The 269,763-nt window shown below is 42.1% G+C and overlaps 5 protein-coding genes across 8 annotated transcripts; 2 read left to right on the top strand and 3 right to left on the bottom strand.

Annotated features, from left to right (window-relative positions):
- Window positions 1-27,552: 27,552 nt before the first annotated feature.
- Window positions 27,553-182,249, bottom strand: Taf3 (TATA-box binding protein associated factor 3). Its single transcript, XM_059263515.1, is given in 8 exon segments — window positions 27,553-29,339; window positions 30,849-30,955; window positions 34,179-34,254; window positions 34,256-34,426; window positions 57,262-57,344; window positions 69,648-71,476; window positions 177,884-178,126; window positions 181,876-182,249. Coding segments are annotated over 8 exon segments (2,790 nt in total). The 5' UTR covers window positions 182,042-182,249; the 3' UTR covers window positions 27,553-29,224.
- LOC131911455 (thymosin beta-15A-like) lies at window positions 88,633-89,137 on the top strand. The gene has a single exon (XM_059263516.1). The coding sequence runs from the start codon at window positions 88,810-88,812 to the stop codon at window positions 88,939-88,941; it is 132 nt and encodes a 43-aa protein (XP_059119499.1). The 5' UTR covers window positions 88,633-88,809; the 3' UTR covers window positions 88,942-89,137.
- Window positions 182,250-194,104: 11,855 nt separating the features above from the next.
- On the bottom strand, window positions 194,105-216,977 carry LOC131911453 (ATP synthase subunit gamma, mitochondrial). 3 transcript variants are annotated; one of them, XM_059263512.1, is made up of 10 exons: window positions 216,835-216,976; window positions 206,788-206,822; window positions 205,874-206,005; window positions 200,755-200,959; window positions 200,114-200,257; window positions 199,945-200,009; window positions 198,173-198,328; window positions 197,705-197,801; window positions 194,844-194,880; window positions 194,105-194,232 (listed from the first exon to the last, which is right to left on the bottom strand). In XM_059263512.1, the coding sequence occupies exons 1-9, from the start codon at window positions 216,888-216,890 to the stop codon at window positions 194,874-194,876; spliced, it is 897 nt and encodes a 298-aa protein (XP_059119495.1). In that variant the 5' UTR covers window positions 216,891-216,976; the 3' UTR covers window positions 194,105-194,232; window positions 194,844-194,873. The 3 variants fall into 3 exon arrangements, with proteins under 3 accessions (XP_059119495.1, XP_059119497.1, XP_059119496.1); XM_059263514.1 differs by lacking the exon at window positions 216,835-216,976 and adding an exon at window positions 216,367-216,641; XM_059263513.1 differs by lacking the exons at window positions 194,105-194,232; window positions 194,844-194,880 and having other exon boundaries at window positions 197,701-197,801; window positions 216,835-216,977.
- A 71-nt stretch (window positions 216,978-217,048) lies between these two features.
- Kin (Kin17 DNA and RNA binding protein) lies at window positions 217,049-227,762 on the top strand. 2 transcript variants are annotated; one of them, XM_059263510.1, is made up of 5 exons: window positions 217,049-217,239; window positions 220,711-220,805; window positions 225,622-225,665; window positions 225,752-225,874; window positions 226,799-227,762. In XM_059263510.1, the coding sequence occupies exons 1-5, from the start codon at window positions 217,126-217,128 to the stop codon at window positions 227,599-227,601; spliced, it is 1,179 nt and encodes a 392-aa protein (XP_059119493.1). In that variant the 5' UTR covers window positions 217,049-217,125; the 3' UTR covers window positions 227,602-227,762. The 2 variants fall into 2 exon arrangements, with proteins under 2 accessions (XP_059119493.1, XP_059119494.1); XM_059263511.1 differs by lacking the exons at window positions 217,049-217,239; window positions 225,622-225,665 and having other exon boundaries at window positions 220,712-220,805.
- Window positions 227,763-230,111: 2,349 nt separating this feature from the next.
- Window positions 230,112-268,913, bottom strand: Itih2 (inter-alpha-trypsin inhibitor heavy chain 2). The gene is made up of 21 exons (XM_059262426.1): window positions 268,830-268,913; window positions 267,594-267,668; window positions 266,072-266,104; window positions 264,475-264,644; window positions 260,092-260,196; window positions 256,162-256,324; window positions 254,225-254,332; window positions 253,476-253,604; window positions 252,039-252,155; window positions 249,775-249,943; window positions 248,799-248,924; window positions 246,038-246,219; window positions 244,456-244,641; window positions 243,699-243,838; window positions 241,259-241,428; window positions 238,920-239,057; window positions 234,004-234,117; window positions 233,437-233,635; window positions 232,553-232,725; window positions 231,757-231,868; window positions 230,112-230,401 (listed from the first exon to the last, which is right to left on the bottom strand). The coding sequence occupies exons 1-21, from the start codon at window positions 268,911-268,913 to the stop codon at window positions 230,254-230,256; spliced, it is 2,841 nt and encodes a 946-aa protein (XP_059118409.1). The 3' UTR covers window positions 230,112-230,253.
- Between the last annotated feature and the right edge of the window lie 850 nt (window positions 268,914-269,763).

The following is a 269,763-nucleotide window of genomic DNA, read 5'->3' as shown; positions in this document are numbered from 1 at the left end:
AGCTGCCTCACAGCATCTCAGTCAGGCTGCCAGCCAGAGGTAAAACCTGGCTGATGTGAATCCTTGCTCAGAGCCCCCTCCCCTCGGCCTTCCTTGGCTCACTGTAGACAGCCGAGCTCTTCCGGGTTGCAAAGGGGTGGGGAGAGGGGGGAGGGAAGAAGAAAGAGGGGGAGAATGAATAGCATCCCCCTTTTGCAAACACACAAACCGCACATCAGAGGTGTGTGAAACTGAGAGAGTTGGAAGGGGTGGGTGTGTGTGTGTGGGGGGGGACAAGAAAGATCACCTGAAATGTGACCTGCCCCTGGCGCCTACAAAGCCAGCCCACTGTCTTCTGGCAGGGTTGAAATTAACACTATAAATGTCACTGTTCTGTGGACTGGGTCATTACCATCGGTGTAAACATGTTTGAAGCATTTTCTTCTCACTTTTGAATAAATGGGGGTTCATTTGGAGCTTCTAAGAGCACAGCCAGTAGTGACCATCATATCCAGAGCAGCGAACTTGTCTTCTCCTCAAGTTCGGATTTACACTGGCACCCCCATTCCCAAAAGCAGGGTCTTTGCCCTTACTTCACCCCACTACCACCACCACACCTTCAGTTGGGGGTGTCTAGTAAGTTAGCATTGGGATGTTTTTTTGACTGGGCTTGGCTGCCAGTGTCTGCCTCATGTATAGATGGATATTCATCAGTGGCACACAGACTAAAGGGTCCTATGGGTCTCAGTTATCTTAAAGATTTCCAAGGGAAAATCTTCCTTTGAGGAGAAACAAACAGGAACCAGAAGCGCCCAGAAAGAAAATATCTGAAGGGAAACAGTACCGTTTGCCCACCCAGAACCCAGGAAACAGCAGCGCTCCTCTTGGGGTCCCCCCCCCCACTCTCTTCTCATCCCCATCCTGATAGTGAGGGCACCAGGGGAATCTGCCACGAATAAATTTCAGCTAGAGTGAAATGAAACTCCATAAACACTGAGGTAGAAAAGGGTCAGGGCCCATTTGTTTTGACAGGTCGAGTTTTCCCTTCACAATATTTATACAAAAAGAATATGGAGACTGACTTTAAAAATAAATATATCTTTGGGGAGAAATAAAACAAAATTTGTCCATGGCTGAACCACGATGTCAATAAGTTTAGGCTGCCTCAACTGGTTGGGTAGGAAGCGGGTGGCTCAGTGTCCTAAGGTAACGTTTTTTTGAGGGGCGGGCAGTAAGTCCCTGGGACCAGAGCCAAAGAAACTGCTGGGTGGATGAAGGTAGGGCCGGACAGAGGAGGGAAGAGAAGTGGGGAGGCCCAAAAGTGTTGGCGTGGAAATGCGTGGGGACCCGTGGAGTGGAGAGAGGTACCGGGTGGTGGATGTCAAGTTGCAGAGTGGGTGATGCAGGGACAGGCACTCTTTTCCCCTAGATGGGGTCGGTGACCTGTCTCTAGCTCCACAGACCAGAAATTCTTTCCATTTAGACACCAACCCGCCTGCCAGCCGGTCTGCGCTTCAGCGGGGCACCCTCTAGGGTACGATGAAGCATCGAGTGGGGCAAGCTGAGAACACCATTTTCCAATCTGGGAAAAGGAGAGTTATCTTCTGGTCCTTTAGGGATCACGGAAGATCCATTTTCGCCGAAGCAACCCTGCCTCTGTCCCCAGCCCTGTCGCTTCAGCTCACCGCCACCAAGTGGCAGAGTCAAGCTCTCCAGTGAGCTTTGAAGACTCGGTGGGGGCCGTGCTCTCCACAGCCAGAGCCCAACCTGTTGCCTTGATGCATCCTGGGGAACTGTCCGGAAAGCCCTGGGACCTAGGAAGATGTCTTTGGCTTCCAGGACCCAAAGGAGATGCAAGCACCTTTCCTCCTTATAGGCGATTAGGTGGGAGCTCTAGCAGAGACCTGGGAGGCATGCCTGCATTCACGTGACTACAGTACCTCCCCCCCCCTTACACACACACACCCAGCGGTATCTAGACTCCAGTTCCAGGTCCAGTAGGCGGGTGGGGCCATTTATGGCTTTCTCCAAGCTTCTCTCTCTTGCTTCTGGTCCCCTTTAAAGCTTCCTGATGTCCCGTCCCCTCTCTCCTTACCCTCAACAAGTTCGCCTCCAATGTGAAAGCTTTTTTCCCCCTTTAGAGTATATATCTTGTCCTGCCGCAAACTTTCTTCCCTCTTCCAGTCCTCCACTAAGGATCCCTCCGGCGAGCACCGGCGATCTTCCCTCCGCCAGGTCTCTGCGGGTCTGCTGGCCTGGCTGCACGCGTTCATTTCTGCAGACACCAGCTTCTGATCGCCAAAGTTCTAAAGTGTAAAGAGGTGCGGAAAATGTGATCGCATGCCCACCCACCCCCACATAACCCCCCCATCGCTCCCAAAAGCCTTAACTGAAGGAAGTTAGGCTACCAAAGAAATTCGGGGGTTAAAAAAGGAAATCCTGGTGGCAGTGGTCGGACAGGGGGCTAAATGCATGATCTGGTTCTAGAACCTTAATGGACACAAGGTGGAAATAATATTAGGGAGTTGGGGGGCGGTAATTGAAGGTGAGAAGGAAGTGAGGTAAAGAAAAGAGAGAGCCCAGCATGGTAGCAGGCTTTTAACAACTTGCCTCATTCCTAGAACTCCGGAGGCAAGGGCAGAGGCAGAGGCAGGTGGATCTCTGAGTTCTATCTAGGTCAGCCTGGTCTACAAAGCAAGTTCCAAAACAGCCAAAGGTATACAGAGAAACCCTGTCTTGAAAAACAGAACACAAAGGGGGGGGTGGGAGTGGGGGGGGGCTTTTTCTGAGTAGTAAAGGGAGGGAACAGCTCTGAGTCATTTCCTGGATGGAAGAATTGAGGGTTTATTCCTGATTCCTGGACATCAGTGGGGCACACAACAAGGATAGTACTTTAACGGAGTCATGAGTCGCTTTCTGAATTTAAAATGCAGTTGCTCTTGCTCGTTGATTTGTACAGAAATCTGTGTGTGCGTGTGTGTGTGTGTGTGTGTGTGTGTGTGTGTGTGTGTGTATGTGTGCACCTGTGGCCGTGAGAAAAGAAACAACATTGCCTCTCTTTCAAGAGTGGCTGTATTTCATACTATGTACCAAAGAAGCCAGGATTGCTCTGAGGCTCCCTGGAGGACAGGATGGTCCCACTTGCTAATTTTAGGGAGTGATTTCATTGAGGAGTTTGTGTGTATGTGTTCTCTGGACACCTAGATCACGAAGACACAGGACAGTTCACAGCCACTGAGCCCTGAAGACTTCACCTTTGGTTACCTCAGCCTTCACTGCACTCCCTAGCTCAGTACCTCAGGTTTCTCTGACTCCACTTCCCCTGATGGAACCACCTCTGCTGATCTTTTAACTATTTAACCTGTGTGTGGGGTGGGAATAGGGACGAGAGGCAGAGGTCACTCTACTTTGGTAAGGGTTGTGAGCTGAGCTAGCTAGGGAGATGGTGTGAAGCCCTGGGCCTGGGGACACATCTTGGCTTTGGGACATTCCTGGAGGCCTTGGCACTCTCCTAATGGCCACCATCACTAGCTGCTCCAAATCCAGAGGTGAGTTCTATAGCTTTTCTGAGATCAGAATCTAAGGCATTAGGGTTTGAAATATAAAGGGGGATCACCAGGCACTTGGAAGAAGAAGATGGATCAGTAAATGTCTAAGGGATAAAAGAATCACTGAGTGCAGGTCTCTGGGATGGAGATAGATTCACCCATTGGATAAAGAAAAGGAGTCCCCAAATGGAGGAAATAATCTCTGACAGAATCTCCAATCTTTCTAAGACTGTGTGGTCAGTTAGTGGAGCATTGTTCTGTGCAGGGATGAGGAATCCACAGTCATCCTGTTCCAGTGTGCTCCCATCATCCCATTCCCCCCCCCCTAAAACCAGGAAGTAGTTTTCCCTGTGTCCATCAGTCTTCCGCATCTTCCTGCTTCCATTTCAGTTTTCACTTTGAGATTACATTAGGACTTTAGCTGGGCACTCTGCCAAATGACAATGTGCTGAACTATTACCCTGCGTTTAAAAGTTCTAATCCTTCAAGACAGGTGTGGTTATGTACACCTGTAACCCCAGCATCTGAGAAGCTGAGGCAGGAGGATCATGAGTTTGAGGAGATCTTGAGCTACAAAGTGAGATTTTGCCTGAAAACAAAACAAAATAGAACAATAAAACAAAATTCTAATCTTTCAATCCCACTTATTGAAACTTACGATGGAAGTGTAGAAGAAGAAGGCTTGGCTTGAAAGAATGCAAAGGCTATGTAGATGAAGCCTAGTACTCTCTTTTTTCACAGCCTTCAACAAAACATTTTTATTAAAATCACCTACCAGGGTTGTGAGTCTGAGTCTGTTTTCCTGATCCAGTCCGATTGGGGAATGTGCTGCAGTAGGCGCCTGGCTAATAGGGAGCTATGAATGTCTCAAATGAAAGTTTCAAAGAGGAGCCACTAGAAATTAAAAGAAAAACACAAAAAAAACCTTCAGACCCATTCCACCCAGGCATCCTAAATAAATAGCCCCGTTTGCAAATTCCTATCAATTATTACGTGATGGGGAAAAAATCCTATCTGAAAATAAAGCACGTGGATGGGGAGAATTTTAATTAAATCTTACTGTGGATATAATGGCATGGAAGTGATTTTTCATTCGGTGCTTGCCTGCTCACCAGTGTTTTATGGCGTTTTCTTGCCTCTGACTTTATTTTAAAATATTAGGCGAGGTGGAGAATTATAAACGACTCTTTCCTTATCTGTACTGCTCACATATCCAGGATCAGAGGAGCTGATTAAGAAAGAAGTCAGAGGCAACGCTGGATTCATAATGATTTGGATAATGAATCCTTATCTCTGCTTTCCAGATTATCTGCTTTTCAGCTCCCAATGTTTTGTTACATGGGATAATTTATTGCATCTAATACATCACAATGAATCTGATGGTGGAAAGTGATGGTTACCGTTGTGAAAAGGGGGCCCTTATTTTTTATCCCCGGGCAATGAAACTGCTTTTTGCAGTTTTTAATTGGGAAAATATAAGGTAGATCTGATAAAAAAAAAAAAAGGGGGGGGGGTGAGCCTGAGTATATTCTTTCCAGGGCCGTGCTTTACCACGCTGGTCTTTAATTAGTGTGTCAATTTCAGGCTGAAATTAACAAGATCGACCAGAAACCGGTGGCTAGTTTCTCCCCAGTGCCGAGATCCTAATTTTTAACATGATTTATTTTTATGAAAAAGGAGATAATTAATCATAAACACTGACTAAAGCACAGGGCCAGGTTAAGATAAAATGCTCCTTGCATCTTTATATAGAAAGATACCAATAATGTTCTCTTTCCCCGAGAAGAGACCTCCTCTCTCCTTCACCGTCTCTCTTGCCCCACACAGTTCCCACCGCCACCGCCCACTCCAGCCTCACTTAGCAAACCAGAAAATAAAGACCAACTCCCGGGTTCCTCCACAAAGGCATTGCTTTTGCTCTTGGTCATGAAGCACACACACACACACACACACACACACACACACACACACACACACACTCGTGTGTTCAGCTTTCAGCTTGTCCAGCTTTGTCTGTTAACACATGCAGAATAGGCACAGGTTTAATTTTCTTAGAGAACAAGGGTGGGTGGGTTCTCTCCAACTCCTTCACCCCACCTCACCCCTACCCTCATCAACTTCTTTCCATTTTAGAGAGAAAGGAGGGGGGGACACATCTCATTTAATGGCTAATTAGTTTCAATAATTGGCATTTTTGTTTTCTTTTGTCTCTCATCCTAACATCAGAAGAACAAAAGCCATCGAAACGCAACAGGCATCACTGGCCTCTAAACAGGACAGATGTCAGAATCCAAGACTAAACCAGCAGTCCCCTCCCAGTGTCTGACATCCAGGCTTAGGGACCCAGAAGGGGCAAGTGTCGTTGATAATTCACTCTTTAAGCTCTCTGTGACCGTTGATTACTTTCTTGTTGTTCAGATCAAATAATCATTGGGAATATGTAAACGAACAAGGAGAGATTCATACATATTCGCTCTCCAATTGTTTCTCCTGACGTCAGGTGGTAATTGATTGGCAATTGGATGGCTTGTACCCAAATACCGCTTGTCTGAATTCCTGAACCCCCTCCCCCAACACACACGTGTTTCTTGGGGTTGCAGAAGATTTTGTGGTGGAAGGTGGGAGGTGGGTGAATAACTTTTTTTTAAAAGAGCTATTTTCCATAATTCCTATTGTTTTCTTTTACCCTACACTTAAGAAGATTTACTTCTTACAGTGTGAGAATCTGAAGTTCATTTCTGGGACTACAATTTCCCATATAGTTCTTGAGGAGACTGAATCGTTGGTGTGGACATGGCCAACAACGATGGGATGGAGTACATAGGGGCCAATAATGATGAGAGAGATGGAGTCCACAGGGAGGGGCAGGAGCAGGCATGAAGTTCTATGGGGAGGAAACATCCTTCCATCCGTTCCTGAAGTGGTCCTGCCTTTCCCACTGTGGGGTTACCCAGGGTTCCCATCTATGCCCAGTTTAATTCCTGAGCCTGCCCCACATCCTCAGGAAAAAGAAGCAGTCAAATAATTACAGTCTCTTTAAAACTTGGGTTTTGGTTCTAAACAACTATCAGGTTTTATAGGTTTCCACAAAAGGAGACCCCTGAATTTCTGGGTTAAATTTTCCCTTTATCTCTTAGTTCACTCTGTTCCTTTTTACAGTGGACTTCAGACTTGGAGTCTGTGCTTAATATCTGGAAGATTTCCTCTCTTCCTTCTCCATACCCCCTCCCTCTCTTTCTCTCCTTTCTTTATGACACATCCCTTCAAGAATTTCAAGTATCAATTATAAGTAATATGAATTTCTCAGCCTCAACCAGCGAAGTGCAGATGATCCGATAGGAGCCTGGAAACGGAGATCCCCCAGATGCAGCGACTGCTGGAGCCTACTGGGCCGTTTCCCATGCCCAGATGAACATTCAATTTTCCGGCATTATCTCCACACTTAAACTCGCTTTCTCCATTTCTGTGCCAAGATAAATTTGCATAATATTTGCAGCTGTAATTAGCTGATGAGCATCTCCCAGCTCCCCTTTTGTTTCCCCCTGCATTTGGTCCTTCTGTGGATGCCACGTTTGATCTTTAATATCACAGGATTCCCGATAGAGGGTTGACTATCTTATCTTCCCGGTTCCAAAATCTTCTAAGGAGGGAGGAGGAAGGGGAGGAGGAACTGGGGGAGAATGGAGAGTGAGGAGAACGAGGCTTGCAGTTAACCGAGTTGGAAAGGTTGTGTGTTGCAAGAAGCTGTAGGTACCCACAGAGCCAATAAGGTGAATGGAGAGTTGGGGTGCAACAGGGGTGGGGTGGAGACACCACTCCAGGGAGGGGAAAAGTCTATGATAAATGTGATATTATTTAATGCGGAGTGGGGGTAGGGGGAGTGGATGAAGAGCTGAGCCAAGGACACCTTGTGGGGAGTGTGCCTTGGTCACCAGCCTCAACTCTAGGCCGAGGCTCTCTTTAAGCCGGAAGTCTCTGCTTCCCTTAAGCAGAAATGGGAAGTTTCACGACCCCCTCATCTTCTCATCCTTTCGGCTCCCTCTCGTAGAGAGCACGGGACTCCTGACTTACTCAGGCTCTGCTTACAGCCTCTCCAGCCCCATGGAAAAGAAACGGGAGCGCGAATTGGAGAGGGTGAGAAAGAGAAGAGACGGGACTAGGAAGTGTTGCCTGCAAAGTAGAACAAACCAGAAAAATTACACTCTGGCCCCGCCCTTGTTATTTGTCTCCAATTTGGAAGTTTGGGAGTGACAGTGCTGTAGGAGGGGAGGGGGACTTCGGGAGCCGCTGTCTGTAGTGGTGTCTATGGGAATCGGGGGCTGGCGCGGGGGAGGGGGGGAGGAAAGGAAAGGAGGGGAAAAAAAAAACCAAGAGAAGACAAGAAAGAGTCGATTTTCATGGCAATCATCGGAACAAATAGCTAACATTTAACATTTACACCCGCACTGGCGGCGCCCTGGCGCTCTGCGGACCTGGAGCCGGGCTAAAATGTCCCGAAAGCCTTTGGAGAAAACGAGTTTCCAGCTATCAGGTTCTCCCCATCTCCTCTTTTCATAAGGCTTCGGTTTCAGGCTGGACTTGTCCAATGTCTGCGTTACCGCTGCGAGCTCCTAAATGAGTGTCAAAGAGGCAAATATCAAATAGCGCCGAGGTCAAGGCGATTTAGTTAACCGCGGGACGCTCAGGGCTTGAAATTTGTGTGGGACTCCGCGGGGGAGGGGCGAGCTCTCGGACGGACGGGTGGATGGATACACCGACGCGTGCATAGATGGACAGTGGGAAGCGCTCACCGAGGCAACTCGGAGGGGGTGGGGGTGGGGGGGGTGAGGAAGGAGCCAGCCTTCACTGGTCCTCATATTTCGTTGCTCTTCACAGACTAAGGTTAAAGCTCTCAGACAAAAGTTTCTTTACAACTTTTTTTCTTTTAAATGGGACCAATTTCCTGAATCAATGTTCAGAAAACTGGGCTCTTGCCACAACCGCAGCTTTAAATCCTGTATCATCTCCAGGTCTCAGTTTCCCCTTAAGCTAATGGATTGGACAAGGTGATAGCCAAGGCCACTCGGGCAGGCTCTGGGGCTAGAGGAGAAGTGGGTAGTGGTGTGTGGCTGATTCTATAGTCCCTGTCCTCATCTGGTGTCACTTGAACAACCTGGTCCTACCACTAACCTGGCCTTTAGTCTCTGACAAGGCAGCTTCTCAGAAGCAAGAGTCCCACAAGGCCCTGGAGCCCTAGGATACTAGGCTTCACCCAAACGCCCCATCCACCTCAGCCCGGTCTGTAGCCCATAGCTCTAGGAATCACTGCGGTATTACCAGGGCACAAATCGGTGCCTGTCTGGGTTCCTCTCAGGTGCGCTTTTGGCCTCTCAAGTGTTTGCAAAACAGAACATCCTCTTTGGGGAGGGATGGGAGTGCAACAGATGGGGATTCTTTCCAAATTCCTAATTCAAGCGGCAAAAAGGATGCAGCGGCAGGACAGGGCCCGCTGTCGAGCTCTTTTTCACCAAGCCTGTCCCTTCGCTCTGCATTGGGTCTCTTGTCTGTGTTGAGTCCCGGGTGTCACGTGTGTGAGAAGCTGCGTGGGTGGGCGTGTGTGTTCCTACCCAGAGAGAAGGTCTCCCAAGCTGAGGGGCGGGGTGTGCAATACAATCGACACAGAACAACGGAAAACTAGCTAGGCGTCTGCTAGGGAGACCTTGCCTAGAAAGCCGTCGAGTTTCTAGGGTGGAAGGATGGTGGGAAACGCCGCTGGGCCTTCCCCTCATCCTCAGTGAGATTTTTGCAAGGCCATGTGCAAAGGCTCAGGCCTGGGCTCTTTTCTCAGTCCAGGGGAGACAAACTGTGGAGTCCCGGTCCTTGCAGGAGGCAAGAGGGAGGGACAGAGATGGAGGGTGCCTGGTGGGAAGGGGTTGAGTGGGTAGGCACCTGTCTTCTCAACTCCTTTTTATAATAAAGCTCTTCCCTCCCCTCAGTATAAAACTCTATGATAATCATGAAGAAAAATCATGATCCTCCTCAAATTGAAAAAAAAAGTGTGTGTGTGTGTGTGTGTGTGTGTGTGTGTGTGTGTGAGAGAGAGAGAGAGAGAGAGAGAGAGAGAGAGAGAGAGAGAGAGAGAGAGAAGAGAGAGAGAGAGAGAATGCCAACCTCACTACCGTTTGGGTTCCGGAGAAATTCTCAAATAGAGTGTAATTTCTCAGTTGATTTTGATTGACATACTGTCCCTGGGATCATGTGTTAATCCCTTCTTCACTCAAGCCTTTTCATAACTCATTTCTCTCTTGCTAGATGGGGACTCTGATGGTTACCGAGGCAACGATGATAGCACTAAGCTATTTCCCTCTCTGCAAGGAGGCCATTATTCCGCATGCATAGGCCATTTGCAACGGAGGTCGCCACAAAGTCATCCACGACACAGCACACGTTTATTAAACTTTTATTCTCTCTTTTTACCCCAACACGGAAACTAGTTTGCACTTTCGGGGAAGGGGTGCTATCTTGTCCTGTTCTGTGTTGGCAACAACGGCCCTGGAGTGGAGGAGTCCACACAGGTGCTCATTTGCACACTGACACAGACAGAGGTCTCAGTCACTGTCCCCTTGCCCTGGCATCAGTCTCCAGCAGAAAAGGTGTTGCTGCAGTTTTGTCCATCCATAGGGTCATCTTCAAGAGAAGAAGATAGAACCCACTTCTCAGGCCACCTGCACTTCCGGTTCAAAGACCCAAATAACAGGAAGCCACCAACCGTCCCATTTTCTCAGTGCCCCCCCCCCAGCCTCCCCTCTCTTGGATGGGGAAGCCCTCCTTGCTGGTTTAGTGGTATCTCCTGCCCTTGAGATGCTCTGGAGCTTCGGAGAAAGCTGCCTGTCTTGGTCTTAGGTTTCCGGCTCAGGCTTAGGCAGTGTATAGGTTCTTGAGCTATCCTCCGTCGGTCCTGGAACTTTGGAAATGCATAAGTTTGGTTCAGGCTTCTCTGAGGAGCGACTGTGGAGCACCAGTGGAATATTAACAATGGGAACATCTACTGATAGCCACCCAAGGACATCACAGGAGAGCCCACATCGCAGGAAACACTGAAAGACATTTCTGTTCTCAATCCTCAAGGCCACCAAAATCTGACCTGTGAAGGTCGCTGATGGTGAGGCTTCTATTTCCCCTCCAGCACCCGCCAGCTCCTCCCTCATGTCCTTCTCCCTTCCTTTTCTTCTTTCCACACTGTGCTCCTCCTCTTCTGCTAAAGGAAGAGAAGAGATGGATCCACCGGGACCCTGGGGTGCACTCTCTCCCCTTCAGTATCACCACTGCTTCCTCATTCTCCCCTAAAAAGGCCACTGCAGCCCCCAGGAGCCCTGTTCTGGTGTTGTTCAACAATCAGAAGAATGTCCCAAATGATCCCTCTTTGAGACCCAGAGAACAGATCTTGGCTTTCTCTTGGACCCTCAAGGTAGGACCAGCTCTCCCAGGAGACCTACTCCACACATAGCAGCTGAGCCTAAAGAAGTGGCCCAGATTCCTAAGTGATAGGTAGAAGTGACCCCAAAGCTCCCAGGGGTCAATGTCCTTCCCCCAACCCTGGTCTGCTGTTAGTCTGAGCTGAACTGCTCCACACTGGGCTTTATTTGTTCTGAAGGTAAAACCCCTCGCACATCAGAAACTCCCTTGGCACAGAAGATCTTTAGAGGCTCCCAACCCCAGAAACAGTGGAGGAAAAAAAGTGGGGTTGGTGGTGGCATGTCCCCTGGGTCAGGGATTCCATACCTACACACCTTCTTAGTAAAATAATCTGAAGAGCAAAGGGCATGCAAGCGTACCTTGGGGTGCTGGTCTGGAGCTTCCCAAGGCAGGCCAGTGAGCAAATGGAGACTTGAGGCATGCCTGAGGAGGCAGCTGCATTGCCCTGCAGGAGCAGCAAGCTGAGTGTTCCTCTCCCACAAATGTGCTTCCTGAAATTTTCCGTTGCAGAGAGGAGTTGAAGGCAGGAAGTGAGACAAAGGAGTTCTCTCTCAATGGGAAGGCTCTGAGATTCCAAGCAATGTCCCAAGTCCCGGTGCTGATCAGACTTGAGATGGGGTGGGATAGAGACTTGGGTCTGTGTGAGTGAGTGGCCACTGGAGAAAGGCTACCCAGTTAAAGAGGCCGTGGAGGTGTTTCACGGCCTTGTACCCTTAAAGGCAGGCTTGTCAGTAGAGGTGAAAATAGTGACAGGCCTCAAGAGGCAGAGGCAGGGTGATTGTTGAAAATTCCAGGGCAGCAAGGTCTACACAATGAGTTTGAGGCTGCCTAGGACTCACACAAGAGACCTGTCTTCATACAGAAACAACAGAACAAACCAAACCAAACAAAACCCCAGGAAGTAATAACAGTGGTACTTAAGATCCCAGAGAACTGGAGTTACAAACTGTTGTGAGCCAACCTGTGGGCTCTGGGAACTGAACTCAGCTCTTCTAAAAGAGCAGCCGGTGCTCTTAACCACTGAGCCATCTCTCAGCCCCTGCCCAGAGTTTTTTAACATCTTCTTTGGGTGTCTAAGTTTGTCCTTGTGGTTTAGATACCATATGCTACACAAGGTCACTGGATGACCTTGGAAGAAATGGAACTCATGGTGATTCTCTCCCGAGACCAAGGTTGTCTTTTACTAGAAGTGTCAAGCTGTGTACTACAGGGTCTGGCAGTGTCAATGGTGGCAGTTACATCCACAATAAACCAAAGGGATTCCAAGCATGAGCTTGTTAAAGACACAGAACATCCGCTAAGTAATGGGTCCTTCTGACCATGGCATCTATTCTTTTTTTTTTAAGGTTTATTTATTTATTATGTATACAGAAGAGGGTGCCAGATCTCATTACAGATGGTTGTGAGCCACCATGTGGGTGCTGGGAATTGAACTCAGGACCTCTGGAAGAATAGTCGGTGCTCTTAACCTCTGAGCCATCTCTCCAGCCCCATGGCACCTATTCTTGCTCCTGCCAATGTTCTTTGGGTTTCCTTCTAGCAAATACCAGCGTATGCTAAAGTGTATCAATAGAGTGAAATACAGTAACATTCATTTATCATCCCTAGTTTCTGAATTTCCTGCTTTCCTGATAAGCTCCAAGGCTGGCAGGGAATTTTCTATTTCCTTAAGATGCTCACAAGTACATCACGGACAAAGATGAGCAAATAGATCATTCTAGATACAACAAGAATATATATGAGGCTGGGAGTGTAACTTAGTTGGCAGAGTGTTTGTCTAGCATGCCAAAGCCCTAGCTTCAACTCCCAGCACAGCACAGCATAAAATGGGGTGTGGTGGTGCTTGACCACAATCCCAGCACTGGGAAGGTAGACAGGAGTATCAGAATTTCAGGTTTCAAGGCCAGCCTGTACTAACTACAGGAGACCTTTCTCCAAAGAGAAGAAGGAGAAGGAGAAGGAGGAATTAGCTGTGTGGTGGTTGGTGTCGCATGCCTTTAATCCCAGCACTCAGGAGGCAGAGGCAGGCAGATCTCTATGAATCTGAGGCCCAGCCTGGTCTACAGAGAGAGTTCCAGACAACCAGGGCTGTTACATAAAAGAAAGAAAGAGAGAGAGAGAGAGAGAGAGAGAGAGAGAGAGAGAGAGAGAGAGAGAGAGAGAAGACGAAGAAGAAAAAAGGGAGGAGGAGGAGGAAGCAGGTTAGCTATATGAAATACAGAGTCTGATGATGTGGAAATCCAGAATCAAGGTCAGAGGTGCTTCCCCATCCATCAACGAGGCCAACCTGTGGCTCTCAGAGGATGACCCAGAGCTACTGGATGGTGTCAAGAGCTAGAAGGGGAAAAACAAAAACAAAAAACAAAAAACAAAAACAAAAAACAAAATACAACAACACCAACAAAGCAAACAAGCTTGGCGGAACAGGATTGGGAAACGCATGGATAATTCAACCACTCATGTGAAATGTGCTGTGCCCTGAGTAGGAAGACAGAAAAAGAGGGATGAGTCCACACCACAGTGAAGGGCTTCTTTAGCCAAGTGAGGTGGCTTTGTTCTGTAAACCTCTGGGGACCAAGGGTGGCTTTACATATAGGTACATCATGAGGAGAATGAGTGAAAATTGCAGATTCTAGATGCCATCTTGGTGGCTTAGCTTCCCCTGGTCCATATCCATATGTACACTCAGAATGAAAGTATTTACATCAATATTTTACATTTTATCAAATAAGTGTGTGTAACAATGTTTTTGCAAAATACTTAGGTAAAAGCAGCATATGTACCAAAGCTAGCCTTCCACCATGCATTTTTTAAAGGTTTGTTTTGATTTTATTATTATTATTATTATGGAGACAGGGTCTCAGGCTGGGATGGAACTTGTTATACAGCCCAAGCTAGCCTTGAATTTGTGGTTCTTGCTCCTCAGCCTCCGAAGTGCTGGGATTACAGGTGTGTGCTGCCACACCAGGTTCTCTGTGTGTTTTCAAGATTTCTGCACATACCATTGGTTCCATATGGTTACGGAAGTGTTAGCCCTGCTCATCAGCTCTGATGCAAAGCCACCACTTTGCTCACATCTAATACTGTCTGATGTTTAACTGATGCAACAGAGATGAACCAAAGCCCAGAAGGTATAAGCAGGACACCACAGAGGGAACTAAAATGTGTCTGTGACGAGAAGGAGAAAGAGCAGAGGGAATCCTCTCTCATGAATATATGGCAGGTATCTACAAACCTTCTCACTAATTGATGGGCTCTCTCTATATAATCCTGATAAAGGGCCACTGGGCAGTAAACGCTGATGCTTCCAACATCCTGATAGGGCTTTGTTAACAAGAAGATAACAGAAGAGCAAGATATGTTTGTTTCGCTGCCTGTAGATAAACCCAATAGGTCTTTGTTAACTTTTCATGACTGATGGCCACCACTAGCCATGATAAATAATCCCAAGAAGAGGAACTTTATTTAAAGGGCTAGAAATGGGTCTGCATTTTGCATTCTTTTAAACGAGGAGGAAGGATTTTTTTCTTAGTGTGAGTGTACATGCATCACGGTTCATCAACATCTAAGTCGTTTGAAACCACCTTGGGAATTCTGAGTCAGATTGGCCCTCCGTACTTTTTCAGGACATGCTGTATTCCCATCAGCTGAGGTCTGAGCTGAGTCTGAGGCTGTAGCTCTCACAGAGGAGCCTTCGAAAGACAGGCAGGGCCTGCAGAATGAGCACAATGGTTTTGCTAGCAATGAGAAACTGAGGTGAACCCACTAAATATATGTGGTGGTTTTTGTTTGCTTGTTTGGGTTATTTTGTTTTGTTTTGTTTTGTTTTGGTGCTGGGGATTGGCCCTACTGTTTCACACATGCTATGCAGATGCAGGCCCTCTGACTTGTATCCTCAGACCCCACTATTTATTAATCCTTGCAAGGTAACTGGGAGGCCAGAGATACTTGTCTTTACAGTCCATTGTCAGTTACAAAATCATAGTCCAAATCCATTGTTAAATGTATTTGTGTGTGAGTGTGTGTGTGTGTGTGTGTGTGTGTGTGTGTGTGGTGTTCTTCTTAGCTGGTACATGCAGGCACATGCTACAGTGTGAGTGCTACAGTGAATATCTGGAGGTTAGGGGACAACTTGCGGAAGTCAGTTGTGGTGATATTTTATTTGTACTGAAATGTGATTTTATTTGTATGTTAATAAATAAAGTTGCCTGGGGGTCAGAGCTATAGCAAGCCATAGCAGAAACTGAGTGGTAGTGGTGCACGCCTTTAATCCCAGCACTTGGGAGGCAGAGCGAGGCGGATCTCTGTGTGTTCAAGGATACAGTCAGCATGGAGACACATGCCTTTAATCTCAATACCAACCATAGAAGACCTGGAGGTCTTTACAGACAGGCAGTGACAAGGAGATCATGTGGTTGGGTTTACAACCAATGAGAAGGCAGAATAGAAAGTCAGTAAAAAGGACAAACACACAGGATGTAGGTCTCTTGCTGAGGAGGACAGCAGTGGCAGTGAAGGGTAAGGTTTTTAGCTCTTAGCTCTTGCTCTGACCTCTTGGGCTTTCATCTCTGCATTGGCTCTGTGTTTCTTATTTAACAAGATGGTTACATCTACAGTCAGTTTTCTCCTTCCATCCTGTAGGTCTGTCCTGAAGGGACCAAACTCAGACCATGAGGCTAGGTGGAAACCCTGAAACCACCAAGCTCCTCATCTGCACTCCATCTTAGTTGTTTTTTTTTTTTTTTTTTTTAAACATTTATTTTTTTTTAAATTTTTTTTAATTTTTTTTTTGTTTTGTTTTGTTTTTTTTGTTTGTTTTTTTGTTTTTCGAGACAGGGTTTCTCTGTGTAGCTTTGCGCCTTTCCTGGAACTCACTTGGTAGCCCAGGCTGGCCTCGAACTCACAGAGATCCGCCTGGCTCTGCCTCCCGAGTGCTGGGATTAAAGGCGTGCACCACCTCCGCCCGGCTTCCATCTTAGTTTTTAGACAGGGCATCTCAATGGCCTAGGGATCACTGATTTGGCTAAACAAGCTGGCCAAGGAGTTCTAGGTATCCACTTGTCTCTGTCTCTCCGGTGCTGGGATTCCTGGCACATGCCCCCAGGCCTGGATGTTTTTGCACATGGGTTTGGGAGCTGGTCCTCATGTTTGCACGGCAAGCATTCTAGGAACTGAGTCATCTTCCTAGCCATCCCAGTTTCCTTTGTGTTGCAGTGATAAAATACCCTGAAAACACAAAAACAAAACAAAACTTTGGGAAGAAAGAGTTTACAATTCCAGGTTACAGTCTGTGATTGTAGCAAAGCTGAGGTGTCAGGGTAGGACATCAGCTGGTCACAATACATCCATGGTCAGGAGCAGAGAGAGATAAAGGAATGACACTCATTTGCTTGTTTGTGCTCGGCTGGGTTTCTCTACTCATACAGTTCAGGATCCCTTGCCTAAGGAATGGTGCTGCCCACAGTGGGCTGGGTCTTCTCACATAAGTTACCTTTTAAGATAGCCCGCCCACACATATGCCTATAGGTCAGCCCAGTGGAGGCAACCCTTCACTGATACTCTCTTGATTCTAGGTTGCGCCAAGTTGACAATTAAACCTAATCATCACACCAGCTCTAAACGTTTATTTTTACATGGGTAGTACATGCCTGTGATACTAGCACTCAGAAGGCTGAAGTAGAGGGTTCTTTCTTGCATTTTGAATTTGAGGCTAGCTGGGGTTTATAGTAAGATCATGCGCATACACACACACACACACACACACACACACACACACACACACACACGGTGGGGGGGAGTATTGAGATTTCTATTTATTTGTTTGTTTGTTTGTTTATTTATTTATTTAGGTTTTTTTGAGACAAGGTTTCTCTGTGCAGCCCTGGCTGTTCTAGAACTCGCTTTGTAGACCAGGCTGGCCTCAGAGATCCACCTGTCTCTGCCTCCTGAGTGGTGGGATTAAAGACGTGTGCCATCACCACCCAACAAGATTTACTTTTACAAGATGGCGAATTTTTGGTTTTGCATTTTCTGTTTTTCAGTTCCATCTTGTCATGGAGGAACCTCGGAGTTTCACAGGTGCACTCTGCTCAGAACCCACCCAAAATGGAAACTTCAAAGCACACTGAAGTCACAGCAGTTCAGTTACTAAAGCAAGCGAACTTTCTGCTGTTGAAGAAGGATTATTGCCCTGGATTCTTTAATGCTATTTTTTTTTTCCTTAAAGAAGGCAATCATTTCTACCAAAAACATCATTTGAATTTTATCTTTGTTAAAAATGCTTGGGAAGAGAGAAGGGGCCTTGACCAAACCTTATAATCTTTGGGTTAATAAAAAAGAATTCTAAAAATAATTTGTTCTTAATGTAGAAAAATTACTACTTGTAAAATACGTTTTAGGTTCATTTTAGGAAAGGGGTGTGTGTGTGTGTGTGTGTGTGTGTGTGTGTGTGTGTGTGTTTGTGAGTGTACAAATAAGAAAGAGCTATTGTAATTCAGTTGGCTTTGGATTCTCAGAGAAAACTCCAGTTTGATTCATTGTATGGGCAGCTGAGTCCTGAAAGCATCAAGTTTGACTTCCTAGACTCCCTGGAACCACAAGTTCACACCCCAGAGGGGTTGGGCTCAACCCTTCCTCCTTCCTAGGCAGTAAATAGCATGAAAACCAGGTTATCTACATGGCCAACTTTCAGGAAAGACCTTGAAAACAGAGACCCAGGGGTGGACCTTTGGAGGTCACGTGGTGCTTTCCCTAACAGTGGGGGGTTTGCGGCAGGGGTGGCTGGACCTTATTGGGGCCAGCCGGCAACTAAATGCCACACTGATCCCAGGAGATAGCCAACTGAGGTTTTCTCACAGAAGGCCATTTAGAAGCCAGCGACAGACTGCCCTGCCAGCGTCTCCACTTACCTCAGGCAAAGCACTGGTGGCTCCATCAGATTAGGTACCAGGACGTTAGGGAATCTGGCATATTTGCTTTCATGTTCTGTATTCGGCGGCATTTCTAGAGCGCCTTAATGTCTTAGCACTATATTTTGTATTTCTGATTAGCCGTTTGGCGCAGGTACAGCATGATTAATGGTTCATTTGGGGTGTTTCGCTTTCTTTCTTTCTTTCTTTCTTTCTTTCTTTCTTTCTTTCTTTCTTTCTTTCTTTCTTTCTTTCTTTCTCTCTCTCTCTCTTTCTCTTTCTTTCTTTCTTTCTTTCTTTCTTTCTTTCTTTCTTTCTTTCTTTCTTTCTCTCTTTGGCTCTTAGTGGTGCTGCTCTCACCTGAGTCTAAATAGGCCCTGGGCATTCTGACACTTTTGACAAACCTTGTACTGATTCTTTACATAAAATGTACTGTCTCCTCTTGCTTTTGGCTTGGGTTTGTCTAATTCGGACATTATTCCCCTTACTACTAATCATTTTAGGAGCTGGATTTTTCTCGTGAAAGAAGGAAGCAGACAGGGGTCGTGATGATAAACCAACAGTTAGGCTGTGGTTTGTTTGCTTTCAGTGATATGGGACGTCCATAGACCTGACTAGAGGCCAAGAGGAAAAGCAAGGAAAGATGCCTGTGTTTTCTCCGGTGTTTGCTCCAGCACCTTTATTTTTGTTCTAAAGTTGGAGTCCTCAGAAAACACATTACTAACTGAATGAAGCATAGGAGTTTGAAAACATGCCAGTCATGGGCTTATTGCCAAGGGTACCACACATGTTCAATGTGATAACTACTTGGTACGATGTTTGTGCCTAACCTATAATACTACAAAAAGTATTAATATAGATGTATAGAAAGAATTGTGAGCTGTGTAGAATGGCACTGTATTTATTTGTTTGTTTATTTATTTATTTATTTATTTAGATAGGGTCTCAGGTACACTAGGCTGGCATTGAATTCACCATGTAGCCAAGGATGATTTTGAAATACTGATCCTCTTCACCCACCTGGGATCAAGCCAGTCGAGGTAAATACTGCAAACTGAGGCACCTCCCCAACTCCATTCTTATATTTTTATTTAAACGCCTTTCATATGAATCTGTTCGCAAACTTAGAGACATGTCTCAGAGACACAGTGAGAGACTGTCAGACGTCCATGTTCATCGCTGCTCATGGTGATGTGAGGCACTTCGTGTTTCTAAATTCCATGTTTTAAAAATAACCCAGGATCTCTGTTGCTTTAAATTACTCTATTGTCTGTGGCAACCCACTGAAACCCGGGGCTATCTTTGTTCCAGTGGCCCCGACACTTGAAACTCTCAGTTTTTGGTATTTTGTAATCCACAAGAGGATCTTCTCTATTGTTTTTCTAGCAATTTGAAACACAGTTTAGTGGCACCAATTTGTACATTAAAAACACTTGAGGACTGGCAAGATGGCTTGGCTAGGAAAGACACCTGTCGCGAAGACTGATGACTTGAGTTCGATCCCTAGGATCCACATGGTAGAGAGAGGGAGCTAATTCCTGAAAGTTGGCCTCTGACCTTACATGCTGCAGTATGCATGCAACTATACACATGCACTCACAAACAAATGTGCAAGCTCACACACACACACACACACACACACACACACACACACACACATAAATAAATAAGCAATAAGCATTTGAAAAACTTCCTAGTGACTGTACTGGACAGTGCAGAGATTATAGATAAATGCGTTCATTGCCACAGAAGGTTCATCTGTACCTGGGAACCTCTTGACTGAGTGGCGATAGAGAACACAAAGAACTGTACCGTGAACACAGGCCGCTGTCTGTCGAGGACTGTGCTGAACACGGTCCATCAGGCTCCATTCTATAAAGAATGCCTGCATACAGCTGGAATGCAATTAGCTCTGAGCAATCCCTGCTCCTGTAGGTGTAAGAGCATCCTTCCTTCCTCTGATACCCGTCTGTAGCCAGGCCTGGGCTGACTGAAAATGGAAATGCAGTCTGGGACTTGTAGAATTTAGCGGAGGCCAACTACAGCTATTCTCCCGAGAGTCGATGTTCTGCTTCTTGGAAACGGGTGAGTGTTGTCTAGAAAACAACAAGGCACGGTAACACCACGTGGTCGTGGTGTGTTTCTTTGTGGTCAATTCTCATTATGTAGCCTCATTGACCTTGAACTCATGGTTCTCCTGCCTCTGACTTCTGAGTGCCACTGTGACTGGCTTGGCTTGCTGCATAGTAACGTCAGCGATGTGGCCCTGCTCATGCCCTATGCCGGGACTAACGGTGCCCACCACATCTGGCTTAAAATATGTTCTTTTTTTTTTTAAAAAAAATTAATCAATTTATTTATTATGAATATAGTGTTCTGTCTGCATGTTTGCCTATACACCAGAAGAGGGCATTAGATCTCATTATAGATGACTGTAAGCCAACATGTGGTTACTGGGAATTGAACTCAGGACCTCTGGAAGAACAGTTAATGCTCCCAACGTCTGAGCCATTTCTCCAGCCCCAAATATGTTCTTTGCAGTATCTTGTGCTGACAATTTAAAGACATTTTCTTTCTTTCTTCTTCTTTGTTGTTGTTTTGTTTTTTTTGAGGCAGGGTTTCTCTGTGAAGCCTTGGCTTTCCTGGAACTCTGTTGTAGACCAGGCTGGCCTTGAACTCACAGGGATCTGCCAGTGCTGTCTCCCAAGTGCTGGGATTAAAGGCATGTGCCACCACCAGGCTAAAGATATTTTCTTGATTGATTGAGGCTGTGTCTAGCCTCCTGAGCGCTGGGATTACAGGCACATGCCTGTAATAGGATCAATCACTTTCATTGTTTTCTCCAAGACAGGGTTTCTTTGTGTAGCCCTGGCTATCCTAGAACTTCCTCTGTAGCCCAGGCTGGCCTCAAACTCAGAGATCCGCCTGCCTCTGCCTCCCTAGTGCTGGGATTAAAGGTGTGTACCATCACTGCTCAGCTTCCCCCTGCCCCCATCTTTTTTTTTTTTTTTTCAATTAATTAACTTAAGGATATATTGGGGGAAGAGTCATTTCTTGGACAGACTGCTCTTGAACTCTTTAAGTAAGGATAATCTTGAACATTTGAGTCTTCTCTTTCTACTTCCCATGTGCTGGGATTATTGTCTAGCAATACCACCCTGGTTAGTGCAGAGCTAGGGATTGAACCCAGGACATGTTAGGCAAACAAACTACTGACTGAGCCACACCCCTAGCCCTCTCCTCATGCAGCCCATGTGCAGCTTTACAGCTCACAATGAGTCAGTAAGTGTAGCTATTATATTTATCATTTAAAAAAACCTTACACTATTAGTATAGCCTCATTTGTGTACATGGATGGGCACACACGCATGCACACACAACATGTGTATATTAACACACACACACACACACACACACTCACGTTTGGTGTTAGAGCGTGTTGCTTCACGTGCACAAATCTGAGCTGACCTCACCACCCCAACACATGCCAAACCAAACACTTAGTGCACAAGGCGGCAACAGTCGAGTTACCCAGGTGGGGGTGCCTCGTTTCTGCCTTCATCTTCACTCTCCTGTGATTTTCCACTTTTCCAAACTTCTGCCTTACACAGTTTTTCTCTTTTTCACATTTTGATTTCTTTTCAGGGGATGCGGTGGGGATGGAGTCGGTTCTCCCCTTCCACCATGTGTGTCCCTGGGATGGGGCTTGACACCAAGCACCTCAACCAGGGGGTTATCTCACAGGCCCCTGCACCCAGTTTTGAGCTGTGAATGCCCTTTGGTTACCTTGCCTGTGTGGCCCCTTACAGTAATGGGCATGAGTTCTTGGAATACTCTCTCCCCCCTGCCTCTTTTTTTTTTTTTTTTTTGAGACAGGGTTTCTCTGTGCCACTTTTGGAGCCTATCCTGGAACTCGCTCTGTAGACCAGGCTGGCCTCGAACTCATAGAGATCCGCCTGGCTCTACTCTGCCTCCCAAGTACTGGGATTAAAGGCGTGCGCCACCACCACCTGGTGGAATTCTCATAGTACATGATGTACCCTGTCCAGAGGGATGGCAAATTTTTTTCTTAAAGAACATACAATACAGAAATGGCCGAGTGCAGGACATTTTCTGCCTAATACTTAATTTTGTGAACATTGCCATTAAACCTGTCATAATTAATAGAGTAGCTGGATATGGTGAGCCCGTAAGCCCAGCCCTCAGGAGGCGGAGCCAGGAGGAGCAGGAGTTCTGGCCAGCTTGGGCTACAGAGCATGGCCCAACCTCAGTAAAGAAAACCAGTGAGCAGGCAGACGAACGTGGAACGGAGATGAGGAATTGAGTGTCTAGAAATGCAGCTTCCAAGAATCTAATTTTTACAAGCCAGCAAAAGCAGTTTAATCACCATTTCAGAGTAAGAAATAGTCAGATCGTAAGTTGGTCGTGCGGAAGGACACTCTGAACTCCCTCTGGGAAGTTCTGCTATGGCTCTAACTGGGCTGACTCGCACGAGGCAAACACTTCCATCAAACACTTTAAACTCATCCAGGACAAACAATGGCACTCTTCAGGCTTGTGCTGTTTTGTTTAAGGTAGTCCCTTCTAGATAGTTTCATGAATCAAAATAAAAACAAAACCAACTAGACAAACAAACACACACAACCCCGCTCCCCCCCCCAAAAAAACAACAACAACAACAACAAAAAAAAACCAAGACCAAACAAATGGCTTCAATAGGTTAAGGGACTGCCAGTGAGCTTCCAGGTTCACAGCAGGAAGTCATTGCTCAGGACTAAGGTTAAGGGACTGACTGTCAGTGAACTTCCAGGTTCACAGCAGGAAGTCATTGCTCAGGACTAAGGTTAAGGGACTGCCAGTGAGCTTCCAGGTTCACAGCAGGAAGTCACTGCTCAGGACTAAGTAGGACACAGTTGAGATGGCTCAGCAGGCAAATCGCTGAGGTGCCTGACGACCTGAGTTCAGTCTCCAGGATCCACACTATACAAGAACCAATTCCCGAAAGTCATCCTCAGACCCACATAGGTGTGTCACGGTATGCACGAACCAAGACACCTACACATTGATAAGTGGAACAGAAAAATTTAAAAAGGTGCTTCTGTCCTGAAAACCTGGCATATTTATATCTTGCAGAATACATGCCTTTATATTTTATATGTACCTATACCTTTATATTTGTCATGCAGCATCTGCTGTTAGCTTTTAGGACTGTTCATGCAAGTATTTGCTGAGCTTTTAAATGTTCTATCTATCTATCTATCTATCTATCTATCTATCTATCTATCTATCTATCTATCTATCTATCATCTATCTATCTCTATCTATCTATCTATCTATCTATCTATCTATCTATCTATCTATCTATCTATCTATCATCGTCTGTCTGTGTGTTATGACCATTACATGTTGTTCCGGTTTGTCTAAGGTAGTTATAAAATCAGTTATAGAAAAATGTGAACAGAAGGCTTGCCTAGCATGTGGAAGCCCCAGGTTCAGCTCCCAGCAGTGCATTGAACTGGCATGGTAGCACATGCCTGTAAGCTCAGTACTCAGGAGGTAGAGGCAAGAGGATCAGACGTTCCAAATTGTTCTCAGGGACAGGAAGTTGGAGGCCAGATTGAGCTAGATACCCTAACCAGAAAGTAGAGGGGAACAAATACACTTAGAATTTCATGAAACACACCACCACCTTTTTTGGGGGTCTGTTTTTCCTCTTTATGCAGCCCCAGGCTAGCCTAACTCTCTAGCCTCCTGCCTCAGCCTCTGGAGTACTGGAATTATAGGTACATGCCAACATATCCAAATGATGCAGTAGTAAAAAAAAAATCTAAGATGTGTTCTTTATTTTGAGACAGGGTTTTTCCACATAGCCCTGGTGCCTGGAACTCACTATGTAGACCAAGGTGGGTTTGAACTCACCTGCCTCTGCCTTGGGAATGCTGGGATTAAAGCAATGCTCCACTATGCCTGGCTTCTGATATTTACTCTTAATGATGTGTATATTTGAGTGTCTGTGTGTAGGAATGTGTATGAAAGTGCAGGCGCTCCCAGAGACCACAGGCACTGTGTCCCTCTGGAGCTGGAGTTCCAAGAAGCTGGATGTGGGTGCTGGGAACCAAATTCGGTCCCCTGCAATAGTAGTATGTGCTTTGAACTACCAGCTCTCTAGTCCCTAATGTAATCATTTTATCTCAGAGAACACTGAGGGAAGCAGAGCAAAGTCATGGGAGAGTGCAGATACAGAAACAACAGAAGCCAGCCATCCCCAGGAGATAGACTTGGCTGTGTACTGCCTTGCTGTATGTGAAAGCTGCCCACAAATGTGCAGTGGACAAGTGAGTCAGGTCCCGTCCTGTAAACAGTGAAAACCTCATTTGTCTAGTAAATATGGAAAAGTAGCTAGCAGTCACTGCTTTTTGTCTTTTTGATTCATATACTTTTTTAGTGTGTTCAGGGTGGAGCAGTGTGCCAGGACCATACTGTGGAAGCCAGAGGACAAGATGTAGACTCAGTTCTCTTCTTCAATCAAGTGGGCCCTGGGGATCAAATTCAGGTCCTCAGACTCAGTGGCAAGTGCCATTACCTGGTGAGTCACGTCACCAGCCAATAGCAGTTATTTTAATAACTCATATATATGCTGTTTATTTATTTTGGTGCTGGGTTTTGAATCCAGGGCTTTGCCCATGCCAAACACATGCTCTATCACACCCCACACCCTCAGCAATGTGTGTGTGTGTGTGTGTGTGTGTGTGTGTGTGTGTGTGTGCACATGCCTGCCTGCACACCAGGATGAAGGTCTGAGAAGGACATTGATGTGGCTTGCTCTTTTGGCTAGGCTGGCTGCGCGGTGACTTCTGGGAATCTGCCTGCCTCTGTCCATGCCCCTCACCTGGGTTACAGGTATACAGAGCCATGCGAGACTTTTACAGAGTTCTCAAGATTTGAACTCAGGTCCTCTTGATTTCACAGCAAGAGTTCTTACCCACTGATCTATCTCCCCAGCCCCAAAGTGTTGCACTGAAATGAAATGAAGGATAAATGTCCAGCTGCTGGCCCGCACAGATGGAGTAACAGTCTCTAGACATTGGAGTAACAGTCTCTAGACATTATACTTTAGAAATGAATGCAAGCTTCTGGAAGAAACAGTTTCCTAACAGAAATGACTTGTACTGCTGTACAAACAGGACATTCCCTCATTCTTCAGTCCAGGTAACTAATCTACTTTTGAACTTCTAGAGAACAGCAATGATGGGAAGAGACTGGCTGTAAAACTATTTGTATTGAGAACGGTGCCTTCAGTGAACTTACTGGTTAGCGCTCTCAGCGGCAAGGATTCCCTATCTCGGCGTTCATTTTATACTTTGACTGGTAGGTCTTTGTTTGATCGTCCTATTGAAGGGACAACAAAGGTGGTTTGGGTGACACCGTTGAGTAATGCACTATATTTTTATCTCTGCAAAAAGCTCCATGGTCAGAAGACTCTAATAACCTCTGATCTTCCCCAGGTTTGGAATCACGCATCAGCCAGAGGATAAAGATCCTCACTGTGTTTAGTGGCAGACACTTTCCGAAGACAAATACTTTGTTGGCCACAGAGAAGATGCTACCCTAGTCCCCAATGGTGGATTATCATATCATAAGAGCAGCTCAGTTTCCTCTGTGTATCCGTTTCCTGGATACCGTCTCCTATAAAAACACTGGCAGAGTAAGTACTTGGCCTCTCTTCTCATTAGAAAGTATAGATGCTGTTCAAAGGATGGCGTGGGATAAAGGGAAAACAGGTTGCTGCTTTACTTACAGCTGGAAACTTCAGCCTTCCTGATGAGAAATATTTCTCATTCTTTTGCTTCAAATTCTGTTACAACTCCTACTCCCACAGCTGATTTCCTTCACTTGGCAGAGCTAAGCCCCACTTTACTGTGTGTGTAGTGTATGTCCGTGCAGATACACTTGTGGAAGCCAGAGGTTGGCTCTGGGAATCTTTCTCTATTGCTCTCCACCTTATTTATTATTATTATTATTATTATTGTTGTTGTTGTTGTTGTTGTTGTTGTAGTAGTAGTAGTAGTAGTAGTAGTAGTAGTAGTAGTAGTAGTAGTAGTAGTAGTAAGAAAGACATAACCAGGAGTGGAGGTGGATGACTTTAATCCTGGCACTTAGTAGGCAGAGGCAGGCAGATTTCTTAGCTCAAGGCCTGGTCTACAGAGTGAGTTCTAAGATAGCCAAGGCTACACAGAGAAAATGTGTCTTGAAAAACCAAACACTAGAAAAACCAACAAACCAAAACCCATTTCTGTGTATATGCATGTGCAAACCTGTGTGCCGATGCCCATGGAGGACAGAAGGCAGCATCAGACCCCCTGGAGCTGGAGCTGGAGCTGGGGCTGGAGCTGGAGCTGGAGCTAGAGCTGGAGCTGGAGCTGGAGCTAGAGCTGGAGCTCCAGGCTTCTGAGCCTCCTGATGTGGTGCTAGGACCTGGACTTTGGACCTCTGATAGAGCAAAAGAGCTGATTTAACTGCTGATCCATCTCTCCAGGCACTCTACTTTACTGTTTTTGAGGTAAGGTCTTTTCCTGAATCTGGAGTTCGCTATTTTGGCAAGACTAGCTGGCCACCAAGCCCCAGAAGTATATCTTTCTGCCCCTCCAGAGCTGGGTTGTAGGAGCACACTGCCATGCCCAGCTTTTGTGTGTTGGGGACAATTCAGGTCCTCACGTTTCTCCAGCAAGCTCTTCCTCACTGAGCCATCTCCCCAGGTCTACACGCACTGTCTTTTCTCCTGGGGCTTGCTGCAGTTCCCTACCCAAACTGTCCCCTTCCTCTCCCGAGGCTGTCCTCTTCCTGCCTAGTTTTCCCTGCCACCATTAAGGAAAGCAGCCTCCACTCTTTTTGTCTATCTGTAGTGTTTATAATTTGCTCTTTTTTGACATATTACTTTCTGGAGAACGATTCTGACCAACTTTCTAACTTTTCTTTGTAACATCAAGGTTCTATTTTCTAATCTACACTTCTTTTTTTTGCAGTTTCTTAAACTCCCTTTGGTTGGTGTCACAGACAGCCATCCAGTGGGGACTGCAACCACCAGTTCATTTTGCACAGGCGACTGAACAGTCATAAGATGGTGACAACTTTTGGTCTCTAGTGACCTGGACTGGATTCGACTCACTGACCTAGAGGTGAAAGGCTCTGTATTCCATTACTAATCCCTTGAGCCATCCAGCCCCCTGAAAATGATTCTTTGGTTTTATTATTGCAAAGACCATTTATAAAATCATGAACTGGATTTAGGAAAGCAACCATGAAATAGCAAGGGACAACAGACTGATTGAAATTCCTTAAATGTCTCGTGGGCTGAAGACTCTCAGACGGGAGGAGCGGGAAAAGGTCTATATAGGCACCTTCTTTCTTACTTCAGGAGCGCTACCTGCTCATCTAGACGTGGCAACTTCAGATGCACTGACCATGCCTCAAGGAGCTAATTCCTAAATAAAGAAAATGGAAAAGCAAACTACGAAACAGCCAATAATCTTTATTTTGCATTTCCCCCACCCATCACCCCTCTCCAAAAAGCACTAGTGGGTATATTTGTGCATGTGAAAATATTGTATAAAGTATTTAGAATGATCTCTAATGAATGAAACAAACAGACAGACACACATATCTCAACATAGATACTTTTTGGGGGGCAGGGGAAGAAAACTTCTGGCTTCTAGAACAAGGAGGGTATTGACTTCCGCACTCTTCCCAGGTCTACTCCATTCCCACTGTTCTGCAATTGAACATCAAGGTAGAGACCGCATTTCTGAAACCACATTATATGTTTTAAAATAGGACTAATTATAATGCTAATATCAGTTGAGCTGGCAGTAAAAAAAAAAAAATCACATTTCTATTCGTATATTTGTATTAGGTTCAAATCCCACATTCTAACATTCAAGATAGCCTTCACACAAGCCCAAATCGGGATTATTTCAAAATCAAGTAAAAGTCCACAGTTATTCCAAAGACACTAAAATATGCTAATAAAGTTAAATTTGATGCTTTTTTACATTAAAAATAAAATATTTGGCTTACGTTTCAGATATCTATAACATATAATAAATAGTGGGCAGTATAGTAATATAATAAAGTTTTGTGATACCCTGAAATTTGATGAGTTTTCTTAAAAAAATTCATAATATACTTCATTTCAACCTTAAAGCACAATATCCATGAACAAATCTATAGAAATAAAACAATATAAACACAAAATGCTACAGTATTTTCTTTCTTTCTTTCTTTTTTTTTTTTTACTTTTGTGGAAACTACATGTCCTTTTAGTAAAAGTGAGAGAAATTTACAGAAAATATATAACAAACAAAACAATTTCAAGCCATCAACTCCAGATTTAAATTGCCTTGTTCCTTCCAACTGCTAGGGTCCTTTCCCTACTATATTGTGGGCACTGCATCTGGGGAGGGAAATGGCCGGGTCCTTCTCTCTGTCCTCTTTGCCTATGTACAGCAGCAATTACAGACAAGGCTGAAATCACAGTGGATTCCAGAGAAAGCCAGAATTAAACACGATAAAAAAATTTTAAAAATAACTACTTCATAAATATTTATTATTTACAGTAAGGGAATTTCCCTTAGTATCAAGAGTTTTATACAAGTTGATAAATGTACACGCAGTGAGAAGCAGCTCCAGCAGTTCACAGAAGAGTAGGACTAGAACATAAACAAGTTATAAAACAGGCTAAATGAAAATAATTTGCACAGAGGTGAACAGGACATGATAGAAACCTTTTTCTTAAAAAATATAAGGTATCTCACAAAAGCCTGAACATTTTACATGTTAGTAATAAAAGTGGGGTGAGGTGGGGGAATTTCATATATTCTCATCACAAAAATATTTACCAGTCCTCTGACTGGGACGTTCTTTCCTTATGATTATCTCTGTGAGGGAGAGGGCTTGGAGACTACAGCTAAGGATGCATCCTTCAATTACAATCAAGGCATTTGTACATTACCTTCTCAGCTAACACCGTAATAAAAGGTTCTGGAGAGAAGAGAGGAAGTCAAGAGGGAAGATGTATGGTGTCTTTATTAATACTTGTCACTGGTAATAGGCAGATGAAGGTGCTAGCCCTCGCGCCACGCCTCCCCTGGAGTTTCTCTTCAGTCACACGCCGTGGGAGCTCAGACCCATGTGTTTCAGAAGCGGGCATCCAGAGCAACGGCTTATTCCTGTCCTTGCTCCTCCAGGATGCACTGTCCACAGGGCCTGGGGGAGACAGGCTGGCAGAACTGGCCCGCCCCGACCAGGCGCGGGGCAGCAGTCCTGCCCACGCTGACGTCAGTGCGCACGGTGCTTCCTCTTCTTGTGCTTCTTGTCTTTCTTGATCTTGGCACACTTGGAGCAGAACCACTGCATCTCTTCTGGAGGAGCCGCCATTAATCCCACGCAGGGCCTAGACACCAAAAGAAGTTCAGATAAACAAGTTTCTTATGATTTTCTTTCTTTCTTTCTTTTTTGTTTTTTTCGAGGTTTCTCTGTGTATCCCAGGCTGTCCTCGAACTCAGAGATCTGCCTGCCTCTGCCTCCCGAGTGCTGGGATTAAAGACGTGTGCCACCATCACCCAGCGCTTTCGATTTTCTTTTTCTGAGGCAAGGTCTGCAAGCTGTACCATGCCTCCCCCCTCCCCCAATAAAACTTTATAAAGTTTTTATTTTTGTGTTATGTATATGAGTATTTTGCCTGTATTTCATTTGTGTGCCTGGTGCTAGCAGAGGCCAGAAGAGGGTTGTCTAATCCCCTGTAAAAGGAACTGCAGACCATAATGAGTCACCATGAGGATATGGGAACTTCCCCAGTGGAAGCAGACAGAGCTCTTAACCAATGAGCCTTCTCTTCAGACATTGTGCCATGTTTTCAAAGGCAACATTTCTTCCTGATACAGTCAACGCTGGCCTTGAACTCCTAGGGATGGAATCCGAGCCCTCTAAAACGCCAGGCAAGCACTCTACCAACAGAGTTAATCGACTGCTCCTTTTTCCATGCTTTGATTTTTTTTAAAGGAATGGTGATATGCCTGACAACACGGTCTTCCAAGCCATGTGGTGGGGTTGCAAGCCGAGAACTGGCTCCTTTAAGCTGTTTTCTGACCTTCACATGCATGTGGTCAAATGGTATATACCAATAGGGCATGCTCCACCCTCACAATAAAAATAAATGTAAAATGCTGTACATACCAGAAACCAGCCCAAAGCTCTAACTGACGTAGCACTAATGTTGGTTATTTGGGTTATTTGAATATACAACACCTATGTATAGGCCCTATGGGGAGATTATTAGTCTATTTGTCCTTTCAGTCAGTAATGCAATGGCTTTGCTTTTAAGTTCTAATTTGGGGAAAGGGGCAGGGAGTGAGACAGTCTCAGGCAACCCGGGCTGAACTCACACTCACTATGTAACCAAGGCTGGTCTCAAACTTGTGACCCTTCGTCTCACTGTCGAGTGCTGAGGCTACCAGCACTCCACTACACCTGGCTCCATTTTTACCGTACAGACAGCAAAGATCACAGCCAAACAGGTATTTTAAGACGGAAATAAAGCAGAACACATTTTGGCTGAGCATCTTCAGAGGGGAACAGCTGAGGAGACGTCAGAAACAAACGAGCTGTCTTGGAGTCTGCTCTCAAGCACAGCCAGTGGAGTGCTGCAGCTCCCCCAACGCCTGTCTGTACTCTTAGGTGTTTTTGTAGGGAAGGGTATATAAGTGAAGCAGAACAGTCGCACTCCAGGCTCGGCGACAACAGCACTATTAATTCTGCAGTTGTTTCCCTGCACAGGCTCCATCTGACTGTCCTCAGGAGAGAGAGCAGCTGAACTGGTCTAAAGCCCAGCTGGCTAGGATCCCTGCTCAGGCAGGACCCGTGTTGGCTGCCTCAGCACCTGGGGCACTCGGGGGGCACTCACCAGTGGTACCAATCATCACAGCCGTCACAGCCGATCATAGGACTGCCATCATCGGGCTTGTTGCACCCTGGACAGATCCAGATCTGATTGCCCCACTCGTCGCGGATCTGATGTAAAGCGGAGGAGCAGAACCAGATGGCGTGCCGAAAAAGAACCACAAGAGGCCAGATAAGAATGCTGCTTCATCTAAAAATGGTAAACTACGAGCTGGCAACACAGCAGATTAGCACTGCATGGGAGTCACCACAGTCACCGTGCTCTGAAGACAGCTGGTCGTCAACAATAGCTTCTTCCCTTCCTCTCACATACCCACTCCTTCCTCCCTCTCCCACTCTCTTCCTCCCCCTCCCTCCCACATTCTCTTCCCTTCATCCCTCTCTTTCACACACTGTCTCTCTTCCCTCACTTTCTCTGCTTTCTGGCCCTCTCACCCTTCCCCCTACTCCCCTCTCTTCCTCACACTCTCTCCCCACACCCACCTTCCCTTTTTTTTTAAGGCAGGTCTCACAAGCTCAGGCTGGCTTGGCATTCATTATACAGTCCAGGTTGGCCTTGAACTCCAATCTCTGCCTCAATCTCCTGAGTGCTGGGATTTCTGGTGTGTGCTGCCTTGGCTGGATATAGTGACATATTTCTTTTTTTTTTTTTTTTAAAAGATTTATTTATTTATTGTGTACATAGTATTCTGCCTGCATGTGTCCCTGCAGGCCAGAAAAGGGCACCAGACCTCATTACAGGTGATTGTGAGCCACCATGTGGTTGCTGGGAATTGAACTCAGGACCTCTGGAAAAGCAGTCAGTGCTCTTAAGCACTGAGCCATCTCTCCAGCCCCCTAGTGACATATTTCTAATGCATATTCTAAACTGCTTTGTAAATCTTTAAAAACAAAGCATTGTAGAATCATCTTTAGAAACCATATAACATGACCTACATTTGGCTTCATCTAAGAAATTCCTATAATCTCATGAACTCTTAATAACTATGAGTCTTCCTGCCAGTAACAACTGATATTTTTGAAAGTGCTCAGTTTTACATATTTTTTTTCAGCCACGTTCACAGCATGGAATTAGAACATACAGTCAAACATGCATGTATTCCCTCATTACTTATTAGCCAAACCCTTCTCCTGAACTAAGGTGATAAGATCAAGGATATAAAAGAGCTGTTACTAAGTAACTTTCCATTCCCTTTATGACATTTTAGAAAAGTACAATCAACTAAAGGGCAAATGAAATAAGAGGCTCATGGGCCAAAGAACTACATAGTTGTTATTATGCTGCAAATACTGTATATTCTGGAGTTCTGCCTTTGTTCTCAATAAGAAGTGTCCCTAATTGTAAGTCTTTCTCAAATGTCACATTATTGAAACCAATGGATACTATAAAAGAGAACTTAGTCAGGCTCACTTTTAAATGTCCTCATAGTAAGACAATATATGATTTCACTATATATTTTGCAAGGTGGCCTCTTCCTATGTCTTTAAGTAATACACAGACTAGATACGTGGAATATAAATGGCTTCCTTGTGAGGGGTTATCAAAAGTAGATATCCCTCTGGATGCATGGGCTTACTGTAAGGGCTACTATTTTTGAAAGTCTCTACAAAGGCAAACTACACTGGCCAACCCTTTTTAGAGTAAGGTAGAGGAGGCTGCCTCTGACTGCTGCCTCTCACTTGGGGTAAACTACACCATGGGGAAAGAACCAGCAGCCACCAGGCACTGAGTGTCCAGTGAGTAAAGCCACCACGCATGGCCAGTCCTGCTGCTGGCTGACCTTTCTTGACATTAGCAGGTTGTAACTCTGGAGTTACATAAAAAACATTTGCCATAGCATCATACTAACACCCAATACTTTCTAGGGTACCGAGTTCTTTCAAACATGACTTCATGTAATCACTGTAAATAATCTTTGGATAGTTTAGAAATGGGGGAAGAGGAGCTACGAGAATTTCACTATCAACATCATACTGATAGGCAGTGGCAGACTCTCCCGTGTCTTCATAAAGTATCTATTTAGACTAGAAGACCTTTTGGGCACCGTCCCAGTCGGTGTCTCCTCTGTGGGGTCAGTTCAAAAGTCTACTGGAGAGTCGTAATCTTTAGAGCCAGACAAGACTACAGAGATCACTGAGTCTAATACAAATCCCTTAATTACAGATAAACAAATGGAGGGTGAAGAGATTAAATATAAACTCTTTCCTGATCAACTCACCTGGGGGGGACACCTCAATTAGACCCCTCGATTGATCCTTCAATGGACCAATTTATTCCTCACAGGTTTTTGTATCACATTTTCTGTCTTGAATTGTCAATTTATTATTTTTACACTAATTTTCCCTGCCTATGTACTCCCTGAATGCATTCAGGATTTTTTTATACTTCTTTGTGTCCTTTTGGTGTCTCACACAGTTAATGACTTAGTCTTTCTAAATTCCCCTATGTAACACACGGTTAGATATCTCCGAACAAACAGCCCCAGTCCTGCTCAAACCGCTTGCCAGTCATTCATCTCTTTACAAAGGTTAGGCTAAAACAACAGTACAGAGCTTGTCATTCAAAAACATCAGTGTCTCCATTTACCAAGCATTTTGTTGTGTGCTTGTGTGTCTATTCAGTGTGCCTTGAGAATATATCTTTACAAATACTTCATTGCTGGATTGAAATTGGGGTTGAAATAAGATCTGATTATATTAACTATGGGGAAAACATCTAAGCGCAGTTCCAGGACAACGTGGAGTCATTCAATATGATGGGATGATGCATTTATTTATTTATTTTCAGTACTAGGAGATAAATTCTGGGCCCTGTACATGTTAGGTAAGCTCTCTACCACAGAGCTATGTCTCTAGCCCATATATGATGGGTCTAATAAAAAAAATGCACTTGAATGCTCAGAAAGTCCTATAATCTAAAGTTCATTTCTATTTAAGATGTAAGTTCTGATACATTCTGGATCTCAGCAAATAAAATACAATAATTAGTGCTGTAACTCAGAAACACCAACTGACCCATAAGATCTATGTCTATTACATAAATCACACTCAAGTCACTAATTTACTCACTCTAGTAAGAATTCACTGTGGAATTTGAATATCACAGTATATACTGATGTTCTTATATTTAGGTATACAGTCATGTTTCAAACCAACATAAATAAAAGCTATTTGACATTATTACGTGGCTGAGTGTGAACTTTGTAATGTAACAGTTTTGAGCCAACTGCTTGAAAAGGCAATGGAAATGCTTTTCCATTTATCAAGTACTGCCCGTGGGAATCAACATCACAGAGAATCAGCGCTTTCTGAAAGGCTGTGGAAACATACGCACCACGTAAGTGCTGACCGTCTCCGTCACCACGCTCCGCACTGGGGCTTTGGCACTCCCTGCTCCAGAGAGGCAGGGCTGGGGATGGCATCAGGGCTGGGCACACTGCAGCCTGGGCAAGGAGTGGTGGTGGCAGAGGAGTGGGGCTCACGCGCACAGGGACGGGGACTGGGGCTGGAGGCGGGGTTTTCGGTCTGTTCAGAGAAGGGGCTGGCTTAGCCTCGGGGGCTGGTACCACTTTGCTGATGACTCTGTCAAGGAGAGAAAAGTGAAAGTCAAAACATATCACATGTTCAAACAATTACTACACAAGTCCTTTGTCTGGAAGCAAAATAGGTTTACTTTACCTAGAACACACACACACACACACACACACACACACCCCAAAAAAACCACGTTTACTTAAGGTTTGTGGTGGTCAGAGGACAACTTGCTGGGAGATGGCTTTCTCCTTCTACCATGTGAGTTCCAGGGATCAAACACAGGTAGCCGGGCTTGTGTAGCAGGCACCCTTACCTGCTGAGCCACCCTGCCACCCACATTCATTCATTCATTCATTCATTCATTCATTCATTCACTTTGCAGTGTCTCGTGCATCAATGGCAACCACTCTAGGAGCTGAACTGTATTGTAAAATCTGCTTTTAAGCAACCAGAACTCAAAATTCATTGCCCATCATCAATTAGTCTCGCAACTTGGGCTAACTTTTCATTTTCTCCAACTGCCCTTCAGTGATCAGTATGCAGAGATATTCTACCAGTCAATGCACATGTGTTTTTCATAGGTGTGTAATGGATTACACACTCCCTTTATTGACTTCCTCCGTGTCAACACAACTCTGGGGCTGACGAAATGTGAGAAGTGCTGTATTACTTCTGAGTAGCTTCTTGTGAGAGACATCATGGACTGTGGAGTCTTGTTAGCTTCCGCCCCAGAAGCCACCCTGCCCCCAAACCTGCAGGTGTTTTTATATTTTATTTTTTGTACTTGGAATGAGAATTTGAATGAGCATGCCCCCCACAGGTTCTTGTATTTGAATACTTGGCCTCCAGTTGGAGGCAGTTTGGGGAGATTTAGGTGGTACAGCTGTTACTGGAAGCAGGTTTTGAAATTACACAGTCTCATCCTGCTTCCAGTTTGCTGTCTACTTCATGCTTGTAGCTAAAGGCGTGATCACTCAGCTTCCTGCTCAAGTCACCATGCCCGTGGCTGTGACCATGCCTCTCCACCATAATGGAGCCCCATCCCTCTGGATCTGTAAGCCTGAATGAGCTCCTCCATAAACTGACTTGGTCAGAGAATTTGATCACAGCAAAAGCAAAGTAACAAATGCAGAAGTTGGTAGACAGAGGACTGTTGTCTCACATTCACGTCACCATGTGTGGTGGTTTGAAAGGAAGTGGCACTAACAGGAGGTGTGGCCTTGTTGGAGGAAGTGTGCCACTGTGGAGCAGGCTTCGAGGACTCATATATGCTCAAGGCCACACCCAGTGAGACAGTTTACTTTCTGTTGCTTTTGGATAAAGATGCAATGACTCTCAACTCCAGCACCATGTCTGACTGCATGCTGCCTTGCTTCCTGTCATTTCCTGCCAGGAACACTTCAAAGATTATTAAATTTGTCTATTACGTAATAGACTAAACTTCTGAACTGTAAGCAACCCATCGCAATTAAATGTAAGAGCTGCCATGGTCATGGTGTCATAGAAACCCTAAGATACCATGTTACTTTTTTGAGGACTGAGGAAGATTTTGGAAGTCTGTATCAGAAGAACGGCTGAATGCTCTAAGCAGCGCTTAGTAAGCTATTCCAGTAGAAGCCTGGAAAATAGTGTGGAGTACAAGCCATTCATGTGATATTTTGACAAAGAATCCGGTTGCATTCTGTCCATATCTTGAGAACTTGCCTAAGGCTAAATTTAAAAGTAATGGGCTAATTTCTTTGGTGGAGGAGATTTATCCTTCCTTCCTTCCTTCCTTCCTTCCTTCCTTCCTCCTTCCTTCCTCCCTCCCTCCCTCCCTCCCTTCCTTCCTTCTCTTCTTTTCCTTCTTCCCCCCTCCTCCTCCTGGTTTTTTGAGACAGGGTTTCTTTGTGTATGCCTGGCTAACCTAGAATTTGCTCTGTAGACTAGGCTGGCCTCAAACTCAGAGATCTGCTTGTCTCTGCCTCTGAGGACTGGCATTAACGGCTAGTGCAACCTAACACTGAGTCTGTGGTGTGGTTATTATTGATACCACTATGCAGGTCTACAGCAAAATAGCACAAGTGGGTCAGAAAGAAATGGAAATTGAACAGTTTGGAGAGAAAAGGACACTGGTAAGCTTAATATAATAGCTGAGGCATGAGCTGGAAAAGAGGCTATAATTGTTAAGAAGATTAGGGCCATTAATAAAAATCTGGCTCTGCACTGGAACAAAGGGAAGTGTCCCTTCAGGGCAAGACCCAGCCCACCTAAACTTCTAACTTGTAAAGTAGCCTGAGTTTTTTCTTCTTTAGATTGCCCCTAAAAAGGAACTGCAAACAAACACTGCTGCTGGTGTGGCTCAGGGGGTGGGGTCCATCCCACGCTAGAGGACACCAGGCAGTGGTGCTGGAGTTACAGGCATAAAGGATGCAAAAGTGAAGGGGTCCTGGTTTCCTCCTCTGCAGTTTCAGACAGCTGTTGAGCCAGGCAACACATGGCAGGTAGTCCCTGCATCAAGGCTCTGAAAGGTGAAGTCTAGGTTGTAGTGGGAACCCTAAGATATTGGACATGCCAGGGAAGAATATCTAAGAGTTATGGAACTGATGGAAGACAGCAATCTATGTATTTAAGAAACTCAGCACACTCCAGGTCAATAAAAAGAAACCTTAGTCAAAGCACATCCAAACACAACTGTGAAACAGGAAAACCTGAGCAGCAGCCAGTGGGAAAAAGAACAACCACTTTGATATAACAAACAGATAGCAGCCGACTCTCAAAGCCAATGTAAAATAAAAGACGAATACGCTAAAGAAAAATAAATTTCAAATAACGATGTTAAGGATTTGCTAGCTGCAGGTTTGTACTAAAAGAAACTGTTTTGGACTTTTTTTTTTTTTTTTGAGACAGGGTTTCTCTGTGTAGCCCTGGCTGTCCTAGAACTCACTTTGTAGACCAGGCTGTCCTTGAACACACAGAGATTTGCTTGTCTTTGCCTCTCTAGGGCTAGGATTAAAGGTGTGTGCCACCACGCCCAGCTGGCCTTTACATTCTTAAATAAATTATTAAAAACCATAAAAGGTACATATTTGCTAATATCTACCATATTAAAAGTTAGATAAATTAAAAAATATTTATTTAATAATGGCAATCTATAATAATAGTGGTTGAGAGCACTGGCTGTTCTTTCAGAGGACCGGGGTTCAATTCCCAGCACCCACACAAAGGCTCACAGCTGTCTGTAACTCTGATCCTAGGGGATCCAATGCCGTCTTCTGGCCTCTGTGGTTATCAGGCATGCACACGGTGCAACAGACATATATGCAGACAAAATTCCCATAAACATACAAATTAAATTAAATAAAAAAGCCCTTTTTAAAAGTAAGGGCTTAGGACATAATTGGTGGTGTACTTGCTGAGTGTAGCCAGGCTGAGTTCACCCTTAACACTGAAAAAAGACAGCTAACGTAGCAATAGTGAAGGTTTGAGGACGGTTTGAAGGTCAGAAGAGCAGCCCTGGGTGGCCGTGGCACCATTCCATGGGCTGAGGTCCTAGAGAGAGCAAGCAACACTCATCCTGTGCTTCCTCACTGAGGATGAGTGTGACAGCTGCCTCCGCTTATGCCATGGCTTCCCCACCAGGATGGACTGTCCTCTTAAAAGAAACCCTTCCTTCCTTGAAACGCCTTTGTTCAGAAAAGTAACTTTATGTAACAAACAGCATCTTTTCAAAATAAAAGTAACTCCACTAAGAGGACAGGACACAGCAAGTAGAACCGAGTCAGCAGAATTACGATAGATAGATAGATAGATAGATAGATAGATAGATAGACAGATAGATAGACAGATAGATAGGAAAACCCGACTCAGTGGTGGAAAGCGTGAACACAATGACAAAATGATTTCACTGTGAAGATGAAAAGCCCGGAAACACATAGTGCTGTAGGTTGGGAGAGGGAGAGGTAGCTGCCATGGTACTCCTGAATGGTTATTAAAACCTTAAGGACGGTGTGCGGCGCAGTGGATAACCTTTTGGCTCAGTGTACAGTATGTTATTTATTCAGGTGTGGTAGCACCAGCACTCGGGAAGCAGAGGCAGGCAGATCGCTGTGAATTCAAGGCCAGCCTGATCTACATAATGAGTTCCAGGACAGTCAGGGCTACATAACAAGACCCTGTCTCAAAATACCACATTATTTGAAGTGGTCACACAGTTATTTTTATCAAAATTAAAAAGACTGCTATGGGTAATATATAATAAAATCGAAGTTTTCTAAGAAGAAAAATGGAAGCATGAATATTTATGTGTGTAGTTACAAAAAAAGTTTAAAAGAATATAATATATATATATATATATATTATCCAGAAACTGTTTCTATATACTGGGATTACAGGGTACTTTTCCTTGGCTTATCCATAATTAACACATAAATCTTACAATAAAAATAATGAAAAAGTAAAAATATATACATTTAAAGTGTTTCTGGGAATTTTTAAGCAAAATGATGGCTTGGTCAACACCTTCTAGTGAAATTTGGCCACAAGTTTAGTTATAAATCAAGGACATAAAGCCCCAAGTTAAGTCAAAGGGTTTCACAGCACAGATGACTCTGTCATCCGTTAATGGAGATCAACAGTCTAAAGACCAAGAAAGTGAGGAAGAGAGTCTTTGGTAACTATGTTGTTTGTGTAACTGAAAGAATACATGAGTCTTTTAGATATCGCTACAGTTTGGTTTGTCCCAGAAGATACATGTGTTCATAAGCTGGATCTTCAGTGTGCTGATGTGAGAGGCAGTGGGATCCTCAAGGGGTGGGTTTAATGTAAGGCAATTTATATATCGGTGTATGTGGCTGTGTGTGTGTGTGTGTGTGTGTGTGTGTGAGAGAGAGAGAGAGAGAGAGAGAGAGAGAGAAAGAGAGAGAGACAGAGGCAGAGAGACAGAGAGAGAGACAGAGGCAGAGACAGAGACAAAGAAGAAGTTATCGAAGTGGGCACTTAGTTTACAAGACAAACTATGCTAACTCTACTTTCAAGGGGTCAGGGCAGCATTATATTATCACTACAGTGACCTACTTCCCTAGCTCTTGAAGTTCAAAGGAAAACTTCCTAGAGATTTTGAGTTATTTTGATTATAGGTTCTAAGTGACTTAGGGTAGCTGAATATACAATTTGAAAAGCAATTCTCTTATTTTTAAGAAAAAAATTTCTATCATCTAGTTTTTAACAATATGCAAAATCATTTAGCAATGCAGCATAATACATATTCTCGGCCCTGATTAGCTAAAGTCTCACCACTCCATCAGCTTCACTGCAGAGGTGATTCTGGAGTCTGGCTGCCCTTTCCCTCCTATTGAACTGCACAGTAAGAAACCCTCCGGAGCTTCCTGTTGAGTGCCAGCGTCTCACAGAGAAAGCAATACTGCCCACAGCTGTGCCCCACAGTGGCTCTGCTGCTAACGTTACATCTTTGGGAGGATTTAGTCACAGTGCCCTAACTGGTATAAACACTGGTGTTATTCATACAGATGTGGAGAAGGAGGGGCTTTCAGAGGGATTTCTTTACCTGTTTCCCCACCACAGAATTGTGGAACAAACAGAATGGGTCATGAGCTGTAATGCAAACTCACAGCTTGACAAGTCAATAAAGAGCCAGGCCCTGCCTCCCAGCCCCTCAGAGCCTCCAAGGTTAGAGGCAAACACAATTTGGATATGTTCTGCACAGGAGGTTTAATGATCCTCATTATTCAGCTATTGTGTGCAAACACTATGAAACCAGTAATCTGAATTAACAAAGTCCAAATAACTGGCTACTAAAGCGTTCTCACAGTTCAAAAGTTCCCTCACAATGGCTTACTTATTTACCCTACCAGTGAATGGCCATTTTTAAATGGTGATATGACACCAGAGGGAAAAGTACTGTAATCATGCCTATGGAGTTTACATGACCTTCTGAACCACAGAAATTATTCAATGGAGAAAAATCGCTTTGAGAAAAAAATACGTTCCTTCACATCACAATTCATTTATTTGTTTCTAAATGTTTAATTTTAGATTTTAGACACACCATCCGCCATAAGAAACACATTCTCACATGTGCTAAATGAACCTCTTCTCACAACAAATGAAAAAATATTACTGAAATTTTACAGTGTCAGCCACGGCTGGCTGATACCCATGAGAGGACCTCCTGTATCTGAAGTGACATAGTGGAGGAGTGGATGGAGCAGAAGAGGCGGGGGGGCTGGGAAGAGGGGAGGGAGAGGAAATTGTAGTTGGGATATAAAAAAATAGATACCTTCTTTTAAGATCTAAAATAGGCTGTGAAACCTTACAGTTGGTTTGTGACATGAACATGTATGCCTATTTTTCCTTTTTTTTTTAATGGAAAGCCCCAGACATACCTGGCCTAAACATGCAGTCAGTCTGTTGTTCACACACGGGCAGACTTAAATAATATGAAAGTCACAATGGGTGATCTCCAAGACTGGCCACAGTGCTCCATGCCTCCCCTTGCTCCCTTTGGGAGCGCTCACTGGGGAAAGGCAGCTGCTGTGTCTGCGTGTGAAGAAGCTGCCTTACCAAGGAGCACATGGTCTGTGTGAGCTTGAGACACCGAGGACTTCAGATGATGCTGTCTCGGTCACAGCTTCAAAGGCCTGAGAGAGAACTGCTTAAACCCTGCAGAGGCCAGGAAGTAAGTGCTGCTGCTTTAAATGGCTGAATTCTAGGATCATTTGTTGTGTGGGAATGGAAAACAAATACACCAAGTTTTCCATTTTTCTAATTTGGGTATATAAGCAAATATTCCAAACTTGGGAGGAATTCTATTTTAGAGTATTGGTACTTAAAATGCCAAACAGTGAGACAGTCATTTCCATATTTCACGTTGATCAAATACCCAAAGACAATTAGGAGAATCAGTTTTATGTTGATTCTTCAAATCAATCATTATTCCTTATTCTTCTTGATCCTCACAGCTCAAATTTTAACATTCGTATAATTATAAGACAACGATAAATGGATTTAATTCCTCAAGCTTGTGGCTTGCCTCTTGAATATTTACATCGTCTCATAAAATGGGTATTTTATCTTGTCATAGCCCAAGTACACATCAAGTAGCAAACATTTTATCTTTTAATGCAGGCATGACCTATTTGAAAAATGAAACAAATTGCATGAAGTAATTAGAGAAAAACATCACCATTATAGAATCTTGTTTCCAAGGGAGAGGCCCAAATGATTATACTCCTATTGTCAAATGTTCAAAATCTGTAAAATACCCTAAAAGGGCACTAACATTCAGATAAGTAATGAATAATGACCATTTCATCATACTTGCAAAAAGATCCAGTACAGCGATAATGGTACTAATGAAAATGAACTGATAAGCTCTCAGTAGGCTACGTGAAAGGAAAGAGAAGAAGCAAAAAAAAAAAATCCCTGAATATATTTTGTCATATATTTTTGACTTTGGGGTCAGGTAAGTGATCTCTAGATTCAGGAAAATCAACTGGTTTTTTAAGACAGCTCTGGCTGGCCTGAAACTTGCTACGTACACCAGGTTAGCCTTGAACTCAAAAGGATCCACTTGCCTTGGCCACCCAAGTGCAGGTGGGTACCATTATACTTGGCTCAGAAAATTAACTTTTAAAAAGTATTTCTAAATAGAAAATAAACAGAAATGAACAAATCCCCAAGCATGCCAATGATGATGAGAAACATCATTTCAGGAGACTTTAGGAGGCTGGTATTTTGTTCACACATCCACAGCAGCATGTTAAAAACAAATACTGAGTGGGGCAAATCCCTATTAGTCATTGGCCAGGTAACTTTAGACGCCCCCAAAGCAATACAGGCTGTTGCCGCTGTTCCTGGATGCACAGTAAGACCCTGCTGCCGAAGACATGTGCCCTGGATACAGGACACAGAGAAACCAAGCTATGAAGATTCCTACTGACTGTGTCCTAGTGTAGGGAGATATGCTCTGCAGGCTGTTGGCAGAGAAGGGTCATTAATGACCACATCCAGTTGTGGACCCTCCATGCTACAACACTGTACTGTCTGGTAAGATGTGCCCACAGGTAAAATAGCACGGAATATTCTGAGGGTAACCAACTGCTTCCTGATTGGATTTGAGGCCCCCTCCATGAGAGGAATACATATTTGTCCTGGAAGGTGCCTCACCGAGGACCGAGAAACCACTAAGGCGATGACCGAGGTAAACTGACCAAGTCACTCAGCCCATACTCCTGGGGCAGTCCCACCACGCCTGTGGCGCAGAGCTGGCCCCTGGCAATACTCAACACTAGAGACTACCACTACTGATACTGATACTGATGTTTTAACAAATGGACACACAGTTAAACTGTCTTTTTTTGTTGTTCTTTTGAGACAGGGTTTCTCTGTGTAGCTTTGGAGCCTGTCCTGGGACTCGCTCTGTCGACCAGGCTGGCCTAGAACTCACAGAGATTCGCCTGCCTCTGCCTCCCAAGTGCTGGGATCAAAGGCGTGCGCCACCACCGCCCGGCTAAACTATCTTTTAAGCACCCATGTTTATATGCAGATTAGTATTTTAGTCTTGGTCAGAAAAGTCTCTTTTTAGCAATGGGCAATGGCAAAGCAAGATTTATACCTGGTTGAAGTGCTAAGAATAGTGAATGCTTTGTGTTTGACTCCAGACGGGACACCTAGGGAACACTGAAGAAGAGGGACAGAAGGACTGTAGGAACTGAACGGCAGAGAGGCATATAGAACACTGTCTTCTGGACACGTGGTTGAACACACAGCAGCTGTGACTGCCTGCATGGGGTATGCCCATTGGTCCCCGAACCCCGCAAAAAAAGGAAGAAGGGCAGAAAGGAAGGAGAGACATGAGGATAGGAGGGGACTAGCCAGTGATCTACTGCTGTAGAGACAGTATGACCAAGGCAACTCATAAAAGAAAAGTATCTGAATGGGGGCATGCTTACAGTTTTAGTCTATTATTATTTTTCCGGGAGCATGGTGGCATACATGGTATTGAAGCAGTAGCTGAATCCTGATCCTCAGGCAGCAGTCAGAGAGAGAGAGAGAGAGAGAGAGAGAGAGACTGGGCCTAGCAAGGGTTTTTGAAATAACAAGGTCCACCCCCAGTGACATGCTTCCTCTAACAAGGCCACACCCACTACCCACTCCAACAAAGCCACACTTCCCAGTCCTTCTAATCCTTTCAGATAGTTCTACTTCCTCCAAATATATAAACCTATTTGGGTCACTCTTATTCAAACCACCACAGTGGGCAAGAGTGGGAAGGAGGAGATGAGAGAATAATGGGGGGGGGGGTATGAGTGTGACTACAGTGTATCCACAGTTCACTGGATACAAGTACAATATTGAAAAAAAAATTCCAACAGCGATAAAATCTTACCTTCTCAAATAAAAAAACAAAGATTAAGAAAATCTTAGTCTTATTATTTTTAACTTTAAAATTTATTTATGTGTGCATTAGGAGGTATGACTATGCCATGGTGCAGAGACGGAGGTCAGAAGACAACCTTTGGGATTTGGTTCTCTTTCCACTATGTGGGCTCCTAGGAGAGAACTCAGGTCATTATGCTCAAGGTGGCAAGCACCTTTATCCACTGAGCCATCTCAGCAGCCACTGGAAGTATTCGAGTGGCTTCCTCAATCTAGCTATATAATGCTTTTATTCGTGAGTAAAAGTAAATTGGTTATATTTTAAAAATTAAAGAAAACTTAATCCTTAAGTTCATTTGGTAGTCTTGTCAGGAGTAATTGTGGTATTGCCGTCATATGCAGATTATTTTCTACTTTCTTATAGAACAGAACAAGTACCATTTGTGTTGGCACTCAGGACTGCTAACGTAAAAAGGACACAGAATAAATCCAGAGAAGTAATGTTAAATCTGATAAACTTATTATCGTGTGTGTGTGTGTGTGTGTGTGTGTGTGTGTGTGTGTGCAGGTGTGCTCACTCATTGTGGGTCTGTGTGGAGGCAAGAGGTTGAGGTTGAGGTCAAGGTTCTTCCACAATTGCTTCTTGACTTTTTTGTGCCAGGGTCTCCCACTGAACCTGGGGCTCAGAAACTGGCTGGACTGGATGGTTAGCAAGCTCTAGAGATCCTCCTGTCTCCACCTTTCCAGACCTAGGATTACAGATGTGTGCCACCATGCCTAGCTGTTCACAAGGGTGCTGTGGATCTGAACTCAGCCCTAATATTTACAGTTTACCCATCACCCTTGCCTGATTTTCTTTCCTTTACAAATATATCTATTTTCTAGTTCTGTCCCTTGCAAAGGTCTAGAAGCTATGACATTCTAGTAGCAATGGGCGCCTCTAGTGCCTGAGTTGGACTCCTACCCCACGGGTAGAATCAATGTTCTTTGGAACAATAGCTAATTTGAGGTCTGTGGAAATGGGCAATAGCACATAGGAAATACATGAAAGCTATTCAACACTGATGAGACTGCACTGCATCTAACAGACAACATGAAAGAATTACCATTAGACAAGACAGGATAATTTGAAAATGAAAATAATAAAAGAGGAAGGAAAAGTAGAAGGAAACAGTTTGAGGGGTTATGGGGAGAAAGACTAAATCCAACCATCACCACTAAGCATAATTCTGGATCAGCTCCACCAACTCCTTTCTCTGAAGAGAGCAACAAGAAGAATTCAGTCAGCATTTATCTGCCCCTTTCCTGTTTGATTTACATTTCAAAATAACCAAAGAAAAGTACACTTTCATGGAAGGGTTTCAGTTCATAAATACTAAAGAGATGGTCACATTAAAAAAATCCAGCATGGGGCTGGAGAGATGGCTCAGAGGTTAAGAGCACCAACTGCTCTTCCAGAGGTCCTGAGTTCAATTCCCAGCACCCACATGGTGGCTCACAACCATCTGTAATGAGATCTGGCACTCTCTTCTGTGTACATAATAAATAAATTAAAAAAAATAAGAAAAAAAATCCAGCATTTCATAAGATCTATAAATATTGTTTAAGGGTATAAACCTCAGCACGTGCCCCCCCCCCCCAGACAGTAAGACAATTCCAGAGTTGGAGAGACAGCTCATCAATTAAGAGCATTTATTGCTCTCCTAAGGATCAGAGCTGGGTTCCTAGGTAACTCACAGCCACGTGTAATTCCAGTTCCAGGAAATTCCACACCTTTAGCCTCTGGAGGCACTTGCAATAATGTGCACATACCTACATGTGGATACACACTACACCTACACTTAGTTAATATAATAGCACCAAAGCTACACAGAGAAACCCTGTCTCAAAACAACAATAACAACGAATGAAGTAAAATCTTTAAGAAGAGCTATCTTTCTTTCTCTTCTTCTTCCTCCTCCTCCTTTTTTTTGAGACAGGGTTTCCCTGTGTAGCCCTGGCTGTTCTGGAACTCACTCTGTAGATCAGACTGGCCTTAAACTCAGAGATCCACATACTTCTGCAGCCAGAATGCTGGGATGAAAGGTGTGCGCCACTGCTGCCCAGCAAGAAGAGCTATCCTTATCTTTTAGTTTTTAAAATGAGCAATAGCAGCATTTAAAGCATATGTCCTGGTGGACAAATGTGTACTTGTGTGCAGAAAGATAGCCCATGCTTTTAGAGAGGCCAGAGAAAAGCAGAAGGGGCAATTAAAAGTCTATTTTATAAGGCTCTTTGACAGTAACCTAAATTTACAAGACAGATGTTAATTTCTTTGTATTTATATACACTAAATAAAATGATGAAAACATAAAAAAGTAGAAAGACACTGCACCTTATTTATCTGGCTTTGGATGGCTTAATGGTGGCTGTGGTGGGGAACATAGCCATTTAGCACTTGGAACTGTGATTTACTCATTCTGTTCATCCTGGTTCCAAACAAACGAACCTGGTAGCATTACTTACGTCATTGTGCCTCTGTGCTTTAACAAAACTCACATGTCCACGTACAAACTAATCAGTGCTTCAGAGTCAGGTCAGAGTATATGCTAAGACCATGTTCAAAATCTGGTTCATGTCCAACACCAGTGTTCTAACAGTTGAACTAAAATAAAAGTACATGAAATGCCCGTGATCTAGTTATGGCCAGGAGGTGGGAGTAAGCTATAGAACAGTGTATATGTTAATTCTATTTTTAAAAAGAAAACTGGTGAAATAGATACTGAAGTTAGTACTGGTTATTGCGGGATAAAGGATGGGATTTGTGGGGTAGGGGATTTAGCTTTCTAAACTCTATATTTTAAACAGCTCACTTATTTATTATTATAATATTATTATTATGATAACATTTCATGTAATCATCATTACAATAAGGTTTCATCTTTTCCTGTATATCACCATCATCACTACCTACCATCATCATCCTCATGGCAAGGTTTCAGGTATTCCAAGATGGCCTCAAACTCACTATGTAGGCAAAGAAAACCTTTCAATCCTCTGGCCTCCGCTTTCCTAGTGATAAGATTACAGGCGTGTCTTACCATTCTTGGTACTAGAGATTGAACCTAGAATCTAGTGTATGCTAGGCAAGCACTCTAACAACTGAACTATATCCCCAGCCCAACTTTTAAGGCTTTAGCCTCAACGGTTAACTTAATTTTTAAAAACATGTATTTGTGTGTGTATGTGGACACATATGTGGAAGTCAGCTCTCTCCTTCTACCATTTGTGTGCTTGATGGCAAGTACTTTTACCCTCAGAGCCATCTCACTGACTCATAGTTAACTCTTTAAAGAAAATAATGACCATGTATTACTTTTGCAATTAGAAAAAAAAAAGATTTAAAAACTATGGCAAGTACTTCCACACATAGTAGCACTTGTTTAAATGGTTTTTAAATACAAGGACCGCTGAGGTATCAGGTAAAGACCAAAAGATAGGGTCTTTTATTTCCATTTTTTATTCAGTTCTAAAAATTTGGAGCAAGGGAACTTGCTTGTTCAGCACAGTCTTATAAAATAAACACAATAGCCCAATTCTATTACTCAGTTTTCCTAGGACCTACAGTGGCTTGAAAATAGAAGCTCTAAGGTCATCACCAGCTTGTAAGAAACAGAAGAACCAGTGTGGAGGACATCATCACGGTTCACTTTTTAAAATATGCTTGACAATGACACTGGTCCATTTAGGCACCATTTTCTCATAGTTAACTGGGTAGAACACTATGAACAAAAAGGATTTGTAATCATCATTGCTTCACCGAAACATAAACAGTGAGTAACAACAGAGTAAGGGGTGAGGAGCAAAAAGGAAGATGTATAAAGAAAAAAGAGTACACGTAAGAAAAAGTAAAAGGGATGGTAAGAGAATGAGATCCAGACAAGTGGGGAGAAATTGGGATAATAAGAGTTTCATGAGCAGCAGGGCCCAGAAGAGCAGAGGACTCAGCCTGCTCTCTGCACTGGTCCCAGTAGTAAGGTATAGAAGCCTTACAAAGGAAGGGCATGTGAGAAAGCTACACGGAAACCTACAATCTTCCAATCCAAGAAAATAATTCAATTAGAGAGGATAGTAGGTGACATGAAAAGAGAGGAGGCAAACGCTCAGGGTTAAGGTTTAAGTGGGAATAGTACATAAAGAAACGTTATACTAGTTTGTAAGCTAACTAAAGAAAAGTAATAAATGTTGTTTTAAGTATCCTGTATGGGCAGACAATGCTGTTCGCAGAAGATAGGGGTTATTAAAGGAAAATTTCAGTGTCAGGCATGGGATCCCTCCCTACCAGTCATTGGTCAAAGAAGCCACAGAGGAATGCCAAATCCAGGCTCATGGCTGTCTACCATAACTAGATGTTAAAACTCTGTTGATGAGGACACCATTTACTTCAGTCATGGAGAAATCAAGCTTGACTGACCAGCAATCTCTGATGGCTGGCTTACATAGTATCAGGAGGTGCTATACAGAGGGAACAAAAGACATAAATGGTCTTAATCAGCATTAGACCGTGCATTTTTTAACACTGACCTGCTGGCAAGATGTGCCCACTGGTGTAACAGTGGCATGACAGCTATGTGTGTAACCAACTGCATTCTGCTTAGACATGAGGTCTTGTTCTACAGGAGGGATGATTCTATGCTTAAGCTGTAAATGTGTTCCAAAGCTGGGAGGTCACAGGCCCTGGGAGGTGGGGGTAGGGGGGAACTATTGTTTAGCTAAATGGTCATGCTATCAAACTGTGCTCTAAATATTTACATTTATACCCATAGATTTACACTGTTTTCTGTTTGGTTAGAAAAGATGCTTTTGGTAGTGGGTGGTGGTTAATGCAGAAACTCATAGCTGGTTAAAGTGCCACATTATGGATGGGCCATCTATAACAACTTCCCACCATCTAAGGCTCAGAGAACTTTGAGGAAGTGGATAGGAGAGAATGTAAGAGCTTGTAGATGGGGAGGAGAGTGAAGAAATGCTGACTTTGGGCATGATATGGCTGCTGCACACATCAACTCACAGCAGTCAAAATCCCAGCATGGATGGGGAGAGGCCCCCAAGGACCCACCCAAACTGAGGAGCTATTGACAGTTGGTGGCTGCTGAGGCAGGGAAAGTCACTCTCCTTTGGGGCCATGGGGATGGGTTCCATATGCCCCAGTGGATGGTCACACACTTGTGCATATGGGAAGTATTAACTGGATTTTAAGGATTATTAATAACCAAAAAAGTAAAAACTGAACATGAAGCTGGGTAGGAGATGAAATGGGGTACACTACTGGGAGTCAGAGGAAAGTAGTAGCTGATGGATATGGTCAATATATATTATATAAATGAATGGAACTCTTGAAGACTAGAAAGCATTCTCTAAAACAGTAACTATGGAAGTTTCTTGGGTAGAAACCAGGATGCAGTAGGTGGATGAGTTAAAATAGAATATGGTGATCTGGAAGGCAGAGAAGGGGAGTTCTCAGGTTCTCCTCAGATAGAGAGAAGCTAGTGAAAGGGGAGAGTCTGGCAAGAGACGAGGAAGCTGCAGGGAAATATGAGAGAAAGGAAGAATGGCATAGAGCAGAAGAGAAAGAGAGAAAAAAGCCCCAGAGCCACTAGAAGCTGTGGGTGATGGAAGGCATAGGAAGAGAGTGGGCCTTAAGGGTCAGTAAGAATGCTGCTATGGCCTTTCTTGGAGCCTGGGAGATAAGCTGTGAGGGGATATGACACGCAGTTCTGGAACCCCATGGAATAAATCCAAACAAACAGGCCAACATGGCTTGTCAGTTCTATATGCAGAAATGAGACTACAATTGTAAGAACAAAAGGGAAAACAGTCCTAGAACCCTTGCAGTGATGTGGATATCAACTTCACAAGATCCCAAGGTAGGTGTGGAAAAGGTGAACAAACAAGTTATTCCATGTATCATAAAGTACATTCATAGACTTTATGCAAGTGCCTGAATCTACCGCAGGACAGACAGGAAATACAGAACACAAATGATGTCATAGGAGGTCTAAATGTTTCTATCCCTAGGCATATATTGTTTTATAAATACCTGAACTGGAAGCAAGTTGATCTTTAGGGAGAATTATAATCAGATAGTAGACAAAAGGTTTCCATGATACAGCTAAATTATCTCTGCCTGTCACAGGTTAAAGAACACTTAAATTCTGGAAGTTCACATCAGCTTTTTTTTTCTGATAACAAATCTTAAGTACCTTCCTATATTCATTCAATTAGTGATCTTGGGCCTTGATAAAGCTGTGGAGAGAAACTTTCCAACTATCATTCAAATCATATCTAAAAAGGTGGTCATAAATATTTTAAAACCTAAGTGAACTAATAAGACCTAGACCCATTAAGGATAAGATCTTTTACAACAAATTAAATAAAACAATTTATTGAAGTCTGGACTCCAGATAAGCTAGATTTACTGGCTGACCTTTTATTCATTTAAGGAACAAAATTAGCTCTAATTGCATTAGAATGGAATCCAGTAAATTTTCCTCAGTCTTCTAATGTGGCATCCCTGTAAGGACTGCTGTAATTGTTTACAAGCAAGATGGAAATGCTTTGATTATAATCTTTCCACTTGTTTTACTGGGTCGTAAAAGCATTTCCCAAACCCAAAGCTGGTTGTTGTGACAGCAGACTAGTTTTTCTCTTAAATATACATACTGCATCTTTGGTGTTTGTGAGCAAACTACAACGCCCCAGGGGAAGAGATTAAACTTGGACTTCTCCATAATTCTAGGCTGGGGAAAATGAGAGTAATGTAATGCACAAAGACCAGAGCTCCCCAGAAAGAAATAGGAAAGCCTGGAGATGCAAATCAAGAAAGCGTCTAACTACCTGTTTGTGACAGGTGGCTGAGAGCTGCCCCCGAGACAACCCATGGCCACACGGAGAAGATAGAGGACTTCACAGGGCCCTCGGTCAGTTACTCAGCAGTCAGGAGAAAGATCAGTAGCAGTGCTTAGCACTAAGCCGACATCATTTTAAAGTTGCAGACATACTCTTTTATAAGATTTAAACTGCACTTCCAAAACCTGAATATGGTCAATCTTAGGATTTCTTTTTGTCATTGTTCCTGTACCTGAAAACATGGGAAACATCTAGGAAATGTTTTCATTTCTATAATAATTTCACCAGGGCAGGGCAAAAGACAGACTAGTCATGGTACCTCAAATAAAAATGAAAAGCAGGGGGTTGGGGATTTAGCTCAGTGGTAGAGCGCTTGCCTAGCAAATGCAAGGCCCTGGGTTCGGTCCTCAGCTCCAGAAGAAAGAAAGAAAGAAAGAAAGAAAGAAAGAAAGAAAGAAAGAAAGAAAGAAAGGAAGGAAGGAAGGAAGGAAGGAAGGAAGGAAGGAAGGAAGGAAGGAAGGAAGGAAGGAAGGAAGGAAGAAAAGCAGACAGCTTTGTCTTTGTTTTTTTTTAAAGGGGAAAATATTAAAATGAGAAAATTAAGAGGCCTTCCCAGCCTGAAGGGCAATGCTGTGTCCTGCTGAGGTTTGTTCTAAAGAGTCTCATGTTGTGCAAAGGCTTGGCCACCCTGGTCCTGATTTCCTCAGATGGAACAGAAACTCTGTTTACCTTTCTCCAGCTATGACAGAAGGCATGTGTTCCTTTGCCTGCCCTTGCCCTATATGCTGGTGAGGGCCCCTTTCCTTCTGGAGCCACCACCCGCTTCTGACAGAGTTGGCTCAAACTTGCAGTAATCCTCCTGCCTCAGCCTCTAGAGTGAGGAATTACAGGCATGTGCTACCATGCACACTGGCACTGGCTACATTTTAAAATAGAAAGATGCTTATTTTCCTTGAAAGTATCCTTAAATGGTTAGTCTATTTCTATTGTCAAAAGTTTGGCAATTCAGAGACAAGTATCTGGACATATTTTATGTTTTAAAATATCAAACCTGCTTTTTGGGTTAATAAGCTTCACTCTAATTTTCACAGTATATAGGAAATGATTGAGATAGCACAACTATTCAAAAGCCCCACCAGGCCTAAGCAAAACCTGGTTAGCTGTAGCCAAACCAGGATGGCATATATAAGACTACATCACATGTTCAGCACCTCTATCGTGAGTGGGCAGGGGAAGGAAAACTTTCTGTAGTTGAGAAATCAACCCAGCTGTTATTGGAAATCAAAACACCAGCAGAATGGAATCGCCAGTGGTAAAGCAGTCCCCCAAATACCTCACATCTAACTTCAGAAAATGTACAACCTGTCAGACAGACTACCCAGTGCCAACTCTAGAAGGGAACCTGTGTTCTCATGGAGATCAGACACTGCCATCTGATAGGCTCACCACTGCTCAGGTAGCCTTATAGGCAGGGTCACCTTGAGAGTAGAGGAGGGAGATGGTGATTTTCCCATTATGAGCCTCTGTCTATGGGAGAAGTATAGACTAGTAGATGGAAAAGGCAGAGGCTCAAAGCTGGGGCACATACCCATAGCCCCAGTTCAAGGCCAACCTGAGCTACTGAGAGAGATCTTATCTGGGGGCTGAGGGAAAGGCAAGATGCTCCCTCCAGCACCTGTGATAGGACACCATTAGAGAGGGCATTTGTAAAATGTGAGGGAAGAGTGGTTATTCTCAATCAGTATTCACCCTCAAAGTTTGTACAAATTTATATTACATTTTTATTAATACTTTACAATATGGAAAATTACTTTTTCCCATGAGGCTTAACTGAATTTTGAATTTTATAAATATTCAGACATTTAAACTTAGAAAACCTGCAGGCCCTATTCTGTCATGTCTCGTTGCTGACAATTGCTTTTCTAGCGGGGGTTACGGGGGAAGGCAGGTCTCACTCTGTAGCTCTGACTGGCATGAATTTGCTATGAACACTAGGTGAGCATCGAATTTATAGAAATCCATCTGCCTCTGCCTCCCAGTGAGCTGGGATTGAAGTATGCACCAACACACACAGCTTCTGACGATTCCCTCTCTAAGCAGGGACTCCATCCCTAACAAACTGTCAAGTTACTTTGCTCTGCACTCTTCATGAAAAGAACTGGGATATGTCATCAGTTAGCCATCCTTTCTCCATTATTCAAAATGAAGTAGGCCAGCAAACAGTAAGGTCAGCTGTGCTGTTAATGAGCCCCATACATTCCTCGTCACCACATCTACTAGGGAAGCCCCAGGATCCTGACCAGCACAGCTCTAAGCTCCTGGGCAAACTGAAAGCCCGACTTGACAGGGAGCCTACACTTGGACACTTCAGGAATGGACTTGAACATGTGGCTTCCTCATTCACAGTTGAAACTGTAGTTCTGGGGTTAGTGCTTCACTGGGGACTGGAGGGAACTCTGGATATCCATTACTAGTAGACATGCTCAAGGATGTTCAAGGAATCTGGGGTCTTCGAAAAGTTGTCCTGAATTTTAACACCGTCAGGAAGGAGAACTGGCTGGTCATGAACCCCTCCAGAAGACAGTTTTGAGGGATGTGAAAACAAGGGAAAAACAAATTACTGCTGTCTTGCTTCGAGGAACACTAACAGAGAACAGAGGACCCTCTCTAACCACAAAGCACTTTTGGGGATCAAGGGCAGAAGACCTAACTTCTTCAAGACTTAGAAACTAAATACTGTCTTAAAGATCTTCCGACAGGAGGGTATAATTTGAACCTTGTAAAGCTTTTTCTTTCTCTCATAATTTCAAAAGACTTGGTCCTTCAGCAATAACCCCCCTCCCCTCGCAACAAGGAATACACAGACTCTCTTGTTTTGAATCCCAGTCTGCTTATTAATTTCGCTTTAAAAGAGTATTAGCTCACCCCCAGGTGTATACAGACAACAACTAGACACATAGTTATATGACTGCCTACTTTCCTGTCACTATAGCCATGGAATAGGTTATACTACAGGGGAGTTTCTTACCCTGCAACTATAAAAGATGGCTAGAATTTTTTCCATGTGTCACAAAAATATTTTTAATTTCTAATTAAAAATTTTTATGAGTATGTGTACATGGATGCAGGTCCCATGGATCTGGAGCTACAGGACCTGATGTGGGTGCCGGAACTGAACTCTGGGCCTCTGGGAGAGCAGTAAGTGCTCTTAATTGCTGAGCCAACTCTATAGCCCCAAAGAATATTCTTTTAAGTTTTTCAGTCATTTAAAAACACAAGAAACATTCTTAGTTTGCAGGTCATACAAAAGCAAGAAATAGGCTGAATATGGCTCCCGGGCTGGAGTTTACTAACCTCCAATTTAGACCGTCACATCATCAAAAATACTTACTGAATTTATGCTTATGGGAAATTCTATTGGACTTGAGGCCCTGCCTCCCTCTGATTTTCATTTAACATGCAATGTGTTACACTGAATTTCTTTGTCCAGTATACTTCTATGCCTGCCTTGGTCAAATAGTCCATCAATTCATAGAACAGGGCAGTTTTATCCAAGCATCTACAAGTTACATGTTACAAGTAACACTGTACTTTTGAGGGTAATTTGTCAAGAATCCAGGCTATTCTAATTTCCCTCAAGCTGGACATTTTGATCCAGAGTAATAGGATCCAGTCTTCACATCTTCCAGTCTCTTAGGAATATAAATGATTTATTGAAAGGTAAAAACAGAATAGACAGCCAACAGAATCACCAACAGACACTCCAGGGCAGAAAGAGGAATGTAACTAGAAATGTCATTTTCAATCTTAATTTTCTAAAGGGAGGAAGCCAAGCTTCTGTGTGGGAGTTAAGACTGGGTACTGATGAACTATGGAGAAAATAGAAATTAAATATCAATTGGTAAAAGTATCTTTTGAATGATGAGCAAGAACACTTTCCCTTAGAGAAATGAGACAGTTTACAGAATTTCCAAGGAGATTTTCAAGAGTGTAGACAGCTAGAGCCTGTGTATGCCAGGTAAGTGCTACTGCTGAACTAGAACCTTGGCCCAGTCTGATGTTCCTTAGCAAGTTCAAGGGTGTGTGTACATCAGATACCAGGATGAAAGAGAGTGGAATTCAAATCGTTTTTGAAGAGTTTCTGTTTGTCAGCAGTGGAACCACCTGTTATTTAGGTCTCTACAGTCACACCAAAGAAGAACGCTGTGAAAATCATTCAGAGAATGGAGGTAGCAAAAATAAGAACCACCTGGACTCTGTCCTGCAGCTCTTCACAGGAGCATATACTTTCTTGAAGGACTATGTTGGCCTCTGTCTTACCCTTCATCATAATCCCAAGGGGCTTCTGAACTGCAGGATGTTTAGAATTGACAGCGGCAGTATGTAAAATACACACATCTTAAGAAGGAATGAACTGAGAACATGGTCTTGTGCACTGGAAACTCTGTCAAAAGCCCAGAGCTGGGGAGGTCCCAGGGCCTGGATGGAGGTTGGGGGATCTTCTACGGCTGTTTTACTAGATGTACATGGTGTCAAATGGCCTTCTAAATATGTAGGTTTATACCTACAGACCAGTGTCACTCTCTGTTAGGTCTCAGAAGCCCCAGCAAATGGATGAGTGCTTATTAACTATCAAGGCAGGTGCCAGCCAGCTCTCCCAGCATCTCTCAGCACCCACCTGTGGCTCTCCCAGCACTTTACTCTGTCCCCTCCCCTAAGCCCCTCCGTCTCAGGCGCAGGGTTTTCCACTTCCCTTCCCCAGCCTCATGCCCACAGAACTCATCACTTTGGCTATGCTGCTCTAGGTCTCTTGGGCCCGGCGGCCTCTCTTGCTCCTCTCTCTCCCCTCTGAGTTTAGTCTGCAGGGCATGTGCAGCCTGGACTCTGCCCTCTGCCTGCTTTCTCCCTTATGTCTACAATACAAATCTTCTCCATCCTTTAGGAGTGGGCATGGCCTCCTCCTTTGATTTCATTTTTCCTTCATTCTCAGCCTTGGTCAGAGAAGCTTCTTCTCTGGTGGGCAGCACTTAGGGCAGAGACTGTAACTGGTCAAAGTGCTGAGAACAAGTGACTGAGCCCTAGGTGAGACATCAGACACATCCCTTCCCGCCAAGGCTTATGGAGCACTGTGGAAGAAGCAGGGGACAGAATTTAAGAGCTGTTCACTGTGGGCAGTGCTGTGAAAGGCTCTCCTCTGGATATGACCCGGCTGTCACACTCAAGAGCTCACAGTAGGTGTGGTCACCAGCACAGAGCATTCCAGTCAACACTCCAGCACAGATGAGGGGCTCACTAGGCCCACCCTGAGCTGAGAAGCTGTGGTTGCTGTGGTAGGAGTTGGCTTTCTTTGTAGCTATAGCAGCCAGTAGGTTGCTCCAGCTCCTGTGGATGGCCCCACAACCCATGCATGTGCAAGCAGCAGTAATTGGATCGTGGGGTACTTAAACAAAACAAAAAGATGAGGACACGAAGGTGGGAGGCTTCGGGGGTGGTTTCTGAGGAAGTGTGATGGGGAATTGGGTTATTTATGATCAAATTGCATTGCATATATGTATTAAATTGTCAAAGAATAAATAAAAATATTAAATAAAAATTTCAATAAAAAAAGCAAAATTTCTAGTTGTTTCTTGAGATAGGTCTTGCTATTTAGCCCAGGCTGACTTTGAATTCTTGACTAACCTGCTTCATTTTTCCAAGTGCTTGGATTACAGATATGTACCACCATGCCCAGTAAATATTCTATTCTTTACTTAATGAATTCTGAAGTCTTCCTCTCACTTTTATGCTAAATTTGAGTGGAACTGAAAGTCTTCTGCATTCTCTCTGATATCTAACTGTTTGCAAAGCAAACTGCTCCACTTTCACATTTACTGGGAAAAAATACTAAGTTATACTCATGAATTTCATTGAAATGCCACACACAGTGTGCTCTTCAGAGCAAGAATTTCAACATGATTTACAAAAGAAACTAATATTTCATACTGCATCAGGAGCCTGTGAGGATACTGTAGGTCTAAACACTTCCTCAAAGGATGGACGAAAGAAAACAATATCCTTTAAAGAAAATGGGCCTCTGCAGGTACCTGTGCATAACATAGTATATATATAGGCAAAACATTCATACATCTAAAACTATATGTGAAAACTATATTAAAAAAATAAAGATGGCCTGATAAATTGATTTGTTAAAATTCAGACAAATGGTAAACAATGATTGACATTCCTCATTTTCTCTTACACCATCTGAATCTTTAGTCTTTGCCATTGGCAAGTGATGTGTTACTGAGAAGGTCTAACACTGCATCCATGTGGGTGAAATGTGGCAGTTAACCCACTCACTACACAATCTCTTATTTTTCAAGTAGCCAGGACCTCAGATACTATGCAGTAATACTGCCATATATTAACTTTTAAAAAAGAGAAAAGGGGGGGGGCATAGGATCCTATATATTAAGCAAAGAAAAAAGCTTTTACCTGGAACAAGAAGCCAATAAAAACCTGATAGCAAGCTATTCCTGGTACAGACTCTGTTCATACCTGGAAGTCTGGCAGAGTCCTAATCTATTAGGACAGCATAGAGAAGGTAGGTCTCACCAATTCCCAATGCTTATACTTACATCTTGTCTTGGCCAGCGCCAACTCGCAGAGTCAATCTGGGGATAACTGGACTTGGGGCTGGGATGACGGGCTCCACTTTTATCTGTGGAAGTTAGTACATTAATTAGAAAAAAAATTCTTCCTAAAATATTTCCTATCTCTTCTACTTCCCCACCCCACAAACGTAATAAACACATTGGCAGTGCTAGATGAAAAGACATGGCTAGTGTATATGTGTTGTGTGTAGACACGAGTGTGGGAAGCTAGAGGTAGAAATGGGTGTCTTCCTCAACCATTCTCTAAGCTTTTTGAAGACAGTCCTTTCAATGAAGTGGAAACGCATCCATTTGGATGGGGGAGGAGTGTCCAATGAGGTTCAGGGTTCAAAGTGCCTCTGTCTTGCTTCCCACCAGCACTGGGACTACAGGTGCACACTACTGGTTCTCTGCTTTTTACTGGGTTCTGGGCATCAAACTCAGGTCCTTATGTTGTTATGATATCCTATATCAACTGAGCATTCTCTCCAGCCCAAGTTCATGTTTCTTAATAATTGAAGGCTCTTTGGCACATAATATAGCCTACGAGCTTTATCTACATCACATTAATATGTGATGTTTCTGGCTAATTGGTTTGTGTTCATTTCTTTAGTTTTACTGTACTGTTTAACACAGGGATATCACAGTATCTGGTGGAATATTTACGTAACCACCATATTTTTCTTATTTTTAAAGGTTTATTTATTTTTATTTTATGTGCATGAGTATTTTGCCTGATGTGTGTTTGTGTGCCACATGTGTGCCTGGTGTCTGTGGAGATCAGAAGGGGGCATCAGATCTCCTGGAACTGTAGTTACAGACAGTTGTGAACTGCCATGTGGGTGCTGAAAACCAAACCTGGGTTCTCTGGAAGAGCAGCTAGTGTTCTTAACCACTGAACAGGCTCTTGAGCCCCATGACTGCCAGACAGAACATAACTAAAAAGGCTTACCAGAAGATCTTCCCTATACAACATACACTTATGGGCCTTGATGAATTCAAAACTCACTGTAAGTTTGTTTTATTATATCTGAAGTCTAAGGACCATAATTCTAGCACTACGTAATTCCATTTTAGGCTCACTAAAAAAAGACCTAAAATTTCTATGTGTATGTAGGTGTGTATACATGGCACACTTTCTCAATTTAGAAAGGATTTATGGTGAAGGTAATGATTTGAAAAAGTTTAGGATTTCACAAACATTTGAGCTATTAGTCAGAAAGAAAATACACAAATTAAGTATGACATTACATGGTCTCTTGACAATTAGTTAAGAACTTATGGTATAATAAATATTTTGAATAAATAACCAAACAAAATTTCTGTATTCTCAAATTCTTATCTACATCAGAGTTTTTCAATGGTGATGGGACAGACATTTTGGTGGGATAATTCTTTGTCATTTGGGAATGGCCCAAGCACTGACAGATGTTTAACTTGTCTTAGAATACTGCTCTATGTCATTGCTAACCCTGACAACTATCTACAAATACTGATTTACATATCTGAAGCCTGAGAATGAAACAATAATGAAAGCATGTGGTGGCTGTAGGGGAAATGGATATATAAAGTACTGTTCAATGCACTATATCATGCAGTTATTTGCATATGAATACCACTTTCTCATATATATGAGAATATATGTATGTATGTATGTGTGTGTGTGTGTGTATATATATATATATATATATATATATATATATATATATATATTTTTTTTTTTTACCCCTCTCTACCTACAGTTCATTTACAAACCTATCATCACATAACTACTGCCTGGCATGTAGGGCATGCTCAACAAACATCTGTTGAATTAATGCTTATCTGAACACAACTTCAATTCCTATCTTTCAGTTATTACATTACTCTTCCAGGATCAACCCGAATCCAGCCTCTGGAGCACTGAATGACAGAAAGGGACATCTAGAAAACTTCTGACTTCATGGATGCCTTTAATACTATTAGTTTATTTGGATTTCCAGCGCACTCAAGCACCACTGAAGCCTGTCTGTTTTGCTTACTGTGTTTCCCAATGTCTACCACAGTGACTTCCAAGTGCTTAAGAGACACTTAAGGCCTGAACATGAAGCAGTGATTCCAAAGCCTCATTTCTTTCAAAACCCTGCCATAATTTCTTTCTTGCTTTTGCTCAACGAAAAGGTAAAAATATTGAGGCCTGAGGCAGGTGAATTCTTTAAATTACCCATAAATGTACCAACTTTTTTTGTGCCCCCAAGTGTGAAGCCCATCTCTTCTAGACTCTTTAAGAACTTTCTTTTTCCTTAGCATAATTTACAGAACATCACGTCTCTTGACTCTATTAATTATTCTCATTAAACTTTTAAATGTGCTAAATTCTTATCTTGAAAAAAATTATCTTCCCTTTATCCTCTGGCTAACAATCTCATGTGTTTTTCAGCATTTAACTTGTATCTTGTTATTCTCTTTATTGCCTCTGTCTCTTCATTTTTTTATTCATTATTTTAGAGACAGAGTCTCACTATGTAGCCCTGGCTGGCCCAGAACTTGCTATGGACACCAAGTTGGCCTTGAACTCACAGAGATATGCTCACCTCTGCTTCCCAAGTGCTGGAATAAAAGACATGCACTACCTCACTTGGCAAAACTATTATTTTAAAAAACAAAGCTTCCCACTGCACTTTAAAAAAATTAAAAAAAAATCTGTTTTACTAATTGTTATATGCTGCACTGTGTTTGGCTTGTTTCTTTTCTATGTGATAACTGTAACAGACTTATCTAGCATTTTAAGGAATCACCCCCCCCCCCCCCCCATACACCATCCAATGGATCTTTAAAACTCCACATGGTAGACATAGAGGGCAGACTCTTCCCCAAATAACGCCCATTCAGAAACAATGCAAGGTTTGCTCAGGGTTGCAAAATTAGTACATAAATCATGTAAACCCAAGCTTCCTGACACAAAGTCACCTCTGGTTCTATAATACAGTTCCTTGGCTCTTGGACACTCTTTGGGTCCTGGTACTATGCATGTCCTGAATGGAGCTGTTTACTTTCTTTACCAAGGTATCTTATGATAACTGATAGATACTTGTGTCATTGCTAGGGTTAGTTGTATGGTATTTTTTTTTCTTTATGGGAGGCTAGTGAATTTATATGAATTTGAGATTAACTTTGGCTTCACCTTCGTTCATTCAACTAAATAGCTAGATTTATGTTGCTGTCTTGAATGACCTGACAGGTACTATGAACCAAAAGATGGGCTATTTATGACTTACTCTAAAAAAGTTAAATGAAGCAGGCATAGTGGCACATGCCTTTAACCTCAGAACTTGGGAGACAGAGGTAGGTGGATTTCTGTAAGTTCAAGGACAGCCTAGTCTACACAGAAAGTTTCAGGACAGTCAGGGATACAGAGAGAAACCCTGTCCCACAAACAAACAAACAAACAAACAAACACAGTTAAATGATGTATAAAAAATAAGCAAAGAAAAATAAGGGTACAAGTCAGATTCACAACAGTATGAATGTATCTTGAAATCAGCAGGTATTCCATAAGTTGAATGAACTAATGAATGATTTTGCCATCTCAGCTCAAAGTTCATCTGTAATCACAATACTCAACATTGTCTCCGGAAGCAAGAGGGAAGTATTACGCACTCTACGAAGCAGACAAACCAGGACTATCTCAGGCAGCTAGGACAAATGGAAATTCTACCTATAAGCTACTCAAACACTTCAATTCTAGTCAAAAAGTTAGTCATGTTTATCTTGAAAAACTGGAAGGAAGTACAGAGAAAGGAATAAGACTATTTTGTTCAAAGGAAAGAGGTTAATGAGGATGCTAATACTATAAAGAAAGTGTAATTTCTAAATAAGAACTTCTCCCTGAATTTTTATGTTAATTCTATCTGAATGCTTATCAAAATAAAAGCAGAGATACTAACTACCAATTAAAAACAATTCTCTCCTGAATTTTCCTGGAAACAACAAACCCAATGATAACAATGATTAATCAATCACTTGAAAAATATGACAAATGTCATCTTTTAATGGCACAAAGCCACATCCTGGGGCCAAGAGGAACTTTTAAGGGTTAAAATAAAAGAACAGCACTTTGGAGTAATGCTTCGAATTGGGGCGAGCAGAAGAGCATTTATAGTGGATTACTAGGCTTCCCAATTCACCAAAGAGGTAAAGTCCAGCAATATAAGACTCCTTTGTAGCTAACTAAAAATACATTGTCAGTGGATTTGTCCAGTTTTATGTATAAGCAATACTTCTTTCACCTGAGCTAACACTAGTAGTCATATAAGCCCCTTATAGCCATGTGCTGAAATTTTTTTTTTTTTTTTTTTTTTTTTTTTTTTTTTTTTGCTAATCTTCAAGGATTTAGCTTCTTTGCCACATACCTCAGGGCACCAACTGATAAAGCCCTAACTCTCCATTTTTCCAGGACACCAGCAGTGCGGCCTTGCAAAAAATGAAAATCGCTCAAGAGATTTAAAGGGGAAATTTATTTTTAAAATCCTGACTTGAAGCAAAGAGGTGGATTTTTAAAAAGCTTATCTCTAAAGAATCAGTTTAAATTTAAATTCTATCTTAGAACCCTTTCATGCATTCTAGCTTTAAAGTTTATCTTTTGACAGGGACTTTCTACAAAGGTAATGGGCAGCTTTGTCAATTTAATCTGTCCAAGTTTATTTATTTATTTTTTAATGTTAAATTCCTTTCATTTAAAAAAAAAAAAGAGCAAAGAACCTCTACCATCTATGTGCACTAGCTTGGGTAATCGAGGCTAGCAGGTACTAGTCCTGATGCCTCCCTGTGCCGGGATGTTAGAAAACCCCAGCAACACTCCTGATGAAAAGCTACATGGAACCAGTTAGCATTCTGGATGCTCAAGGACGGGGGGTGGGGTGGGGGGGTGGGGGGGGTGGGGGGTGGGGTGTTACTCCTTTGTTGTCCTTTTAGCAATTAAGTTCTTTACATGAGTTCCTTTTTGAAACAGGCTTACAAAATGCCCATCAGCTATTTGAAACATTCAGAAGACAGTTCCAAGAGGCCTGGCTACAGTTTAGTAGAGGGTGTCCAGTGTGCACAGCAAGCCTGGCTCCCATCTGAGCCCTTGGAGTGCATTCATAGAAGGCTGGGGTGCAGCCTTAAGTAGCAGTCTACTTAAGCATGGAAGAGGCAGCAAAGAGAATCAGCGAGGGAACATTTCCCCCATTTTACTGTTACTTATTTACAGCAAACCTTTCATTTCACTAGTTATGACAAGCAGCGATGACTACACTGCTTTAAATAGAAAGGAAGAAAGAAGAAACTCTTTCGTTGAAGGAACAAAAGATAAGACTATGTATGATTCTCTACAGTATTAAACTGTTTATTCAACCAATGGCAATTTGGGGGCAGATACTAAAGGACTTGAGGACAGATTAAGGAATCACTGAATCATAAAGTGTTTAATATTTCTGATTACTGAAGTCACCAGGCTCTGAGGTCATCGCTTATTTGCTTTTAAAAAACATGGAGTTAAACAAGAGCTCATAAGGTTTCCTCAAGGACTGCTACTTTATCAGCCCAGAGGCTACCTTACCTTCTGGTCACCTTACCCCTGACCCTCAGCCCTTCTGGTCATCTTACCCCTGATCCTCAGCCCTTCTGGTCACCTTACCCCTGATCCTCAGCCCTTCTGGTCATCTTACCCCTGATCCTCAGCCCTTCTGGTCATCTTACCCCTGATCCTCAGTCCTTCTGGTCACCTTACCCCCAATCCTCAGCCCTTCTGGTCACCTTACTCCCAATCCTCAGCCCTTCTGGTCACCTTACCCCTGATCCTCAGCCCTTCTGGTCATCTTACCCCTGATCCTCAGCCCTTCTGGTCACCTTACCCCTGATCCTCAGCCCTTCTGGTCATCTTACCCCTGATCCTCAGCCCTTCTGGTCATCTTACCCCTGATCCTCAGCCCTTCTGGTCATCTTACCCCTGATCCTCAGCCCTTCTGGTCACCTTACCCCTGATCCTCAGTCCTTCTGGTCATCTTACCCCTGATCCTCAGCCCTTCTGGTCATCTTACCCCTGATCCTCAGTCCTTCTGGTCACCTTACCCCCAATCCTCAGCCCTTCTGGTCACCTTACCCCTGATCCTCAGCTCTTCTGGTCATCTTACCCCTGATCCTCAGCCCTTCTGGTCATCTTACCCCTGATCCTCAGCCCTTCTGGTCACCTTACCCCTGATCCTCAGCCCTTCTGGTCACCTTACCCCTGATCCTCAGCCCTTCTGGTCATCTTACCCCTGATCCTCAGTCCTTCTGGTCACCTTACCTCCGATCCTCAGTCCTTCTGGTCACCTTACCCCCAATCCTCAGCCCTTCTGGTCACCTTACCCCCAATCCTCAGCCCTTCTGGTCACCTTACTCCTGATCCTCAGCTCTTCTGGTCACCTTACTCCTGATCCTCAGCTCTTCTGGTCACCTTACTCCTGATCCTTAGTCCTTCTGGTCACCTTACTCCTGATCCTCAGTCCTTCTGTGCTGTGGGATGTTCTGTATGTCAAATGTGTTGCTAATCAGTCAATAAATAAAACACTGATTGGCCATTGGCTAGGCAGGAAGTGTAGGCGGCACAAGGAGGAGAATAAAGCTGGGAAGTGCAAGGCTGAGTCAGAGAGACACTGCCAGCCGCCACGATGACAAGCAGCATGTGAAGATGCCGGTAAGCCACGAGCCACGTGGCAAGGTATAGATTAATGGAAATGGATTAATTAGCTGTAAGAACAGTTAGCAAGAAGCCTGCCATGGCCATACAGTTTGTAACCATATAAGTCTCTGTGTTTACTTGGTTGGGTCTGACGGCTGTGGGACTGGCAGGTGAGAGAGATGTGTCCTGACTGTGGGCTAGCCAGGAAAATTCAAGCTACACTTCTGGCCACCTTACCCTCGCCCCCATCCTCAGCCCTTCTTATCTGTCCTCTGCCAGTCACATCCTGTGTCCTAGACATGCCAGAATGGAGAGTGACTAAGCAGAGCAGGTTGCCATGAGTGGCAAGGACCTGGAATTTGGTTAAATAGGCCTAGGCACATCAGTCTCTTCTCACTGTTGCTGCATGTCACTCAAATCTTTCAGAGCACAGTTTTCTCAACTGCAAAATCAGCATGGCGGGGCTGGAGAGATGGCTCAGAGGTTAAGAGCACTGACTGTTCTTCCAGAAGTCCTGAGTTCAATTCCCAGCAACCACATGGTGGCTCACAACCACCTATAATGAGATCTATAAGATCTATAAGAAGGTGCCCTCTTCTGGCCTGCAGGGACACATACAGGTAGAACACTGTATACATAATAAATAAATAAATCTTAAAAAAAAAATCAGCATGTCAATATCAAAACCACAGAGCAGTTTGGAGGATGAAATCATGGAATAGTCTGACACACAGATATACTGTCAAGTGATAGTGCCAGTATTGCTCATTTTCTAGGTTAGCTCATTCACAAATAGACAGTGTGAGCTCAAATAGATAACTGATCAGTCGGAAAGGTCAAAGGTTGAGGTGTTCTTTACAAAGTCTGTAAGTTTTCCAGCATAGACAAATTTTTAATTATTTGTGTATGATCATTATAGTTATTTGTAAGATAATTCTAAACTGTCAGTTATCTGTACATTTTAAATAAGAAAAACTAGTGTTTGCTCAGGGTTTTCTATGGGGGGTGGCTCTTACGGTGAGTATTCTTACAGAAGATATGAAACAAACATTGTTTTCTCTGTTTGTTTTGAGACAAGGTCTCATGGATCCCAGTTTGGCTTCAAATAGATTATGGAAACAAGGATGACCTTGAGCCTCTAATCCTCCTGCCTCTACTTACCAATTGCTAAGATTAAAGACATGGGCTACGATGCCTGATTTTTACAATGTTGGAGACTAAATCCAGAGCTTCTAATACTAAGCAAACATCCTAACAACTGGGCTACTCCCTCAGCTAACTGTTTTTAAACAGAAGTAAATGGATGGGGTGATGCTGTCTTTTCCTAAAATGAATGTGAAGCAGGGACAGAGGGAAAGAAGCAAAAGTCACAAAAGGTAGGAGAGGATCACAACAGCTAGGCAGTGGTAGGGTTGGGGTATCTACCAGATAACTGCAAAAGCCCCTGCAGGCCTAAGTTGGGTGTTCTTTTGGGGTGACATTCTACATCATTAAGACCATATTCAAGTAAGAATGCATTGGAATACAAGAATGTGTACCCCTCAGTCTGATGCTGATGGATTCTGGCTTATCTTCTACTCAAGATTCTAGGTAGAGTTGCAGGCATAGTTCATAGTAAAGAGTTCACCCAGCATGTGAGGGACCTGAATCCAAACCCCAGCATTATGCACATGCATGTGCACAGATGAACACAGTTTTCTAGTTCCACCATCATAAATAATAAGGTATTTTCATTTTTGTGATCATTTTTCTATGAAACACACTTAAAATACTAAGAATAAATTAAGGTAATCTTGCACATTCATCTATACCCCAATAATTCATGGTTTAAAATAATCGAGCCATGCAACACACACACACACACACACACACACACACACACACACACACACACACACACACAAATTCTAGTAAAAGATTTAAACTGCTTTGTTGACCACTGATAAAGCTATTACACTATGTTTATGATTAGGTAACAGAATTGCTTATAATAGGTTCTTCTGCAAAAGTTAGTTTGGGTCTATTTTTACTAGGTGACACTCTGAAAAAGTTAGTTTGGATCTAGTTTTACTAAGTGATAGGGCAGATTCCCAGCTCTGACTAATGTGTACGACTGCTCACAAGGGGAACAAAAGGCTGCACCTTATCCTATGTCTGTTGGACTCCAGGCAAATTCTTAGCTGGTGGGAGTTGGTTCTTTCTTTCAACAACGTGAATCCTGGGAATTAAACCAAGGCTGCCAAGCTTGGTGACAATTGCATTTACCTACTGAGTGATCTTGTCAGTTCAGTTATGTTTAAAGGAAAACGTTCACATTTATTTATTTATTTTGCATATATGTGTGGGTCCACAGGTGCCATGGTATACATGTGGCGGTCAGAGGCCAGCTTGTGGGAAGTAGGGTCTCTCTTTTTATCATGTGGACTCTGAGGATCGAATTCAGGGTGCCAGGTTTGGCAGCAAGTGCCTTTACCTACTGAACCATCTAGTTTGCTTCTAGTACCTCCCCCCCCCCCCGATGATATTTAAGAAAATCTGCAGGCATATGTAGCCCATTTCTGATGACTTGTTTTGCATGGAACTTGGGTGGATTGGTGGGTGGAATAGAGACTTCAGAGTTTACAGCAGCCTTCAATCTCTGCTCCTTATCAATGCTTTTCACAAGTGACACTACCCTTCCCTTTCTACGGCAAAAAAGCTAACAGATAAAGGAATACAAGGGGGAAGAAAGGATATTTTTAAAGTATAAAATCGCTGACTCTATTGTATTAACAATGGCCCAATGAAGTAGCCAACTCTGGGTGTCTACACTTTTATAGGGTAGTTCAAAATAAATACTATTACTATGCCCGCAACCATCTTCATTTATGTAGATAACATTTACTACTCATATGCCAGATATGTTCCTATGATCATCTTTGTTTGTTTGTTTGTTTGTTTAAGACGGTTTCTTTGTGTAGCTTTGGTGCCTGTCCTGGATTTCGCTCTGTAGACCAGGCTGGCCTCGAACTTACAGAGATCCACCTAGCTCTGCCTCCCGAGTGCTGGGATTAAAGGCGTGTGTCCATACTGTCCGGCCCTATGCTCACCTTATATATCATTCTTATTTAATTTTCATATAAGCAATATGCCCAGTTTCACAAAAGCCAGGATTTTAACTTAGGTCTAACTCTACAATTCTATTTCTAATTTGTAAAATTCCTGTAAGATAACTGACTTTGATATATTTTTATATTTTGTCATTTCTCTGATTTACAACCTATCAAAAATAACGCAAGGCGGGCTGGAGAGATGGGCTCAGAGGTTAAGAGCACTGGCTGCTCTTCCATAGGTCCTGAGTTCAGTTCCCAGCAACCACATGGTGGCTCACAATCATCTATAATGAGATCTGGTGCCCTCTTCTGGTGTGTAGGCATACATGCAGGCAGAACACTGTATAATAAACAAACAAACAAACAAATACATAAATCTTAAAAAAAAACCAAGGCTTGAACTCTTCTATTAGGTGACAGTCTGGCTGGCTACTGGTAAGTGGGCCTCTGCTCAAGGGTTTTGTTTGTTTTTCCCCAGTGTTAGGTAGATCCATGGCCTGTCTGCTGTTACCAGCTTCATCTGATGGGGGCTTCATTCAGATTCATAATGGCTGCTCAAACAATGCCACTGACTTCCCAAAGTCAAGGTGGTGCTAAATACAACGGCACCATGTGGGACTGGCTGGGAGTTCAGCTGCTGTTACTCCAGGTGCATGACAGAATAATAACTAATTACTGTCAGACAACTGTCTCTAATAAAACACTTCAAAATGTGATGACTATCTGCAAAAAGGGACTTGGCTCTTGTGGATATGTGATCCTCACCTGGGATGGGCCCCTCTCCTAGGCTGCCTCTTGTTCACAAATGTTAATAATACCTACTGGATCAGTGTCATAGGTGTGCCAGGAGGAGGGAAATGTGTGGAAGTGTTTTAAAACCTGACAAGTACCATATTAAGATAATAACATAATAAAAGGATAGCATGACTGTAAAGACAGAAAATAAGATATGCTGGAGAGACAAGAGCACTCATACTGCTCTTTCAGAGGACCCAAGTTCACTTCCTGTAGTGGGTAGCTGCTCCAGCTTTGACCTAGAAGTACTACCCCTAGTGAGGCTTCTGGTAACTGCCACTCCTACCTATGACCTGCCCCTGTGGTAGGGCCGAGACAGGAGCCCTTAAGACCTGAGATCTGGATGTGCTGGGATTCTTGGTTCCTGGTGATCCTGGATGATGGATGGCAGACCAAGTCAGAGTTCTCCAGAGAACCCTGCTGGACTGCACCTCACCTCTCCTGGATCCTATAACCAACCCCTTTACTGGCTGTAAGTAACCCCAAAATAAACCTCCTTTTTAACTACGTGGAGTTGCCTCGATAAATCCCCACATTAAGTTACCAGCACCCATGCTGGCTTACAACCATCTGTAACTCTAGCTCCAGGGAATCTAATACTGGTCTCCAGGGACACCTGCATGCATGTGCACAAACACACACAGACAGACACATATTAATAAAAATAAAATAAATATTGTAAAAAGAGAGGAGTTGGTGTCCTGTGTCTCATTAACTTGCTGGTGTCAAGTTACTGACATTATTTTCATTCTATCTTTTTTTACTCATAGAAAAGCCAAGGGGGTCTAAACAAATTAATAGAATTAAGCAGGAATGTAGCTGTTGTTAGCCAAGTTAGCCTTTGAGGTAAGTTTGAGGCTAAGGACATTGTAACATCACTGGTTGGAGGTAGAATAGTATTTATTATATGGAAAGGAGTGACTGGGCATTATTTGTGGCCAAGTGCAAATAGACAAGATCATGTGTAGGTAGGAGTCTCTGAAGCTCTACAGATGGTCCTGAGCACTGAATGAATGTTTGCAACAATCTCAGACCACAAGGAAGAGCAGAGCTGTCTGAGCAGAGGCTATATCCTGTGTCCACAGGACACTGCTCCTGGCTCTTATAAAACATCCCTGTTGTTTACATGGACTCTGCAAGTCCGGTCTCCTCACCTGACAGACTAGATCTCTGTATATAGAGTTACTGTCTACCTACAGGCTGGACCACCAGATCAGTAGAGGAGTTCCGATCTCAACACAGAAAATGGTAGGAATAAGAAGTTGCTCAAGTCCTACATGCAGCTTCAGCCTTAAGTCATGTCAGAGTGGCTCTCCTTCCTAAAGGAGACAAAGGCCATTAGCCCTCTGTTGGCTTTCCTGTCCTCTTACAGAAGGAACATGGATTTACATGTCTTAGGAAAATAGATGCTTTTGGGTACCCAAGAGTCAGTACAAGACATTATGTAGTAGACTTGATACTGAACACAAATATTATTTATTTTAGGGTGTGTGTGTTTGTGTGTATGTGTGTGTGTGTGTGTGTGTGTGTGTGTGTGTGTGTGTGTTTTAACTATAGAAATCAGTTTGGTGAACAGAGTTTACAGCTTGTGATTAGATTCCTCCTAATCTATGCATTTTTAGCATCCTATGTGTGGGGCTTAGTTACAGAACAAATGATCTTTGTAACCGAATTACAAATGAAATGTCACTTAACTGCCCCTGGATTTACATCTAAACCACAGATGTAACTCCGGGCTTTGTTTACCTGCATTTTGCACTAGGACCTTGTTCAGATAGTGCCGAAAATGATACCCAGCTTACTTTTTCATGCTTGTGTTTCTCCTTCTCTTTCTCTCTCTTCTCTCTCTCCCTTCTCTCTCTCTCCCTCTCCCTCTCTTTCTTCTCCTTTTCCTTCTCCTTCTCTTTCTTCTTCTTCTTCTCCTTTTTGTCCCTTTTCCTTTCTTTCTCCTTGGGCTTCTCCTTTTCTTCAAACAGTTTCTCTGGGAGCACCGGTGACAAGGCAGGCAGCATGGACGGGACCCTCACTGCTGCGGAAGGGCTGAACAAAGGGAGCGCCATTTCTTTCGGGGGCAACACCAGCTGCGTTGGAGGGGCTTTCATCTTGTCTTCTCTGCTTTTTTCTTTAACCTTTTCCCTTTCTCTCTTATCTTTGTCTCGCTTGCCTCGTTCTCGATCTTTCTTCTTGTCCTTATGCTTCTCTTTCTCCCTCCTCACAATCCCATCTTTCAACCGCACTTTTGGATCAACGTCTTCGAATTCTCTGATTTTGAACTTGTAGGGATCGGAATCTTCATCTTTCATAAACTCCTTCCATGGGTACTTGGTTTCTTTGGCAGCTTCCTTTTCCTTCTCCCGCTCTCTCATTTTATCCTTCTCCCTGCTTCTCTCTTTGTTTCTCTCCTTTTCCCTCTCCCTATCTCTCTGCTTTTCCTTCTTTTTCAACTTCGTCTTCAGTTCCTTTTTCAACTTCTTCTTTACATCCACTGATGAAGGTGGCTTGGCTTTCTCCTCATAGACCTTGTGCAGAGGTTCGGGAGTGGGAGGAGAAATGGAGGGAGAAGAGATATACGGGAAGGTGGGGGGCATGTTAGAAGGGGTTCCCAGCTTTGCCTTCCGTACCACCTCATCAATCGAGGCATCCATTGTCCACGAGTTATCGGAACTTGAAGTTCCGCCAGAAAGAGGCAGAGGAGTAGACCCGGACTTGGTGAAGTTATTGGAGGAAGTAGAAGCTTTTGGAGTGGTGCACTCTGAACCTGAAATCCTCTTAGGACTTGTAAAAGTGTCTACTTCGGATTCTGATCCGGAAGAAAACTCGAAAGGATCCGGCTCCCGCTCTGCACAGGCGCGTGCAATCACAGCATCGATGGAATCGTCGATGGTTTTGTCTGTCACCAAAGCCTTTCTCGGCTGCATTTCCATGTTCAGTTTCCCGATTTCCGGGGGAGTCTGTGTTGGCTTCACAGGGATGGCTTCTTTAGCAGTTTTTTCAACTATTATAGCTGAAGGCGTCCTATTTGGTGTTTCAGGTCTGGCAGGGGGTTGGGGAGCATGAGTTATAATCTTGGGGCTCTTGGGACTCTTGGGGCTCTTAGATCGTCCAGGTGATTTCTTTTCTTTGGGGATGGTTTTTGGTGACCTAATAGGACTTCCAAGCCTTGCTGGTGATAGGGTAGTTTTGGGTGATTTAGTCTTCTGTCCTGGAGAGCTAGCTTTAGTCTTTGTTTTCGGTGTAAACGACTTTGTTTCTAATGGCTTTGCAGTTGGTAGTTGTGATTTTGCAAACGGAGCCAGCATCGGGGGCTCTGGCGATGGAGGGGCCAGATCTGTACTGTCCTGGACATGCACAGGAGAAAGCATCGGTGGGATCTTCTGTGGATTTATTGAACTGAGAGGTTCTCGTGCTTCTAACAGGACAACATCCAGGGAATCCCCTTTAGTGCTCAGGAGTCGTGGGCGCTTCATGGTGGGCATTTCTTCCGCCTCAGGACTGTCCAGTGGCCTCTTACCCAGGAAATTCTCATCATTGATGACCTCCTCCTCCTCCATTTCATCATCTTCTTCCAAGGGCACTTGCATGGCTTCTGCTGAGGTGCCCCCATCAGTGGGCACCTGCTCCTCTTCTTCCTCTGGTAAAAGAAAAGGGCATTATTAGAATGTAGCAGAGAGTAACGGAATCTAGGCTTCAAACAGCACTTCTTGGAAGGAGGAAAAGGAGTCTACAGTGAGTCCTTCCCAGTCTTCCCACCCTGGGGACATCATTCTTTTAAAAGTAGCAACAGGAAGGCCAGCTTCCTAAACTCATTTCCTAATCTGAGAGAATACTGACTTTCTATTTCTACACTCTTCTTACGCTTTCCCCAACACCTCCACGCCCCTCAAAAACAGAGGTCAGCATTCATGACTGCCAATCTCCGAAATGACAGAAAGACATACTTCTAAAAGTGTGTGTGTACATGTTTATATGTGTGTACGGGTGTACACCTTGTGTGTGGAAGCCAGAGCTGACAGCAGCTGTCTTAAGTCAGCTGCTTTCCACCTTACTTTCTGAGATAGTGTCTCTCACTGAATCTGGATCTTACTCATTCAGGGAGACAGGGGTTATGGTAGACTGCATGCAGATCCTTATACTTTGTGGCAAGCCTTTTACTGACTAAGACATCTTCCCAGCCTTTTGAAAACAAATTTTAGTTCTTTGTACACAACGCTCATCATAGATACACTCCTTGGACGGGTGGCATGGTGCAATGTAATCCATTTGGTTCAGACATCCACCACTGTGCTTTAGCTAGAGTTCTGGCCTTACAGAGTGATGGGCCTTAGGTAATCTCAACCTCATTGAGCCTGTTTCCTGGCCTTTCAAAAGGAGCTGCCCTGCCTACCTACCTGCACCTGCCCTGCCAACTTGACTGAGTTCTTTCTTATAAGATCAGATGGTGTCTTTCTGCGTATATTAACTAAGTATATAATACATGGTGATAAAGGCTGAAAGAACTACAGGGTCAATCCACAGCCTAAAACAGTACATGTGTATAGCATACAGGAAAGTAATCAGTACCACAACGTGCTACAGGATTTCAAAGCAGAAGGGGGTGACTCGCTATCAACAGGGAAGACTTCAGTGAACAGTTGGTTGGCAAAGAGGGGGACTTGAGATACAGGAAGTGTGTAAGAACCACAGACTAATGTGTCTGGAAGGTGAGGAGTAAAATGAGGAATAAAAGAAGACTTCTGCTAGTATAGACTGGAGTATGTGTAAGATTATCCCAACAGGTACACATGATGGATAGAAGGGGAGTGACAGACTCCAAAAGAAGAGGACAATTAGGTGTGACTAACATGATGTAGACAAGATAGAAGAAGAGACTAGACTAGAAAGTAGTAAGCAAATAGGAAGCAGGAGAGATAAATGACATACTTCAAACAGTAAACAGACTGCTGCATGCTCAGGTATGAATTGAAGGATTCAAACACAGATCCAAGGCTTTAAGACCCAGAATGATCAGGGTCATCATTAACAGAGAGAAGAATGAGGAGCAATGATGATTATTAGCTCTATTCTGGACACAGGCTTGAGGAACCTTTAGCCAACAGTGTTGACCGAGCAACTAAAAATATATTGAAGTTCCAAAAACCAGACCTGGACGCGAGAGGCTTTTGTTGATAACTGAAAAAACAATGGATGAGTGGGATGAACTATGAAGTGCTGATTCAGAATTTAGAGGACTACCTATATGTAAAGACAAAAGGAACAATGAAATACATGGAGGATCAGATGTCAAAGAGTTCAAAGGATCAAGAAGTTTTGAAAAGAAAGTTTAGGGCAGGAAACAGAGCTCAGTGGGTAAAGGTGCTTGCTACCAAGACTGGTAATATGAGCTTGAGTCTTGGGGTCCACATGGTGGAAGGAGAGAACTCACTTCATAGGTTGTCCTCTGATCTCCACATGCATATTGTGGTGCACACACATACACACATAAATGAACAAATGAAAAAACATTTAGAGGTTTTTCTTTTAACAAAAGGAAGCCTGGTGAGTAAAGTCAATTTATTCACCAAGAGGTCAATGAGAATGAAGGCTAACAGAAGTCTGGCTACAAAAGCTTCAGGGATGAATGGGTGAGGTAACAAAGTAAAAGTACTCTAGAAACTATAAGAACACGTAACTTCAACATAATTATTGCTACCATCATTTCATGATGCCACTGTCATCTCTCCAATAGCCATGGCAGAAACATGGGAGTCATTTCAGACCATTTCTTTGCCCACTTTCCCTCCTACCTCAACTTCTGCGTACATCGCCCTTAGGCTCAATTATATTCTGGTTACACATAAAACAAAGACAGCCAAGAGTATTTCCTCCCTGATCCTTCAAGTTAAGGCTTGCTGTGCCAAAACTACAATGTTCGGACCATCTAAATATTGCCTTCCCTTCTTGTATTTATGAAAAGACAGAACAGACTTCAAATATGCTTAATTACTAGGAGGTAAACCTGTGAAGAACCAGAAAAGAGAGTGCTTAAGATAGTCTCCAAGGGAATAAAAGTTTCAGAGTCCTTATCAGTGGGCTGGAGATGTAACTCTGTTGATAGAGTCCTTCCTTAGTTGGATCCCCAGTAATGCATAAGCCTGGGCATGGTGGCACACACCTGTAATTCCAGCATTTGTGAGGTGGAGGTAAGAGGATCAGAAGTTCACAGTCATCCTTAGCTACAAAGCAAGCTGAAGGCCAACACAGTATATAGGAAACTCTGTCCCAAACCACAAAAAGGAATACTTGCTAGTATTACATATCTTTTTTGTTTTCTGTGCTGGGAATCAAACTCAGTCTCATACACATTAAGCAAGCACTCCAATCACTGAGCTACATACCTAGCCCTCTATTTCACTGTTTCAAAAAAACACTTTTTATTCTATGAAAGGTCACAAATCTTAAGACGGCAAGATACAAAGAGGAACGTTTGGGCTAGGTAAGAAAACAGGCCCATAGAATCCTTTAAAGCATATTTGTTCTATTTCTGGAGGCTGGTTCGGATCATCACTAGTTTTTGGCATGTGAGTCCCTAGAGGACACCCGAGGAAGGCCTTGGAAGTGCAGAGGGAAACCACTTTAACATAAGCGGTTCCTGGGAAGGGGGTCCAGGGCAACTGGTAAAAGTTACTTAAGTCTTCCAGACACAGACATGCTTATAATCAGAATAACCTGAGGACTTGTGTTTTCTTTTTTCAAATTACATTTACTTGTTTTTTGAGGGTGTGTGTGTGTGTGTGTGTGTGTGTGTGTGTTTACACATATGTGCAAGGACTCATAAAAATGACCAGCAGAGGTCAGATGACAATTTGCAGGATCTGGTTCTGTCTGCCCATATGGGTCCTGGGGACTGAACTCAGGTTGTCTGGCTTGGCGGCAGGCACCTTCGCCAGCGGAGCCATCCTGCTGGCCCTCAAATTTGTGGTTTCAATACAAGATGTTTGAAGCTATTCTACTAGTGTGTATAATTCTATCAGATCAGAACTGGCAGGATGCTGCCAGGTAGGTATGAGAACAGAAAGAAGTACTCAGGCTTAGCTAGGGAAAAGATGTAATAGTTTCATAAAATACCATTAGAAAATATACTGACTTATTTTCAACTTAGATCTCAGTTAACTCATAAAAGCTTAGAAAATTAATGATAGTTATTCATGATAGTAAAACAACTTAAAAACCCATAAAGCTTTATTCAAAACAGGGCTCTGTAAGCGAGAAGGGGGTTTTTGTTTTGTTAAACTCTGGACATGTTTTCCTGTTTCCTATCTGTGGAAAACCTCTACTGTAAAATTGCCTCACTTGTTTGACAAAGTTAACAAGATATCTGCCATCATTCCTACCATCTCAGTATTTGGAGACTGGAGTCAAGGCATCTTCTGTACATATGCGATAAATAATAGTGAGGAACATTAGTTCAAGGGAAACTATCAAGGGTGAGATTTTAAGAAAACCCTTTCATTCATTCCTCTGTGTTTTCTTTCTTGCTCTAGCAGATGTGGACATTAGCATCATTTCCCTCGAGAGGACAGTGAAAAGCTATCATTACAGAAAAGTATTTTAAGCAATGACAGCGCTCAAAGGTACAGACATACAGTAGAAGATTAACCTTACAGCACTTTCTGGAAAAGGTTTAAAAGAGAAAAGCAACTCTGTTTCCTAAAATTCATGCACAACAATCCATGATCAGGGCAGAGTGAACACCTCCACATGAAATGGGTGTCACTTTTTCAACCTGTTCCAACAACCCTTTCCTGCCCCAAAAGCTGGAGATAGTGACTGGGCAGACTTCTTAGTCACACTTCAGTAAAAGAAGCCACTTCTGAGTAAGTGTTTAATACTTAGGTTGCTCTAGGAATCACAGAGTACTTCCTTTCCTGTAGGATCAGAACCTGGCTGAAGTTAGCAATGATACAACTATGTGTTTCTGTAGAGAAGTTACTCCTAATCAGGATTCATCATAACTGATTCTCAGCACTGACATTTATTACAGGACACCACAAAATATGTCACAACCCTATACATCTAAAAGGTTTTAAAGAAGACACTAATCTACCCTCCCATCAAAGAAGACATATTAAGAATTCTAATTAAGCCAGGGTGGGAAGCCTCAAAAATATTTAACTTTCTGTTAAATGTTTAAATGTTCATGGTTACTAACAACTTTCTTTTTCTTTTCTTTTTTTTTTAAATAAAAAAAATTTTTTATTCATTTTACATACCAACCACAGATTCCCCTCTCATCCCTCCTCCAGGTCCCCCCAGGCCCTCCCCCCAACCCACCCTCCACTCCCTCCTCCAAAAGGATAAGGCCTCCCATGGGGAGTCAGCAAAGCCTGGTATGTTCAGTTGAGACAGGTCCAAGCCCCTCCCCTCTGCATCAAGGGTGAGCAAGGTGTCCGACCACAGGTAATGGGATCCAGAAAGCCAGCTAAGGCACCAGGGATAGATCCTGATCACACTACCAGGGGTCCCTCAAATAGACCCAGCTACATAACTGTCTCCTGCATGCAGAGAGGGTCTAGTCCGGTCCCATGCAGGTTCCGCAGCTGTTGGTCTAAAGTTCGTGAGTTCCCACTAGCTTGGTTCAGTTGTCTCTGTAGATTTCCCCATCATGATCTTGGCCCCCCCACCCCCTTGCTCATATAATTCCCTCTTCTCTCTCCTGGTGCTTGGCTGTGGATCTCTGCATCTGCTTCCATCAGTTACTGGATGAAGGCTCTATGATGACAGTTAGGGTAGTTACCAATCTGATTACCAGGATAGGCCAGTTCTGGCACCCTCTCCACTGTTGCTAGTAATCTAATCTGGGGTCATCCTGTGGATTCCTGGGAATTTCCCTGACACCAGGTTTCTCCCTTGCCCCATAATGATGGCTTTATTTTTCATAGAGATTCACTAAGATGTGAATTTCATATAGTTCCACCACAGAAAACACTGACCTAACTGAGGACACAAAGGAACCTTTTGTTCTGCCAAATAGTTTTCCCTGTGTGTTGTCTTAAGTGTCCCTGAAGACCCTCGTGTCAGGGGCTGTTGCTGACTTTGTGTTATTGGGAGGTGGAGGGAACTTCATGAAGTGGGGCCCATGGGAGGTCTTTAAATCATGGAAGGGTACGCTCTAAAGGGAATGTGGATTCGGTCTCTTTAATTTTCTGCTTTGGTTTCCTGGGTCATGAAGTCAGCGGGTTTGCTCTTCTGTGTGCTCCCACCATGATGTATTGCTCTGCCACAGGCTGACAGCAACAGAGTCAACCAATCAAGAGAAACTGCGAAAATTGGGAGCCAAAATAAGCCTGTCTTCGTATGGCCATCACCTTGGTGTTTGTTACAGTGACAGAAAACTGACTGACACATCTGGAATGCTTTTGCAGCAGCAGTGACAAAGGAAATAAAATGCAATCAACAGCAATGTCCATCTTTTGAAAATGACAAATGTTGATGAGGGCAGGACAGTATAAACTTCACTGTGATTTCCTTTCATTGACAGCATAAATCCACACTCCCTACATTTCTCTGAGGAATAATGAGAAAAACATGCTTCCTTAGCAAACTTCTCAAACAAAAACAAAACAAGGCAATAAGGTCCGAACACACCACAAGGATTTGGGGATGTTAATTCTAAGCTATGATAAATATTGACTTAGAACAAAATATCGTTTTAACTAGAACAGTAAATGCCTTTAAAGAAACACTGTAATCTAAAAAGCTAGTAGACATTAGGAAAAAGAGGAAATTGTTTGCACATGGCATGAAAGCTTTTTATCTCATTAACTACACAGATGCATGCAACTTTAACTTTGGTGGCGTGTTCTCAAACCAGGCAGAAAACACACTTCTATTTTTAAACTTTAACTAAAAGGACAATAAAATGCTACCCACATATATTCCCCCAAATCAAATATATTTAAAGCTACATTACTTACATAGAAACTTTTTTAATTTTTAGATTGGGTCTTGTTAAGTTGCCTAGGCTGGCCTCAAATTGGCAATCTTCTGCCCCAGTCTTCTAAGTTCTGAGGTTAAGGTGTATGCTAATATTCCCTTTATCAGCAGCATTTTTATTTATTTACATTTTTTCCCCAGTAAAAAAATACCTTCACATTTGTTTGGCTCTTAGATGTATTTATCTTAAGTTTCTGGAAGAGACTCAATGACTCAGTTATCTGCATGTTAACCTAAGTGGTACTATGATAGCATTGTGTTTGACTCTAGGGACACAAAGTCATGTGAGGAAGACACAGTCTCCGGACCTTAAGAACCACCTGTATCCTTGTAGATGTTCGTTGATGCAGTAGAGCTGAGATCTGAACAGGAGGCGTATGGAGAACAGAGGAAAGAGTGGAGATGGAAAGGTGGACTAGAAACGGAACTGCACTGAAATTGCAGCTGTTTGGTTCCCCAGAGCCACAATTCAACCCAGCATAACCCATTTAATCTCCCCAAGACCTACTATTGCTCATCTGCAGAACAGAAGCAAGGCCATCTGAGCCCCTACTAAAGGCTGACTATAACAACTATTGAGGCCATCTCTACATGTAGTTGGCCATGTACAAGGGCCGATCTAAAGGGCAGGACACAACTAGTCCTAATCCTGAATAAGGTCACTGAAACACCAGAATGGTACTTAGAATTCTAGCCACTTCTTTATGTCTTTGGATAAAGGTTGCATCTTTAAAACGTTGCTGCAAAATACTCACACGACAGTGAAGCTAACAAAAGAAGAGAGCCTACTTTTGGGGGTAAGAAGATTGAGAAGATGGCACATAACTGAACCCTCTGATGGAGTGGTGAGGTTAGATGGGTCTGAACACAGAGTATTGCTAGGAAGGCTGGGTTCAGGGGAGGTGCTGCTGCAGGGAGGGGGCCTGGACAGGTGGATGGTAAGAGGGAGATGGACAGTGGGTACCTGGGGGAAAAAGGAGGTGCAGTGACAGTCAAACCAACCATAATCCATTTCAACATTTTATCCTTTAGTCTGAGGCCAAAAAAATGTTAATTACACATCTATACTAAGGCATATACTATTTTTAAACTGTCCTGTCTACAACCAAAATCAGAACCTTAAAACACAACATGTATAAGTGGGCTTGTATTTTTTTAAAAAACCTACTTAGGCCGGGCGGTGGTGGCGCACGCCTTTAATCCCAGCACTCGGGAGGCAGAGCCAGGCGAATCTCTGTGAGTTCGAGGTCAGCCTGGGCTACCAAGTGAGTCCCAGGAAAGGCGCAAAGCTACACAGAGAAACCCTGTCTCGAAAAACCAAAAAAAAAAAAAAAAAAAAACAAACCTACTTACTTAAAAAAAGTGCTAGATATGACAATTAGGCAATGACAATTCCTAGAGCAGAGCCAATCAATGACATGATAAATTAGCTGTAGTGAAGATGTGTTATAAATACCTACACATACTGACCTGTATAAAAGGCTCATTCCACTAACATTCTGCACAATAAAAAACTAAAATGCGGTATAAGCAAGCCAACCTGAAATGACACCTAGCATTATAAATGGCCTAATCTATATGTTAATACTGTTGTATCACATAACTGCAGCAAGACCAAGATAACAATATGACTTTGGGGTTTCTATGGCTACATCCTGGCTAACGGGCCTGAAAGGGCTGGCTGCTGACACCACACAAGCATTCCGAGTGCTTCTTTTTGGTTATTTATGATATGATTTATGATAACGACAACATCTCCTATTTTCTTTCCTCCTCAGATACAATAAATTGCTATCGTTAATCACCCTTCTCCGTTCAACTAGGATTACAATAGCATAATAGGTCCAGCTATGGTAATATTGTGGATTTTTTTACAAGAAATAAATATAAGTAGATCTCTTCAGACAATGTCAGTATCTCTAATATTTCAATCATCTTCCTTTAAGTCTTTCAGAATAAATTTTGCTACAACTAAGATTCCATATTCAGAATGTAAGCCCTTGGAGTGAATGAAATCTATAATTAAGCACCACACACTCACGACTCACCATTGTCACAATTTTCTTAAATTTGTCACACAGGAAGGCTGCCCACAGGACACAGGTTTTCCAAGACAAACAATGGCAGTCACTCCTTCCCTGAATTGATAGAGCCTATCATATTGTTGTTCCTCAGCCTACAAGACAAACTAGCTGTTTATCTATCTGAAAGCAAACTAGTAGAGAAAGAATAACCACCGTGCGCACCATCACACAGACATGGGTCAGGGCCTCCAGCCATCACTGGTTGGGTGGCTGCCTCATCCTTCTGAAGCACTTACTTTTCTGACAAGCAGTGTTCAGGGAAAGCAGCACCCACGTAGCTTTTGAGTACTAGCAAGACAAAGTGCATAACAAACAAAACGACAGCTCGCACTTGGGAGCTACCCTCTTGCCTGCCTGCAGGATGGTGAGAACAGCAGAACCTAGAACACTAACTAGCCAAAGCATCAGACATGGAAGGGAGGCCCCAGATCACCAGCTGACCACAACTATGTGAGCTAGCCTAGCCATGGCCAACAGAAACACACGGTTGAGCCAACCCAGCTTAAATGGCAACTTACAACACTGTCAGCAATATAGTTTTTGTTTTAATACACTACATTTTCAAGTTCAATTCAGCAACATTTTAACTATGTATTCACATTTACACGTACAATCAGCTGTCATTACTAACCCCTTAACTATTCACATGTACATGCACAATCAGCTGTCATGACTTCTATAATCTGCTGTAAATACTGTTCCTAATTCAGTTCCTGTGAGTCTCTGGTCATGTTTTCATCAAATGATCAATGTATAATCTTGACTTATGTACCTGCCTTCCCTTCTCTTTGCCTCTTTCTCTTCTTCTCTTTCCTGATGGATAGAACTTAATGCCATCTTCCTACCTCAGCACACCCAGCTATATGTGCTCCTGTTTAACAACACCTGATTTAATATATATTCTTGACTAACACTGAACTCCTGTTAACACCTGTATAAGTGTGGCTTCACAGAAACTTATTCTACCTACACATAGTTTCTGTAAGGCACATCCCAGCCCCTTGTGCTTAAGGACAGTAGGCAGCATGCAGAACTCTGTTAGGAGCCACAGGGCTTAGCACAGAACACGAAAGAGCACTTGTTCAGTGAGAGGAGAAAGGAAGGTCAACAGCAGCCCAGTGACAGGTACCCGAGTGACAGGTAAGTCAATTTTTAAAATTAATTATAATTTTATGAGTATGGGTATTTTGGTAGCCTGTATGCCTGTGCACCACATGTGTGCCTTGTGCCCATAGAGGCCAGAAGGAGACATCAGATCCTTAAAACTGGAGTTACAGATGGTTGTGAGCATCCAGATAGGTGCTGGGTAACAAGTCTGGGTCCTCTAGAATAGTAGCCAGTGTTCTTAGCTGCTGAGCCATCTCTTCAGTCCCATAAGTCATTTTTTTTTTCTCATCTTGAACATGTACTCAAATTATAGTGGGAATGTCACGAGTATTCTGGGGTTAAAGTGCCTATAGTGAGTAGGCAAATCCGTGAAAACAGAATTTGTAAGTACAGATCAATTGTTTGTTGTATGAATATGACTTCATCATCACCAAGCACTTGTATGGACTACTGATTTAAACTAAGGCATCTTACTCAAAAGTAATTGCATTTCCCATAAGTATTTCATAAAAAGAAAAAAATGCTTGATATGCTTTTTCTGTTGCTATGATAAAGTAACTCCAACAAAAGCAACTGAAAAGAGAACAGCTTTATTTTGGTTTGCAGTTCCAGGTTCCCAGTCATCATGATGGGGGAGTCAAGGCATCTGGAGCTTGAAGCAGCTGGTCACATGCACACAGTCAGAAGAGGAGAGTAATGGTAACGAATGTAGGCATGGTAGCCATCAATTCACTTTTCCCACTCTTACCCAGTCCAGGATCCCCTGTTTGGGGATGGTACCATCCACAGTGGGTGGGTTTTCCCATTTTAACTAACACAATCAAGATAATCCCCTACAGGCATGTCTAGAAACCCGTCTCCTAGGTGACTGTAGGTTTTATGTAGTTCAAAATTAAAACTAACCATCACACACTTAATGGTGACATACCTGGCTTGGATGTTTCTACAAATTCAAACTGGGATACATTTTAGATTAAGTCACAAAACAGTTATACACAGAGCACTCTGCTAAAACCATATGACAACCCCCCCCAACCCCAACCCCCCCGCACCCCAACGCCCCGCACCCCAGTTTCTAGAACATAGTGAGGTCTTTTATATTGTTATCCTCCTGAAACAACACTCTTCTCTCAGTTGGGCCTGCTTCTCTCTCTCATTCTGCAAAGCTCAAGCTTAACATTATCTTTTCAGCGTATTTTATAGTCATTCTGAGACGCTGGAGAAACAATTACAACTGTCTGATGTCTCATCATTAACGCCATTCGTGCCTACTTCCCCAACTAAGACTCACAGAGACAGGGACTAACTTCACTGTCAGATGTTAACCAGGGTAATTACTACAGATGGTCCCAAGTGATGTCGGTCAAACTTATTTTTCCACCTTACAATGGCGCACAACTGATAAGTGTTCAGGAGAAGCCACACTTTGGGTTTTGAGATTTGATCTTTCCCAAGCGAGTGATCTGTGGTAGGAGACTCTTGCTATTTAGAGGGCAAGTCCACAAATGCCAGGGCTCTGTTCTCACAGATTTACTTGGAGAGCAGAGGCAACAAATAAACACCAAGGATAACTCACAGTGATTAAGAGCTAGGAAGCCAATAAAATAGGGCAAAGCGTGTGAAGAGGGACAGGCTGGTGAGAGGATCACCAAAGAAGTGATGCCGAAGCTGTCACCAGACAGGGAATTGTGACCCTGGGTGATGCTTGCACAGACATGCTAGGGAAGAAAGAGAGGGAAAAAGGCATGCTGTGGTGTCAGCTTTGGCTAGGGCCTATGCAGAAGAGAAGCAGGCCTGCCCAAGGTACCCAGAGAGTGCCTCCGGCCCACAAAGAGCCACTGGTCAGTGTCAGCAGTGCAGTGTGACTGGAAGAAGGGAAACAAGCCGGGGAGGAGGGCAGAGGAAGCCGAGAGCAGATCTTCAAGGGCTCACTTCTCAGTGAACAAGAGAAACTATCAGATAAGACACCACTCGTGCTGAAGTCTCTGCAGTGTGAGCTCAAGATGATTGGTCAGACTGAACATCCACAACCAGCTGGAAGAACACCATTAGATGACATGCATCAACACAAACTCACTAAGCAAGCATGAGGAGCAGCAACTACCACAAGGCGAGGCAAGTGGACCTAACTTAAAGAACTTGACTATAGTCTTTTTAAGCTAGAAGCCAGAGGCCAGGCACTTCAGAATCCCCTTGGTGAAAGGCTGTCTATCTCAGGGACTAAGCATCATCCTATTTTGAACAGTTATCATAGGATGAAAGTAAAGCCATACCTACATCGATGCTGCCTGCCACTACACTGTCACAATGCACTCATTCACAGATGCGATGTCTCTACTGCAACTGAACCTAACACTGTCTCAATGACCTTGACAAAATTTGGAGAAAAAAACAACTCAAGACCTGGGGCTTTAAAGCTATTTTAGAATTAACTCTGAATAATTGTCCCACAATATGAGTTTCTTGATTAATTGCTTAAGATAAGGTCTCCTTTCCTCTGTGGCCTCCAGTGGCTCCCTCTAGTTCCCATAATCACTTTTGTCTCATTCTTCTAAGCCCTAGAAGGCTAAGAGAAAAATCAGAGATATACCAATTCCATCACTCGAGGATTAGCTGAAAGATAACCCTCTGAATTCCATCCCTGACCACTACGTGAGTGATTATTCAGTAACCACAGCACATCTGAGAGACACACTTATTGTTTTCCGGGGCTCACCCCGCTTCATAAAAAAAGTTATAAACACTATATCTTTTAATACTGCAAATTGGCATTCAAGTTACATGAGAAAAATGAGCACTAATTTTTCACTGCATCTTGCTTTTCTGATTTTTTTTTTAAACAGAAAGCAAAAGCTAAAATGAGAATAATTAGTCCTTTGAAGGTATTACTAACTAGAAAATTAAGGCTCTATTTTTGACTAGATTTATGTCTTACAAAGTCAAATTTCTGCATAATTTAATAGAAAATTGGCAGGAATAGGTCTTCCATCTAATTTCAACAAAATTAGCATTCAGCCACCTGAAATTTTGGCAGCATTCCAGTATGTTTATCCAAAGCAGTCAGTAGAAAATAAAATTGACAATTGTGCCTAAACAAGTTAGTTTCTCTCCCTCCAACAGTTCTCTAACATGTGCGTGCGCGCGCGCGCGCGCACACACACACACACACACACACACACACACACACACACAATTTTAAGAAATGAGTGAAAAATTTAAAAGTGCATTTTATGACTGGATTAACAACTTTCCATTCTTTCTATTACACACATCAACTGCAGACAGAACAAGAACCCCATCTGCAGTACACAAAGAACTCTAATTCAATAGTTTGAATAAGAAATGGCCCCTCAGGCCCTTGTGTTGAAAGTGTGGCCTCAGCTGGTGGCAGTATTGGGGGAGGTGGTGTAGGGGTTGTGCCTTTGAAACCTCTCTCTCTCTCTCTCTCTCTCTCTCTCTCTCTCTCTCTCTCTCTCTCTCTCTCTCTCAGCTTACTGTCTGCTGTGAGGTGAGCAGCCTCTGCCACATGTTCCTGCTAGCCCATGAACTACTCTGGACCATCACACCTGTCCTCCCATGATGGACTAGGCCTCAGAAACTGCAAACTAACAGAAACAACGCCCTTTTACATTGTCTACGGGCAGGGATTTTGTCACAAGGATACAACTAACACTGAAAACTGGTACTAGGAAAGTTTCATTGTGGCTGTAGCTAAACTTAGTCACAAAGTTCTTAAGCCATTGGAAGTGGGTTGGAGGGGAAATCTGGAAGAGTTTGGATCAATAAACTCAGAAGAGTGGGATACCAACAAAAATGAGAGCAATAAAGACTGATCATGAGGCTTCAGGTGGGAATGAGGATTCTATTGGGAACTGGACTAGAATTCACCTCTCATTTTGGCAAAACGTTTGTCTGTTTCATCTGTGTCCTGACACTTTCAGTTTGAAGTGATGTACTCATTAATCTGGTCTGTGCAGCACAGCTACTGCAGCTGCGTTTAGCCAGGCGTCTCGTAAGGACTGGGAACAAAAAAGCAATGCAGGGAAACCTGGGCTAAGGCAATGGGCTAAGGAAGAGACTGGTGCTGTTAAGAAGAAGCCAGGAACTTTTTTTGCATGGGACAAGAGGAAAGATGGCATGGAGGCATTTCAGAAATTAGTGAGGCTCAACACACAGCAGGCTCCATTGTATAAAAGAATAAGCTCACTCAAAAGACTTCCTACTATGCTCAGGGACCCAGGTACTCAGAGTCCACTAGAGCAGTGGTCTCACAATAGCTGCTTGGCTGAGAATTGACTTCTGGAGAACAAGTAAGAAAGAGGAGCCGAGAGGTAAGTGCAACCACTACAGGAGAGTGATGACAGCGGCCTGTGTTTATGGAACACGGTCAAACTACCTCCAAGGGTGGTGGGTCAGACAGGCACTCCAGAGCCAAGGCTTCCTGGCCTGCAACATGGGTCAGACAGGCACTCCAGAGCCAAGGCTTCCTGGCCTGCAACATGTTGAAACATTTCGAATTAGCTGTTGTGATAGTTAGCTTTAACTGTCAACTTGACACAACCTAGAATCATCTGTATAGATAGTATCAATGAGGTATAATCGACACTGGGTTTATAATCAGAAATGTCTTCCTGATGGGCCTGTAAAATGTGAAGCCATATGTACAGGGCATGTCTATTGGGGAGTGTCTTAGTTAACTGATACTAACTAAGGAAGGATTGACATTAACTAGGGAAGACCTAGCCCATTGTGGGCGGCATAGTCCCCAGAACAAATATTCCTGAACTGTGTAAGAATGGAGAAATCGAGTTGAACACAAGCAAGCAAGAAGCATGTGTATGTTTATTTCTTTCAACTTCTGCCTATGGGTGTGATGTTAGCAGCTCTTTTTACATTCCTGCCTTGAATTCCCCATATATGGACTACGACCTGGAACTGTGAGATAAAACAAACCCTTTCCCTTCTCAGTTGACTTTTACCAGGCTATTTTATTATAGCACCAGAAAGGAAGGGACAACTGCTGAGATTTACAAATGCAGAGACACATTAAAGAAACAAAACTAAAAACAAACAAACAAAAACCCCACCCAGATTTCTTGCCTACTAAAACACTGGATTTAGAATTCTGTACCTCCTATGAAATTATGATGAACATAACAGAACACGGGGGCCAGCCCGAGGGGGGTGCACATACCCCACCGTCACCCAAGTTCTTCTGGGAATCTGGGTTTGCAGCCTAAGCCTGACATGGGCCTGTCCCAGGGTTCTCTCAGGCAACAAGAAGCCAGGATAGGTTGGCTTCCTCTGAGAAACCACAACAACTTTACTTTGAGAAAAGTGAAGATTCTTGTTTTGTATTTGCAGTCACAAGGGAGACTGACAGCAGGATCATTACTACACATCAGTGTCACATAGTCCGAGAAATACACTTTAAATATTTTGGCTAAAAAAATATAATTCTCATGTTTAAAAAAAAAAGAACCATTAACTATGAGAGAATTCCTACACATATGTATGCCAGTGAAATTTAATTAAGGCACATAGGTTAAAGTTTATTTCATAAATATTTACCTTGAGTATCTCTTCAGATAAGCAGTATTTATCTGCACATTCTATACAGGAAACCCACTGAAAGCTACACAAGGACATTTATATACTGTCACGGGTGACTGCTGGATTGACTCTTTCCCCTGGACCCTCGGAGAGATTTCTCCAAATCAGAATTACGAGTTTTAAGAACATAACTAATAGAACATTATAGAACTTAATGAAAATGTCAACCCGTCACCTCCTGAAATATCAATGAAGTAGAAGCACATAACACCCTACTTGTGGAGCAAGAAATTAACCTCAGAACAAATATTCCTCGAAGCTGTATTAAATTCGACACTTTGGGGGGACATGACAAGAAGTAATTGAAATGAACTAATTAAGCCCCCCCCCCTGCCCCCAAAGTGCTCCAGAGTAATATTTTACTCAATTTAAGAAAGTAGGAGCACAGTGCTGGACCTGACATAGCAGTTGTCTGTCTCCTCTGCTGCTCACATACATGCTCAATGCTTTTAGCGCCCATAGCTGTAAAACTCAGCTGCTTTATTCAACCCTCTGCTTCCCTTCAACACTGCTGTCTGGCTCACATACACAGTGAGTCCTCCTCACACTAATCATTTCTAGTGATTATCGGAGAATTTGCTATTTTTCAGACGCAATGAACATAGCCATAAGGAAAGGTATTCAGAACCACTTGAACATCAATGAAGCAGGAAGGAGACCCTGGACACTCAGAATACAGTGTGACAATCAGAGGGAAAGACATACTTTAGCTATGGTCACACTGTTCAAAGGTCACACTGACCTGGTTACTTCATCACCCATCCACTCTTAAACTTTTGATTATTGGTCCTACCCCAGCCTCCATCTGAAATGCTTTTCCATGGTCTTCTGTGATATATCTCCTCCCTGCCTTCTTCCTCTTTTCTTTGCCCTTTTAGAAACTCTGACCATCTTGCCTCAGATTCCTTGAGTACTAGGATTCCATGTTCACATCATGTACCCCTACCCCTCTATGTTTCATGTACTCCAGACCCCAGGCTGGCCTTGAACTCTTGTCTCTCCCACTTCAGCCTCCCAAGAGCTGGGATTACAAAGATGTGTGTCTGTTACTGCCCTTGGCTCTCATTTCTAATAGCAACTCAACATTCTGCTTGTTTTCTAGCTAACAAGTACTGGATTATCCATCCTCTTTTCTTGACTTCTCTAATAGTGTGTTTATCTGAAGTTCAACACAACAAATATTTACTGTATGCATATTCAATGCCAAGAAATCAGAAGGTGCCAGAGAGAGAAAACACAGTAAATCCAGCAATGATTCCATCTAGTAGGCAAAATACAGCCGGTCTGCAAGTTTCTCCAGAAGAAGCATCTCCTGGTTGTCTCCCAGTAACTCTTGTTCTGCCTAGGGAGCAAAGGGGAACCTCGCAAAGCCCAATATTGGAGCCTAAACTTGACTTTCATTTTTTTCTTCCCCAGCTCCCCTTCACTCCCTGAGTTACTTAATGTTTTGAGCTTTCCATTACATTCTAATTACATTTTGTATTGACTACAATGTTTTCCTTTCCATATCTGCTTGTGAATAAAAACTTGATTTGTTTTATGAGAAATATCCCAAATAGTTCCCTCATGAAGCCCCACTTCCAGTCAGATCTGGACTGTCACCAATGTAAATACCCACAGCAGCCTCTAACTTTCTGAGAACACCCATGCTTACAGTGATTTATCCACATTGTCCCAGATTCGTAAACTGCAAAGTTATCAAGGGCAGAGCCTGTGTTTGATTCATCTTTGTTTTCTGATCCTTTCAGCTCAGATTTATAAATATTTACAAGACAGTATTATATGCACGGTGTCACATTAAGTGCATAGTGGGTGCTCAAATACCCACTAGATCCAACTGAATTTAGAACATACCATCTGATAGTTTTCTGATCAACATGTTTGGAAAATGAATGTCTTGAGACAATGTGTGTCTGAAATATCCATATCCCACCTCATGACCTGAGAGTTTGGTTGAATACAGAATTTAAGGCTGAAATGACTTCACCCAACATTCTGATGGTATGGTACCACTGTCTTCCTCCTGTCCCCTGACCTCTCCATCCCACACCACATGAACTGCACTCCTTCTCCTAATCTTGGATTTCTTCTAATTTTATAATAATGTGCCCTAGGAATCTCAGTTTGAGTGAGAAGCAATCTCAGCTCAGTGACAGCCTTGTATGCACCCTGAAGCTTTCTTTCAGGTATGATACATGATAAACCAGACTTCTTGAAAGTGGAGATGTTTGACAAACTGAGATGGAAGGAAATTAATACTGAAGAAAAAAACTTTCTGTCACAGGAAACCATCCAGCAGGAGAGCGTGCAAACATCATAAATTAATGCTCTCCTTCTAAGAGCAAACTTTAACGTTGCCTAGGAATCTTTGTTTTAGACTAGTTTTTGCGTTTAATTTTTTAAAATTTATTTAATTTTAATTTATGTGCATTGGTGTTTTGTCTGCATTCATGTCTGCATGAGGGTGTTGGATCCTGTGGGACTGTAGTAACAGACAGCTGTTAGCTGCCATGTGGGTGCTGGGAATTGAACCTGAGTCCTCAGGAAGGGCAGCCAGTGCTCTTAGCTGCTGAGTCATCTCTCCAGCCCCTTAGGCTAGTTTTTGTAAGCATGTGTGTTTGTAGAGATTTTAGGCACTTACTAACGGCTTCTCATTTATGCTACCTAAGAGTAGCAGGCAATGTGCTTAAATTTGTTTTCACACTTACCACTGGTATGTGAATCCCACTACAAAGAATCCCACTGCCAGCTGTGGTGGTCTCAATGAGAAATGCCTTTGCAGTCTTAGGTATGGAAATGTTGGTTCCTAGTTGGTGGTGCTTCCCTAGTTGGAAAGGCCTGGTTGGAGGAAGTGTGTCACTGGAGGTGGGCTTTGAGTGTTTACAAACTCTTGCCACTGCTAGTTCAGAGGCTCAGGGCATGAGGGATCAGCTGTTCTGCTGCCTGTTGCCACAGTGGACTCTTATCCCTCTGGAACTGTAAGCCCACACACATTCTTCCTCCTTGCCTTGCTCACCTGTTTCACCACAGCAACTGAGACACAAGCTTTGGTGCCTGTTGTCCTTCACCTCAACGAGGCAAGCTGCCACTACATGCCATGGGCACCGCTATTGCTTCATATTCTTTATGAAACGCCATGCTTTTGCAGCTCCCAAATTTTTATTTCTAATGGAACAATATGATAACCAATGTGCTTTAGTCTGCATTTATATTATAAAGGTATCTTTATAATTGTGGTACCTTTAAGCCTCTTTCAGTATCCTTCAATTCTGAGAATTTTCTTGTATTACTTCTTGCACAATTATCTGTCCTTAGGTTTCATTGTTTTCTCGTCCTGGAAATTCTTCTAGCTATAGGGTCACATGAATTAGTTCTGTGCTTTTCTAACACTGTGTCTCCTAGTGGCTTCTCTTTATGTAAGTGCTCAGATTTCCTTCACTTTACCTTCAAATTCCTCTGTAGAACTTTTTTCTTTTGCTTATTAATATTTTTCAGCATTTTTCTTGCTCTTTTATTGCTAGTTCCTATCTCTGCTCTTATCTCTCTGAAGGTGTATGTATGACATGCCAATCCACTGAAATCTGTACTTTTTCTCAACTCTAACTCACTAACACTTGATCCTTAATTATATAATGCTTTAAACTGTTACAGCAGTTCTGACTTACCTCTTCAACTACAAGGTCCCAGAGATGACACTTCATAGCTTTTGAAAGGTTCCACGTGCTGATATATTGTGGAGGGAAGGAGGAAGTTGGGGAGAGAGAAAGGGAACCAGGAACAGAGAGGGAAAGGGGAAGGTAGAGAAGAAGGAAGGGAGGGGGGGAGGGAGGGAGGGAGGACTGATTGTCTTCTTTGGCTTGGGGTCTCACTGTGTTACTTGGGCTGATCTTGAAGCTTGGGCTCATAGGCTCCTTCCACTTTAGCCTCCCTAGTAGTAGAAGATAACCAAGGCTTGTTTGCCTTCAGGAAAAGCTATTTTGTAGTGTTGCATGCCCAAAGTCTTCCAAAAGATGGGAACCCAACTATCCCATTGATAGAATACATCATACTTCTCTGTCTTTTGTTCGGATTTACTTACAATTTCAACACCATGGTTAGGATCATATCATATTCTCACCTTGATGTACAACTATCACACTAGCCTAAGACACCAGCATCTCTCAGGTCTTGTGGCTTCCACCTGGGAGCCTTTGCGGGTGGCATCCAGAGTGCCTGCCAAGACCCAATTCCTTCCCTAAGTGCAGCTGCCTGCAGCTCCAACTCACAGCACTATGTTAAGCAGGCAGCAGCACCATCCTATGTTGTTTTCCCTGTCTCACTGGTTCAAGTCCAGTCGTACCTTTCTCCTGTGCTTCCAGTCAATGAGCTGCACGGCAGCTGCAAGGCCTTAGACTGTGTGTGACTTTGTCTACACAGCTACAGTTTGACATCGACTTGTGATCACACTAAGACCTCTTCCTTATTTCCTCTAAGGCCCTATGTAATTCTCCTTTATCAGAGACCCTCCTGAACAGCCGAACACGATAGCCCCATTAGTCACTGGCACTTTAATCTAGCTTCTGTTTTCATTTTTTCTCCCTTTCTCCCTCTTCTTCTCCTTCCCCTTCCTGTTCCTCTTTTCTCTCTCTCTCCTTCACTTCCTTCCACTTCCTCTTTGAGTTAGGTCTCACATACCCAAGGCACCCCTCAAACTCGTTATGCAGCAGAAGATAACCTTGAACTCCTGATTGTCCCGACTCTACCTCCCAAATGGCAGGATTACAGGCGTCTGACACTATCCTCCAGATGTTATTTTTCTTTTCTTTTCTTTTCTTTCTTTCTTTCTTTTTTTTTTTTTGTTTGTTTGTTTGTTTGTTTGTTTGTTTTTCGAGACAGGGTTTCTCTGTGTAGTTTTGGTGCCTGTCCTGGAACTCACTCTGTAGATCAGGCTGGCCTCGAGCTCACAGAGATCCGCCTGGCTCTGCTCCCAAGTGCTGCGATTAAAAGCATGCACCACCACCGCCCACCACCGCCCAGCCAGATGTTATTTTTTCAATATATGTCACCTGCCAGTAATGTTTAGCATTTTCTCTAGAGCACAAGCTTTGTTAAAGAAGAGACTGGCTTTGCCCTCTGAGCCAGCTCTCAACACATGCCTGCCTCTCAGTAGCCGCTAAGTGAGTGACTGAAACAAGAACACTGGCCAGTCAGCATACTGCTACACACACTTGAGGCCAGTCAGCACACTGCTACACACACTTGAGGCCAGTCAGCACACTGCTATACACACTTGAGGCCAGTTAGCACACTGCTACACACACTTGAGGCCAGTCAGCACACTGCCACACACACACTTGAGGCCAGTCAGCACACTGCTACACACACTTGAGGCCAGTCAGCACACTGCCACACACACACTTGACAGCAACATTTACTCCTCAAGAGTATCACAGATATCCAAGGAATGACAACTGTGGCAACTGAGCTAGCTTCTTGACCCTGAGGTGCCATCTCTTAAAGGACACATGTATTTCCCATCCCATTAGAGAAAAGCCCCGAGACAAGGCATGTGCACTACTTAACAATGTTTTCAGATTTACTTAGAGGTTCTCAAAGTATCACTCCCCGAACCACAAAAGCGAAAATAAGCTGCATAGGACAGTCCTATAACTTTCAAGTCTAATTCTTCTGGGCTGTTCTGCAGTTCTGAGTGTCAGAGTCTACACTTTCCCACACAGCATCCATCTGTACACCATCAAGAGCGTCAGAAGGCAGTGTTCCGTGCTCAGTGACTATTTCTAGGACTCTCCTGCAAACCACTGATGCACATTCTGCAGCTCTGGTCCACGGTGCAGGTGGTGACAGCCATGTTATGAGAGATGCCAGGCAGTGACTATGAGAAGCATCTGGATTTCAGAAACACTGACAGGAAAAAAGTGCTTCTTTCCAATGTGTAATAATCAAAGGAAAGGCTTGCTGGGTGTTCAAAATTTTAATTTGTGCTGGACATTCCTATGTATTATCTCTTCCCTCCCTTCGAGGATTAGAGCAGAGTCATTCCCAGAGACCTAGAAAAGGTAGCACTGATGTACATGTGAGTGTGTATGTGTGTGCAAACACCAAGAACATTTTACTGTCCCCACTGTACACAGTAGAGTGGACTCCACTGTGTACTGGCCCCAGTTCTGCTCGCCAGTCCTAGGTGAAGTTTCAGTAGGGCTGGCAACAACACGTGCCTACTCATCAGACATTCAGTCCCTGCAGCAGGTGCCACGGCACTACTATGTTGAGAAAATGTATAAGGCATGCCTGGCCCCTGGAGCTTCTTCCATCACACACCGTGGTCTGGAATTTCTTCCATGTGGTCAGTCACTTGTATCCTCTGGGATTCCATGAGGTCAAACACCTGAGGTGTTTGTAGCCTCAGAGTAAATGTCTTGGAATGCTCTCTGGAACAGTGTGTAAATACCATGAACTACCAAGAGGAGAAGACAGTCCTGAAGGCACTACAACCTCCCTTATTCCGAGGTATCAGTCATTCTGGTTTTCTGTAAACCACCCCACCCCATGTTTTAAGCAAGTTTCAAATGCAAAGGATTTCAACAGAACTGGGTTCTCTTCCAGTCTTGCTCCTTCAATAGCAAGCACAGTCTAAGCCAATGCCAGTTACACATTTGTATTTTGGGCAAAGTACGGCAGTAACAAAACTGCTCTTTACATTCACGATTACACTAAGCTAGAGAATACACAGTTTTGTTTCATTGGTAATTCTGCTTGCACATTTAAGACACATAAATACAGATGAGTAGTCAATCAATTGTCTTCCTCCTCCTTCCCACACCTTCACTCTGTCTCTTAACTTTTAAATATACGCCACAGAAAATATTTAGCCAGAACTTCAGGTTTATGCCTTCTGATGGACAAGCAACCAGGGAGGATCCAAGCATGGTCAGTCTGCCCATACTCAAAGAGCTTTGTGTGTTTTCCAAATGGAGAAGGAATTTACCATTCTAGGTGACAACTGCTACCATTGTAGTAGCAAATCTATTCTGTACACTCTTTAGACAGGATTAATGGCCACGCTGACTAGCATAGCTACTTCTACTTTCCAAAAGTGCAAAAACTTTATGAGAAAGGGAAGAAGTTAAGAGTGGTAGAGTGAAGAGAAATGAGATTAGTAAGAAAATACTGCAGATAATTGAATATTATTTCATTTTATTTCCTCAAAAATAAATTATATTCTTCATGATGAATGTATTTCTAAGTAAGTTTCTAATACTCATGGTTTCCAAACACTAGCCACAATACAAACCCATAGATTGTCTATTCCCATATAGAGTAAAATACTTTTCTTGAATAATGAATATATAAAGTATATGGAAAATATGTTCTCAATCCATACCTCAGTCCACACTGCTCAAAGACCTAGTGCATTCCTGTGACTTCATCAACTGCAGCGTACTATAAACAACCCATTCATGCTTGTCTTTTCCATGAAGCCAAAGGCCATACAACCAAACTCTGAGAAGGGAGGGACTGTACAACCATTTCTGCATATCCAGTACCGGATACATACCCACTGCCCTTAAAATGCCTGTGGAGCAACTGTAGCAAGCACACAATTTTTATTCATTGCCTGATTGCCTAAAATTAATTTACATCATCAAATTGAAAAATACACAATGTTATCACAACCTAAGATTCAGAAAGATGGGTTTATGGGGGCCGGAGAGATGACTCAGAAGTTAAGAGCACTAACAGGTAGGTACCTTAATTGGTACTACATGAGTTATTAGAATCACACATATAACATCTAAATGAAGCAAAAGCAACCCAAACTCATCAACTGGGCAGCTTCCCTCTAACCTCCGAGACTCTCTCATGGGTATCAATGGCCAGACAGGCAAACCAAATTCTTCCTGGTACAGTCACTGTATGCACCTCAGACTTGGCAAATACATTCTAGAAAGAAAAAGTTGTGTGACTTATAAAGACACTTTTCCCTCTAGAAATGTTAATATACATGCTATAAAAATAAAAATCATTCTATTTTCTGATGGTAATTGTGTGTAATGGGGCAAAAATGGATGCTAGTATTAATTGCATCTATAGTATTGCTGACTAGAAACTTATTTAAAAATGACTTCCTCTGTTTCTTATATGACTTTTTCTTAAGCTGCGTTGAAAAATGGTACTTATTCTATTCAGGCACTTTTCTCATCTCCCATAGTGTTCTAGCATAATATAAAATGGACTCTGAGCTACAGAATAAAGTTTCCTTAAACTAAACCAAAGGAGGGAGCCTGTGCTGCAGACCTTTAACTATACCACTCATGGCTAGAGAAACAGTGAGCACACATTTTATCTTTTGCTCCAGATCACTATGTAAGATAGAGAAGAAAATCATTGTGTTCTCTGAAATCCAGCAACAGGGCTGAAAAAGTGTGACCATTTGAAGCCTAGCACAGGTCACGAATCAGTTAAACATAATTTGAGAAACTATAGTTAGCCTTCTGTATTCACAGGTTATCTGAATCCCTGGATTCAATAACTACAGATCAAAAAATAGTTGTGGGACTGGGGAGAAGGCTCAGTAGTAATAAGCTGGCTACACAAGGACAAAGCTCTCCCTCTGATTTTGACCTCCAGAACTCACATCAAAATGCAGGTGAGGTGGCATGCACTTGCAATCCCAGCTCTGGGGTGGAAGAGACAGGTTCCTGATCTCCCTAGTCACCCAGTCTAGCCTAGTAGGAAAGTTCCAGGTTCCAGTGAGACTCTGTCTCAAAAGACAAGGCAGGAGTGGAGGAAGACTGACAGATAGCTCAGCTGCTAAGAGTTCGGATCCCAGCTCCCATGCTGGGCAGCTCACAACTTTCTTCAGCTCCAGCCCAGGGGATCTGATGTCCTCCAAGGGCCCCAGGATGCATATGGTGCACAGACACTCATGCAGGCACCCCGCCCCAGGATGCATGTGGTGCACAGACACTCATGCAGGCACCCTGCCCCAGGATGCATGTGGTACACAGACACTCATGCAGGCACCCCGCCCCAGGATGCATGTGGTGCACAAGACACTCATGCAGGTACCCGGCACCACGATAAAAACCATACACAGGCCTAACACCCAGGAGTCACACCTCCGTGTGTTCAGTACACAGCTGCACTTAACTGTAACTGAGGATGGTAATAAACATTTTAGAAGTTATCAACACACAGACAAGGCTCTTTAATTAATACAAATGACGAGATTCTTGAATTTTAATTTTAGTAAGATTTGTCTCTATAAAACATTTTCTCATGCTGACAATTAAATCCTGAGTGAAATTAAAAAGCTGAAAGAGAATAATCTAGAAGGCATAAGTCCTCCTTAAAATACAGTTGTGCATTTCAGAACAAACATAGCTGTTAACATTAAATTCAAGTGTGAAAATTTGGCTTTTACCATAGTAAATATTCTCCCTTAGCATGCCATTCTACACAGTGCAAGCAAATCTACAACACTAAAAAGCAATTCTCTTTGCAGAAGAAAATTTTTCTGTAAGCATATGCCTTCAATTCCACAGCTTACCTAATTTACAATATGCCTGCTTCTCCAGGAGCCAGGCATCAAGAAAGTTTGATATTCCAGAAATCAGTTCTCTGAACTGAAAAGGAAATTACTAAATATGGGCTGGTGAGATAGCTCAATGGGAAGGTACTTGCTGCCAAGGCTGAAGACCCAAGTTTGATTCCTGGGACCCACATGGTGAGAGGAGAGAATCAAAGCTGTCCTTGATTTCCACACTTGTGCTGTGGCACATGAACCCACTTGCTCTCTGTCTGTCTAAATAGATACATGCAATAAAAATAATTTTAAAAAAGAAATCACTAGATAGCAACTATCAGTTTGCCATAACACACACACACACACACACACACACACACACACACACACACCCCAAAAACAAACAAACAAACAAAAACAAAAAAAAGCACCTATTTGTAGGTGCTAAGATAAAGATGGCCCATGTCATGGCATTTTCTATGTATCTGTGAGTAAAAAATAGTCCAACATCTGCAGCAGAAAGAGCTGCACTTGATATTGGTTTAAACTGACCAGACAGTAGCCCATGGCTATGAACACAAGGACAGTCCTACAAACTTGAATGACTCACTGAGGATTGTAGCAATTATTCTAATTCTAGTTATAAAATAAAATAAAGCCTACGACATAATTTGAAAACATCTTCATAAATAGATTACAATGGCATTTTTGATGAAAGATAAAATTCATTTATGCAAATCCCTCCCCCCCAGTTGTCTAACAATGTAAATTGATGCAGAATACAAGGAAGTTTGCTGCACTGTAACTATTTTAATTAGCACATTCAATGAATCTTTAGTACTAAGTCCTAGGACACAGCAGGGAATAAACAGACGCAAATGCCTGTCTACGTGGAATTTATATTTCAGAGGAAATAGACAAAATAGTAGTTGTGTCTGTGGTTCTTTGTATTGTGGAAAGTAAAGTTTTAAAATCAGTGTTTATAGTATCACTTTCTACATCTAAAGCGTACATAAATAAATTTTATTTTTATTTTTTGCTTGAGACAAAGTCTCAGTGTGTAGCCCAGACTAGCCCACAACTCTCTTTGTGGACCAGGCTGGTCTCAGACTCATAGAGATCTGTCTGCTTCTGCCTCCCAAGTGCCAGGATTAAAGATCTACACTATCATGCTTGGCCCACAAATGAATGATTTATTTATTATTTATTTGTTTTTTTAAATAAATCAAGTTTTGGGGTAGGAAAGATACCTCTGCAGTTAAGAGAACTGGGTGCTCTTTCATAGGGCTCAGGTTGATTCCCAGCACCCACAGAGTGGCACACAGCTGTCTGTCACTCTAGCCCCAGAGATCTTATGTCTTCTTCTGGCCTCCACAGGCACTGCACACTTGTATGCACAAACATAGGTACAGGGAAAACACCCATATACATACAAACAAATACAGTTTTTAAAAGAATCAAGTTTTGACCAGTCATTTTTGAAATAAATTTCAGGAGGCAATAAAACATGTAATTTTTCATTAAAAGTTCAGAAATCAAAAGAAAACTGAACAAGAAAATAATGTCCAGATTTAGAGGACAGAAGGTCTTTCCTGAGATTCCTTAGCAGACACTTTAAAATGTTCTATCTATCTCTATCTATCTATCTATCTATCTATCTATCTATCTATCTATCAATCATTTATTGTACGAGTGTTTTGCCTGCATATATGTCTGTGCACCTCCTGTGTGCAGTGTCTATGGAGGCCAAAAGAGGGCATCAGATCCACTGGGACTAGAATTTCAGATGGGTGTTAGCCACCACATGGATGCTGGGAATTGAATGGGGTCCCCTGGGAGAGCAGTCAGTGCTCCTAACCACTGAACCACATCTCCAACTCTGGAAGCTGATACTTTTACACAGGCTCCACTCTGAACAATAACATCCCTTTACCAGTAAAACCTCCTTATGAGTGTGGCCACCCCTGTTGAGATGAGGTGGTAATGGTGCTTTCTCTGAGATAGACTTCACTATGCAGTCCTTCCTGGCTGGCCTAGAACTTGCTAGAGAGACCAGTCTGGCCTTGAACTTGGAGCAAACCTGCCTTAGACTCCTAACTACTATAATTGCAGCTGTGCATCATCACACCCAGGCTTTCTTTTAAAATGATTTTTATAGTTTCTTCAACCACATGCTTACCTTATGACACCATTGAACTAAACATAGAAAATGAAAGGCTGCATGTGATTTTCTCTGTAGGGCTGGGGATAGAACCCAGGTCCTTGTGCACATTAAAACAAGTATTCTAACAGTAAGCTATGTCTCACGGCCCTGCAATGGACTTTAAAAGTATAATTTGGGCTGGAGAGATGGCTCAGTGGTTAAGAGCACTGGCTGTTCTTCCAGAGGTCCTGAGTTCAATTCCCAGCAACCACATGGTGGCTCATAGCCATCTGTAATGAGATCTGGTGCCCTCTTCTAGCCTGCAGGCATGCATGTAGGCAGAACACTGTGTACATAATAAATAAATAAATCTTTAAAAAAAAAGTATAATTTAGAGATACTCTACATACTATCTGTTAAGTCATAGAAAAACCTTCCTGTAAATTAGCTCTTGGTCAACACATAAGTTTCTGTGATCACATCATCTGAAGCCAGTACTGACCGCCTGAGATAGATACTGTTGGGAAAGAGGAAAGAAGCTGGAGGTGCAGCAGAAACAGAGTGGCAATGTGCTTCCAGTTTTCATGAGCTAACAATTCTATGTAGGACGAGGTTCAAAAGAAGTGAAAAAGGCCGGGCGGTGGTGGCGCACGCCTTTAATCCCAGCACTTGGGAGGCAGAGGCAGGCAGATCTCTGTGAGTTCGAGGCCAGCCTGGTCTACAGAGCGAGATCCAGGAAAGGCGCAAAGCTACACAGAGAAACCCTGTCTTGAAAAACAAAAAAAAAAAAAAAAAAAAAAAAAAAAACCAAAAAAAAAAAAAAAAAAAAAAGGAAAACTGAGTGGAGAATGGAGATGATGAGGAAAAGAAGTTCCATGGCCACCATGTAACACACAGATAAAACAATTTGTGTTCACAGGCCTACCCTGTCTATACTTAGTCATTCAAAAGCACTTGAAATTAATTTTGACCTCATGAATTTCAAAGGTGAGAAGGGAGCATCAACTGTGAAGGTGTGCTAGCGCTTTGAGTGAAGGCTGCTCTCCACAGGGCAGCACGTCTTTATCAGTTGGTGAAGCACAGCTACCTCTCCCTCAGGAGCAGCTTTCCGGCACGGCCATCTCCTCGTCTAGGTAAGGGTTAGGTGACAGGCCATTTTGAGTCTCCACCATTTAGAACAGTGTCAATGGTTATGTGTGTGTGTGATGTTAAACCCAATAGAAACATAGTCTAATCTTCTTTCTGATATTGTTAATACTAAAATGATCTCATAAATCCAAGATAATATTAATTTGTCCATAATGAAAAAGTAGTAAAAGTTTAAAAATATAGTTTAATAACTTGAAATGTAATAGATAATTAAAATTTTTAGTTTGTGGCCAGGCTGTGGTGGCTTACACCTTTAATCCCAGCACCCAGGAGGCAGAGGCAGGCGGATCTCTGTGAGTTCGAGGCCAGCCTGGTCTACAGAGCGAGTTCCAGGACAGACTCCAAAGTTACACAGAGAAATCCTGTCTCAAAAAAAAAAAAAGGAAAACAGAAATGTAATAGTAAAGTACCTAGATCAGTAGACAATTTAAAAGCTATTTTGTTTTGCAACTGTATCATCAAAGGTTTTTTTTTTGTTGTTGTTCATTTGATTTTGAGGCAGTGTGGTGCAGGGTGGCCTTGCACACTCCGTAGCCAGAGCTGACCATGAACTCTTAGTCTTTTACTTCACCCTCTGAAGTGCTAAGATTAAGGTCTATACCACCACACTTGGCTAGTTTGTGTGTGTGTGTGTGTGTGTGTGTGTGTGTGTGTGTGTGTGTGTGTGTGTGCATGCGCAGATACACGCTTGTGTGTGGTGATGTACATGGAAATGTGTGGAGCCTAAAGGCCAACTTTGGGTTTGTCTACCTGTTTTTCAAAACAGGATTTCTTCCTGGGCTGGAGCTAGCCACGTAGGCTAGGTCAGCTGGGCAGTGAGCCTGACTCTGCCTCTCCACAGCCGGGATTACAAACATGTACCACTTCGCCTTCCTTGTTTTTATTTTTAATATGGTTGCTACGCATGCAACTTAAATCCTCATGCTTGTGAGGCACTTTATTGAACCCTAAAATAGTTCTTTTTTAATTGCTACAACACAAGCACTCAGCAATTTTCTTTATAATTCACGATGCCTAGCAATACTCTTTTCTCCTTTGTATGTTAAAAGATGACAATTCACACCACCACTCAAATTTTGACTCTTTAAATGCTGCCCAACTGGGAATGCAATAGGCACTGAAATCCACAAAGAGGTTAAGCCACTTGTTCTTGGTTTTAGGAAAAAAGATTGGCTATATTATACGTTGCTGAACCCACTGAGGCATTAGTAAAGTGAGGGAACTACGATAAACTTATTTAAACTGCAACCAAACCTTGGGTTCAGTATGTAGCGAGCTTATGTGCAAGCGTGTGGCATTGAGCTCAGATACAGAGAACCACATGAGGCCAGACACAGTATGCCTGTAATCCCAGCACTCCTACAGTGAGGGGGGGGGCAGAGACAAGAGAATGATAGGAAGCTTGTGCCAGTTAGCCTGATATCCACATGGGCAAATGGCGAGATGCCCTGTTTCAAATAAGTTGGTAGGTGAGGACCAACAGCTGAGGTCTGACCTCCACTCATGGCATGTGCCCACCGACACTAATGCACAGAACACACACAGGAAACAGACAGGAGGATTAAGCTAAAACTGGCAGGAAACATTCTAGGTGCCAATATTTTGTCTCCCAAAGTAAATTAAATTTGGTATCATTCATATATATGTATGTATGTAGTTGAACAAGAGAAGTTACTTATATACAGTTTGAACATTAAGGCTTCAAAGTACTTTTCACTCTTAAAATCCTGAAAGAGAAGAGAGAGAAGGAATCAGAAAGCTAAAATGACACGATAATCTCCAAAGGAGAATCTTTTAGGACATACTTTCTGACAGAAGCATAGCTTTGCAATGGGTTGTAAAGAGGTCTGGGTGGGTGACAACACAAAACTGATGTGGCAGCTGGGAGACAAAGAATTCTCCTGTTTTAAGTACAACGATGTACATACACGGATATGAATGCTAACTAAAAATAGGACAAATGATTAAAAAATAAGGCAACACACACACACACACACACACACACACACACACACACACACACACACACACACACACAGAGAGAGAGCCAGAAAATACATATGGGGATTATAAAGTCATTGGTGTTTTAAAAAAATCCATTGTCTAATTTTTCTGTAATGTGAAAATTACAAATATTTTTTAAAGACTAGATCCAAGAAGTCCCTATTTGGTTGCTGGTTCTCTACCCAGCCTAGGTCCTCACATATGTCCACCAGGCCTTCCACCAAGGAGCTACTCTCCCAGCCCAACAGGGAGTTCTTAATTTTTGCCTAAAGAAATGAATTTAGTGTTGAGAAAGGTTAAAGGAAAAATGGTAGACTACCCATGTCAAGGTGTGTAAATGACCCATGCACTTGACTTCTGTGTTTGTTATGGTTTGATGGGCAGATCACAGGTCTTGAAGGCAAAGCTCATGGGAGCTGCAAACTCATATATGAGAGGGAAAGGCAGAGACTAAGTTAGCCCAGCTATATCACAGAAGAGGCTTATCCTACTCAGATGTCTTGTAAAATCAAAATGCGCTATCCGAGAACAGCGGCTTTGCATTAATGGATTTTTTCATCAGGTTAGCAAACAGGAAACAAGTGGTGGACTCCACCCAAAGGAAAATGAGGTCTTTCCACTTCTCCCTCCATCTAGAGTCCCTGGGCACCAAGTGCAGGCTGGTAAGCAACCATGTCCAACACAGTAGCTTCCAAGTTACCCCTGGTGATAGTAAAGACGCTGAGCGCTTCCTTTTTAGCAACAGTTATTGCTTTAAGACGTTTTTTAAGAAATGACAGCCTAACACTGTCAGTTGCACAGTTCAACTGTCTTTGCACTTCTGTGTCAGTCAAACATGGAACTAGGTATGAAACGTCCTTTTCTTTAGAGTACTCCTTTCTTCCCAAAGTGAAAATGAACGGCTTTGCTATTTCATCAAATGTTAACTCTATAAAAGTTTCTTGCTTCAGACATCGGCCTTGTTTTTTTTATATAAAAAGTCACTCGTGGGCAAAAATTTAATTCTTTCCCCACTTATTCCAATATAACAGCTGATCAGTTACAGTGATATTTGTACAGAGAATCAAACTAATTGGGGAAGGAAGTCAATATTTTCTTTGTATTTAAAGCACACTTTGTACTTAACAGACCATTTATCATCATGCATCGACCGCTCTAATTCAGAATGAACATCAAAGCAACTGCAAGAGGGAAGAAATGGCTTGTTGTTGTTGTTCTAGTTTGCCTTATAGCCAACACAGTAACACTAACTTCAAAAATAAACTGAGGCGGGGGGGGGGGGGATTAAGTTCATTTTGAGACATTTTAAACATGAAGATGTGGCAAATACTAGAAGAAGAAAAATCAGCATTAGCTTTTCTAAAGTATGTGATGTTACAGAACATGACGATGAGCCAATGAGCGAAGCTCCATGTTCAGCCCCATATGTCTATTTTCATGACACACAAAAACTGTACAGCGAAGTGGTAAATAAACAGCAATGCAAACTCGTTATGCTATTATTTGAGATAAAACAAGGCACCTAAAAATTCTGACCCCCTCTTCTTACTAGGACTTTTTAAAAGATACTACATACCAAAGAGACAGAGCACCTCTCCTCATCTTGAGTTCAAATTTCTGAGAGTCATAATAGTGTTTAAATATAGTTGCTCAGATTGACAACTTTTGTTAACTCATGTAAAAAGATAAAAATTAATATAATATGAAAAGACTAATTTCCACAGAAGCTTTCCATACATCAAGAGAGTCATGAAATAGTTGAAATGTGTAAGCTGGGGAATATGAAAGCGCATGGTAACCCAGTGAGGCACTCAATCTACTTTGGTATCTTTAAAGTGACAGAACTGAGACAAAGTGAACCTAAGTGCTTCCTAAATATTTTGAGGAGGAACATTATTACTTTACAATTGGAGAATACAATACTTTTTACATATTCCAGGATGGGAAGCTGACAGCTAGCAGTCAAAACACTAAAAACCACTATTAAGCCACGACCAAGGCACAGCCAACTATCTACTTTAGGAATGTATTATTTAAGTGTGAATGGTACTTCCCTGGCTGGTCTTTATGTTTTTGTTCTTAATCAGCAATCCAGTCTCGTTGTGTTATACTCTCATTCCCATAGCACTTAAGAAAGCATCATGCCCCGCGTTCTGAATCAGAACACACTGGTTTGCAGTGACTAGGGGATATAAAAAGATATCCAGGTATCTGGTTGACATCTGGAATACAACTTGATTATCATCTATTTTACAGAGAAGAAAGGTTTGGAGAAATTGAGGTTAACTTTATGTAGTAAAAATGACAACACTTATAACATCAGTGCTCAAATACAAATCTAGTTTAAAACTTTAAAGAATTAACAATAGAGCTCGCTGTCAATTTAGTAAGCAGAAAAAAATATTCTGTAGGAAGAAATATTCAATTATAAGCTTGAGATATCTGACATTGATGGGGTAGGGGGCAAACATTTTTTTAAATTATTTAAGTTGAATGCTGAGAGGGAGGAAACCATTGTTTGGAAGAACATGAAGTAAAACAAGTGGGGATATAGTGGATTTGAAGACAAGCCTAAGAAACTTTTTGTGATTTTTGTGCCTGAATATTTCAAAACATCTATTAACTCACATGACATTCTTAAATGAAACATTGGTTTCTCTCAATGCATGTAAATCTTTTACATAAAATGTCTAAACTACTACCAAACCGTTACATTTTTACTCTTTATTATTTTATTTTTATATGTGTTAAAAACAGTTGTCAAGTATTTTGTGAACTAAGAGAGGAGCGTGAGTTTTGCTGAGTTTGGCTTTTGGTTACAGGATGATATCAGAATAAGAAAAGAACCAGTTTTAAAATGGAGTTTCTCTCCACTCCTGTCTTCTAAACTGCATTTAAAATATTCAATGGACTCTGGCATCAGCTTGGTAGCTGAAAATTCAAGGTATTAAAGTGTAAACACTTAAACATGAGACTGTAAATCATTTTTCGAAAATAGTCTCTATAGCAAGACTTTTCAGACTCCAAGGATCATCCAGAGCAAATAAGTATCTTCCCTCTTTACATTTATACAAAGACTGACATACACATCTAAGTCAAACAAAAGTACCACGAGACAATACCTTCCTTTACTATGATCGCTATATTCCATTGAATTTTTTAAATGAGGATTTGAACCCACTAAACTGATTTAACGACTATTAATGGGTCATGACCTGAAGTTTGAAAAACACTGCTCAGTACACCTCAGAAGGTTTAAAGGAGGTTGAGGGGTCAAAGGGAGTTGATACAGTACTTTGCTTTGCTTTGAACAAAAATATTTTGGATGTGTAATAGATTCCTAAAAAGTCAGACTTTTTGAGACACAGGGTAATAACCTCAACTTCAGTAGGCTGAATCCCTCACTATGTATTTTAGCAACTGGCATGGAAAGGACAGAAAAGCTTCCAAATACGACTGCCCTTACCCTCCACTTCAAAGGCAAGTTAATTACGTTTTTAACTAATGAGATTTCCAAGAGGCACGGTAGGCATTATTAGCAAGAGCACAGAAGAATTAAGCAACATGTAATGTTGAAGACAGCCTCTGGCCTGGAAAGGAGCTCCTGAGACTTACCCAGGGTTCCAACCTCCCAAGAGAATACCATTAATACCCTCCAGATTGACTGGCCCAGCCCCTAACCACCTCAAGAAAATGTTTACATTACAGCTAGGTTCAAGTGGAAGGTCAGTGAGCGCTGAGATTTGGAAAACTAGCAACGACTGACTTCTTAGCTAAGGTATTGTCACAAATGTATTAACTTTCTAAATCGATAAAACAGTCTCCCTTGCTGACAATATTGTATTTCCTTAAATTATTTATATGAAGGTAAGTTTTATTTGAAAAATGTTTTAGCTGCAATATATAAAAGCTACCAGGGTTAGCCCTACTAGTTTAAAGAACGAAAACAATTAACTGTGATTTTTATCTCCACTCTAACTTTTAAAATGCCAGTTTCTATCAAATAAACAAGACAAGGCATTTATATTGTTCAATGTAGACTTACTCTTTAAAACTGTTTCTCTGAATGAGTAGACACTAGGAGATTATTTTCTATTTTGTTTTATGTTACATAAAAATCAGTATGATTGTATTTAGGATAAGATAGCTAGAAATACACTTTATCATTTACATATTAGAACAAAATACGCACCATGAAAAGCCCAACATTATAAGCAATGATTGAAATCACACACACACACACACACACACACACACACACACACACACACACACACAAAACCTTCCCAGTAAAACTAAAACACAGCATCCATCTAACCAACAAATGAACCAGGCATTTATTTATAATCAAATGTTCTTAAAGCTTTTCTTAAGAATGTGTGTGTGTGTGTGTGAGAGAGAGAGAGACCAGAAGCATAAACTATTCTTCCATCTACATAGCAGAAAAACAATCATTAAGTACATTCTATAGCCCAGTTCTTGGTGGTACCCAGCTTGGGTCTCCAGCCTCTGTTCTCTGTTAGGTCCGCCCTTCAGCACAGCACATATGGACTCACTGTCTCCACTTTCTCACACTGTACTCTTTCTTCCATTTTCTCACATCACATGCTCTCCCCGGGTACCTCTGAAATGGTGCTCATCTTGGTCATCAATGGCCTTATTAGAGCTTCAAACTCTACCAACTGGTTTTTGTTCCTTTTAGATTTTGTCTTCCAACTAAAATGTAGGCTCAAGTTAAAGAACTTTGTTTCTGTCATTGAATTATCTATCATGTCAGCAAACAGTAGAGAGTCAAGAAATGTGTGTTGCATGGATCTAGTCAGCAGGTGGGGCTGACTTGGATACCTTCCAGAACAGCACACTGTCTCAGGTTTCTCAAGAAAGCCAGAGAAATTAATGTGAAGCCAATTTATGTGGTCAATCCCTTCAAAGATATATGAAGATAAAGAGTACGTCTCTAATAGTAAACAAAACAGAGAAGCAACTGTGTTGAAAGCAAGCGGCAAGCATTCCTAGGCTGCCCTGAGACATTCTCTATGACAACACAAGCTTACCAAACCAGGAATAAAACCAATTGTCAAAGACTCTTAAACACACACGCTTAAAAAACCCAGTACGGCCAGGCAGTGGTGGCGCACGCCTTTAATCCCAGCACTCGGGAGGCAGAGCCAGGTGGATCTCTGTGAGTTCGAGGCCAGCTTGGTCTCCAAAGCGAGTTCCAGGAAAGGCGCAAAGCTACACAGAGAAACCCTGTCTCGAAAAACAAAAAAACAAAAAAACAAAAACAAAACAAAACAAAACAAAAAAAACCCAGTATGGAAAACACATCCTTAACAAGTTTGACTATCCTGAAAGTTCTATTAAATAGGAAAAAAACCACACGTTAAATGTGGTATTAATTATAAGTGAACAAAAAGTGGGATACATGGAGGTATGTGAATATACAGGCAAATATATTTTTAGATTTAATTCAGGTCTTACATTCCTAGCATTGAGTTCTTGATGGCATAACCAAAGATTTACAGACAATATTGAAGAGTAAGGGTGACAGGCACATGAGGTTAGTTATATGCTACTTTTTTAAAGTAATTGCTTCTATCGGTATATGCAACTGAAAAACATGAGTAAAATAAGCAATATATACACTAATTGCCTGAGGAAGATGAAGAGGGAAGAGAATGTCTAGCTGGATGACAGCAAGGCTTCTGTTGTGTATCAAAGCTTAACTCCTACTTGGAAGCATACAGCCCAAAGACTTCTGGGTTAGGGTGGAGCCACGGCAAAACAATTCCCAATCTAGTCATTCTTTTTGGCATAAGAGACGTAATGACAGTTTAGACTCCCAACAAGACATGGTGCTAAAACATGACCCAGCATTAATGAACTTGGGTTGATATAGTTGTTTGGGAATCTAGGAAGTACTCACCCTAAACTCTAACAAGAATTCACTATCTGGAATGAATGGCAGCGGGGGCAGTGAGTTTTCCACAAAAAGCTTAGGATAGGCACAGATATGGGAGAAGGGCCTTGGACTGAGACAAGTCCAACATGTCAATGACTGAACAACAAACTTTAAAGTGCCAACTACTAAAGACATTAACATGTTTCACATATGAATTCTCAAGTAGAAAAACAGGCCTGTACTGGAAAACATGCAAGCAAGATAAGAGGAAAAATACACATTCATAACAGATTCAACAATCACAGTGAAATTCCAACTTTGGAAACATTAAAATGCAAACATTTTAAAGTCAACTTCTTTCTCATTTTTTTTTTTTTGTGTATGTGGCATTGTATGTTGTGTGTGGCAAATACATGTGAATGTAGATGTGCATGCCCAGGTGTGCACAAATGGGAGCCAGAGCAGGATGTACAGTGTCTATCACTCTCTTCCTTACTATCGTCTTACTGAATTGGAAGTTTGCTATTTTGGCTAGGTGGGCTGGCCAGATTCATGGAGCATTCACTTAGGTCTGTCTCTCTTCCAATGCCAAGGTTACAGCCATTCCTGACTTTTTATATGGGTGTTGGGCATCTGAACCCAGTCCATTGCTTACAGGCAAGAGTGCCTGCTAAGAGCTGCCCTCAGCCTTTGTTTATCCTGTTGTGCATGACTGATAACTTCCCACATGCCTTGTGCTAAGTTCTGAGTACAAGGCCACCACCAGTGGCAGTCCCAGCACTGCAGTCGCATAGCATGGGGTCAGGAACAGTTAGTAAATCTACAGGAGACTCCTCTCCACAGCTTACACTGCTATGGAGTAACCAATTGCTACAGGGAACTCTGGAATGGCCCCTATAGGTTCATATTATGAGTATGTGGTCACCAATTTGTGGCACTATTCTGAAGACTGTGGAGCCTTTAGAAGGGGTGGGTCCTTGGAGATTATGGGATGTAAAAGTCTCCAGGACATATTCCCTGTGAATGACTTGTAGTCACCAAAACTCCAAACCAAACTAAACCTTTCCTCCTTCAAGCTGCTCCGTCAGATACTCTGTCCCAGTGATGAAAAGGCAGCCTGCACATCAAAAGAATGAAATCGTCTAAGTTAGGGAATGGGACAGACACTTGCTTCTCTCTGTAGATTTGCCAAAGAGGCGTGCTAAGTGGTGTACCTGAAGATAGGAGCCAGCCAATCTCCTCCTTTTTCTACAACTGCATTTTAGCACGAACATCAAACACTACCTGCAAGTACTTCCAGACACCTTAAGGGCACATATAACCAACACCACTGTCAGATCAATCAAAATTAATAACAATGTGAATAGGTACTCCATATGCAAATTTACAGGAAAACTCAGCCCCAAATTACATGTTTTAGTCAGGTCTTCCAATCAGTAACTAAACTTGAACTGCAACTACAACTGGCTGGCATGTGACATAAATCTTATTTCAACTATCTCTGTTCTCATCCTTACTTGTTTTGTGACATCTGTTTGGCTGGACAGCACATTCTGGATTTAGTGGTCTCCTCTCTCCTCGTGGTGGCAGCTGCCCCCCATCCTCTGTGCTCTCTAGGCATCCACAGCTGGACTTGAGGTCACATTTACACTCAGATTGGAGATTTGGGGACGAATACAGATGTTTACTAGGCTACATTAGCAGACAAGTGTCTGTCCTCCTTAGGGTGAGGTCGAGACTCATAGTTGGTTGAAGAGAGAACAGAAGTCTGTCCCTGGCACAGGGGATGGCCATGTGTGTGCTAGGATAGCAACTACTAGGGAGATAGGTGATGGATCACATGGGAACTGCAGCACATAGGCTTGAAGAGACAATTTGTAAACTGGGTGGTGAGTTTCCTATCTAAAGAGATTGTTTTAAAGTAAGCCTAACATATGATGGCATGAAATGTCAGCAACCTTTTAGAAGAAGGGCCAAGCTTTGAATTTCTGTGTTCCTATCATTTAAAAGACAAAAGACAGAAATTGCGAAATACTGCCGGGAGAGGGGGCCAACGAAAGTTCGAGTGGTTGCCGTGTGACACAGCTCCTTTCTCACACTTGATGTGTTCACTCCATGTGACACAGCTCCTTTCTCACACTTGATGTGTTCACTCCATGTGACACAGCTCCTTTCTCACACTTGATGTGTTCACAGCTCCTTTCTCACCCTTGATGTGACACAGCTCCTTTCTCACACTTGATGTGTTCACTCCCAATCCATTTGTTCGTCAGGGACGGGATCGTGTGACTTCAGACAGCGGAGGAACCTTTGAAGAGCTAACTGAAGCTACCTGAGATCATATGGTGTGACTCTGATTCAGTGAGATGCACTTCAGAAAAGGAAGGAAGACTGCAAACTCCATCTCTTGGGGCTGGGACATGGCTCAGTTAGTTATAGTAAAGTGTGTGCAAGCGTGCGGACATTAGCTCTCTAGAACCCCTACAAAAAAACCACAACAGTGGCACGTGCCTGTGACCCTGGCACCAGTCAGGGGACAGCAGACACCAACAGGAGCGGTCCAGCCGGCTCTGAGCTTCAGGTTCACTACCCTATCCCTCCTGGGCCACAGGGCTGAGCTTCGGGCTTTCACACATGCTGGACCTTCAGCCTCTGCCTTGCTTTCCCTTTTGAAACTGCTGACTTTTTTTTTTTTTTCCTTTTTCTGTGGAGATTGAACCCTGGCCTCAATGTTCTAGAAAAGTGGTCGATGGCCGAGATACATCCCCAGTCCAAAATTCCAGGTTTAAATGTTGGCAATTACTTCAGATTTCTCTCAAATACCATGAGGGCCAACATTCTGTAAATAATGCGTGTCCAGATTACCATTTAGGTGCTTATTGCTCAATCTGTGCTCCATTTCAAGACCCACCCACTGCTTCTGAAGAACATGTCTGTGGGGTTAATCTTCACTGTCAACTTGACTGGACTCAAGAGTCACCTAGGAGACATACCTCTGGGTATGTCTTTGACACCGTTTCCACACAATATTATCAGAGGGGTAGACCCACTGTGAATGTGGGTTGTACTATTCTACAATGGGGTTTTTGCTAAGTATAAAAGAGAAAGTGAGTAGAGCACTAGCATGCACTCTCTCTGCTTCCTGATTGCAATGTGACCACCCACCACCATAGTTCCACCATGATAGACTGTGTATCCCTCAAACCAGGAGGGAAGATAAGTTCTTCCCTAATTGGTTTTTGTTTTTCGAGACAGGGTTTTTCTGTGTAGCCCTGGGTAGACTAGGCTGGCCTTCAACTCACAGAGATCCACCTGCCTCTGCTTTCCAAGTGTTGGGATTAAAGGCGTGCGCCACCATCACCAGGCTCCTAATCTGATTTCTTCAGGTATTACCTTACAATAATAAGAAAAATAACTAATACGATGTCCAAACATCACTCTACAGGTATGAGCAGGTTTGCTTTGCCTACTAATTGACAACAAATACATTCTGAGCTATAAGTCTTAAAAAGTGCTTTCATCTTATTTCTGGCCATTTCCTTTTTTCTTTCTTTCTTTTTCTGTCTTTTTATTTATTTTATTTTATTTTTTTAAGATTTATATATTTATTATGTATGCCTGCAGGCCAGAAGAGGGCATCAGATCTCATTACGTGGATGATTGTGAGCCATCATGTGGTTGCTGGGAATTGAACTCAGGACCTCTGGGAGAGCAACTAGTGTTCTTAACATCTGAGCCATCTCTCCAGCCCCATTTCTGGCCATTTCTATTGCTTCTCTTTTTGTGGCTCTGACTTCCAGGGATACTGGACTTTGTTCTCACTCACACATGCCATGAAATTTCTCTGCTACCCTGAACCAGGTATGATGTTTTCTAGATACCTGTAACACTTTTACATACTTTGTGGTGCTTATTGTAATTTATCTAGTATTTTAGACAACTGAATTTTTATCCCATGTGCCCTAATAGTGATCTGAAGAGAGAGAGCTGTGCCATGCATCTTAACACCCATAGAATTTCCTGGAACAATGATAACAATCTCTTAAACACACACACACACACACACACACACACACACACACACACACACACACTACATAAAAAGAATATCTGCCAGAAAAAGGTGATTTTCAATTCAAGAGAAAATCAACATTCTGTGCTTCACAATATTTATTTCTATCTTTCCTAAAATTACATCTTTATAGGTGAGTTTAACTTGTGGTGTATTATACAGAGCTGGACTCTGCATCATCTTAGTAATCTTAAAGTCTGACTCATAGATAAGAGTTATCTCCCTGGATAAAAACACATTAACCATAGACCCATGATAGGATTAGACACTTTGTCCCATTTAAAAAACATCAAATTTAGGAATGGAAGTGGTGGTAATAGTGGGTGTCAGGAGATCATATAATAGGTACCAAAATACATTCTGTATAAAAAGTGTACATCAGAATATCACAAGTAAGAGGAGTAAGTACATGTTCCACAGAATAGAAGGGTGACTACAGTTCACAATTTATAAGGCGGTGGGCATGGAAGCACAGCCCTTGACTCTCAGCACTTGAGAGAGGCTAAGGTGGGAGGGAGGACTGCAAGTCTGAGGCCAGCCTGTGCTTTACAGCAAAATCTTGTCTCCAACAACTACAGAAGTTCAAAGTACGCTAATAAGATAAATTTCAAGAAAGGTAACTTTAAAAGACTTTTATTTACACGCCTGTGTGTGTCTCTGTGAGTATGTCATGTGTGGGTGCCTGGAGAGGCCAAAAGAGAGTGCTGGATCCCTGGAGCTGCACTTGTGGGTGGTTGTGAGCCATACAATGTCGGTGCTGGGAACTGAACTCAGATCCTCTGCGATAAGCTCTCTTGCCATCTCTCTAGTCCCCAAGAAACATAATTCTTTACTACATACCTTCTGTCACTAACAGGAGCTGGTCTTCCATGGAGAAATGGCTCCGTCTAAGCTGAGATAAGGTAGATGTGTCCAGGTGTCTGGGGCTGGGAAAGTTGAAAACAGAGCAAAGGTTCCAAAGAAACAGGCAGGAGCATTCCTCAGAGGACAGAGGAATCAAGGTGAGGGTTCTCGTGTGTCTAGGCACGGGCATTATTACTACACTTGGAGTAAGAAAGAATCCTGAGTTCAGATAAGCCCAGGGTGGAACTTTTTAAAAACTGGGTGTGGTGGTACACAAGTCTGCTTCCTGGGCCTGAGGCAGGAGGATGCAAGTTCAAAGACAGCTTGGCTGCATAGGAAGACTGCCATAAGAGCATACCAGAGCAGAACAAGAAAGAGGAGAATTCCAACGTAGAAGAAATAAAAGCAATAGACAATCAAATTTTGCAATCACAATTATAGTAACTTATTTAGGCAATAATCATCAATGAATGCTAAACAGAATAATTTTATAGTTTATACATTTCATTCTACCACTTGTTAATTATAAATGGAAAAAGCTAACTTGCAATCAAAAGTGTCTCGTAGACATTATTTGAACTAAATGATTCTCGCTGCCCTGATGAGCCCCGACAATGCACAAAAATGCCAAGAGTAGTCCTACAAAATGTTCTAACCACACTTTTCCCTAAGTTTAATCCTGAGGAAACAACCATACACATCCATATGGGCTTGAACTCTCCAATTAATGTCCCAGTAATAAAAGATTCTTCTTTTGAGAGTCGGAATGTTGTTGGAGATTGAAGAGTGCTCCTGGAGGGAATCCTGAACTGAGGGGTCAACTGGGAGCTATGAGTAATGGACCAGGAAAACTGGGGCAAACAATATCAAACAGTTACATCACACCAGTGTGTCAATCTTCAGGTACAAGGATCACTGCCCTTGTTCTCAGGAAGCACATGTTGTACAGGGGTGAACTGTTAAAACCTGGGCTCAGAAAATACAGGGTGAGTAGGGGTGTGTATCAAAAGGCAGAGAAAGACAGAGAACGCCAGTGGGCAAATGACAGGATTACTAAATCTTCCAAAATACAGATGTATTTATCACCTAAAAATATCAGAAAGAAAAGATATACAAGCACCAACTTTCAAAAAATTATTTAAATGTGATTGTCACAGGCCTTGGCCAAACAGGTATAATTTTTTAATTACTATTATTACATTTTAAAAGTATTTTTCATGAAATCAAATTAAAGAATTCTTCTGGTTATCCCATTATATCTGAGAGGTTAACTCTGCTAAACACTAAATACAAAAACAAATGTGTTTAAGGCACATCTTGCACTGAATCTGAAACAGAACAGCTAACTGACTTCAGAGCTCCTGGGAAAAAGCTGGTGACCCAGTGAGACCGACCACCTAACCAGCTACACGGAATGCCGTTTCCTGCTCAAGCCCAGTTTCAAAGGAAAGCAGTTTTCAATGGTTGGGTGGTCAAAACCAACATTAAACAGCAAGCACTAAAAAGTTAATTGAATGTTTGCCAGAAAGAGTAGGACTTGTTTTCGTGCTGGATAATTAATTTCTTTGTTTTTATAAGAATTTTAGAGTGGCCAACATGCACCCTGTGGGTAATTAACTCCATTCACGAAATACTCTTGACTCTTACAGCACTGAGTCCATGGAGTTAGGGAGAAACGCTCCAAGAATGTGTCTCGAATTTTTTATTCATAATTTTTATTTAAAAAGTATACATCAGAATATCACAGTATTTAAATTCAATTACAAGAGGCTTAATAATATAAATGACAATCCCTATCTAGATAACATGTCAAATCCACAAGTTTATAATATGGCCCATTTTAAACTAAATTATAATTCTATACATAGGATCACAGTAACTTTAAATAACCTAAAACAATTTTTTTAAGTTCTTGGTCTACACACACACACACACAAAAATCAAAGCATCTAGAAAAATTTTCATAAGAACATTGAGATTATAAGTATTTGTATAATACTCCTTCATGAAGCATTGGTTTTAAAAATAATTTTTAAAATTAACATGTTATCTGAAAATTATTTTGTATTAAATTCACTATAATAAAAAATTATAATTTCACTGCTGAAAGAGGGAGAATCAGTCTTCCCCAAGGATTCTTACCTAATATAAGTGGTCAGCCCTAGAAACATATACATGCTGGCAATTCTGTAAGTATTCAGCAGGTTGTATTTATAGTATGTATTTGTTTATATGTATATGTAACAACAATGATTAAAGAAGAGGTTATGAGTTTAGGAGGGGCCGACATAGGAAGGATAGGAAGATGAAATGGTGTAATTTTAATTAAGCAAAAATTTTTAAAAATATGATTTCATGCTTAGAAAAAAGCCCCCCAAGCTTCCAATCAAAATCTTAAAGAGTGGCAAGTTCCATGAACAATGAGTTAAGGACTCTATACCTTTACTTTGTAACCTCCCCTCAAACGGAGAACTTGCTACTTATGTGTGTCATAAAAAAAAAATTGTATAAAGTCTTTCTGTAACAGTGAAAGGGAAGCTGGGGTGTCATAATCCCTTTCTGAGGCCAGATTTTCATATCCCCATTACAGGAACACAAAGTGGTCAATTACATCAGGATCACTGTTCCTGCTTATTTCCTTGAGTCCTTGCAGGGTCACAATGTAGCAGTGACTCTCTAGTCACTTAAGCCAGTGATCACACACAAAACAGCCACCTGGAACTGGAGAGTCGGCACAGAGAATCCAGGTTCAGTTCCCAGCACCCACATGGCGGCTCCCAACTCCTGTAACTCCAGTTTCTGGGGATCTGACATCCTCTTTCGGCCTCCTGGGACACTGTACACAATGGTGCACATAGATACACTCACACACAAAAAAATATACAAAAAAAATACAAATTATGAATAAATCTTTAAAAAAAATCCAGACACCTATTTTATCTGCCACTTTGAACTTCTAAAATAGTAAAAGGCATAAAAGAAATAAAACAGTATCCTATTTATTGCTTCATGATGTGAAGATGAATGTCTCCATTAAAAGTTTAAGTTGGTTCTCTCTCTCTCTCTCTCTCTCTCTCTCTCTCTCTCTCTCTCTCTCTCTCTCCACACACACACACACACACACACACACACACACACACACACACACACACACAAACACCTTGGTTCCACATCCTTGGATTCAGCCAACTACCAATCAAAAACATCACTAAGAAAACTGCCTTTTTTCCTGATCATTATTCCCTAACAACAGAGTCAAACAGCAACTTAAAGAGCATCACACTACATTAGGTGTTACACATAATCTAGAGATGATTCAAAGAATAGAGGAGAATTTGCAATAGTCTGTATATAAATACCATAACATTATCCTGAGAGGGGCGGGCAATGCACAGAGGTGAAACTCAGGTATTTTCCCTAATCTATCCCTTATCTTCTGAAACAACGTCTCATACTGACTTTGGAGCTCACCAATTGGCTAGGCTGGCTGGCTAGTGAGCTGCAAGGATCTTCCTGCCTCTATCCTCCAGCTGCAGGGCTTCAGCTGAGCAGTGAGTACCACTATACCTCACTTTCACGTGCTGCCCGGGATACAAACGAAGGTCCTCACGTTTTAGAGGCAGGCACTTGACTGGTTGAGCCACTTTTCATAAAGGACTTCAGTACCTATGGGGTACTGGAACCAGTCTTCAGCAGACAACAAGGAATAACTAATTTATTTCAAATTGTTTTCATATACCATCATACGACCAGAATGTATTACATATGTGCATGAAACTGCTGACGAATACGTATTCTTCATCATTTCTTGGCTGATTTGAAATTTTGGGCAATAAGAAATGATAGGAGAAATGGTAGGAAGTGGCTAAATGTACAGTAGTCGAATCCCTTGGTAAAGGCCAAGGTCTTGTCACAGTGATGTCACTCGGGTGACTCTAGCAAGCCTTACCATGACAGCATGTTGGCCTGAGCCAGCCATCACCAGACAAAGAACGGGGAGGCAAACAAACAAAAAGAGTGATATCATGGTGGGGCATGTTGATTCTAGTTCTTAAGGCCATTAAGGAAAACAAGAGGAAAGTCAATCCTCCTGCAGCCCAAAAGATACTGTTTTTAAAGGTCAGCACAATCCCATCGTTCAGAAAAAAAAGCAGTGCTGATGTGAGGTTTACACTTTATTTTAGCATTTTCTGTGCATATTTATATCTATTCTAAAGACTGAAATACTAATAAGGCAATTTATATTCTATTTTTGACTTAGCACTGCATGATTTATTTAACATTCCTACTCCTGAACATTGAGATTTTCCTTGCCATGTTTTCCAGTGTGTCCCTTTAGCATCACTAGATCTGGAAGCTTTTTGAAGACAGACTATCTTTGCTTGCTTCCTAGTCTTAGCACACTATTGTGTGTACTACACACACAGATATCAATGTTTTCTGAGGATGGAAAAGGGGCAATGAAAGTGAGGCAGAGGGAAGGGAACACTCACAGTGCACTCTGCAAAGAGAAATGTAAAAGAGCACACAGCTCTTCTTAAGACAGAAAGTGGAGAGAGAGGAGGCGTTAAGAGGCCCTTGGAAGATGGACAAGAAGCCAACAAGAGGGGAGCTGGAATAAAGTGAATGTGCTTCTGGAGGAAATGAGCTACTTGGATGCCCTGCCCAACCCCAGCTCGACAACTACTCTGTCTTCACTCTGGCAGGAGACAAAAGGTAAGCCATCTGGGGACAGAAGGTAGCCGCCGGGTGATGGGTAGCATGGGTCTCTCAGTAGCAAAAATTCAAGAGGGCCCATGGAACACAACAAATGAGCCTATACCATGGGTCCTGCTAAGGAGCTCCTATCTGAAATGTGTGGGAGCAGAAGTGGAGCAGAGTTGCATTGGTTTGGACTTGGGAAGTCATTATGTTTCATCCTTTGTACACTCAGGTGTGCGATAACTTTATATAATTTTATGAACTTGCATTTTGACTGTAACCTGTCATGAGATCACCTGTGGGCTTTACTAATTGGGTCATGTTAGCACTCAAAATATTCTGTCTTTGAGAACATTGTGGATTTCAGATTTTTGGATTACAAGTAATTAATACACTAAGTAAAGGTTTCAATCTGTTCAATGAAGAAACACATCAGCATTCTTTTTTTTTTTTTTAAGATTTATTTATTTATTATGTATACAGTGTTCTGCCTGCATGTATGCCTGCAGGCCAGAGGAGGGCACCAGATCTCATCACAGATGGTTGTGAGCCGCCATGTAGATGCTGGGAACTGAACTTAGTACCTCTGGAAGAACAGCCAGTTCCCTTAACCACTGAGCCATCTCTCCAGCCACCGATCAGCATTCTCAGCCACTCTCTGAACGTTCTCTTCAAAACCCTGGCAGCTGGGTTATAATGATTCTTCTAAGTAGATAGGGGTGGGTTTCATACAATAAGTGTTAAGACCTACAGGGATTGACACTGTTTCTCAATGAAAAATGCTATTCCTAATCGCCCCAGTTTGGTCAACCCAAAAGAATCCTTGAGCATATAAACAAAACTCATTCAATTTTAAGTCCATCACTTAAATGTAAAACCACACTAAGTGATCACAAAGCATCTGAGAAACTTTGCTGTAAAGAAAAATAGTGTGTTCAGAAGAAACAAAGACAACTCAAGAAGATAATGTGAACCAAAAATGCAGTTCACATTCTCAGAGCAAAAAGGAAAAAAAAAATAGTTGTGTGAATTAAGAATAAGAAGTTGCCAGGTGATGGTAGTGCACATCTTTAATCCCAGCACTCGGGAAGCAGAGGCAGGTGGATCTCTGTGAGTTCCAGGCCAGCCTGGTCTACATAGCCAGTTCCAGGCCAGCCACGGCTACACAGAGAAACCCTTTTTCCACAAATCAAAAAGAAAGAACAAAAAGAATAAGAAGTTAGAGGATATACAAAAATCCCTAGAAGAGAAAAGAGGTGTCAGGCTTATATATATTTCTTCTCTCCTTCCATAGAAAAACAACTGGCATTCTAGAATAAACTTGAAAGTCAAGAGCAGGTGGGCTGGGTTCGAGGAGGAGACAAAAGCCATCGCTCCACACCTGAGACTTCTAGAGTCATTCATTCTTACTGTAGCAACACACTGCCCAGAAGAGCCCAGGGAGCAGCAAGCAGGGGACTCAGTAGGAGGCATGACTTCTTGTGCCTCACAGGGACACATCTGGGTTGGGGGTGATAGTGTTCTGCCTTCCCAGGGTGAAGTCATGCGTGGAAGGCCCAAGCAAGGGCTTACCAAGCCTCTCACATACCCAACCATATCTAATGTATTCATTCTACTGAGTGCCAACAGCTGCCTTTGGCAAGCTACAGTACCTAGTTTAACATACAAGTTCTGAAGAGGGAGTTCACATTACAATGCCAGGTCCACTGGCATATGACAGTGATGAGACATAGCACAGCTGTCTATCAAGACCTGTCTGGAGTCCAAGAAGGACCCAAAACCAGTCCCCAGGGGCCAGGAAGTCAGGTACTCATCTGGCCAGTTACTCTGTGCAGACGGGAGTGGCTAGGTGACCTAATTCTGGCTAATGGAACTTACGGTCAACTCCACCAAAAAGATTCTGGAAAAGATTTTCTTCTCTAATAAAAGGGAAGAGAGCTTAGAGACGGTCTCGCTCCTCCTGCTTTTGCATGTTGTTATGCAGTAGAGACACCAATGTTTGGACGGGCAGAGGGGAAAGCACATCATCACACACCAAGGAAGACAGGAAGGATGTTTGTGATGACACTGCTGCTCCCCATGCTGCCAGTTTTAAAAGGACTCATTCTTAATTCCTCATTAATTAAAACAATCATTAATGTTTCTGCCATTTTAAATTGTGTATTCTATTACTTGGAAATGAAAACATATGGAAGGGATAAAGAATAAAATCAAGATAAGCTCTTGGAAAGAATAAGGAGGCCAAAGAGAGAAACATTAGGACATGAATTTAATACATTCAAGGTCTAATCAATGACAACTCCAAAAGAAAATAGTACCCCAAAGTAAAAATTATCCAAACATCAAACAGGAAACATTCTGAGACGCAAGGGCAGGAATGAAGATCAAGAGTCTACTAACTGCCCTGTGGCACAATGGATGAAAACGAAGCACCACAATCAATGTCAAATCAGGAAACTTTAAAACATGGAGTCGAGAAGAATCTCAACAGGAAACACTAACATGTGCATGACTGATATTCAGAACAGGACAGAATTCTCAAATCTATCATTAGTATTAGAAGACAACAGACTGACTTAGAGTTATGCAGGAGAGTCGATACCAAAGTGAGACTTCTTTATTCAGGTAGATGTTTAGGGGCAGGCAGAAGTCTAAGAATAACCCCCACTGACTCTGGCTTGCCTAGAATCTCCAGCCTTCAAGTGTAGGAGGCCCATGGGAGATGAAGCAATGTTAATTCCACAAGTGCACAGAAGGAAGGCTTGGCTAAGTAGGCCTGATTGCATGCAGTAGTTTCCTCTGGCTAGTATCAGAAAACGAAGCTGGGGGTCAGGAATGAGCAGGCTGTCAAAACCAAGCCAACTGAGAACAGGGAGCTGGACACCAAGAGGCAGGGCAGTGAAAGCTACAACAAACAACCCCAGGACTTGAAGAGGGTCCAGACTCACGCTGCTTGACAGACACTCTTGTCTTGTTTTCTGAGATTTTCAAAGACACATCCCAGCTGAACTACACGGAAGTTCTGACCTATACATATAGTGACATGAGTAATCAATGTGATTGTTGGGCAAGGTAGCACATGCCTTTAATCCCAAGTGCTCGAGAGGCAGAGGCAGGCAGGTCTGAGTTAGAGGCCAGCCTGGTCTACAAAGCGAGTTCCAGGACAGCCAGGGCTACACAAAGAAACCCTGTCTTGAAAAACTCAAAAAAGAAAGAAATGTGATGTGAATTTTCTCACTTGTTATGCAGCAAAAGAAAACTAGTACTTAACTGCTTGTTTCCCTGTTATATTTAGTCCTCTTTTGCTAAAAGCTATTTACTTTATGACAGACCCCTCTCACCTAAGTGAAAACTGAAATTTCATGAGGCTGTAGAACAGCAGTTCTCAACCTGTGGGTCGTGATCACTGTGGGGGTCGAAAGACCCTTTCATAGGGCCGTATATAAGACATCCTGCATATCAGATATTTACATTACAACTTATAACGGTAGCGAAATTACAGTTATGAAGTAGCAATGAAAAAATTTTATCTTTGAGGGTCACCACAACATGAGGAACTGTATTAAGGGTCACAACATTCAGAAGGTTGAGAACCACTGCTGTAGAACATGGCATGCTCATCCTATGGGTCACGGGACCAGCTCTCTGTAGTCCAAGTGTTCTCAACTTGCTCAATGGGTGTTGGGAGGCAAAGCTATGGTGAGAAGTGGGCTAAGAGGTAAGGTTGGAAAGCCTCTTTTCCTCCCCACTTCTATCAGGGTCTCCTCCAAGAAGCCAGCCTAACACAACAGAACAAGTTTCTATCCTAAGCCCATGGTGCACAAGGGGACAAGGACCTGCCAGCACTAATGTAACCACCACCTTCAACCACACTCAGCGACCCATTCCTTACCCTAGTTCTACTTGTTCACTCTCCAGTTCCTCTCTTTGTACTGACTTGACCATTTCAGCCAGAGGTCCAGCCTGGACTTTCACCTCTGCATGCTGCTCACTGAGGATGGTGGGCAAATGATAATGAGAGCAGGGAAAAGAAGCAGCAGGAGCACTCATGATGTCCACTACATGCCAAAGCACTTACTCAGTCTCTCTTCACCTCAAGTGTGTGAAGTAGGTACTCCTCTCTCCACTCTGGAGATGATGACTACAGGCTCTAAGACTACGAAGGCCACACAATGGATGCTCTGCTCCAAAGCCCACACCTTTCCCATTAGAATCATGTCCCAGAGTATGAAGATTCAACCTGGGCCCCTCTATTTTTAACCACCCTTTTCTTTCTACTGTAAGAAAGACTGTGGGAGTCATGATCCAGTCATATCTGCAACTCATAGCTACATGAACATGGCTAGGCAAGGGAGAAATTCACAAGATGTCACACAAGACAGCACTCACTCTTCAGAGCTGTGAGACTTCTTCCTGTGGAAGAAGACCTGTCAGAGGCTTATCAAAGAACTTTCCAGAGAAGTTGAAATCACTGACAAGATAGGTGCTACTCCTCTAGTCAGGAGTTTAGTGGCCAGTGAAACAGGGTGAGGGCTTACTGAAGCTGTCCCAAAGCCCTTCATTTACTCCTTGTCATTCCGAGGTGGAAGCTTGAAAGTATGACAAACAAAACCCCAAATGGTTTATGAGTAAAAAGCTCTAAGCTGCCTTCAGTCTGGAGGTTTTTGGAACAAGGAAGGCTTGCTAAAGAGTAAAACACAAAGATGCATCCTTCATCAGAACACTATGTCTTACATTTAATCTTAGCCTAGACTTAAGCTCATCAAAAATCCTTGAAGAGGAAAACCCCACTGAAATAGTTTTGTATCATCAATATTGCATTTTGGGGCTGGCAGGTTGGTTTGGTGGGGTACAGCTCTTGTTGTACAAGACTGACACTGGAGTTCCATCCTGAAACCCGCATAAAGAAAGAGGGGAAAGAACCAATTCCACAAAGTTGTCTCTGATCTTCACATGCATACCCCTGCTGCTCAACACACACACACACACACACACACACACACACACACACACACACACACACACAATAAATGAATGAATGAAAATGACTAAATAAATAAATAAATAAATGTTTTTATGTGGGCAACAAATGCATGAAAAGTTTCACAGATGATTTTGGCACTTGCAGTAAATGGTCAGTGAATATTAATGGAATAAATGAACAGAGTGAACTCCAACTTAGAATAACAACCAATAGAAGAATCACTCTTCCATAGTTCAGCATCTGATCATCAAGTACGAATCAGCAGTGCATCATACAACAGACAACACTACACTGCACCACACCACATAGTCTACACTGCACCAGACCACATACTCTACACTGCACCACACCACCTACTCTACACTGCACCACACCACAGTCTACACTGCACCACACCACATAGTCTACACTGCACCACACCACACAGTCTACACTGCACCACACCACATAGTCTACACTGCACCACACACATAGTCTACACTGCACCACACCACATAGTCTACACTGCACCAGACCACATAGTCTACACTGCACCACACCACATAGTCTACACTGCACCACACCACATACTCTGCACTGCACCACACCACATAGTCTACACTGCACCAGACCACAGTCTACACTGCACCACACCACATAGTCTACACTGCACCACACACATAGTCTACACTGCACCACACCACATAGTCTACACTGCACCACACCACATACTCTACACACATAGTCTACACTGCACCACACCACACACTCTATACTGCACCACACCACACACTCTACACTGCACAACACCACACACTCTACTGCACCACACAACACACTCTACTGCACCACACCACATACTCTACACTGAGCCACACTATACACACTGCATTACACCACACCATGCCATATGATGCTAAACTTTACTGCACTGCACTACATGACACAATACCACACTAGACACAAAATTATACTGCACATTCTACATTGCACTACCCTCCAACTTAGAATAACAACCAATAGAAGAATCATGTTCCATAGTTCAGCATCTGATCATTACATTATAGCACACATACCACTCTGCATACATCACACCACCCTGAGCTGTACTCGCCAGTGTGATGGACATCACCTCTCCACTTCAGAGACCCAATCATCAGAAACCAGAGCTCTGAGCTATACTCCGGGAGACTGCTAGTAGTTGATCTTGATGTTCTATATGATACTGTTTTTAACCTGTGTAATCCATTTTTTATTTTCTCTCTGACCAAGTATGTTCCCTGAGGGCTGGTTTCTCTAATGACAATAATCATGCCACTGAAAAATGTGCATTGGTTAGAGAAAAGAAACATTTGAAGCATGTGCTACATTCCAAAGTCAATACATAGTCTTGTAACTCTGGACTATACACCAGTGCCTCTATTACATGACTAATCATCAGCTGTGAGTTAACATAATACAACATAAGAACACGTGCATTAGTGGGGCAGGGGCAGTTTAGAACTAACACTTTTCCATAGAAATCACAGATGAAATCATTTGCGTTGTATACCCACTGTACTGATTAACATTTAGTTAAAGATAGGAGAGAGAGAAATTAGAGACTAATTCTATTCTTTTTTGCTTTTCTTAAAGTTCTTTTGAGCAGACTGACTAAATAGACATGGGGCATAAAGAAATACTTTTAAAAAGCAGTATTTCAATTGGGAGGACCAATTTCATAAGGAGTATTCTCGTAAGGACTGAAACTGTCAACACATTGGTATGAGAGAACAGAGAGAAGTTGGAGGAGGAAGAACAGGGAAAGAGACAACCTTGGGAAGCACATCAGACAGACCGTGACAACCCAGAAGCAAAGGGTCAGTGAGGAGGAAGTGGGAACAGTCACAGCAGAAGACACCAGGATAGATCTGGCCCCAGGAGAGAAACAGAAGTCACAAAAGCAATCAATGACACGAAGCAAGAAGCTAAGGTGATAAAAGCCAGAGATGGCCGGGCAGTGGTGGCGCACGCCTTTAATCCCAGCACTTGGGAGGCAGAGCCAGGTGGATCTCTGTGAGTTCGAGTCCAGCCTGGGCTACCAAGTGAGTTCCAGGAAAGGCGCAAAGCTACACAGAGAAACCCTGTCTCGAAAAACCAAAAAAAAAAAAAAAAAAAAAGCCAGAGACACACAACACAGGAGAACACTTGAGAATATGAGAGCTTGGTACAATACCAGGATCTAGGCTCAGATAGGATTCTGACAAGTTATAATACAGGAAATACATGCAGAAATTTACAAACTGTAGAAAGCCTTCCTATTTCTTCCACAGTACACACATTATCTAGCTATCCATGTCACTGGAACTTTATAAAAACAATCTAATTAAAAAAACTAAATTTATGTCCAAACAAAGAATTACAGGTATTTTCATTTTAACAAACCCCCTTTAGTGATGTGTGTACACACATGCACATGTGTGTGGTATATATACATGCACGCTATGGCACATATGTGGAGGTCAGAGGACAATTGTGTGGAGTTATTTCTTTCCTTTCACCGTTAATTGGGTTCTGGGGATCGAACTCAGGTTGCCAGGCATTCGTGGCAAGCACCTTTATCCACTGAGTCATCTGGCCAGCCCAACAGTTTCATTTTAGTAATCTGTTAATATATTCTACCAGGTTAAGAACATTATGTTAAGATTACAAAACACAATATATGCCACTTTAAAAAATCATTTTTACTGTAATACATACAGTTAATTAAGTTTTCATTTGTTTATTCATATTTTGTATTTAATTTTCAGTTTCAACACTCAGCTAGGATAAAGAAAGATAAATTATGTTACTTTCCTATGAGACAAATTAGAAAGAAAGAAATCAGCATAATAGGAAATAGGAAAGCCCTTCTCTCTGAGCATCCTCTAGCAACCAACGTACATGAAGTCCTGCATTTACTTTGGGGTATTTTTAGTTAGTTTAGTAATGTATTTCTTCAACAAGCTCTTATGAAGGACATAGAAATCCACAGAAAGTCCAAAACTCTTCCAGAGCAAAGGGGTAAAATGAGTGTTCATAATATATATCTGGAGTTTGTAATATGCAAAGCTGAATATGCAGTAATTGCTAATTATTTAATGAAGGAATGATTAAATACATAAATTTGGGAATTAAAATTTTAAAAGAGGAAAACTAACTATGTGTTAGCAAGAAAATTGTTTTAAATCACCATCAGCAAAAAATTAAATTTATACACACATTGTTACACCATAAAACATTATTGTACCTGAGTTAACAAAGTAGATACTACCATTATGCTGGCAGAGTTCCATAAGCAACAAAGCTAAGTCCAGTAGATACAACATTTGCAAAATGCGTGTAAACTACTTAGATGAATTCTTTCAGCTCACAATCCCTGGAGAGAAGAAAAGATGATGTGTTTTACCCTAAGAGCTCAAAGCTCTCTTGGGAGATAATTCAATTGAAATTCTACACTCAGCCTAGCCAGGCAGTGATAAACAGATGTTTAAGTTAGCTGTTTATACCACAATCAAATATCTAAAGGGAAAAAGTGCCTACCAAGAATGTGGAGAAGGTGCTGAAGAGAGGAAAGAGAAGACAAAAAAGTTCACTGTTATTTTTAGAACACGTTTTTAACTTCTTTGGTAGAGACTACACCACAGCCAGCAGTCATGTTTTTGGTATACAATCAGGACCAGTTACATTGTATCAGTGTTCAATTTGGCACACTAATAATCAACTTGAAAAACACAAGCATTTTAATATTGAAGGCTTTGAAAATGATTTGCAGGTATACAAGCAGCTGCATTCACATTTTTTTGTGTGTGTCTGCCTTGTATATAAGCATCTTTACCTTTTTCCCTAAAGGTAAATAGAGAAATTGAAAGTCAAGAATAAATTATCAGAAAACAAGAAGTTAAAACTGACTCACAAAATTATTCCTTCATATCAAAATTATAAAACTGCCCCCCCAACCCCAATCATACAGAAGATAATGTAATCAAACTCAGCACTCTCCACTTCCCTGACTTTCTGGGCTAAGCAAAGCTGTCTGTTTTCCTGTCACATGACTGCTGCTACTGCCTGACCTGTGGTTCCAACTCTAACCTCCTACCTGGCTCACTGCTCACCAAGGACCAGTTGTGCTATTCTCAAACAGACGCTGCTTCATGATTCAGTTATTAACAAAGGAAACATGAGTATAAAAAGAAACTTGTTTCTAGAAAACTAAACTGTGGTGATACATTGTGTACCCTAATAAAATTCACCTGAAGATCAGAGAGAACAGAACAAACCACTAGATTAAACATAGAGGCCAGGCAGTGGTGGCACATACTTTTAATCCTAGCATTCAGGAAGCAGAGATCCAGATGTCTGGAACTCTGTGAGTTCAAAGCCACTCCGGACTACATGAGATTGGCTCAGTCTAGCACAGAAAACAGAGCCAGGCAGTGGTGGCACACACCTTTAATACCAGTACTGGGAAGCACACATACCTTTAATCTCAGGAAGTGATGGCTGGGCAGAGAAAGGTATACAAGGTGTGAGGAGACAGGAACTGAAGGCTTTTCGGCAGAAGCATCCCTTTCAGATAGAGGCTTTTTTGGCTGGAGCCTTTCGGGTGAGGACTCAGAGGATTTCAGCCAGAGGATTCGTGGAATTGGTGAGGTGAGAAGTGGCAGTGGCTTGCTCCTTTGTCTTGCTGATCTTTCAGCAGGTTTTATTAGGGCATACAGTATATCACCACACTAAACTGAATGCTTTAAAGATTCCATACAGACTATTCATGGATAAAGCAGTACCTTTGTGATATAGGTGTGAGCAAGAATTTAAAATACAAAATGGAAGAGCTAAAATTTTAAGTAGAAGGGTTTTGTACAGTTTCTTTCACTTCTTAAACTTCTAACTTCAGTTTTAAAGACATGAAACCTGTAGAAAATACTTGCTACATCAAAGTGTGTTTATGCAGGAAAGGCAAGAGTGACACAAGGCATGGAGATGGGCACAGTTGTTGCACCCATAATCCCTAGTACTTGGGGATTCTGAGGCCAAGAGGGTCACTATATGATGAGCTCTGAGATACCCTTGAATATACAGCAGGATGTTGTCATAAGCAAATGCTGCTAAACTCCAACCAGAAAATAACACTCATGGAAAGAGTAACACTTGCACTTAAATAGGATGAATGTGTACATAGAGTGTATTATATATGTGTATATATATATATATACATATGTATATACACACACAAATTTATGCTACAGATGCACATCTTTCACGAACAATTCTCTATGTCTTTTGTGCGACGAACTGACTAACTGTGCTTCTACTCTGTTACGCTAAAGCCCAGGAAACAAGTTACTAGTATTGCTAAATAATGGGTGATAAAATTCTGTATCCTAAAGTATGACCAGAATCTAAGCAGGATGCTAAAAGCAGGATGAACTTGAGCAGAAGAGAGAAGAGACAAATGGAGTGAGTTGAATCTTACAGGGCTACAGAAGTTTAGCAGGTAGAGGAACAAAGGTGATGGGTGAGAGGATGGCCAGTCTCTCTGGTTGCTAAAGTTAAAGCTGTTGAGATAGAAAGTTCCAGGAGAAATGGCTGAAAATCAGGGTGGACAGAAGCTGTTCATGAGAAGTACTTACTACAGCTTGGGTCAGTTTTATCAGGAAGGCGAACAAAGCTGAAGCATTTCAAGTAGAGCAGGAACCAAACAGATTTCAGAACTATCGCTCCAATAGTGTTATACAACACAGAATGGGAGACTGACGGACTACTGGTAGAACTAGCCATCCAAATTAGGACAAGGTGCCATGGGGCTGGAACGGATACAGATTTTACATGTAGGAGGTAGACTGCTAGGAACGAGAGGGTTGGTGAGAGTTTGAAGGAGCCTATAACACCACTTCCAGGCATTTGCTATGAGAAGAGAGCTGAGTTATGAGAAGGCTACTGACATGAAAGATACAGACATAGGCAAGAACCAGCTAGTGTAAGAAAACATCAATTGTGTTGGAGAAACAATGACTACTACTAAACCACTGAATAAAAGTCTAGACCTTGCAAAAGAGGTCCAAAGCTTAGGAAAGAGATGGGAGGTATATGTGAGCCATACACACATATCCCCTGGAGCCCTGGAGCCAGACTGAACATAAATCCAGTCCCTGTCACCTACTAGCCCTCTGACTGCAGGCAAGTTACTTAAGCTCTCTCTGATCCTGCTTCCTTGGTTGTAACAAAGGGATAAGAACAGTCCTTACCTCACTGTGCCACTGTGAAAGTTAAATACATGCATGTGACATATTTAGAGTAGGGTGTGGAGTGCAGTGGGGCCACTTGTTGTAAGCAAAGCCTTTTCTATGGCTGAAACCATCCCCTGACTATGGGGAGTGAGAAGTGCTAAGATTTAAGAGGTAGAGAGAACAGAAGTGCGAACAGAAGCTAAGAAATGTTAGAGAAAGGAAGTCAATAAGATTGGAGACTACAAAGACATGGAGAGAGCAGAGTTCTGAAAATATGGAGCAAACTAGGAACTAAGAAGCCACTGGATACTTCAAGAAAACAGTTTCTATGGAACAGTCCCAACTTCTCTAATTAGATGAATGAAAAAAATGACCTGTGCCTTATCTAGCCTATCTACGCATCTTTATAATCTATATACCTATGCTCCTATCACGGACTTGCTCAGCTCTGTGTACCAGAGAGAGGAGGGAAAAAAACTCAGTTGTGTAAAAATTCTAATTTGGGGCTACTTTCTTATTTGTCAGACTGGTGGTCTTCTTAAAGGGATATTGTGGCTAGTGGCAAACTTGGACCAGGAGCAGGTATGGCAGTCTTGCCATGTTCAGTGTGTTTAACTACAATTAATCCCAGGGTTCAGGAGGCAGAGACACGTGGTTCCTTGTGAGTTCCAGGCCACCCTAGTTTGCACACGGAGTTCCAGGTCAGCAGGGGCTACTAGTGAGACCCTGTCTCAAAAACAAAACAATAGCATAATCATCTCCTCCGCCTCCTTTATATGGTCCTATTTCATGAGGGTATCAACCTAACCATAAGAGCACCTGACCTAACAGACTTACAGATAGCTGTGGACTACAAGCAAGTGAATGGCTACCTTCACCCTGTCATAGCACAGACTTCCCAGTCCTGCTTAGGAGACTTCATGCATCTCAGCTGATTCACATCTCTTGCCAATTGAGTAAGTGGGACATCAATGTATAAATGTATTAATGTAAAGAAATCAAACGTATCCAACATCAGTAAGGTTTTAAAATGCAATTAGACAGGAAAGAAACAGAAGCTAAACATGTTCTCCTGAATCCAATGAGTGAAGTTAAAGGAGGAACGCTGTGAGCAGTGTTTCAGGCAGTGTGGCTATAGAAGACAGGATGCTATCTGAGCCTAGAGGAAGGAACAGTCAAAGACAGGCTTCAAACATTTTTCTGGAGAGCAGAGATCTAAGCACATCTGTACGGGAGAGGAAGAGTCAATGGAGAGAAAGACCTGGGCGAGAGGTGATGGGCTGTGGCGCAATGGAGCCTGAAGCAGGCAGGCTGTTACACTGTCACATTCGCAGGGACAGCAATGGCAATCAGAGCACTTTAAAATCTGGGCTCTGAGGCCTAGAAATCTCCATCTGAAAAACTCTCCTTGAGTTCTTCTGATAGTACTGGTCCTCAAGCTGAAGCTGGAAGCACTGGCCTGTAGCTCAGATAACCCAGTGAAAATGCTTCACTGTTTCAACTCAAATTTACTCTGGCACTTTTGAATTGGCCAACTAAAATTATAAAAAATCTTAACCATGGAAAAAGTACGATCAGGTACCTTCCCTCTAATCCCCAGCTTTTCCTTGGTCAACCCGTGTCAGTGTGTACTGAAAATCCCTTTCCTGGGATACGTGGCTGACTTCAGATGACTCAGCATCAAACACTCCAGGGCTCTTATCTGTTTCAGTGCCAGGCAGTCGATTCATGTACCTAAACAGTCTGCAGTCATCACCCGGGGAGTCTGGTGTTGCGTTCTCACCCACTCATCTGCTGCTTCCTTTCCCTATCACAGCGGAAGTGCAGGAAGAAAAGGAAGAGAGGTGGAGACAGAGAAGAGTCACCTGCAGCGTCTCTTCATTGTGAAGATAAAGCTTTTCTTGACTCATGGTGAACACAAAAAGTTCTCTCCCAACCACTGACAATTTTATAAGCAAAAATGTCAAACAGGGGTCATGGCTAAGCTATTTTACATAAAATGCAAGGCCTGAAGGTCACCTAATCGTCCTTAGCAAACCCTTTACTAATGGTATCAGTTCACAACTGCTGATAGCTCAATTTTTCTAATCACTTGTGTGTGTGTATGTGGGGGGTAATGTGCATGCCTACACAAGCACTTGCTGAGGCTAGAGGAAGACACTTGGTATCCGATCACCCTTCACCTTATGCCTTTGGGGTAGGGTCTCTCCATGAACCTGGAGCTAGGCTGATACCAGCAAACCCCAGTGATTCTTCTGCCTCTGCCCTACCCAGGGCTGGGGTTAACGCCATGCACATGGCCATGCCTGGCTTTTTTCATGGGTGCTAAGGGATTCAAGGCTTGCATAGTAGGTGCTCTTACCCACTGACTCTTCTCTCCAGCCTTTGAGTCACTTTCTTAATGTGTTTGTATTCCCTATGTAAAAGACATTTCAAACAAAGTTTAAAGATACTCTGAGAGAAAGTAACTTGGCTAGGACTGGTGGCACATGTCTGGAATCCCAGAAGGATTGCCATTGGTTTGAAACCAGCCTGTGTTACATAACATGACCCTACCTCACTCTTCACTAAGAAGGTATTTTAAACAATTTCAATACAATATCAACGAATGATACTTTTTGCTCATTTTGTAAGTTTTACTTCCTGAATATGACTACTAGAAGTACTTGACGTAGAGATGTCATGTTATGGTATGGTATGACAGGGAAATAGAAAGGAAAGGGCCAGCTGCTGACTATCTGTCGCATGCTATCACGCACACATTTCTCACATAATTTAAAACGCTGTGAACTCTCAGCGCTGTTCTCATTTTACTAAGAAGGAAACTGGCTCAAAGCGTTAAGAGCTACGAAGCACCAAAGCCAGAGCCTTCTTTTACCTTCCTTTGCCCCTACGCTGGAGACTGGTGAGGCAGGGCCTGGCTCATGCTGTCAGAGAGCTATGGCCCTCTACAGATAAACATCATGTACACGTCAGACTGTGCCATCTGAGTGCATGCTGAGTACCACCCCACTCTATGCAGTCCAGGATGTAAATCAGCCCTCTGTCCGGCACAGCCGACTGCACACACTACTAGCCAGGTAGTCCCTGAGTAGCTAGTACTCGTGCCCATGAGTCACTTAGTAACCCTGTCAGTTATCAGATCGGTGCAAAAGTATCACATAGCCTGTGATCAAGTGACCTTTACTTTACTTAATAACGGCCTACAGAGAACGAGGCGATCCTGGAGAGTGGAAAGGGCAGAGAAGCTGCAAAGGGTTTCCTCTCATTGAAAAGGTGAAAGCTCTTTAATGAATTCAGGGATTGCTAAGATCGATGGTCAAAACCAACTCCCTGTCCAGGGCAGTGGAGAAGGAAGGAGAAGTGCCTGCTGGTTTCAGCATCAGACTTCATCTTGGTTAGGAGTTCTCTGCAGTGATACTACCCCGTGACCAAAAGCAACTTGAGGAGGAACGGTTTATTTTAGCTTACAGCTTATAGTCCATCATCCAGGGAAGTCAGAGTAGAAACTAAAAGCAGGAACATGGAGGCAGGAACTGAAGCAGAAGCCATAGAAGAGTGCTTATTACTGGCTTGGTCCTTCTGACCTGCTTTTTTATATACAGGACCACAGGCCCAGGAGTGGCTCCACCAAAAATGGGTTGGGTCTTTCCAAATCAATCACTAATTTAGAAAATGTTCCATAGGCTTGCCTATCGGCCACTTTATCAAAACATTTTCTCAATTGAGGTTTCCTCTTCTCAGATAACTCTAGGTTATATCAAATTGACATCATCATCATCAACATCATCTTCATCAGACAGACAAACAAACGAAAAGGACCGGGAGGTATGGCAGAAGGAGCAGGAAGCTGAAAGATCATGACCTCAACCATAAACACAGAGCAGACAGAGCAAACCGGAAGTAGGAGAAAACTATACATTTCCAAAGCTCTCTCCCAGTGACATACATCCTTAAGTAAGGCACCTCCTCAGACAGCACCACCAACTAGGGACCATGTGTTTAAATCATGAGCCTTTGGGGGACATTTCTCAGTCAAACCACCACATTCTACTCCCTAGGGCCCCCACAGGCTCATGGCCATATTATAATGCAAAATTAGTCCAACTTCAAAAGTCCCCATAGTTCTTCTCAGTTTCAACACTGTCTAAAAGCCCCAATGTGGTGATACTTTGTACTCTAACAAATAAAATTTGCTTGAAGATCAAAGGACAGGGCCAGCCACTAGATTAAACATAGAGGCCAGGCACTGGTGGCACACACTTTTAATCCCAGCACTTGGGATCTCATGCCTTTGCTCCTAGTATTTGGGAAGCACAAATGCTATTAATCCCAGCACTAGGAAGGTTGAGACAGGAAGTGATATGGCTGGAAAAAGAAAGGCATATAAGGCAGGAGAAGACAGGAACTGAGTCTTTTTGGCTGAGGAGTTGGTTAGGTGAGAAGTTTCTCTAGTGGCTTGTTCCTTTGTCTCTCTGATCTTTCAACATTTACCCCAATATCTGGCTATGGATTTTTATTATAAGACCAATTAGGATTTGTGCAACACCCCAAGTCTCTTCTGAGACTCAAGGAAATCTCTTAACCACAACCCCTATAAAATCAAAAAGCAAATTATATACTTCCAACATACAATGGCACAGAATATACATTTCTATTCCAAAAGGGAGGAATTGGTGCAGAGTGGACCAAAGCAAGACTAAAACCCAGCAGTTTAAACTCCAAATTCTGTAGCTTCATGCCCAGCATCTGGGATTGAGTTCCCAAGTACTTAGGTAGTTCAGCTCCTAAAGCTCTGCTGCTTGCAATATGCCTCTCTCATGGGCTGGGTCCACTCCCTGTGTGCAGCTCTCCTTGGCAGAAGACTCATGGCTCTGGCATCTCCAACATCTTGGGATCTCCACGGCAACCCAGGCTTCACTTTCACAGCCTGGGTACTGTTGGGGCAAGATCCACAATAATATCTTATAATCTCTTTACAAGGGACTTTCTTGCTACATGTTGCCTGGCTTCAACGGCTCTCTGAAACCATAGAGAAAGAATCCATGACATCCTCACTCTTGTATCCTTCATGACTCCAAGCCAGGACAATGTGGATAACACAGCCAAGTTTGGCTGCCAGCTTGGGGTAAACCCTGGCCCCCTTGAATCACATCAGCAACAGCTTTTGTTTGTAAGCGATTTCTAGGAGTAGAAAACCCCTTAGGGTCTCTTCCACAAGTTGGAAGCTTAGCTGGATATGGTCATGCCCCAACAGCACCTTTGTTATTGTTCCAGTGCAAAGCAGGAGGCCTCTCCTTGATGACACAAATTTTCTTAATAATTACAGTCTCACAGCAGGGCCCTTGAGTGTAACATTAAGCTTCCTAGTGTTCTTTTTCTCTCCAAACAGTACATTTTGTATTTCTTTCTGCCTCACTTGCTCTTTTTCATTAAAGACCTGAATGTGGAAATCAGTAATAACCATGCCACAGACTCAATGCTTTGTTGTCTTGTAATTTCTTTCAACAAATAAATTAGTCCATTACTTTTTAATGTAGCCTCAGACAAGTTCTTAGGACATGGGCAGAAGGCAGTCAGATTCTTTGCCAAAATATCACTCATTTGAATGGTCTCTAAGGCAGCTGCTGGTAGTGTTCTTCTCTGAAATCTCTGGAGCCAGGCCTCCACTGTCTGCATTATTCTCAGGGTTGCTGTTTTCTAGGATTCTACTAGAATAGCCTGTTAAGCTCTTAGTGCATTCAACTGCTTTTCTAATCCAAAGTTCCAAAGCCCTCCACATTCCACCAAAAAACATGATTAGGTTTTCCACAGCACCAGCTGTGGTACCAACTTCTGTATTAGTTCCTTTTCTGTTGCTGAGATAAAACACCATGACCAAAGGCACTTACAGAAGAGTTTATTTTGGTTTACAGCTCTAGGGGATTAAGAATTCATCATGGGGGCTGGAGAGATGGCTCAGAGGTTAAGAGCACTGCTTACTCTTCCAAAGGTCCTGAGTTCAATTCCCAGCAACCACATGGTGGCTCACAACCATCTGTGATGAGATCTGGCGCCCTCTTCTGGCCTGCAGGGATGTGTGCAGACAGAACACTGTATACATAATAAATAAATAAATAAATCTTAAAAAAAAAAAAGAATTCATCATGGTTGGGAGGCATGGCAGCAAGTTAGAGGGATGAGGAAGTACCTCAGTAGATAAAGTGTTTGCCTCATAAATGTCAGGACCTGAGTTTAATTCCCAGAACCTGTGGAAAAGGGCAGATGTTACCACATCTGTATGTGTGCCTGTAATCCCTATGATGGCAAGATGGGAAGCAGAGACAGGTGAACCGCTAGAGCTTCTTTTTTTTTTTTTTTTTAATTTTTATTTTGCAATACAATTCAGTTCTACATATCAGCCACAGATTCCCTTGTCCCCCCCCCCCCCCCCCTAGAGCTTCTTGGCCAGCTATCCCGGACTACTTGGCAAATTCCAGGCCAATGGGAGACTCTGTCTCACACAAAAGATGAAAGGATGTCTGAGGAGCAATAACTGAGGCTGTCCTGACATTGAACAGGTGCATACGCATCCACCCACTACATGTGCACATAGGTCTGACGAAAAACAGATTTATATAGTCTCAAACATCCCTCCACCAGATGGATATTAATGATAAAAAGGAAAACAACTTGATAAAAAAGAAATATGGCAGACACCACTGTGACTAAATAAAATCACCACCAAGGGGCTTATGACAGGACACAGGGAGAACATGCTACCACTTTCATGGCATTTCTGATTAAAAAACAAACAAATAAAAACGGTCTTCAAATCAGAATTTTCCTCAAATGACATGAACTCTCAGCTACTGCTCCATGCCTGCCTGCTGTCTGCCAAGCTGTCTGCCATGAAGGCCATGGACTCTAACTCTCTGAAACTGTAAGACCCAAATAAACTCTTTCTTCTATTATAAAATGAAAACAAAACAAAGCCACACCACACACAGCCTGGGATTGCTCCAGAACACTGGGCCAGACAGATTTTCTTTTCATCCTGCTATGGAGGACATTAGTGGGACAAATGATGTAACCTGAATAAAGTCAATAGATCAAATAGTAGTAGTATCCTAGAGCCAACTTCCTGACTTGACAATGGTACTGTTCAGTATCAGAAATCCTCCATTTTAAGAAAAAATACACAAAAATGTAGCAGAGAGAGGTGGCATGCCTGCAACATACTTCCAAACACAGTTAAAAATAAATAACACATATACATAGAAACCGACCAATGAGCAACAAGGGAAACTGGATGAAGGCTTTTTGGAAATTTTTCAGGGTCTTCCTGCAATTTTCCTGCAACTGTGATTGTAAAGTAAATTTTATCTGCCACATTAACCCAGTCACTGCTCAGTGTGCTAATCCTACTCACAGTAGCCATCACTCAAGCAAGGCTTGTACACCATCGATAGCTACATCACCAGTCACTCTCACTATCAGGCACGAGAAGTCCATCTTTAGGCATCATGATGAGAAATCTTAGGTTGAAGCATGTATGTCCCAGCATATATTCCATCCGTGAAACCTATGTGCCATTCTTTAGTTATGATGATGTTTCCCTAAGGCCTTTCGAAGACTGTCTGCCATCCCAAGGACCAGATTTCATACACTTACTTTGTGCTTCTGAAGATTCCTTTTCTCCTCCTCATAACATTATTTCCTTGACCACAATATGAGAGATATTTGGGCCAGTTAGCCTCTAAGATCCTATCAAGAGACCCAGTTTCTAAGAAGGCAAGGACTGTTGGAGGGACATATGTATGCCTAATGGTAAAGATGAAATCTAATATGCTGAGATCAACATTTCTATAATAAACAGATCTCTGTGCCATGCCACAGATTAAACTATCTCCCCAAATTTATAAAAGAATGCATCTTAACATTTCTAATTGTTTTTCTGTAATCTACATAAATAGTGGGTCATGCAAGGAAACAGCTAAGTCTGTGAAAACTTGCAGACAAATCAAAGCTGTGTGGTTTGCAGCTTTGAACCCAGGTAGGAGGCCAGTCAATACCTGTCTGACAGAACTTACTACTTCTTACGTTATGCATTCCAGGACGCACCTGTGAACCCACAGGGTCAGGCAGTATGGAAGCTGACCAACATGATTGAAAAGAGTCCCTAGTCATTGCTCTGCCCAAGAACCCTGATGCACAGTTCTGCTTCTGTTTTTAAGTGAGTCCAGTGGTACAGAGAAGGAAGGCAAATGTATCCTAAGTCATACAGTGACCTGGCTCTCTGGTGGTGGACAGCAGAGGTGGCTTAGCCTGTGTGAAGCTCCAGGTGAGCACCACAATACAGTGAAAGAAGACAGAGCTGAGATAACTCGTGTCAGGGCTCCTTTGTCACGGCTCCTACCCCATCACTCTGCCAACATGAAACCAAATGATTCTTCAGAACAATTCTTCATTATGTTTAAATGCACAGTTGTTAATCTATCTGACTTTGAGAGGCCTCCAGAAGCTGAAGATGTCTTGTATGTCTGTTTGTAAGACATATAAGTATCTATTTGATACTGAAAAACCATTTCTCAAGCTCATACTTTATTGCTAAATTTTGTGTCTAAACTTGCTGTTGTGTGCGTCTGGGAGATAAATATCTATATTGTTTATGTCTCTGCTAATTTAATTAGATCACACTATTTTACAGCATATAGCTCTTTTAGAGAGCATTATACAATTCTGATATGCTGATGTAGAATACTAGAGGTAGCTGTTGAAGACATGGAAATGTATCAAGTAAGATGGTGGGGGAAAATAATTAATAGGTAATAATAGAATTAATTAATAAAGCTCACCTTTTAAGGGAAATTTTTAGTAAAGTGAGTAATTTCTAAGTTACTTTATTGCTCCTCAACCAATGATATAATGAATTTGCAGAAAATGAGGTATGCTAATCTTAAGAGCTACATAGTTAAAATGTTACAAAGTCTATGGATACCCTTGTCTCAAAACTAATGTTTGCCAAACAACAACATAAGCAACACAAGAGGAGCAAAGAGTTGATTCTGATGACCTTGGTGGTCAGAATAGAAGCTATATGGAAAATGCATGTACTGGGGACCTCAAGGCATAGGAAGACACCTTCGCTTTGTAGAGACGTGACTGTGGGAATAAGAGTACCTGTATACAGATCTGCTCTAACAGGACTAATGGCAACAAGATGACCTGCATACAACCTGAGAGACACAGAGAGAGAGGACGGTGTAAGAAACCCAGGTCAGTGCCTGGACCAGCTACTGGAGCACTGTTGTGGAGCTCTACGGGTACTGGTCAGGGTACCTGTGTGGCTGTTATTACTTGTGTCCACTGACTCACTGGAAAGACAAGATGGGTGATCACATTCATTAGAAAACAGTTTGCTTCAAGTAACCATCTGTGGACAATGAAAGTGCCATTTACAGTGAGGCTCATCATTCCCATCCTACACCCAGAGGGCTGAGGGCTGCAATGCTCGGCCTTCACTTTACTAGGACTATTTAGCCCAAGGCTATGACAAGAAGGGACTTTGAAAACTGCACACCAAATGCCTAAGCGTGTATTCCACTGCATGTACTGCTATCTCAATAACACGCATCGGCTAAGACTCGGACACTTCAAAAGTCACAGGCAGAAAGGTGAACAGCTTGGCCCACAGGAAGGACAGAGAATTCCCAGTAATAGGTATGCAAAATATAACATCTAAGAACATGTGATATCACTTCTAACCCTGCCTGAATTCTCAGACTCAGCCTGTAGCTCTATATAATGTGCTGTTATCATATTGGTAAAGATGCCTTTACATCAAAGGTATATTCTCTTAAAACAAACAAACAAACAAACAAGGCAAAAAGGAAATAAAAAGAAAAATGTTTTATTGCCCACTATAAACTACATTAGTAAGGCCTTGTCTCAAAAAAAATAAAAAATAAAAAAAAGGCAAAAAAACCCCCCCCTCTAAACATGAACAAATTAAACATCTTACGGAAATTACATATGTAATTCAAAATGGAGTCTTTCTATATAGCCCTGGCTGACCTGGAACTCAGTATGTAGACCAGACCAGTCTCAAACTCAGAGATTTGCCTGCCTCTGCCTCCTTAATGGTGGATTTAAAGGAATGAACCACCATGCCAGATGAATTATACAGATTATAATTATAATTTTTAAGTTTTTTCATATCAAAAGGACTTCTGTATACCATTTGAAACAACCCAGATGTCTTACAGGGATAAATCAGTTAAATTAATTAGTCTACCAAGAGGAGGGGGACCCATAAGCTACAGGCCTCTGGCCTTCTCATCCAGACTACAGATAGGATTTAAAACTTTTTGTCAAAATATAGGGCCAAGCATGGTGGTATACACTTTTGATCCCAGCACTTAGTGGGGGTGAGGATCTGGGGCAGGTGGATCTCTCTGAATTTGAGGCTAGCCTTATCTATATAGTGAGTTCCAGGGCAGTCAGTGCTACACAGAGAGACTCTGCTTCAAAAAAACCCCCAAACAACAATAATAATAATACACACAAAGAACATCCATTTACACCGTGGCTCTTCACAAGTTGGATATACTCAGATGAAGATTGAAAACTGTGGGAACTGTTCCTTCCCAGCCAACCACAGTCTAAGTAGGCCTCAGTCTACCACAGGCACTGGTACTGCTTGGGCCTGGATTCTTTGACTGAACCCGACATTCGACAGACTTTTCTACACTGTGTGCACCTAAAGATCCCCTTTTTAGTGTTACATAACACTTCACAGCCTGTATCTATTATATTATCAATAGATTTTTAATCTGTTTTTATATCTGAAATTTTGTGTTTTATTCACCCAAAACTGACTACAAAAATTTTTGAGAATGTCTTGCTATTGTGTAGTTCAGGCTGGCCTTAAAGTCACAATTCTCCTATCTCAGTATTTGAAGTGCCTCTGGAATAAGAGCCAAGGAATCTTACTCAAGCTCCATCTCTGTTACTACCAGTTCTGAAGATCTTGGTCAGGCCATTTCCTCTCTGCAGACCGAGGAGCCATGCATGCCTGCTGAAGCCGCATTAAGCATTACTTGCCATCTGAGAGGAGATGCACCTGTGGCCTCTCATGCACACCAGTGGCATGCAGTATGCACTCAGATGCACAAGAAAACGATTATAAAGGACAGTATGAGTCTACCCCAGGACACCCTGGCATATAAGGGGACAGAAACATTAGCTAAACTGCCATCGGAGATGAGCTGCCTCTCAGTCAGGCCCTTCTCAAAATAACACAAGAAACACCGAAAGAGGAGGCGTTCATCTTGTGATTAAAGACTATGTTCTCTATTTCTGACTCAAACGAGCTTTGTGACTCTTGGTCAAGGCCCTTCCTCACACGGACTCAGCAGCCACCTCAACCCCGACAGTCCTGTATTTTACTGTGGCGCATTACTAAAGGGAAGCACTTACACGGTGTATTGGAATAGTACTGAAAACCCTACTATACATGACATCATGTTTTGTTCATGGTCCAAGGATTTAGAAATTAAATAAACGGGTGCCAAAATATTAAGTGTGGTGTTTTTCTTCCTTTGTACCTTCAAGAATTGAGCAAGAAATTACAACTATGTTTTCTTTAACATTTGCACACAATTTTAGGCTAAGAAATGTGGCTATTTATTTGATTCAGTTTTTTAAACACTGAGAAATTAACTAACTAATAATTCCAAACAGAGTCAAATATGAAAAGAATGGCAGTGCCCCTAGATATCCCACCCTGACACCCATCAGTCCCAACGATCAGTCCCAAAGTTACACATCCAAACTATGTTTGCAGAAACTTACACAATCAGTATTAACTACGTCTGAAGACTCAGACACTGGCTACGGTCTCATGTATCCCCAAGGCTTTCGACTAAATGTGCAGTGGCAGAGCAGGAGGCCAGCTATAAAGAAAGACTTGAACAACCCCAAGAACGGCAGCCCCAGCAGAACTCAGTGTCGTTGTGGGATGGCCGCGGAGTGAGCAGCCGTCTGGGGAAGGGAGCTCCAAAGACAGGCCTGCACGCCAGCCAGGGTGACGGTTTTATTTAGATTGCTGAGGATAAAGAAGGCAGACAGATCAAAGGACAAGACAGCTGACCCTGCCCTACTTTCAGAGTTCTGCGGGGAGAACCAGGGCAGCCTATCTAGGGAGGAAAGAACAGTTTCAGGAGGTGGGAAAAATTTAAGGCACAAATGAAGATTTCAGTAGAAATAATGATTTGGCACCTCTCCAGTGATAACGATAATTAAAACAAAGAACTTTCACAGCTTTTGAAACAATGCATTGATTTCCAACTTCACAGATTATACACAACACAATATAACAATTTACATTCGTGACTCTGTACACAGCTATCACATGTGAATCTCTAATTTTATTTTGTCCCGTGGACAACAAACTCTCTCCTAGAAGCAACATTTCAGTAGCTATTCTTTCAATAAATAAGTGTTCTTCTAATGAAATCAACAAGAAATGTTTAGAAAATACATATTTAAAATACCCACACCTGGATCCCCTTGTCCCAAGTAACTTTATATAAAAATGTCTACTTCAACTTAGAGAAAATCAGGTTCATAGTTTAAAATACATGGTCCCAAACATGAATCAAAAGTGTTGTTTTTGAGTAACTACTGATCTTTTTAAATTCTAAAATGCACTTCAGATTGTTGTAGGAAATTAATCTTAAACATGCTCTCATTTTTCTCTTATTAAGTTTTACTTGATAATTACTTAGGAACAAAGAAAAAGAAAATATAAAGACTGCTCCAAGCCACTTACCACATGTGAAAAGTGTTTGCTTTTGGTCAGTAGGTATGTCCCTTTATTCTACAGAAAAGGCAAGGCCCTAGGCATGAGGAGAAAACCAACCTCATTTCACAACCACAACTTACATCCCACAGCAGTGTGAGATCGTAACGCTGTTTGGAGACTATTTCCTATCAGTAAAATCAATCCTTCAAGAAAACACCAGCTTTTAAAAGTCTTCCTCTTTTATTAAAAACGTTCTCAAAGAGAGCAGCCGTTTTCCCAACACACTTTTTTTTGCCGGCAACAAGGTTTCTCCTTTTTGAGTAACTAGACACAGGACAGTTTGGGGGTAAATTCACTGCATTAAATATATTTGAAAAGGACTACTGTTCTATGTTCAAAGCTCTACTTTTCTTAACGTTGCACACGAGGCCCACCACACAAAGATAACTTCTGAAAAGAGATAGTCAACTTCTTTCATGTCACTTTTCAGCTGGAGGCCACAGCACCCTTCACGCCTGCCCGGTCTAGGGCAGCAGCCGCTTCAGCCCTGGCAGCCCAACACAGCCTCTTACCTCCCTCCGCGTTTTCTCTTTCTCACAGCACAATCTAGAGAACCCAGGAATAAAATAAAATGGTGTGGAGGAAACATTGCCATTCCTTAGCCAGAAAAGCGAATCGCTACATTGGTGGCTGTATGCACCCATAGTATCGGACTTAATAACCATAACACCCAAGGATTATCTTTTATAGAAATCTTTAGAGAAAATGCTTAGTTTCTAGAAGGGTGTCAAGTATTTCTGTAACTTTTATTTAAATGGTCAAATAAATGTAGGAAGTTTTGAGAGAGAAGGAGGGAAGAAAAGAATACAAAGAGGTCCAATTATGAGGCAAAAAGGCACATTATTACTGCCACAGGACAAGAACACCTAACAACCAACATTGGCTTCAGTCTCCTCACTTCAATTATCGATGAGATAAGAAAACTTCCCACAATGCACGGAAAAGCCATCAACTGATCTCTAAGTGAGCACAAGGGAACACAGTACATTTTGAGATACTGAAAGCATAAACTTACGTAGCCAGAGCAAAATCCTGAATACTAAGCCTGTAAAAGTTCAGAAGGCATTATTTTTACATGATACTGCAAAAGAAACATCAGCGCGTCTCATCTGTAACTTCTCAAGAGTATGTGCTTTCCAACTGTACATGGGCTCCTGCACAGGAGGCACCTGGCAGAATCTCCACCCAGAAAGAAAATAGACAGTAGGTACATTTCTCGTAAGGTGACGGTCACCTTACCTGCAGAAAGTCAAACAGACTCAACACCTTCTCACGTGTGAGCAAAGTGTCCCTCTGAGTTCAAAGGGCAGTGAACGTGCCTGAGTTCTTTCTGTCTTCACTGTCACCTACTCAGGTCAGCAGTTCTTAGAAACTGTTCCTCATAAGGATAAGGCATCTCTTTTCCCGCCAATGTTCCTCAGCTAAGGAAACGCAATTCTGTGGGGAGGCCTCTGGGTAAGATATATATCTATACAAAGTCAAAAATGATTATTTTAACAAGGAAAGTCAAGTTATGTTTTTAATTATAAATGCCTTCTATAATATTTATTCTTTTGCCATTTTCTTTAAAAAGAAAAACAAACAGCCTCTAAGACTTCATCAGTAAAAGTTTAAATCTAGAGCAACACACAATTTCCAAAATGCTATTTTAATCTGTTCCTATTTCTTTAAAATGCCTACAAAATTAATCACACTCCTTTAGTGTCATTCAAAGGAATAAGAAACAGTATAGGTATATTCCACATGACAAGCTTATAGCTTAAAAAATTCATTAAGAGCGTGGCAATAATATTTTCAGTGAATTTTACTAGGACCTATGGATCCTAATGCACTTGACTTATCTGTGGAGATAAAACTTATCTTGACCTTGCTGAATACAAATAGCTTAGACTGAAGCCTGTGATAGCCTCTGTGGGAGAAAAGGCAGCGATAACCATTACAAGACAATATAGAGAAGTCACAGTACTCAACACAAACGCTCCAACAAAATGAAAATTTGCTTTATTCCCTCTTTGGTAGTAACAAACGAGAAAGCAACAGTTTTATAACTACAGATAAACAGCATACAGTTCTTTTTTTTCCTAATCTACGTAATGTATTTTAACCAAGAAACCAGTAGGGCCTCTGTCTTAAATACCACCGAGCACAAAGGAGCAGGGGACCAACATGACAGGGAAAGAAACTAGAGTGCTTTCTTTTGGGGGCAGCTATAACATCAGAGAAACTTAGGGACAAACGGCAGAATCCTTTCTTAGCATATACTTAAATTTTCGGATTTTAATTTAATTATATTAAAATACTCTAAAATTACACCTAAAGTGATTAATGCCTAAAAGATATTTCCAAGTGTTTTTCTTAAGTTACACAACGGAGTCTTTGAACAGTCTCACTGCTCTCTCAAATGGTAACATCACAGTTTTATTATCAAAGTAAACAGCTAAATAAAAGTGGAATGGCCCATGCTGCTTCCCGAGTGTGCGATGCACACAGCGAGCTGATGGCAGCCCACTTTCACTTCTCAGAGCCTGTCTCCAGATACACAGTTCCCTGCGTCACCAGTCTGCTGGGCTTTTAACTAAAGTGCTTCATAAAGTTAAACAAAACTCTCAAGAAAACGTTGATTCCTTATTCTACATGGCTACCAATGAAAAGATTAAGCATTAAGATTTCTAATTCTCAGCTAATTTTCTTTTACAAATTTTAAACCATAAAATGAAATAATTTCAAAACATCAATTAGTCATAAAGTTTCAGTTTCAAAAATGAGGCAGGAAAGACTTTATAATGTGGCCTTGAAATAAGTTTTCTCTGATTTTAGACCACTGGTAGAGGGTTTGGGACTGGTGGGAAATCCTACCGCTGTGAAGTATGCCGTAACAACTTAAAATTCAGGTGGGGATTCTCTCTAGTCTCACGCTCTCCAGCAGCCTGACAGTGGCCAGGCAATGAATGCACGTTTTATGACATGTATGTGCTTTAAGCAAGAGAGGCAGCTTTACCTATGTTTCCACAGCACTGTTCTAGGATTTGATGGCTGCATCAATGGCGGATGAGTTTTAAGGAAGCATGAAAAGAACATTATTAGTGAATTTGCTAAGTTGATCAGTGGTTTCATCAGCAGAGCTCTAACACTGAATTAGCTGTCCTCTATTAATGTGCAGGGCACCTGAACACTAATATTATGACCGTGGCACATTAACTCTGCTATTTCTAAAGCTGGAACCAAGAATTTTAAACGTTCCCTGCTGAATAATTAGCTCACGGATCCTAAATGAAACCTACTATAATTTTTATACATTTCCATCTCCAGTATTGTTTAGTGCAGATAAACAGCAACACACCTTTCTATATTTTAATACAAGGCAGTTTAGACATTGGCTATAGATGAACACAGACTTAAAAAAATAACACCATCCACAAACAAACTCTGCCACAAAGAATAAGGCTCAACTGCTAATTATACAGGGAACTGATTTTAATTACACAGAGAATATTGCTTTTAAAAACACTGCAAACTGCAAAGGCAGACAAGGTGTTAGGGAATCAATACAATATTTCTCTGGTGTTCCAACAGTGCCCTCTACTGGCAGTTATGGAACTCTGCAGATAAAACTACGCCATTTTTACTGGGGGGAAAAAGCCAGGAAGAACAAACTTTAATTGGAAAGTGTGCTGCCTTTCTTTAATGTAAATGATGAAATCCAACTTGTGACACTTTAAACCTAAATCAATATTTAACTTGACATATAAAAAAAACCTTTTGATGAAATTTGTAGTTTTAAAATAACTGAATTCAAAAAATGTTTCTAACTACATATCATCTGGTTAAAGACAAACCAAGTTTAAGTGATGAACAAATATTAGAAATACTTAGATAATTCAATATTTCTTAGTCAAAAATTTAGATAGCAAAGGAAACTAAGATCCCCAGTAAAGCATAGGAATTATATTTCTTAGCATGCCATAAAAGTGACCATCTGACTTATCAACAACAGGTCTTCATACATGTCGATGCTGAACAGCAAGTTATTTAAAACCAATTCAGATGCAGAGACAATATGTGGCTTTATTTATCTCTTGTCATGAGCAGTATCTCTTTAATGTAATAAATAGTTCCCCAAGAACACCCTTGTTTTTAGCCACAGTTGGTGATGCATGCACAATATACAAGTATCAGTAGCAAAGCAACTGTGGACTTTCTTAGCTGAAACAAAAACCCCACGTGTTTGTAAAAAACCGCAATACAAGCCTCTAAGCTACATGAATCCAAAGTTTTGATCTTACACTGTAAGACAGGGCATTTAAAAACTGTTTAGGAACTAGCATATTAAACAACTCATCTCAAATTATTGCTAGTTCATCATTAGCTGACTAGGCTACAGAAGACTTTCTGTTGCCTTTACTTACCTATAAATAAATAGGTTAATTCTATCGGAGGGGCCTATAAGCTCATACTGCAGAAGTTTTATCTTAAAATTGGTCCATGGTAAAGCTGACTTCCCTCAAATCCATTCTCTCAAGAACAAAGTGGCCACAGCAGGAAACCATCCGGCAAGAGTTTGAAGTCTTAGGGCGGTGGGCTGTTGAGACACTCCAGGCTTTGCAAAAGGAGGGGAAGAAGCAGACAGAACTGTGTCAGTCCAGCACTCACAGCCCAGTGAGGGCTGAAAACTCTCAAGAGGTGGGTTAAGAGTTACCGCGTCAACAACAGGTCTTCATATTAATGGTGAAATTTTCAGTTTTATAAGGGAAACTAAGAGAAAAATGAAACTTACAGCTAACCTTTTATTTTATAATGAATCACTAAAAGCACCCTTCATTAGGCAGTAATGCATATGTAAAGAAATTATATTCTATGTTGTTAGTGGGAGGAAAAACAGAAGAAACAAAGAATAGATTCTGAAAGTCCAAGAAAACTGTAGTAGCGATAAAAGTGAACAGAATATACCCATATTGGTATATAGGATATAGCCAATTTTCAGATTTCAGATCTGAAATTAAATTTTTACAAGGATCTACTTCCTCCAAATGGTCAGAACTTACAAGGAATGACTGGTGAGATTTTGGGACTTAAAGGCATGATGGATTACAAAAGGCAGGAGCAAAGTGATCATGGGTTCAGAAGTCTGCTGTTTCCTCTTCATGGCCATGTTGTGAGAGAGAGAGAGAGAGAGAGAGAGAGAGAGAGAGAGAGAGAGAGAGAGAGAGAGAGAGAGAGCAAGCCATGTGTGTTCACGCATATGCGTGTATACTTTCACTATTATTAGTATAATATTCCAAGCCACTATTTCTAACTCCTAATTATCTACCATTTTTAAAGGACAAACACCTACAATCTCTAAATTTAAACATGCAAAGAGAGATTTTCCAAATCTACGAAGAGGGGCTGAAGAGCTGGCTCAGTAGCTAAGAGCTCTTGTTGCTCTTGGAGAGGCTCCAGGGTCATTTTCCAGCACCCACATGGTGGTTCCCACGCATCTCTACCCTAAGTTCCAGGGGTTCTGACATCCTCTTCTGACCTCTATGGGCACCAGGCACATATATGGTGCACATACAGACATGCAGGCAAAACATTCATACACATAAATAAATACATCTAAGAAGAGTTAACAAATATTTTGGCAATGAAGACTGAACTTGAAAGTAACACAGCAGCACATAAACTAATGTCTTCAATCCAGAAGGTAAAGGAAGTAAACGTCTAAATCTCACAAAGAGGTTAAGAGAATTCACATGAAATGGCAAACAGTGAAGAAAAGCAAAAAGGTCGCAGCATGGTGGCGAGCAGGAGCCCAAAGGAAGCCAAACAAAGAGCAGTCGATTGGACGCAATACTCCAGGCAGATTTCCTCCAGATTCTGAACTAAGTACTCATAAAGGACACTGTGTGCCACAAAACGCAGCTCAGAGCAACTGCTACCAAGGCATTCTGACGAACTCCTTAGACTTTCAGAAAAGGGAAAACAAACATGTTACATACAAGGAAAAAAGGTCTGGAAACAAGGCTCAAACCAATGGCCATGGGTGCTCAGGCTAGGGCACTGAACACAAGCCTGAAAACTTGTGGGTCAGAGTCTAGTTTCTATAAACTGTCAAGCTGCACAGCAGAGCAAGCCTTTCTTGGTTAGTAGACAGTAGGAACTCTGGATAAACCACTAAAAACAATTGTTTGAAGGTTCTAGAAAGCAAGGACAAGCAAGCAAACATGAATGACAGTTACACTCGGAAAAGGGGCCAATGCTGGGGAGTGTCGCATTTTGGGGGTCTTCTGTCTGAGGGCAGGCTTCTGCCTGTGCTTTGTGACATCACTGGGACAGAAATGGAAAGCTGCAATGCTTGTGGAATCAAAGGATGGAAGCATGTGACTAGCAAACAAATTCTACAAAGGAGATTGATGGGGGGGCGGGGGAGAGATCAAGTGGGGACTGGGGTGCTGGCTTCTACTTTCAACTATATAAGTACAGGACAGGCTCTGCAGTCAGGTAACGATGATGACAGCAACACTTCAAGCTGCCCAAATGAGTTGAAAATGTATTGACAAAACAAACAAACAAACAAACCTGTGTGGGGATTTTTACAGCAGCTTTAGTAATAATGAGATAGGTTAGCAACCAGGAAGCAGCTAGATGCTCCCCAGTGGGTAAATGGATAATCTGTGACACACGGGGTAGCGGAATACTATTCAGTGCTAAAAAGAAGTGGGTGATCAAGCATGGAACGTCATGATGGAGTCTCACACACCCAACTATGGAGATGGTGGAAAGATCAGTGGCTCCTAGGGACTTGGAGGGAAGAAGGTTACCAGGGGCAAGGTGGGGAAAGAGGTTTTTCACTCTGTACGATACTATTGTGGTGTTTTTCTGTCTTGTAAAAATGGAAAAAGTGAAACCAGGAGTGACTCTTAAGTAAACAAGAGCGGTGGGGCAATAGCAACATGGCAGTCCCGCTCCCTAGGCTACCATCCTCATTTAGGGTGTTGGCAGGCGGAGTGCTTGGGGGTGCAGTGGGTATGCCAAAATTTTCTGTATGCTCTGCTCAACTTTGCTTTGAACTTAAAATGACTCTTAAGCCAAGTGCATACTTAAATAAAACCCTGGCCATGTAAAATAGCTTTAAATGTAAAATATTTATGGGTAAGTTGATAAATTATGTACAAGAGGCACACCGAAAACTACTGCACAATGCTGAGAAAAATCAAACAAGATAAGGAAGTGAGAGATAAATCATGCTCATTAATTGGAAGGCTCAGCATTGTCAGGGTAGAAATTTTCTCCAAATTGACCTATAGATTTCCGACAATCCCAATAAATTGTCCACAGTCTTTCTTGCAGAAGTCAGCAGGCTGATCCAAAGCCTCATGTGGGAAGGCAAAGGCCTCGTGGCAAGGGTTCGGAGGGTCTAAAACGCTAGCTGACTGGCAAGTGAAGAAGATGGTCTGGCACTGCTCTCTGCATTTTCATAGACAATATCTGATCCCAAGATCAGAGATGAAAAAGTTTATCTCTCTTAGCCTCCCCATTCCTAGGTATTTATCTGAGATAAATGAAAACATAAATGCTCACAGCAACTTTATCTGAAGCAGTGTAAAACAAGAAACAACCCAAATGCCCATTAACAGGTGAATGGGTAACTAAACTGTGGTGTATATACACAATAAATTGCAACCCCAAAATAGATCAGAGTATAGAAATTTGCAATAACATGGATGAACCTCAAAATAATTATGTGAGTGAAAGAAAAGATAAATAACTATGTGAATAAACAAACAAACAAACAAATGATAAAGCTAACATAATGGAAAACATGCCAGTAGTTACCTAGGGACAGAGCTAGGAAAAAGGAAAGAGGAGACTCTTGAGGAGGTGGGCATTTCCTTATTCTGTCTTTGACAATAATTTCAGAAGTATTTACACACCTCAAAACTTATCAAAATGTAGACTTTAAACACATGGGATTTACTGTATCACAGGTATATGTCAATCAAGACTAAAAAGGTAGGTTCCCAAAAAGTGCCAGGTGTGACACACACAACCCCAGAACTCAGGAGGCTGAGATAAGAGAAGCCTGGCTGGAAGGTCAGTCTGGGGTACATAATGCTAAGCTATCTCAAAAGGAGTAAGAAGAGCACCAGCAGCAGCAACACTGAACCATGCAGACGTCAGCTGCTGCACAACCCATGAGACACAGCTTCGAGTGTGAGTTTAGACAAACGAATTTCCTGCTGATACAAGCAATCAACGAAACCCAGATCAACACTCATCGGTGGAATGCAACAAACTCCAAGTGTTCTACAGACTAACACTAACAATGTCAAGACCATAACTAGGAATTATTAGATAGACAAAGAAATGCTTGTAAAGCCTAACCTGTACACCAAAGAAAAGGCAGTGACAACCAAACTAAGATGACCACAGGAGGCTATCCCTCACTACGTTCAAAACATAAACGATAATCATTGGCAATCTCAGAGGAGGAAACAGAATCATCAAAGCAAGCCAGATGATAACTCAAGGAGTGAGGCTGGGGAGATAGCTTTGTGGGTAAAGTCACCACCTCGGATATGGGATCCCAGAGCTGAGGAGGGGAAGACAGTCCAGAGCTGCCTGGCCAGCCATTCCAGTTGAATTGACAAGTTCCAGAAGAACAAGATCACGGTGTCTAAAGGAGGTGTATGGCGTTCCTAAGGATACCTGAAATTGTCCTCTGGCCTCCACACATATGTGCACATGCTTACTTGCACATCACATACATATGTGCACTTGCACATATATGAACACACACCAGAACAAACACACACATTAAAGAGAGAACTGGAAAGTACTGATCCTAAGTTAAAAACTAGCTATGTATTGCTGCAGAAGCCAATGACCTTAAATACAGATTAATATATTATCACTATATCTGAAGAACAGAAAGAATAAATTCTGAATAAATGAGTAGACTATCAAGGATATGTAGAACCATGTTAAGAAGTCTAACCCTAATCCCAGCAACCAGGAAACAGAGGCAGTAAAATCTCTGAGTTCAAGACCAGCCTGGTCTACAAAATGCATGCTAGGGCAGCCAGGGATACATAGGAAGATCCTACCTCAAATAAAACAAAACAAAAAGTCTAACCCTGGGGCTGCTGAGATGGTTCAGCAGTTAAAAGTGTATTGCTTTTACAGAGGACCTGAGTTTGGTTCCAGAACCCAAGTCATGTGGCTCAGAACTGCTCGTGACTCCAGCTCCAGGGGATCTGATGCCTTTGGCCTTCACAGGCACCTGTACTCATGTGCACAAATGCCCACATAGACACACACACATAATTAAAAATAAATATTCAAAAAATGAAGTCTAACATCTGTTTAACTGAGGTCTCAGAAAAAGATGACAGGATAGAGCAGAAAACATATGTTTTCCAAGCATAAAAGGACGAAACCACAGTCAAACTGCTGAAAACCAAACACCAAGTCTTGAAAGTAACAACAACAAAAATCCTACAAAATGACAACACTCAGACCCATGAAACAGCAATGCAAACAACATCTGACTTCTTATAGGAACGGTAGACATCAACAGGCAGTGTTAGCTTGTCTGTGAAGCAGTAAAAGAATAACACGTCAATACAGACATCTACATCCACCAGAGCTTTTTTAAAGCCAAGACTGTTCTGAGAAGTGGATGATTCTAGATCTAAGCCAGGGAGCATACAAGATTAGCCTGCAGCATCTTGAGAGCTAGCAAGAAGCCTACGTTGATGATGTCTGGGAATAAAAGACAAATGGGACGAGGCTCTTGCTGCTGAGCCAACTAGTTTATAATGCATACAACCTCAGTCATTCTGCTCACCTGCAAACTGAGCACATGAAGGAGTCCCACGTTTCCGAAGTTTTGACTACATGAACTATACCAACGGGTAACGGTGCAGCACAGGAAGACAAACACGTCAGTATAAAAGCTCTCAACTCAAAGTGGAGAGTTACTTTTGGAGGGAGGCAGTGGTTATGATACAGGGGCAGCAAAGATCCTGTAGGAGAACTTGGACCTAAAGCCACTTCCAAAACAGTTGTGGAGACATTTAAGACACTGAATCTGCCAGGTGTGATGATGCACGTTTTTAAATCCTAGCAGAGGCAAAGGCAGGAGGGTCAACATGAGTTCGAGGCCCGCTTGGTAAACAGAGAGCTCCAGGACAGCCAGGGGGACATAGAGAGACGCTGTCTCAACAAACAAATAAACAAACAAACACTGAATATTGGCACTGTCTTTATCTGGGTTATAGAAACTGGGTCCCTAACCAAAAGAAAAAAATCCTTCCTACGACGAAATCTGGAGATTTATATGGCTTCTACACATTTTGCTACTGAAAATAATTCTAAACAGTTCTTGAAGAAACCTCACCAAACAACATAGAATTCTAAATCAAAGCTTAAAAAAGATGCAGAGTTCAAAGAACTACAGAATTGATGGCAGACAGCAATCTCAGCTTACATCCCTGAGTTTGTTAGAGACAAGCTCTTTTTGCTCCTCAGCTCTTTAAATGTTCCTGTCGATGGTGCTATTATCTCTTACTAGAGATTAATCAAGCGGCAATGAAGCTTTTTCAGTTCACAGTGCCCTTACTGTCTCAGGCCACCAAAATGATTCTACTGGTTAAGTAGTTATAGACTAACAATTTAGGAGTCACATAATAATGACTTAGTTAACTGTTTAAACAAAATATGCACAGATATGTAAAACTTTGCTAAATTGGATCTAGTTTCTGTTTTTCAGTAGATTTTATGTACCTCTTACTGTTCAATCATAGCAATGACTAAAAATCTAGTTTTGAAAAGATATGACATCATCCAAAGGAATTCAGTGTGCCCTAATGCTAAGCCTATAAAGCACGGTGAGTGAGCAGCACACAAGTGTCTGGCGGATGTTAAGCTGTGTTTTCCATTGAGAGTTTAAAATCCTCAGGGCAACCTTGTGTATTCACTGTGCCATCTAAAGCATCAGCACAGAGCCGGAAATAGTAAGACCAAATCACTGTATTCCTGATCCTGCATTATCAGTTACTTTTAGAAACATTTTGAAGGTAATAAACTCATTAAAAAAAGTAATACTTTATTGCATCATAGACCAAATAAAATAAGTTTTAAAGAAAATGTCAGAGTGAATTTCAGTCTATATAGTGGCCATTAGTAATCACGTTTAGTATTCGATGGATTGGAAAGCATAAAACAGGAAGAATGCTAGGGCCTGGAGAGATAGATGCTCAGAGGTTAAAAGCACTTGCTACTCTTGCAGAGGACCTGGGTTTGGTTCCCAGAACTGACATGGTGGCTCATAACCCTCCTATCCATATACCGTCATATCCAGGGGATATGATGACCTCTTTTATTTGTACTGAAATGTGATTTTATTTGTATGTTAATAAATAAAGTTGCCTGGGGGTCAGAGCTAATAGCAAGCCATAGCAGAGCTGGGCGTTCGTGGTGCACGCCTTTAATCCCAGCACTTGGTAGGCAGAGCTAGGTAGATCTCTGTGTGTTCAAGGATACAGCCAGCATGGAGACACATGCCTTTAATCTCAATACCAACCATAGAAAATCTGGAGGTCTATACAAACAGGCAGTGACGAGGCGGTCATGTGGTTGGGTTTACAACCAATGAGAAGGCAGAACAGAAAGTCTATATAAAGACAAACACACAGGAAATAGCTCTCTCTCTCTCTTGGCTGAAGAGGCTAGCTGCAGCAGCGGGTAAGGCTCTTAGCTCTGATCTCTTGGCTTTCTTCTTTGAATTGGTTCTGTGTTTCTTATTTAATAAGATGGTTGGTTACATCTATACTTCTGACATCTGAGGCTATCACGCACACCTGTGAAGTACATATATGCAGGCAAAACATTCATACACATAAAATAAAAAATAAAATTTTAAAAAAATTTTTAAAAAGCTAAGAATGCTAAGGCACTAAGCATGATGATGACACAGAAACCCTGCCTCAGGGAGAGAAAAGGAAGAAGAGGAGGAGGAGGATGACAACAAGCAAAGACAAGGATGAAGGAAATGAGATCAGTCCAGTAAACAAGCACAGCTCAGTTTGATTTTCCGAGCAAGGGTGTCAGAACAGGCCGCATCATGATCCTTCTAGCCTCACCTGAAATGAGCTGACAAAAAAGCCTAAGTCAGAGAAGTCTGGACTTTAGTGCTGCTCTCCTGGAGTCCAGAATCCACACAGCAAGGTCTGAATGGCACATGTCCACGAACAGAGGGTAGGTTACAATTCTTGGTAAGGCATCCCAGAAAAAACCTCAACTGGAGAACAGCTTGTAAAGAGCACCCTGAAGAAGATGAAGAAGCAAGCAGACAAGCCTGAGGTCCTCTGAACCAATACCCAGGCTATCCAAATTAAACAAGGAGAGACAGTCTGATTTTCAGAATGGCTGTGTACCCCACTTGTCGCTTACACTCATTGACCGCAAGATTAAGAAACAAAACCTCATGCTGTTACATCACCCCAGCTCTGTCCATGGATCTCCCATGCAAAGAGCAGTTGGGCACCTCCCCTGTACCTGTTCCAGTTTTTATAGCTTTATTTTTCACCTAAAATGAGGGTGATACACACCTCAGAGGATCTCTGAGGGCTGCATAGATGTTCTTGAAGCAATACACACAGAGAGCACCAAATGCTGCTCAGAAAGTTAGTTCGTGGCTAGACTTGATACTAACAAGCCCATTCACAGTGTAGTAGCAAGTGCCCTACCTACGTGAAATGGGATATCAAGCCTTTGAAATTAAATACTGTCTGAAGACACTGAAGACCAAAGTTTTATTAAAACAAACTAGATACTTTTTTTTTTTGGCTTATACCACACTTTTGTGACGTATTTCCTTTTTGGTCTGGTCATGAACTAAAATTCACTATGAACAGAGACCTTATCTCCACTGCCTGAATGCTGGGATTACAGCTATGCCACCATGATCAGCTTCTGTGATGTGCCAGGTACTGAATACAGAACTTAGTGTATGCCAAGCAAGTATCCTACCAACTAAACTGCACCCAATCTGAGACACTGCATTTCTTTCAGCAGATGGGTTATAAGGCCTTAGTCATCTGGGGTCCCACCACATTGCACACACACAAAGAAGGGGAAAAAAAGCTAGAACTGTTTCTTTATAATACCAATAACAACAGCTTGCTTTAACTATACTAGAAACCAAAGGAAGAGACTACTGAGGGTACTCAGTTTTCTACCTCACTGTAGCATGAAGAGAACTGGACTCAGGTAAATAAGGCCAAAAGTACTGTTCCATAACATTCCATCACCCAATTTGTAATAAAACATATAAAAAGTAGTATCTTTGATGACAAAAAAAAAAAAAAAAAAAAAAAGAAACCCCAAAACACAACACACAAATCTCTCTAATGAACCTGTGGATCTCATGATGAAAAATAATGTTGAAGTAAATAGATATTAAAAGAATAGGGCCAGGGGTTGGGGATTTAGCTCAGTGGTAGAGCGCTTGCCTAGCAAGCGCAAGGCCCAGGGTTCGGTCCTCAGCTCTGAAAAAAAAAAAAAAAAGAATAGGGCCAACAAGATGGCTTAGTGGATAAAGGTGCTTGCCACCAAGCTTGATGACTTGAGTTGAAATCCCTGGAACCCACATGGCGGAAGAAGAGAAGAGACCTTTACACTTCCCTTCCTCCCCTATACATATAAAATTTAAAAACAATAAATAATAATTAATAGCCACTGGATTTCATATATTAAACTCACAAATACCCTAAAATAAGTTCTCATTTATGACACATCCAGCATGAATTAGTTAGTAACTGAGGAATCAACAATATGTTTTGAGTTTTTTTTTTTTTAGACAGAGTTTGTGTTAGGCATTTCACAGCCTAGAATTTTCTAACTGAGCAGTCAGGATCAGAGCTGGTAAAAAAAAAAAAAGAAGTGTGTCCAACAATAGGCAAGCCCTGTGATGATAACTGTAGACCACTTGACAGAAGTGATTGCACAATCCAGAATATTCCAAAATAGCAAATGCTAGATGGAAAAAGAAAAAGTACAACAACCAAGTCCAAATGACACAAAACTGCTCTAAACCACCCGTGATGCCACCCATTTCTTTGAGAGCCTGTAAATAAATGGACTGAAGATGAGGACTTTATTATGCTACTCTCAAAATTCTTCAGGAAAAGCCCTTGACACCCAGGCCAACCACTATCATAAAAGAGTAATTCCTTTACTATGGTATATAAGGATATAAAATGATTTCATATTCCAATCTGTAATAAAGCAAAGTTCGAGTTAATATGCTACTGAAGACATTCGATGCTATTTGTAATTTGTGGCCCCATAACCCTCAAATTCTCACCTTCCCTACTCAAGTAATTCAACTGACATAAGGTTTCTGAGAAATCCCTAAGGTCATTAGAAAAAAACAAAAAAGGAATGTTGAAAAGGACCAGGGGTGTGATACAGCTGGAAATCAGTTCCCTAGGAATGCAGAGAACGAGCGGTAGACTCCTAATGTCTCCAACACTCTCCTATCATTTTCTCTCTGACCTTAACAAAACATCACTTAATATACTCAGGTAAACAATCACATTAACAAGCAAAGAAAAAGCTAAGAGCTCTGCTTACATATATACCCGTGTGAAAGAAAAAAGTCACGATTTCCCTCAAATCAAAATACAATTGCCCTTTCATGAAATAACTCACAAATAGGATGATGAATTCAGGCAACATAAAATCAAAATGCCTTTTAAAACTCTAGAGCAGGTCTGAGGAGAGTCGTCCACCAAGTAATACGCTATCCAGTGTCCACTCTAATGTTCCAAAGACTGGCCGGCACCAAGCCTTCCACTCTGGGAATAGCCATTGCAATCCCACAGGCATCCTGCCAAGTCCTGCTCCGGTTCCAGAGAACCAGCTCCTGGCCACACCACCTGGGGAGCAGATCTAAGGCAGCTCCAGCTAGCTAATGGGTAAAGTGCAGCCCTGGGGCGGTGAAGAAAAGGCTTCAGAAATGAGTGAAGAGTGTGGTGAAGATCCTGAATTTTAGTTTGGTTAATTTCTAGTTTTGCCTTTCTCTCCCTTCACAGACATTCATTCTAGGCAACAACAAGATGCTTCAAATTCTATCATCTTAGAAACAGAGGATTTACCTGCACTAATTGTTACTCCAACAAAGAGAAGATAGGATTCCAATTAAAAAGTAATTTCAAAAGGAACTTCAGAACACTGGGGAGTGTATTGTCTTTGGGTCTTTTTGGGGGAAGGGATGACAATATTGTTAACATAATATTTTAAATATACAGCACTATCTACCTTTCTGCTAGTGATAGAAAAGTTCAAGATGGTCCCTCAGTGTTAGGATCTTAACTTTATGACTAGATACTCCTCTAAACCTACACATGCAAGCATACATGACAAGGGAAAAGTGATGCTGTCTAGAGCGGTGGCGGGGGTGGGGGGGGAGTTCATTACATCTGTAGGAAGTATGTTCAAAGCAGATTACATTAGTATGAAGACATCCTTGCGAAGCTCAGTACCACCTACAACGGCTATATGCCTACTAAAGGTACTATTAAACACTAGGAGATGAGCACACGGCTTTTGGAAGGACTTGTCACTTCACAAAGGACTCAGGCACACACCATTCAGTGGAGAGTATTTTTGTTCTCACTTGAAATCTTTTGAAAAAACTGAGTAACAGCAACTTTTCTCAGGTGTTTGTCTACTGTAAAATGTGAGATCCCCAGGGGTGTTCGGGGACAGGTCAATCACATAAGCTTATGGCTCAGTTACATCACCAACAAAGCTGCTGCCGCTGCCGCCAGGCTTTCAGTCCTCTCATCAATGTGCACTGGAATCCCCTGACAACGGAAGTCCTCGTTCTCATCTACAATCCATGGCATTCCACCGGAGACTTGAAATTAGCCATGGGGGGTATCCTACAAACCACCGAAGGACTAACTCTTATGTTGACTCTGAAAACCGTAAGAGACTTATAGAAGAAATACTGAGAATGTAGACTAATTAAGGGAGCTGTGTGTCCACAGCTGCTCCACTGAGGAAACGTTCTTCTAGCATTCAGAGACTAGATCTGATAAAGTTACTCACTCACGTCATAACAAATGAGTGAAGTTCAACTTCTCCTCCTCTCTAACATACAAGATGTCAAGCAGGAGCAGGCCAGAATGACCCAATCTGTCAGTATGATCAGTGGTGTGTTACAGACCTGAGAGTTCAGTAAAAATGAACTGAATTAACCAAACATGCACATCTTTCCATATCCAGCACAGCAGTGGGCACACAGAGCTTACTGTCTGGGCCAAATGTTTCCTTCTGACTATCTACTACGGCAGCTTAGGGACCAGTTTCCAGAAATCAACAACAAATTTTAAATACATCTTACGGGGTTTGGAGAGATGTCTCAGTGGTTAAGAGCAGTTGCTGCTCTTGCAGAGGACCTGGGTTTGGTTTCCAGCACCCACATGGTGGCTCATAACCATTCCTACCTCTAATTCCAGGGAACCTGACATCCTCTTCTAACCTCTGTAGGCACCAGGCACACATATCCTACACATACACACATGTAGGCAAAACACTCTTACACATAAAATAAAAGTAAAACTCTTTAAAGGTACAAACTATGAATATTTGCAATACTCACTGCTGACAGGAATTTCTTTGACCTCCTAGCTATCCCTGCTGAGTTTTACATATATGTTTCTTGTAAAACCAATGGTTCTTTCTGTGTACTCAATTTCCAATTCCCCATTCAGAGGGCAAAGTCATTTCAGCAACGGAATCAGTTATTGGATTCACTTCCCAGATGACAGTTCATCACATGGTTTACTTGAACCACTCAGTTCAAATAAACAGAGTGGTGTGCTGGCCAATATTTACCAACTGCTTTGGGACATGACACTATGCACACATGCTATGTTTAAATTTTAGTGACATAGGGATTCATAGAACATAATTTTAAAATTTAGTACTATTTGTCATAGACCCCCATATATGCAATTTATTATTACAGAATATTTTTGCTGATATTTGCCAAAATAATGTATCAGTAGCCAACTATGTTTTCAACTGATGAATGAATGGATTTCTGGCACAGATGTGGGTTTAGCCCAGAGAAGCAAGCTTTTACTTAGAGGTCTAGATGGCAAACAGCATAGGCTTGTGGGATATTCAGTATCTGTCACACCTACTCCTAACTGTCAAGGCAGCATCAAGGCTGCCACAGATAACATGGAAACAAACAGACACCTGTGCTCCAATAAAGTTCAATCTACAGAACCAGGCACAAGCTGCTGACCGCTGGTTGAATCTGAAGCAAAATTAAGGATGGTGTATGTCATAATTCCACTTGAGGTTAATAATGGAAATAGTTTCTTTGCTGCAGAATGCTGAAAGGATATTCCTCATGGCTTACAACCGAAGAACTACAGAAAGGACTCATTTTGGAGCCCAATATGCATTTTCAATATTTTCACCATCACTTTCTCAAATCAAGACAACCAGCAAAACAATAATCAAGCCATGACATGGAGCACTTGCTGACTTCTGTGATGCAGATCCTTCCATCGTGGCCAGTTTCAACCTGGCGGTAAGATGAGCAGTTGAGAGCAGACAGTTATGTAGCATTCTGCAGCACACATTACAGCAAGCTTAAGTAGAAAAGAACTAAGATGTGATGGCTTGAGTATCTTGCTTTTAGTGTAACTTATTTAAGTTTACATGACTTTTAATGAGGACTGTGTTTCACAACCAACCTACACACTTCCTGAAACCTTGACAGTATTTGTCAGTGAATCAGTGAGCCTTTGCAAGTGAGTGGGAACCAGCTCCTGCAGACCACTAGCCCCATATGCCAGAGTCAGGACAATCAAAACATCAGTGGTCAGTAACAACTGCACTGTATTGACATCCATCAAATTTCTTTTATTTTTCTTTTCTTTTCTTTTCTTTTCTTTCTTTCTTTCTTTCTTTTTTTTTTTTTTTTTTTGAGATAGGGCATCTCTAATGTAGCCCCAGGTGTACTGAAACTCACTTGGTAGACCAGGTTAGCCTTGAACTCAAGAGAGCTGCCTCCCTCTGTCTCCTGAGGGCTGGAATTAAAGGCATGTGTCATCATGACCAGCTCCCTTAAATGTCTTTAAATCCATGGATCAGAATGATTAAAAAATAGGCACAACTAGTTGGTGATTACCTGCAAGAAGCTAAGGAATCATCTTATTATAGGGAAAAACAATGATTGAACAGAAAAGCCACTTACAAATTCTTTTGTAAACAAACTACCACCAGGTCCCAGAGTTCACCAAAGGAAGTTCTCTTTATGGAAGCACTTGAGCTAATAAAGGCTTGGGCTGCCATCATTTGCAACCTGTACTGACTTAATGACTGGATGGATGTCTGCTGAAATCACACCTAACTATAAAACAGCCTTCACTACATCACTGAACCTAACATTTGAAGAAGGCTTTAGAACCACCATCAATTTATGGGATACAGAAGACCACGTGAAACACATCTATTAGGATGCTGCAAGTAAACTGCAGATTGTGAAAACCCATGTAGGGCAAAAATCCAGATCCTGCAGCAAATATGTAGATATGGGAAAGAGAAGACGGGGAGGAGATAAGAAGAAGGAGAAAGAAACGATCTCATCACAATGTAGAGATACTAAGAGTTCGATGGAAACAGAAAGTAAAAGGACACCCATATTCACAGCACCTCCGAGAAAGAACTGTTACCTGATGACATTTGTGAGGTGTTAATTTCAAGAGTATGACGATATTAGTGTAATACTGCTAATGCAGCTCTTATCTTTTAGAACTGCATGCTTAAATATTTACAATGAAAGCTTGGCATGCTGGCATACCACCTACAATCCCAGCACTTAGGAGATGGAGGCAGTAAGATCAGGTATTCAAAGGCCAGCCTTGGCTACACAGCAAGCTAGAGGCCAGGCTGTGTGCTATATGAAGCTGTATCTCAAAACAAAACAAAAAAGGTTTTAAATTAGCTGGACAGTGGTGGTGCATGCCTTTAATCCTAGCACTCGGGAGGCAGAAGCAGGTGGATCTGTGAGTTAGAGGCCAGCCTGGTCTACAGAGTGAATTCTAGGACAGCCAGGGCAACACAGAGAAGCCCTGTCTCAAAACATCAAGAACAACAACAAAAAAAAGGTTTTAAATTATGATGAAAGAATCTGATGTTTGTCTTTAAGACAGCCTGAAAGACTGAATCAGAGTGTAATGAACAGAACGGATTATGAACTACCTGTGGAGCTGACAGACAGACACAGGAAGCTAATTATTCTAATCCTTTTACCTTTGTATTTGGAATTTAAAAAATATTAAAATGCTTCAAGTCCCCTCAATGAGAATGAATCAGATATACACCTGGCCTCAGCGATGACCTCTGCTAGTTCCTCTGACTTCCTTCCTATCCTGTCCTAGGCTTATTGATCCCTTAGTGGTTCCCCAAACCCCCAGCCACATGCCCTCTTGGGGCCTTGCACTAGATTTCCTGCTACTTGTTGTCTCTTCTCCAGATACCCTTTTCTGTCCTCTAAGTCTATGCTCAATGACTCTTTCACAATATTCCATGACAACATAATTTATTACTTATTTATTTTATTATATTAAGTATTTTGTCTACATGTATGTACGTTTATGTGTATGTATGAATGTATGTATGTATGTATATGCACAACATATGTGCCTGGTGCCCTTGGAGGTCAGAGAAGGGTGTCCGATCTGCTAAAACTAGAGTTATGGATGATTGTGAACCACCTTGTGAATGCTGAGAACTGAACCCATGGCCTCTGCACAAGTAACAAGTGCTACTGTCTGCTGAGCCATCTCTCTAGCACCCAGTGTAACTTTATTTTTATTTACTTTTATTTTTATTATTAAGAAATTTTCTTTACATACCAACCACAGATTCCCCCTCTCCTCCCGCCCTCCAGTCTTCTCCCCTAACCCACTCCCCATTCCACCTCCTCCAAGGCAAAGTCTCCCATGGGGAGTCAGCAGAGCCTGGTACATTCAGTTGAGGCAGGTCCAAGCTCCTCCTCCCTGCACCAAGGCTGGGCAATGTGTCCCACCATAGTCACTGGGCTCCAAAAACCTGGCTCATACACCAGAAACAGATCCCGATCCCACTGCCTGGGGGTCCCCTAAACAGTTCAAGCTAAACAACTGTCTTGCCTATCCAGAAGGCCTAGTCCAGTCCCATGGGGGCTCCACAGCTATTGGTCCACAGTTCATCAGTTTCTACTAATTTGGCTGGCTGTCTCTGTATGTTTTCCCATCATGATCTCAAAGTCCCTTGCTCAAAGAATCCCTCTTCACTCCCACCGATTGGACTACTGGAACTTGGCCTAACACCCAGCCAGTGTAATTTTAATGAACTCTTGCTCCACAAACCTAGCATTTTCATTTTCCTTTATAATGTTCTACCTTTTTCCTGTGGCTTTTTTTGTAAATATGCTATTTAATTTATTTGTTATATGTTTATTATTTCCTGTTTGTTCTACCCATTAAAATGTAAACACAAATGTGGTTGATACATTATGCGCCCCAATAAACTTATGGGGGGGGGTTGTCAGAGAACAAAACAGCCACTACATTAAATATAGATTTAGGCAGTGACACACACACCTTTAATCCTAGCATTCCAGAGGCAGAGATCCGTCTGGATCTCTGTGAGTTCAAAGTCACATTGGAAACAGCCAGGCATGGTGTGACACACACCTTTAATCCCAGGAAGTGATGGCAGGAAGCAGAAAGGTATATAAGGCGTGAGGACCAGGAACTAGATAGAGCCTGGTTAAGCTTTTAGGCTTTTAGCACCAGTTCAGCTGAGATCCATTCGGATAAGGACACAGAGGCTTCCAGTTTGAGGAAATGAGATCAGCCGAGGAATTGGGAAGGTGAAGTTAGCTGTGGCTGGTTCTGTCTCTCTGATCTTTCAGCGTTCACCTCAATACCTGACTCCGGGCTTGTTTTTATTAATAAGACCTTTTAAGATTTGTGCTACATACAAAAGGGAATTTTTACGTTTCTGTACAAAGTACTTTTGTATTTTCTTTCTTTCTTTTTTTTTAAAGATTTATTTATTATGTATACAGTGTTCTGCCTGCATATGTCCCTGCAGGTCAGAAGAGGGCACCAGATCTCATTACAGATGGTTGTGAGCCACCATGTGGTTGCTGGGAATTGAACTCCGGACCTCTGAAGAGCAGCCAGTACTCTTAACCGCTGAGCCATCTCTCCAGCTCGTATTTTCTGAGTTTGCAACAGTGCTTGATACATCAAGTCAGAGACGGAACAAGAACAAGAATCGTGCCATATGAGCCCAGTGAAGCCAGAGGAATAAGCACCTCTTCTTTGGTCTGTGACAGAATACCTGAGGCAGAACGAATGTATAAAGAGGCTCACTCAGTTCACAGTTCTAGAGGTTCAAGTTCCAGATAAGGCACGGGTGGAGGAACCTGAGGGACACTTGTTCTGACTCTGCTGAGGATCCTAATAGCAGCTGATGTCAGCCTGTGTGGGAGGAAGCTATTTTATCTTTATGTCTTGAAATAGGATCTCAACGGTGTAGCCCAAGCTGGTAACAAAGTCATTATTGTGCTGCCTCATCCTCCTGGGTGGTGGAATACAGATGTGGAACACCAAGCCCAGAAAAGCATTCTATCTTAAAAGAGGAGGCCACTTTCATTCAGGAGCCACTTTCATTCCTAACAACTCACTCAAAAGAGCTCAAGTTCCCCAAAGAGCTAACAATTCCTTCTGACAGCAGTGCCCCAAATAACAAAGGAACTCCACTTGTCCCCATCTCTTAAGATCCTGCATCACCACACTGGGAACCAAGCTGCCTACCATAGGATGAATAGATGCAAAGTACCCTAAGACACGTCACTGACACAGAAGTCTGGGGAAACTTGGAACTATAACCTCAAAGTTAAACTTTTTTTTTTTCCTACGACAGGACTGCACAGTGTAGCCCTGGCTATCTCAAAACTCACTCTTTAGACCAGGCTGGCCTCAAACTCATAGAGATCTGCCTGCCTCTGCCTCCCGAGTGCTGGGATTAAGGGCTTGAGCCACTGCCGCCTGGCTAAGCCTTTATCTCTAAATATTACAAAATATCCTGCAAGGCTTGTTATCATGTGTGTTAGCATCAGACTTAGCTTTATGAATGCTGTGGATTTTGCCTTCCACAGATTGACAGGAGGAGTTTTCCATCAGTACCAGAATAAAGTGAGTGCAGTGATTCCTCACTCTGAAAGGTCAATCAGAAGATCTGTATCTTGAATACACGCACATCACTGAGGGCAGAAAAAATACTGAGTGTTGCTGCTGACTGAACAAGTTTCCCTGTGCTAGCTAGAGGGATGATATTAGGAGATGATGGGGTTCCACACTGGAAGGGAAACCTGTAGCTGTTCCTTCAGTGGACCTCTTAACCATTCCTGTAGACCCTGGTTCATTCCATAAGCTTTACTTGTGGAGTATCACTCATAAGAACAGATTCTAACTACAAAAATGGACCAGTAATTAAGAAAACGAGTTCTGTAGGCTAAACTGCTTCAATTCAAACCTCAGGTCACCCCCACCAGTTACTAAGGCATGATCTTAAAAGTTCTCATCCCTATACCTCATTCTGTTCACCTATAAAATAAAACTGTAGTCGTTTCTTTTCCAGTTGCTGTGATAAAATACTCAGACAAAAGAAAATGGAGTGGGAAAGAGTTTATTTTTAGCTCAAAGTTCAAGGTGACAGATAGATGCCTTGGGGAGCTGGCCCCACTGCATCCCGTCAAAATGACCCAATGTTTGCTGAGTTCTCTCCCTCCCTTTCAGCCAGTCCAGCCTAAGAACCAGTCCTACCCACCATTATCAGGGCCCTTCCCATATCAACACAGGCAAGGTAATCTTCCACGTACATGCCTAAAGGCCCGCTGCTCCGGTGACTCCAGATACTGTGAAGTTGACAATTAACACTTGTTATCACAAACGTGGCAACAATTACTTTTAAGTGGCTATTACAAAGAATAAATGATTTTGTGTGAGCCAAGCTTGGTGGCACAGGTCAGTAATCCTAGCTATTTAGGAGACTATGCAGGAGGGTTATAAATTTAAGACCTGCCTGAGCTATAGAGTAAGGTCAAGGCCAGCCTTGGTAAGTTAGTAAGAGCCCATCTCAGAACGGCTTAGTGGATAAAGAGCTTGCCCTACAAGTGTGAGGTTCTGAGTTAGAATTCCAGAAGCCAAGTAAAAGCTGGCTATGGTGGGGAGCATCATCTCAGTGCTCTTGCAGCAAGATGAGACACAAACAGGAGGATGTCATTCCCAGAAGTGAAAGAGATCCTGTCCCAAGCAGGCAGAAGGTAAGGACTCACACGTGAGGCTCTACTCAGACATACATGGGTCTTGGCACCTATATGTGCCTATTTTCATGTACACACACACACACACACACACACACACACACACACACACACACACACGAGGGTTAAGGATATAGCTCAATGGTAGAGCATGGCACAGTGGTAGACTGCAGGCACACAGCTTTAGGTGCACTCTCTCATTATAAGGAGTGATGGAATTCTATTTCAACTTCTGTAGTGGGTTCAAGAAAGAATCCCAGTACTGTGTGTGAGGAGGGTGAGTTTTACTGAATTTAAATGGGGAAAAGTAAATACAGATAAAATAAGTAAATAAAGGGTTAGTGTGCAGACACCCTCGGATACATTCATGGTACTTCATTAAGGAGCACACAGACACTGTTTTTACAGCTAATATTTCTTCAAATCCAGAATCCATTCTCTTGTGCCTCAAAGTCTAATCTAATTCACCATGTTTTATTTCTTGTTACTACTAAGACACAGAAAGACACACTTGAAAAAGAAAAGCTTCAAAAGAACTCTTCCATAAAACATTTGTTGAAAACTACAAGCAAGTTCACTAACAGGCTGCACTTCTGTGGGCTTGCCGACCCTCTGAGATTTTCAAGGAGAATTATTGTATGCACCACAGAGACATGGGAAGGTACAGAACTGAATGGCATGCATTTTCCCACAGCATTTTCTATAACACCACAGAGACAGTCAAGGTATCCCTTCCTTCTCAACAAAGCCAGCTTTAATAAAAATGCATGCACCAACAACTTCATTTGAAGCTGAACTTGAAGAAATCCTTTAAATGCGAAACTAAGTCCATCGCTGTTTCATATTTAATTTGCAATAGGATAGCTGGCAGTTGTCAAGGGGCCTGGCAAGGCTTGTTAGCTGATGACTGGATGCCTGCTGGGATGGGCTCCACACACAGGTAGTACTCAATTGGAGACAAAATCTTCTGACCTACCTCTCATGCTCCTTTAAAGTTAATCTGAACACACTGTGCATGAAAGGAAATGAGAAATGAGCCTCTCTCCTTTACCACGGCGCTGGGACTTCCTGAGTTTTCATTCCACTGATGACTGCTCCAGAGTTCCCAGTTTTTCTAACTATTCCCAATTGCGTCTGTCAGCCACAGTTAGGGCTGTGCACTGGAGAGAGGTGTTAAAATGCAATCATGCCATTAGATCTGACAGGCGTGGTTTGCTTCCCCACTTTAACCCTCTTTACGCTGGGAAACTCAGTCCTCGCCATTCAGCAAATGGATCTGATGTGATCTTCACATGTTTTAATTCATTTTGTATATAATTTACAGAAGCGTGTCTAAAGGACAATGAAAACAATTTTATTAGAGATTTTACTACAAGGCTGGAGAGAGATGGCTCAGTGGTTAAGAGCACAAGCTGCTCTTGCAGAGGACCACAGTTCAGCTCTCAGCACCTTTATAAAGCAGCTCACAATGGCCTGTAACATCAATCAGCTCCAGGGCATCCAATGCCCATTTCAGGTCTCCAAGTGTACCTGCGCACGCATGTGTACATATTCACACACACAATCTTTAAAAAAAAAAAAAATCAACAAAATGTTTTACTGTAAAATATATTAACCATTACTATGTAAATATTGTTGTATAAAATATTTTTCATACTGTTACATATCTTTTCAAAGTAAGAAAATTTAGGTTCTTGTCCCAAGATTCTTCTTTGATAATAAAATCTTTATTTTTTCTTTTCCTTTTTCTTTTTTTTTTTTTGGTTTTGAGACAGGGTTTCTTTGTGTAACAGTACTGGCTGTCCTGGAACTCGATTTGTAGATCAGACTGGCCTCAAACTCAGGGATCCGCCTGCCTCTGCCTCCCAAGTGCTGGGATTAAAGGTGTGCACCACCACCACCTGGCCTAATAAAACCTTTCTTGTTGAAATATATATAATGTTTCAAATATAATGTTGAAATAATAGAGATTATACTTGTGTGTTCCTACAAATAAAAATTCAAGTTCTTGAACTTCAAAAATCCCTGTAGGATGCTATCATCTGCAGTCTTAAAGTCTGCAGTGCCGCTTACATCATCGTTACCACTAAGCCTGAAACACTGCCTCTGCATTTATTTTGACTTCTTTCTTTTTTTTAAATTTCTTTTATTTAAAAAAATATTTTTATTTTAGCTGGGAGTGGTGGTGCATGCCTTTAATCCCAGCACTCAGGAGGCAGAGCCAGGCGGACCTCTGTATATTCAAGGCCAGCCTGGTCTACAAAGTGAGTTCCAGGACAGCCAGAGCTGTTATACAGAGAAACCCTGTCTTGAAAAATCTACAACAACAAAAAAAAAAAGATTTATTTTACCATCTGATTATGTGCATGTGTGTCTGTGTGGAGGTATGTACACATGAGTGCAGGTGTCCTAGGGGACAGAGGAAGGCTTCCGGTACCCTGAAGGTGTAGTTATAGAAGACTGTGATCTGGGAACAGAACTCCAGTTCTCTGGAAGAACATTTACTCTTGATTCTCTCCATGTCCTTGTGGTGGTTTTTTTAATAACTGTGAAACAAATCAGCTTTCTCCTTTTTATTATACATGGAAAATAAAATAGTTAAACATCACAGCTGTATAGAACAATAGAAAAACAGACAAATAATAATTTCCTAGTCTGTTTTTGCTTTTTGTTTTGTTTCTGAAATAGGGTTTCTCTCTGTGGCACTGGCTGGCCTGAAACTTGCTATGTCCACCACATTGACTAAGATTCCAGGCAACACCATCAAGCCCATTCTCCATTCTTTTTAAACACATTCTTGATACAGGACAGTCTCAGAGCCAGGTCAGAAAAATAGAGGAAACAATTTATCTCACTTTTGGTTCACCTTTCTTTAAGCAACTTAATTTTTCATTTTATTGACATTTTACATTTTTAAGGCATACTTGAAAACAGTTGATGTATAATAATTTCTATGAAAATAATAGAAAATATTTGAAGATTTGTGAAAATATGATCTCCTAAACTTAATTCTGCCTTCAACTTAAAAAATAATCCAAAGTCCACAAGAAGTAAATCTTTCTTTGCTCTTTTATGATCTCTAAGGAATAATACAAACCATGAAATTCTAATCCTTACAAACATCAAAACTGCTCAAAATGAAAGAAAAGAAAAACTGGAGTCCATGGACTCTACCAGTGTATCAAAGATTAAAATCACTTTTGCCCAAGTTATGCTTAATGATAATATCAAACAAACTATGAATAGTTGGGTGAGGGATGCTTGTCTATAATTCCACATTTGAGAGGTAGAAGCAGGAGTTCAAAGTCATCCTCAGTGAGTTCAGGGCCAGCCTGGAGAGATGAGACACTGTCTCATGAGAAAAAAGAAAAGAAAAAAAAAAAACCATAAAAGCAGAAAATGCAAATAAAACAGCTACCAATTTAGAAGGCTCGGCTGAGGTGGGAGGATGAAATGAATGACTGTCCTGTGTTACTGAACTGTGATTGAATGAATGACTGTCCTGTGTTACTGGACCTGTGATTGAATGAATGACTGTCCTGTGTTACTGGACCTGTGATTGTTTAACACAGGGATGGCCTGTCATGTGGCCATTTGCAATGGTGGTTGAAGAGACTATCCAGCAACACAGAACAATATTCTTCACCTTTATCTCAGAGACCTCTCAACCTTCACTTTAAATCTGAGTGGCTAATTCTTTAGGTATATAGGCACAAATATTTACTAAGTAAGCATTCCAGATAAAATTACCCAACAAACTTGCTTAACTCGATAATACTACATATCTCAAACACAAATCTTCCGCCAACACAGCTGATCATGACTAATGGTCCACTCAAACCGGATCAGTCCACTTTACATATTTACCATTAACCTAGGCCTCCCAACTGTCCAGCAAACAGAAAATAGTCAATGGCTAGCACAGAGTAGCTGTGAATTAATCACATGGGAAATGCAGCATGTAAAATCATATATGGTAAGCTACGCTAAAATGGGCACTACACACACACACACACACACACACACATATATGCATGCACACTTACAGAAGTACATAGGGACGCTGAGGACAATCAAATCTCCTGAGTGACCATAATTCTAGCCAGGGGCAGGGGTGTTAAGGTTTTTGGTAGTTACTACATTTTAAGTTAAAGCTTGAAAGACAAATGACCCTGTCTCCAAAAATGTTTAATCTAAGCTACCAGGAGGGAAAAAGAGGCTTTGAAATTCATTTAGTGAGAATGCTGGAATGTGGTCCAATCACACATTCACTGTGGCTCTGTACACTGATGCAATGCTTTTGGAAACCAGAGTGTAAGATGTGTCAAAAATCATAAACATGTTCATACCCTTGACCCCCAAACTCCTGAGAATTTGTCATAAGGAAATAATACGAAAGACAAATGTACACAGGGAGCAATGCCGTGAGGCTGTGACATCTTAAAATAAGGCAAATGCCCAACGATAAGAGACTAGCTAAGTAAATTAGGGTACAGTGCTTAAAACGTACAAAGAATAAAGAAAACCAGGGGCACAAGTAAACACCACAACACACAACCAGAGTCTAAGAAGGGAAGAGACATGACTCCATCACCCAAATACTCCTTCATAAAGTAGGAGAGAGGGGGCCACATAAAGAAGGAAATCTGCTGCTTTAGAATGGGAGAATGAGTTCATTTCTAACATGCCTTTTGCGCAAACTGGATGATAATGCTTAAAAATAAAGCATATAAGAAAAAGAAGCTGACAATGGATAATAATTTTAAGCTTTGGAAAGGAAACTTGAGTTCTGAAAGGACAACATGGGACTTTGCTAACAGGGACCTGTTCTAAATGCAGATGTTTCCTCAAGGCGGACACATGTTCAACATGTGATCATCCCGGAAAAACTCCACATAGCTAAATGGGAAAATGAAAATGAGAAGGTCTAAAACAAGTCGTGAATAAACAGCTGAAGCTGCTTTTACTCACAATTTTAAAACTCTCTGGCACTTGATTGGATATTTATTGATACCAACAAGAAAGGGAAGGTGCCACCTACGGAACTGCAGTCACCTCCACATTCCAAAAGGACCGATTTTCTTACTTAACCACAGTGCATTACATCTCCAATGAGATAACACAGCAATATTAGTGTATATTGATATATTCTGACTATATAACATTAAAAATTGTAGTTGAGCCTGGCAGTGGTGATGCATGCCTTTAATCCCAGCACTCAGGAGGCAGAGGCAGGTGGATCTCTGTGAGTTTGAGGCCAACTTCATCTACAGAAAGAGTTCTAGGACAGCCAGGGCTACACAGAGAAACCCAGTCTCAAAAAAACAAAAACAACAAAAAAAACCCCACAATTGTTAGTTGAAGCCAAGTCTGAAGAAATGAGGGAAAGTATACACCTCACACACGGGGTATTGTAATGCACAATGCACCAATTGCCAAAAGTTAATTAGCAGCACATATAACTTGTCATAGAGTGAGAGAGAGAGAGTGAGAACAAGACAGGGAGACAGAGAGACAGAGTACAGCAGGGGTAAGAGGAGAGGCACAGAGAGGAAGCATTACCTGTTTTTTCCCTCTTTGGTAAAATAAGATGCAAATAACTAATTAAAAAAATATCTTAAATATATCCAGTGGTTTCAAAAAAACTAAAAACTATAAAAGAAACCATTACTAAAAATAAGTCTATTATTACAAACCAGTGGAAAACAAATATAGAAAGTGATAATACACTCTCACGTAGCTTCATTTTTCTTACGGGACTAACTACCTTTCCAGGACCAAGATAGACTCTGGTCTGTGGAAGTGGAAGTGCGAAGACGTTTCCGTGGGAGAGCAGAAGTAGAAGACCCCTCAGGCAGAAGGCAGAAGACTCCGCCAAGCAGAAGCAAACTAAGCCCTACTATGAACTTCACTTTATACGCTGTTGTTAATCCCAGGTTAGAAAGGTTCAGGGGGGACATAATTACAGATATACTAACTGCACCGTGGTTTTGAAGCTATGTGTTAGGTCAATCATTATACCCACTATAGATTTTCAGGAAAAATAATGGTAAATGTGAACCTATTTTCAGAAAAACACATCCATGACCTATAGTAAGATAACCTATGTCATTCAATTATAATCCCAAGGAAGTAATTATCCCCCAGTTTACCAGATCAAATAATTTCCCCAGTTCAATCATAATTATTTCTATTTATGAGGTCTATCATAATTGAGAGAAAAAACAACGGCTCTGTACTGTCCTGTTGCAGTGAATGCCAAGCTATCAATCAGTACAGCGAAAATCACATGTTAACAGTAGACACTGTAGCATGAGGTGCAAATGCAGTTAGACAGATAACCTGAAACTTGAATCCCAAAACCTCAAGACTAACACTTAATCGTCTGTAACAGAACTGATTTTAGATTTTCAGCAATTTCTGCTTAAGAACTGAAAGAGTCAGACACAGTGGCATATGCCAGTGTCCTAGTACTCAGGCAATAGAGACAGGAAGACGGCAAGTTTAGGCTAGCCTCGGTTACCAGCTAGACCCTACCTCAGAGAAAGAAAACAAATAAACAACTGAAAGGATATGAGGCGTCTACCCTACAATGAAAGCAGGGCCATCTTTAAATACTTCCACTAAATTCAGAGATGGGGGAGAGAACCTCTGTCCCCAGCCTGGGTCACAGTGGATGTCTGGCACATGGAAGACACGTCAGTAGCCCAGCTCTCCGGCCATCTGCTATACAGCAAGCGCATCTGCTGCTCAGAACAAACACCCTTGTCTGCCCTGGGCCCAAGGTCCTTGGCATATTACATAATCTTAAACTCTGACTCCTATTTTTTCAAAAAGCATAAAAGGTGTTGGAATATTCCCTTACTGTAAACTTTAACTCAACATCTGGACAATTTCTTTAAGGTCGTTATATTTACATTTTGATCACTCACAGTCTCCCAACTGTGAAACATTGGCTCCCTGAGTAGTGAATTCTCTAGAAAAACTCTATAACCAGATCTATCCATGAAGCATGCCCTAACTGTGCTCTTTCCTATGATCATGCTCCTGATGGCTGCAAAGGAGGTCTATTAGGTCTGCAGTCGAACACATCCCTCGAGTCCTCCCCGCTCAACAGTACCAGGATTTGCCAAATGAACCATCTTACTCCACATACTTAAACAAAAAAAGAACATTCATATTCTTCATCCTTATTGTACACTAAAGTTAAAAATCACCAGTACTTATAGTTTGGGTACATACCCTTCTTTCCCTCAAAATGCAAAATAATAATTTCAAGTAATATATAGACACTAATCTTTCGAGAGCACTAGGAAAACTAACTTGAAGAAAAAGGAAAGATCCAGATAAAAGCATGGGGGAACAGGGATGGAAAAGTCACAGTATTGGGGGCATTACACAAAAGCAACAGAAGAGGGCGCACTGTGGAGCTGGAGAAACCACCTTGAACCTCCTAGGTCACCAACGCTACTGCCAGCCTTGACTAAAGCAACGGTTCAGCTGAGGATTTTTAGACGTTATGATGATGGCAAAAGAGGCATTGTACTTCGAGATTTGGATGGTCAATACTTTCTTCAGCTGCTGAGCAAAGCCAAGAAGCCCCACCCCCGGGTCACTGGCTAAACAGGATTCTCTCCAGGGGCTCTGTGGGTTTGCCTATACATGCATTTTAATTTATGATATGTTCAGGTTACAATATGTTCATTGGGAAGTAACTCCATAGTAATTCAAAGGAGCTTCTGTAACCACACTTGCAATATTTTAAAGCAAAAAGCGATTAAATACTAAAAATCACACCCCAACAATCAAAAGTTGAGAGAAACACAAATAACAGACACTCAAAACCTGGGCAACAAAATGGGAAAAGACAAGAAAGCAGCTACATGACCTGGCAGTGTATACACAAAATAGCTTTCTCAAAACTTGGATAAGATAGTGTGTGCAAACAAAACAATACAAAATGCTTTTACCCGCTTTAGCAATCATAAATGACAGTATCAATACGATGTGTACTCTGAGATAAGAAAATGAGCAATTATAGAATATTCTAATGCTATGATCTTCGTTATCCCTGAGAACTAGAACTGTTAGTTTAGATAAAACACATATTGATATAGAATAAAAAAGTAAAATCCCTATAGTCCTGATCTTGAACTAGAGATATCTGCATGACCACAATGGGTATTTCTAAGAAGCCACATGGATATTAACATATACATTTAAATATGCTCAACATCACTAATCTTTAGGGAAATATAAACTGCATTCACATTATCTCACATTGGTTGAGAAAGGCTGTTATCAGACAGATAATGCATAAGTGTTGGCAATGATTCGAGAGAAGGCAACTCTTGTATACTTTCAGTGGGAGACTCACTTATACCCGGAGTTCAAGACTAGCCTAGGCAATGAAGAGAGACTTTATCTCAAATAAGTAAGAACAGGGAGCTGTAGCACTGGCTGCTCTTCAAATCTGCAGCACCCTATACATAGCAGCTTATCACTGTTTGTATCTCTAGCTCTAGAGAATCTGAAGGCATCTATAGGGACCGGGCACACAGACATACCGTGGTACACAGACATAAAGTAAAAAATAAATAAATAAATGTAGTGGTTTCTCTTTTAGTTGTTACAGTTTCTTTTATTCTTTCTCCTCTCCCTTTCCCCTTGGGTTTTTGAAACAGGGTTTCTCTATGTAGCCCTGACTGTCCTGGAACTCGCTTTGTAGACCAGGCTGGCCTTGAACTCAAAGATCTGCCTGCCTCTGCCTCCCGAGTGCTGAGACTAAAGGCATGCACCACCACACCCAGCTAAGTTTATGGTTTCTAATGCCAAAAAAATATTAAGTGAGATCATTTCACTTCAAATAATCAAGAAAATGTTTCTTTTTTCTCATGTATTTTCACTACTTACTACTAAAGCTGATATTTTCAAGTACATTTATTTGGCAGCATTTAAATATGATAGCCTCAACTTTATAGGAATTGTATTACATCAAATAAAAATAAAGGAAAACAAACCCAGGGTTTTCTGGTCCAAATGTCTTGCCTCTTCCTTATTTGTTGTTGTCTTTGTTGTTTTCTGAAGTGCTGGAGACTGACTCTGGGGCTCTGCAGACTCAAAGCAAATGTTCTAACCACTAGGCTACACTCTTGGCCTCCTATATCCAGTTCTTTTTTCTTTTTTCCCCTTTGGTTTACGAGACAGGGTTTCTCTGTGTAGCCCTGGCTGTCCTGGAACTCACTCTGTAGACCAGGCCGGCCTCTAACTCACAGAGATCCACTTGCCTCTGCCTCCTGAGTGCTGGGATTAAAGGCGCCACTGCCTGGCATAAATCCAATTCTTAAAAAAACCCCTTCCTTCTCAAATTATTAAGCAACTTAACTATTAAGTAGGCGGTCTAGTAGGTAGTAAGTAAGAAAATTGCAAAATAGTTCAATTTAGGAAGTTTTAAAAGGTACAATGAATATGGGCTGAAGTTTTTACACTAGAAAGGATACCTGCAATCCCAGACCAGAGAAGCCTGTTCATCATTTAAAGTCGGCCTGGGCTACATAGTGAAGTCCATGTTCATTTGGGTTACAGTATGAGAACCCTACCTACCTCAAAGGAAACAGGCAAAACCAACCCCCAAACAAACAAAGCAACTATGGAGAGGGAGGGAGGGGGAGGAGGGACTGGTCTAGCTCAGTCACAGGCCATATGCATGACAATACACGTAAATCTTGGTCGCTAACTTGGCCTCTATCTTATTCACTAATATAAAACTAGTGATCACATCATTTTAAAAACCATTGATGAGCCAGGTGGTGGCGGCACATGCCTTTAATCCCAGCACTTTGGAGGCAGAGGCAGGTGGATCTCTGTGAGTTCGAGGCTAGCCTGGTCTACAAAGCAAGTACCAGGACAGCTAGCACTGTTACACAGAGAAACCCTGCCTCAAAAAAAAAAAAAAAAAAATTAAATTAAATTAAAAAAAAACTAACAAACTAAATAAACATAAAAATTTTTTAAAAATTGATGTATTGATTACTAATATATTAGTATCTTTTTTTTTTTTAAGTTTCTTGTTCTAATTCCTTGCTTCTTCCTAGCATTTGAGTTTCATTCATGTTTTCAGAACACAATTACAAATTTTGTGTACTACTAAGTACACTGGGAGATAAAAACTTCACAGACATACAAGGATTAATTTTCACAGGATGAGAGGACATGCAGGTCATGGATTCTTAGTACAATCTTCATGAAGATATCTTGGATCTTTAAGTAACCACATTTATCAACATCAACAAGAAAGGAATTCCAGGACCACCTCACACAGCCTTACTAAAGGAGACAATAGAATTCTAGTCAATCCAATTACTACCTGGCCACTGCCCCACCCCCAAATTCTTCATTAATATTGGTATTTAGATGCACTAGTAACATTTTAAAAGTAAATAATGTCTGTTTAAAGCAGATATATCAAAAGTGGGTTTCTAAGCTAAAAATCCACTATCATTAAACAATCAAGGGTTTAAAGAGAACTGCATCTAAGTGGGATTTCCCCAACTGTAAATAAAGGTCATAAACACAATGAATCAAAGGTGGAGATGCGCAGAATGCTCAGCAGTTACTAAGGAAAGCGGCGATGGCTGAGGTATGCCCTGGGGTTCACAGTCTGATACGACAGCAGTAGGCCCAGAGAGAAGAGAAAGCTGGACTTCTAACAGGCCTGAGAGGACAAATGATGCTCAGCTCCATTCAGGACCACCAGGTGGATGGAGCGCTTTCTTTGGCACACCACTGTCTGTCCTGTGTCACTAACTCCTGGCTCCACTCGGTATTCCTCCACAAGATCTTCTTCTTCTTCTTTGTTTTTGTTTTCCTCCACAAGAACTTAAAGAGAAGGTACTGAGCTACCGAGCAGTCTGTCTCTTACAGACAGAGAATGATGAGAACTTTTAAAAAGTTACCTTGAAGGGGAGACAGATGGCTCAGTGGGGAAGTATACTTGCTGTGCAGGAATGAGTACCTAAACTTGGATACCCAGCACCCTGTAAAAAGCTGGGTGTGCCGTGTACACCTATAACCCTAGTACTGTGGGTTGCAGAACAAAGGAGGATCACTGGGCAGCCAGGCCAGCCGAAGAGCAGTCAACTCCAGGTTTAATGCAAAGCCACGCTTCAAGGAGGGAATAAGGCAGACAATGAAGAGCGGGACAGCTGACATGTTCCTCTGGTTTCCACTGGCATGCACACACCCACACCCCAATTCTAACCAGATTTACATCCATCACCACCTCCCAAGAAAAGGAAAGACAGCAAGCTTACCATAAGTACCTTCCCTGTCTACCATGGCTACTGCCAGCATGGGCGGGGCTTCCTTCTCAGGATGAGGCATTGCAGCACTAGTGCTTTGCAGTAGAATACACTACACACTAGAACCAGGTCTGACAGCAACCATCAATCCACCAGGAAACTCTACAACTCCACTGTTTGTCCAGTTTTCAGACAGGCATCATGGCCACATGGATCGTAAAACGCCCTACTCCAAGTTTAAGCCTAGTCCATGAAAAGCACATAATACTTCAAAAGCTGGGGAACAAGGGATTATACAAAATGAACTGTAAGAAACTGTAGCTTTTGGCCATTCCTCGTTGGAAGGTAAATGATGTCAGTCGCTTTGGAAAATAGTGGTGTGATTCTTCAAAAATTAGCTATACACTGGGGTAGGAGAGATGGCTCAGCAGGTAAGGGAGCTTGCTGCTAAGCCTGATGACCTGGCTTTGATGCCCAGGACCCACATAATTGAAGGAAAGAACTAATAATGATCTCTACACACGTGCTGTGGTCACACACACACACACACACACACACACACACACACACACACAAACAGAATATAATAAAACTTTACAAGTGGATAGGTTGCTCAGCAGAGAAGCATGTGCAAATCCCTGAGTTCAATGCCCAGCACTCAAACAAACAAAATCCTGTATTATGTATTTCATTCCAATACAGCATATCCACTTCTGGGTATACACCCAAGAAAATTGAAGGCACAGACATAATAGACAAGGATTTACATTCAATGCTCATATGGTCATAACAGCCTTACTCACAGGAAGTGATAGGTAAAAACAACCAATTTCTATTAAGAGGTGGTGAAATAGATGTGGAATATGCAAATATCACATCACCCAGCCTTAAAAACCAGACAATGTACCAGGCATGGTGGCTCTTGCTTTTAATCCCAGTACTCCAGAAGGCAGAGGTAGAAGGATCTCTGAGTTTGAGTCCAACCTGGTCTACACTGAGGTTCAGGAGAGCCAGAACTATGTCTCAATAAACAAAAACAGAACAAAGTGGACAATGCTGACACATGAACACTGGAGACAAGGATTAAGACACTATGCTGTGTGAAACAGGCCACTCACAAGGTATAAATACTATATGAGTCCATGCATAGGCCATTTGAACCACTTTTTAGTGTACAGTTCTGTGGTACTGAGTATATTCACATTCTCATACATCACCATCATCAGTCTCTACAATGTACTGTCTTCCCAAACACAGACTCCATTCTCAGTAAACATAAATCTCCATTCCTTACTCCCCTCGGCCTTAGCAAATGCCATTCATTTTCTGTCTCTGTGAACCTGTTTACCCTGGAAACCAACTAGCCTTCCTTCCAGCCAGCCAGCTGCTTGCCTGCCTTTTCTTTGAGACAGAGTCTCATGTAGCCCAGGCTGGCCTTAACTCACCAGATAGCCTCGGATGACCTTGAATTTCTGATCCTCCTTCTTCTACTTCCTGGATACGGGCATTACAGGTATGTGCCATCATGCCTGACTTTATACAGTGCTTGGAGTTGAACTCAAGGCTTCCTATATTGCAAGAAAGCACTCTACCAACTAACTGAGCTACATCTCCACCCTCTTTATAATCAAAAATTCTAAATGGTCCAGAGAAAAGTATTTCTACTCATCCTAAAAAAAAAAAAAAAAAAAAAAAAAAAAAAAAAAAAAAAAAAAAAGCCACGGAGCTAGGCCTCATATCAGCAAGTGCTCATAATGCACTCATTATCCCCATGTACACAGTGGTGCATTCAGCTCTTCAGTAATCAAATCATGGGAGGAGAGGAGATACCTAAGGTTCCCTTTTTGTTTCGAAGGTCTAACTCAATATCTCATTCTTGTATAAAACATGTACCAAGAAGATTCCATGTGGTCACATTCTGTTCTCTCCTATCTACAAGTTACAAAAGAGAGAAATGCCTCATCACAAAAAACCTTGATCACACCAAGACTCTGCCTAACAACACCAGCTGCAAGCGTGTCCGTTAAAGGGTTAGAATAATTTGTAAATCACTTTAAAACACTGAGACTGAACTTCTAGAATGTTCGTGTTAGTAGAGTATGGAATGCTAAAAAAAACAAAAACTCCATCAAAGTGGTCACTAATACGAGAGGATTAAATGACACAAACCTTCTTGAGAAGATACGATGGGCGGCAGGTAATCGGGAATGTATTCTTTCCTTTCCTCTGCATCTTTACTTCCGGGTTGAGGAAACTGAAGGACATTGTTCTTGCTAACAGGAAATGAAGGAATTTGATGTGGGAAAGTGACAGGTTCAATATTATGAATATAGTCTTCTAATTCATGCAGATTAACCCCCATAAGTTGGAAGGCTTCACCAACATCATCCAAAATGGGGTCTGTTCGGCCATCTGAAACAAAGTCAAAAGCAAATCATATCACTGGAAAGAAAGTCCATGATTATTTTCAAAATATTAAAAAATATATACATATATAGTTTGAAATAAAAATTTTTTGAGGCCAGCCTGGTATATATAATTAATTCCAGGACAGCCAAAGGGTATGTAGAGAAGCCCTATCTCAAAAAACAAACAAACAATTTCAGTAATGCACAAAAAAGAAAAATCATACTCATTCTTCCTCTTACTAAATAATAAGCACACATTTCACTTCTTCTCATCAAAACCTTTATTACTGTCAGTGTAGAAACAGAATCATCTTAAATTCTACATGCCTCATAGTCTCAGTCTAACACATTCTGATGCTCCCTTTGACCCCCTTTTTCTTGCCGAAGAGTTCAGATATTTTTTTCCCCAACTGTATTTTTTTCTATAACTACATCAGTGAAAAATGGTCTCCTGCCTGCCAGGTTTGGTGGTGGTGCACACCTTTAATCCCAGCACTCAGATCTCTGAGTTCGAAACCAGCATGGTCAACAGATAGAGTTCCATTAAGAGCCAGGGTTACATAGAGAAACCCTGTCTCAAAAAACAAAACAGAAGAATGGTCTCCTTTAGCCTCAGAAGACAACATTACACCAACCTCAGTGGATGCCGGAAACTTGGACAATAACAAACCCATATAAACTACAGTTTTTGCCTATGTATAGCTTAACTATGCCAAATTTTAATTTATACATTAGGCACAGTGAGACATTACAACCAATGACAAGATAGAAAAATCACAATATACTTTCAAAAAGTGATTTAAGATTTATGAAATGTTCATTTTTTTTATAATATTCTAACTGTGACTAGGATAGCTAAAAAGTTGTTATGTGGTTCAATGAGTGATTTATTGAGATAAGATCTGGATATAGTATTCACTGACACAGAACTCATTATATAAAACAGCTTAGCCCCAAACTCACAGTGACCCTCCTGTCTCAGTCTTCTGTGTGCTGGGAGTACAGGAGTGAACCACGATGTCTGGTTCAGGGGAGCTTTGGAAGGTAAAAGGGCAGACAAGGCAGAGCTGTGGCTTCGAGTTCTACCTACTCAACATGTCACTGACAGAACAATTTCTTAAAATACTCTTTCCCAGGAGACAAACTGATTATATTCATATTCTGCATAAATGCTAATGTTCTAACCGATTGGAGCACCCTGATTGTAATTGTATCACCATAAGGTAGGGACAAAATAGTATAGACACTCAGGAAACAGTTGTCTAGTAAATGAGTGGATAGTCTACAACCCTACAATCTAAAACTCTCTGTTTAAATAAGCATTTCTAACAAGTCACCAAACCCAAATGGGGAGCAATGAACCTGACAATCATAATCTCATAAAAAAAAAAGGGGCAGAGGTTGGGGGAGGGAAGAAAACTGATTGCAGAAAAAAATGGGTAATTAAGAAAAAGGTTCATATTGGATATGATGGCCCACATCTTTAATATCAGCACTCATGAGGCAGAAACAGATGGATCTCTGTGAGTTTGAGGCCAGCCTGGTCTACATAGAGCTGTAGGAAGCTAGGGGTATGTAGAGAGACCCTGCCTCAAAAATAAAATACAATAGAAAAAGAAAGAAAGCACAATGGTCCCTTGGCCACTTTGGAATGTTTAAATCCATGAACTCCTTGGCATGAAAGGTAAACATGTATTCTGGGGATATTCTGAAAACTCAAAAGGTATACAACATCTTCCTTTAGTTCAGGAACTAGGTAACAAAATATAATGTCTTAAATATAATAGTAACAATATACTCAAGGACAACGGAGGAGGGGCTTGAAGGCAAAGAAGCAAAGGCTAGAAAATCATTCTGCCATGGCATATTTTCAAGGTGCAATTGAATGAATACCACTTTGGGATTCCCTAGTTAGAAAAGCAAGCACTCCAAAAAAGTGCATTTTAGGAACTTATTCAGTAAGTAGCCACTATTTGTAGACTATCCACTCATTTACTAGACAACTGTTTCCTGAGTTTCTATACTATTTTGGCCACACCCTAGGGTAATACAAATACAATCAGCATGCTCCAATCAGTTAGCATATTAGGTACTTATGCAGAATATGAATATAATCCATTTGGCTCCTGGGACAGGGTACATATATGCACACACAATTACAGAGCAAGATGATAAATAGCACAAGAGAAATATGCACAGGATTATGACAGTCGATAACACAAATTCCCCAGAGCAAGTGATAAGTAAATCTCAAAATGTAAGTGGTACTGCTGGTGGGCCAGAAGGACATTCAGTAAAACAGTGTGTGAATGGGAGTGGATAGCTTCAAATGTGTTGGAAAACGCAAGTACCACAGCATGGATGCAGAATAGTATGTTAGGGCAGCAGAAGATAAGAAAAAATGCTAGCTCACAAAGGGAACTGTGTGCTGCTAAGATTTTTAGATGGTAGCAAATGGAACACAATCTAAATACTTTTAAAAAGATGATTGGCAGGATGAGATTTATATCATGGACAGGATCTGATTTGTGTTGGGGTTTGATTATTTGGGTCGGAATGGCATTTGGAATCTTAAAGTACAATGAATCTATCTATAGGTCTTAATTTTAAAGGTAGGAACCACTTTAGCAGAACAAAGTACTCTATAAAACACATTTAGTTCTACAACTTACTAGTTTAAAAGTCTTATGGCTGGCCAAGTGGTGATGACACATGCCTTTAATGCACTTGGGATTCAAAGGCAGGCGGATCTCTGTAAGTTCGTAGCCAGCCTGGTCTACAGAGCTAGTTCCAGACATGGCTACATAGAGAAGCCCTGTCTCAACATTCCCCCTCCCCCCAAAAGAGTCATATCATGAAATTTAAATGAATGGTATAACCAATACAACACACACACACACACACACACACACACACACGCATGGCTTCACACATCAATAAAAATATCTGTAGCTTTTATTAAAACGCTCCAAATTATTAAATACTCCCGGCTAGAGATATTAATGGGCATTCACTTAAAAGCAAATAGATACTGCAGCCCTGATTACCCGGGAAGCCTTGCAAATTACCTATGATCCCTTCCATCACACTTCGATCAACACTGACATAAAGACATAAAGACATAAAGGAGGAACTCCGTGCGTAACTGAGATGCTTGTCAAAGTTATTCAGCGAAATCGACAAAGCTGGCTTGAAAAGTACCAAGTAGAGATGCTGTCTGTGAAACGAACAGATGCCGAAAAAAGAGGCAACGACCCTGACTGAGCAGAGCTGTCAACGAGTCTAGTTAGGAGCTCAAGAACGGCCAGCCTTGTAAGAAACGGCCGGTAGACGGAGCGCCTGTGACAACTAGTTGTAGTAGTTTGCGGGCAAGGGAGGCAAAAGAGCAAGGTGAGCGAGGTGGAGAGCATTCTGGGGTGGCTCTGGCCGCAGCAGACCCGAGACAATGAGAGAGAGCGAAGCACCATTCCAGGACCAGGAGAGGTGAGAGGGTGTGGAGCTGCAAGCCGGGACCCTGCTTCCCCGCTGGTGGCGGGAAGTTAGCGGATGAGGAAGAGGCACCTAAGGGATGACTGGAGTTCGCAGGGGACGGTGGAAGCCCAGGACCATCCGAGTCTGAGAGGATCGCCCCTCTCGAAGCCGGATTCGGAACGCCACCCCTGGAGGGGACGCCCAAAGGGGGCCGGGGGGGCTGAGGTGTCACTCGTGACCGGCTTGGGGGCAGCCCTCCCGCAACCCAGCCCCAGTACTCACAGAGTTCAGAGTACCGATGGCAGCCTCGGCCCAGCTGCTGCAGATAGCGCTGCAGGACGTCGGTGAGGAGGTGGCAGGCACTGAGCTGCACCGAGTCCCAGCCCAGCGCCTGGCAGATCTGCGCCACCGAGACCCTCAACAACGACCTGGAGTAACTCTCGCACATCCCGCTGCGTGGACGCCACCGCAGCCCTTTGCTGCCACTGCTTTCCAGCCCCGCCGTCTCGCCTCAGCAGAGCCCCCGATTCATTCTCTGGGGGCCCCGCGGCGGGGAAATCGTCCCCCCTCCGGCCCCCGGCGACCACCTCAAAGCCTCAGCAGCACGGAGCGCGCCAGCCTGAGAGCCGCCATTTTGGACTCGCTCCGCCTCCCGCTGGACGGCCGCCGGGGCGAGGCAGCACAAGCAGAATGCCGAGAGGGAGGAGGCGCAGGCTCCGCCCCGTGGGAGCGGAGCGATAGTCTCGAGATCGACTCTAGGGCCTGGAAACCGGCCGGAAGCCGAGCGACTGGGCGCAGGTGGAGTACGCGCCTCCCTGACAACAGGTGTCAGGGTCTTCCTCTCCCGACTGGCCGAAAAGTAAGAGGTGAACGTCAATGTATTCAGGGGCAAACCAGGGAGGCAATGTGTGGCATTGGAATGTCAAAGAATTAATAATTAATAATGTTGATAGAGATTTAAATGTGAAACGAGGGAGTTGGGACTTTAAGCTACTCCCCAAAACGTGGATTCGATTCAGTCTTCCTTTGCCAAAATAAAATAAAATGTAAGATAATATCCAAAATGAAATAGAATAAAAGGCAACGGTTGCTTGCCACTGTGAGGTCTGAATGGAATCCAAAGAATTCACTCAGAAGGCTGAGGCAGAAGAATCGTAAGTTAGAGGCCAACCTGAGCCACGGAGAAAGACTTCGTCTCCAAAAAGCAAACTAAGCTAGTAAACTCAAGTTGTTCGTTGTATTATTCAATGCCCTTCGGGATAGAGCTGGGATTAAGGGGCAGAAGGCCTCCGTGCTCAATTAATGAGAACCGTCTTGCCTCTTAAAGTAGTGAGCAAAATAAATACTATTTTAGTGCAGGTTTCTGTTCTTTCTTTTAAAATAGCTAAGTTCTGGTTTGCACCTTACCAACCACGGTAGTCTATCCAGGGTGTGGGGTACACAGTATCTGACAGAGGTTGAACACTCATCTAAATCCTTGAGATTGGTTGGGTCCGGAGAATAGTTACATTGTCTTCCTCAGAACCTTCTCCCAACACTAGCTGAATTTTGCCTGATGTTTGCACAATACCAGAAACTGAGATGTTTTGATAAAATAGCTTGGTTTTAAATAGTGAGATTTCCCACCTCTTTTGAGTCTCAATTTTGTTATGTTGTCAGGACTGTGATTAAACTCTTGAGCTGAAGTGATCCTTCCATGTCAGCCTTCATGGTAGCTGGAACTTAAGGTGTCTACTCGTGGACCCTGGTCATGGGGGATGCAGTGCTGTAGAATATTATTTTAAGATGTGTTACATTTATTTATGCTGTGGAACATTTGTTTAATGATGCAAAGATGTGTTGCATTCTTTTATGTTGCATTTAAATTTAACTCTGTGAAGCTGTGTTATTGTGCCTGTCTAAAACACCTGATGGTCTAATAAAAAGCTGAACAGTCAATAGCGAGGCAGGAGAAAGGATAGGTGGGGCTGGCAGGCAGAGAGACTAAAGAGAAAGAGAAATCTGGGAAAAAGAAGTAGGACCGAGAGGAAGGAAGACGACACTAAGGGCCAGCCACTCAGCCAGCAATGGAGTAAGAGTGAAAGTAAGATTACAGAAGTAAGAAAAGGAAAAGGCCCAGAGGCAAAAGATAGAGGGGATAATTTTAGAAAAGCTGGCAAGAAACAAGCCAAGCTAAGGCTGGGCATTTATAAGTAAAAATAAGTCTCCATGTGATTTATTTGGGAGCTGGGTGGCAGGCCCATCAAAAGAGTAAGAAAAACCAACAACATTTTGGTGCCCAATGTCAGGCTAGAGTGAAAGGAAATTCAACATGGGACTAGAGTAAAAGAAAATCCAACTACAGTGCAGTATAAAAGTTCAGTTTGCTAGCCAAACTACTCCAAAGGACTAGTTAGCCTATCCAAATCTAGTTTGGCTATATTTAGCCTGTGAGTAACCAGGTTGTCATGGCTCATCTAGTTTATTTCTTAGCTGTGCCTACTGTACCTAACATTGCATATTAGGTCTATAACTTTATGTAGCTCCTCCAATGAATTGTTTCTGGGTAGCTGTGATGCCTATTCTTAGTTGTCAACTCAACTTAATCTGGAATTGTCCAAAACCCAAATAGCCAGGCACATCTATGAGAATTTTTTTTCTTTTTCTCTTTCTTTCTTTCTTTCTTTCTTTCTTTCTTTCTTTCTTCCTTCCTTCCTTCCTTCCTTCCTTCCTTCCTTCCTTCCTTCCTTTCTTTTTTATGGTTTTTCAAGACAGAGTTTCTCTGTGTAGCTTTGGTGCCTTTCCTGGAACTCACTCTGTAGCCCAGGCTGGCCTTGTGGCCTTGAACTCACAGAGATCCGCCTGGCTCTGCCTCCCAAGTTCTGAGATTAAAGGAGGGCACCACTACTGCTTGGCAGAAATTTTTTTTCTTAATTAAATCATTTGAAGTGGGAAGACACACTTATAATCTGGATCTTTGAGGTAGGAAGATCCTCCTTTAATCCAGATCTTTTGAGGTGGGAAGATTCACCTTTAACCTGGGCCACACGTTCTGCCTGAAGCCTCTATGTGGAAGAAGGTAGCTTGCTCTCTCTTGGCCTGCTTACTCTCTCTTGGCCTGCTTGCCCTCACTCTAGCTGGCAGGTCCATTTCTTCACTGCAGTAGAACCTCTTTAAGATTCTGGACTATACTGAAGACCAGCTGAAACATCTAGCCTTGTGGACTGAACAACTGCTGGGTTCATGGACCTTCTGCTGATAGATGGCCATTGTTGGATTAGCTGGACCACAGCCTATAAGCTATTCTAATAAACCCCTTTTTATACATCCAGAACATACTTTATTTTTAAGTCTTGAAAGCCCAGTAAGTCTGAAAATATGGTGCTTTTGACAAATAACAATCTGTAGGGAAGCACAACCTACTAGGTCCATTGGCACTTCCATATCTAAGATTATCAGGAACCTTTTTGATGCAAAATCTCTAGGATACTTTTCACTCCTAGCCTTACTTGAACATTTTTTATTTTTTGTTTCTTCAAGACAGGGTTACTGTGTAGACAAGGCTGGCCTTGAACTCAGAGATCCACCTGCCTTTGCCTCCTAAGTGCTGGGACTAAAGGCATGTGCCACCACACCTAGCTCATTTTTATTATTAGATAATATTGAATACTTCTTTAATTTAAAACTCATACCTTGGATTTCACCCCCACTACTTCTTTATTTGCCTGTGTGGTGGAAAAATGTCAAAACTACAAAAAAAAACCCCTGAAATAAACATAAATAACTTCATCTAGATTTAACAATTAACATTTTGCCACATTTATTATATACGAATATTTTTAATTTACTTATACTCACTTTTTCCAAGAATAGTTTGGAAATAAGTTGCAAACCTCATGACACTTAACTCTGAAAAACTTGAGCATTTATCATCCCAAACCAGCATATTTCCCTGTATAACCATATGTATGACCATATGTCCACAACTTTGGTTTCCCAGGAAGCCAAGTGTGGGATGGAGCGAACTCTACAGCAGGTTTATCTAGGAGCACTCCTGGGACACCAAATGTGGGAGGGAAAGAGTGGGAGCCAGGCAGATGCACTGTCAAGGAAGCCTCTGCCAATTTCAGAGTACTTGCTGAAACTACTGGACCTTTAAATTGCCAAATTCATAGGTCACTTTGTGGAGACTTTCCAGGAAAGGGCGTGTGCTCTTAGGGTAATGTGCTGTCTATAGCTGAGTCAGTTCCAAGGCTGAAGTCCTTCAGGACCGAGGAGCTCTGGGACATTCAGCACAGTCCAACCGTTTCCGCTCTGGCCTTCCTCTTGGTCTAAGTTTGATGAGCAGCTCTTCCATAGGTCACAGTGGGGATCTTTTCTCCTGAGAATACCATTAAAAAGGAAGACTGGGAGATGTCACCATTATACCTGCTACAGATGGCCAACTTTGTTTTAGGTGGCTTGCTTAGGCCTCATGTGTAAGGGTTCTGAGTCCTTGGTTTCCTTGCCCTTTCTAGAATGTGGCTTCTGACCTTGTCAGTTACCACCAAAATTGAACAGAAGCACCCAAACAGACCACTAGTAAGGCAAATAGTGTCTGTTGTCCACTGTGATAACAGCTCAACCTTCTATAATCAAGATCAGTAGCTGTTGTCTCTTTGCTGAAATACCCAAGTAGTATGTATTGCCTTTATTCTAGCAGGACTTGTATGTGTCCCCTGGTGAAACCATAAGCCTAGAGAACTCTGGATTGTAGGGATTGAAACAATTACCTAAGTAAGTTCCTGGGAGTGATGGCAAGTGGAGAAACTTCAGCCTCTACCCCATGTTATCTACCTGTTGAGAACCCAGCTCCAAAAAAAAAAGCTATTGAGCTAAATAAAGTATATCCAGCATCCTCAGAGATTGTACCCATCTTCACAAAGTATTCTCTGTAAGCTTGTGCTTTAGCAGAGCCTACAAAAGGCCACAACATATCTGCCAGCATAGCAGCTTCTGAGTGGTATAGGACATTAACAGTGGATTTCATACCTGGTGCCTTTCCCAAACACTCTGTTGTAAAACAGGTCCTTGTGGATGGTTGCAGCATGACATGGGTCACCAATTGTGGTTTGGATGAGAATACCACCCCATAGGGTTATATATTTGAGTAATTGTTCCCCAGTTGGTAGAAATGTTCTGGAAGGATTAGAAGGTGTGGCTTTGTTGGAGGAGGTATGTCACTGGTATGGGCTTTAAAATTTCAAAAGCCCATGCTATTCCCAGTTAGCATTCTCTCTCTGCCTCAAGCTTGTTGATCAGATGTAAGCTCTTAGCTACTGCTCCAATGTCATGTCTGCCCACCTGCTGCCATACTCCCAGCCATGATGGGCATGGACTCTAACCCTCTGTAACTGTGAATCCTCAAGTTAAATGCTCTCTTTTATAAATTGCTTTGAACATAGTACTTTGTCATGTCAATGGAAAAGTAACTAAGACACCAGTGAATCAGAAACCATGAGCAAGAATGTTCACTCCGGAGTATGGTGTCTGTTTCTTAGCAACACAATGGCTGCTCTTTCTAGGATTCAGAGGCCACATGCAGTCACCTTGTTCTTTTTGGAAAGCCTCAAAGGTTTTGTTTGGCAGTTTTTTTATTTTTATTTTTTGAGACAGTATTTCTCTGTGTGGCCTTGGCTGTCCTGGAACTCACTCTGTAGACCAGGCTGGCCTCAAACTCACAGAAATCCACTTGCTTCTGCCTCTCGAGTGCTGGGATTGAAGGCGTGCATCACCACTGCCACTGGCTCTCAAGCTTCTATAACACAGTTCTGCAGCCTGGTTGTGTCTTACAGTTTTGCAGGCCAACATGTTTGGTTGTCCTGAGACCTTTCTCCCTGGGTTACAGACTGCTGCCTCCTCTTGGTGACCTCTTAGGATCTTTGTCTCTGTATGTACACCTCTTATTTCTCTCCCATTTCTTTTATTTTTTTTTAAAGATTTATTTATTATGTATACAGAAGAGGGTGCTAGATCTCATTACAGATGGTTGTGAGCCACCATGTGATTGCTGGGAATTGAACTCAGGACCTCTGGAAGAGCAGTCAGTGCTCTTAACCTCTGAGCCATCTCTCCAGCCCCTCTCTTCCATTTCTTAAAAGGAAGGATAGCTAGTCCAGTGAACAAGAACTCCATCCTTAAAAGAATTTAATATTACCACTTCATCTTATCCATTGAATTTATTTGTGTGTGTATGTATGTACACGTGTGTGTGTGCATACCTGCCACATTATATATTTGGAGATTAGAGGACAACTTTTGGGGACTAGTTCTTACTTAACATTTGGGTCCCAGGGATCAAACTCAAGACTTAAGGTTTGGCTGTAAGTGCCCTCACCAACTGAGCCATCTCGCTAGCTGAACATCACTTCTTTAAAGGCCTTATCTCAGCCTGGTGTGCATGCTTTTAATCTCATCACTGGGGAGGCAGAGGCAGGTGGATCTCTGTGAGTTTGAGGCCAGTGAGACTCTGTCTCACAGCAAACAAACAAAACAACACCCAAAAACCTAACCTGAAAGCCCTTATCTCCAAATCCAGTCACATTTGTATACCTGAGGGTGAGGTTTCACAATCATATTAGGAGACACAGCTAGCTCAGGTCATCACAGAAAACAGCTTTGGTTTATGTTGCAAGAAAGTGCCCTAGAGATTTGCAATGCTCTTGCTCCTAAAGAAGCTTTAATAGCCAGTGACATCATGGTACAGTCCCATTCCACTTGTGACTTAATCTGCCACTTAAGCCATTCCATCCATGAAAGGAGCTTGGCTTTTTCTCCTCCCCATCAGCAGGGCATGAAGAACGGTGATGTGACCATTGTTTTTGGCAAGGAAGAAGTGCGTGCTGGTGCAACATTAACAAAGGCAAGTGGAGGTCGGCCTCCCTTCTCAGGCAGCTTGCTTGTGCTGTGGGCCCTGATCATGGATTCTGGATGCACAGTCTTATTGAGTGCGAGGGAACAAAAAAATTCTGAGACAGATTCTGTGTATTCCTGGCTGTCCTGGCACTCACTACGTAGACCAGGTTGGCTTCAAGTCACAGCGGTCCTCCTACCTCTGCCTCCATGCCACCATGGCCAGCCTAGTGTGCAAAGTTTTGACTTGGTAGTTTTATCACACCTAGCTTGTAGTGAATAGCACTGACTTTACAGTTACTTGCTGTCCCACCTCCAGACACTTCATCTCTACTTTAGCCTGGTAGCATGGTCGGTGTTTCTCCAAGGGTATATAATTCTTACCACGTAAGACCATGTGTGTTCTCCTGCACTATACACAACATACCACACATACCATGGCCTTATTTCAGAATCCCAGGGCTCTGCATGTGGTTTACCCTTTAAGGCTTGTGGTTTACCCTTTAAGGCTTGTCATAAACCCCACAGGATTACTACCCATCTCAGGTGCCTCTAATACTACAGTCTACCATGGTACCTGGCTCTTGACAGATGCCTGAACTTATGCAGCCCTTCCCTCTCCTGGACCTCAACTCAAACTCGGAGCCTTTTATGCCATCAGTGTGTGGTTCAGGGAGAATTTCTAAGTATGACACATTCTACTTCCAGATGCCATAGAAGCCACCTGGCATGGTGCTTCTTCACACTGGAAGGTGTAAGAGGCAATCCTTTACTTTCCTGTGACTTTGTAGGAGATGTACCCCTGTGAGTCAGACCATAAAATACCTAAAAATCTTACTCATGTGGCATAGCCCTGAGTCCTTGTAGACTCTCTCCCTCTCTTCCTTTCCCTCCCCCCTTTTGTCAGAGCCTTGGAGGTTAGCAAGAACTCTTGATCTCTTCTCACATCTAGTATAGAGTACTGAGCAGATAATCAATAATCAATAAATAAGGCCTCTTGCAACAATTCATCTTCCTATAAAATGGGGAAGTCTACAACTCAGTATAGTAAATTGAATTTCTCCCCTTTTTTGGAGACAGTGTCACAATGTAGCCCTAGCTGGCCTGGAACTTGCTATGTAGGCTGACATTGAACTCAAAACTCAGAGACCCTCCTGCCTCTGCCTCCAGAGTGCTGGGATTAACCAAGCTTGGCTGGATTATCTACTTTAAAGGGTTAATTTTATGGCAAGTAACTTGTATCTCAGTAAAGCTATTTTCCAACAGGAAGTTTAGAAGCATGAACTCTTCTCTCTCATCTCTCTCCTCTGTCTATGGTATTGGGATTAAACCTATGATGTTCCACTTGCTAGGCACCGAGCTATAAACCTAGTCAGTCCATTAGCACATGATGTTAAGTGCAATAGAACTTAAATGTCTGTAGACAATAAAAGCAGACTTCTGAGTCCCAGTCCCAGTCACTCTTTTCATAAAAGAAAAGAGCTGAGGATAAAATGACAAAACCTTATACTGAGATAAAAGCAGTACTCAGCTAGATATAATTCCAGTACTTAGTAAGGTTTGGGAAGGAGGATCAAGAGTCCCAGGCCAGCCCAAGCTGCATTAGTAAGTTTAAAGATAGCCTAGTTTCGAGCAAGACTATTTCAAAAACAACACAGTGGGCTGGAGAGATGGTTCAGATGGCTCACTGGCTGTTCTTGCAGAGGACCCTGGTTCAATCCCCAGCACCTACATGATTGCTCCGTAACTCTCATTCTAACGGAAATCAGAAAAAAAAATAAATAAAAAATAATTTTTTTTTCCCCCACTAGGATCAAGAGGGCAGAAGGGACAAGAGGAAAATAGCAACAATTCTGAAGCTGGAGCCTTGCCCCTGTGTACCAGTCCCCTCCCCAGTCTTAGGAAAACAGTCAGAGGTTTGTTGTCTGGAGAATTAGCAACCGTTTGTAGGTCATGAGTTTTGCTTGTACAGGTGCTGGCCAGAAGAGTAAGACTTTACTATGGTTGAGCTCTTAGCTGCTTCTCCATCTTCACCCCATAGCTAACCTCCAAGTCTTCACTCTCCAGAAAGGAGTTGGGAAGAATCTGCTAAGACCTGAAGATACTCATATGGGTAGTGGTCCAGTAAACAACCCAGCTAGGGGGGAGGGGCTTGGTCCTGCCTCAACTGAATGTACCAGGCTTTGATGACTCCCCATGGGAGGACTTACCCTTTCAAGGAGGGGATGGCAGATGGGGAGGGACAGGATGGGAGGGAGCAGGAGGAGAGCTGAGAGGGGGAATCTATGGTTGGTATGTAAAATGAATAAAATAATTTAAATAAACCCAACTAGACCATGGTCACCAATATATTCATAAGTATATAGATTTTATTATTGTTTAATGATATATTTACATATATGGGTTTTTGTCTGCATGTATGTCTGCCTACCAGAAGAGGGCATCGGAGCCTATGGGTCCACAGTTGTAGATGGTTGTGAGCCACCATGTGGGTGCTGGGGAATTGAACTCAGGTCCTCTGGAACAAAAGTTGGTAGATTAAATAGGACCAAGTTAATAAACATGTTTTTGTTTTATATTTTATAGGATTGTATAAAATAAAACAAAAATGAATGTGCAGCAGAGACCTTATGGCCCAGAAGGCCTAAGGTATTTACCATATGGCTCTTTATGAAAGTTACCAAGCCTCTGGAACATGAAAACTAGCCACTATGCAGAGAAAACAAACTGAATTATTAATAGTAAAATTAATGTTTTAAGGAATTACAATACAGAGGAGAGAAATGATTGCAGCAGACTTACTGGAAAAGATTGGAGAACATACAAAGAAAGGGGAAAATTACAAATCAATGTAAAAAACAGGTTCTGGAAAGTGGAGAGGTGGTGGGAAGAATCCATCAGTGAAATGGGGATGAGAATATCTGCCCTCTACCATGTCCTTTTTCTCACTCGGTTCCCACAGCTGAATCTAGGTGTTCAATACAGTGCACATAAAGGAAAGAAGGAAAGGAGGGTCACACCAAGACCATCCTTCAGAATTATCAGGACAGAAACCTAAATGCTTTGGGGGTGGGGGTGGAGCTGAGGGTGTGGCTTGATTGTCATGTGAGACTGTGTGTGTTCCTCTGCACTATATACAACATACAGCTTTCAGATTATCATGGATGAAATGGCTCCAAGACTTAACAGTCATTTGGAAGCCAGAGGACTAAAGCCAAAACCTTAGGGAAACCAGTTTCTAACCATACCAGGAAAAGAAATTGGTAAATGTGAGGATAGCAGACATTGAGAACACAGTCCTTCAAATGTGTGTCACTAGAAGTAACAGTACTGACGCCCTGATCAGAAACGCCAGCAATCTTCAAGGTGCTGTGCCCTACAGACCACTTGTAGCAATGGGAGAACCATGCCTGAAGCTACTGAGGCTGTTAGTAAGGCTCACTGTGAACTTAGGGACCCTACTGCCTGCCTCAGCCTCTCAGAGCTGGGATTGCAGGGTGACTCTCCTGGCCCCACTGTTCTCTTCTGAACCTAGGTGTTCTGCCTGAGGTCAGGCTGACACAGGTTATTCTTAAATATGTCAAAAGTTCTGCTTTTTCTCCTTAGTGTTGTCTGGGACACAAGATTGCCCTCAGTGTCCCACTGTCCTGGAAATGGAAGGTGAACTAAATTGTCAGCAAGTCCTGAAGAGATGGAAGCCTGAGAGCACCCAGGTGTCTTGAGAACAGTGGAGGACCCAGGACTCTTTCCTGACAGTCACTGTCCCATTCACAGGGGGCTCTTCTACTAGAAAATAACCAGAAATCACTTCTCTAGAAAGTACGCATCTCTTTACCAGTTTCTTTACCGATCACTCCCCCACCCCCAGTTTGGTAATATAGTTTTTTTGGGAAAAAAAGTATTTTAAGAACTTCAAGCTTATGCACCCCCGCCCCTTTGAGACAGCCCTGTCCTGGAACTCGCTTTGTAGACCAGGCTGGCCTCAAACTCAGAGATCCACCTGTCTCTGCCTCCCAAGTGCTGGGATTAAAGGCATGTGCCACCACCACCTGGCTGCACTTCTTATAGCTTTTAAGTAAAGAGTAAAGCATGGCTTTTATGATTTTTCAGAATCCCTGTATTACTTTCACAATAAACTTTCAGTGCCATTACATTTAAGGCACAAAATAATCTCAATGAGGTTTTTCCCACAGCTACTACATTGTGCCTTGCTCTTGTTCACTCTCCCCAGTGCCCCAGTCCACATCCAATAGCTCCCGTTCTCATCACACACACATTTGGTCTTTCCTATTACCGTTTCTTCCTCCCATTTAGTTCCTCTTCTACTTTCATGTCCTAAGCAGGTGCATGTATATATTTGGAACTAAAATTGGAATCCTGAAAGGAAACTGCTCTTTCTGACCTTTCTTCACTTACGATTCCAGTTCCATTGTGACAGGTACATTTTATTCATTCATCTGTTGGTGGACATATAGGCTGGTGTGGTACCTTAACTACTGTCAATAGTGCAGCAGTAAACATGGGTATGCAAACAATTTTGAGGTACGCTAACAGATTCCTTTGGATACTGTGGGGCGTTTACCCAACCACCCCCACAGTTCCCCAGAGTTTTCTTGAGTGCGAGCAGCAGGAAATATTAGATAGAAGGATTTATTGCGGAGAATATCGCGGAGAGAAACAGATAGAAAATAAAGGATAGCCTCGAGAGGGCCTGGAACCTATTCCAACGGGCCCCGACTGTCTCTGCCCCAGGGTTTTTATAGAGACGCCAAGGGGTGGAGCAAAAGACCTCCTCCCCCAGCACAGGCAAGTGCAGACCATCTCAGACACCTGCACTCAGGCCCGTGGTCTAATCATCCTCTATGTGGACCTGCTGGGTAAAGCCACGAGGAACCCGAGAACGGGCTCCCACAGGATACACATTCCTTTGGAAGGAAACACAGGAGACTGGATCATATAGTAGTGTGTTTTTTGTTGTTGTTTTGATGAACCTTTATACTGATTTCCACAGTGGCTTTAAGTGCCTTACTTTAAACAAACAGAAAATCCCTGACATTTTGGTATGGCCAACATAGTACATGGAATCACTTTAGACATTTAAGTTTATGCCACAAGTACAAAGATTCTGGAGGAGGACAGAATATAGACTGGATCTCTGTAGCTGGAGCTACTGGGAAGCAAACTCAGGTTCCCTGGAAGAGCAGCAAGCATTCTCAAGCACTAAACTATCTCCCCAGCCTTCCAAATCTTAACAATCATCTATATGAAACATACTTGCCTTCTCAATGCATGCAAACGTTACTTAAAGAATTACTGGAAAAAAATATATATATACATATATACATATATACATACATATATATATATATATATATATCTCCCCTCCCCCTGAATTCTGTAGCATTTTTGTGAAAAACAGTAAGTGCCCCCAGTAGCATTATAACTGCATTTTTCCCAGAGGAATAGCAGCCTGGGAAACTGACCTGCAGGTATTCCTGCCTTGGTCCCAGAGTCTAGACTGTTGAAGGTTGGCAGAAAACTTTAAATGAGAGTTTCTGAAATTAACAGTGCAATGTTAGTATTTTCAAACATTTAGCATTATCTCCTTTCGAAAACATTTTATTAATAATAATGAGACTGATTTTCTCATTGTAAGTTGTTTATTGTAAGATAATTTACAAACATCTTGCTGTCTTTGTAACTCAGTAGACCAAGTTTCTTCTGACAAAGAAAGCAATCAGTTAAAATCAGCTTGCTGTTTTCCTTTACCTGAAAAACAGTATAGAACAACCAGGAGTCAAACAGGATGCTTTCTGGAAAATAAAGAAGAACCACATACTTAAATAGGGTGCAAGGAACTGCATTTACATAGTAAGATGTAGGTGCTTCTCAAATTCTGGTCTATGGGACTGTGGGAATTAATGAGGGCAAACTGGTTTCATTCTCATTCCCACTCACAAGTAAATGACTCTTTCTCCAGAGGCTACACAAAACACAACAGAATGAACAGAGGAGACTCTCCTATAAACCAGACATTAGGAGTTCGAGACCATAAGGTTTGAGAACCACTGTTCTCACTAACCTACCTTTAATACTTACAATTCAAGGTCTCTATGTCTACAATTATTTCCTTATATCTACACTCTCTAGAGCACATTCAATGTAAAGTAACACTTTAAAAAGCTCACCAGTACCACCCACACTTAGCTCTGCCCCTATCCAGTATTGTCCAAACACACTCACTGGTTGGCTGTACTATGAATTAGCCTGCCCATCTAGCCTCTCTTAGAGAAGCAATTTCATCACTGCTATGTTGGCTTTGGTAATACCTGGCTAGTTTTCTTTGCTGAAGACTTAGGGGAAGAATGTGTGAATTTTACCTCTTATCTTCAGATGCAACTTGATTTTCATTAATCCCTGGTTATTATATTAGAAGAAAAAGAGCATAAAACAAGCAGGTTAAGAAGCAATCCATGCTAGTTAACTACAGACCACTTCTTTGCATGTTACTCTGAGCATCCAATGCAAATAGTTACACATAATCTTTAACACAACTCAATGATACAAGATGTCAGATTCCAATGTAGTCAGAGACAATAAAAAACTGTTCATATAAATAGGCAAGACTCTTAAAAACAGAAAAACAAAAACAGCAAAACAAAACAGAAACCAAATAGGCAAGACAACATGTAATTTTCTATCTCAAACACACATGAAAAACATTTTAAGCTGACAATGTAAGTAAGATTTATTCATGCTTTTCATTTTATCACTGAATAGCCAATGTTTGTATTAAAATTTGAACTACAATCTCTGATAGGTTACAGAGCATACAAATCCATTCATAAAAGTGATCCACTGTTGAGACTGTACAAGTAACTTTTTAAAGTAAGGGCTTAGATTATCTAGAAAGTAAAAATACATTTCCAATTGAGATTACTTTTTAAAATTCTCAGTTTAATGACCCAATTCCCATGTTCTCATTTTCCTAGTTTAAGTGAGGTTTCTCACATTTTTTTTTTGTTTGTTTTTTGGTTTTTCGAGACAGGGTTTCTCTGTGCAGCTTTGCGCCTTTCCTGGGACTCACTTGGTAGCCCAGGCTGGCCTTGAACTCACAGAGATCCGCCTGGCTCTGCCTCCCGAGTGCTGGGATTAAAGGCGTGCGCCACCACCGCCCGGCGGTTTCTCACATTTTAAGCAAGAAAAAAAGTCCTAGTCCTGTGCAGAATTTATATTCTCACAGTTCATATCTAATACCCCCTTTTCAGAAGCAAAGAACTCAGTGTTCTCTGGATCTCATACTGCTCTCAGACTTTGTGAAGTCAATTCTTTCCCTCAAGCCACGTCACACTCAACATTAAAAAATATGCCAGCTTAGGGGCTGGAGAGATGTCTCAACAGTTCTAGAGGACCTGGGTTCAATTCCCAGCACCCACATGGTAGCTCACAACTGTCTCCAAGATCTGACACCCTCACACAGACATACATGCAGGCAAAATACCAGTGTACATAAAATAAAAATAAATTATTAAAAAAATATGCTAGCTTAGCATTTGGCAAAAAGTTGTAATGATTTAATCCTAGTACTAGTCTCTATGTCATAGAAGACAAAATCTCAAGAGTCAAACAGAGTACTGTAACCATGTTTATAAACTGTACATCAAGATGCCATATTGTGTGATGGTAATAGGCAAGGATGACCAAGCTGGGAGATGGGTCAGTCCTAACAAAGCTATGTTCAGAAAAAAAAAAAAAAAACACTTTAGGAACAGGATGCTCAGGATGGCAAAGATGATGAAGTCAAGTTGCAACTTTTATCATATTCTATTGGCTCAATCAGTTTCAGAACACTGTCCCCTCAGAGGCTCAAGGAGGACAGAGACCAGTCAATTCCTAGTAAAATGGCGTAAGTGCAAAGACCAAGATGCTAAGAGATACCTCACTCAGACTATGAAGGATAGTCTTTTCAAAGAAAAAAATCCCTCTAGCCCAGTCAAGGAGGATAAACAAGTGTCAGATGAAGAATGAATGGAACAACAGAAGAGAAGAACCGAAGCCCAGGAAAACCCTAGGGTAGTTCCTTGGAGGTGAGAAACAGCATGATGTGTTTAAAGATCTGGAAAGACCGAGGGCTAAGATCCAAGCAAACAAGTAACTATTCAATATTATACTGGAAAGGGTGCTGATGGTCAGAAAATACAGGATCACATATAATAAACTAGACTATTTTTTGCAGATTGATTCTATGAAAAGCCAGCAAGGAAGTATTTTAGGCCTTGTGAGCCATATACTGTTTTTTAAAAAACTCTTTAAAAAAAAAAAAAAAAACATGGCCCTGGGCCACAGTTTTCTAGCTCCATAATTTTGCATTGTCTTCTTTAATACCTGTTTTCCTCTGTCAAGGTAGCGAATTCTCTAAAAATAAACACTGCCTCCACTACATCTTGAGAGTCTGGGAAGCCAAGCCTAGGATCCCAGCTACTAAGGGAATGGAGAGAGAAGGTAGCTTAAGCCTAGGAGTTTGAGACTAGCTTGGGCAACACAGTAAAACCCCATCTCCAGCAAACTCTTATAATTTGAGATGACAATAACTCGTAGTATGTGGGCAGGAAGAAAAGAAAAGATTAAAGAGGGATTTACAAGTTAAACTCAGAGACCTTAGTGAGCAATCAGGAGGAGGAGGTAAGACTCAGTGAGCCAAAGGCAATATACTACACACTTCATCTGTCATAACTGCCTTGTATCTGGCAGACTTGCACCAAGTTGATGTCCAGTTAATTTCTCAACAATCCAGAGACTTTTCTGGAGGAAAGCGTATGCTGTTTTATGGTACCAACGTAAAATATTTAATAATTTAAAATTCCAGTCACTCAGTAATTAATAGAATTATATAAAAATCAAACCTAAAACCAGTCTTGTAATTCAGAAAGTCTGGCTTATAAAAAATTCCAGAGACAGACTTTCCAAATTGATACGGAATTATTCATACCTTTGTTTCTAAAAGTCAAAGCTGCACACATACATATCTCTCAAGATAGGAAATGAAACTTGAATGTTTCAGCTCAAATAATCAAAATAAAACAGAGACTCCCTGTCCATCAAGATTTGATGAAAGGACACAAGATGCTGCAGCAACTCTTCCTGATTTTAGTAAACAGCAAACTCAAGCAACCAGAGGCTCACTAAACCACATGCAAAGATGAACCAAAGCCTTCCAAAGACACCCAGCTACATTACTTACAGAGCAGCAGCCCCAGAGATGATTTCAATCAACTCCTTTGTGATGACAGCTTGCCGAGTACGGTTGAACGTCAACGTCAATTTGTCAATCATCTCAGCTGTAAACAAAAGAAAAGGGGTAAACAGACAACTAACTAGAAAAGAGTAATTTCGGTTAAACTGAAGAGCTTCTGCTACACTTTGGATCACCAAACTGGCCTCTCTGGTCAGTAAGAATTTTATCAAGTTATTTTTACATTTCTCATAGGCTATTTTCAGTCCTTGCAAATCTACTACCTATCAAATAAGATGTACTCCCCAACAAGTGAACATACTCTGTTAACATTTTTGATGCTACCCTGAGCAATGTTCACCTCTCCTTTCAGCAGAGATGCAGTTGGGCTCTACGTGTTCCTGGGAGCTTTGTCTAATCCCATGGTTCTAGGTTTGGGCTAAGCAAATGTCCTCTAGCACTCTATCTTGGGCTTACAAGCGTTCTTGCTGGCGTTGTCCATAGCCGTCATCCTGGCACTCTGCTCACTAGTGGTGGACTCCTTCAGGGAGTAGTAGATGATGTTGGCCAGATTGTATTCTTGGTAATTCTGTAGCACATCAGTATCAATGTCATCATAAATGCTCATGCTCTCTGTTAAAATAAGCCAAGAGTTTCTTTGAAGAATATAGATGAAGACCTATTCATTAAAATTTTTTGTAATTATAGAAATCATCTTGAGTTGAATGAATCTGTTCTAATAGTTTTTTTCTATTTCCATAGCATATTATCAACCAAATGTGTCAACAAATATTTAGCACTGTACCCAGAAGGTTAACTTTAATATTAAGGACTTCATATTTAAAATAAGCACTAAATTTCATGTTATGGGGTTGGGGATTTAAGCTCAATGACAGAGTGCTTGCCTGGCAAATACAAGGCCCTTGGTTCATTCCTCAGCTATGGGGGTAGGGTGTTGAGTTTCATGGGTGTTGGTGGGGGTTGGGTTTCATGATTATAAAGCTCTTTGAATAGCAGCCAGCCAAATGTTTGTAGCACGCTATAAAAATGTTTTTATAATAAAAAAAAACCAAAAAAAAAATCAAAGACTAAATCTAAAAGCGTTATACAAATCTACCTTAACCATTAGTTATTCAAGAAATACGAATGTCAGTCTGATATAGTAAAAGGAAAGGCCTTTTTAATATGAAGACTGGAAAAGCTAGAAGCTGACATGAGTTTAGGATTCAATGTCAATATTCATTTCAAATTCATCCATGAGTGTTGAAAGAGTACTGTGTGTTACACTAAATCTCAGATCTATTTTGTGTATTATTGGGGGAAAAAACCCCACACAGGGTGTGATGACATACAGGAAGAAGAAGCAGGACTGTGTGTTTGGAGGCTAGTCTGGGTTATATAGCAAGACTCTGTGTCTAAAAGGTAAAGAAAGAACAATATACACAACCCCCAAAAACAAAGTAAACAAATATGAAACTCAATAGATGAAATGTAACAAATACAAGGAGGAAGAGTTATTTCTGAGACGTGTTACTGCATAAAGATGACTATCACACAGTAAGATGACAGAGTTCCATGTCATAAACTAGTTGTGAGCATTTTAAATCTGTCTTAGACATCTGACTGCACAGCAGTTGGTATTTGCCAACAGCATAAAGCCAACTTTTAGCAAGGCTTTTCAGTCACTGAAAACAGAAGCATGCTTAATGACATTTGTTCAATAAATCAAAGAATGGAGCTGGGGCTGTCTACAACGTAATTGAGGATTCCTAGAAGGCACTACTGGTGCTTTTGCCTTTCTTTCTTTTAAAGAGTTATTTATTTTTATTTGTGTGTACGAGTGTTTTGCACATGTGTATGTATGTGTGCTATGTGTGTGTCTTATGTCCACAAAGCCAGAAGAGGGCCAGAAGTGGAAAGAAAGACAGCTGTGAGCTGGCATGTGGATACTGGGAACCAAACCCACATCCTTTGCAAGAGCAGCAGGTGTTCTTAATCATGGAGCCATGCTTCCAGTCCCTGTCTGGTGCTTCCTAAAAACAGCCCAATCCAGGAGAGGTAGTGCACACTTCTAATCCTCGGTACTTGGGAGGCTGAGGCAGTTATATGAAAATCTGAGACCAGTCTGGGCTACAGATAGAGACTCCATTTCAGAAATCAACAGTAACTAAACAGCCCGATAAGCACTGGCTTCCCTTAGTGTCCAGACGTCTCCTGACCCCAACAGCTGCCGTGTGACAGCAGCTTACCAGCAGATGCAACGGTATTGAGAGAGAAGATAGGCTTCTCTTCTGTCTTGTAGGAGATAACAGACCTGGGAATGACAACAGGAGCACATGTAAGTAACCACATAATTCCTAAACCAAGCAGGCATTCAGTACGTGAACATGAAAGAGCTCTGAAGTCTAAATGTCTTACCTGAACCGATTAAAAATGATAGAGCCTTCATCAAATTCATATCCAGAATTTAACAATTCAAGGGCAATGACTGATGCATCTCCAAAAGTAGGGGGCTTTCGTCCCACATCTTTGAATGACACCAAAAACTGATCAGAGTGAGTCCTAGAGATCATATAAAATAGGTTAATGAGATACATGTGTTGAAAGAACATAGCAAAGAAGGTTATCACGGCTAGGTTTCTGTGGGGTGGGGGTGGTGGACTGCAAGTTAAGTTGTTCCATACAGCATGACTCCTCCTCTAAGGGCACCCACAAAGAACTAAGAACTACAAGTAAGGCCTCTCTACTTTATAATCTTTCTGTTCAGTCTTCACACATTATTGTTCACTTTCTAGCATTTCTAGGCTGTGACAACTCTGTGAGGATTCCTTCTTTAGCTTAACGCCAATAGACCTGGTAATTTTTATTGTATTCCACTTTAGGTATCAAGGAAGTGTATACACACGCTCACACACACACATACACACACATACACAATGTAAAAATTAACACACAGGATACATACACACTCCAATACATTATGAAACTTTTCTCTATCAAAAAGACTTCCATTCACTCATGTTTCCAGGGTTCTGAACATGACCACATATCTCATTTACCTATAAAGTATACCCTTGATTTTATCACCAATTCCAACAATCATAACTTCTTTCCCGGCTGCTGTGAGGTTCGCCACCTCATTCTTCATCAGCTTAGCCACTGAGGAATGAATAGCACCACAGAGCCCTCGATCTGAGGACACACCGATAAGGAGGTGTTTCTTCTTGTCCTCGGGTCCCTTTATATCAGCCTTCTCATAAAGAGCTAAAAAACAAAACAAAGAGTACTCAAATGAATTTGTAGCAAATGTAGTAATAATCTCTCATTTCAAGTTGTTGAAGTGAGTTGTTTTCAACTATGTACTTTTCTTAGGTGGGCCCCTAATGAGTATAATCAAGAATATTTGTGTACTTATTCCATTTACAACCAGGAAGGACACCACAAAGGTTTCTAAGGATCAACTGGTCGTCAGTTTTTAAAAAAATATTGACCAAAATGCCTAGATACAAACAAAAGGAAGATAGAACACAAAAGTAACTGCTTAACTGGACATCAGACTTTTATACAATGTAAATTCCCAGCACGCAGCTAAAAAAAAAGTAGCAAGTATTCACTTGTAATCCTGTAATCTGTACATCAAGCTCTTATTTTATAGAAACCGCTGAGAGTGAAGTTATGGGTGTGAATTTATTTTTGGCATTACTTTAAACCAACTTTCTTGGTCTGGTTTTCCAAGAAGCAGAGGCAAAGAAGAAATTAAGTGGGATTAAAACTACCCGGATTGGCGGGTAGCGGTGGTGCATGCCTTTAGTCCCAGTACTCGCGAGGCGGCGGCGGAGGCGGAGGCAAGCAGATTTCTGTGAGTTCGAGACCAGCCTGGTCTACAGAGTGAATTCCAGGATAAACAAGGCTACACAGAGAAACTCGTCTCAAAATAACAAACAAAAGATACCTGGACCTTACTAGATGAATTACCTGTGACAGAAAACAAGAAGTTGAGGGGCTCAAGGGCCATGAGACCAAGAGTGGCTTTCAATAGCTGGCTACTGCCAGGACTTCAGGCACATCTTCACAGCCACCATATTCACTCACCTTAAGAAAATCATTTCTGTTTTCATTTTAGAGCAGGAATCTCACACTTTTATACCTAAGTCCCAAGCTGAAAGAACACGAAACCCAAAATCCAGGGAGTTGGGGGAACACATACAACTCTTTTTTTGTTTTGTTTTGTTTAATTTTTTGTTTTTTCAAGACAGGGTTTCTCTGTGTAGCTTTGTGCCTTTCCTGGAACTCGCTTTGGAGACCAGGCTGGCCTTGAATTCACAGAGATCCGCCTGCCTCTGTCTCCCAGTGCTGGGATTAAAGGCGTGCGCCACCACCGCCCGGCCATACAACTCTTTTAGATATTATTTCATAGCATAAACTCCTGCCCCCAATTTTGAACATTTAAATTAATGTCCATTTACTGTCTGGCAGTCAGCACTTTTCAGCTTAAATGCCCCAGAAGCTGCTGGGAGCTTCTATCTTGACTGCTCCATCACAGACACTCTTGGGCATTTTCTCCTTCATTAAGTGAAGGATTTTGTGGTTACAGACAAGAGGGAAGGAGTCCTTATATTTACTCTTATTAGCAAAAAAGGTAACCAGTTAAGTGACTCCCCTTTTCATATAAATAAGCTAGAGATAGAAAAGAACTGCATTCTTTCTGAACATTAACTTGATTTGAATTTTTGATTGAGCAAACCAGTAAAGAAATGAAATGTTTAAAACTGTAGGGCAGCAGAGGTGCAGCTCAGTGCTGCTAGAGTATAGGGTGAGGCCCTGAGTTCAAGTCCCAGCAACCACATGGTGGCTCACAATCATCTACAACGAGATATGGTGCCCTCTTCTGGCATGCAAGCATACATGCAGGCAGAATATTGTATACATAATAAATAAATAAATCTTAAAAATAAAAAAGGAGCCATTTCATCTGAGGTCTGTGTTCTATCATTTTTTGTGTAAAATGTCCTTCAGCAGTATTAAGTGGATGTTTAAAAAACATATGGAAGAGCGTAAGAGAACTTATGACAAAAGCAACCCACATCTAATGCATACATGTGCTACTATATGTACACAGATAATGTTCTTTTTATTTTTGAAGTTAATGCTTCTTTTTCTCCATCTTTTTTTTTTAGTTCTCATTCCCTTATCTATTTAGCAAGGGTTAATTGTCCTAGGTGCTGGACTTGGAGGAATGATATTTCTATTCTAGCTCTCCTTCCTGTGAAGCAAGTGTGCACTGTCCAAGATGCTGGACCTGCAGAATGATGTTTCTAGTCTAGCAGGGAGTCAAAGAGGAAAACAAACAAGGACACAATGGGTCACGTCAGAATTCTTTAACCAAAAAAACCCAAGACGAGTAGAGGACTTAAGGAATGCACCCATGTAAAGATCAGAAATGTTGGTGAACATTTAGGACCCCAGTGCTAGGGTGCAGACAAATGGATGTATCCCTAGGGCTCACTGGCCAGCCAGACTAGCCAAAACTGTGAGTTCCAGGTTCAGTGCAAGAGCCTATCTCTTAATAAGGTAGAGATTTGACTGAGACCTACATCTACCCCTGGCTTTTACATATACACAGTACACACACATACATACAACAGTGGTGTGGGGAGAAGAAAGCCCTAGAAGCTAGCATAAACCTTGTCTGTACTATAATCTTGGTCCAGAATTCATGATAATGCTCCAATTCTTCAATCAACAACCAGTCATGAGAGTAAACATGGATCCTGAGCAGTCTCAAAGGAGTTAGATACAAGGTCATCAAGCAAGCTGTAACTGGATCTTGTTGGGTCTGTCTACCGACTGTCAAAACATCCCTTTATAGTTCTATGTCCTTGAGACTGGAGAAAGACTGCTCTTGCCACATCAACCACTGGCCCAGGCTGGAGAAGTGGCTCCTGCTGCTCTTACAGAGGACCTGAGTTGGGTTCAAGGACCCACTGCATCACAACCACCTACAACTCCAGCTCTACGGGATTCGATACCCTCTTCTGGTCTCTACTGGTACTTTTACACAGACACATAATTAAAAATTTTTTTGTTTGTTTTGTTTTGCAAGACAGGGTTTCTCTGTGTAGCTTTGGAGCCTTTCCTGGAACTCACTCTTTAGCCCAGGCTGGCCTCGAACTCACAGAGACGCACCTGCCTCTGCCTCCCAAGTGCTGGGATCAAAGGCATGTGCCGCCGCCGCCACCACCACCACCTGGCCATAATTAAAAATCTTAAAAGCAGAGAATTCCTCACACATATGCATTTATGCATTAATAAAACAAGGCCTGCATCATTAAGAGACCCGTTATGTATCAGTATCATTTACAGTGTGGTTCTGATATCCACATAGCGGGCTTTCCTAGATGATTATGAGAAGAAACCCCGGAAAGAAGGGTGTTTCTCTCTTGGAACGCCTCCTACCTTCAGGAGTTCTCCTCACTTTCCTTTAATAACTACCTTGGCTCTCACCTCCGGAATATGCCACCCACCTCAAAAATCCTTTAAAATTCACAACGTGGAAGTCACTGTTCTCTGCCCCAGGGGTGGCCTACTCCAGTCTCTGGAATGTGTGCTTTGCTAAATAAATACTTCTCTTCATCAAATTCTTTCCTTCAAGGTGAAGAAAAAGAACCCTATAACACCATGACAGGAGAAATGCAGTACAGGAAAGATGGCACGGGAACAAGATGGCTTGAGGAGACTCCGGAGCAGGCGGCTGGCGGGGGGTGGGGTTTTGGGGTGGGGGGGTGGGGTGTGTGTGTGAAGCAGGGTTAGAACCGTATAGACTTGCGGGTCATTGACAATTGCATTCTATCTGGAAAGGGATTTGCAGGAAGGGCAGAACAACATCATCCACAGAGAATTACTCCAGCCTTGGGGGAAAGACTAGAAGAGCACAGAAGCAAGGGCACCAGCTAGAGGGTGTACAGGACTGAGCAGCAGGCACAAATCTTAACCTACTATATGGCCTCCTTCACTTTCAAATTTGCAAACTTTTCCTAGTAAGTTAAGAATTCTGCTGGGCGGTGGTGCCACACGCCTTCAATCCCAGCACCCAGGAGACAGAGACAGGTAGATCTCTGTGAGTTTGAGGCCAACCTGATCTACAGAGTGAGATCCAGGACAGCCAGGGATGCGCAGAGAAACCCTGTCTTGCAAAACCAAAAAGAAGAAAAAAAAAAAAAAAACTTTGACATGAACTTCAGTAAAAAACAGGACATTGAAAAATTTGGATAATGTAATTACAGTTAGGATGGGAAATTTCCTACCTCTTTTGCTTAGCTCTAAGACAAATTAATGATCAAATCAGTATATAAAGTCATCGAAACACAAAATATAAGTTCTAACAATACCATGCTACTTTTCTCAGTAGGAAAAGAATTCAATAAGAGATTACATAAAGTTACAATCAAGTTGCCCTGTCTGTTTTCCCACCAGCTGTCCCACCCCACTGTCCTAAAACAGCACACAAGGTTATTAACAAGATGACACCATTTCCTAGTCTTTTGAATGGTAGTGCAATAATCCAGGAAAGGGTTTAGGCTGTTTAAGTTAACAGCCACAGATAGTGCTAATTCATAGGCGTTGTGGCAAAACAGAGGCTCTTGTACACTCATGCGAACCTGGGCAAGTCCCCAGACTCTGGTGTACAAAAATTACACATGCATATAAATGCACATACATGAAAACATGAATGCATGTAGAGTGCTCAGAACAGGCTTGGCACCATGTCAAGGACCCTAGAGTTTGGTTTCTGTTGATAAAATAGGGATTCTAAGCAACTTGGAGGACAGGTTCTATTTTATTTTACAATCCAGGTAACAGTTCATCACCTCAGGGAGCCAAGGCAAAGACCTGGAGGCCAGAACTGAAGTGGGAGCCTTGGAGGACTGTTGCTTGCTAGCCTTCTCCACTTATTTTATAGCGCTCAGGTCCTCCTGCCTGGGGATGGCACAGCCCACAGTGGGCGGGGCCTCTCTGCATCAATTAGCAGTCAAGAAGATGTCACACAAACATGCCCACATGCCAAGTCCAAGTCCCTCTTCCCAGGCACACCTAGGCTTTTGAAAGTGGACAAAACTACCCAGCACCAGATTCACTATGAGCACACCATCTCTGCCTGACAAACTCTTCCTAACTCACCCAAGGAGCCTATTCCATACACTCGAGCAGGCTTCAGCTCCCGCTCAGCCCGGGAATACTTTGCAGCTGCCACCATCTTCATAGACTTGGTAATCTTCTGGATGTTTTTGATGGACTTCAGTCTCCTGGTAACTAAAAAATTGAAGTGCCATGTCAGACAAAGGAGGCACAGTAGTTTCATCTGTGAATGCAGAGAGCAATCTTTCCAAAGTGCCAAGCTGAGTAATTAGCGCTTTAGCTCATGGAAAAGCAGCTGACGCTAAGCTAATCTAAATGCACAAACTAGTCCCAGTCAAGAATCGAGGCTGTGGTTACTCAGGATGTGGAAAAGAAGATCTCTCTCTCTCTCTCTCTCACACACACACACACACACACACACACATACCATTAAACTGGAAAAAATGGCCTCACTCACGTACTTACTTGATACCACTATTTTTAGTTGTTTTACTACGAACACACTGATGTAGTATAGACCTCCTAGCTCTACCATCATTATTCTGCAGGTGATGAAGACCGACACTCTTCTGTGTCATCTCACGTGGTCTTTCAACAAAAAATCCAATGCATGCAGTGTAAACTAATTTGTCAACTTTGAAAAGATCTAATAGGCTAACGAGTCGTGTGTGTGTGTGTGTGTGTGTGTGTGTGTGTGTGTGTGTGTGTGTGTATGTATAAAACATATATTTATTTTGTGAATACATGTGTGGGCATGTACCATAGTGTGTATATGGAGATTAGAGAACAACTTGCAGGAGTTGGTTCTCTTTCCATTGAAGTCCTTAAGCCCAGTGGCTAGAACCTTTATGTGCTAAGCCACGCTGCCTGCCCAACTGGTACATCTTAAAAATCAGTTCTATTTGACAAAATTTAGTTTGACTTAATTTGCATAGCGAGGAAAACAATATACTTACTATCTTTCAAAGTTGCCATGTTTCGAACTTGGGTCCTGAGGATAAAGATTTAAAAGATACTTCAGTTTTCTGTTCTAAAGTAGCTTTGCTACACAAGAATTGTTGGTTAATGCTTATTTGAATATACTATAAAATTATCAAATATAGGACTCTGAATTTGAATAGAAATGTTTACATATTTGCATTCTACTATTAATACCAAGCCCCAAAATAGCATTCATTAACACTAGATTTCCACTTCCACACCTCTGTTTACTTGATTTCTGGAGCAATAGTCTTTCCCATTGTTGTCTAATTACATTTGAAACTCAGCATTGAAACGAAACCCGACTCCCACAGTGCAATTTAAAAATAATACTCAAGCTGAGCTGGGCACAGTAACACACACCTTAATTCTACCACTTGGAAGGCAGAGGCAGGTGGATCTCTGTGATTTTGAGGCCAGCCTGGTCTACACAGTACACCAGGACAGGCAGAACTATATAGTGAGACCCTGTTTTAAAAATAAAAAACAAACACAACAAAACCAACAACAACAAAAATAATACTCAAGCCTATTACTGGTGTGACCACAAGTATGTTAGTACATTTATTTCAATTTATTTAACTTTTTCATTTCAATAAACATTTTCTAAACAAGAACATTATCTCAGGGAAGATTCACAAAAACTCAATTTACAGAAAATGTAATCAAATATTTGTCAAGTCTTTAAAATTAGAGTGCTAAAACACAAAAGCAAAAATGATTAGATTTAAAGGAAATGTTAGAGAAAATAGACCTCTACCCTAGGAGAAAGGTTATTAAATACCACTCCTAAACTTTGGATTCACACAAGCTACTGAACTAAAAAAATGACCAATCAGGAAGTCTGTGGAGAGAGGACCCAAGGAGGGCAACTTCAGAATACAGTTCTGAAGGACAACGTCTTGTTTAGGGAAGAGGCTGTGTTGAAATATTCAATGTCTAATGTCTTTAATATTTTTTTCTTATAGAGGGGGCCTAGGAGTTTTATATATACATATGTGCATGCACGCGCGCGCGCGCACACACACACACACCATGAAAGAGCAGGAGAGGAAGTAAACAATGACAAAGATGAGATGTATGAACATGTCCCCAACTAAAACCATTTCTAAAAAACCCGATAACGAGCTTAAAAAGTGGGCTCCATGCCCTCAGCGATCTGACAGCTGCAACTTTGGCTGTTCCTCTCACCTGCTTGTCCATGTTGACAGTTTAGACCACTCACAATAAAGCTTTCTTTCTTTTAAGTTAGATATTAGAAAAAACAGGACAGCTTTTGTTCCTATGGGAGTGGGCAGAGACCCACAAAGCAAAGCTATAACTACATGACCCCACCCCAACCTGTATATGGTAGACTTCATTCCAAAGTTTAATTTTAAGAGCTTTCATTAGCATATATTAATTATAGGCAATTCATACATTTCATTGACATTTACATACATGTGTGTAATCTATTTTGATCACATTCAGCCCCATTATCCTCTCTTGTTCCTCTTTCCCACTCCCTCTTCCTTCCCATCCAGCCTTCCTTCTACTCCACGTCTTTTTGCCCCACCCCTTATTTTGGGTGAACCAGTGAGTTTAGTTAGGCTTCCTTACAGGAGTAGGAGTACAGGACTATTTACAAGGGCAAGGGCAACCTACCCTTGCCTGCCCCACTGAAAAAAATGCCTCTTCCTCCCTCAGCAACCCTCAACTGCCCATAGATCCAAAGGAAGGGGCAGGGCCTGTGAGGCCCCTCCCCATCATTAACTGTTAACTGCCACTAAAGTGTCCCTCACAGAGGGACACTGACTCACAGCTGTGCCTAAAAGAGGGCCACAGCCACGTCATGGTTACAAGACTGAGTTCTACAACACTCCACTCCACCTGATGGCTCTTACATATTTTTTATGTGGGGATGTTCTCTGAGCCTTGGAGGGAGTGATACAGATGTGCCTTTAGGACTGAGCGTTAACAGTCAAGTCCTCTCAGCACTCTCACCAGCTCTGAGTCTCCACTGACCACTGCTGGCAGCAGCACTAATCTATGGGCATCAACCTAAGTATTTAGGAGGCGGTTTGGCAGGCACACGATATCCATTTAGCAAGACAGCAGCAGTAGCAGCTCTTCTACTGGAGCTGATGACTTCCACAGCAACAGCTTCTGACCAGATCTCACAGTACCAGAGGTGAGTCCTCTGTGGTAGAGTAAGCCTCAAATACAATCGGGAAGTAGATGGTTAAGGAAAAGATGTTTCTAAGCCCACAAACTAGGTTCCAGATGGCAATCCCCAGCATGTAACGAGGACATGATGGACTCTGGCATGGGTGCAGGCAAAGCAGATAGAAGATGAGATGTGAGCACATTCTTACAGAAAAGGGAAGCTGGAAGGTGGACCCCAGAGTCTCTACAGAAGGATCTAAGTGGACTGATGATCCTAACCAATGCTGAGAAACAGGTTAAGCTCCCTGGAAGAACTGACTTTTGAGGGAGATATAGTTAGAGAAACTAGAGACTAGCTGGAAATGTCTAGTGGAAAACAAGAGACATTTTGAGAGTTTAGACATAAGTCTGAAAACCATCAGTAGAGACAATAGTTGATTCTAAATACAAAAACCAACCAAAACTACCCAAAGCAAAGCAGAGCCAATAATGGCAAGGAAAGTAGAGGCAGAGGAAAACTTTCTAATTCTAAAAAGAAAGTAGTAACCTAAAACTAGCTAAATGCACCGTAAAAAATAAAAACAAGGGGCTGGAGAGATGGCTCAGCAGTTGAGAGCATATACTGCTCTTCCAGGGGACCCAGGTTCAATTCCCTGCACCCACATGGCAGCTCACAACTGTAACTCTAGTTCCAGAGGACCCAACGCCCTCACAGAGACATACATGCAGGCAAAAGAAATGCATGTAAAATAAAAATTAAAAAATAAGAAATAAAAATATAGAAACTAACACCTTTCACGAACACAGGCACAACGTATTTCAAAAGACTCTACACCATAACTAGAAGGGCTTATTTCAGTTGTGTAATACTCGTTTACTGTTTAAAAACAAGAGAGGCCCTTCATACCAACAGAGTAAAGAAGAAAAACCATAGCAATCAACAGATGCAGAAGCATCACACAGAATCTCACACCAATTCACAACAAAGCCTCAGAAAACCAGGGCAGACAATGTCCTTAAGCAAAAACTAGGACTTTGTGGTGAGAAACTAGAAGCTTCCCTCTCAAACCTGGGAATGACCCAAGTCGTTCCTCTAACCCTGTCACTTATCATACAGGAAGTCAGCTAATGCAGGAAGTTAAGAAAAGAAAAACTCATCTCCATAGAAGACACAATTGTCTACGTAGAAGTCCCCAAATAATCTGACGCGGAAAAAAAACCCTTTGTGGCTGGAGACAGATGGCTCAGTGGGTAAGAGCAACTGCTGTGTAAGAATAAGGACCTAACCTCAAGTGGAAAAGCCCAGGAGGCTTCAACCCTACACAAAGAACCACAGGCAACTTAAAAAAAGCTGGGAGCAGGAAAGGTGACCCTTCACAGGGAAGAGCACACCAACTGGTTGTCCAGTGCCAAAACATCAGCCCTGAAAACATATACAAATACATACATGCATACAATAACAACAAAAGAATGAGGACCTGAATTTGTACCCCTAGAACCTATATAAAAGGGCAGGGGTTGCTGCCTGCATGGAGGGAGGGGTTACAGCAGGATCACTGCCAGCGCAGCTCCACGGTCACTGAAAGAACCTGCTTTAAGACAATTGAACACCCGATGTCCTCCTCTGGCCTCTATAAACACGAACATGTGTACTCCCAGCTCCAACACACAATGAGCACATAGCACACACGCACATTCTCACTCTAGAAGTAATACGTAATTTTAGCAAGGTTGCAGGACAGGTAGTTAGTGTACATAAAAGCTAACAGCTTTTGTATATATCCTCAGCAATCACAGGGGTTGGTTTCAGGACCCTTTTTAGATATCCAAACCCTTGGTATTCAACTCCCTTACATGAAATGGAATAATATGCTCATCTTTAGATGGAAAGCCACAAAGACTTGGCTAATCACACCAGCACAAACAGTTGGGGTACAAAGTTAAGAAGACTATAAAATAGTCAAAACAATAAATTTTATGTGTATTTTACAATAAAAAAGCACCAAAAATGGAAGTAGGTATGCATATAAGGTCTGCATTATGGGGAAACTCATAATATTGAGGAAAGAAATTAAAATGTTAAATAAATGAAGACTCACAGCTACGAAAACAACACTGCCAAAAATCAATTCTCCTCGGCTTGGTGTATAAATCCTACATGAACCCAACCACAACCTTAGCAAGCTACTGTAGACATGAATAAACCAATATAAAGTTTCTATGGGGACACAAATGATCTAGGGTGGTCAAACAATACTGAAGAAGAAAAGAGCTGAAGATCTGACTTGAGACCTCTATGAAGTTACAGCAGTTAACGTTGGTTGAATAGACACAGAGCGGGGCAATTAGATGATCCTGCTTCTATATCAAAGTGATCAGAGAACTAAGTAGAAAAGGCAAAATCATAAAACTTCTGGGAGATTAAAAACCAGGGCAGAAAAAAACATAAGTTGGAGTTTATAAAATTGAAAATTTGCAAACTTGGGCTGGAGAGATGGCTCAGAGGTTAAGAGCACTGGCTGGTCTCCCAAAGGTCCTGAGTTCAATTCTCAGCAACCACATAGTGGGTGGCTCAACCATCTATAATGAGATCTGGTGCCCTCTTCTGGTATGCAGGCGTATATGCAGGCAGAACATTGTATACATAATAAACAAATAAATAAAATCTTAAAAGAAAATTTGCAAACTTATCTCCAGATAAAAGACATATATACAAAATATAAACCTCTTTAAAATTCTTTTAATGCTTATTTTTAGGTGTATGAGAGTTTTATCTGCATGTATATCTGTGCATCATGTTTCTGCAGTGTCTTCAGAAGCTAAAAGAGAACTTCAGATCCTCTAGGACTGGAGTTACAGATAGCTGTGAGCCATCATGTAGGTGGAGATTGAACCCGGATCCGTGGGAGGAGCAGCCAGTGCTCTTAACGTCTGAGCCATCTCTCCAGCCCTTAAACCTCTTTAAAAATAAAACAAAAAACATTTTTGTATGTATGCCACCTAAGTGACAAGGTACACAAGTCAATGTCAAGAGGACAACTTATGAAGAGCAGGATCTTGCCTACCACAAGGGTTCTGGGGATCAAACGCAGGTCATCAAACTTGGTGGCAAGTGCCTTTACCCCTGAGCCATCATGATGGCTCTAAAATATGTGAAAACATAAAAAAAAAAACCCCACAAAATAAGTGAACCTTAACGGAATTAGACTCTAGAAACAATGTATCAAAAGTAATGTAAGCACAGGGAAAATGGTCCAGAGTAGGTAGGGATATGAACTCTCCATAGTAAATGCTCAACATCACACAAATCTAAAACTGCGCCGGGCGCACGCCTTTAATCCCAGCACTCGGGAGGCAGAGCCAGGCGGATTTCTGTGAGTTCGAGGCCAGCCTGGTCTACAAAGCCAGTTCCAGAAAAGGCGCAAAGCTACACAGAGAAACCCTGTCTCGGAAAAACAAAAAAAAACAAAAACAGAAAAACAAATCTAAAACTGCAAAGGAAAAGTGTGCTTTTCTTTTAATTATAATTTTCAAATGTGTAGGTTACAGAATGATGCATGCTTTGCTTATTAGGCATTTATATGTGTAAAAATAGTATAGAAGGTCATAACTAAGAGTTGTTTTAAAGAGTCAATCTCTTGACTTTTAAATTGGGGGATGCAGCTCTGTAGTACATCATTTACCTGTCATGATCAAGGCCCTGGAATCAGTCCCTGGCACTAGGAAAAAACTAAAACCCAAACCACAAAAAAATCTTGACTTACATAGCTTAATACTGGTACTACCCAGTCATTGAAAAAGAAAATAAATAAAAGACTTACAGAAAATATTAGGTTTGGTTGAGGAAAAAAAAAAAAAGAGAGAGAGAAAGAGAAAAGATTGAGGCCAGAAGACATGACAAACTATTTTGGCACACAGATTATTGGACATAGAGACCGTAGTATTAATCCCTACTAGAAATGTCACAGCAAAGGTAACCAGTTTGAGCTGGCTTTTCCCCTCTTTTTTCTCTCGATGATGTTACCAAATGCTCTAGATTTACAGTTAGGAAAGTGTGATTTTAGGCACATGCTTTAATTGAACTGACATGCGCTCCTCATAATGGAGTATTGCATGGAACAATTCTGAATTGCACACTGTATCGGAACCAGCACAATGTTTTTGTTTTGATATTCCAGGCCGGTGGTATGGAGAGGAAATGTCTTCTAACAGGGCACACACTGTCACTTCATAAGCTTTGAAATGCTCTCATAGTTTGCCTTCATTTAACTCAAGATGGCTGTCTATACAACAACTTTTTTTAAGATCAATTTGATCACTTGTGGTGATATTGTGTTCCCCAATATACTGTGCATCTTAATAAACTTATCTGGGGTCAGAGAACAGAACAGCCAGTAGATAGAGGCCAGAAAATGGTGGCGCACACACCTTTAATCCTAGCATTCTGGAAGCAGAGATCCATCCGGATCTCTGTGAGTTCAAAGCCACACTGGAAACAGCCAGGCATGGTGACACATGCCTTTAATCCCAGGAAGTGATGGCAGGAAGCAGCAAAGTATATAAGGTGTGAGAACCAGGAACTAGACTCTGGTTAAGCTTTTAGGCTTTTGAGCAGCAGTTCAGCTGAGATTCATTCAGATGAGGACACAGAGGCTTCCAGTTTGAGGAAACGATATTAGCTGAGGAATTGGTGAGGTTAGCTGTGGCTGGCTCTGTTTCTCTGATCTTTTAGCGTTCACCCCAACACCTGGCTCCGGGTTTGTTTTTATTAGTAAGACCCTTTAAGATTTACACTACAATGGCTGAACAGCCATGAGGTGCTTGAAGATTTAAAAGGTATTATGGGAAAAACTATAAATGTGGAGTATGGAGTCTCACGGGTAGAAGCTTAAGGACAACTTTTGGGGTTGGCTCTCCAACTGTGGGTCCAGGGAGCTGGATTCAGAATGTCAAGCTTGTACCTCTTGGGTCATCTTCCCATCTCCATTTCTTGCACCTTAAGTGACAGCTTGATCTACTGAATCTCACAGTGAGAAGAGTTTGCACTGAGAGGATAAAGTCTTGGTCACTGCATCATGTCCCGACTCATCCTCTGGAGGTTATTACAGAGACTTGGCAATACCAAACACAATGGATGCACAATCAAGGGGACTGTGGGTAAAGTGCAGTATCTTCTTCCAGAGTACAGTGTCATTTTCAGACTTCAAGTCAGTACGGGAGAGAGGCAGGAGTGATGCCTATACAAGAATTAGCAGTTTGGAAGGGTTTTAAGGAGCGTGTGATGCTGTTAGTATAGAAACGAAGGAAATGTACTTAGCATTAACTAACTCTCAAGAAAAAGTTTGAAGTTAATCAAATTCTGACTCTGTACTCCACAATGACCTCACAACACTTCTTTAACCCCTACTGTTTCCTCTTTTAACAGACAGAATAGCCTTTTTATACGTTGTATGTACAAACAGTGTTTATAAACCCGTTTTCATGGTTTCAATTGATGTATCTGATCCAAACCAGCAGTTCCTCCACTGGACACTTCTTTAGTCCTACACTAAACTAGCACTGTCTCTGTGTCAAAGAGGAGGAACCAGTGAGACAGACACTAGGAAATTTGCCCAAGGCCATACACAGCTATGCAAAGTGACAGTGTCAGGATTCAGACCCAATTCCAGAGCCCACCTCTGTTGCCTCCCAGTTTACATTTACCAGTAGATATGTGCAGATTACCCCAGATGAAATCTGCCTTCCCACTCTTCATTTATGGCCACTAGTACCCATTATAAACCGGTTCTATTTTATGGATTGTTGAACACTAAGAAAACAAAAAAATTTTTTTCCCTCAAAGTTGAAGCTGGGAAGTAAACTCAGGAACCCCCTTTCTCTAATCCTCCCTGAAAATGTAACAGACTGCGGTTTCTGAAGTTTCCCACAATCAACAGAACCAAGAAAAAGCAGCTTCTCCCCGGTTCTGTGAAGGTAAAGGCAGTCTCCCCTTTCATTTAACTCTGCAGAATATGAAACCTTAAGACTTTAAAAAAAAAAATTTATGTATATGAGTATTTTTGTCTGCATGTATGTATGTGTACTGCATGCATGGCTGGTGCCTGTGGAGGTCTGAAGAGGGTGTTCGATGCCCTGGAGCTGGAGCTATGGATGATATATGTGGATGCTGGAAACTGAACCCAGGAGCCCAGCCCCTGAAACCTTAACATCTTAATTTCTGAATTCAAAAAGGCAACTAAAATGGGGGGAAACAAGGCCTAGTGATGGAAAAGACACCAGGCACCAAGAAAAACGAAATATTCGAAAAGAAAGGAATATGCATTCCGTATAACACAGATGTTCCCTGACTCTCCAGTCTATCCATTTAAAACCAACATTCCATAGAGGTTAAACTTGGCTTTCACTTGCTCATTAGTTCCAGCTGAGATTCCCAGCACTCGTCACCTCAGACCAAGAGCTGATGTAAAAGCAAAACTTTACCGAAGTATCTTCAAATGCTCTCACCTGTGTTTCATAGTTATGTCTGAGAGTTTTATGTAAAACATTTACCTTGCATTAACTTCAGGTTCTAAAACTATGGACCCAATAAAGGCACAGCAAATGCCAAGGATGGAAACGGATGATTGCTGAGCACCACTGGATGCTAAGAACTTTCCCAGGAAGCTCACAGACCCTTCACATTTTAACACCTGTGTGGTGCCAACTGGTGCAGGGCAGGCACTCCACAAATGCCCAGGGGCAGACTGGCACAACCCAGAGTTTGACTGCTGTGACTTCTTCCAAGGTTAATATACCAACATTCTTTATGTACATAGTTCACATCATATTTACTTAATTTCCTCAGTACTTTGCAGCCTTGGCATAAGGCTGTAAACTCTTTGCTTAATGAAAAGACTATTTCAATTAATGCTTGGTAGTTCCATAAACTAGGTCATAAAAACCTAGTTTAGCTCTGGAGCACCCTAACAATCCTCCATACTGTAAAACCAAGGAATCGCTAGTTAATAATCCCCTCGTACCAATTCTTCCAGACGTCTAGCTTCAAAGCAATCCATGTTATCATACAGTGTCATCCATAAACCACATTTTATCCGTCCATCCCTAGGCATTCTAATATGCTCCCCCCACTCCGAGAATTAATGTTTAAAGTCGTCAAACCTTACGGTATCTATTCCTTTAATGCAGCATGGAAGTTAACAAATGTCATTAAAGTCCGTATGTGGCCTCCTCTTCCTACCGAGGGACCTTGGGACAGTTTTATGACCTTGCAGGGATACTACTTTAGGGTGTGCTGACAATGCTAGATGTCTTTCCCATCCTCATCCACAGATTTTTAAAGTCCCTTCAGCACCAGGGCGACCAGCAAGTTCAGGAGGGGGCTAAGTTGATTGCCTTAGTTTCTCCAGTACCTAGTAAAGAGCCCGATACACAGTGGATGTCTAACCAAAGAGCTCAAGCAAACGATCACATCCCGCCGCTCAACAGTGCAATGTTTCACAGAGCGTTAAAGAAAAAAAATACACAATTTAACTTTCCCTATGCCTTTTCTCCGGTCTCCCCTTCACCCTGAGGACCTTTCTAAAGACTTTGCAAGACATGGACCGGGACACGTAGCGGAAGTACAGAGCTGACAAAAACCCAGCTCCAGATTGGCTCCAACGCTCAATCCGACTCCCGTCCTGGTCCTGAGGTCCCGGATGGCCGTAACTGCCTCGGGGGACCAGGCCGTGACCTTCCCGCCTTGCAGACGTTCCCATGGCCTGAGCGTCCGGGACGTGCAGGAGCCCGGACCTTTCTCGGCCTAGGGCGAGCATGCAGCCCGATCCCTCCTGCCTGGCAGCAGCCAGAGCCACACACCCCTCCTGATCTAGTCATACCATTGCGGCTGCACGGCGCAGGCCGACAGACCGGCAACACTCGCCCGCGAGAACATGGTGGAACCTTGAAGGTCGGGCAGACGGGGCTCACTGCGCGTGCGCGGAGAGCTCCCGACGCAACCGCCCTCTTCTCCTGCGTCTTCAGTCTCGCTAAGTCTCGTGAGCTCTGAAGCCGCCAGTTCCCTGGCCCCACCCATTTCCTGCTGTCAGTTTTAGTCCCGCCCGCCACCCCCCCCAGCCGATCCAGTTCCGCTTCCGGCTGCTTGAGCGTTGTAGCGCTTTTGGGTCACCATGGGCAAGTCGGATTTTCTGAGCCCCAAGGCCATCGCGAATAGAATTAAGTCCAAAGGACTCCAGAAGCTTCGCTGGTACTGCCAGATGTGCCAGAAACAATGCCGTGACGAGGTAAGTGGCTCAGGGTGGCCGCGACCCCCGACCGCGACGCCGGTACCCTTCTCCGACGCTGCGCCCCGACACGGAGCGCTTTTCCGCGCAGTCTTCCCCAGCCGGGCGCAAGAGGTCTGTGACCCTCGCCGCCCTTCGCGCGGCCCTCCAACTCCACCAGAAATAATCCCAGACAGGCACTGACTGATTGCCATGGACTTGGGCAAATAAAGTTTCCTCTTATTGGTAAAGTGGAGGTAATACTTGTACCTATCTGCTGTAAGGTTGTCACTGAGTTTTGTTTTGTTTTGTTTGAGACTGGGTCTCCGCATGATTTAAACGTAATTATCTCCCAAAGTTCCCACTTGCTACTACCATCCTATGGGGGTTAGAGTTTCAGTATATGGATTTCAGAAAGGTACAAGCTTGCATTCCATAGCACCTAGAAGTTAACTTTAAATGTTTTACGATACTTACTTTTTGTCTGAAATATTTTATAGTAAATTGTATAAATGTCAGTATACTTCTGAAAACTTAAATATGTGATCAACATAACAAGCTAATCGCCTGTATCATTTCAATATATGTGAAAATGCCACTAATATAGCAAATCTAATTAAAAAAAAACCCTTTACATCTGATACACTATTTTATTTCTACTTTACTTTGGAGACAGTGCCTCAGTATGTCGCTTCAGCTGGCCTGGAACTCACCGTGTAGATAGACCAGGCTGGCCTCAAGTAAGATCCACCTGCCTCTGCTTCCTGAGTGCTGGTGTCAAAGATGTAGACCACCCCACTTCATATTAATACTTTCTTGGTAGTCTGGTGGTGGGGACCAGGAACCTTGTTTATTAAGCAGTGCTACAAGTTAATGCAGGGTCTTACCCCCCCCCCCCATTTATATTATCTTTTGCGGGGGGGTTGTTTTGTTTTGTTTTGATTTTTTGAGACAGGGTTTTTTGGCTGTCCTGGAACTCACTCTATAGACCAGGCTGGCCTCGAACTCAAAGAGACCCGCCTGCCTCTGCCTCTGCCTCCCCAGTGCTGGGATTAAATGCGTGAGCCACCACCACCTGGCTATTATCTTATTTTGATGAGTGTGTGTCACCAAATGTCTACAGATCCCACTGATGCCCGTTGAGGGCGCACAAGTCTCACACACATAATGGGGGTCAAAGGGCAACTTGTAGTTGGTTACATTTTGCACCTTTTCTTTCTGGCTCGCTGTTACCTTCTTTTTTTTTTTTTTTTTTTTTTTTTTTTTTTTTTTTTTTTTTTTTTTTTTTTCGAGACAGGATTTCTCTGTATAGCTTTGCACCTTTCCTGGAACTCGATTTGTAGACCAAGCTAGCCTTGAACTCACAGAGATCCGCCTGCCTCTGCCTCCTTAGTGCTGGGATTAAAGGTGTGTGCCACCACTGCCCAGCTGCAAAGCTCTGGCATACTTACAGTCATTTCTTAATCTTTTATTTGTCCATGGGCCATCTATAATTTTTGCCTAATTTGTGCACTACCTGAAAGAAATGGTTATTTCAATTTTACTTCAAAAGCAGTTTGGTAACAAAATATAAATAAAAAGGGAAACAAAATGTTATTAAATTGTAGAAACCCAAAGGAATGGACTGGGAAGGGTGGAAGGGATAGATATCATGGGCCTTGTCTTCTTCCTTCTCGGTTTTCCCGCATTGCAAGATAGGGACAGAAAAAGGAACATGTAAGAGCCAACATCCTCCTTCCCTTGACCACCTTTGAAGTAGGGAAGGCAGCGAATATACCCGAGGACAGACAGCCACAATCAGAAGAACCTTACAAAGAAAACTGGCAATTACCAGAACTAGTCATTTATCTTCTTCTCATGAGAACTTAATTTCAGAATAACATCTGAGGATAATCAAGTAGGTGCAGGTGTGGTGGCACATGCTTCTAATTTCAGCACTTCAGAGGCAGAGATGGGAAGATCACAAGTTTCAGTCCAGGATGTACTAACACAGTGAGACCCTGTCTCAAAAAAAAAAAGTTGTTGGTAAGCTAGACAAACAGGCAGGATTTCAGAGCATCAGTCTGTTGGTTCTTACTCTTAGAAAGAGGAAAGTATATGTATATGAGTGCTCTATTTGCATGTCTGCTTTTTAAAAAAATTATTTATGCATATGAGTGTTCTATTTGCATGTATGCCTGCATGACAGGAGAAGGCATCAGACAGAAGAGGCCATCAGATCCTGTTATGGATGGTTGTGAGCCTCCATGTGGTTGCTGGGAATTGAACTCAGGACCTCTGCAAGAGCTACGTATGTACTATTGAAATTTCAGGTTCAAATAAGGTAGAAGAAATATACCAATACATATATGTTGTTTTTAAGTTTTTATTTGTTTGTGAATGTTAGAAGAGGTGCTGGGTCCCCTGGGGCTGTAACATTGTGAATGTTATAGAGACAGTTGTGAACACCCTGATGTAGGTGCTGGGAACTGAACTGAACTTTAGGTACTTTGCAAGAGCAGCTGGTTCTCTTCACCATTGAACCATTTCTAGCCCCAGCTTGCCTTTTTTTTTTAAATAGTCTTAAAAAGTATAGCTATAATACAGTTAACAAAATTTAAGTAATAGACATTGCTGTCTTTTGGTTAATAAACTAAAGTAGAAGAAAATAAGAGAAAAGAGTGTCTGGAGGGGAAATCAGAGACGGTCCTTTTTGTTTCATTGCATCTCTCCAGGATCTTGCTAAGAAGCAGGTGCTCAGTAAAAACTATTCAGTCCCCACCGTGAAGTCGGAGTCTGGCAGCATTATATATAAATGGCTGCTTTACAGCACCACTCTCCATCTCTAGACCTTGACTGCTCTGTAATTGGCAGGGTTGCAAAACTCAGCTCTGTGGCAAGCAAAATGCAAAACAGGCCTGCAGAGAGGGCTCAGTCAGTACAGTATCCCCCACGCACGTGTGAGGACCTGCGTTTGGATCACCAGGGAGGCGGAGGCAAGAGGATCCCTGGAGCTTACTTGGTGGCTAATCTTCCTGAACCTGTGAGCTCCAGGTTCGATGAGAGACCCCCATCTCAAAAGAAGTAGCTGGAGAGTGACAGGATCCACCTATGGTCTACACACACACACTCACTTACACTAGAGTGTGGTTATAGCTAGTGATTTGATTTTGTAAAAATAATTTATCAGGACTGGAGAATGGCTCAATGGTTAAGAGCACTGGCTACTCTTCCAGAGGACCCAGGTTCTATTTCCAGCACCCTACTGTCTGTAACTCCAGTTCCAGTGGATCCGATACTGTAGTCTGACCCCCTCGGACATAACACGTAAGGCGGTACACAGGCATACATGCAGGCAAAATACCCATGCATAATTTTAAAAGTTAAAAAAGAATTTTTTAATTAAATTAACTTTAATTAATTAAAGAATGCATTTGCAGGCTTAAGGAACTACTCAGGAGAGTGCTGTGCTATGTAGATGAGAGTTTAACTACTACACATTTTTTTCTGTAGAATGGCTTTAAGTGCCACTGTATGTCTGAATCTCATCAAAGACAACTGTTGCTGGCTTCAGAAAACCCTCAGCAGTTCATGGATTATTTTTCAGAGTAAGTACCTCTTAAATGTTACTCAGTCGGCCATGTAATTTTGGAAGTGCTTAATATTTTACGCAGGAGATCTGTTGTCCCTTATGTGTTGAGATGACTGGAGTCTTCCTGTGCTCAGTCTTTGTCTTCTTTTGAAATTAAGAACAGTATGCCACTGTTACCAAAGTGTATCTTAGAGCTGTCCTTCCTTCCTTTCAATTCAGCACTGCCCGGCCTCATGTCTTTCCCCTTGCAGGGGTTTTGGGGTGGCGCCCTGGGATAAGCTTCCTGAGTGTTTCTGTGCTTTAGTATTCTCATGGGTATGATGGCACTGAAGTGTCATCCTGACCCAACTGGCAGGCTCCTGCATAGAACCGGAAGAAGAGTGAGAGAGCTAATGTTTTTAAAGGGCTCAGAAGCGTGTCTAGTACTAATAATGATTTTCTGTTAATTGTTAGCAGTAAGTACTAGTCTTTTTTTTTTTCAAACTTCTAGATATTTTCTGAGGATCCCTTTATACATATGATTGAAGATTCTTTTTTTTTTTTAAAGATTTATTTTTTATGTATATAGCATGTATGATTGCAGGCCAGAAGAGGGCACCCGATCTCATTACAGATGGTTGCGAGCCACCATGTGGTTGCTGGGAATTGAACTCAGGACCTCTAGAGGAGCAGTCAGTGATCTTAACCTCTGAGCCATCTCTCCAGCCCCTGATTGAAGATTTTTTTTTTTTAAAGATTTATTTATTAATTATGTATACAGTGTTCTGCCTGCATGTATGCTTGCAGGCCAGAAGAGGGCACTAGATCTTATTATAGATGGTTGTGAGCCACCATGTGGTTGCTGGGAATTGAACTCAGGTCCTCTGGAAGAACAGCCAGTGCTCTTAACCGCTGAGCCATCTCTCCAGCTCCCTGATTGAAGATTCTTAAGGGCTTTTGTTTCTATGGGTTTTATGTGTCAACATTTGAAATTAAATCTAAAAAAATTACAAATATTTATTAGTCTATTTAAAAATACTAATACATTTACCCTATGTTCAAATATAACAGGGACTTGGAAGAGGACCCAGAGGATAAAGTGCTTGCCATACACATTTGAGTTGCAATCTGCAGCATCCTCATAAAAGCCAAACAAGTATGATCAGCCCATAATCCCAATGTTCAGAAGGCAGAGACAGTGGATCTCTGGGGCAAGCCACTAGCTAGACTAGTTAAATTGGTGAGCTCTGGGTTTAGCAAGAGAGCCTGCCTCAATAAATAAAATGAAGAGCAATCAAGAAAGACACTTAGTTGACCTCTGGCCTCCATACATACACAGAATGTATATGTACCTACACTCGAGTATACACACATGGGTCTCTCTTTTTTTTTTCTCCTTGATTTAAGACAGAATCTCACTATGTAGCAAAGGTTAGTCTTAAACTCACATTGTTCTTGTCTCAGCCCCACAAATGCTATAATTACAGGTATGTTCCATCACAACTAGCTGAGATTTTTAATAATAAAAAGCAAACCACAAAAACAAAACAAAGCAACATACTATATTTTCCGAATACAAAAACATATATTTTACATTTTTGCAAATCTCTTCAATATCTTACTTAATAGGCAGCTGAATGCTCACCTTTGCTTCCACATTTAGCCTGTTAAAATGTTTCAATTGAGGAATATAACTCAGCAGTCTTACTTTTGAGGACGTGTCTGCCAAATGCCCAGTTTGGAATAATGGTAGTTTATGTCTTTTTGTCTTTTATGTCCCATGAGAAAAGGTATTCAACTCACAGCTCAATTGCACGGCACTTTTCTCACAGCAGCTGTGATGCACAGTGGTGGTAGTTCATCTGTAATTCTCATTTTATCATGGACGGTTAGCAAGGTGATTTGAAGGCTGTGATTTAATACAACCAACAAATTTTACTGCTCCATGGGGACATTCTGGATAAAGCCAGTGTCAGTTTTCAGTGATTGGTGTGGTGTCACATAGTACATCGTTGTCAGATGGCTTGAGATCACTACCTGTGACCTTGTCTGTATGCTAAGCTGCTGGTTGGTTTACCTTCCATCTTCAGAATATTTATGCATGCATTCATTTGTGTTTTGAAACAGGGTCTTATTATGTAGTCCTGACTGACTCGGTACTCACTCTGTAGTACAGGCTGGTCTCTGATTCACATCTGTCCTCTTACCTGAGCCTCCTTAGTGCTGGTATGATATGTGTCTACTATGAAGCCCATTTTCTTTCCATTGCTTTTAATCTTATCAGTGCAAAACACCACAATGACAAAGGTAAAATAAGTTTAGTTTGTGAACTACCTAAAACCATCCTGAGTACCACCAGATGCTCAGGCCACACACCGGGAAAGAACATTGTGACAAGTGCTAGACACTTCCTGCCTTTACCTGCTTTCTACCTCCTGTTCACGACACTGCCTCCTGTCTGTCTGTCAGTCTCTTGAAGTCACTTGTGGCTTTTTCCCATGCTCATCGTCCTTGGTCTGTCTTCAGTGGCTAATGCTTGTAACTCTTCACTGACATACCTCTCTCTTGTGGGTTCTTCCATGACCTTCTTCCTTCTTCTTCCTTCTTTTTCCTCCTCCTTCCTTCTCTTAGCTCCTCAAATACCAGAAAGTTCTTCAGGATGATTCTCTGATCTTTTTATCTCATCCCACAGTCACCGTAAGTCACATTTTTTTAACTGTTGCCTTTTTGGTCAGGTGTCTCCTAACCCCCATTCTTGACGTTCTTTTCTACCGTTTGTCCTAAGTTACAGATGATTTTTTTCCTTGACAGCTCTGCTTTTCTGAAAGCTAGTTCACAATCATTTCTTTGATTTTTATTTTTAAAAATTTATTTTATGTGTATGAATGTTTTGCCTGCATGTGTGTATGTGTACCATGAGTAGTACATGGAGGCCAGAAGAGGGCAATAGATCTCCCTGGAACTGGAATTAGGATGGTTGTGAGTTGGGTCCTTTGCAAGATCAACAAGTACTCTAAACCACTGAGTGATCTCTCCAGACCTGGAGTCAGCATTTCTGAAGTTTAACTTAGAATGTTACCCACCAAACCTCGTTGTCAGCTAATAGAACTCCAGTCCCCTCGGAACCTCTTACCTAGTCTATGTGATGCCCTTCAAACTTAGGTCCTTCCCACTCTTTCTGTCCTAGTAGTGGTTCCCAGCATCTCTCATTTCACTCATTTCATGATTCCTCACTGTTGTTCTTTTCTACCCAGTGTTCTACAAACAGTTGTGTGTACTGGATTAGCTTAGATTTAAAACGATGGCAGAACCCGCACCTGGCTTCTCATTCAGGAGATCTTGGATGGGGCCAGAGATTGTACATTTCTGTAACATTCCCAAATGATAGTGTGCTGCTGGCTCGGGGGAACATCATTTGAGAATTCTGTTCTCTGCTGCCGACCAAGATTTTCTCCCTCCCTCTCTGCTTCCCTTTTTTCCTCTCTTCCTCCCTCCCTCCCATCCTTTTCCTGTCATGGTTTGAGTACAGATTAATTTTTTTTTTAAGTTAGCATGCAAAGTAATGAGTTTCATCATAACATTTTCAAATGTGTTATTATACTGTCTCATAATTCATAATTCCCCTGCTGGCATCCCCTCCCTTCCTGTCCTTCTCCACTACTTGTCTCATCCCTTTCTTCCCCCAAGTAATGTCTACTCTTCTGTTTGCAGGCCACATATGTTCTATTACCCTCTTTCTTCTCTCCTTTAAGATCTCATCATCCTCTCTCGTGATCCCCTTCAGGTTTCTTTACACACACACACACACACACACACAATTTTAAATCTAAGTTTCACATATGAGAGAAAACATATTTGTCTTTATGATCTAGCTTACTTAACATCATGATTTCTATTTCTATCTTTTTTTTCCTTGCAAATGTTATGATTTCATTTCTATTTAAAAATTACTTATTTTATGTGTATGAGTTTTTTGCCTGTGTGGAGACTAGAAGAGGGTGTTGAATCACCTGGGGCTGGAGTCAAAGGCAGTTGTGAGCAGCTATGTGGTTGCTGGGAATCAAACCTGGGTCCTCATGGGGAGCAGCCACTGGTGTTATTGGCTGAACCATCCTCTTTATTTCCTTTATGGCTGTATAAACCATGATTATCTTCCAAATTACAGTGTTTAATTTTTCAAACCTAAGTTATTTGGGTTGGAAATGCTTTTCTGTTGCTTTCTGAAAATTAGATCTGTATAGCATGACATTCAAGATTCAAAAATTAGATCAGAGCCCATCTTCAAGCCACATCTTCTCCCCTCATGTCATTCTGCCTCTGCTCACCCTCATTGTCATCCTAAATTCCAGCCAAAGTAGGTTAAGTGTCATCTTTCAAACACACCCTGTGTTCATGCACTGTTAATAAGGAATGGCCTTCCCTTTTGACCTTTGAATTATATTCCACTGTCCCTATTAAAATCCCCTCTGGCAATGCCCTCAAATTTATTTATATTTTGTTACATTTCCTTTGTTAGTTGACTTTATGGGAACTGCTTGAAGGTTAAGATATGCCATTTGCTCGTTTGGACAGGGTGGTATTATTATGCCCTAGTCATTAGCACAAAGATCCTATGGTCAACCTTCTCTAAAGACATGTGCTAGCTTTCACCATGGCTGCTTTGCTAAGGCCACATTTCAACTCCAGGCTGATCTTTGCAGTTCTTTCTGTGTTCACTTTAAAGGTTTATGGCACATGGTAACATAGGTGGTTGATGTGACATTTGGTCACTAAAGTTTATGATGGCTTACACTTAAGATGGCGCTTTATATTTGTAGCAAGTACCTTAATATTTTCCTTTCTTTCTTCACTAGGGAATTCCGAAATGACTTTCTGGAACTTTTGAGGAGACGCTTTGGTAAACATCTTAAATATTGCGTAAATAACAATTTCATAATTGAGTGAGTTTTTTTCAGGCTCAACAGTGTCACATTTTGTTTTTAGGCACTAAGAGAGTCCACAACAACATTGTCTACAATGAATACATCAGCCATCGAGAGCACATCCATATGAACGCCACTCAGTGGGAAACGCTGACCGACTTTACCAAGTGGCTGGGCAGAGAAGGTAAGAAGAGAACAGTGAAACTGGTGTTCCGTGGCTTTCTTTCTAGGAGAGAAATCATTGTCAGCTTCTGTCTGATTTTATGGAAAATAAGGTCTGTAGGGAAGTTAGGAAAGCAGGAGGGGAACCAAGAGTTCCATGGTTAAGTTTGTTATATGCCACTTTGGTCATTTTTAGTTTTTGAAACTGGGTCTTAATATAGCCCAGGCTGCAATGGAACTTGTGACCCTCCTGCCTCTGCTTCCCAGGGGCTGGGCTTGCAGGCTTTGGGTCCAAAGTGGCCAGCTTGAGGACTTCTTTGACAGTGCCCGAGGCATTCTGTTTCCGGCACTTTTCATCACTGTGACAAAATGCCTGAGAAAGTTGATTTTGACTCACAGTTTCTGAGTATTGAGTTCATGTCACTTGGCTCCTGTGCCCCTGGGGCTGTAGTGAGGGAGAGCATCATGTCAGGGAGCACGTGATGGAGCAAAGCCACAAGAAGAGGCAAAGGAGGAGCAAGGGGCAAGGGTAACTATAACGAGAAATCCGCAGAGTCTGTTTAAAGGGCAAAGAATTTAGTTTTTCTTTCCCGTTTCTGAACTTCATATGATGAGAAATTAGGAAGACAGGAGAAATTTGGTGTCAATATTTAGCTCATTTAGAGTGCCACTTTATTAAGTTAACAGATCATTCTGTGTTCATTGGACAGTAAGGACTCTGTTGTAGTTGAACAGTTGTTCCTAAAGTGATTCCTTGGGCAGCTCTTGCTTAGCTGTTACCTGAGCATAGCTATATAAGCATGGAAGTGAAGAAATCGCCCTGTGTTTCAGGGCTTTGTGTTTGAGGACACTCGATTGTAGTCACTGAATGTGCAGAGATGGAACACACTGTGCTTGTTGTTTACTTTGGATGTACACGAAGTCATGCTGGTTTTCTCCCCCCAAGGGTTGTGTAAAGTGGACGAGACACCAAAAGGTTGGTACATTCAGTACATAGACAGAGACCCCGAAACCATCCGCCGGCAACTAGAGTTAGAAAAAAAGAAGAAGCAGGATCTTGACGATGAGGAAAAGACTGCCAAGTTCATTGAGGAGCAGGTGAGAAGAGGTCTGGAAGGAAAAGAGCAGGAGACACCTGTTTTTACAGAATTGAGCCGAGAAAATGATGAAGAAAAAGTTACATTCAATCTGAATAAAGGAGCAGGGAGCTCAGCGGGAGCAACATCGTCCAAGTCAAGCTCTTTGGGACCAAATGCACTGAAGACGCTGGGAAGTACAGCCTCCGTGAGGCGGAAAGAGTCTTCCCAGAGCTCGGCTCAGCCCGCAAAGAAGAAAAAGAAGTCCGCACTGGACGAAATCATGGAGCTGGAAGAGGAAAAGAAAAGAACTGCTCGAACAGACGCCTGGCTACAGCCTGGAATCGTTGTGAAAATTATAACCAAGAAACTCGGAGAGAAATACCACAAGAAGAAGGGTGTCGTTAAGGAAGTGATTGACAGATACACAGCTGTGGTAAAGATGATTGACTCTGGAGACAGGCTGAAACTGGACCAGACTCATTTAGAGACTGTCATTCCAGCACCAGGGAAAAGAATTCTAGTTTTGAACGGTGGCTACAGAGGGAATGAAGGCGCCCTGGAATCCATCAATGAAAAGGCCTTTTCAGCCACCATAGTCATTGAAACTGGACCTTTGAAAGGACGCAGAGTGGAAGGGATTCAGTATGAAGACATATCTAAACTTGCTTGAGCTTGGAAATTGGTTAACAATACATTGAAATCGTAAAGCATCAAATTGATGTTAGTCAAGGTACTATGTAACTCTACTGTGTTAGGGCATTTGTTTTGTATAAAAAGTGGATCTATTTAAATACTACTGGATAGTTTGAGTAAATTTATAATGAAATCTAATGTTTTTTAAGTGTCAAAACTGTCATTTTAGCTTTGTTCCTTTTTCCTTCATAAGACCCCCATTGTAGTGGGTAGCTGTTCCAGCTTTGACCTGGAAGAACTACCTCCATTGAGGCTTTGGTAACTGTTAGGCCTACAAGGCGGGGCCGAGACAGGAGCCCTTAAGACTTGAGATCCGGATGTGCCAGCTCTCTTGGTTCCTGGATCCTGGACACTGGAGGTAGACAGAGCAGAGTTCTCCAGAGAACACCAGTGGACTGCGCTACACCTTTCCCGGACCCTGTAACCTATCCCTTTACTTGTAAGTTACCCCACAAAATAAACCTCCCTTTTAACTATGTAGAGTTGCCTTAATACCTCCACCAATACCCCATGATGGTTTTTTGCCATCATTAAAGAATACCATAGTAAAGTGTTTCATGTAAGACAATTTCAAAAAAAAAAAATAGCAAATTCTTTTATCACATTAGTGTCTGTGTGTTTCTAATCAGGCAACCTTGACCTTCATTCTGATGACTCATTAGAGTCACTTATCTCTTGCTAAAAAAGACCAGTGTCTGTCGGGGTGGCTCAGCAGTAAAGAGTACTGACTTTTCTTCCAGAGAACCCACTTTACATTCCCAGCACCCACATGGTGGCTCACAACCATTTGTAACTCCGGTCCCAGATCCTGTGCCCTCTTACGGCCAGTGCATGACATGCTGAACAGATGTCCATGCCTGACAAACACCCACACACATAAAGAAATCCTTCCGTCGCTTGTGTGTCCAACCTTTGGTTCCTCTGGACCATACTGGAGAAAGAACTGCCTTGGAACATTCAAGGGTGCCTGACTGGTGGCCCATAGGTTGTGAGAACATAGGTTCTTTTATTTTCTATGACAATTGGGTCATAATGTTGTCATTTACAAAGTTCATGCTTGAGAACCAGGCACTCAGGCTACAATTTATACACACACACACACACACACACACACACACACACACATACACACACACGTACATTTAATAAGATACTGCTTAATTCTATTTAGGGTTTTTTCATTTATGTTTTTAAAGAACTATGTTGTGTGTGTGTAAGTATTTGTGTGTGTACCACATATGTCAGGACTCTGCACAGGTCAGAAGAGGGCATTGGATCTGGAATTGGAGTTACAGATGAATGTGAGCTGCCACGTGGGTACTGAGAACTGAACTTGGACCCTCACTGCAAAAGCAGAAAATGCTCTTCACTGCTGTACCAACTCTCCAGACCTTTGCATTTCCAGTCTTAACCCTAAAGAAAACTGACTTAGTTTATAGTCATTTTAAAAGTCTTTAAAACTTTGAAAAAAAAAAACTTGTTACTCAGGTATAATCTCAGACTTGTTTTTCTCAGTTAAGTTTTCCCATTCATTAAGATAAAATTCACATTTAATTGGGTTGGTTTAATGGTAGCTGTGTGATTGACACATGGGCCAAGCTTGTGAACACAGGCCACATGAGACCAAAGATAGCTAATATGTCTCGCAAATAGCAGGTCAATATTAGTCAGCTGAGATCTCAGTTGTTCATACTGTGTATAACTAAGTATCAAGTTGTGTTCCACATGGGCCAAGCTTGTGAACACAGGCCACATGAGACCAAAGATAGCTAATATGTCTCGCAAATAGCAGGTCAATATTAGTCAGCTGAGATCTCAGTTGTTCATACTGTGTATAACTAAGTATCAAGTTGTGTTCCCGGGATCCTCTAAAGAATGAACAGGCTTACCTAGGGAGAAAGCTGCTCTTTGCCAACTGTCCCCACTAAGTCGTTGGTCTTGTTTGAAATCCAAGGTTGATTGTTCATTTAAAATGGAAAATAAATCAACATATTTCTGGTCTCAAGAGGGATTACATATGACAGTCACTGATAAAGTTACTTTTATAAGTGATGCATGTTGAAACATCAACTTTTCAAGGTTGGTCACATGAGTTACACGTATGAGACTGATTTTACAGAACACTTCTATGGAACTATTCTATAGAACTGTTCCTCTGAGTTTTGCACATAAATGTCTATCTAGTTTTGACAGTGCTATCCCTGCAGCCCAGGAGTTCAGTGTAAGTCTCTGTTATGAAGCAGCTACGAAGAAGTAACGTCCCCTGTTTATTGTCAGTATTCACCCAAAGTCTCATAGTTGACCCTCCTGTGTACTAACAGCAAGTGTGTGCTTAATCTCAAGGCTGAGGTCGCATTCAACAGTAGATGGATTTTTCACAGTAAACACCAGCTCCTGGGGTTGGTCTCAGTGGCAGCTTGACTCATCAGCCACATCCTGGGTGTCACCTTGATTAACACACATCATCTGAAACCAGACTCCTGAGACTTCTTTGCAAATGTTTATTTTCTTAGCAGGCCTTTTAGACCACTCTAACATCTGGGTTTGTTTTGAGTTGCTGGAGTTGAGGAAAACTGCCAAAAGGGTCAGGGAGAAAACGTACACGTACAATTTCCAAAACCGTAAACTCTTAAGGCCGTTTGAGAAAGCTGTAGAGCTGAGGTACGAAGTAATCCTTGTAGTGCCCATCGATGAAACCTTTCCCACTGTTGTGCACAAACCAGCAGGGGACGTCTGTTCCAAACACAATATCTGTCCTGTAGTCCTTCTGTAAGCCTCTGAAAGGAAAATGGCATCTATGCTTAGGGAAAAGCCAACACAGGAACAGGGCACAGCTGGACACAAGTAGGCTCTTCCCTTCTCTTTGTGCCTTTCCTCTCTCTACCCACCCCCTACTCCTTCCCTACCCCCCAAGTGAAAAGAGGTGTCCGTGTCAGTGTCTAGGGGTTGGTGCTAGAAGATCAGACAGTAGCCATTGTGTCCTCAGACAATTAGCCCTATAGAAGCTGGCCTGTAGGGTCCTTCCACCCAGGTAACAGTGGCCGTGAATAGTAAACAAGGGGAAGGCTAAATAAAACAGTGCTGTAGGCTAGGCTGTGCTAGCAGAGGCACCGGAGGCACCTCCTCAATTTATGGATATGTTTTATTTAAGAGTGATGCCAGCTATTTATGCACAAATTCAAGTCTTCCCCTTAGAGGATGAAGAAGCTAAAATTTTAAAAATACCTACAGCACATTGCCATCAGTGAGTCTTAAAGGGATGGAGTGGGGCTCGTTCAGTTTCATTTGCTCATCGGAAATGTCACAGGAGTTTGTGAAAAGGCTCAGTGTTTGCCTTTTGTCATGGAAAAGATGATCTGTTGTGTTTTGTCATAGAAAAGATGTCTGCCTATGATGTAAGGCAGTTGCTGAGTAGTCTCACCCTGTCTCCATGCTTACTGGTATCTATTAATAATGAATTGTTTTCTGTCTGGTAAGCCAGTACCATTTGGGTGGTGTTCATGTGTCTGTATCATGGTGGCATATATCATAACTAATCTTGTGATTTAATTATCACTGTAAAGTTACATTTTAATTATGTGGAAGATAATAGCATTTCTGTACTGTTATTTTTAATAAGGAAAACTTTTATAAACTATCAAAAAGATAAAAAATGCTTTAAAGTGATATTAAGCAGGAGGGAGACAACTGAACAAGAAAGGGGAGGAATATCCAAAGAATTTATACTCAGAATGCTAAATTCCCACTTTGAAGTGAAGCATATGGATGTGATGTACGTAAGAAAAACTACCCCCAATACACTCAGTATATCCATATTCAAGAAGCCCTTACATAGAATATGCATACCTTCTCTGGCCCTGTGCTTCCTGGATATTTTGTGATCTTTTTTTCCTTTGGTCAACATCTTCAATTACTCAGTTCCTGACTGAAGGGCTCTAACATGCAGATGAGAGCACTAGAGTAATTCTTTTTGGCATTTCATGACGTGTGTGCACATACATGGGTCATTATCTGCATTTCATCTGGGCTCTCTGAAGTGTCCTTTGGCTAATATTGTATATGTGTCTACTGTCAATGACTTGTGGAGTTGGACAGCGGCTCCAGTGCCTTTTCTTACGCATCCAAGGCCTACCTGGTGACGGTCAGCTTATGTCCTTTCACTTCCATGCTTGCCTCTGGTTTTCCGGGATCTTTTCCTGCTCTTTCATTGAAGATATGGACGTCTGGCTCATTCATGAACTGACCTAATGACACAGAGCACAGACATTAATTTACATGGAATCCTGGAGTTCAAGTGACAGTTCCGTCCTCCCTCTGGACTCCCTTTGTACTTGATGTGGTCTACCAGACCATCAGTGAAGCGCTGCCCCTCTGATGGCAGCAGACAAGGTAGGCCTTGGAGAGAGTAGCTCACATCATAGGAATAGGGAGCTTTGTGATGCCACATGCTTACACCTGAACCCTTCTTAAAATGCCTGCATGTCATTGAGTCTGCTTGTCACAGACCTCCTAAGCCAAGTCACCTCTCTTCAGTCACAGAAAAAAAGTCTTGGCATAATTCATAACCTGTTTTGTCACTTGTCTTTCCACATTAGTGTCACTGGGCAGATGGTCTTGGCCATTGCATTCCCCGGTCACCCTGCTGTGTTGGGCCCTCTGCTCCCATAGCCGTACCTGCCACCTTCCCAACTTTTTTCTTTTCTTTTTCTTTTTTTTTTTTTTTTCCAGACAGGGTTTCTCTGTGTTGCCTTGGCAGTCCTGGAACTTGCTCTGTAGACCAGGCTGGCCTTGAACTCACAGAGATCTGCATGCCTCTGCCTCCTGAGCGCTGAGATTAAAGGTATGTGCCACCACTTATCAACTACCTTCCTACCTAACCATAGTTGTCAAAGTCACTGCCTACATGTCCAATGGTTGAGATGCTTTACCTAAGAGTCCATGTGCACTGGGTGAAAACTTGTTTGTGGGGGGGATGTAGATCCCGAGAAAGTCCACATTGACTGGATGCTTCTTCCACACATGATGCAGCAGAACGGAAAAGAACATCTCCTTATCCACGGTCAGAGTCACAGATTTCCCCTTCTTCACGGAGATAAGCACCCTATGTGAAAGTCAACATAGATTCTAGATGATTCTGGAACAGACATCTTATTAAATGTTAAATTATTTTCTGTGTGTGTGTGCTCATGCATGTGTGCATGTGTGTGTTTTACAGTACACTAGTGCATGTCAACTTGCAAAGGTTTGTTCTCTCCATCCACTCGGGTAATCAATCTCAGCAGCAAGTGCCTTTACACACTGAGCCATCTTGCAAGACTCAGAACAGATATTTTTTTAAGCAAGTCATTCTCAGGCCTAATACAGACTTTCCATTGAGAACGTCACCATGTCGGTGCTATGGGATAATGCATGTCTATAACAATCAGTGAGCAGGTCCTAATGGGAAGACACTCTTGCATAAACTGCAACCATACTGCTGATGTAGTATGATTCTGATGTAGTCACCTACACATTTCCATGGATGGATCTGCTTACTGATGCATCACACACATGTATTGAGCACTTACTGTATGCCATGTACTGTGGCTTATGACTTACTGTATGCCATGTACTGTGGCTTGTCACTAAGGCACAGTGAGCTTTGAAAACAATTTCTGGCACCAAGGATAGCATAGTAGATGAGAACAACTTCCCCTAACCTTGACTTCCTTGTATTTAAAATGATGACTGTTCTCTGCTGATGCTGAGCCTGGACTGGCTTCTGCAGCCATGTTCCAAGGGCACATGGGAACCAACATGGAATAATACTTGCCTCTGATTCCCAAGACGAGCTGTATCAGACCAGGACAAGCGAGATGTAAAAGAACCATAGCTCAGGGTGATTGTCTCTGTGCTGATTTCTATTTTCATGTCTTCTTTTTGGAAATAAAATCCCAGTTTTCCAAAGTAGGTTTTTAGTTTTCCATTCTCTACCTTCTTGGCACCAATAAGCTGACCGTTGACTAAAATCCCTGTCAAAGGAAAGATGCTTTCTCTCTTGTACTCCACATGTGGGCACCACAGTTTGTATTTATAACATTTGACAAGTTGAGAAAAAATTTTCATAGTACAATATTTTTCTTTATAAAATCTTATTTTACAGTTAATTTATTATAAAATAATTAAATGAAAATAACAGCTCATGCTCAAAATATATGTTTTAAGCTATAATTGCTTGAAATGCTTAATATATATAATTTAATTTCTCACTAATCATAAAACTTTTAAAACTAAAATATCTAGTAAGCTGAAAAAGAAAGGAATCCCAGGTAGTCACAAGGAAGCATGGCCATCATACAAATAGTTAATTCAAATATAATATAATCTGCTTTTATGTTACCTGATTCTGGATCAGACACCAGGTTAAGGATTTTTCCAGGTTCTGAGTCAATATTGAAACAAATATTCTTTTGGCTTTTTGGCAGGTAAATGATGAAGTGGGGGTCATTTTCCACTAGAAAATATACAAGGGAAATGTAAGCAAAATTATAAAAAGGAAGATGATTTCTGTCATTGTTTTTTGAGACAGGATCTAAGCTTGTAGCCCAGGCTGTCCTTGGATTTGTGGTCTTCTTGCCCCAGCCTCCAGAATGCAGGATTACAGGCATGCATCAGCATTAACTCCTAGTATTTCCTTTCATCCTTCACACCGTATAGTTCATGTCCAGTGGTCAACCACTACTTGGCTCATTGATTTATGTCAAAGCTGGGCACTAGAGGGCGTTGTTAAACTGTGGAACAATGGCTCCTTTGAAAAGCAACTATGGTAATTTTTTTCCTTTTATATAAATACAATGTGATGTTTTGAATAAGAATGCCCCCCTCACCCAAGTTCATCTATTTGAGTGCTTAGTCACCAGGGAGTGGCACTACTTGAGAAGGATTAGGAAGTGCAGCCTTGTTGGAGTAGGTGTGGTCTTTTTGGAGGAAGTGTATCATTGGGGCTGGGCTTTGAGGTTTCAAAAGCCCAAGCTGAGTATCTCTCTGTCTTCCTGCTGCCTGTGGATCCAGCTGTAGAACTCTCAGCTACTTCTCCAGCACCATGTCTGCCTGTGTGTCACCATGCTCCCTGCCATGATCATAATAGACTAAACCTCTGAAACTGTAAGCAAGCTCTCAATTAAATGCTTTCTTTTACAAGAGTTACTGTGTTCATTGTGTTCCTTCACAGCACTAGAACACTAAGACAGTTTGCTTGAATAAAATTGTTTTATGGGAGACAACAGTTATTTCTGCAATCCTACTTTACTGAAATCCTATCAGATCAGTCAACAATATCCACTCAGTCCTGCCAAATGGAGTGATGTGTTTCTAGGCAAATGGAGTGAAACCCATGCTTAAGCTAGTCAGTGTGGCTTTAATTTTTGGTAGGGTTGGAAATATGTTGAAGATCTCCATGGCAACTTTATACATTGTAGATGAATTTCTAAATGATCTTTTTAAATAAAAAACATGGAGCCAAATATATGGGTGAAAGCCTTATACCAGGGAAATAGGGAAAGCCACCAGCCAACTCTACCTCACCAACTCTGCGGCTTCCAAATGCCGAGACTTCCTGTTTCCCATGCCTATGTGCCTTGCAATTCTGCCATCTGATTTGCTCTCTCCATTCAACTTCATCACTTCCTCTTCCTACCCAGCTCTGTCAATTCCTGTCTGTCTATACAGACCTCCAGACCTCCGTGGTTAACTAGTTTTGGAATTTAAGGCGTGTGCCACCACACTTGGCTCTGTTTCCAGTGTGGCCTTGAACACACAGAGATCCTGCCTGCCAAGTGATAGGATTAAGGGCATGTGCTACCATTGCCTGACTTCTTTGTTTACTTAAAATGGCTTGCTTTTTCCTCTGATCTCCAGGCACACTTTATTTATTAAAGCACAAATAAAACATCACCACAATACATTCTTGGGATTCTAAAGTTTATGGGCCAAACACTAGCTAGACTTTGTTGAATGTCTGTCTACTTATAAGAATCTTGCTTTATATAACTACTCTATAGCCATTACCCCATATTGCAGGTGGGATAATTGAGACCAGAGATGTTCCAGTGTATGGCTCATGGTCACGTGGGAAGAGTTTGACCCCAGGATGGTCTGATTCAAGGCCAGCCTTTTTATTGAATCAAACAGCAGACTAGAAATGTGGAAGAAGCTTTGTAGTCCTCCTGGGAAGATCATTTTGAAATAGGCTGTCTTGTCCTTGTTGCTGCAAAAGCTTTATTCTACACAGTAACTGTGTGCATGGCTCACATGCTGGACATCATAGTATGTCCTGTTCTTGGGAGCCATTTACTGTACAAGTCCTGCACACTAACTAGTCTTCCACATAGGGTCCCTACTCAGGAATGTGGCTATAAGGAGCATCATCATCAACAAAACAGAAATAGCAAATCATTTGGGGCCACAAATAATACTGTGGTGATATTTTAATTGTGCTGAAATGTGGTTTTATTTGTATGTTAATAAATAAAGTTTGCCTGGAGATCAGAGGTCACATAGTGAGGTCACATAGTGAGCCATAAGCAGAAATCCAGCGGTGGTAGCATACGCCCTTAATCCAATCACATGACAGGCAGAGTCTCTGTGTGGTCAAGAACACAGCCAAGCATGGTGACATGAGCCTTTAATCCCAGTACCAACCATAGAGACCTGGAGGTCTGTATAGACAGGCAGTGACAAGGAAGTCATGTGGCTGGGCTTAAAGCCAATGAGAAGGTAGAACAGGAAAGCAATAAAAGCACAGGTTCGGCAGGAAGAAGGTCTCTCATGTGGGAAACTAGGGCTTGGTGGTAAGCTAAAGGGTAGTCAGTGGCTCTTCGCTAATTCTCTGATCTCTTCGGCTATTAGCCCTGCATTTGGCTCTGTGTTTCTTATTTACTAAGACTGTTTAGAATTTCGTCTACATAATACTTTCAGGAAGTGAAATATATGAATACTGCAGGAAGTGAGACAAAGCCACTTAACATGTTTACCCTAAGTCCTCACTGAGTCCTTATCACAAAAGGATGCTTGGTGTGTGTAGAAAAACAATCAGTCTCTCTCTTTTTCCGTCCCTCCCTCCCTCCCTTCTTTTTCCCTCTCTCCCCCCTCTCTTTTCTGTACTGTGACATGAAACCTAGGACTTTGAATGTACTAGGCACATGCCCTCTCACTGAGTGACACCCTCAGCCATTCTTCTGTGAGATGAGGATTGCTCTGTGGCCCGTGTTCACCTCAAACTCAAGGTTCTTCTGCCTTCACCTTGAGTGCTGGGATGAGAGGTGCCACCCACCCAGTCTGGAGTTAATGGTTTTAATCATTTCATTTTACTTTAGTTTTATTTATTGTTCTTTGAGACAGGGTTTCCTTGGATAGCCCATGTTGGCCTTACACCTGTGATCTTTCTACCTCAGCTTGGCACTGCCAGCCTATGCCACCATGCTGGCTTAACAGTCTTAAGATGTCAGTCCTGAAGATTATTTTCTTCTTTTTAAAAACTTATTTATTTATTTATTTATTTATTTAGTCTGTGTGTGTGTGTGTGTGTGTGTGTGTGTGTGTGTGTGTACACATATGGGCCTATGTCTAGGTGGAGCATGCATGTGGAAGTCAGATGATAAGTTGGGCTAGTCTCTTCTCTCCTACCATGTGGGTTCCAGGATCAAACTGAGGATATTAGGCTTGTTAGCAAGTGCCTGTATCCTCTGAGCCACCTCACTGGCCCATCTGAAGATTTTTTTGTTTTAAATATGAGAGTCTATTCAAGAGAGCCTAGAGATCTGCACTTGTATTAGCAACAGGAACTAACTAGCCTTTTACTTCCATTTCAAACAACCCATATGCTCCTGGCTGGTGGGACCTTCCCTATGGAGGGTGCAGAAGCACTCTTAGAATGTCCAAAGTTCATCCTCAAAGAGAGAGAAGGATTCAAAGTGCATACAGGCTCCAGGAGCTGCCAGGAAGTAAGTGAAAGTGATAAAGTCAGGGAACCCCGGAAACTGGGGTGGCGGTGGGGGGAAGCCTGGGCAAACCCTCAGCGGCATTTGCTTTCTGTTAACTTTGACAAGCACTAACCACAGAGGTGATACAGCTGTGGAAAATACTCCTGGTGTGTCTGGATCTTGGTGACAACAGTGCCTAGGTTCCTTCTCAGAGATTTGGTGACCTTGCTTGTGGAGGTCACTGACTGCTCCCTGGGACATTCAGAGGTGTCTGATGGGTGACCTTATGATGCCACTCTCTCTGCAGATGATGCTCACACCTCCATTTGCTGAATGTGCGTTTCACAAAGGCCCATGGAATTTAACTGTAGGTTTGTAAACCACAGATTCCTTCATCTCCAATCATCTTTCCCCACACATTAATCACTGTCTCTGCCCTGTAAATATCCTCAAGCCCTAGGGGATGTGGCTTTGAGATCTTTGTCCACTATCTCCACTATCTCCATATTCAGCCACTGAGTGAGTAAACTTTATCTTTTGCAAAGCTGATTGTTTCAGTAATGGGCTGAGTGCATGTAGACAAAGAGCAGTTTCCGTTAACTCGGGGGTGACGAGAGGTGATGCATTTACTCCTACGTTCTCCAGGTGGCGCCTTTGTCTCACATGTTGAGAGGGACTGGGTCAAAAAGGTTGAGGACAGCACCATGGAGCCTCAGTGCCCAAACTCTCCAAGAAATACATGTTATCGGCTTTCAGATGATCACATTTGCTATTTGTGCCTCCCACATGCTGTTATGCAAGAGACAATGATACATCTGGATAAAAAAAAAAATTGACCGTTCAATGATAACATCCACTTACTGAACAACTAGGAAACGCTTAACCAATCAAAGCTGTTTAGTCAATGTGAAACCATGCTCCACCAGTGCATCCCCATGAGCAGAGCATCTCTTTGATTTCAGAGGGTTTACTTCATACAGTTGGAAACAGTGCTGGGTATGGATTTGTCTCCATGCAAATTCATATCCTGAGGCCTACCCCTCAAAATGTGGACAGTCTCTGGACATGGAGCCCTTGGAAGTTCATTAGGTTCCCATGAGGTCAGAGAATGAGACCCTGATGCTAGGGTTAGCGCCCTGAAAAGAGACACCAGAGCACTCCAGTCTCAGTTTTGTAACGGCAGCTGCAGTAAGCCTATTTTATGGAGCTGTTGTCTCTCCATGGAAGGCAACAATTCCTGTAAAAGTCACCTAGTTTCTCAAGACATGGTGATTCTATTAATTTATGGAAATTCACATGGGATTCTGATGGGTTGAGAAGGGAGACATGCTTTTACCTCGAATCACATGTGGAGGGGGAGTGGACTCAAGCGGCTTCGCTCCTACTGCAAGCATGGCCATCACTGGGGTCGGGGATGGACTGGCCCACGATGGGATGGAACCTGAGGAAACCTTGGTGCCATAATACAATGCACCTGTGTAGAAGAACCCACATCCATTAATTCCCAAGATACTCTTCCATAGAAATTGCTCTCAGTTTAAAGAATCTGGGTTTTGCATCCTCTTCCCTCAACCAAAGGTTCTCAGCTAAGGTTTTATCTACCTTAAAATGCAGGTAGATAAACACAGTGCTAGGTATCAAACCCAGGGTCTCAATCATGCAAAGTAAGCACTCTACTTCTGGGCTTTAACCCACAACCTCTTCTTTTTATTCAGAGTCCTCCCTCCTCTTATTCCCTCTGGCATCACACTACAGAAGCCTGTGATCCAATTCTTCTAGTATCTAGGACTCTAAATGGGTCTGCAGTAGAAGGAACTGCTCTGCTAGGCGTAGTGACACATGCCTACAATCCCAGCACTCAGGAAGTGGAGGCAGGGGCACAAGGAGTTCAAGGTTATCTTTGGCTAGATAGAGAGCTATTATCATTGAACCCTCTGGAACAAAATAAAACCTCAGAGGTTCATTGTAGTGTGTGGCAGCCACTCTCGAGACCAGGCAAGACTAGGCATCAAGAAGACAAAGGAGGGAATCTAATCAATTCAATCAGAGGTCCTCTTAGCCTTGGGCATTTCTGGAGACTTCCCATAGGGCATAGACCACAAGGATGATTTTCAAGGCTGTTTCTAGGCCCCCAGTTTCCATATATACTCTTTAAAGAAGTAAGTGTGTGTGCATGTGTGTGTGTGTGTGTGTGTGTGTGTGTGTGTGTGTGTGTAATAGAGGGATATCTGGGTGTGCCTGTCTGTCTGTATATATGCATGTGGGTGCACATATGTGGGGATGTCAGGGATTAACCTTGAATGTTTCTTAGGAGCTGTCCACCTTGTGACTGGAAACAGGGTCTCTCACTGGGACCTGGGGATCAATGATTTAGGCGGAGCTGGCTGGCCGCTAAACTCCAAGAATTCCCTATTCCCTTGCCCCTACCTCGAGGTGCTGGGATTGCAAGCGCATGCCACCACACCCTGATTTTTAGGTGGATGCTGGGTATAGAAATCAGGTCCTTATGCTTGCAAGACAATCATTTTACTGACCCAGCCATTTCCTTAACCTAACTTTCTTTTTTTTTTTTGGTTTTTCGAGACAGGGTTTCTCTGTGTAGCTTTGCGCCTTTCCTGGAACTCACTTGGTAGTCCAGGCTGGCCTCGAACTCACAGAGATCCGCCTGGCTCTGCCTCCCGAGTGCTGGGATTAAAGGCGTGCGCCACCACCGCCCAGCTTAACCTAACTTTCAAAGTAATTCATGCAGTTCCCTGGATTCCCCACTAAAAGTCCCCAGGAACCACAGTACCAGCCAAAATAGTGCAGTGCTAAGAAAAAATGACTCTAGTGACTCAGGAGTAATTTCTTTCTTAAGCAAAATGGTTGCCTATCCTACATTTTCAATTAATTAAAGAAGGGGGTTTGGAGAGATGGCTCAGCGGTTAAGTATGCTTGCTACTCTTACAGAAAACCCGAGTTTGTGGTTCCCAGCACCCAAACTGGCAGTTCACAACTGCGTGTAACTCCAGTGCCAGGGACTTTGATAGCCTCTTCTTCTGGCCAGCATGGACACCAGCACACACGGCATGTACTTACACAGACACATAATAAAAATAAATCTTAAAAAAAGGATTGGAGAAGTACATTGTCAAATGAGAAATCATTAAGGATTTCTTGTTTTGCTCTTTTAGAAAGTTATTTATTTATTCATGTTTTACGTGTGTGAGTGTTTGCCTGCATATATGTCTGTCCATGTGCATGTCTTGCGCCCACATAATCCAGAAGATATTGGATCCCCTTGGACCTGGAGATACAGATGGTTGTGAGCCAACACGTGTGAATCAAACCTTGATCCTCTGGAAATGCAGCCAGTGCTCTTAACTACTGATCCCTCTTTCAAACCCTTCCTTTACTTGGAGAGAGGGTCTTATTATGTAGTCTAGGCCAGTCATGAGACACTAGGCAGCTCAGAGTGGCCTGAGAGATCAAATCCCCCTGCTTTGGCTTTGGGAATGCTGGGACTTCAGGTGTTCACAATATGTCAAACCAAACTGAAGGAACAAGCTTGAGTCCTTACGGGCACGAGCTGGGAGCAAAAGATGGATCAGAGATGGGGACAGAGGCTTTGGGACTTCCACATAAGACAGGAAGACCACTCTGTATTGTTGCCTCACAAGGTCCTAAAGCACTGACCTGAGCAGCAAGAATGGTCCTGGGGTGGGGAGTCGGCCAGCATGCGCTCGTTCCCAGCATCATTCTCAATCACCATGGCAGTGAGCGGAGTCACAATGTGATGGTCGAGAGACATCTGCAAGATTGTTTTCGTGATTTTCCTTTTGATGGCAGCTGTAGGAGCCAGACTTCTGCGTTCAGGAGATAGATTGAATAACATCACTATACACAAGGGTGAACTCAGGCCCCAAATCTCTCCACTTGCCTTTCTGATAAACAGCCAAGGCCTAAAGCACAGGGTAGGGTGCCTAAGGCAAGAGGGTAGGGTGCCTAAGGCAAGAGGCAAACAGAACTAACTGGCTTCAGGAACCCTAATGCTTTATCTAGCTATGTGGTCTCAAGAGAATATTTTAAAAATTACATTTGTTTTATGTGTGTGTGTGTGTGTGTGTGTGTGTGTGTGTGTGTGTGTGCACCACAATGCCTATGTGAAAGTCAGAGAAAGCTTGTGGGAGTTGGTTCTCTTCTCTCATCATGGAGGACTTCAGGATCAAACTCATATTGGCAAGCATGGCCACAAGCACCTTTATCTGCTGAGCCATCTCACTGTCCTCTCAAGGGATTATTTTATCTGTCTATCTATCTATCTATCTATCTATCTATCTATCTATCTATCTATCTATCATCTGTTTATTCAAGACAGCATTTCTCTACGTAACAGCTCTGGCTGTCCTGGAACACATTTTGTAGACCAGGCTGGCCTCGAACTTATAGATATCCACCTGCTTCTGCCTCCTGAATGCTGGTATTAAAGGCATGTGCCACCACTGCCCAGCTTCTTCAAGGGATTAATTTTAAAGGCTTATTTTTTTCAGAGCAGTTTTAGGTTCATAGTGAAATTGAGTAAAAGATACTGAGGGTACTCCATGTCTCCCACCCACCCATAGCCTTCTAGATTACAGAATCTTGTGCCAGAGAGGTACATTTGAGACAACAGATGACCGTGCATTGACATATAGATTAGTAATTTACACCGGGGTTTACTTTTACATCCCATGGATAAAGAGATATAACAGACCTGTCATCACAGAGTCATGTAGATTAGTTCCTCTGCCCTAAAATGCCCTGTGCTCTACCATCACCTAAAATCCTAGCAACTGCTTATCTTTCTACAGGGCTTTAAAAGTCAATATTTAACTTCCAGAGCAACTTCTCTGTGCCTTTAGGTATGGTCAATGTACTTCTGTGCAAGGGGCAGGGATATTTCTTTCTTCAAAGCCACCACTTATACCACATGTATTTTTTTTAATATAATCTTATTGACATCAGAGATTTTCTCTGTGAGTCCAGTTATATAATGGTTACAATTCTTGCAACCTAGTTCAATGACCTTGGTCCATCTTCCCAAGAATCTGATCTGAGAGGTGAAGTGGGAACTTCGCAGTCGTAAGTTCTAGCAAAGATCCCCATAAAACTCTGGTGCCTGCAGGCAAGGCTGCTCTAATGAGAGGGTTTTATGTTAGAGAGTTGACATGCAGCTCAAAGGAGAAGCCAGAGATGGCATAAGTATCAAAGAGCTGTTCCTTGGGCGACACTGGAATCGCACAGTCATACATTTTTCCTTGGACCTGTTTTCAAGAGGAAGTGCAAAAAGACTATTGATGTGTGCAGCAAAATGGCTAAATCTAGCAGGTGTCATGCTGAGTGAAAGTCAAAAAAGGGTCGTGTGGTTATGTGAAATGGACAAAACTAATCAATGGTGACACATGTCAAAAGAGTGGCTTCCCTGGATATAGAAAAAGAGACCCTCTGTAGTCCTATATCTACAGCAGGATGGCCATTACATTGAAAATATATATATATATATATATATATATATATATATATATATATACACACACTTAAAATTAATGCACTCCACACATTCACATATGTTACATTTAAATTTTAAACATTTAGAAATTATGTTCATAGGTGTTTTGTATGCATGTATGTCTCTTTGCACCCCATGAGTGCAGTGGCCACAGACGTCAGAAGAGGGTACTGGATCCCCTGGAACTGTAATTACAGAGAGTTGTGAGCTGTCACGTGGGTGCTGGGCATTGAACCCAGGTCCTCTGGAAGAGCAGCCAGTGCTCTTAACTGCTGAGCCAGCTCTCCAGACCCCATATGTTACATTTTTAATAAAAAGAAAAGAAGTAACTCAGCTTTAGTTAAAGTTCTAGGAACCAGTCAGTAATAAACTCATCCCTCCATTATTCTCAGTTCCAAATACTTCTTGCTTATGACTTCAAATATCCCATCTGCTGTTTTGTTTACAGTATGGAAATTGTACCCAGAACCTCATGTGTGCTAGGCAAAGGCTTTCACACTAAGCTATATTCGTAGCCTTGACTTCAAATATTATAGGTGGACATTTCATGTTTTTAAATCTCCATGGTATACACTCTTCTTGCCTTACCTCTCTGCTAGCAGTTGATTGATCGTGAGATAGGCCCAGAGTTTTTTGGTGAAATCAGGGTCTGCATGCTTGTCTTTTGATAGAAAATCTTCCAAGTCATCCATCTGACTCAGGGTTTCCAAGACCAATTCCGTGTTAGCCTGGATAATGGAAGCATCAGTTGATGGACAGCCAGGGACCAGAATTACAGTTAAATCACCTGCTGTAAATGTACTTTGGGGTTAGGCAAGGAAGAGAGCCTCGACTGGATAGGTTAAGTGCACAAACTCCAGAGACTGGGGTTGGGATCAGGAGAAAAAGTGAGGTTTTATTAGAATGGTTGAAAAGATGATAGGGCTGTGTCATGTCTTCCCTTTCAACTCCTGATTCTGCCCCACACATAAGTGGCTGGGGATGCAGAATGTTAGCTTGTGAACAGAGAGTCGGAGTGTACTAGGGGACCGTTAGAATTGGCTTGTTAACACAGAGACCAAGTGTACTAGGGGACTGTTAGAATTGGCTTGTTAACACAGAGACCAGGTACAGTAGGGGACCGTTAGAATTGGCTTGTTAACACAGAGACCAAGTGTACTAGGGGACTGTTAGAATTGGCTTGTTAACACAGAGACCAGGTACAGTAGGGGACCGTTAGAATTGGCTTGTTAACACAGAGACCAGGTGCAGTAGGGGGACCATTAGGATTGGCTTGTTACCACAGAGACTGGCTGCAGTAAGGGACCAGTTAGAATTTTCGGAATAAGCAGGGAAGCAGAAGTACCGAAGTCGCAGTGATGATGCTCTGAATTTCAGCCACTTTACTTGGATCAAATTTTCCAGCCACCACTATCTCAGAGCCTCCAAAGTAGTTGTGGAAACTGTTTTGAGTGACATCTGTTACTGATGCCTGGGGGTAGTTGAACTGAACATTCCTCAGCAGTGGAGTGGAGACCTGGTTGTAAAATTTCTAGACGTCACAAGAAAGAAAGAAAAAACCACAAACAGTTATTTTTCATACCACTTTGTAGATCTAAAGTATTTTTCCCTGATGTTTCTCACATATGTAGCAGATAACTCTTAATTTATTTGTATGAATCTTTGGGATGATGGACATGCCTGTGGTCATGAACTCTGGGCCATAAGACAAAAACCTGTTGTTAGGAAATCACCTACAATTTAAGAGCCAAGAATTTCTCCCCTTTCTGTTATGATCAGAAATAAAAGCTTGTGGGCATTCATAATACAGTTTATCTGGGTTGAAATAACCTGAATTAGAACCATATCTTCTAGGTGTCCCAAGCTTCCAATGTTGTGCCTGGTGTTAGCATCATTTGGTTTGTCGGTTTAATAAACACAGGAGTCATGAAAGAGGATATAAAGCTAACTGTTTTCTAGTCTGAAGTCAGTCATTCTCTCTCTCTCTCTCTCTCTCTCTCTCTCTCTCTCTCTCTCTCTGATTGATAAATAAATAAAGGCAATTGGTATTGAAAGTGTAAAATCCTAAGTGAAGCTCCCTGGCTTCAGAATGGCCATGCTAACTGAAGAGAGTTCACTGAGAGGAATAGAGTTTAGGATAGGGAATGTATTGAGTAGCTCCCTTAAACTAACAGTGTGAAGGTTTTGTGTGTTAATTAGAATAAAGCGATTTTATTTAAAAATCCAATAAAATAAATAATAGTGTGTGTGCGTGTGTGTGTGTGTGTGTGTGAGAGAGAGAGAGAGAGAGAGAGAGAGAGAGAGAGAGAGAGAGAGAGAGAGAGAGAGGGAGAGGGAGAGAGAGAGAGGGAGAGGGAGAGAGGGAGAGAGAGAGAGAGAAGAGAGAAGAGAGAGAGAGAGAGAGAGAGAGAGAGAGAGAGAGAGAGAGAGAGAGAGAGAGAGACACTTAATATTCTTAATATGTAGCCCCAGCTGGCCGAGAACTTGATATGTTCATAGGCTGGCCTTGAACTCACAGAGAGAGCTACTTGCTTCTACTTTCTGAATGTTGAGATTAAAGGCATTTGCCACCATGCCACCCAACATGTCTCTCTTGTCTAAGGAAGCTTGAAGGGCATAGTTTGACTTGGTTTACATTATAAAAAGGATAAGCAAAATGCCAAGGCAATTCGCAGAGAAGACAGGCGGCCATGATAGTGGGATAGGCAATTGCTCGTGGGACCAGGAGGCTGGCAGAAGATGGAGGTTTGAGAAGGCCCTGGTCTTACTGTTTCCCATGTCACTGCCAGTGCAGAAAGCAGTGATGGGAGAGTGTGAGAAGGCAATGAACAGTTACTGGGATTTGAAGAGCAAATGTGGCTATAGCAAATCTGAGCCAAGTTCATCTGTCTTCCGAGGGAACCGGTTTCGGCAGTGGGATGATCTACCTTGAGCTGAGAGGATGTGTCCCGGTTCCCGTAGATCCGTTGAGCAATACCACGGTTTTCATTGGACAGTCTCTTCAGAAAATCATAGTCGACATCAAATCCTATCCCCAAACTAAACAAGGAGATGTTATCTTGGATGTTCTGCTTCACATTTTTCTGAATTTTGGACAATTTTAGTTCACCTGAAGTTGGTGATGATAGAAAGGCAAGAGGGACCAGTAAGAAGAAGATAATTAGCAAAACTTCTCAAAGCTAAAACTACATTTGCCCTTTGACCCAGGAAGACAAAATTTAGGATATTTTTTAATGGATTCACTCTTTTGTTAAGAACTGAAGTGGGGCAATGATGTCTATCCACATTATTTGGGTATAGTGACATTAGAAACAACTCAAAACAAGTGACCCATAAGGGAACTTGGTTAGATTATGGTGCAACTGGGCAGGGGAAGCCTATACAGCCACTCTGTGCATTCATATTGAGTAATCTCAAAAAGCATTCCAAAGTGTAAGTAGCACATAGTAATTCTGTGTAAATGGGGTTTGTTGGGGCGTCTTGTACACGCACATAACGGATTTCAAGTGTATTCACCCTGTTACCTATTTTTGTCCCTCTCCCGATTCCTGTGTCTTTCTTTCTCCTTCCAGCTTGCTGCTCTTCTACTTTTGTGTTCAAAGACATGGTGTCTTTGTTTGTGAGTGTGAGAGAGTGAGAGGTATATTCACATGTGTGTGCAGGTGCTCACACCTCAGCCATGTATGTGGAACCTAGAGGATGACACTGGGTTCCTTCCTGTATCATTCTCTGCCTTATTGCCTGGAGACTGGGTCTCCCACTGAACTGGAAACTTGCTGCATTGGCTAGGCAGGCTGTCCAGCAAGCTCCTGAGAGCCTCCAGTCTCTGTCCCCACAACGCTGACATTACAGGGATGAAGAGCCGTGTCCAGTTTTTTAAGAGCATGGGTTCTGGAGATTCAAACTCAGGTCTTTATGGTTGTATGGTAAGTACTTACACCCCCAAGGCATTTCCCCAGCCCCATCAAAGGTATTTAAATAAAAATAAACCATTTACTTGCTTTATATATATTAATGGTTTGCCTGCACGCATGAATGTACAATATATGTGTCTACTGACCTTGGAGGTCAGAAGAGGGCACTGGATCCTCTGGAACTGGAGTTAGAGATGGCTGTGGGTGCTGGGAATCAAAGTAAACCTAGGTCTTCCGCTAAAGCAAGTGCTCTTAACCACTGAGCCATCTCTCCAGCTCCTCAGAGGTATTTTTTAAAAAGGCAAAAATCAAAGTAAATGGCTATCTTTATGTATAATGGGGTATCCTTATATATAATGCATGAATGAATTTGTGTGTGTGTATATATATATACACACACACGCACACACACAAATATGTGCATAAAGTAAAACAGGAATGCACTAATGTCTCAGGAAGCTAGTAGCCAGAGACTAACTCCAGTGCAGAAACTGAATGATTAGGAGACAAGAGTAAGAAACAGCATCATTTAAAAAATATGTATTTCCTTTTATTCTTTATGATTTTATTCAAAACTTATATTAAAAAAGCTACACGATATGAATGGAGAAAACGACGGCTCTACCACAAACACATAACAACTGCTCAGGTTGGTCTCAGTACTAATGAAAAGATGGCTCTTCATCCCTCGGAAATCCTGGTTGCTCTTGTGAGCATTGCCCCCCATACCTTCATTTTATTCAGCTGTACAGCACTGGTTAGATACCATCCATGAGTACCTGACAACTCATTCTTGCCATGCCATCTAGCATTCATTATTCCTAATACTTGTCAATATAAAGACACAACTAAGAATAACAGCAGGTAATAGAAACAGGGAGATGCTGAAACCATTTGGTAGATAAGAAAAATGATTTATTGAAAGGTTGTGCAAGCCAGCAGTCATTTCTCCCGTGGCAGCTGGAAGAGGCGTGAAGAACAATAGAGACTACATTCCTGTGGGAACTGAGATAAATACGGGCCATTCACCACTCCCATCTACCATCTTTCCAGACCTAATGTTGAGGAATAAATGCATTTCCCAGCATGCATTAGCAGTTCTCACAATACAGATTAGAGCTCAACCTTAGCTTTCTGAGCCTGTTCTGTGGGGGAGAAGCAGAGGCGTTCAGGAGCAATGCCGCTGGGTGGATTAGCACCTGACCATGTGTGGGAGGCTTTACACCCTGAGGACTTTGTCAGGATTTCACCCCCAGATGCTTCCCCCTTTCTGGTTGGTAACACTGCTGAGATGGTGTCCTAGTCTGTTTTTGCACACCTCTGGATATTTATTTCCCTTGAATTTTGATGCCTTTTATCTTTCATCAGTTCTCATTATGCAAAATCAAATATTCTTGCACAAAGATTTAAAAAGCTTGCTCCTGGGTGCTTCTGGGTCAGGAGACTTCCTTGCAGAGGCAGGGTTTAAAGTGTTTTAGAAATGCAGCCGGGCGGTGGTGGCGCACGCCTTTAATCCCAGCACTCGGGAGGCAGAGCCAGGCGGATCTCTGTGAGTTCAAGGCCAACCTGGGCTACCAAGTGAGTCCCAGGAAAGGCGCAAAGCTACACAGAGAAACCCTGTCTCAAAAAACCAAAAAAAAAAAAACCAAAAAAACAAAAAAAAATGTTTTAGAAATGCACATATACGTCATTACAGTTCCCACAGTAAGCAAATGACATTCTTAAGAAGCAACAGTGAAGACATTTGTCAATAGAAACTGGAAGCAATACTCACCCACGGTTGGATCTCCATCAGAAACCAAAACGATCAGAGAGACTGAGTCGGTGCTCAACAATCCCAAGTTATTGGCTTCATTCAAAATGAAAATTGCTCGCAGGAGTGCCTCATTGATATTTGTGCCTGTTAAAGTAACATAATGCGCACACACACACACACACACACACACACACACGCACACGCACACGCACGCACACACACACACGCACAGACACACACACACACACACAGACACCACAACATGGATTCAGGTTCAATCTGTCTACTAACTACTTATACATAATTTGCTCAATATTAAATTCATTTGATTGCTTTCTAAGTGACAAATTTCTCTATGTCTATCAAGATTTCACAGTGCACTAAATTATTTACTTTAGACTATTCCCTTAAAGATGAATAAGCCCTTTAAGGCACCAGCCTGTCATCTTGTAAAGCAATAAACTTAATCTAAATGACCTTGCTGAGATGCTCTGGAAGGTATTTACTTTTTACACACACATACTTACATTACATACATAGTTAATAAGCAAGCCTAGAATGACTTCATAGTTAACAAGGAAGCTTAGAATTACCTCCTAAACTTTTTTTTGATAAAATGACAGGCTGTTTAAAGACATATTTGAGCTATATTGTGTTCTCTTCTTTCTCCACAAACAGTATTCATTTTTAATCAATAAATGTATTATTTAATGCAGACTACTGCAGACTGGGCAAATATCAGTTTGGTGGAGAATAACAATTTTTGGTTGTTGTTGTCGAAGACAAGGTTTTACTGTATAGTCCAAGTTCAAGGCTGGCCTTGAACTAACGGTTGCCCTGGGGGACACTGAACTTGCAATTCTTCTACGTCAGTCTCCTAAGTGCTAAGATTGGACGACCTATCCCAGCACTCATCAGGGACTATGATTCTCCAGTGAACCTAGACTGAACCTTCTGTAAGCTTCCCTGTAGACTTTAGACCCAACCCACTCACCTCCATTAGGCTGGATTGTCTCAATGTATCTCTTGGCATCTGCAATTTGTGTTTTAGTAGCTGGCACTAAGTCATTTCTCCAAGTTCGAACATTATGGTTGAAATCAACCACAGAGAATTGGTCTTCAGTTCTTAGGTCATCCAATATGGTCCTCATTGCCTCCACGGTCTATTTCAAAAGAGAACCGAGAGAGGGCTCATCACATACACTTCAAGTCGACGGAGGGAGATATTAGGAGTCCTGTCACTGCTCCGCCCATCCTCCAAGTGCTGAGTCCAGCTCAACTTATTAAAGAAAACTTTTGTCAGTCACTGCAGTCAACACAGACCTGTCCCTTATGTTCTAAGCATGTTCTATTGGACTTTGGATACTCGAATTTCCTGTCTTCTAAAATGTACCAGTTTGACTAGTTCTCCTGTAAGATAAGCAATATGAGTTTAGGCCTTCCCTTGGACTTTCTGACACATAGTGGGTACTTCACAGATATTCGCTGAGTGAAGGAAGAAAGGAATGAACAGTGAACAAGCATTTGTTTTAGAATGATGATGTTTAACTGGGGGCAACTATTCCCTCAAGAAACAGAGGGCAATATATGAAGTCACTCTGTGTGTGTGTGTGTGTGTGTGTGTGTGTGTGTGTGTGTGTACATGTGTATGTGTCCATGTGGAGGCCAGAAGTGAAGCTTGGGTGTCATTCCTCAGGTTTGTCATACCTTGGTTTTTGAGACAGGGTCTTTCATTGGCCTTGCTTTTGCTGATTATGCTAGGTTGGTTGGCCTGTGAGACTCAAGAACCTGTCTCCTGAGTGCTGGGGTTATAAACACATGCTACCATGCTCGTATTTTTTTCACATGAATGTTGGAAATCAAACTGAGGTCATTATGGGTACACAGCAGAGATGTTAGCAATTAACCTATCCCTTCAGCCCTGGTGTAATTTTTAACTGTCACAACTGGTGTGGAGGTTGTACTACTGAGATCAGGTGGGCAGAGGCCAAAGGTGCTGTTCAACATTATGAAACGCGCAGGACAGTCTCCTACAGCAAAGAAGAACCACGCCAGATATCAACAGCACATTCTTGGAGGACCTGTAGTGCAGTATAAGCCCAAGTGGGCAGGGATCATCCAAGACACCCACTTCTTTCAGTTTGTTACCGAGTAGCAATCACTTAACGTGGGCAAAAATAGCTTCCAAAGAAGGACTAGTTAGTTGATTGTTCAAATTAGTTGGCTTAATGGGTAAATTAAGAAATTACCTTTGGGCAGTGGTGGCACACACCTTTAATCCCAGCACTCAGGAGGCAGAAACAGACGGATCTCTGAGTTCAAGGCCAGCCTGGTCTATACCACAAGTTCCAGTACAGCCAGGGCTACACAGAGAAACCCAAAAAAACCCCCAACACAAAACAAAACAAACAAATAAAAACCTCATTTGTTGTTTTGAATTTCCCCTATCCTATTATTATAGATAAGGTTACATTGATCTCTGAACTAGAAGACATGAGACAGGATAACCACCCCAAGGAATGACAATGCAGATAAAAATGATAGACTAAAGTCTGGGGAGATGGCTCTGTGGGTAAAGAGCTTGCTGTGAAGGTATGAAGTCTTGGGTTTGGATCACCAATACTCATGTAAAAACCAGATGTAGTGGTAGAGATAGGCAGATCATCAGGGACTCAGTGGCCAGCCAGTCTAGCCTAGAAGGGTAAGCCCTGGGTTAGGAGAGGAGACTCTGTTTCCAAAGGTAAAGTGGAGAGTAATGGAGGGAGATACCAAAAGTTCATCTTTGGCCTTCATGTGCACTACATAGATGCGCACACACACACACACACACACACACACACACACACACACACATTAGGCATGTGAGGATTTTAAAGTTACTTGTGACTAATGACAATATACTAAAGCCAAACACCATGCTGAGACATGATCAGAGTGAAAAGACATTTTATAAAGAAGGGACTTTTCAAAAGATGAATTTAAAAACAGCAGGAGAGGGAAAAAGGGAAAAGCAGGAGGAAACACGGAGGAGAAAAGAGTTGTTGTTGTTGTTTTTTTTTTTAACAAGGAAGCATCGATTTTGGTATAAGCCCAGTGGACATACAATAACCTCACAAAACTGGGAAGGACTGACACCCTCAGTCAGTGAGTACCAGTGAATACAGTTTCTGAGTTTTACCCCGAGGTCGGGAGTCAGAGGGAACACTGAATTACTGCATTATTAAAAGGTAACCACAGAAGGTGAGACACAGCCCTTACCTGTTTCATCTTTATTCCCCACATGGAGCCACTAACATCAATAACAAAAAGGATGTTTTTGGGAATTGGGTCCAGGTTCTCAGGAGCAAAGAAGTGCACAAAATATCCATTAAATACCTGAAAAACAAAACATATGTCTGAGTCAGAGGATGACCAGTGTTTGGAAGGTAGGGAACGGAGGCCGGAGACTACACAGGAGCTGGGCTACAGGAGAAGGAAGCACACGTCCCTGAAGATGAAAACAAGAAGACAGGTAGAAACCTGGCACGTGCCCATCTTTCTCTTCTGATGTTTCTCTCGTGCCTCTGTTCTGGGAGTCTAAGCCCTCCTGGGTGCCGCTTTCCCACCCCACTCTGTTTCATTCTGCCCCATTACACTTCACCCAGTCTTTATCTCAAGCCTCTGTCCAGGCACTCTGCTCAGCGATGGTGAATCAGGTAGTCTCTGCCTTCACGGGTCTCATCCAGTGAGGATAGACGGCTAACATGTGTTTTCAGCACAGCATGCTAAGCGTTATGATGAGGAAGGAAGTCTCCAAAGAAACAGCATCCACACGGGGCCCTGGGAGCTAAGTTTAACACAGCCTACTATTGTGGAACATTATGGAAGTTGGACTCGGTGAGGAGAACAAACACCTGCTTGATGGACAAATCTAATTGTTAACCTGATTTGATTTAGAGTGATCCAAGGAGAGAGTCTCAGACGAATTGTCTACATTGGGTTGGCCTGTGGGCATGTCTGCGTGTGTGGGGTTGTCTTAATTAAGTTAACTGTTGTGGGAAGACCCAGCCCACTGTGGGCATCACTATTCCCTTGTCAGGGGGATTCTGAATTTCACAAGAGTAGAGACGATTAGCTGAGCTCAAGCAAGTAAGCAAGTGAGCATGTATGCATCCATTTCTCTCTGCTCTTAACTACAGATACGACATGAATAGCCTTTAAGCTCTTGCCATTGTGACTTCCCTGTTATGATGGGACTAACACTTGAAATTGTAAACTGAATAGAAATAGACCTTTTTTCTCCCCTAAGTTTTTTTTTTCTTTTGGTCAGGGTATTTTTATCAGAGTAACGGGAATGAAACCAGGACAGCACGCCACCATGCCCAGATTCTTTACACAGGTTCTGGAGGTTGAACTCAGACCTTTATGCTTGCATGACAAATACTTTAGCAACTCACCGATCTCTATAGATCCTTTTATTTGGTTATTACGGCATAAATGATAATTCTTGGATGCATATCAGAAAACTAGGATCCTAGTCTCTTCTCTGTATCCTGAACACTTTCCTTGACAACTAAAAGTGACTCACAAGCCAAGGAGTTTGTTCAACTGCAATGAGATTTTTGGCTTCAGCTTGATAGTTCTCCTGGAGCTAGTTGGCACTCACCTCGAGCTCCCCAGCCTTCTCCAGTTCTCCTGGAGCCAGTCAGCACTCACCTCAAGCTCCCCAGCCTTCTCTTCTCTGTTGACATCATACATCACCACCAGCTCTCCATCCACTGCGGTCTCAGTACAATTGGGGCATTTTCTTTGCTGTGCTACTGTGGGCTTGAAGGAGACATGTGCCTGCAAAGGACAGGGACATCAGAAGCTGATCTTTGCTCCCAGATCCTGACACCTGATCATGCACGCAGGAGAGCAGCATGCTGACAGCATCCATTGGCCTAGTATTTATGGAAATGACAGCAACGGTGCTATGGAGTGGAGCATCCAACAAACTGTGATGCTGTGTGCCAGGTACCAGGCCTTTGCAAAAGAGATTCAGAGAATGTTCCCCCAGATACCTTGGCAGGAACGGCTCCCAACTCTGGAAAGAGTCTGTGTAAGTTCTGAGAGGACTCTGACCTTTTCATAGTTGCTCGTTATTGGCCATCAAGGCAAAGACAATTAAAATGAATATTTCTTGTGATTTATGAAAATTCTCTATGTGAAAGTTGTCTCTAACTACTGGTCAAGTCGATGACTTGGGGAAAATAGAGGTTCCAAAGTGGACAAAATGAAATTACATAACTGGAAGTGTTGCTTTGTTTTTTTTTAATATTTATTTTATATTTATATTTAATAGGAAAAACACTCTAGCTTTTGACCTCAGCTCAGACTGCTCTTTTATTTTCACTGCCCAAAGCACAGGAGGAAAAGAGCCAGGACCCAGTGACCACTCAGGTAGCTGGCAAAGTACAATGTACCTTCTGCTGTCCCTTGGAGATGACAGGAACACCTTGGAAGTGGCCTTCAAATGTGTCAGGAACATGAAGAAATCTCATCCCTTGAGGTTCAACAATCCACACATTCACCTAAAAGTGGGGAGGGAATGACAGAATCAAAAGTCTTTAGAGACCTTTAAAGCAGGAAGTAAAGTTACGGTTGAGCCTTCTGATGCTTTTTCTCATCTCCCAGTCTCCCCAGCATGGTTCCATGGTCAGTCTGCAAAGTTCCCTGGGTAGGATTCATCTCACTGTAGTGGCTAACTCCTTTCTAGCAACTCAGTATCTCTCTGTCACCTCATGCCTCCAGGACTTATTTTCCCTGTGGTTTGGATGTGCAACTTAGTTTCTTTTCCTGTGGCTGTGATAAAATATCCTTAAAAGAACAACTTAAGGGAGCCAGAGTTTGTTTTCGCTCACAGTTCAAGGCCCAGTTCATCATGGCGGGGGAATGAAGGCAGCAGGAACGTGCCTAAGCAGATCACATTACACCCAGTCAGGAAACAGAAAGGGATGAATGAATGCAAGTTTGAGATAAATTTAATCAAACCAAGAATTTTAACCTTTCTCATCTGACTTATTTATTTATTTATAAATATTTATAATATTTATAAATGGGGCTTCAATATGGCCCCATTTAACATGGTCCAGGATCCCCTGCTCAGGGCATGTCCCCACCCACAATTATGTCCTCCTGCATCAGTTTATATCATCAAGATGATCCTCAGCAGGCATGTCTAGAGACCCTTCTCCCATGTGATTCCAGATTCTGTCAAGTTGACCATTAAAACCACCCATCCGGACATGACTTTAATCTGCCTCCTGAAGGTTCACATGCTGGAAACTTGGTCACTGGTGTGGCAATAGTTGAAGTGGGTGGGGCTCAGGCTGGAGATGGCTCAATGGGTGAAGAGCTTTCCCAGGCAAGCATGGAAATCTAAATTCTAATCCCCATTACTCAGGGCAAATCTGGGTGTGGCAGTATGTAACCTCAGCACTAGGAGATGGAGACAGGAGGGTCCTAGAGACTCAATGGCCATATAATGAGCTCCAGGTTCAGGAAGAGATCCTTTCTCAAAAAAAATGTGGAAAGCAATAAGAAGATACCTGAAGCTAACCTCTGACCTCTACCTGCACACACACACACACAGGTGAGTGCACTCAAGAACACACTCAAACACCCCCTGTACACCACCACCTGGCTGAGGATGGATGCTTTATAGGCAAAGAAGTTTATTTATTTGGCTTATGATTCTGAGGAGTGCAAGACTCAAACCTCAGATTTACAGACAACAATGTAGAAGCTCAGAACACCTTCACCCTGAAGGTTGGTTTGTGAGTTCAGTGGTGCATCACTCAAACCCTGGAATCTGAATTTGAACTTATTTGGAAACAAGTCTTCAGGGATGTGACTAAGATAAGGATCTTGAGGGCAAGTCATCCTCTGCTACTTAGCTCTTCATCCAGTAAGGGGAAGGCAGAAGGAGATTTGAGATGCTCAGGGTAGGAGCAAATATTAGAGTCAAAAGGCCCCAGGCCAAGGACTGCCAGCACCCGGCAGATACCAGAAGCCAGAAACAGTATGTGTTCTGCAATCTCAGCTTGGAATTAAAATTTCACAAGGATCAATCATCCTCCCCGTCTGTGGACAATGCACTCTTCAGACTGTGAGAGAACAAATTTCTGCTGTTTTAGGTTACACTGTGTGTGATAATTACACAACCAGTACACTGATAAGCACCTGAGGAAAGCTCGTGTTGGAACCTGTAGAGAAGTGGTGTGGTTGACTCCAACCCCGAATCTTTTTAGTACGCTACATTGCTTTTCAGAGCTAACGGCATCAAACACCAGAGATGGTGGTGGTAACGAAAACAAACCAGAGATATGTGCTGTTGCTGACCCTATGAACCCAGGCTCACCTCCAAGTGCTTGGCCAGCCGCCCTGGCTGCAGATGAATCTTGTGCTCATAGGATCCCAGCTTCCTCCACTTCACCTCCTGGTAATGAAGTTCAAACTGCACCTTTGCTCCAGGGGGGATGTTCACTTCAGTGTTGAAGTTCTCCATATCAAGAGTTCTGCTCCTAGATGTGGGAGACCCCAACACAAGTGACCATTACCCGTGAAGGAGTTGCAAGACACACCATTTAGACAGAGTTCTCATCTTCATCCTGGTTGATCACACCTTCTCAGTTGTTCATGAACTTGGTACATCAGAGAAAAGGGCAAGTTGGAGAGAAATTTGATCAAACCAAGAATTTTAACCTCTCTCATCTGCCTTATTTATTTATTTATTTATTTATTTATTTATTTATTTATTTATTTATTTATTTATTTACTGAGCTGCTCACTGGTTTGAGTGTCATTGGCCAAAGGACCATTGATTGGGTACTGGTTTTTGAGAGACTCAACAGGTATCATTTCTGATACAGCAGTTACATAAGCTGACATCATTACCCTCAACTTTCAGATGATAAGTGAGGCTTGTAGAGGGTTAGAAACTTACCCAAGATGCCTCACAACTAGTCAGTTGAAGAACCAGGACTCAGACACAAGCTTAGGTATCTCCAAAAGTGGTGCTTATTCCCTACACTGAATTCTGAGACTTTTGTTCAGTTTGTTATATTTTAGGAGGTCTACAGAGGGACGAATATCAGTGTTTTATAGAACTGAATCTGTGTTTCCAATGGAAGCCCCCTTTCCATTTTTTTTCTGCGTAAACACTTTGGACTTCCTTCCTTCCTTTCTTCCTTCCTTCCTTTCTTTCTTTCTTTCTTTCTTTCTTTCTTTCTTTCTTTCTTTCTTTCTTTCTTTCTTTCTTTCTTTCACATCCTGGGTGCAGTTTCCCCTCCCTCCTCTTCTCCCAGCCCCTCCCTCTACCACCCTTCTGTCCCCCTATCTACTCCTCCTCCATTTCTATTCAGAAAACGGCAGGCTTCCCATGATATCAAACATGGCTTATCAAGTTGTAGTCTCACTACGCACCTTTCCATGTATTAAGGCTGGGAAGGCGACCAGTATGAGGAGTAGGGTCCCCAAAACCAATAAAAGAGTCAGAGACAGTCCCTGCTCCCTCTGTTAGGAGATCCACAAGAAGACCAAGCTGCACAACTGTAACATATGGGCAGAGGGCCTAGGTCAGTCCCATGCAGGCTCCCTGGCTGTTGGTTCAGTCTCTGTGAGCTCCTGTGATATGAGTCCAGGTTAGTGGATTCTGTGGGGTTTCTTGTAATGAAAATCACTATCAAATCCAGTATGATGGCTGCTTTTTAGGCACTTACTTGAGTTTTAAGGAGGAAGCAGCAAGATTTTCCAGTGAGGTTGAATCAGCATCAAGACTAACAATGAATGGTGTGTGTGTGTATGTGTGTGTGTGTGTGTGTGTGTGTGTGTGTGTGTGTGTATGTGTGTGTGTGTATGTGTGTGTGTGTGTGTGTGTGTGTGTGTGTGTGTGTGTGTGATAAGGTCTCACTGTGTAGCCCTGCCTAACTTGGAAGTCACTATGTAGACTAGGTTAGTCTTGAACTCACAGAGACCCATCTGCCTCTGCCTCTGCCTCTGTCTCTGCCTCTGGAGTTCTGGGATTAAAGATATATGCCCTCACACCTGAGTAAATGGCTTTTAAAATTAAATAATTAAGCTAGTGAAGGTAAGATTGTGCATAATTAGCCAATTTCATGTCAGGGAAGTAGTATAGGTTATTTAATAGTGGAAGAAAAAGTTGAATATGGCACAAACTTTCTAGGCAGAATACACTGACGCAAGTCATGTTATACAAGGAGTGGCCTGGAAGTTAAGTTCTGGGTCCCCCAAGAAATATCTAGTGCCCAGAAAAGATTCTGTTCCAAAGCCATTTGTGGAATGAAAGTGTATGGATAATAAGGTCTTAGTGATAGAGAGGATGGAAGGAAATGGTGTGGTGGTGCATGACTGTAATCCTGGAGCTAGAATGCTGAGACAGAAGGATCCTGAGTGTGAGGCCAGGCTTGAATACATACACAGAGCTGGCTTTAAGAAAACAACAACACAAGAAGGATGGCACCAAGGTTTACGAAGGTCCAAGGATGATTGACACACAGTAGCACTAGAGATCTGTTCTCTGCTTGGATTTTTCTCTTTCCCTCCTACACATGGCTGAGCTCTGTGTGTCTGGTTGGGCTCAGTTCAACTATTAGTCTTCTGTGAGCATTTTATGGATCTCCCCACAGAAGTACACATTAAGTAGTCAGATTCCCCCTGGGTCTATTAGCACTCGCCCACTAGCCACATGGTGGCCACTGCTTCCTTTCTGTGTGCCGTATGAGCCGGACAGTGCTTGTGTTTATGTTGCCTCTCATAGAAGTGGGTACAGAGCTGACATCCAGTGTACTCTGCTAATAAAAAGAAACACATGAATGAAATGAAGGGAACTTCTACTACAGGTAAGTTTTGTGGTGGAGAAGAGGAGACAAAGGAAAGAAACATGGCAGGATTTAGCAGAAGATGAGGTTTGTGGTGTGAGGAGTAAAGGATATCCAGAAGAGTTAGTTCTTTGAAGTTTTGGATTGAAAGGCTTGTTTTATTTTATTTTAACAATTTACACATTTTTTCATGTGTGTGTATGTATGTATGTATGTATGTATGTATGTTCATGTGTATGAAGGTAAATGTGTTTGTATTTACCAGAGTACATCCTCAGGTATGTGTTTTAAATATTTTTTTAAAGTTATGTGTATGTCTGGTGGTTTTATATATATATATATATATATATATATATATATATATATATATATATATATATATATATACACACAGATGCCTGTTGTATTCAGAAGAGGGCATCATAGTCCCTGGACCTGGAGTTACAGGGAATTGTGATCCATTCAATGTGAGTGTTGAGAATCAAACTCAGGTCTCTAGAAGAGTAGTGTGTGCTCCCAACCTCTGAGTCATCCTCCAGCCCTTCAGTTAGTGTCCTTCAGTAAAGCTATCCGCTCACTGTGCAGACCACACAAAGCCTTTCATTGGCTTAGATCTTGCCAACTAAGATAGGCTGGCTGGCTAGTGAGCCACAGGGACCTATCTGCCTCTGCCTCCCTTCACTGGGATTACAAGTGTGTGTCATCACTTCATCTTTTTTATGGAGGTTCTAGGGGATTGAACTCAGGTTTTTGTGTTTGTAAGGCAAGACCTTTACTGACTACACTATTTCTCCTGGTCCCAAAGGCTGCTTTTTTTCAGATGGGTTATATATAAGATATAAAGGAGAAATACAATAGAATTTATGTTTTGTGGTTAATGCTTTAAATGCCATATCCCATAAAAATAAATTCTATGCCTTTCCTTTGGCTATGTTTTACTTTATGTGTATTAGTGTTTTACCTGTGTGTGTGTCTGCACACCACATGTGTGTAGTGCCTGTGAAGGCCAGAAGAGGGAGTTGGATCCCCTAGACCTGGAGTTTCTAATGGTTGTAATTAGTCATGTGGGTGCTGAGACTCAAACTTGGGTCCTCTGGAAGAGTAGCCAGTGTTCTTAACTACTGAGCCATGTCTCTAGGCCCCTTGTGTGTATTTTGTAACAAGATCATGATTACTATATTCCTGTAGTTCATATCACTGCACTTTTTTGGGGGGTGAAGGTGTTTATTTACAGAACATCCATTATATAAAAACAACCTATGTAAAACTTCCAAACCCCACTGATAGAGAGGTTTTTAGGGAAACAGACATTAAGACACCTAATTCTATTATCATGCTAGGACTTGGCCATTTTTCTAGGCTCTGAGGCACTCTGGAGCCTGGTGTGCCCTGGGAAGAACGGGGCAGGAGGAAAGCAGATAAGATGGCAAGCCCTGATCCTTAGCCCTTACCTCACCCATCCGGCCGTCTTGCCTTTGGCTCTTGCCTGTGAATAAAGAGCTCGGCCCACAGTTTTCTCTCTGATGGTGCTTGTAAATGTCATACCATTCACGGTCCTAGAACAGACAGAAATCAATGGTGGGCCACGTTAGCAGTCTTTTTAGGAACACTATCAAAGAACAAGCAATTGATGAATGGAGGCAGTGATCACTTTGAATCTGCGGGAAACAAGAAGCGTGATCTTGTATAGACAGAACTTTCTATCTGACTGTGATTTGAGAGAAGTTAAATTGGGTTCCAGCTCCCCAAATTTCTCTCATGTACTACTATGTGTTTAAGCTTTCCCATATCCAAATCATACTCTTTGGGTGAAACATGGGGGTGTGGATATGCCCTTTGAATGTGGCAGGTGCCTAGGAGAGGTGGCTGGTAAGCCAAATCATTCTTTGGAGAGTTAAGAATTAAACATAGTCTGGTGTCCTACCAAAATTGGTAGATTGAATTCTCCCTCCCAGGGTAATGGTTTTAGAAAGTGGGGACTTTAGAGGGTATTTAGGTCATGAGAGAGGCACCCTCACAAGTGGGATGAATGCCATTATAAAAGAGAAGCCGAAGCTCTGTCCCCTTCCCACCATGTGAAGGCAGCTACAAGAAAAGCACCTATGAACCAGAAAGTGAGATTGCACCAGACACTAAATTTGTCAGCACCTTGATCTTGGATTTTCCAGCCACCTGAACTACGAAAATAATTTTTTTGTGTGTTGTTTACACCCACCCAGCCTGTAGTACTCAGTTTTGGCAGCACCAACCAATTAAGACAAGAGGGGATGCTGTCCTGGAAGGATAGAAAAGAACGTGGCAAGATGGAGGAGAGCCCAGCTGAATCCTCCTAAATGTTTCTGTTTATCTCCTCCACATCTCCCTTGGGGATTCCCTGCTTTCTCTTTGTATCTTTACCTCTATCCATCTGATTCTTAGTTGGCTTGTACTTAATTCTCACCAAGTAATGATGTTTGGAGGAATAGAAGTCTGTAATTTAACTTAATAGTCCTTAAGTGGGATCATCTCCCTGAAGGAAACATTTAGAACTAGATGGAAAAGTTTCTGGTGCCCATGGTGACTGGGAAGTGCCACTGACATTCATGAAAGTCATCAAAAATGCTAGAAATGCTATAATAGAAGGAGTGACATCCCCAAAGGGTTTCCCTCCCCAGGTACCAATAAGAATACAGGTAGGAGAAACATTTCCAGGCTTTATCTTTCACAGGACAGAAATTAGACCCAAGAAGATAAGTGACTTGCTCAAGCTGGTCAGAACAGGAATGAAAACAAAGTCCAGTGTCCAGACCAGCATCTTCCCATCTGATCATAGACAGATTCAAGGTTGAACAAGTCTCTATAGAGACACAATTGTGGTGGTATTGTGTTCCTCAAAATATTGTGTACCTTAATAAACTTATCTGGGGTCAGAGAACAGAAAAGCCACAAGATACTTAGGCTAGAAAATGTTAGCACACGCCTTTAATCCTAGCATTCCAGAGACAGAAATCCCTCTGGATCTCTGTGAGTTCAAGGCCACATTGGAAACAACCAGGCATGGTGACTCACACCTTAAATCCCAGAAAGCAGCCTTTAATCCCAGGGAGTGGTGGTATAAAGCAGAAAGGTTTATAAGGCGTGAGGACTAGAAACTAGAAGCATTTTGCCTGGTTAAGCATTTGGCTGGTTAAGCTTTTAGGTTTTGAGCAGCACAGTTCAGCTGAGAGCTATTGGGATGAAGACACAGAAGCTTCCAGTCTGAGGAAACAGGACCAACTGAGGAATTGGCAAGGTGAGATACCTGTGGCTTGTTCTGTCTCTCTGATCTACCAGCATTGACCCCAATAACTGGCCTCAGGTTTGATTTTATTAGAAAGAACTGTTAAGATTCCTGCTACACACGATCATCTTCCACAGTGATTTTTTTTTTTTAAATCTATTTATCTATTATGTGTACAGTGTTCTGCCTGCATGTATGCCTGCACACCAGAAGAGGGCACCAGATCTCATTGCAGATGGTAGTCAGCCACCATGTGGTTGCTGGGAAAAGACCTCTGGAAGAGCAGCCAGTGCTCTTAACCTCTCAGCCATCACTCCAACCCTGCATTTGAGATCTTGAGTAAAGGTAAAAAAAAATATTTTGGCTGATCCTAAGGTCTACATAACCCATTCTGTCTTCTCCAGTCTATAAATTCAACCCAAGTAAAGGCAGACCAAAATAAATGCACATTTCATGGTGTTGCCTTTTGTTACCCTAAGGAGGGAAAGAAGAAAAAAAATGAATGAACTGAACTGAATTATTGAATTAGTTTAAAATGTCATTTATATTCATGGTGCCACACAGAACACTATAGAAAACTTCTTTCTCCCATTTACTTTCTAGAAAGAGCTAACTGAAATTGTCCTAGAGGTCAGGCTTGGTGGTGCATGCCATTAACCCCAGCACTTGGAAGCAGAGGTAGATGAGGGCAGGACAGGATTTATAGAGATACTCTATCAAAACATCTAAAATTTTAAGATAATTCAAAAGATACCAATCTACATAATGCTTTTTTCACACATTTTAATTTTTTTCCATTTTAGAAAGCATAGTGAACATAGGAAATGTTGAGATGGCTCAGCAGGTAAAGGCGCTTGTCACCAAGCCTGATGATCTGAGTTTGATTCCCAGAATGCACACAGTAGAAGGAGAGAGCTGACTTCCACAAACTGTCCTCTGACCTTCATGAATTTATTGAGGCCTGGACATGCACACACACACACACACACACACACACACACACACACACACACACTCATACACACATGCACAAACACACAGTGAATAATAAAAACAACTTAAAAATTAAAAAAAACAAGATATATAGTTAACATGGATCTACAGGTTTTTTGTTTTGTTTTGTTTGTTTTTCGAGACAGGGTTTCTCTGTGTGACTCTGTCTGTCCTGGAACTTGCTCTGTAGACCAAGTTGGCCTTGAACTCACAGCAATCAGCCTGCTTCTGCCTCCTGAGTACTGGGACTAAAGGCGACTCTACAGATTTTATCATTCAAAAGACTTGCTAGTCAAAACACTTGCAAACTAAACCTTTTATTTTATTCATTGCCTTGGTGTATAAAAGGAAAAAAGGCAATGGCTACATGGATGTCCACGTGACTGACCCCCATTCCAATTACCTTCAGGAACATTATTTAGCTTTAACATACAAATGCTCCAAATTAATAGGCGTAGCTATGAATGGTAGCAGAACAGTTAACTTCTTTAATTAAGAAAAATTTCAAAATTATAAAAATATCAAGAGAATAGTATAAGAGGCCACCATGAAAGCCATCACTGGCATTCATTATGAATATTGAGTCAATCTTAGTTCATGTGTACTCAATTGCTTCCCACCTCAATTACTTGGAAGCCAGTCTCCAACCTCATATCATTTCACCCATGAGCACTTCAACATCTGCTTTACAGTAGAGCTTTAAAACTTCTATGTGAGTAACAGAGCCATTGGGTAGAAAATGGAAAATTGTAAATGAGGCATGAGAAATAATCCTAACAGAGCTGTCAACCATTGAGCTGACTGCCACAAGAAGTGGTGAGTTAATGATTAAGGAAAAAGTCAAGTCTAGCCTTTATAACCCACTCATTAGAGATGTCATGGAGAAATCCAAACACGGGACATGAGACTGGGTTTAATGGCTGACTCTCAACTCCTTCCTCCCAAAGAAACGTGTGGCATACAGCGCTGACTTACTGCAAATATACTCATGTGGTATCCTAAAAGATTCATGTCTTTCTCTCTCTCAAAGAACTTGCATGTAAATGTGAGTAAGCAGAATGTGCCTACCGTAGTAGGGGGCTTATGTCTGCTTCAGTGTGTTACAGAGGAGAGGTGGGGGCTGGAGAGATGCTCTGTCAGTAAAGTACTTGCTGTGCAAATATGAGTTCGATTCTCAGCACCTACATAAAGACTGGGCATATAAACTAAATGCTTGTGATCCCAGCACTGGTGACACAAAAACCAGTGGGTCCCTGGACCTCCCTGGTCAGCTAGGCTAGCCTACTTGGTGAGTTCCATGCCAGTGAGGAATCTTGTCTTATACCCAAGGTTGACCTCTGCCCACCACACATGAGCATGCATGTGCAACTTCACACACACACACATGCACACGCATACACACACACACACACACACACACACACACACACACACACACACACACACACAAAGACAACCCATCCCATAGTGACTCAAAGTAGAACCCCAGAGCAGTGCACCCTTAAGGTTCATTACAACAGGAGGGCTTTTGATGCCAAGACACAGGAGCATCCAATCCCCATTCTACACAGGAGTTACTCACATGGTGAAGTTGGTGATAAAGGCTCCTTTGGGGATTTGAACGTCGAACACGACAGTTTGGGGCTGTGGGGAATTATTCACCAGTTTGCTCTGGATGATAGTGGTGGCCATCCGGGAAGTAATAGTTGACTGGACTTTGTAGCTATAAAGAGTTACTTGATCAACATCGTCCTGAAATTGGCAAGAAAGTATAACTGTAGTAACAAAATACCCACATGGAATGCACTATGTATATGATGTTCCAATTGGTCTATTTTACTTGTTATGAACAACTCTAGGGTAGTTGGTAAATACATAACTCTGGCATGGCTAAGCAATCTTCTAACTCCTTGAAATACCCCACAAAGAAATGCGTCATTGCTATGATGTCTCCTTTCTCTTCTTCTCTTTTCCCTCTCTTTTTCCCTCTCTTCTTCCTTTCATGCTTCTTTTCCTTCTTTCCATCATTTTAGAATCTGAGTAGGAAATGAATGTGGGAAGCAAGATGGACTGAAAGAGTTCAGGAAATAATTTCTCATAGAGCTGCTACTAGGGAGAGGAGATGGGATGGCAGGGTCAAGAGAAGACCCTGGCTCTGTCTTTAGAGTGAAATGCAAGCAGGGGTGCTGTGGAGTGAACTGTATACGCAACCCCCAAACTCCTTATTGCTACCTATTTCCTTCAGTATCATCCATTATTATTACACCTCAGCCCTTGCTTCTTTTCCTATATTAAAACAAACTAAGCGAACACTCAGGCTGCACATCATCAACAGAACTATCCTGTCCAGGACATTTTGATTCAATTATTTGTTTAATAATACCTCGGGCCTCCTTTTCTCTCCTATATGGTTGAAGGTAGCTCCAGTTTAAGAAAACGAAATGAAACAGTGATGATCGCAGACCAGGTATAAAAAAATACCTCCTTTAGGATGTTCCTGAGAGCTGCAAGTTCCTTCAGATCTGTGACAATGTGGGTCCTGTTAGATTTTGCTTTTTCTTCTCCCAAGATTTGCTTACTTCGCTATTAGGTTCCATCCCTCAGATTTTGTTCTCCAAGATTAATGCTTCCAACTAGTTAGCCCCCAAGCCTATCTCAAACTAAGGTAAAATCCAGGCCAATTTATTTACCCTTCCCCCTGCTTCATGCGGAAGTTCTCAGTTCAGAACCGGAAGCCGACACAGACCACTTCTTGGGTGTTCTCTTGTGACAGGAAGGTCCACTCTGGACCTTTCAGGAACTTGAGCCACACTGCCTGAGAGCGGTTTTCTACAGCCACTCTTTGACTTGCTACAGCTACCAGGCATCATAGTTTTAAATCAAAGCTGTTAGGTCTGGATTAAATACATACTGTGGGGTGGAATCTATATCATTAGCAAAACGTGAGAAGATGGGAAAGGCATTTCAGCCCTCAGTGGCATCTGCCCTGCCTGCCAGCACTATGCTCTTCAAAGCTGAGCTTCAGAAGGACTTTCAGAGTTGAGCAAGGCAAAGTTTCAAAAGTCAGGTCAATACTTCCAATGACAGAGACAAAGGAGACACCTGGATTGATTTCCAGGTAATAATTAACAGGAAAATCGCTCACACACCAATCCATGACACAACCGAAGCCAACTTACCGTCTCCTCCCCTGATTCTTCAGGAAGGCTTCTCTGTGGAAGGAAGTCGGAGAGATAGTTATTCTTCAGCCACTTGAGGCTTACTACCTCAAGGCAAAAATCCTATAGTCTCAAATAGACAATTATGTTCCTCCCATACCGTGGGATAAGTCATTTATTGGCATCAAGACACAAATATGGAGAATTATGAAAAATGATTTTTCCATCTGTGAATTTCTCTGAACACCTTTCTCAGCCACTGTTTTTTTGTTGGGATGTACATTGCTCTACGATAGAATGTTATTAAAGTTTTGGAAGAACTTTCTCCATGAAATTTTCTGATCCTCAAGTTAGTTTCCTTTACTGTTTCCATAGCAGAACGCACCTTCCCTTTAGAACGCTTACCTTGTTCATGATGATTCGCTTTACGTGGGGAACAGTTTAAGGTCTGCCTCTTCCTTTTAGACTAAGGGGCATGAGAGCAGGGACTTAAATGTACTTCCTACATGGTTAACCCTGGAGCCACACATGTGAAAGGTACATTGAAAATTCTATGCTCTTAATCACCTACTGTGTTAGAAGATTAGCTACGTGAGTACGGGTCCTGTGAGCATGGACAAAGGACTCCCCTTACCTTTGAAAGGTAAGCATCTTAAGAGCTATGGGCACACTTCAATGTCCGAGGGATTAGAAAATAAGTCCATTGTTATATGTGAGCTAATTTTGGGTGGGCTGATATTTTAGCAGATGCTGTGTGTGTGACACAGGTCAAGAATTGTCTTTGGGGTTTTTTGTTTGTTTATTTGTCTTTGGGACACTCTGTAGTCCCAGCTGTCCTGGAGCTTGCCATGTATGTAGCTCAAGCTAGCTTCAACTTTGTAGCAACTCTCCTGCCTCAGCCTCTAGAGCACTGTAGTTATATGCCCCACCATACCCAACTCTTTTAGATATTTTAACACAACATTTAACGACTAAGTTTTCTCTCCAGAGGCTACATAAAAACCCTGACACAAAGTCCTGACTATTGGGTTTTTGAATATTATTGATCTATAAAAGCTGGACTTTAGAAAGTCAAACATTCATACTCAGACAAAGCCATTCGTCTCTCAGATTAGTGTTATTTCCATAAATACGTCCTTTCTCAGTATGTGGGCTCTGTGATGGGAGAAGTCAAACCCTTGCTGGCATGGTTGAGCACCCCCTCCCCATAAATTAGGAGATTTTCTGTGTCTCCTCAGCAGCCTCCAGGATGTGACCTCAAGCATGTCTAGTTCTCTGGACCAAAGTGCTCTTCCTTTGACTAAATGGCCAGAGGAAGAGAATGTGTGGCTTTACTGTGTCCTTTATAGGTAGAAGTTTCAGGAAAATAATGTGAAAGTCTCTGTACATCACCTTGACAACATTCCACAAGAGTGTAGCAATACTGGCCTATTCTCTGTTAGAACAAAGAACAAATTATTGAGACAACAGAGTCATGTTTTACCTCTTCTCCAGTCATGATCGAGCGCTTTCACCTATTTTCACCACTTAGAGTTTACTATACCTGGTATCTTCTTCCGTTCTCTACAAATGGAAATTTGTCTGGGGCCAGTTCCACAGGGCCGTCATATTCTGCAAACTTAAAAGATAGTTGAGGTTGTTCAGTTTCTTTTAAAAATCATCTATAGGAAAAGAGGCAGCCTACATTTGTTATATTTTTAATATGTTAATTTCTTCAATATGTATATTTGCTAGCTAGGTCTCAGAAATAAGTAAATGGAAATGAACTATTTCAAATTCATTGGGTGTAAGAATTCAGTTGTGAGTGTGCCTGAAGAAGGTAGACAGACATGTAATCTAATGATAAAAGTTCCTGGAAAAGCGCTTGGATGGAGTAACGGGGCCTTACTCATGTAGGACTGGACAGATGTAGGTATGAAAAGAAGACTGGTTGGAAATTACTTAAAAAACACAAACATGTCTGGGTGTTTTAGCTTCAGTCTGAGATTTCTGACACATTCTTGTGGTTTTCAGAGTGTTGGAAAACACGATAGTTTCTAAGTAGAGCGATTTTCTCCTCCTGAAAACACACTTTTTTCCTCTGTCATTTTTATGTGCAATCCACTCCTTGGGATTTTCTAGAATAATCCTGTAACACATTGTTCTCTGCCGGCACAGAAGTAGTGCTTGAGTGGTATTCAGAATGACTCAGTTCAAGGTCTATCCCACACTGAGATGGCAGGAGGTCCCAAGTGGAGACCTGAAAGCCACGGGCGTCATCCCTGCATTTTTCCTCTTGTGCTTCCACCTTCTACTATCAAAATTATTTAAAGTGTTCGTTTTACAAAATAATCGTTTGCTCAGGCATGAAAGACAACGATGCTGTGAGAATGACTGAGCCCAAGAGTAGCAACAGTATTTCTATATAACAATACCAGCAACCACTAAGTAGTTCCAGTTCATGGGCTATGCCCGGTAGTTTACGGACATCTCTTCATTCTCATGGCAACCCTTTGGCATAGGTCTGTTCTTACACACATTTTTATATAAAAAGTGGGCAACTCTGCTCCATATATGCTACACTGGGATATCTGACCACTGAACTTGACTTAAATTTCATGCAAAAACCTCATATTGTCTTAAGAGGTCAATACATCTCATAATTATAACATGCTGTCTGATGAATGTTCTCCTAAGTTTCTGCTCTACACAGAACAAGGTCATTGAATAGAAATAGCATTCAGCTATTTGCAGCCCCTTTGTTTAGGCCAATAGCTAGGAGACCCACAGAAGTACTTACTTCAGAGTACCCATTTATGGGGATTTCGAAGGCTTGTCCTTCCAAAAGGAATAGCCAGATGAGAATGCACGTGAGTCGCTGCATTTTGCTGGACAGCTGTGTCAAGCTCTCCAGAGCAGAAGGTCTGGGTGAATTCCCCTCCTACTGAACAGCAACTTGATTCTGTCGAGGAGAGCAGTTGATCTGTCGAGGAGAGCAGTTCGTTTTTAAAAGAAGAAAAAAAGCACTCTAACTTTGCTCAAATTCAGGACAAATATTTGATCTGGAGTCAAACTTGAGCTATGGGGGTGGAAGGGACAGTGGGGGTTATTCAAACAGCAAAGCCAGGAGCATTTCCTGGACCGTAGGGGTGAGTCAGGGTCAGACCCAGGGTTCGATGATTGTGCACCCCCACTCTTGATTTTGTTGATTTTAATTTATCTTAAAGTTAGAGAGACTTGAAGATAATTGTCACCCTCTTTAAAGGTCCAAGTAAGGAACTACATTAAGGAATAAATGCAGAAAGAAGAGCTAAACCGACATGTCTGGAGATAAAATTATTTCATTTAAATGAGAGCAGGAGGACTGGAGAGATGGCTCAGTGGTCAAGAGCGCTTGCTGTTCTTGCAGAGGACCCAGGTTCTATTCCCAGCGCATGTGTGGTAGTGTACATACACACAAGCAGACAAAATACTCAGACACATAAAATAAATAAAACTAAAAATATTAAAAGAGAGCAAGAGGCATTTAGGAAATATAAGAGAAGAAATATAGCGATTTTCTGAGGAGAGAATTCATGCTTCCTGTTTCCTCCATGTCACTTTGATAACTGAGTACTTGCTACATATAAAGATCAGGGGAAGGATACAGGGGACCAGGGCTCACTCTTCAGTGAAGATGTTCATAAACTGAGTGTCCCCTCTTGCTGCCCCTCATCTCCATTAGCATAGTGGTT

This window comes from Peromyscus eremicus, chromosome 5 (assembly GCF_949786415.1).
Source record: "Peromyscus eremicus chromosome 5, PerEre_H2_v1, whole genome shotgun sequence".
Classification (NCBI taxonomy): Eukaryota; Metazoa; Chordata; class Mammalia; order Rodentia; family Cricetidae; genus Peromyscus; species Peromyscus eremicus.
The sequence above is the reverse complement of the archived record's forward strand: the minus strand, read 5'-3'. Positions and strand labels throughout refer to the sequence as shown.

Bases quoted from the DNA above. Each gene is read 5' to 3' on its own strand.
- LOC131911453 (XM_059263512.1), bottom strand. From the start codon at position 216,890: ATGTTCTCGCGGGCGAGTGTTGCCGGTCTGTCGGCCTGCGCCGTGCAG. The intron at 206,006-206,787 runs GTAAGTATATTG...TCAATTTTTTAG, and splicing joins CATGGCAACTTTGAAAGATA to TTACCAGGAGACTGAAGTCC. The intron at 200,960-205,873 runs GTGAGTTAGGAA...TTTGTTTTTTAG, and splicing joins GTATGGAATAGGCTCCTTGG to CTCTTTATGAGAAGGCTGAT.
- Kin (XM_059263510.1), top strand. From the start codon at position 217,126: ATGGGCAAGTCGGATTTTCTGAGCCCCAAGGCCATCGCGAATAGAATT. The intron at 217,240-220,710 runs GTAAGTGGCTCA...TTTTTTCTGTAG, and splicing joins AGAAACAATGCCGTGACGAG to AATGGCTTTAAGTGCCACTG. The intron at 225,666-225,751 runs GTAAACATCTTA...TTTTGTTTTTAG, and splicing joins ACTTTTGAGGAGACGCTTTG to GCACTAAGAGAGTCCACAAC.
- LOC131911455 (XM_059263516.1), top strand. From the start codon at position 88,810: ATGATACATGATAAACCAGACTTCTTGAAAGTGGAGATGTTTGACAAA.
- Itih2 (XM_059262426.1), bottom strand. From the start codon at position 268,913: ATGCAGCGACTCACGTGCATTCTCATCTGGCTATTCCTTTTGGAAGGA. The intron at 232,726-233,436 runs GCAAGTATTATT...ACTTTCACATAG, and splicing joins GCTCGTCTTGGGAATCAGAG to GGTGCTTATCTCCGTGAAGA. The intron at 231,869-232,552 runs GTAAAGCATCTC...CTGTGTCATTAG, and splicing joins CAGTGCACATGGACTCTTAG to GTCAGTTCATGAATGAGCCA.